The sequence below is a fragment of the Harpia harpyja genome, chromosome 13, assembly GCF_026419915.1.
Source record: "Harpia harpyja isolate bHarHar1 chromosome 13, bHarHar1 primary haplotype, whole genome shotgun sequence".
In the NCBI taxonomy this organism is placed as follows: Eukaryota; Metazoa; Chordata; class Aves; order Accipitriformes; family Accipitridae; genus Harpia; species Harpia harpyja.
The window spans coordinates 11545540-11794604 of NC_068952.1; the positions used below are offsets into that span (position 1 = coordinate 11545540).

Consider the following 249065-nt stretch of genomic DNA (forward strand, 5'->3'; position numbering starts at 1 on the left):
TTTCCTTTTGCTGACGCGTCCCCTGGTTCAGGGAGGTGAGTTACTCTCAGTGACTGGCAAGTCATGAAGCGAGCCAGTAGTAAATCATCCAAACAATCCCTGAGACACCTCCAGTCTGCCTTTTTACTAAAGAATAAAAAGGGAAAACGTCAAAATAAACAGTTTCTGTCTCGTTATATTTCCTCCAGAGCTGCAATCTGTTTCTGCCATTTAAAAGGATTCTTAAAAATATACAATCTTGACGAAGGCATTCAAGATAAATGAACACAAAGGAGAATACTGCATGGAAAAAAAATGACAGCATGAGTTTACTCAAGATCTTATTAAGGGACAAAAAGGGAGTAAGACCCTGCTGTAAATAAACCAGCGATATTTTCTGTATCCTGAAGTCAGGCTGCAAATTCTTCTTATGGCAAAGTGCTCAACATTCAGATCAAATGAGAGGTTTATTTTCTTGCATCACTTGGGCTTGCCAATAGGTTGAAATGGAGGCACAATAGAATTAGGCTAAAACATTTAACATAGCTGTTAAATCTCATTCTCCACAGCTAAAAAAGAACAATGCTGTACCGTCTTTACTGAGAATACACTCTCCTGCCATAGGAGGCTTTTCATGTATCTCTAACAATCCTGTACATACTCCAAAACTCACACTAATTAAAAGCAAATAATCAAATACATTCAATTTGAAAAGTTGGCAAACTCGCTTGTATTATTGTGTTAGCACCTTGGCACCAAAATGATCACATCGTGCTAATCTCATTGTGCAGGAGAGCTCTTGAGCATGTTATTCAGTAGGTCTGCTCACTGCCCCCCACCTCCCAGACCTACCCCTTCCTCCTCCACCGCCAGCACTCTCTTTAACTAGATAAAGAAATGAAAACATAAGCAAAGATAAGCAAACCCAGGACAGTATTTTCATCATACTTCACTCAGAGGCAACCAGAACTTGTGCTACCTTTTACAGAGATTTCCTTTCATCCTGGTTTCAGTTCATCTCCACAGATACAGCTGGTAAACCTGAGAGATGCTTTAAAATAAACTAAGCAGACTGCATTTGTTTCTCACTAGCTCTCATATAACATTATTATATTATTGTACAGAGTACTTGGCTACCACAGCAATGTGAAGAGTATAAATGCAATAAATAAAAGACTACAAGAGTTAGCAGCTTATGACTGATCAGATGAAGAAAGCAAGAAGGAAGCATCTTAAGATTTCTACTCTTTGGAAGTTTTATTTTACAGGTAAAATTTCTTTCCATTTGCTGTTCAATAAAAGCAAAAACTGTCTTTGCTAACAGCAACGTAATACAAATTAAAAAACAATGCTTTTTCATACACTGTGCAGAAGAAGGCTTCATTTTCTTGACAGGCTTAATTTATACAGAGAAAAACCTCTCTGTAGTGACACTTGTAAAAACATGCCTGCCCTCTTTGTAAGAGGCCACCACTTTCTGAAAGACATGATATATTGTAAACTTGGAATGGATGATATTATAGAAAGGCCACTAGTTTTATGGCTGAAAAAAGTTGCATAGGACAGCTTATACATATGGCATTATTGAAGCATTAGGTCTCTCTGGGGACTATGTTTTAAGACTGTGAAGTCTTTCGTATACAGGCCTGTGCATTCACCTGAAGCTAATGACTGACACCATATAGATGCCCATTTGTGCGCTATGAAGAAGTATCAGTTTAATTTTCTGCAACTGTCTGGGAGGAATTTTCCCCAAACAGTCCAACAAATAAAAACTGAACAAACTTTCATGAATAAAGATGTATTCATTGCAGTGTTTCTAGCCACTGTATTTTTTACAACTGCAATATCCACCACAGTAGCTATGGCCAAGGGCTGGGTATGACTGTAAGCTGGGGTAGGTATGAGCATTCAGCACTGGATTTTCTGCCTTGATGGAAAGATAGGCTAGAATCTATATATTTCTCCCAAATGAGGGGAGCATTATCCTTTCCCATAAAGTTTTTGACTGGGGTCCTAGGTCTCTGCTTGGATATGTATTTGGTTATTAAAAATATGATCCTCATGGGTCCCTTCCAACTTGAGATATTCTATGATTCTATGATATGGCCTGCCATCCTCCATCCAGCACTTGCTGTGCAGGTGGTGTATTTTTGCCTGGGTTCCAGAACCTCTTCTGAGAAAGCACCACCTCTAAAGGACAGTACATTAAAGGTCTGTGTCAGGAGAAATACATATCTTTTTAATTTCTTAACATTTATTGGATAAAAACACATTAAAATTAGGCAAGTGTTCATGCTGCACAATTGCAATGCTGAAGACCACAGCATTTAATGGTAAAAAAAAAAAAAAGAGGAAAAGGGGTCACTGAAGGGCCTTCCTGACAGGACTGGAAGGGTGCCACTCAGCTTTTAGCACAAAGACACCCACAGGAGAAGATGGCACACTAATATAGTCTTTAACTGGGGAGGGTGCTATATAAGAGAGTCCAATTAATGACCTTCAAGACAATTAGTTCCTAATTGCCCATTTGCACTTCATGACCAAATAATGAAGGAAGCCCATATGGCTGAGCCTCTTCTAAAAGAAAAACAAAACAAAAACTATTGGAGAGTCAGTCCCACTGAATAGTCCCTGAACTTCATAGAGGTGACTATGCTGTGCACTGCACCACCTTGTATGATAGCAGGGTCTGAGGACTGCCCAATAGCCTGCAGACAGACCTACATCTAGTGGGCCCATGGAGGTAAAGCCAGACTCATTTTAGAGTGAGGCAGCACAGGGTGCCCAAATTGTCCCAGGCAGCATGGTGAAGAAACACAGCTTCCATATACCCTGCTCCTCTAATTAGAGGTTTTAGGTAACTATATGCCTGACTTCTTAAAACACACATTAATTTTTCTGTTGACTTCAGCAGGTTTAAATCAGGCACCGTATATGGACAGGCCAAAAGACGTATATTGATATTATTTACATTGACTACTATTACATATTCATAGTGCAATGTTTTGTTCATAAAGTTTGCAGTTAAGTCTTGCTAAAAGGAAAACTGTGATTCTCAACAAATAAATAGTTATTTGACTAAGAAAGTTTTACTTCGAGTTGTTCCTAGATTTCTGTCTGTCATGAAGAAAAGTTGATCAGCCAACACAAGAAGTATCAACAGCACTGCCCAAACTTGGAAAGCCCTCAGTCTCCACAGGGAGGGATCCCATTGATACTACCAGAAGAAATGCTTGTAGACATCAGGATACCATATGGCCTCTGAAATCAGTATTGGTTTGCAGCTTGACATATGGATGGATAGATACCACAGAGAGATTGAAATAAATATGACAAACTAAGTCATACAAAGAAAAACATGTATACACAATCACACTTGAACAGATGCTTTGGCTGAAATAGGTGATTTAGAGGAACACATTGTAGATCTGAGAAATGGAAAAATTAATCTAAAACTTACAGTAGCATAATGCACTTTTGCAAGCAAAACTGAAGGAGGATTCAGAGAAACTCCTCAGGGACAATGCTAAGAGAAGATACTGGTGAAGAAGTTGTTGATGAACCTGCTGTAGATTTAACAGCAAATCTAACAGAATACTTCACTCCCCCAGCTTCCATATCAATTGGAACAGAGAGATTTCAAAAAAACAGCCCCATAGCATGAAAGAGGAGGAGAAGGTGGATTTCTCCTAGGCATTAAAACAGGCTGATGCAAACACTTCAGTCTTGTTTGTGGTTTAATGCATTACCCCAGAGATCTGAATGTGAAATCTGGACTTAAGGAAGAAAATTCTCATTTAGCAAAGAAAGCACTGCAATAGCTATGTGTGAAAGTTCTTCCAGCACTGTTTTTTGCTTGCCATATGGCCAACTTCACCCACATTAAACAGCAACTACTGAGCAAAGCCTCAGCATTTTGAAAGAGAGACAGAGAGAAATGCAAAAGTCTCATCAGCAAGCATGGCCTAAGGAGCACCCAGTTCCCTATTTACATTGATACTTTATCTTTGTCTGATGCTAATAAAATAAAAACATCATGAAGTACCAATCCCAGAAAATTTAGAATACCTTACATACTTCAGTGGCTTTGTAGCCACGTTCTCAGTTTCAAACCATTTAAACTATTCCAGTGTCTAGTGTTGCAGATCTAGTGATTGTTAGAAGTCCTAAGATCTTTCTAGACTTGTAAGGTTCAGGAGCTAGCAGAAATGCCCTGTTTCTGTTACAGACATACACAGTCACATCCCCATAGGGAAAAGAATTCCCCCCAGCCTCCCACCCCACAAAACCACTCCTCACATGTGCGTAGCCCTGAAATGCAAGGGAAGAGGAGTGTGTTTCTGGTTTGCAGGGGAAATAGATATGTACCATTCACTCTGACTCAGAATGCCCATTAATTTACCCCGATGGGAAAGAATTTTTTACCTCCTTTGTTTCCAGGGATTCAGGGGACTATTTGCTGTCAGCTGAGCCAGAAAACAGGTTATTGCATCCCTCTAAAATCCAGATGTCTATATTTACAACAGGTAACACCTTTTACCTGAAACAGGCTGCCTCACACTTTTCCTCACAGACCTCAGTAGCACAGTACTTGGAGACGAGCCCTGAGCACAGCCCTGCGTAACACAGGGAGGAGTGTGATCAGCACCCGCAGCTGCAAGGGCAAGGAGCTTCCCTGCTACAGATGGAAGTCCCCAAACCTGCTGGCATCATCTGCTCGGCAGCATCTGAGACTAGCCAGGCTCCCATGTCCTGTTTATCTTACACACCATATTTTAGCTGGAAGACTCCTTGTCCAAGGCTTTCAAAGGCTCAACTTTCACATTGCAACAAGTCCTGAAACAGAGAAAGTTCTGAAATAAAAGACCTCACATATGATCTATTGTTTCATATTGCTTTCTCTTTACTGTTTGTTAATTATTGAAGCTGCTAATATCTGAGTATGTGCTTCCTTCCCTTCAGCCTTCCTCTCCCTCATTTAGACCTCACAGTGAAAGACAGTGTCCTGCCCATGCCACAGTATAGCCTGTTGGCAGAGACACCTTGAACAACACAGCCAGAGAGCACTAGAAGTTCATTGACACATCAGTAGGAAGAGGCAGCCTGCATCAGTTAATAAACAGCTTTATACTGTTTATAAATGAATGCTGTACTCATAAGTGGAGTCAGACCAAAGAAAATCAAAATCTGATTTATCCAGAGGGTAGGTACTCCGGGAACAAGGCAATCATGTCTGAAATTGCCCTGCAGAAACACACCTCAGTTTTCAGCTACAGGAACCAAGTTTAATGCCTCCATATCACTGAGATTTTCCTAAAAATTTCCCATTGCTGTTTACTGCTGACAGGAGCTCTAGTGTAGACAAGACATTCATCAGTGCCAACATTTTTATGATTATGTCTTCTAGTCTTTCTGTTTTCCAGGTTGGATGACATTGCTTTGCTTATTCATCACTTTTACTTCTGGGAGCTGTGCTTGGACCTATTTAGTAACAGTAGGAAATTTTAATGTAGAAAAAGGCTGCTCTGCTGCAATATCTGCTTAGCCCTTGGCCTCTCTGGTGAGAGCATCATCAAAGACAGTAGCTAAAGTAATGTGCAGATTAAAAATTGAACAGAGACCACCCATTCATTCACCTGCCTCAATGAATAACCTTCATACGGCGTAACAAATTTCAGGCTCACAAGAAGGCTAAACCAGCTATGGTGCCATAATCCATCCCTAACTATCCAGGTCCTGAGAAAAGTAAACAGAAATTCTTTGCATAGGTGTGAATATTCCCTTTAAGTAAGCAGAAATGGTAAGCTTGTGTGTGAAAATCAACAAAAACTAGCACCGGTGCAATTCAAATCCAGATTGTAGTTATATTTTGTATAGCATTTGGAGAATTTTTCAGTTTTAAGCCTGGCAAATAAAAAAATAAATTACCAAGGTAAAGAACAGCTATGTTCAGTGAGCACTGAAGCCTGGTAAATATTCAGTTTTTAATGGCATCCACTTCTATTTTGCTCACTGAATTATTGGGCTGACCTTAAATTAGAGATCTGGATGGAGCTGAATTGAATATTGTGAAGATGAGTGTAATTACCTTGCTTCCCTTTATTCTAATTCTTTTTTTTTTTTTTTTAATTCTTCATCTGTGTGACAAACTGAATGTCAGAGTGCCTGTGGATTTATACTCACAGTAACAGAGAGCAGAACTGATAGGCCAGATAGTGGCACAAGGAAAGATATATCTGCATTGCGGTCAGGGGTGTGACTGCAGAACCTTCCTGCCTTCCTCTTAGCAAAAGAGCTGTAGTTGTATATATGTCCAAGCTTCAACATATGCCAAGTAAGACTGCCAGGGTTCTGGCACCTGCAAATGAGGCCCTTGTTTTCCCGGCACTTTTGTCTGAACCAGCCACACCTAAGGCTAAGTCAAGTGTATCTGCCCACCTCAGCCCACAGCACAGGCATGGCCTTGGGCTGCTTTTGGTCTGAGGTCCCTTCGCTGGACCTGCAGAGGTAACCCTTGCAAGCAAACAAGTGTTGTCCACTGCTCCATAGAGCCAACCCGGCCTATAACCCAACCAGTTATGAGGATGAAGCCACCTATGCCCAGCATCACAGGAGTCATACCACAGGCCACCTTTATTCTACTACCAGTATGGTAGGCTTGCCTTATGACTGACTAATGGATCTGGAGATCTGGCCAAATAAATCTATCTCAGATATATGTTCTTATCACCCTGTCCTTGAGCCTCAGTTTCACCACTTACAGTCAATATCTGTTTGTACCTTCTAATTTACTTCAAAAACTTTCCAAGGTAGTTTTCAGGTATATATTTAAACCTTCAAATATTTCCTGAGCTCCTCCTACAATTAGTGCTGTCTGGCCTCTACATATTTGGCTGCTGATGACATCTCTCACAATTACTTCTCTTCAGCCCACCTCATTTTGTGGAAATATGACTCAATATTCTTTGGTAAGTCATCAAGTAACAACAGCCTTCTCTAGTTAGTCAGGGAAGCTCAGAGTCACCAGTATGTATACAGATGCCTAGCAGAAGTAGATGTAGAAATAGAGAGACTCCAACTGGTTGATGAAAATGTATACAGCAGGCAGAAAGGAAGAAGGCCAAGAGGAGCTCTTGATAGCCCTAAGAAAATGTGCAATGGCCCTAGCTGTGTTTGATGGTAAATGTCACATCTCATGTCAGAGCCTGCCTAGATAAATTACCCCTGAAGACCATATTGCCTCAGAAGTTAAGTATTAGCAGCTGCATGCATGTCATTAACCCCTCACCTGCCACACAACTTTGTACTTGCCCAGGGCCAAATACTTTAAAGAAGGGTTGACTGACTTCAGAGCATGGGGGTAAGAAAGCTGCAGGACATACAATGTACAGTAAAGAGCGCCCATGTACGTGTGCCCTTTTGTAGGACATCTGTGATGATGGCACTGAGTATTCCAGCAGTTTCAGCTGATTTGAAGGATAATACTCCTATTCAGCTGCTCAGCTGAATAACAGACTATTTTCCATGTTCTCCCAACTATTTTGTAATTATGTTTAAGTATATTGCTTTATCATAATACTAAAGGTATGGGAAGATTTGTCTACATTGTCTTAATTGTTTCTTGGCTATGTATATTTTTTTATTAAGTAAACTTGAGAAGCGTATCTTGACCCATAGTGATTAAGTGTACAGAGACAGTGTCAGTAGGAATGCTCAATTACAATACAAAGGGCAAATCTGCAAAACAGTTGTACTGTACACAAAGAGCCATTTGGAAAACAAAGGACTTCATCATCCTAACCCTCAGCATGATCCTAGATTTAGTCCACAGATAGCAAATTCAGTAGTGAAAGTAGCCTAGAAAAGGGCATTGGGCTCATAATGCCTACTGTAAAAACGTAGAAATATCCATATCAACTCCAACCTGAGAAAATGGTCTCATAATTTAATGCCAGCATAACAGACTGTGTCCATGATTTTCTATTTTAGCCTTCCCATGGTGTCCAAGACTTCACAACCATATTTCTAAAAGCACAATATCCTCTCTTTTGCTTGCTATTTTACAGAAACTTTTTTAAAGTTGGCTAACTAAGGGCCATGGCCATAAACTTTGATCCACAAATGAATTCACTGTTAATGTGAAACAGTATGGGAGGGATTTACACTGTCTAACTTAAAAATCTAACTGCAGGTGCCCACACTAAGACCCTGTATAATCAAGAGAGAGAGGTGAAACAGCCTTTTCCAGAAGACCATTCAAAGGAGTGAATTCCAATGTTCCACAATTACCTCTAATTTTTTTAAAGTTTTGGTTCTTTTTTTTCCTTTTGCCATTTTTAAACTGCATTTAAAAATCAAAAACAAGAGAAATAAAGAAAATGGCAAACTGTGAAAAATGCACCTTTGAAATTGAAATTAAAATTGCAATTACAATGAAGTCAAAGGAAAATAACCATTAATACTGACTAGTAATTAATTAAAGGTATTTTCCTATGAGAAATATTGGTCTTCAGTAAATTATATATATATATATGGTTGGAACTTTGTATTACAACTTCAAGTAACACAGAAGACCTTCAAGGAATCAACTGAAATACAGTTAAGTCCTAACTATCACATGAAACAATCAGAACAACTGATCTCATACCCCAAAATGTAGAAGTGTCAATAAAAAGCAGTGAAATAAGACAGAATTTTCAGCTATGTTAAAAAGAAGAATAATGGAAAATCACAAATCCTGTAGTCATGGAATGTTAACAAAGGCAGAAAGGAAGAGTTCATTGTAACTATGCAACAAAGCAAAAGTCACATCTGACAACAGTAATGACATTGGTACCTGATTTCTGAAGTCATACAAAAGCCACTCCTTCCACAAATTGTACTAAGTTTTCTAGACCTGAATGCAATGGCCCCAATACATGCCCTCCAATATGTAACATCTAATAGCTATCAGCCCATATGGGTAAGATTTGGATTGTTACTTCAGAGTTCATGTTTTCAGAATAGCATTCTTGGGCTCCCTGATTCACACTTGTACTTTCCTCTTATATTATCTCATACAAAGTCCATGTCATCTCTCTCAAGTTAAATGACCTAGCATGGAACTATATAGTGTGATAGCATCACTAGATAAGGATGAGTTCAATGTGTTAATTTGTTTTATCACTTCCTAATACTCTGTTTAAATAAAACCACAGCCTGATCTGAACAAGGGGATATAAGTCACTAGAGACAGAATAAATTCTACTGTCAGAGAAGAAAGGAAAATAAGTGGACCTTCATTGACCTCAGAATACCCCAGACAACAGCAAGCTTCAGGACATTGCCACAGACAGGAGGTGGAAGAACTGTCTGCATAAACTCTAAGCATACTGTTGGGCCCCACTGCTACAGTCAAACACAAATCATAAAAACACTCTGTCGTTGCCCAAGATAGAAATAAACCTGCTAGCATCATGTCTAGAGAACATACTGTGCAAGACAATACAGACAGCACAGACTGAGCTATGGAGGGAAGGGAGAGAGCAGAGAAGAAAGGAAAGAACTGGGAAAGTAGTATTTTATCTAAGCTAAATGTTTTTTGAAAACCCTTTATATGCACAGCCCACAGAAACTTTATTAACAAAACCAGAGCGCTGTATTCGGATACAGTGCAGATATTGCCTTTCCCCAGGGATACAATGTCATATATCTGCTGAAGCATGGGCAGACGTTGGTCCCAGTGAGCCAGATGGGAGGGTTAGTGGTATACACCCACACAAGCTACACAACACTGCTTCTCTCTGCATAAAAACCAGGGCAGTAAGGAAGATGTGATGCCCCAAGGTCTGGCCCCAAGGTGAAGTCAGGATGTAGTCAAAGCTTCACGTCATGAGGGATGTAGCCCCAGGCCCAGTAAGAGAAAGCTTGGCTACCATACTATATCCTACAATACAATATCATAAATTATTCCTCACTAAGCAGCTCCCTCCTCTACTTCATTGTGGTCAGCTTTGGAAGGATACATCAGTGCCAACACACTTGTTGCACTTGTAACTTGTCCAGGTATGACATGCCTAGCAGAGTCTGACTGAAAGATTGTGACCCACATTTTCAATATTCTTCCACTTCTTAGGTTAGCACAGAAAGAGGCACAAAGATGCTGCCTTACTCTATTTCATTTTAAAGAAATAGCTGGGACCTGGAAAGTCTTCTTGGGCTGCCCTAATTAAAGCTCTGCTGCTTGGACCTTGCAGAGGGTTAATGGAGGAGAAGAATCAAAGCAGACCTAACTGATGCAGCAGTAAATGCTCAAAACTGGTGTGAGAATGTCAGAAGCAAATACAACTCAGAGAACATGCACAAAAATTATGCATAAAACCTTGTCATTTTGCACCATTATTTCCCTCAAAACCTACTACAAGCTTTCGAAACATAAGATTACTCCATTTAACATAATAAAACTGCTCCATACTCAAAGCTATTATTATTAATGGATCTGAACATGCTCAGCTATGTCAGATCTCTAAGCCCTCAGTAGAGAAATACCCATTTCCCGCAAGCCCCACAAACAAGAAAATAGTGTCAGATCTAATTCCTCCAACTTAAAGAAGCAATTTCACAGTTTACCATCTTTTCTAATTCCCATTTAGAAATTAATGGAGAGGCTTTTAATAGATTCTTTTTGGCTTTTTCTAGAGCAAAACAGGAAATGAGTAATAAACTGGGATTTATTAATAAAACACACAAGAAAACGTTAGAAAAGCCATATTTCATGTTCTTCATCCTCCTTGAATGGCAGACCTGGCTATGAGCAGCAGAACAACTTCTGCCCAGATGAACAGCATTCACCAAAACAGAAAGAAAATTATTATCTACTGCTTGCCCACAAGATGACCTGCAAGTTTGCAGTCCTGTAGTGTTCAGATACTCAAACTCAAGGATCTACCTCAAGCATCTGAACCAAAATGTATGCTCCATAATGCTAGATCTTATCTGAACACAGGATCTAGGTTTTACAGCAAAAATTCATTGGCTGACATTTGTACAGGGCTGAAGATGCAATCTGGGTTGAAAAGTCTTCCTTCTGAATCCAAGACACAGCAGTTCTCTTCAAGACAGCGTGCTGTTCATCTGAGCCCTTCCTGCCTAGACAGTACATCTGGCCCATCAATAGCTTCAACTAAAGATTCCTGGGAGCAGCTTTCTGTAGATATGGGCTTAAATTGTTGTCATTGTTTAAGCCCAGCCGGCAACGAAGCACCAGGAGGCCACTCGCTCACTCCTCCCCCCCTCCGTGGGATGGGGAGGAGAAAATATAAAGAAAAGCTCGTAGGTCGACACAAGGACAGGGAGGGATCACTCACCAATTATGGTCACGGGCAAAAAACAGACTCAACTTGGGGAAAAAATAAAATCAATGTAATTTACTACCAATCAAATCAAACCAAGGATAATGAGAAGTAAACCCAAATCTTAAAACACCTTTCCCCACCCCTCCTTTCTTCCCAGGCACAACTCCACCCCCAATTTTCTCTACCTCCTCCCCTCCAGCAGCACTGGGGGACAGGGAATGAGGTTGCGGTCAGTTCATCACACGTTGTCTCCGCTGCTTCTTCCTCCTCAGGGGGAGGACTCTTCACTCTTCCCCTGCTCCAGCACAAGGTCCTTCCCACAGGAGACAGTCCTCCACAAACTTCTCCAATGTGAGTCCTTCCCATGGGCTGCAGTTTTTCACAAACTGCTCCAGCGTGGGTCCTTTCCGCGGGCTGCAGTCCTTCAGGCACAGACTGCTCCAGCGCGGGCTTTCCCATGGAGTCACAGCCATCTTCGGGGGCATCCAACTGCTCCAGCATGGGGTCCTCCACGGGCTGCAGGTGGGCATCTGCTCCACCATTCGCCTCCATGGGCTGCAGGGGGACAGCCTGCTGTCTCACCATGGGCTGCAGGGGCATCAACCTCCTCTAGCACACCTCCTCCCCCTCCTCCTTCATTGACCTTGCTGTCTGCATAGGTGTTCCTCTTACATTCCACTCCCCTCTCCGCTGCAGGTTTCTCCTTCTTAAATATGTTATCCCAGAGGTGCTACCACCATCACTGATGGGGTCGGCCTTGGCTGGAGGTGGGTCTGACTTGGAGCCGGGGAAGCTTCTAGCAGCTTCTCACAGGAGCCACCGCTGCAGCCCCTCCCCTGCTACCAAAAGCCCGCCACACAAACCCAAAACAATTGCAAAATCTGGATTCTAAATCAACAGGTCATATTTGTAAGCAAATGTAAGCAGCAAATTGTAATGAAGTCCCTACGTAAGTCCCTATGAAAATGCAGTCACAAATGCTTCAGTGTATCTATTGTTACCCCCACAATCCTTCTCTGTGTTGCTAGTAAACTCAGAAAAAGAGATGATTCTTCAAAGGATTCCTGCCTTATTTCTACAGTGCCAAGGCATCAGTTTGTCTTGCTAGCTTCAGGATTTCCCTCTGAGTATGAATAAGGCTTTATTATCAAAAGCAATCTTTAAAAAAATAGTTATTAATAACTACTTTGCCAACAGATTTTAATTGCAATGGCTAAAAGATGGACGACTGCTAAGCAAATTGGGCAACCTCGAATGTATTTCTAATACTCCAGTACATATACCCATTCAGACCTCCATCATGCAGCTGAAGCCTGGATTGCAACCATCCAAGCTGGCTGTCCTGTGGCCCCTGGAACATCCCAAGAGTACACACAGTTCCTCCACAAGACCAGACTGACATTTTGCAGTATGATATCTGGGCATTTGCAAAGCTAGCTACAACCTTTATTTCCTTCTCTGCTATTCCAAGCCACACTGAACACATAGGAACACAAGTTGAAGATTTGTTAGTGAAACTCAAATTCATCAGTGGGACAGCCTTCTGTCACAGCTACAGATTAAGGGACATTTTTTTGACTTCTTACAATACAGCATGAAAAATTGAAATGCCTATAAAGAACCTGCTATGGTCTAGTAGATTCACACAGTGACCTGAATTATTTTCAGCATTAACCTGTGTTATCACAGTGGAATTATTGGGGTGAGAGTCAGTTCACACTTCTGGTTGCCTTTGTTTCCAATGGTCATTGATATCAAAAGCCATCCGGCATCTGCTGTGAAAATAAATAGTGTCATCATTGTATTAGGCATTTTTAAGGTATCTAAAAAGATATTTTCCCTAATAGATGGAATCAAAGCCTAAATTCTAGACAGTCCATTTCACTGATTTGGTCAAACAGCAAGTTCTGTGTGTCTGAAACCTTACCTATTATCTTCTATTATATTAAGCCATGTAGTAAAGGTAAGGCCTCTCCCTACAAGTCTCTCAGTCCTCTCTAATATTCTTAGACTATCACAGATATAACTCTACACTTCATGTCTTTTCAACTAATATACTCCTCCCATTTCAAATAAAACCTAAATAAATAATAGAAAATAAGCTACTCTTGTGCTAATAGACCACATTCGAGGCATGGTTAATGGTTGGACTTGATGATCTTGAAGGTCTTTTCCAACCTAAATGATTCTATGATTCTATGATTCTATGATTCTGAGCTTGTTAACAATTTGGTATAAACTGAATTGCCGAAAAGTTATGTCAAAGAGGGGAATCTAGTGTTCTCAACCAAGCTTGTGCCAGCAAAGCCAATAAATACTGAAAATCTTATAAACAGCAAGGGTAGGTAAAAGGGTCAGCTTTAACTTTCTGATGTTAATTGGGAGATGTCTTTCATATTTAGTGATGGCAACTCATACCATTAAAGCAACCGGAATAGACACCGTGCATTAGATACCTTGCCAGAGTCCATTGCTTTAGAGGGTAGAAAGCTGAGACTGACAAGCAAAGCGTGTTCTGTAAAAGCCAGGTATTTCCATTAATGGGTTTGCACCACCATAGATTTTTGAGTTTGGGAGTCATTTTTCTTTTAACTATTCATCTGGCTTTAAATGTAGCCAGACATATTCTGCTTCTCTGATTTCCTAATCTGCATCCAGTCATAAGAACTGCAGCAAAACCTGGCCCTAAATAGAGATATTTAAGAAATCATTGAATCTCTACCTCTGCTTAAAAAACTTTACTGTATCTTAAGACGTTTGTTTCTGCAGCAAGGGGACAGGGTTGTACAAGGCTGAACTCCCAGGTTCTCTCAATCACATCTATCTCCTTGTACATCAGATTATTTCTGCCAAGCTGGTTATATTTTTTTCCAAGCAAACCCTAACTATCAGGGAGGTCTAACACACTGTACCTTTACCATCAGCTTTGTTTTCAAACATACAATGGTTTGGCACGACTCCAGTCACCACCAGGTGATTTTTGGCCCTTGCCCTTTTTATTATCTGGTATCTCTTAGGGAACCACTGATGAAACCAATAGAAAAGGAGAGAAAAAGAAAAAGCAGGAAAAAAGAAAGAGCTTCTCCTTTGCTTTCCTGGTAACGTGACATCTTGCCCTCTTGCATTATATATTTTTGTCCAGCTGATGCTTTGTCCTAGTGGAATCATGGTTCTAGTATTAGCTCCAAATGGTAGGCAGGCATTTTCATTAGAAACAATTACTATTTCCAAACAGGAGCTGGTTCCTCAGTTCCAGCCATTCTTGCTGTAAAATGTTCAGCTGAGAGGAGCAGATTGTTCCTGCTGAAAATGAATGGAATCTGGCAGGAAAACCTCATGTTTTTCCAATCCTAGTTTTTTACAAAGAAAACACTGGGATCTTGTTGAAAAATTACAATTGTTTTGGTGGGCACATTATTTTTCTCAGTTGAACTGTTTCCAGCTACAGGAGACAAGTTCTGTGCATACATATGTGTGTGTGTGTGTGAATATATATGTATATATCTACACATACGTGCAAGTTTTTGTATATAATTACTATGTAGAAACTGATTAATAAGTCAAGGAAGAGTAAACACATTTTTGTTATTAAAAAGCATTTATGCAAATTTATTTTTTTAAAGAGCTTCCACATTATGAACCTTCAAAAGAAAGTCAATGAGTAAAATACTATATCATAATAACAGCTGGCCTCACTTTTAATACTAGGAGAAGAAAGAGGCCAAGGTGACTGAACTGTTTATCCCATGGTTATTCTCAGTAACTTAAAAATATTGTCAGACTGAATTATTCTTGTAAAAATATCAAAGGAGAGAAAACAGAAGACACTATTACATTCATGAAAGGAACAAGCCACAGGGGTCCCCATATTGATCACCCATATGGATTCTGCCATTTGGTAATAAGTGATTATGTTTACCTCAGACAGAACTAGATAATAGGTCAGGCTGACCTTGCATCCATATGGGGTTGGAAACAGCTCCTTCTACTAGTTGCTCTTTTCCCTTCCACATGAAGCATTCATCCTAGACAGTGAGTGAGGTGGGATGCTGGTGTGTCTTTTGCCTGCTGCACCTTGAGAGTTTAATGGCATTCCCCTGGCAAAGTTCAGGCCCAATATTAGCAACAATGCATTGCAACCTTCAAGTCCACCTCCTCCGTCAGGTCCTGACCCTCTGCACCAACAAATGGGCAGGAACCAGACAATTTAGCTGTGGCATCTCCATCCACAACCTTCAAGACAATTCAACTGCCTTGACCTGCACCTGACAAGCAAACCCAGAATTGGGCAGGAAAGCAATAAAACTTTCTCTACCAAAAATGTGCAGCAATGTAGTACGATAGCATAGACCAGCCCAAAAGCTGATCACCTCAAGGATGTGCTGCCCAGCCCGCTGATGCACTTTGGTCACAGCTGCACAAATGTAACAAGTAATACAAAACCCCCTTGAATTTCCTGAGGCTGAGAAGTTGAGTCCTCAGTGAAGCCAACTGTAAGCCACTGATTTTCACTAGCCTTTTGGGTTACCTTTTGACCCAAAACCAACAAGTGACAAAGGAAATTATAAGCGAAAGAATGACAGTATTACAGCAACTGCTCATTTTAAGAGTGATCATCTGATAGATAAAGGAAAAATTAGAAGCTTTTCCCTTTTCTGTTATTGCCCAGCTAATAGAATTTCTTGTCTCCCTTTCAGTTGTTCTTGCCCAGAATTTCATCATTATAATAATAAAAAAAGGTAAGTTTACAGCCAAAAAGAACCTCAAGAGATCTGCTGGCCCAGCTCCTTGCAGCCAGGCAGGATCAACTACACCTTGACCTTCTCTGATAGATAGCTGTTCAACCTGGACTCAAAAACCTTCACAAAAGAGTCCAAAGCATCCCTTGTGAGTTTGCTGTTTCAATTGTTTGTCCTGGAAATTAGCCTGCAGATCTACCCACTCAGCACAAAAGCTACAACAAAATGAAACATAGCATCACTTCTGCCCTCTCTGCCGTCTTCTGGCCTCAGCACACTGCTCCGTCTAAGCCCTAAGACCTCCCTGGGTGCACAGGCATCAGCAGCTTCACACTGTAGGGCTGTGGCACACTTACTGCTGTCCCAACTGTAAGATCCCAGATGCCTTGCATTGCACAAGGGCCGCAGTTTCATTGCTCTAATAGGATATGGGACTTCACAGTCAGAATTTGAATGTCACAAAGTATGACGAACAAGTTCACTCTTCTTCTCATTTCTTAACGTAATTTAAAATCAGACAATAAATAAGGTGTCAGCAGGCTTCCCACAAGGATCTAGCTGTTAAGTCTTTATTGTTGTGTTTGCTTTGAAGTCAAGAGGAAGAAAATTCTTGTTTGCCAACTTACAATTCAAAAAATGCCAGAAGAACCTTCTTGCAAACAAACAAGATGCAAAAGAAATGCTGGCACCAAACTGGCACAGTCTGTGAATTATGGAGTTATGCAATCATTTTGAAAGTAAATTGTATGATACATAAATGTTCATAAAATTCTTTCTGTAAATAAGATTAGATTTCTTCCACAGATATGGAGACACGGACCAGAGGTACCAAATGCTGTTTATGGTCAGCCATCAAGGACTGTTCACTTTGTATATAGGTATGCAGCACACAGCAAAGGAGGACATTCTGGTCTGGAAGAACTACATAATAAAAATGAGGGAAAACCTCTTTTTGTAAAACACAGCTGAGCCCAAAGTCCTGCAACTCATACTGCATAACAAAACTCCTGTCACTTGCAAATCAAGAAGCTTGCCTTTGTCAGCCATTTGCACATGTAAGAGATCCAGAGGTTGTATTGCTCAAACAAGTCAATCATTTTCCTGTGAAATAAATTAAAGCTCTGATCCCTGCTGAAGGATTCTTTTGTGTTATTCCAGCAACTTCTTTATATTTTCTATTGTTTTGGTTTCGTCTGATTTATAACATTCTCCAATGATTTAGCCCAGCGGCATCCATTTTAGAGAAAAAGAAAATATGGCAGAAGCACTAAAATGGCAGACACCAGATACAAATCCATCAGTTCAGTTGCGTGCACCAGAGCATTCACCAGCACCTGAACCCATAGCTGAACCCAGATATGCCCACTAGGGCCTTGCACTTACATGTGGAAAACACCTCATTGTAAGCGTTGTTCCTGTTTTCATTGTGTGTATGTAACCACACACACATTTTTCTGTGAGCACCTAGTAGGCTTAAGGGTGGCTTTTAAATGTAAACGCAGAAAGCCATATCAAGGTTGCTATTTGAAATGTCATTTTGGAGCACTACCAAAACCAAGCAGACAACAAAAGCTACATTAAGGTAGAAAGAGCCTGATGTGGCTGTTGCAACACAGCTGTTGTGAGGTACCTCCGACCCTCTGAAGGTGCACTGAGCCTGCAGCACAAGAACATATCACTGGCTGACAACCTGTCCCACCAGCAGACCTCACAGCAACAGCCTGAGAGCCTCAGCCTGTGGCAGCAACTCTGTGGGAACAACAGGACCAGCAGAGAAGGAACACAAGGAAAAGCTTTTCCAACATGAATGTAAGACCCGGAGATCAAAGTTTGTCACTGAGCCTTAAGAAAAAGATTTGGTTCAGGCAAGCTGTCAAACCCCATATAGCCCCCTATCCTTGTAAGGTTCTTCCTGAGAGTAATTAGACCATTGTACCTCCACGTGCACCCAGCTCTGGTAGGTAGTGCGGCCGTATCAAGCACACGAAGGAGCCACGAGGGGGTGGCAGTCTTCTAATGACCTAAACTATGGGCACATGTCCTTTTCCTGACCCAGAGTTTAACACCCACAGCCAACTCTGCACCTCCTGGTTTTCACTTTATCTTGTTCTGTGGGCTACACAGCATGTGTGAGCACTCCTCAATTCACTCCAGGTCAAATATCCCAGCTGAAAACACAATTTCCAGTTATATAAACTAACCTGGCTAATTTTCCCTTAAACAATTTGAAGAGTCAGGAAGCAGTAACCTCTGAGAAGAAGGGCAGTAATTTCTTCTATTGGCACATCTAGATTCAGAGGATGATAAACCCTCTTTGGCCATAAGGGTGAAAGATCTGCAAATCCATGGAGCTTTTCTATCCCCTGAGCGGAAGTCTGAGTTGTTTTCCTGCAAGATATCTCCAATCCTAAGCTTGAATGGAAATCAGACATCACCAGTCCTGACCCCACTGAAGTCAAAGGCAGTTTTGTCATTGACTGTAACAAAACTAGGATTCACCCTAGGGTAAGGGGCATTGTGTTTTTCAGCAGCCACCCATGTGGAAATTTTGCTTAGATGACTGACTGCCTGGAAGGTAGCAGTGCTAGGCCACAGAATACCAGAAATGTTTGTGTTAACCCACATACTCCAGCATTTGAAACTGCAGGTATCAGGGTACACTCCTGTCCTCTAGAAAGAGTATGTTCCTGTACCCTTGGCTTCTTTACTCCACCTGAAGCTGGTTATGCACCTGATCTACCTAACCTGTTGTTCAGCTGTGCTACTGGGTCTAACTGTTTATCAGGAAACATCAGAGAGGTTTTATGTTCTCACATTGTAAATAATGTGACAGACCTTGAAAATATAATATGTCTTTTTATAGCTACTGCATGCATTGTGAATGAAAATGACTCCTGAAAATGGAGTTGAAAGTAGCCTATTACATTCATGTTTCATGTTCATTCAAATTCTGATAAAAATAATCCACTTATAATGTATGTTCAGAGCATAGGGAAATGGATAAAAATATAGGAAGCAGGAATCTAAAAAAGAATCCAAAAGCATGCCTAGGAAATTCCTAAACTAATTTCAGAAATTCATCTGGTATTTAGGCTCCAGGCTGAATACACTTCTGAGCTCAAAAGAACCAACATATGCAAGGGTATTTCAAAAATGCATCTCTGAGCTGTGAGTCTAAACCAAAGTTCTTGTTATTACGGAAATGCAACAAAACTGCTTGGCAAGATTGCTTGCTTGTGCATTTGCTTTTCAGTATAGGGAGTCCCACACTTGGTAACAGAGGCATATAAATTTGTTCATATGCAGATTTGGTTTGGTATTAAAACTGCCATGAAAATCTATGCTATGTAAAGTTTAAAACCACATTGCAGTACAACAAAGCTTGTGCTTAGCTGAGCTGTTTTTACCTGCTCTAATTAGAGAGGGCCTCACAAAAATAAAAAATAAAAATCAGAGATAGAAGGAAAGCATCGGAAAAAGCAAAAGGATTGTAAAAAAGGAGGAAAGACAGAGAGGGATCCAAATTTCAGGCTTTGCATCTTGGGCTGCTTTCTAGTTCAGAAGCATCCACAAAAGCTTCCACAAGGCAGGTTGCTTCTTTCAGTTTCTTCAGTCTAGAAAATAAAGCAGGTATCCACAGGAGAAAGGGTGTCTCAGAATTTCTACAATTTCCTGCTTCTTCCATCTGCAATGGGTTCCTTCAAAGCATTTCTGTGCTTCCACTTTTGGGCCAAGCCACAAGGCAGTTCAGCCATCTAAAGAATTAAATCTATTGTAGCAGCTAGATGTGAGCAGCCCACTCTGCATAAGATGTAGTGGATGCTAAATTTTATGGTTCTGAAGTGAGCTAAAAAGGAGTTTGGGGATAGAAAATGAGCCAACCTCCTTTGCTGCATCTGCCTGCAGGCACTGATCTGAAGGGCAGAATTTATGGCTGTGATTGCCCCTGTGCAGTTTGCACAAAAAGGAGGAGAAACTTTCCGCAGATACACACAGGCCACTCACAGTCTTGCCCAGTGGAGCTATCATTGGCACCAACTATACCAGCACCTTGTGCTCCTCCATCAATCCATCAATGGGTCTCAGAGAGCTTTAGAGTTCCCAGAGAATGCAGGGATGGAGAATGACTCAATGCCTTTTCAAATAGCAAACTGTTATTTTCATTTTACGGATGTGAGGCTGAGGCTAAAGGAACCCAAGTGACTTTGGCCCACACAACAGGGCCGGAAGTAACCTCAAATTTCCTGAACACCATTCCTAAAGCACAGAGAGGGCCACTTGGTTTTCCACTTTCCTTATCCCCACAAAGAATTTTTCCATCACTACGCAAATCAGGGAAGATACTCTCATACATCCCTATCCCCACTCACAAACTGTCTCTCTTTGAGATATGTTTTATTTCCATCCTCCCTCTTTAGCTGCCAAAGAGCTTTCTACCTCAGTACTAGTGCCTTACAGGGCAACCGCAAAATCCTGCAGTACAGCAGAGCAGAGCAGAGGTTATATGGCCAAGACAACTGCTATTTTCATCAATTCTTAAGCAAACCAGCTGATCGTAAAAGCTATTCTTGACTAGCCTGCCTTTGTAACACCAGTCGCCAGGAGAACACAGCACATACTATTGGCTGTGGCCCTCACTAAAAATACACTGCATTCTTGCACAACAACAAAAACTCCCACTAGGGCCAATGGACATCAGACTAAAAACAGTAACCAAAGGCTTTAAATTGCACAGATTACAAAGGTAGAAGAACTGAAAGCAGCATGCCACTAAAAGCCATCTGCCATCTTGGCCCGCCCATGTGTCCCTGCTCCCCAGCAGTGTTTTATATTAGTAATGATGTCTCTGTATTATGTATGACAGAGTCTCTGCTGCTTTGAGCAAGCAATAATATAGATGCTCCTTCAGTCTGGTGCTTTGCATATACACACTAGCTGGGGGAGCAGAAGATCTGCCTTCCAGTCTCTCTCTCTGGATATAGTTCAGTTGGAAGGCAATATTCACATGCATATATTCTCCAAATCACATGTACATGCTGTATTATCAGGACTCCCATGCACATTAATAATACACAAAAATACACAGAAATAAGCACAGATTCAGCCATGATGTGGATTAGATGAGGTAAGAATGGACAACATAGAAATACAGGAAGAAAATCAGCAAATGCTTAGTCTGGGCATAAATGCTTTATGGGCCTGTTTCCAGGATATAAAACATGTTTTGGTTTTTTACAAATTGCTTTTATTAGTAGGTTAATGACTTTAGCTGTCACTGAAGCTGTCACTTCTAAGAGTCTTTGAAGTGAAGGCTCAGAAGAGTTTTGAAGGAAGAGGAAGATGAAGCCAGCCATTGGGGTAGCCTAAAAGAAGCTGCAGAGATGGATGTGGAGACAAGGCTGGGGCACAGCGGTTCTGCACAGAGAAATACCTGAGATAACTCTCAGTGATCAAGCACAGGTACAAGAAACAGTCTTGCGAGGTTAACACACCCTGTGAAGGAAAATTAAAAAAGAGTGAGAGAATTTGTTGGGCCAGGAAAGGCAACATACTGGTCTGTAAAAACTGCTTTCACTACCTGAGCTAACAGGCTAACTCGGGTGTCTTCATGCAGCCCTGCAAATAACACCCAAGCCAACAGCCTGTACTGAGAAAAGATGATGACCAGGAACCAGAGAAAAGACAGAGGTTAAGGTGAGAACAACACCTGTGAATAGGCAGACCATATTATGAATCAGGGAAAAGAGCTTATCAGGAGCTGGTTCAACTGAAATGACTACTTTTGCAGCTAACCTCAGAAATCACTGGAGGGAAATGAAGTAGGTTATTGGAAAGTTGGTGGAAAAGTTTATTTGCTAATTATACAAGCTCATTTATTCAGAGCATTTTGCAAAATACTCTGCATAACCCACTTTCAGCTGATGCACATTGAAAGTATGTGAATACAAACCAGTTTAGCTAGGGTTCAGTGGGTGTTCTCACAATTTACAATGCTTGCAGCACTCCATTACCACGTGACTACAGACATTAAGTTAGTTGACCTGCGACTATCTGCTCATAGAGATCTTCCCCTGCTCCAGTTACTTCCTCAGCTTTCTCAGGGGCACTTGCAGATACCCTGACAGGCATCTGAGTTGTGTAAGGGACATCCCATCACCACAGTTCAGCCCTCCTCAGGAGACAGGATATAAGAGGAGATACCCAGGGTGAAGGCAGGGAGGATTGAAGGGGTGCATAGCACACAGAAGTGAAAAGATATAAAAGCAAAGGAAGGAGGAGACAAGGAAACCGTGCAGAGAGAAAGATGGGGGAAAAGGAACTAGCAGAAAAGAAGGAAAACAGAATACCAAAGCCTGACAGGTAAGTCAGATGTAACTGTGGATAATCAGCAGGTTAGGGAAGAACAAAGTCTGCAAATAACAGGAGGAAGAGATGGCCCCATGGAATAGTTGAGCCCATGACGAACAGGAGAGTAGAGTGAGCTGTCCACGTTCAGAAAGGCAACAGCAAAGGATATGTAGTAAATGTATTTTTCTTTATCCCTGTTAGAGCATTTATCACTGTTAGAGCAGACAGATGATAGCACATGAGAATTGTTCCACAGCTGAGTTGGGGATCCCAAGCCAGCACAATCTGTATTTCAGCAGAGGATGTTATATATTAGCAGACGTTCTGATTTTCCGAGGTCCTGAGCTCCCAATCATAAGTCTCACAGCTATCAAAGGCAGCTGCTTTCCCCTGAAAATCTGTCCTGCAACGCTGCATCTGAAAGTTATTTTACAGGACTTTTACTCATGATTTGGATGCATCAGGCCTTAGCTCTGAACAGCTATTTGGCTAGCACACAGTATGGGAATAAGGAGAGGTGAATCTGTTCTTGGAGGTAACATGTTTCAGGTATTGTCCCAGGCAAGCTGCTCAACTGTGTGCTGCCTCATAGACGTGAGATGAGAACATCTAATTGCATAACTCCCAGGAATATTGGCCTGGATGTATAAAGTGCAATGAGGTCCTTAGAAGAAAGGACTAATTTTAAGTCCAGAGAGTTGACATTTACTTGTTTTTCCCAATCTGCTGTTTCTTAGAACTCCAAATCTAGAGGGATGGGATGGTGCAGGCAACTGGCGATTGTCATAATAGCGACATCATGGCACAGACAGCCCCAGCTCATAAGGCGGTAGGAAGCACACAAGTTGGTATATAAAAAAGGACTGGCAGCACAATGCAGTGTGTGGATGCCAGATTCATTGCTCACTGAAAGCTGCATTTTCAAATCCAGCATTTGCCTCATGTCTGAATTTAAGCTGACTGTTATAGAGAAAAAAAATACTAAAAAAGAATTCTAAGCCGGAGACTTTGCATTGCTCTTGATTCTTGCAGCACAAGGAGGAAAGCAGGGTTTCTGCACTGAAATACCATTGAAGTGTTTGTCCGAACTGAGCTTTCTCTTGGCATTCTGGCTGCTCCTGCCTTTGTAAAAACTATCAGGCAAGGGTTTGTTTCTTTGTGAGAGATTTAACCAAGCTGCAGACATCCATTTTAGCCAAAGTGATTTCATCTGTTTTTCCTCCAAGGCTGCCCAGCTGAAGAGTTATCATCAGAATTTTTCTCATCGCAGTTGCTAATGTCACTGGTTGGTACCAACCTACTATTCACTTCTTCCAGCCCCTCCCCAGACTTGTAATCATCAAAGGGTTCAGATGTTTATCAGAAAAAAATAGTATAACTAAAAACTAATAGAGAAAATAAAAACTCAAGCTACTCTTCAGGGATCTGAACACATTCTGCTTCACACTGAAGGTATTTAAGAGAGAACCTACAGGCTACTTCCCGACTTCTGGGGATGCTGAGATTCAGACTCATGGTTTGGCCTCATTTTTAGCCAGGATAGCACAACTACAGGGCAGAAGAAGAATTGCCTAAGGATCTGATTACAGGACTGAGAGCCAGGAAACCAAGAATATCAACATTATAACCAGAATTTTCCTTTCTAAATCACTTAATTTCAATGCCTCCTCATTCCACTGTCTGTATGAAGACAGGCAGACTTGCATACTCTTAAATAAGTCTCAGAGTTACTGGCAGAGAAATCCTTAGGCCAAAGTGCAAATTTGATTCTTGAACACTTGTCAGGAGTTCAATATGTAAAGTACTGAGATTAGGAGGAGGAGTTTCAGGCAAAAGGGGACCTATTCTCAGGCTCTGAAGATGTTTCATGGAAGCCTGAACAAGTTCAAACTTGATCTTGTAGGCAGGGAAGTCCTTCTCTTACCAGCTTGAGATTTATGTTCTTAAATGTATCACTGGACCAAAGCTGGAAGCATTTCCTTTCTGCCATTTGGGCGTGCAAAAAAAGTTTCATGGAAAATTGTTCACTCAACAGTCAAAATATTTTTTTGGCACTTAGAAACAGAAGAAATTTTTAGTGAAAAAGTCCTAAGAAACAGAAGTATTTCACTTCTTTACATAAGGCTTTATTTCTGACCAGAAAAGCTAAATGAGGCCCAATATTGGACAATACACTCTTATTCTTTAACTCTCATGGGGTATTACAAAGAGTTAATGCATGGGCTGCGATGTTACAAGCTGTGCAAGCTTAATTTGAGATTGAAAATTTGCAGAATAAAACAAAAACAAAGAATAATAATAATAATTAAAAAAAAGAGTAAGCTTGTCAACCACTGACTGTTTTTATCTCATCAAAGACTGGCCCAAGAGATGTGAGCTTTACCTGATGTACTCAGTGCAGAATGCCTGAACTGGTAATCAAAATAAGTAAAAAGTAGGGGGAATCTATAGAAATTCAAAATAATAGTAAATTATTTCACAAGAGTCATCACTTTTTTAAGGATATGTTACAAAGTGACTTTGCTTGATGTAAGGTACAGTTATAAGCAGATATTTGAACAATGTGAAAACATGGCTCATCAATCCACCAGCATCAGAGACATCATGATTTACTTAAACCAGTTGCACTGCCAAAAGATGCGTCTTCAAAATTCAGAATGATTAGGTGCTGTCCATACGCAAGAGGAGCAGCCAGCTGCATTTTCATCAAGATCCCTAAATGAAGCGGGAAGATCAAGATGATGATGCTGGAAATTGTGTACAGCTGATTTAAACCCTAGTTGCATTTGCTTAGGAGTGAAAATAACTGTAGAAGCCAATTTGAAACTAATGGAGAGTTTGTTTCAAAAATTTACTTTTCATCATGTAATGTTAAATTTGCAAAGATACAGTCCAAGTGTGAAATACTAGTGGGGTATAAAAATGCCCCTTGCACATTTGGAGAGGGATCCATCTTACATCAATGCAATATAAGCAAATATAAAACACATAACAGTGCAGACCTCTTGCTTATTTAAATGAGCTGTATTCCAAACCACAGAGAGGTAGTTAATAATTCCAAAAAGACAGCCTAGAGAAACAACAGAATTAAACTCCAAAACAAGATATACTTATCACTTATTGGAGAAATATTTGCTGAAAACAAAAGACTGGTTTCTCCAGTAGTGTTGGAAGAAGACACAGGCATTAAAATAAAAAGCAATATTCAACATGATGAAAAATGTAAGCAAAAAGCAAGAGATTATATTCTAGCCTGAGATGAAGTGTTTAGATAACAGACAAAATAGCACTGTGTGATACACGTAATTGCTCCCGAAAAGCACAAGCAGTATGTGAGGTTATGAAATCCCCCCAGAAATATGGAAAGGCTAACAGGACGTGTTGCTTAGCATAATAAAGTATTTGCAGTAATGACTACTCTTAAAGCATAGATGTCCAGAAAGAGCCCAAAACATTCCCAATTTATTGGGGATAACACCTCTTGTTTTCTAGGCCTTCAGAGGACCCGCAGTAACTGCTACCTCAGCCAGACTCATGTAGAATTAAAGAAAGTGAAAAATTATTAAACTGAAAATGAAATGAGAGTTGAAGAGACTTTAGAATAAATCAATAAATTAATAGTAACCAGTCACTGGGATTAGAAAGTACATATTCAAGAGCTCTAAAACAAAGACATTATTGAGTTACTGATGGAGGTCTGTAACCAAGTCCTCAATTCTGCCTCAGCATCTTGAGAAAGAAAAGGTGAAAAATGTGAAAACATTGGGTTTTTTCCAAAGGGCTCCATAGAAGACTGTGGGAACAATAGATCAGTAAACCTGACCTCTGCAGCAGATAAATTGCTAGAAACCAAAATAAAGAATAAAATTAGGATACACACATAAATATGATATGCTGGGGAAGGATCCAACAGTTTCTGCGAAAAAAAAAGTCATGTCTCACAAATTTATTAAAGTATTCAACAAGCATATGGCCTAGGACACTACCTGGTCAATACAATGCTTGCTTGCAACAATACTCTGCTTGCAATGAAGCTAAGCATTCCCAGAATAAGAAGAAATTAGTAGCAGGAAACAAACTGTACAATTAGTTTTCCCAACGGAAAAAGATTTCAGATATGTTGTTCACTATATTCATAAACAACCTGGGAAAGCAGTTCAAGTGAGGTGACAAAGTTTGCTGATGATACAGCATTGCTCAGAACAGTCAAAGCTGAAGAGAACTGTGAAGAGCTGCAGAAGGATGTCATGAACTAAGATGAAACTTAGTGGTCATGAATGCCAACTAATGCATGTGGGGAAAAATAACACTAGCTGTAGGTACACGATGATCAGCGCTGCTCAGGAGAGAAATCTTTGAGTCACTTTGAATAATTAGAAAAGGTCACTTCAGTGTTCAGCTGCTGTCAGAAATGCCCAGAGGGGCTTTTAGGAACTGCTAGGAAAGAAGATGAGAGAAAAACAGAATGAAAGAAAAAAAAAAAATACCATCTTGCAGGATAAATCCACAATGCATCTGCATCCTGAATACTTCTAGTCTCTCTCTCAGAGCACAGAATGCATGTTATAAAGAGGGGTGGAAAAGCTGACCATAGGACAGAAGAGCTTTTTTGCAGTGAGGAACGAGACTATAGCTCATCAAAATGGAAAAAAGACAGCGAAAGACAGATGAGAGAGAATTTACAAAAGCATGAATGGTATTAAGGAGGTGAACAGTGAATGATTATACTAGTACACAGAGTTGGAGGCACTCAATGAAATTATCAGGTAGAAAAATTAAAATAAACAAAAGGAAATTCTTCTTCATGCAACACAATTAAATTGTGATATTTGCTGTCACAGGATGTTGTGAAATCCAGAAGTATAAATGGGTTCCAAAAGGGATTAGACAAATTAATGGAGAAATAAGTCTATCAGGGACTATTAAATACAATGCAGCCAGCAGTTCAGAAAGTTTCTAAAGTCCTGATTGCTGAAAGCTTGGAGGGTAAATCTTTGGGGTGCCTCTTTGAGATTTCAGAAGGTGATGCTGTTATTGCTTTATATTATGGTTGCTCCTCAAAGGCCACAAGTAGATGCAGGGTATCTCTTATGCTAAGCATGTACGCACATAACAGAGATGTTCTCTGCCCTCAAAAATATATGCTCTGTGTGCTAATTACTGGGACCAAAGCTCTAAAGTCAGGATACTCAGCTCCTTCTTGCTACTGAATCTGAGAAAGCACAACTCTGGATTTACATACACTTTGCACCCTGAATTTCTCCATTTACACTGAGGGAGTTACAATGACTGAACACAAACTCCAAATTAGTTGAAAGGTTAAAATGAGCAGAGACTAAAAAGAGAAGGGGTTTACATTTTGGCAACATTTTTTTAAGGTATGTCTTTAAAATATAAATAAAGCACTACTCATTGGAAACTTCCCATGCCTACTAAGACAGTCTAACATCACCAGCCTTAACTCTAAATGGCAACTTTAGTTATTCTAAACAATCTCCTGTATGGGCCAGAGACAGGTTAAACAGGTTGCGATATTACATAGGCTAATAATTTTCAGTGTGTTTGCTTGTAGTAGGTCATCAGAAATGGTCGGACTGGATAAAGGATAGCAAGATCTCGCAAAGGGGATGACTCCCAAGAGCGTCAAGAAGATGCATTTAGCTTGGACTTATTTTAAGAAATAAGAGAAAAGATCAACCCATAGGAATGCTTCACACCACAATAAAATCTGAAGCAGCAAATCTGTAGTTCAACAGTGTGAATGAAGGAACCGGCTCAGGTCAGGACTAGTTGATGCTGAGTGACCTGTGTTTTAGTACGTAGTACACAAAGTGGACTGAACTGTGGTAATACCACAGCAAGGACACTATGAAGTGCCCTATATGCTACTTCTGTTATGCATAGGGAAACCATGCAAAGCCCAAAGCTCTCAGTTCAGAGAGCAGTATCTGAGCTGAGCAGCTTCCAGCAGGGACATTTCCACCCACCGTCAGCAAACACTGGACAGGCTTCATTGAGCATAGGGATTTTCTCTCAATGACTACACCTTAGTGAAGACAGTGCTGCTAAGGATAGGAGCAGGCACTCTTCCCAGAGACGTATTGGAGCCAAGCTTGAGTGTACCCCCAGGCTGTAGGACCACAGGTGCTTGCTGACACAGGGGTGCAGGCATGATTTGACACAAGGGGAATGGGGGTATTGGGACCTCTCTTATTGGCAGCTTTCCATCAGAGGTAGGGCACCTGCAGAAGTTAAAGTTAACATGAGTGCCTGTTTCACTCATCATTCACAGGCACAGTTGCTGCACATCCAGAAGGATGCTCTGTTCCCTGCTCCCAGGGAGGATTTTCTGGTTTTGTAGCCAGGAGTAAGACTATCAGCATGTTTCAACCAGACCACAGGTGACGCATGGAGAAATAAGCAACTTGGGAACTCATCTGAAAGCAATCTAAACAGTGTAAGCTACCTAGCAACAGATGGAGAAGTAAAAGAAGGAGCCTCCTGCTTTATGTCACATCTTCTGTCACCTTTTGCCCTCCCCTATCAATCATTTCCCATGCACATCATCCTCTTACTTCCTTGCTTAGTATCCGATATCACTTCTTCCTTACTGACAGGTAAACACTCACCACCTTAGATTCCCCAGGGTGGATTCTAACTAATGACCTGGAGAAAAAGGTTTCTAAGCCTGTTAAAAATGCCCTAAGCTACTTTGCCCTTCCTCTATTTAGTTTGTCTGCATTGCAAGGCAATACTTGTTCTATTTCCAAACATGGAAGTCATTAAAGGCAGCAAACAAATAAATCATGATGGAAGACAATGGAGAAATCAGAATCTTTCTTCAGTCTTAGGACTATTTACATTTTCAAGAGACACTTGAGTTCATGTAGATAAAAGCAATGTATTGAGAGAAATTGCACCTGAAACAGATCATGAGCAATAAGCAGGAGAACTTGTATTACCATGCTGCCTTTCATGCCCTGTCAGCACAGACTGTCTCATAAGCAAAAAAAAAAAAAAAAAAAAAAAATCAATTTCCCTTCCACTGATGTTTCTTTGCTTCCAGGGTGGACCACATACAGGTTTCACAGTTGTCTGCAACAGCACTAGAGAATGGTTTTGGTACAAAACTTGAGGAGCATACATTCAGCTCAAATTGGAATTAGCCTTCATTGACTTGGCCCAAAACATACGTGACATCTGTCAAAAATGCCACAGGGTCTGTAGTAACTACCAACAGCACCTTGAGTCTTACTGAAAGAAAAGTCCAAGGTGTGCTGTGAGAAGGGAAATCAAAGAAGATGAGTTTCCTCCATGGGAGGAAGCTGTGTCCTGCAGTGCTGCATTACCTCCCACTCCATGATTCAGCCAGCACTCCTAACAACCTCTGTAGCTGCACCGCAGCTCCTTCTTTCACTCTGCTTCCTCATTTACCTCAAATCTCACATACCAGAGACCCCCTTTCCAACTCTCTCAAATATGGGTGAATGGGAACTACCTGTGCATCTCTCTTGTGCATAAACAGAGCATTTAAAAAATATTCATACAGGACCAATCTAGGAATACTCACAATATAGATATGAAGTATGGGTATAGGTATTATCATGCATTTTTCAATAGCTTCATCTGGACAATCATTGCAAACACCTGAAGGTTTTGGTTGGCAATTTCAGAGTTGTATATTAGCATTTTGGAAGCATACAGCCAAATCACAGACACATCACAGCACAGAACAGGCTACGGAGTCCCAGCTGCAGCAGGAGAGCAACTAGAGATGGATGAGAGAATACTTCTTAGTGCACACAGGGATGGCGTTCCCAAGGGAGCTGCCATAAATATTTCCACCATAAGATTTTGACCCTTGTATTTTTGCACCCTTCAGGGTCAGCATCCCCACAAAATGCATTGAAAAAAAATGGCATTTTGGCAAAGAAAACATAAGGAAGTCAGACTTAGAGTGTTACATTGCAAAACCACATTTCATATCAGGATAGGTCTGTTCTCATTAGGGAAAAGGAACCCATTTTACAGAGAAAAGCTCACAAGCCGTGCCATTGCATGTGGTAGAGAAAAAGAAAGAGGCCTATTTTGAAGTTCAAAACATCATACAAAAGCAAGGTCATGTTTCCAGCAGTTTTGTTGGGGTTGGGTTACATCCAGTTCTAACAATGCTATACAAGGCATATCAGACATTAAAATGATACCTCACTTGATCTTACTCAATAGAAAAGGCAAATCACATAAAACAGGTGCTAGACAGCGATGCAGCCTCCCCATAGTTATCTGGTTTACAAACAGCAAACTCTTTAGCCCTATTATTGTTTCTCTCATTTGCCACATTCTAGCTCCAAAAGGCACTCTAGTTCTCTAAATTGTTAGCAGCTTTTATAGCCAAAGATAAGTATCCATCACTTTTAATTTTCATCGTTGCATCTGTTTTGTCGTTTAGCTGCAGCAGGTTGTATTACAATGATTAATGAGGAAATGGATGCAAACATTTTTATTTCAAATAGCAGCTCTCGGATAAGATCTGGAAAACAGAACCAAGCCATATGATTGTAAAAAAATAAATAAATAAAATAAATAAATACACACACACACAAACCTAAACAAGTGGGCATTGTGCCACTATCTGTGAACACCCTGGAAATACAAATATCTCTAGCAATGAAGAAAAAGGTATATTTTTCACATTTGCCTGTCTAATGGTTTGTTTGCATTTTTTTTGGGGGGGGGGGGGCGTTTTGTTTTACAATTAATTTGGCCCTTTTTATTTCATGTAAATGTCCAGCTCAAGTGTGGCACATCAACAAATATGTTCATTTATCTTTCAGGGAAAAGCCAAACACTGCATTTCTGTTCAGAAAAGGCAGCATATATAAAATGTATTGCTAATAACAAAGGCCTTTAGAATAAAAAATAATAATTTTTATTGCTCTCTCTAGGAAATTTGCTGTAAACATGGTTCATCTGTAATTATATTTGAAAAGAAGTATTATTTAGTATTACAGTTACCTACAAACCTAGAAGCCAAAAAAAAATATTTTACATTTCCTGCTGGATGGGGAAAAGAGTGTTCTTTTTTTGCAGAAAGTGGAAAAGTCTTTCAGATTAAACCCCCTTCAGAACAATCCTTCAATTCAGAAGAATTAATTTAATTTCTTTGATACTAGTATTATATTCACTTAGTTGTAAGATTTTTCTCGGAAAACAAGAAAATTTATAAAAATATAGTCACATGAGACAACTATTCATCTAATGAACAAAATGTGAAAAACACAGATGACTACTACAATATTAGACTGAGATAAATAATCTAGCTGGAGACCTATTGGATTCTACACTTTCATGTCAATGAAGCATTTGGCCTACCGATGTATTTTTGCCTACTCTGCCAGGCAGGGCTCAGGCTCTGCAGGAGAATACAGCCGTGGATCTCTGCAGGAAGAGAAGACCTTTTTTTTCCAAGTAAAATGTTCCCTAACTCTGCAAGGGAGGTTGGCAGTAGATCTCAAACTCTGGCCTGTCTTTTTAATACCCCTACAATAGCTCAGTTGGATTGAGACCAGCTGTTGGTGCATTACCATTTGTAAATGCTTAAAGCAACTACTCCTTGTTTTCTTGGCAACATGTACTGGGGGGGGCGGGGGGGGGGGGAAGCACTTTCATTCAGACATTAAGAATTGCTTCATGCCAGCTTTGGCTTACACAAGCTATTGTTTGCACAGCTCTCTTCAACAAGTTTTCACCAAAAAAAAAAAAAAATCCTGTAGGGATAAATTGGGCCCCTAAAATTCTGATTTGCACCGTCCACTCAGCCTTCATTGGAAACAAGATTCCTTTTTTAATCCAACCATTTCAGGTCACAGGTCTTTCTGGGTTTCAATTTCCGCAACGCCCCCACAAAATCACCCAGATTGTCTTAGGAATGACAATTATAACTTCCTTACTCACTGCTTAAAAATAACAGTGAATTGCCTGCTAATATAAGCATAAGAAAGAGATCTGAACTTTCATTTCCATTTTCTAAAATCAGAGTATCAGCATCAAAAGCTTGGGACAAAAAGAAAACAAAATTACATTAGGATTATACTTCAGCATTTGAGAAATATTAAGAGTCTCAAAATACCGGAAAGATTCTCGATTGGGTTGCCACATTAGAAAGAGACTAGTCATAGTAGAGAACATACCCCAACATTTTTATTATTATTATTATTCAGACGAAAACAGCTCCAGTGACCTTTCATTGCCTCATCCTTTCCAACCACCCCTACTAGAGCTTGGTGTACTGGAACTGTCTAAGCATGAATGCTAGCATCTCAGTGGTTGCAGCTGCTAGTACAATAGGATTAATTTGCCATCTACCAACTCTAATGCCCTTCTGTTTCATCTTCTTTCCCCACCAGGGGCAGTGGTGACAGCATCTGTTCCACTGTTATTTTAGTGGCGCCTTTCGTGCTGTTATAGTTAAGGGTCTGTCAGCATTCCCATTACACACACACACACACACACACACGCATGCACGCATTTCTTGAGGGAAGGGACAGCTCAAATCAACCTCTGGAAAAAAAGAAGAATGAATGCATTGGGGCTGAAAAGAGCATGAGAGTCTTAGAAGAAAACATTTATATATTTGATTTTATGGTATTATTTGAGAGAAAAAAAATTAGATACAAGAAGTTCCAAGTAACCTATTTTGCATTTATTAAGGGAAGATAATGGCGAAAGTTGATTTGGATTGTTCTATGACCTTAGAGAAAGCAACCACGCCAAAAAGAAAACAGAGGGAAAAAACCTAAAACAGGTAATTTTTTTCTACCAAACACCTTCTTTTATTAATTTCTAGGTAACTAATTTAGATGATAGGATATTACTTTAAAAGCATCCCAGACAATATTTGATGAACAGGCCATTGATTATGGGTAACCAACTCTAAATACATAACAGGAACCTCAGATCTCTAAGTTGAGAGTGATAATGAGGAGAGGAACAAGGTTTTCTGCAGGCAGTCAAGCATACCAAGAGGTAAAGAACGTACCAGAAGTGGTTTGGGACCCTTCAGGTGGGTGCTCCCAGCCCTGCTGATATGTATGGGATATAAAGAGTAACTAATGCTCACCGCAGTCTGCAAGACACAGGCTCATCCTACTGCTGCTTTGTGGGAGCTGTTGCCCACAAGCATGTCTGACTCATAAGCATTGCTTTCTATCCACAAAAGTGGATAGAAGAAAAGCAAGTGCTGGGGCAATTAGAGAACAGGTCAGCTTATTTCAGCAACAAAAACTGTCTGGAAGATGACAGGTATCAGGTTAACCAACACAGGGCTGCTTCACAGACCCCACAGGTGGTTTCTCTCCTCAAGCTATGCCAGCCTTTCTACATGAAATTATTGTGCATGTGCAGGTTTCCACCTAGTTCAAGAGAACTTTGAACTAGCATAACTCGTCTGAATTCTCAAAATAAACCCTCTCTTGCTTGGTATGCTTCCTACTGCAGAGAGGTATGACTTCCGCAACAAAAGGAAGGAATTACATTTTTCCAGAAATCTCTTGTTACAGAAAAAAATTCACAGACAATTTAGAGGTCAGCATGGGCCTTTCCTAGTACCGGAGTACTCACCATAGGATTGACATAATCTGTAATGCCAGATGTGAGCCTTCTATGGGTGAATTAAAATTTGCCTCCAGTCCTACAAACACACTACCATTTATAGCACTTTCTGTAAATCTCTTCAACATTCTGAAATAATAGTGATGCATTTGTCTTCTTGAAAAACACACAAACAAAGGAGATTCAGAGGTAACTGGGGATTTTCAAACTCACAGCATACTAGGAAAAAAAAAAACACAGTTAAGCAATAAATTTGGAGGCAAGGCTCTGAAGCCATGCAAATTTCTTTAGTTACATTGATAGTCCAGTCACTGTGATGGGAAATGGATTAATAACATGCTGTTTCTTTTTCAAGTCACACTATCAAATGCCTAGGTGTCCTTTGTCACATCACTTAACTGCTCTGCATTTCAGCATCCTCATCTGTGAAATGGAATAGGTAATTAAACACTCATGAATGCTTTGGGACTCTTTGGTGGAAAGAATTATTATGGTGTCTTATTACTGTGAGACAACATGCAATTGTCTCAGGTCTCTGTAACAGCTGAGCCTAAACAGTAAAGGAAAAAAATAATCTAAAAGCTCAACTGAGATCTTCTGCCCTATCCTCTGCAAGATGCAGCTACTACTTCAGTCCATTTTCCATGTTGGAGAAATTGTTCTGGGGTGGATCATGCTGCAAAAATATTATCATGTTACAGTACTTTCAAGACTAATCTTGGTTAGAAATGAGGAAGAGAAAGGAAGGAAGAAGAAACATATCTCCCAGAAATATTACATTCATGAACTGTGGGAATTATTTAAGAGATGACTGAAAAGAGGAAACTGAAAAGAAGAGCACAAAATATAAAGCCTTCCCCTCACAAAATACCCACCCTAAAACCAGCAGAAACCCACCCCCCACAGTACAGACAATTTCCCAAAAGCCCATGGCAATGAAAAACATTTTATATTGCCCCAAAACTTGCCAGCAGTGAGATCTAGGTGGCTACTGCCCACCTCACAGCACTGAAAAAGCAAGTGCCCAGTGGGTATCATTCTCCTTTATCTCTCAAACCTTTGCCACCAGCATACAGATAGAAGCAACGGAAAAATGAAAAGTGTGTATATTGTAAGCGTTGGTTAAACAACCCCACAGTAATTCTTATTTGCTGGAGGTTTTAGAGAGCAGATGTAGGATTGGCAGCGGCTGGAAGCTGGCTATATTGTTCTAGCACATTTAGAGCCAACACGGAAAGAACACGGAAAGCTGCATTTTTGTGTGTGTGTGCATGTGAATGTGTGTATGTACGTGCATGTGTGTGTGTTTGCCTTTTGCCATCGACTCATCTAAGGTTTCTTGGATTCACACTGACACATAACAAAAAAACCCACTAGGTTGGTTCTCTTCCAAAAGAAATATGACTTATATCAGCTGCTGCATGAGAGTCTCTCAATTGCCACTACTAAGCTGCCTATTTTGCAGTAGCAAGTGGCCATGTGCTGTAACACACTGATTGCCTGCTTTGGTGGTATCGGTTGCTAGAATAAGGGCAAACAAATGGGGAACCAAATATAAAAAGCAGCCAGCAGCAGTGAAGAAGCATTACAGCTGCCAGGCAATAACTTAGATAGTTACAGCTGCCATCACCTAGTTCACGCAAGCTTTTTAATATCTTTTGGCAGCGCTTGGTGTCACAGCACAAAAGGAAAGTTGGCACTTCCTAGCATACTTTGTTTGACATAACTGTAGGCAGAACCCAGCTGATACCTTCATCAATGTGTATGTGTTTGCTCTTAAGGTACATTTTAGCAGATCAAACATTGTTTTTCTCTTTCTGTTGCACACACCACTGTTAAATCATAGGTTGGGAACCACACCAGATAAATGGGAAAGAGCTCAGTAAGCTGGAGCACATGGCCAGTCCCAGCAGCACTTCAGATAAGGAACACAAAAAAAATCCTAAAAAAAGAAAAATATAGTACGGCAAGAGGGGCTGTGGAGGGAGGTTTAAAAAAAAATAAATATACTGCTTTGCCAAAATGTTCTCCCGCCTCGCCAGTAGCAGCAGCAGCCTCAGAGCCAGGCCAGATTCTCTTCTCCATTTACCGTACTTATAAAAAACCCACAAGCACAAACACATAGACCATCACATACACATAATTAAAGCATCGACATCCCTTACTGTGATTTACAATCCACACCACCAGAAGTACACAGGCGCTCCCAGGATTTCATCAATGTCTCATCTGGTGCTCTTGGCAAACCCAACCTCTTCCTTAGACACAGCGCATGCTACACCTCGTTCTCTCAGAAATGGGGATGCAGAGCTCTTCCCCTTATGTGAACTAGGGAAGACAAGCATTAAATGTGTCAGCGCTGGGTGATTTGCTGCTGTGGGACCTCATTTTGCAGGAGATTAATAAAAGACTAGCCTGCAGCATTGACTCTTGAGACTGCTTTCTATCATCATGAGCCTTCTATGTGGCTCACGAATTTGGGTTACAATATTGTACAAGGAATCGGACAGCCTCTGCATAATGATATTATTTTACAGCTCTTAAATGCAAATATACAGAGAGAGAAGGCTCTGCCCCCAGGAGCTTCCATTGGCTATGAACAAAGCAAACCCATAAAGCTCTACCTGAAGTCAGCCCAGGGTTCTAATAATGTATTGAGTTAGTTTATTTGTAATTCATCCCACAAAACAGATGCACTTATCTCTTAGGCCTGTGGCACTTTAACAGGCGTCAAAAAGCTACAGTATTGAGACGAACAGCTTTACAAGGTTTTTCAGGTGTAACACCACCAGGAAGAGTAGTAATTAAACTGACAGGAGGAAAAAAGGAGACAGCAAATATGATTATCTTCATTTTAAAAATATGAAACTCAGGCACATGGAGGTGAGCTGGTTGCTCCAAGCCTGACCCAGACAATGGAGATAGGGCCAGGAACTGAATGTCGATCATCCTGGGTTCACATTCAACACCTCCCCCCACAGGCCAATTGCACCACTGAACCACAGGGTGAAGCGAGCTCCCATCCAGGGAGCAGAAGCAGCTTCCTGACACAACCTGCCTGCGGCTCCATGGGAGCTGAGGGCTCAAGCTCAACATGGTTGGCTGAATCTAACTCCAGAAGCATCGAAGGGACATTAGGGAGGTGCTTGCATATTTTCCTAACACACAGTATCTATAATTCACATTCTTTAAGTAGGTCAGATATTGACAAAGAAATGTAAAGGCATGTCAAGATTCACATGAATCTGAATTATTTATTTGAAGCTGATCCAGGAGCAAACTTTTTAATGGCAGCATACAGTACAAGGGAACTGACTGGCTAGGAATGGAGAATATGCATATGTTGGGCCTAGATAAGTGATGCCCCATGGGAAGGACAAGAAGTTTTTGCTTTGGGACCCCAGGTGACCCTTTTGTCGTGGCAGAAAAGGAAAACTGATCCACAAAACGTGCATGTGTCCCCCAGGATGGTCCAGGCTCTGAATACGTTTTGGAAGTTCCTAATACAATGTATAAAGAAACAATCATTCATGTACACCCACATAAAAGGACAGTCCCAGATTTACAGCCACCCACCACGGTAGTACAGGTGGCTGTAATGTAGTAAAAATGTATTGCAAGGAACTTGTCATGAATTTTAAAAACAAAGATGCCTACAGACATAATAAAATTGATGTGACATTCAGTTAAAGCTAAAGCTTTCACCTATCTTAAAACGACAATGCAGGGGAATTCAAGGAAAGGGACTGTTCCCATCATCACTCACACAACAAAATATTTCACTCAGTTTGTGCAAGTAATATCACTGATCTCAACAATCAATGGCATGGCTTATACCTGCCACACAGGTAGGAAATCAGGACCAAAGACACCCAACAAAATCACCCCCAGACAATTGCTGTAGAGAAGAAATACTTCAAGGTCCTGGCAAAAAAAAGCCAAGTCCTTTCCTTCCTCTACCACAGGATATGATATCTTCTTTTCCTTGATTATTTTTAACATTTCAGGGGAGCATTCCAACTGTTAGCCAAGAATTGCTTCCTCTTTCCTTCATTATGTTTTTAGTGGCAGCACACAAATTTGGAAATACTATAAATCCAAGTCACTTTTCAATAGTATGGGCACAATAAGCTAACAGACTCCTCTGCTAGCCCCAAAAACTAAAGAGGGAAAAGAAAGCAAATCTAGATTTAAACTTTGCAGGCAAGATATATCCATCTCTATTAAGATGCGGATGAACAGGTTAGCCAGCCTGACTTCAGTTTACCATATATTTTAACTGGGGAAAAAAAAAGCTCAGGTGCAGTGGGATAGAGAACAGAAAGAAACTGGGATAAAGAATGAAACAAGGATAAATAGTCAATTATGATAAACTGGTTTCCTTGGTAACTATATTTATAACTGTAATGACGTTGCTATTCTTTTAGTAATGAACAGAAAGGTTTGATACAAAGTTATATAATTCAGGCATACAAACCAGCATCTGTTCCATTGGTAAAGCTGAATCCATGCCTTAATGGAAGATGACAAACCTCAAAAGATTTGTAAATGCTTTTAAACAGCTTCTAATACTTGTAAACGTCCTCCTAAGGACAGGTGAGCTCATAGTGCTGAATTTCTACCCTCCATGTCTGTGCTTGGCTGTATGTAATTACCTCATAATCTTTGTGCCTTGAATAGCGCTCCAGCCTGGAGAGACAGTGGGCATAGGACCAAAGGAGAGAAAGAGAAAAAAATCAAATGAGAAAATCTTGGGGGTGATATTTGAGTTGTTGAGCACATAAATGCATGTGACCTTTACCAAATGCATGTGCACAGTTGCCATAATTGTACATTGCACCCTGACTGCTTCCAAAAATTATTATGTTGGTAAACAGCCCCTTCTTTTTGAAAAATCATTTGAATTTCCACTACCGACGCCTGAAAATGGGGTCTACTGATACCTCTCTCCATCATGTTAACTGTTTTGGAAAGTCCATTGAAATCCAGGTATAAATGATACTCCATCTTATAAAGGGTCCCCCCAGGGAGTCACTTTAAAGAAGCAACTGGGGGCAGCACCTAAATGAAGGGTGTGTACACCCTGTCATCACTAATCTCTGAATTTGAGAGCAGGCCATGTACTGGCTTCCTCCCTCCCCATGTTCCCAGATTTTCCCCCAATGAATGCCAGGATTTGGTGATGAGGTGGGGATGAAGCCCTCCGGTTTTCATCCAGACTTGCCATCAGGATGCAGCTGGGCAACATCCCTGGGTCCCACAGTCTAGACACATCTGCTAGCACCAGGGCTGGGCCACAGCAGTGACAATCCCTGCAGGAGCTCAGGAGGGTGACAGAGCTGCTTTGGCATTGCTTCTCCACACTCCTTCAGTCTGACATCCCCTGCGACCAGGTGCTTATAGCATATTCCTACTCTGCAACACCCTTAATCAGGTTCTTGGGCAGTTGGTGTTACTGTTGCCCTCCATTCACATGAGAAAGGAATGGAAATGGAAACAGCAAAGCAAACCAAATCCTCCAGCAAAACATCGTCGACGTTCAGTTTGCATTTGGAATGAAATAATCCTCCTGATGAACTACACTCAGAGATGTAGAGATGGGGGCTGCCTGTGTGTCTGAGTGTGTGAAATACAAGCCTTCCTTGCCTGACTGAGGCAGGCTTTTCAGTTAGATGCTCAGTATTGATTAATGGAAGTACTACAGCTATAGCACTATAATGCTCACAAATTTTACCCTCTACTGTCTCTTTAGGCCATTGCCCCAAAGGCTTTCATGTTCCTAAAGCTGTCATTTAAAACATTTGTGAATCAGGATGTGTGGACAATGGAAGAAGCTGGTAGAGCCAGAGAGTGCAGATGTGAAATAATTTAATCAACAGCAATTTTTCCATTTACTTCAATGGGCTTTGGATCACCCGCCTCATGAGTGGAACATGTATTGAGGAGGAAGCAACCCGAGCCAGATAAAGAGCCAAGATACCAAAGTAATAAGAGTTCCACCAAACAAGAGGGTTCACAGCAGCTGCAGCCTGAGATGTATGAAGTAAACACAGACCTAGACTCAGCTAGTAGACTGGGAAAAGGATGCAAGGGCAAACTGAAAATAAGCAAGGATTTAGCCATTCAAAATGCCCTGAGGACAGTGCCATGAGTTACTACTAAAAAAATTTTGAGGGGAGGAACCATATTACATAAAGTACTAATAATATTCAAAGAGCTTTGCAGAATTTATCTCACGAGGAAATGAAGGCAGAAAGAAGCAAAGTGAAAACCTCAGAACACAGAATTTTTAGCCAAATCAGGAAGAAAAAAGCCTGAAAGCTTTTTATTCCCTATATGGCATAAGTGTCAGGCTATGATGCTCGCTGTAATAGTTATATCGCACTGTGGTGCTGAGATCATTGTGTGCTAGTTGACAATGCTTGCCCTAATTGGTGCCATTAAGTAATAAAATAATAATTGTACCTCAAATCATTGGCACTTCAGAAATGGCCATTTCCAAGCACAAGCGGTGGTGTGTCCCTGGTGCACAGTTTGGTGCTGAAATGGTTAACACCATATATTATATGTCAGTAATGAAAACTAGCACTCAAGCAAGGAAATTCAAAGCTAAGGCTGACACACCATCGTTAATGCAGCCCTTTGTGCTTAGCTACCACGGGAGTCTTGGAGCAGCACATGGTGTTGTACCCCACACAATATGTGCTACTACAATACCGCATTCACAACACAATGAATTGAGGTCAAGTGAGTGACCTTAAAAAGAGCTTTCTTTTAATTCTTTAAAGAAACACCCCATGATATGTAGGAGCCCATTAAACAAAGCTGCAAGAAGATACAGTAAACTTTAATTAGCAGTGAAGGCAATAACCTCACTTTATACTTCATAATTTCTCCCACCATGTTTTATTACATGGAACAGTCATTTTAGTACCTTTGTACCTAAGGCAGCATCCATGTGGTGTGGAAAGGGATGTGTTGTTGGATATTTATTGTAATGGGGCTTCATGTGGTTGGAGGTCAAAGTGTAGGACTTTCATTTGTACATCACTGCTCTACTATCTGCTCATGTCTCTGGGTAACCTGATGTTCAAACCTTTTGTAAGGCAATTGCTGAGGAGGTTGTTCGTATTGTTACGAGAACTTGGAGAAAGGATGCTGGGCCCTGGCTTCGGCACAAGCCTACTGTGTGACATAGGGTACTCCGCCAAAATTTTTCTCACACTGATCTCAGATGCTTCCATTTTTAGGGGACTCAGGTGCAGCTCCTAGGGTCTGGTCTCAGAAAGCCTGGGAATCAGTAGCTCCTATTGGCTTCTCAGGACCACTCAGAACCAAGTTTGGAAAAATCACAAATTTGTCTCCCCAAAAATTACCTGCAATTTTGAAATGTTGGCCTTTTACCTCTCTGCCCTTCAAAACATCCCACATCAAGTTGGAATGGTATTTGCCTACCAGCTTGCAGACTGAAAGGGACACTGTTAACTTTTCTTTGTCCTTTTTATGCTAGATATTTATCTGATAATGGGGCATAATACCTGAACTCCTTCAGACACTATCTGCATTTTACTGCTGGAAAACTCCAATACACAGAGGTTCTGGACCAGACCCACAGCAGGACTTGAGCAGCTATATCCAGCCTACATGGAAAAGATATAATCCTTAGAACACCCAGGAGTCTTTTGGCACATCAGTCAGTTGCATTACATTTTCCCCAGTTTCTACAGTTTTGTTTCTGTGCATGCCTAGAAAATGCTGTCTTGAAAAGGCTCAGTCACTCGGTGGTGATCAAGTACTTATGCCCCAGCAGGCATCCACACACCTTCATCTATCTCAGAAGAACAGCCTGGTCTTATAGATACCTTTGGAACATGTCTACTGGAAGGGGCTCCATACAAAACCATCATTGCTCTCTATTTCCTATACACCACGGCTACAGGAGGAAAGCATGCCTAGCAGTAATGGCAGCATTTGATTTCTATTACCTGCTTCACAGTCTTTGCCACACAACCTTCCTTTCCCAAATGGGTGTGCTAGCTACTGTGCTACAGAGTCAGGCTATTCTTACAACCTTTTTCTGTCCCCATTAATCCTGAATTTTACAACAAGAATTATTTTAAGCAGCAGCCTGAAGAGTGTCTTCTCTCCTCTCCTGCCTAAGACTAGCTGATAGCTTGATGTGCAGGATCTAATCCTGCCAAAAAAGAGATGCAGGAATTAAGGTAGGAGAAAAAGAAAGTGAACTCAGATATCTTGGATGAATGTGCTAACCAGTAAAGTATCAAATAAAGTACTGCTGTCTCCTTGTTGGCACTGAGCTTCAGGAGAGACTTTGAGGCTGCAAAGCCCTAGTACAGAGAGGCAACAAATAGTGCTGATTAAAGAGTCTATGCCTGGAGTGAAGCACCTTGCAATGGTCTCTCGCTGGCCAACTTCCGAACTCCATATAGATTGTATAACAAAACTATGTACCTACCTCCAGGCTGCTAATTTCACTGTGTTGTGACACCTGGTGTTGTGGCACTCGGTGTTGTATCTGTGCGGGGCGGGGGGGGACGGGACGACACCTTGCCAAAACTAGTACAGAAATGTTCATGAGGAGTGAGGGATCTGAACCCAAACGTCCCAGTGCCATGGCTGAGACTTAAATACTGGATCAATCTCTCCTTCCTGGAGCTTATTCCTTTTTCTTGTACACATGGTTGCAAATAAAATTTTGCTCCTAAGAGCGGGAAGTGACTAACTCATTCTTCTCTAAATATGTGTCTACTTTCTGCATTTGATGGACTAGTTCCTGGTCCACTTAGTGCTTTCTCATTGTATAACTGCTATTTCCAGGTGCTTTTCACACAACAAGGGAAAGAAACTACTTAAAGATAAGAGGAGTTGGCAACCATAATACCCAAAAGTTACTGGGAGGCCTAAGAAGCAGGTCTAGGAACTGAACGTGTTTCAATTCACTTGTTTAAACTGACCAGATTTCAAGCTGATGGTGCCGTTTGGCATTCATTTCTGTTTTTACGAAAATAAAAATTCCACGTAATGGAAATGTCAACATTACTTCTACTTCTTCAAAACATACGTGTTTGATGTATCCTGAAGTAAAAGGGCTCCCCATTCCCTTATGTCTGTCTGAAAATGTCTGAAAACAGCAACATATGCAATATCAATGTCAAATAACATACCATAAAGCCTGATTCCCTTCCTTCACCTTTATCAAAGCTGTTTAGTACCTTATTCCAGGAGGATACCCCACAAAAAGACTCATTTGCTGAGAGGGACTAAGGACCTCAAAGACAGACAGCTACTTACCACCCCTCGTTTGAGTTCGCTGATGTTTTGCCCCCTATGGAAGAGAACTAGTCCTGTCTAGGTTCATCACAATCAGGTACAACACCTCTCCTGGATCCGAGCCTACATTCACAGTCCCTTAGGAGGAGTTTAGAAGAGCACGGCCCTCATGAAATAACATGAGATGGATCTACCTGTGCACTCCATGCTATCCAGGATCATCTTTCCCAATAGCTGTATCTACATCATCTAAAGGCCAGACTTTTCAGAGCTCAAGCATGGACACATGTGGTTCTATACAGGAAAACATCAGGAGCTTCATGCAGCTGGTAGGCACACACACACACAGAGCCTGCAGAATATCCAGAGATAGCATGCAGGTGGCTGGGAGTGGGACACAGAGGTTTCTGGATTTAGAGACCCTCTAAATACTGTTTGCTCTTAGCAGGGCTGACATAATCACTGAATCCACTCACAGGTCCACCCTGGTACAGAAGCTTGAGTAATACTTTGCAATCTCAGGTATCTGCATGAGTTCAAAATAACATGTTTAGGACAATATTATGATGTGTCAGAAAAGCAGAAGGGCACTTTTAATAATGTGCTCTCCATCACTCCAATTGGTGTTACTTAGCACAAATACAGTAACATACCACAAACTGTAATATATTCCCACCAGTCCTGCACTGAAAAGGAGAATGCCTCCCAGAGCACTATGATTGATTAAAAGAAAGGCACAGTCAGCATTTTTAGAGGGGAGCCTTGAGGTTAGAGAAGAAAACAAGAAATGTAACCTGTAGATGCTCACTGTTTACATCTCTTATTTTGCTTTTAAACACTTCATTTTTAGAATTCCTCAAATCTTTCTGCTGCAAGTCATGCAAGGGTTAAAAACAGTAAAGGAGGAGAAAATTGAGAATTGATGCTTCTTTGCCTTTTTTCATTCCTCCTGACAAAACATAGTCGAAACCCCCAGTAATAAGAATGGGTGAAATATTAACAGTCTTTCTTTTCGGTTCAGGCAACGGCAGCGCTGCAGTGTTGTTTGGTTCCACCTGACAGAAACACTGCAAGCAGCACCCAGAATAAAACTGGAAGATTTATCCAATTTCTCTCAACACAGTCCTTCAAGAGGCAAGCCATCCTCACATCCCTTTAACTTAGAAAAGCAGAACTCCTGAGCATCTGGAAGGCTACACACCACAACTAGCACGTCAACAGCATGTAGAAACAGCATTAACAGCAAGTGCAGAACACAGGTGCAACATGCTCTCAGCAGCATGCCCTCAGTGAACGCTGGGCAGGATGCTCTGCTCCAGCACAGGCTTCTGGATTGCCTTTAAAAGTAGCTCTTGTTGGAGCATGTTACAGCAGCCTACCTACACAGTGACCAATACACAGTACACAGTGACAAATACACAGATAATTGTCACAGCTTTACATTAGAGGAAAGGGCAAAATCTAGACAACACAACACAGACAAAACATGCCTGTTGATACGGAAGCAAATGAGAAAATTCAACAGAATCAACTCAAGATGCATTAGTGCTTCTTCCTTTGTAGGTTAGGCAGAAGGAGGAGTAATAATTAATGGTAGTTTTATTTATCTGGTTTATTTTTCCCACTTTATGAAAGGCACCACAGTGACTCACTAGGTGCCAAGTGAGAGTCCTATTGTGAGAGTCTTTTCAAAATCTTTGTTGTGTGCCTAAATCTTTGTTGCAATCCCAGCAGGCCAAGTACCCAGACAGTACTGTTATCTCACTGTACAAAAAATATCTGCAAGAGTTCCAAAAACACCAAACAAATTCCACTATAAAACAATACCATCAATAACACCCTTTCACACAACACCTTTATTCCTAGAAATTATTAAAATATACTCATTTAGATTTATCCTTGATGCAACACTACCAAATTTGGCTGTGGCAAATTTACATCAGGTGTGATTTTGGCCCTAGGACAGCATTCAAGAAAATGTCAATGCATTGAGGCTTAAATACACCAAGAGGAGAAACAACCAATCAGCTTCTGAAATTCCAGGGATGCCTTAATCTCTGTGTTTTCCCTGTGTTTTTATAGTATATTGTTGCGTATGAGTTACAAATGTGTGAAAACATTAAAGTTGAGCCAACTACAAAATAAGCTAATATCTTGTGTTTTCTAAAAAATGCAAGCCTAATTAGAGTTTAGGTAATTAAAGCTTTCACAGTTATAAAAAAATACAATACATTCATTTATGCAAATCTGCCACTGAGTGCGATTTCAGTAAAATACCATGTAATGCGCATAACGTCAGAATTTTGCTTACAATTGAAACGTCTGCAAAGCAAGTTCTCTTCCTAAATTTCAGGCACATGCACTGTAATTCTCTTGCATTATGGATTTAAAACTCAGATTGCTTTGTCTTCATTTGAAAATGATTAGCAGTTTACATCGGATTTATGTGCTGGCATAGCCTTTGTATCATTGAACAACTACAAGCTGATTTACAAAAGCCCAGATACACTATGTGTATATCTATGTAACTACAAAGTAATATGTGATGGCAGGCATAACCGGCACACATAATTTATAATTAAGTGATTAGCAATATAAGCCACTATTATTAATTAATGTTTAATGCTGACATTGTGCTTGGGGCTGTATAAACTACAAGCGTAAGGCAATCTCTGCCTTGGAGTGGCAAGACGCTAAAATGACAGGCACCGTCTCCCAGTCCCACAGCTTCTGGGGAGCCAGGAGGAGGAAGGACTCAGCGGGAGTCCTGAAGCCGACTCTGCACAGCCAGAGCAGCACAGCCAGGCACAGGCCACTGCAGGCTGCCACAGCCACCAAAACCTCTGAAATAACAGCAATGGCGAAAGCTAAGACTCCTTTTCTCTAGTCAGAAAGCAATAGAGCAATACCAAATACATAAAAGTTCTCTAGCCTCTATAACCCTGAGGCAAAGACCCAGCAAATCTTAATACAGAGCAAGGTAGGCCTAGCGCCTTTGCCCCTGCTCCTTGGGGAGCAAGTGGGGACAAGTCTCTTTGGGGGCTGCACAGATGACTTTTGCTCCACTCTGTCACTCTGCAGAGTTAAGATCAGCTCTTGGGACCACACAACCTGACTGTGCTTCCCCAGGCATCAAGAAGTATTCACAGGATACGAGGTCCCCCAACGCCACGTCAGCCATTTTTCGTGAAACAGCACCCAAGGCACATTTGGACAGCAAAACAAGAATGAGGAAGGTGGTTCAGAAACATTGCCCCAAAAGTGACATGCCACAACCACAGTAGTTAAATAATCAGGATATGTAGGATCACAAGAACAGCCACTAAATGTTTGAGGGAGAGGGGACTTTCCAGACAGTGCGCACATTTGAGTTTGATCATTTCTTTCCCATGTAGATAGAGATTTTAACAGAAGCAGCATGTAAAAGAGCTAGTTCTAGTTCACAGCACTCACAGTGTTGCTCTGTCAGTAGTCACATTTCCTTGTATATGCAGGACAAGGGGTATGAAACTTCTAGCCATGAAACCAGTATAGCTCCACCAATGGTTAACACCCAAGAAGGAATAAATGCCCACTTTCATATAAAGAGGAGTGGAGAGAGGTTTTAATACCTGCCCTATGAATTAGCCAGGTGAAGTTTGCAGTAACTAAAATTGGGTTTAAAACTTTTAGTGGGTAATTAGGCTTTGAAAAACAGCTTTAACAGATATTGTCATTAGTTTTGAAAATTCTCTGCTTCTTTTATGCTCAGCAGTCTAAATGGGAAAAAATCCAACCTGGAAGTGTCCTTCAGTATTATTTACATAGAGCCTTACCTGCTGTTTTGTTGATAAATCGAAAAGCTGTATTTGCAGCAAAATAATGATAATATACAGCTGCATGGACAGATTACAAAAAGCAAAGCAACCAGACAATTATTTACTGTGCTACTATAAGACAGGTACTAACTTTCTTTACATCAACAAGTTTTAAAACTGTCACGCAGCTTTTAATTGCCATTAATAAGGTAGAGATAAAGCCCTCTGGGTCTTAATCCCATCATCATGGTGTTGCAAGTTAATGATATGTTAGCCAGTGCTTTATATCACTAGCTTACAGAAGGGTCAGAAGGAACATTTCATCCTAGGCCACCAAGGCTGTATTCCATGTGTAACCTCTAACCTGTTGGGGCTGTCAATCAATGAGCAGTATGCACGAATACCATGCTTCTGGTAAACCTCCTTTCACACCTATGAATTTTGTTAGTCATCATCCATTATTAACAGTTCTTTCAGTTGCTACAAATAGACTGAGTTGTCAGATCTTTTCAGGATAGTGGAGGGCGATTTGCTATTGATCTTATCTTGGAGAATTAGTGATCCACTCATGGCTTTGGCTAGCTGATGGCACCGTGAAAGGTAGAAGATTGTTTGGCTTGCTGTGAAGGACCTCAGAAGATTACAAGAATACAAGAACTGTAAGAAATCTATAAAATATTAAAGGGGCTATCAAGGAAACACAGCTTCAGATGGATTTAGCTAAGAGATGAACTGGGATTATAAAAGTCAGGTCATGGAAAGTAGCTGGGCCCCAGTAATGAGCAGGACCTCTGAGAGGTATTGTCATACAGATAATACAGATCTGCATCCAACCTACCACAAGATTCATTGTCACTTTGATCGGATCTATGTCTCCTGTATAGATAAGGGCAAACAAAGAATCCAAAGGAAAGGCCATTTTCCCTAGCTTGCTATTGAAGTCTTTTTACAGAAAAATACTCTGGAGACCAGGGACTCTATTGAATAGTTTTACATAGGAAATAGGACTAGAAGAGTCCTCCCAGGTCATCCCCTGCTATGTCTGACACATCATACCTCATTGATATCACAATATCACAATCTCATTGATAAATTTCTCAAGTTTTTTCTTGAAACCAGGTAGTTTTCTTGCCCTTGTGACTCCTGTTGGAAAGCTGCTCCAAAACTTCATTTTATTAAAAATCTTCATCCCTTTCCAAAGAACATTTATTCAGTTGGCTCCTATCAATTGTTCCTATGACATTCAGTACACCCCTAATTTAATCAATTCTCTCTCACCACTTGCCCTGACGATATATTCATAGGGGGCAATATAAAACTGAGCCCTACTCAGTTTTAGTTTTGCTAAACTAAAGACACAGTCCTTTATTCCCCATTTCCTATCTCAATTTAATAGCCCTTTTTCTGGACTCTGTCTTTTTCTGGATCTCCCCAGTGCCTTGTACAAAAGTAGTCAGGAATCCCACATGTTTCCTGGATATGCTTCCCCTGATGCAACATCCAGGGGAACATCTCAGGGAATATTTCCCTTCCCTGCTGTTGCGGAGCTCCAGCAGTTGTCAGTCATTGTGAGATTCAGCAAAACACTTCTCTGTTACTTCCAGCTGATGAGCCTCCTGCTCAGAGCAAAAAAACATCTGCATGACCTTGTGGTTTATTAGTACTTAATTTTATCCATTTTCCATTTCTCCTGTTGTCAGGGTTAGTCCTTCTCTGAATTGCCAAGGTCTCTCAGCTTTCTGTCTCTTACAGACTTTGTATTTGCACACATTTTCTGCTGTGGCCACAAATAAAAACGTTCAGATAGGTCACAAGACTGATCATTAATAAACTCTGCTAGTTACTGTTCTTGTCCCTTGACAGTTCTTTCTGCTCAGTTCTCAGCAATCCTCCTATAGACATTTCTTTACATTTCTTGTGCCCTGTTTTCCAACCCAAATTATTTTCTTTCATGTACCACTGCATTAAACTTTTACAGAAATCTTGATGAATTAGAGGTACTATATTTCTCTTGGTCACAAACTCAAGAGAAAGATATCACAGCAATCTGACACAATTTATCTTTGGTAGCCTATCCACTACTACAGTATTTGCTAATTAATCTTTCTTCCAACAGTTCTACGCAAAGTTCAGTGTCCATGTATTACAATGACAACAAAGGTCAGCTCTCCCGAGTCTCACTCTGCTAGAAATGAACAGCTGAAAAAGTTAGTGGAATTACTTCAGTACAAAAAAAAATGTAAGACCTGGTCTGCCTTGGAACATGAGCCACAGCATGAACTTGTAACACTAAGATCATCTATAGAGATGCAAAAGATTAGCCATCTCAAAATTATGACACTATCTATCTAGAATCAAAATAATTTGAAAGGTACCACCAGCCTTTGACAGGTTTTGAAGTTTATGGCAGGAAACCTCATTGGTTGTTGGTGGTGAGCTAAGAAAATATGGTTCAGTTGCATACAGCTACTTGCCCTGGAGTCTGCAATGAGAGTATAGCAAAATTTGCTGTGTTGTCCTAAATCATGCTTAGCTTTGCCTCAGCATTTATACCTTAGCGTAGATATCTTAATAGAAATGGGACTTAGTAAGGAAAGAATTGCCTTCATTGTTTCTTGACCATGGTAGGACATGCAAGCCTGAAGAATTCCCAGGTGCCAGCCCAGCTCTAATTACGACCTTGTTCTGCAGGACAGCGACTTCAGTATTACAAACATGCACGGAGCCCATGCTGCTATGGGCCCTTTCAGACAGCTAGTCATGATGTCTGATGGAAACATAATAACATGGACAACCAGCTGAAAATTACATTCCTTTGTGAACTCCACTGTCTCACTAGGTCAATTTAATTATTCAGAGAAGATTAGCAAAGAGAGAAAAGAGTACCATCACTAGACCCCAAACCATGTGCCACGTCCCTCCTGCAGGACAGTAGATGACTTTGTGACTAAAACAGAGCAGACAGACTTACAGTGGGACTCTGGATGTTCTTTATGACATTGACTTGAGCTCTTTGTGACTCAGTTTTCCCACCTGTTAAGTCTCTATCATGATAGCTCACAAAATCACAGACTCATTTTGAGACCTTACCTATTAGAGCTTTTGAGACACTTTTAGATCCTTAGATGAGAGTTGCTAGAAACTATCATCAGTTCAGTAAGTGTGTTTGGAAGCAACAATTCTCTCAGTAGGGCTGCTCCTCATATAAAGCGCTCAGCTTAGAAGTTCTTCTGGGGCTAGAGAGCCTGATTTTCGGTCTTGTTGAGATAGCATGAGGAAAGGATAGCAATGTGCACAGCACATTAAATGTTGCCACAGTCACTTGTCATTGGAAGCTGGTAGATTTAGGTGAACATGAAGGTGACAGCAGGCAGATACCCCAAACCCTGACAGAAATAAATAGTAAGAAATGTTTTAGCAAGGATCAGGCATTTTCCCATAGGCCCAACACTATGAAATGCAGCGCCCAGTTTCTACGACAGCAATTCATCTAACCCTCAGTATTGATTCACTCAAAGATGCCTAAACAGTCCAAATCATTATCTTAACAGTTATACAATTTCTTTATTAAGCTTGTCAGACCTGGGCTTGTACGAAATCCAAGGGCAGCCACCAAAAACTTTGCATGTAGCTTGCAGACATCTGCAGTATGCTTGACTTCCTGCTAGGTGTGCATAACTCCAGTTGTCCAGTCTTCTCTAGAGAAAGAGAACAAGAGGAAAGTTCATTGTTTCCCTGATAATTTACAAGAATATCTGAATTAAAAAATGGAAGTTTTGTCATTTGCATAGCAAAGAGAGCAGGGAAAGAGAGGAAGTATTGTTAGGTATTGGTAATGTAAAAACATAAGTATGCTGTTATTTATGTAATTAGTTATTGCTTTCATTATGGGTGCAGTCTTAATGGTTATAGTATTTATGTATAATTACCTTAATATTCACTGAAATTTCCAAGTAGCTCCCTAATTAACTGTCTCAAATATATAATTACATTGCATCTTTACGCAAGACTTGCCTAATTAATGTAGTTACACCACTTCTTTGTGAATGTGCATTATTAAATGCTCTTCGCATCATTCTTCTGACTTCTTGTAATTCACGCTTTACAAAAATTAAGATCCTGAATTAGAAACCTTCATGAGCAACCAGCTCCAAAAGCAAGCACCAGATGATCTTTATTTAACAAAAAACAAATCTTACTAAGCCTCATTACCATTCCCTTTAACAAAAGCTTCCCATCTGGATCTGAAAGAAATCCCAGGTACCATTGTCTTTTAAGAGGGCATAGAAAACATGTTATACATTTTAAGAGAAGACGACTTTGCTGCCATCGAGGGTCCAAACTCCTGGACTTCCTAACTCATCTGCCAACAAGCCCATCTGGCAAAGGAATCAGGTGACTGCAGGATAGCACCCCAATCACTTGACAGTGTGGCATTTTCAAAATACAAAAAGTAACAAGGGATTTAGGAAGACTCTCATTGGTGAGACTATCCTCCAAAATCATGTGGCCCATGGTTTTAAATCAAGAGCTTTGAAACCCTTTTTGCCAAGGGTTCCACTTTACACTTGCCACACTACCTGCCACTTTGAAGTGCCTTGCATGTTGTGAGTTACCAGTGTATCACAACTTGGGAGCTCTTGCTCTAGCGTGCAGTTCCTAGCTCCATGGGCAAAGGACTGAATGCCACCATCGGTCAGCAACAAGCGTGAAGGGAAAGTTTCAGCTCTGAAAAATTTAATTGCATTTATAGACTGAATTCCTCTGATTCTCAGCATCCTGGACTGCTCAGGCAGTGACCTGAGAAGAAAGTGAGTAAGAAGAAATTCTGGGATCCTGTCTTGTGGCAAAGTTTTTTTCAAGGGCCATTTATGCCCATCTTCACCTGCCAGTGAGGACATTACAAAGCTACTGAAGTGGCAGAGAAGTTAGGCCAGAGGCAGTTTCTCAAAACAGGAGGAGGTGCACTGAAAAGTAGCAGAGCTAAGGAAAACTTAGCAGGGCTTTTACATAACAGAACTAAATCTGAATTCACTGAAAGCTAAGGACAAGATTTAGCAGACTGCAGCCAGGCCAGATGCCAACGAGGAATTTGATTCTGCTGGTTTCATAGGTCAAACTTCCCCTACATTGGACCAGCTCAGCAAATCCTGTTGGCCATATAGGCATGAGAAGCCCAATAGTGCATTCCAGCAGCACTGAACTCACCATTTACATGTGGTCAGCTTGTTCAAAGGCAGTATGTTTTTCACACCCTAGGTTTTTTGTAACAGTTGGATATGCACCACATTTTCTGAGGATTTATGTAGTGATTAAATGGTTACCCCAACAGTTAGGATTTGGAGAAAATCTTGCCAAGTGTATTTGTAGACTACAACCGTTTCAGCTAGTGACACTAGCTGATTTATAAGGCAAGAGAAGTGAGGGAAGAAACATGCTCCAAGGACATTTACTTAGCAGACTTTCACCTGGAGAACCAAGGTGAAGGCTACTGACAGACCTATGATAAAAATAGTTACTGTCTGTTCCAAATAGCCTGTTTTTTACATTAGTTATCCATTTCCAATGTGAAATTTTGCTTGACACTTATGCATGGCAACTAAATCTCAGAGGTAAATCAACAAAACCTCTAGATCTTAGGACCCAGGTTTATCTGTATTTACCATTGCAAAGTTTTCAGCAACCAGCTGTCAAAGACAGGCAATACAGACATGTAAAACCAAGGAGATCATCCCATTTCAGCTCCCACAGGAATCACCACATACTAATACAAGGGTATATTATATATATGCCATACAAGAAAAGAACCTAACCCTGAAAACTTTACATGGATATAGATGGAATTACTTTGGTAAGCAAAGAGTTGGCATGGCTGAGCTTTACAGTGCAGGCTGACATTTTCAAGTGTAGAAATGTGCAGTTAGGCACCTAAATAAATAGCCTGACTTTCAGAAGTGCCAAATATCAGGAAGTTAGAATAGGAGCTACTTCATGCATCTTCAAATATCCTGCCCTACATCCATATATTTTGGCCATTTAATAAGCACATCATGTTTTTCCACAGAAGTCCATAGTCCTAACCACCTATACCAAACAAATCTGTGCTTAAACAGGTTCAAGCACTGAACAAATATCAAATCCGTCATTGCTAGCAAATCATTGCTATTTTAAAAGAGCCTCTTGCTTTTTGAAATAACAGATACCAACCCATATACTGAATGCATACACTAATTAAGCACTTTGTACTGCAATATTTTAGGTAGATGTTTAATGTATCAGTTGAACATGTTTCGGCCAACGTGTGACATGTGCATGGAAAATACACTATCATTCCAATGTGGGTTTTTTCCACTTGCATTTTTTTTCAATTTTGTAGTACACAAAGAGTTACTGAAATAGCTGGCCATACATCTGGGAGACAAAAAACACACACAGGAAAATACAGCAGAAGGGGAAGATTCATGAAAACAGGAAACATTAAGAGGAGAGTGAAAATATGTCAAAACAAAGGAGGTAATAGACTGTCAGGACAAATGAGTTCACCAATCGGCAGAAGTTCCTCAAGAGCCTTCAGAGACCAGCAAGGTGACGTATGCCACTCCTGACACAAAAGAACAGCAACCTTTTTAACCTCCATTTTACACACACATAAAGTATGGTGGTCTGCCCATAGACATGCTAGTTCCACAGAGAATGACTATCTCCATTTTCCAAGCCTATGCCTTACTCTGATAGGAAACACCAGCATTTAAAGAACACTGCTAATTGCAAATGCAGATACTTATGGCCACAGGTGCCCAGCATAGGTGCTTAGACCTAGTTAAAGCATCATTTGCAAACATGGACATTGTAGAGGACTTTTTGTTCAAACAGTGTTCATAGCCTTTTCACCAATGTTTGTACAAATAGCCTTTTATTTGCCCGAAGCTTTGCCAGTGCTCCTGGATTTCCAGGCAGACAAGAGTATTCATTTGCATCCTTCACCTTCCCTCGTGTTTCCTTTCAGAACAGTTTAGTCATTCACTCAGATGCTATCAATAATATTCTGTGCATTGGGATAGCTAGTTTCACAACAGAATAAAAAATGGTAAATACCCAAAGTGAGCAGCCCTCAGACTCAGCACTGTTCACCCAAGCTGCTCGGACAATGTTTCAATGACAAATACAACTGTAGAAATCAGGACATGGTGCAACATGAGGAGCTGTGAAAGCAAAGGCCATTCTGCAAGAGATTACACAGACTTTAAAGCCTGTCAAAGCAAACCTCCTCCCGCCTTTCTGAGGGGACCCTCAGATAGAGAGAGCCTTTGTAAAACATCATCAGCTCTTGAATCTCTATAACTTTAGACAGAAAAGCAGCCTGGTATCATCTGTACAAAGACAAGTTCCTTGTGTGGATTTTCTCAGTCTTCTTATCACAAAACAATCTAGGAGGATTTTGACTGAGGAGATGAGGTATCACAACGCTTTGTAACAAACCAAACCCCAGTCTGTGAGAAATGAAGGATCTGAGGGCATTTAAAAAAAAAAAAAAAAAGCTAACAAAATAAAACCAGTTCAGTGTAGCCTCACCCATTGGCTTTATCACTTGCAGCAGATATGTGGGCTCTCCTCATTTCATGGTGAATATTTCCCTCAGACACAAAGGCCATTTAGATGTGTAACTCCTGTTGACTTTCAAAAGAGAGGTAAGCACTTAAATGCATTTGTGCCTTCAAAAATCTCCCCCTAGTGACGCAGTAGTAAAATTAAGTCTCCAAGACTTGCAATAAAAAGCATTCACTGGTGCCCTATGAAACACCCCAAATAAAAATCACGCTTGCTCACGGGAATGAAAGCAGCGCATGGAGCAGGGCATTAGGGCATTACTTCTGCTATTCCAGCAGGCCCAGCCCTCCTCTCTCTTTATTGACAGGAAGAGGGAGATGCTCCTGGTACCAGATGTGTCCCCTCAGGTCAAGGGGAGCTGTCACATGGGCCCTGCTGCTCCCCAGGGGCATGATGGACCTTCCCCTCCTGCCTAGGCAGAGGAGCGGGGAAACCTTAGGACCAAAGCCACAGCGGGCCATGGGCACCAGGGAGGGGCAGAGAGGAGGACAAGGAAGACAAGATGGCCACTGGAGGCTGCGCAACAGGGGTTCTGGCCAAAAACTTCCATCAGCTTCCATCCCAAAAGTAAAGTTGCCATCTGAAGGGCACACCATCTTCATGAACCCGTATCAACACATGGCCTCTAAAAAGACTACGGGAGGTATCTCAGGCTCCTTGGGATAGCTGCCCCCAAGGGGCAATGCAAACGCTTGTTAGACACCAGCCTTGGCAATAGGTGGGTCTCCAGCATGTCTCCTTGGAAATTGTGAGCTTGACCTCTCCCTCCAGCATTGCAACTGCACTGCCATACCCATGGGTGTTTCATTTTACTTTGAAAAAATTTTAACACCTTTACAAACTCCAGTTTTGGCTTCAAAGGTACCCAAAAAGCCTTCATTGTGTACTCAAGACCTAAACATGATTGCAGAGTAAAGCAGCATTCCTGGGCATCTGTCAGGCTGCAACAGATGTTGGGCCAAAAGAGAAATGAATACAGACCCTAAAAGTTCATTGTAATCCAGGACCACATCGTATTACATAAAGACCTGCCCCTCTCTGACCACAGATCCCCACAATAATCAGGCAAACAAGGAATATCCCAACTCCCCCAGCTGAAAGACCTATAGCAGCTGCCAAGGCTCTCCTATAAAGACACACACAGCAACACACACTTCAGACCCAGCGATCAGAAAGCACGTGTGACCCCGCTCCAGCCCCCACGAGTGAGCAGTATTGTGGAGCAGCACTGTGCTCAGCGGGACACCCAGAAAGTGAATCCCTAACCACACATCTCATTTTTAAAAAGTTAATGTTAGCCATTACCTGAAAGGCAGCTCTTCCACAAAGTGTTGATCATTCGCAACAACAATGAAATTAGGAAACACAGAGGGGGCTTGGGGGAAAAAAAAAAAAAAAAAAAGCCACTTAATTACATACAGTGCTGCATGACTTCACAGAGCAAAGCTTTTCTTTAAGATCTTAAGACCACCCACAAGCATAACACATGGCCTGGAACCTGAAGAGAATATCTGAACAGGGGTCTCAGCATAAGGAGGGGAGGCGGGCAGTTTTGCTTGGGCATATGCAAATGTTTGTTTCTATGGGATCAAATAAAAATTAACTATTTGTTGTGTCTGGTTATCATTTGTCAGAGCTGGGAGCTGCTTGGTAAAACAGGGAGAAATAAACCTTTAAAACCTGCGACACAGGAGGATTATTTGTGCAAGGCTTTAGTCACGGGTTTTGGTGTTTTATGTATAGATGTTGTGCAGGAATAGGACAACAAGAGCTTTGTTCAACTTGATCATCTCATCAAACAAGGCTAAAAGAATAAAAGTTGGGATGCAAGACTAAATGGATATGATCTGAATGCATATTTGTGTTACATCTAATACAACTAGCATCATAGATGAACAAGATCAAATAAATGGTAAAACCTGACAAAGAGAAGAATAGATGGTGTGTGGAGCCATCTGTTTTGGAGGACACCCAAATCTGTCTGAATCAGGAAGGCCAAACTACCAGCTATTCTAAGATCCTCCATTCCAAGAGTGGCCTAATACGCAACTACACAATCAGCTTCTCTCACCATCACTTTGGCTGCAACTTTTTTGTGCAATTAAGTAATTTATTCCTTTCTTCATCCTCCTGATTCTAATGAATCCAAGCCACAAACAAGCCCCAGTTGCTCCTATTCAAGGAGTCTGATTGCATCTGGCAGTAATTGCTGAAAATCCTGAAGAGGAAACAGGGAAGGAAAGCATATTGTTTGTGGGGGTAATAGGTGAAGACCTGCCTCTCTTGACCTATAATACATTAGTGTCAGTGAACATTTGGCAGCCTTCAGATGATTAGCAATGAAGATGAATCAAGCAAAAAAAGAGGTAGAAATCTGCCTCATCTGAATCGCCAGAACTGCATAAATTTGCATGTTGATTAGCTGTTCTTTTGTCTGTGTTCCTAATTATTATGACACATTATGTCTTCATCATGCAAGATTCTGATCTGTCTTGTTCAAAATGCATGTAGAAAAAAGTGCTGTTTATTGATTCAACATGTAACTTTAATTTTTATGTTTGCTTTAATTAAATACATATTTGATTGCCTTTGGTGTCTCAGAATTTTTTAACTCTTATTTACTTCATCCTGTTGACAAACAAACAGGTAACCTTTTTTTATTCTCAGATCACTTGCTGATTAAAATCCTCCCCACCCCCATCCTCATCTTCGCTCACAACAACCTTTGCTTCCTTGTTAGAGCAAAGATTACCAAAAAAAAAAAAGTCCTTAGGTAACAAATGAGCAGTGAAGCATGATATCGACAGCACTGAGCAGGATTGCAAGGACCTTAACGATGTTAACGATAGCAAAGAAGTGCATGTACTACAGGGTCAAGGTAATTTTCTTATACCATAGATTCATTAGCAATAAGACCAGTAAAGCACCTGGATACACAGACCTTCTGATTCTCAGGGTTAGTTACAATGGGCCAGATCCTGCCCACACATTTTTCCATTGACTTTCACAGTAGCAAGATTAAACTCCAAAGTTCCCAATGCTGGGTGAAGTCAGGTCTCCCCCATCCCATTGACTCTCCTACCTGGTTCCAACAGTCACAATATTTTATCTGTTTCTGCAGACTGGGAAACTTGAAATTGACATTTCTTCCTACAAGATTTGCTTAAGTGACTATAAGCAGCCAAATAAAATCAAAGCCAAATAAAAAAATAACATGTAATCATTTGTTGCTTTGACCTCAAACAAGTTTCCAGAAAGTTTGCTCTGTAAAAAAAGAGAAAGCTTTAGCAGAAAAAAATTTGGCAAACTATGATACCATTTCAGCAAAACATTTTATTCACTCCAAAACAACATAGTTTAATTTATATTTTGCCTCTTTCGTTTTATTTTTTAAATAAAATGGAAGTAATTTTTAAAATTAAACAATATTTTAAGTTGAGAAATCAAAGTATTTTATTGTATAACATGTTGGAATGTTTAGAAATCCTGAAATGAAACAGGTTTTTTCGGCATTTTTTTACCTTTCTCCCCAAATTGAAACAATTCACTAGAAGCAGCAGAAATTCATGACTCATTTTGTTTGACAGAAAACTGCATGTTTTAACCAAGACCTCAGTTTCAGATTAAACATTTGACCCTATCCTCTGCCTGCTAATATTAGTTTACCTTCATTATACGTATGCTTATTATGAACTCTGACCTGTTTGTAGTGGGGCAGACAATACTTCCTTGGAATTTTTTTTTGTTAAATAAAAATAAACACAGTCTTGTAATTTGGAAAACTAAATAGCTCACAGAACTTTGCAAGTAATTCTTCAGATTGTCGGTCAAATATGAGGATCATCAACTGTCCTGGTTTCAGCTGGGATAGAGTTAACTGCCTTCCTAGTAGCTGGTACAGTGCTATGTTTTGAGTTCAGTATGCGAAGAATGTTGATAACACTGATGTTTTCAGTTGTTGCTCAGTAGTGTTTAGACTAAAGTCAAGGATTTTTCAGCTTCTCATGCCCAGCCAGTGAGAAAGCTGGAGGGGCACAAGAAGTTGGCACAGGACACAGCCAGGGCACCTGACCCAAACTGGCCAACGGGGTATTCCATACCATGTGACGTCCCATCTAGTGTAGGAACTGGGAAGTGGGGGGGGGAATCGCCGCTCGGGGGACTGGCTGGGTGTCGATCGGCGGGTGGTGAGCAATTGCACTGCGCATCATTTGTACATTCCAATCCTTTCATTATTACTGTTGTCATTTTATTAGTGTTATCATTATCATTATTAGTTTCTTCTTTTCTGTTCTATTAAACCGTTCTTATCTCAACCCACGGGTTTTGCTTCTTTTCCCGATTTTCTCCCCCATCCCACTGGGTGGGGGGGGAGTGAGTGAGCGGCTGCGTGGTGTTTAGTTGCTGGCTGGGGTTAAACCACGACATCAACTTTGACTGATTTCCTACAAAAATTAGTTAATTTTTTTTTCTAAAATCTACTTCTTTAAGAAAAGTAGTGAACAGGCTATAAAATTTTCTCTAATGGCAATAGGAACGTGCCAGTCAGTGTACAGATCTTAATCAAAACTGTGCTGATAAAGATGCCCGAGTGTGAAAAACCCTGTAGATTCAAGCAATTGATTTAGCTGTTATTTTTTTACCATTGTACCCTTGCCAAACCAAACGAGATTTGAAACAACAATGCCTGCTGTTTTTCACTGTTAATGGCACATGATTGGCTGCAAGTGTAATCAGTTGCTTGGTACCCACTAATCATCTTGAAACACAGGTAAATGTAAATCTGTATTTGTGAGAATATAAACACATAATTAACATGTAGCTACAGAAAAACTGCTGGATCATAAAGACTTAAAGGCTTTGACATAAACCCACAAGGCAGGAAGGAAAAAGTTGCATATTCAGGCTATTCATGTTTATTTTCTTCAGTGCCAAGAGCATTTGGTCCCAACCTAGCAGTAAATAGGAACCACCACCCTGGACCTCCATTACAGTATTGACATCCAGAAGTAATCAAGGAGCCAAAAGAAATCTCACACATGAACCTAAATAATCATAGGGAGCTAAATCGAGGCAGCTAATAGACTTTCTCTTTTCTGTAATTCTCTTCCCAAGGCACTTCAGCACATGCTGATCTGCATGAAGGCACAATGGCTCTGGGCTCACCCAGCCTCCACAGCAGCCGAGCACAGCCGGAGTCAGCTGAGTGTGCGGCAAGTTGGGGCAAAGCACAATGGACAAGTGGGTCCCGCTGGCGTAGGTCATGTGGTGCAAGCCAGCACGCCTCGCCTCTGCCCTGCGGCACTGGCATGAGGACGGGGCACCCATGCAGTTACCAGCACCACCCTGGGGCCAAGACCACCGCTGTGCACTGCCATCACCAGTATCAGTATATACATCTACTGCAAGTACCATAGCAGACACCTGGGTTTTATTCATCGCAGGAGAGATCGTACTGACAAATGGATGCAATGCCGTCCCCTCCCATAGTCCTTTCCTACAATTTAATTAATAGGAGGGACCTGTCACTTCCTCATAAGTGGAACTCAACTCAGCTTTGTTATGGGATCCAAAGACCAAATAGTTGTATCTTCTGTAAATGCTTCCCATTCCCTCCTCCCCATCCTGTGAAAAAGCAAGGGCTTTCCCTTACATCTGGCCAAACTTATCTTTGTTTTTAAAATCCTAGAAAGTGCTCTCACCCAGCTGATCAGAGGAACAGGCATTTACCAATGTGTTGACAGGACAGGGCTTCTGGCTGCAGTGGCTGCACCTCAGAATTCGCTCTGTTTCAGTATCTGTTTGTCCTGGATTTAACCCGGCGACACTGTCTGGCTTCCCCACACTGCCATCTGTCCAGGATTGCTCCAGAGCCCAACCCAGAAGGCTGAAGTCTTGAAAGAGGGGAGCCAGGGGACACCGACTGAGAATTACCAACATGGTGGGAATTGTCTGTCACACAGCCTCGAGGAAATCTACCCTGCAGACATGAGTTCTTCCTAACTAACATCCAAGGGGGTTCCCAATTCCCAAGAAAGTTCCTACAGCTGCTAGCCAAAGGGCAGCTTGGACTAAACCTGCTAGAAGTGAATCTTTTAGATCTGGCATGGTCTGGATTCAAGCCAGGATGTGGAACTGGAGCTATTCGAGTGGCATTGATGGATGACGCCCTCCTGTCAGTGGGGAGAGGGCAGACATCCATCCTCATCCTCCTTGACTTCAGCATTAACCATGAGATATTGCTGTCTTGCCTGATGGGTGGCAGAAGTCCAGGGTAATGTACTAAAATTATTTTGAGTCATTCCTGCTGGGACACACCCTGTGACTTGTGAAAAAAAAGTTATCTCCAGCACTACACTCCTCTCTCCTGTAGACTCCTGATCTGTATTTTTTGCGGTGCTTCCCTGTGTCTACACAGAGCTGCTAGGTGATATGGCATGGACTGAATTGCCAGAAACAGGCAGGTGAAATACAGCTATACCTAAATTTCTGTGTATGTACACACACTGCTACCGCCAACGTGGCAGTGGAAGAAGAGAGCTGGTTAAATCCAAGCAAAACAGAGGTAAGACAGATGGGAGGCAGGAAAGAATGTTTAAGAGCATGTCACTTGAGTGCACTATGCCTGGCATGAGGGTGCATTTCCACAATTGGTGTGTTTGTTTCATAATTTAGGAGTGGTCTTGGATTTGCTACTGATGCTAAGTTTTCCCATAGCGGCCTCTGCAAGTAACACTTCTATTCTCTTCCATTGGCTAGGAGGCTCTCTGCCACCATGGCAGGTGATGACCTTGTCTCCGTTATTCATGGCTGTGTCACTTCTCAGCTGGACTACAGTCATTTGAAATATGCAAGCATGCAGCATTCATGCTTAGAAAACTTCATTTACTGCTGCAATGCAACTCTTCAGTGACAAAGGCATATCAAACCTGGCATTGGGCCTGGCACCAGCTTCCCATGGAATTTCTAATTGAGTTCATGGTCTTCGTTCTTATCATCCTCGTCACATCTAACACTTTGTATAAAGCTGCAGCGAAGGAAACGTTTGACAGATTCGCTCCACTAGCCCTATGAGCTCTCTGCAGAAAGAATCATACACATCTATCCAGAGCCCTCAGCCTGTGGATTGAACATCTTCAGGGAACGCAAACCTGCACCAAACTTCCCCTCCATCCTAAGACATGCTTCTCTGACTTGCATAAATAAAAACATCAGAAACACAAAACCAAGATGCTCCATTACATCCACTTCTCCCTTGGCAGGAAGGTGAGAGACGGAATCGATGCCTAACTGATGCATGGGTACAAGGTTCATCATAGGGTGCGGGAAGCTGGCTATTATAGGGATGAGCCACGTGAGCTCACACCCCACCGGCTTACTACTGACCTCAGCCACCAACGACCCTTTCCTAGGCCTCTCTCTCTGTAAAAATCTCCTTGTTTTGCTGCATGATCCCATCAGAAGGCTCTGACAAACAGTGCAGGGTCCCTTCTTGGAGGACTTTTTCCACAACACCTGTTCCCCATGACAGACCCTCACTCTGCAGGTAGCACCAGTCCCACCAGCAAAGCCAAAGCCTGGTCAGCATGGTACAGTTGGCTTGGCATGGCCCTGGCACCAGCTGCACTGTGCCTCCTGGGGCAAGATGGCTACCCAGGGGGAGCTGACATGCAGGGCACACACTCGGGTCAGCAGTCCATGTTGGACCTGTCATGCCTGGGAGTTAACCTGGATCTGACCAGAAAGAAACCAAATCTGTCTCACTCAGATACTAAAGTGCATTCACCATCTCTATTTTTATTGTATATATTGTCCCTGTTCAAATAAGGAATTGGCATTAATTGTATACCTTGCCAGCTCCTCAGCATGGATATTATTATATTATTGTAATTGGTTAAACTGAGAGTTTACACATTCTTCTCAGCACAGTAAATGTGGTTTTAAAGGATGTTGGCAGGTCATTTGGCCTTTAAAATCACGTGTTCTTCTCTGGAGTATGAACCGTAATCCAAATAAGAGCTTTTAAAATTGATTTTTTCAAGTGCTGCAGTATTTTTAAAGCATTATTGTAAATCCTATCTTCAAATAGTGAGATATCTCCGAGTCCTACAATCTGAAAAGACCACAGCAGACGGTGGTAAGACGGTAGGTCACGCTACCAGGAAGCTCATGGAAATTATTTACTGTATAAAAACTAGGAAATATAATGAAGATCTGCATAAGGGATGAAAGCACTTTGCTTAAGAGCAGTGTTTGCTGAAATTCACACTGATTAAATGATTGTGGCAAGAGTCACTTGTTAGAGGCTTCCTTCCCCACATGCTAACTTACAAGTCACTCATAATGCGGCTATTCCTAAATAGGCCTATATCTGGGGAATTGAGTGTTGTATTGTACCTAATTTTTTGCTGCAAGTACTCTTTACGTTCAAGAAAGATTGATGCTTGTTCCTTACTCAGATTTCTACCCATATAATGGTCAGAGGTATTTATTTTTCCCGTGTATTCAAACTAGTACAACTCCTAATGTACACCAGAATAAAAGTATTTATACAGTACGGCTCTACTTGCCTTGATTCTGTACTTGCACTAAGAAATCACTAACATAAAGCGTCTCTCTATCAGCTGAATTGCACTTAAACAGTGGAGGTTGTGTTAATTTAATCAAGCCTGTGTGGTCTAAGACAGATTAAGCAAAGCTTGCTTAAAGTGACTGCAGCTACCTGCCTGTGACCTTCCTTGGGGAAAGGGATCACCAAAGCCACCACCAGCACCTGTGGCACAGGTCTCTGCTGTGAAAACCGAAGGAGAAGCAGATATTCTTTGAACAAACCCAGCAAAAGAAGTTGGCAGAGAAGCTAAAAGTCACAACAGGTTGTGTTCGACCATGCATGTTTTCCAACCCTAACAGCCTTTCTAAGACTTCAATGAACTGATTTTTTTTTTAAAGTTCAGGTTAGCTGGAGCATTTTCAACTATTTTTGTTATTGTGACTCACTGAAATAGCAAAACCAAACAAGAGGGGAAAAAAAAGGACCTTTCCTCGCAAAGGGGACAAGACTCACATTGAAACTTTTGAAAGCCTGAGCTGGCCATAAAGTTTGCCAGATATGATCTACCCACTCAAAAGAAGAAAGCACAGGGTCTGGGGAAAATGGCATTCCCTGACTTTCCTGTATTCCTGCATAAGGGCCTTACTGAGCTTTATCTCCACTAGGCTGTCGAAATCACACCACCTCCTGCTCCTCTCTTTTCCCAAAGCCTGGAACAGATCAGAGAATATGCGGCTGCTTCATTCTCGCTATAATCGTTATTATTTTGTTCCCACAGCAAGGAGTGACCTCCGAAAACACCTGGCATAGGCCATGCCCTGCCGCCCCCAGCCCGGAGGCGGCAGGAGGAGCCCTCACCTCAGCCAGGGGCTGTGGCTCCCTGCGGGGTGGAGACAAGCCAGTGGGTTCTCTTGCACCCACCCTCCTTTTCTGAAGTTTTGGGAGGAAAGGGAAAAACACAAACCTGAAATTACCTCAGGAGCCGATGAGCATAAATGCCACAGGGAGCTGTGTGGATGTCGGCCATTATGGCTTTAAACATGGACTCTGGCAGGGGGCAGATAAAACGCTCTGAGGGACAGAGTTACGGACAGAAATATACACCAATAAGTGGTTGGCAAATTCCTTGAAAGTGGAGGATTTGGGGCGCGCTTCAGCTTTTCTCCTCTCGTGGGTCCTGGGCGGGCCTGGCTGGAGGGTTACCTCAGCGGGCCACGGCCATGCCCCCTGGGCAGGAGGGAGACGCGCAGCAGTGGCAAGCCTCTTGCCGTCAGCGGTGGGGCTGTCTCTGAGAGAAACACTGCTTTTGGGTACAGATTATTGTTCCTCGTATTCCTTTGTTTGCCATTGTAATCTCCGTAGTCATTCTCCTTGATAAACAAACAAGTGAAAAGATGCAGTGAGGTGTAAGAATAGATTTGCACAGGGCAGACAACTGAACATTTAATTTATTTACCTCTCCTAACAGATACCTGGGGTGACATTTATTAATAAACGGCATTATCAGGTGCCTGATATGTAGCTCACAGAAATTAATTACCCAGCCCATGGTAAAACCATAACAAGCCTGCAGTGCTGTAACATTTGTGCTAATTGAAAATGAGATAAGTGCTGTGGGTGCAATTTGCATTCAATGCAGTGTATTAATTATCTTCAGTTCTCTTCATGATAAATATACCTGACTGAACCACTCTGCTAATTTACTGGGTAATAGAGTCATAAGTGGATTCCCTTAGGTGACCAACTACAGGCATTGGGCTCTTTGCAACATCAAGGCCGTCCTCTTTTCCAAGCACTTAAATGGGTTAGCAAACATGGTATGCTTTTCTTGCAGGCTGCATTGGAAGTACACAGCGGCAAACTCTTTTTGTGACTGCACGGCTGCTCAGTACAAAATTAGGAAAAACACCACCTCACCCCAAGACTTCTGTACTTTGTAAAGTTGAAGAGGAGGGAGTTTGCCTTCGTTGATGGCATGCCATGACATTTGATGGCAGCTCCATGAGGAAAGGCCTTTCCCCCTCCTCCTTCTCATCCCCCCCCCCCCCCCATTTCACAGTCAGGTTATCATGGGATTTAATTACATTTTGTGTGAAATATAAATTAATTGACTCTTGTAATACCCGTAATGATCAAGAAAATTCAGATTTAAAGATACTGTGTAGTTCCAGTAGATTAAGGCACTAATTGTTCCGCTCTCACCAGCTATGATTTATGTGGGGATCAGGTTACAAAACCAATACGTGCTCAAGTTAAAGCTCTGTGGTACCATACAATTAGGACTAAAGCTTTTTGTAAATGGGCCCAATAATGCAAAAAGCTCTTCACTAATCCTGGTCTTTTTAATTCAGAGGTCACGCATTGTCTAAGGCAACCGCTTATACTGTACGCAACCACTGTCCTTTATTCACCCTCCTCCTCTGTAGCTTGGGTATCTGAATTTGCCACTAACCTTGGACGTGCTGTTACTAATTTCAGGGTAGGTGATGGCAATGCAAGAAGATCAGGGCCAGCGCTTTGCTGTGCTGCCCCCGGAGCAGCCCGGGCACGTTGTGACTGAGAGGTGATATCTGCCTCCCCCGGCTCCCCTTCAGTTTGCAGGCTGCAGATGGGGTCAGCTTTTGGGCTCCGCTGTCAAGTAAGCAGACATCCGGGGCAGCAGACGGATGGAGGTGACAGTCGCTCTCGCAGCTGAAGGGGCCAGGAGGTGGTGAGCAAACACCTCAGCCCCAGGAACAGGCAGTCACGGCCCGACTGGCTGCATGGCAGCCCTGCCCGCAGGGAGAAGGGGCAGCAGCAGAGGAGGGGGGACAGGCTCTGCTCCCCTTCATCCCATCTACCCCACAGTCAGAAGCACTTTGTTATCTTCATGCAGCTGGGTGCTTTTCCATCATTTTGTCCTTGTCCATAGGGTGCTAAAATTCAGCTTAGTTTTCCCTGCTGAGCATTACCAGGACAGCTCTCCACCACACTCCATCAAGTATGGGATACCCAGCATTGTGAACGTGTGCTCACAGGGCAGGAGAAGGCATTGGACGGGCATGCAGTCAGTGTGCCAGAGCAACTAAAAGGTGAGAAAGATCAATTCAATGCCAGAAGAATCAGCTTGCTTTTTCAAAAGAGCATCTAAGTACGAAATAGCTGGAGAGAAGGTGCACGTCTGCCAAAGACATGTTCACGTGTTGCCTTTTAAAAAAGAGAAGGCTCTCCAACCTCTTATTCCATCTGTTTCTAAACACATCAACTGCAAATACAAGTCAGTTTCCCAAAACATTTTCTGAGGCTGCCCAAGTACTCTTTGCTTCTTGAGTTTAGTCAATTTAATACGAAAAGAACACTGTAACACTTTAGAGCTATTTTTAACGTGCTGATATGATCTATGCCAGAGACCTTAGCAGTGACATCTACAAAGGCATCAGTTATATCTCCCCAGCCCTTTTCTCATTCTCTGGTAAGGAATTCTTCGGAAAGAAAAAAACAAAGGAATCTTGTTTCTAGAAAACTGGGGGGGGGTAGCTTAGCAGTATCATTTGGTTCAGATGATAGCCAAAAATCAGAATTCTTATTTTTCCCGTTCAGTGGGCAGAGGAAAGGAAAACCTGGTGGAGTGCTGGTTCTCTCAACCCAAAGCTTTTCTGAAATAGTTACATCACTACAAGGACAGCAGGGCCTACATGATGAAGAGGGATCTCGTAATGCTGGTGTACTGGGGTGGCTCCTCAGCCCAGAGTGAGGGCAGGGTTATCCCACCCAAACCAGAACTGTCTGCTATCATTGGCTTCTGGAAACAAGCAGGCATGAGGCAACATGCAGTGCAGCCACCTTTGCTTTACCATCCAAGCCTTATTATCACCCAGGCCCAAGCCAGGCTCCTCTCAGCCATAACTCCCCATATGGGCTATAAATTCTTTTTCTGAAGAGGGAAAAAAGCTCAGTGGGGCAGGGGAGCCACAGCACATCTGCAGTGCCCAAGGACCCCCAGTGCAGATGACAGAGCCGGCATCCCTAGCGAAAGGTGCTGCAGCACCTGCATGATCACCATCATGCAGCCCACCTTTATCTCTTACCACCATGCAGTCCACCAGCAGCTTCAGCAGTGTCACAGCCCATCCTGGTGCAAACAGGACAGCTGCTGCGGTGTGCTGCAAGGGTATCAGCATCCTCATCCCTTGGGCAGACAGGACACAGCAGAGCGCAGACACACAGCTTGCCCAGCGGTGCCCAGCTGGCTGCAGCAGGGCTAAAGCAAAACCCTGCTGTCCTGTGCCCTCATTTTGTGCTCAATGTACTAGGCCCCACTGCCTTTGCGCAAGTGCGATGGCTAAAACACTTTCCTGCTCTTTCAGGAAAGCCAGCGCTGCATAGAATAGGACATGAGGTGCAATAGAAAAAGCGGCGGGGGGTGGGGAACATGAACAAAAAAGTCTTAACTTCTTGTGTGAAGCACACATTTGCTAAATAGAATCCTAATGGCATTATTGTAGCTAAAAACAGAGACTTGAAAATGCTGTATACATTATTATGCTCATTATCTACCAACTGCAAGAATGCTGTGCTAAAACTAACTCAAAACACCTCAGGTAAGGTAATTGCTACTAATGGATTTGAAGTGTGCAAAATTGAGCGTTATTACACAGACATCACATTCTCGACTTGGTGAAGCCGTTGGATATTGTAGTTACCAGCTCACTCATCTCTCGATCAGGGAGAGATTTGAGGAAAAGGGCAAGCTCTCTTTCATTTGGCACTGGAAGGAAAATTCAACAACACAATATTACAGCAGCCTGTTTGTACCTATGTGGTTAAGATGGGGTCAGTGCTTGCTTTCTAAACCACTGCTTCAGAAAAACATCTACAAAAATTTGCTCCAGAAGTAAATCACTTGGGAAAGATCTGGGAGTAAACTTTGCATTTGTAAACTTTTGCAACTGGTATGTCTAAAGGAAAGAATGGGACAGGAGCCTGCAAAATTATTCTAAATTAGGTGACCCATGAGTCCAAGTGACATATTCTGATGCAAATTAAGGCCTGGCTCTTCAAGATATTCTAAGCCACTATAAAGCCCTGCGGCCTAAAGACAGAAGACAGAAAATGATCTTAATAGACCACCTCCTATGTAGGGAGACGTCTGCAGCTCAATGACTGTGAATCTGAACTTTGCCAAAGCCCAGGTGTGTTGGAAACAAGATATGTGATTCACCTACTTGAAAAATCCTATATAACAAAATATATCTAATACATTTAGTTTGTTTGATATCTTGGCTTTCAGGGAGTGCAGGACTCATTTTTTAAATGAGTGACTCTGGATAAAGATCCATGATTCCATACACCATTTTAACTGTACCTACATCATCAGCCTCCAGGTTATCCTTAAAACAAGTGGGTTCCAGGAGATTTGCTCTGAAAACTAAAAATAAACTCTACCAGAGCAAATGCTTTTCTAATCTTTGAGAAGCTAGGATAAGGTCATTTCTTATTTTAGTTGTAACACCAAAGCTACGAATTGTTGTTTGGATAAAATTATGTAAACTATTGTCATTTCAGTTAATATGTAGAAAGAATATGTGGCCAGTACCTAATAAGTTTCAGTTCCTTCCGATTATCTTGGGGGAAAGAAATTAAAAAGGCCATGTATGAACAGGATTAAAGCAGTCTCTATCCAAGTAAAAAAAAGCACAAAGAAACTTGAACTCACAGCTGCAACCAAAGGCAATGGGAGCTGTGCTTTGAACAGATAACAAGCTAAGTCCTCTGAAAAATCAGAGCATGCATCTCAGATTGGGAACTTAAAATTAGTGAATACTTTTGTACTTAATCTCTTTCTGCCTCAGTTCTTCATCATGAAATGGGGATAATACTACCACCCAATGCCTCACTGCAGTGCAGTGAAAATAAGTTCATTAATGTTTATGAAACATTCAGTTACCATAGTGATGAGTTCTATAGAAAAGCCCATGTGGAAATTAATATTTCTGTCTTCAGAGCAGGGTTTGAATAGAACACATTTAGTAAGGCTTGGGGCCACACAATGAGGAGAACAGAAAACAGTAAATAACTTGCTATTGAAAAATAAAAACAATAATCAAAATAAAATGGCCCATTAAACAAAATAATTTTTTATAGAAATTCTTCATTTTGGTAAAAGTTACTTGGTAAAAAATCTAAGGTTTTTTGCTTTTAACTTTCACTCCTCTAGTTTTCCGCTTTTGTCTTCCTAGCATGGGGGAGCGGGGGTTTTTAAGGAGATTATTTGAAGAATCTGGAAACCACTATCTTCCAGTTTTCAAAAGTCAAAATTTTTACCAGTTTGTTTTGGCAAAAGCTGAAAAATTAGTGACATTGGTGACCCCAAGATTTCCAAATCAGGTTACAGAACAATTTTGACCCGTTCAATCCAGCAATTCTTCTCATCGTACATTCAAAAGTCAGTTTGCAGAGGTGATACCATGTGATACCATCATGGCAATCAACATCACTAAGCTCTGAATTAGAGTCATCAATATCTTGCTAACAAGTAAATCACAGATAAGAACAAACTTACTTAGTGTAACCTGTGCAGATAAATATGAAGATGAGAAGACACCCCATTTTAAGAGAGACGACTCTGGCAGGAGAATAGTCTTACCAACAAACTGCCCCCAGGGCCAACGGCAGCTTCCTATGGCCGGTGCTGGGTGACCCACAGCAAGCACAGGTCAGGGACAAGCTTGCCTAGGGCTATGCTTTCCACCATTTCAGGAGCCACTGTTGAAACTAGAGCCCCATTTTTTTTTTCCTTCAAATTGTTTTGCAGTCAAAGACATGGTCTTTCCTTTAGGAGAGAATTTTTGCCAAAAAGCAAGGAAGAAAAATCTAAATTCCCCATCAGAATACACCTACCTTTCATTGAATTCCATTATTCAGGTCTTTCTCCCTCTTCTCTGCTTTAGTCTTTGCTCTCTTACACATTTCTGCCATTGTATCCAATAGAAATATAGTGGGAGAGTCTTCTGTAGCAGCTTTATTTTCATTTGGCAACCATGCTCTTTTCTGAAAAAAATGAAGTTTCAAAACGTTACAGAATGACAAGATTGAGGTGGGGAGAATAAAACGCTGGAATTGTTTATTGTGTTCATTTCTTGAATTTGATACCAAGCTGGGTTGCTTACCTGCGTTTTCTTTCTGATGAGTAACACTGTTGTCCTGCTAATCACCAGTTGTTTTAAAACTATGATTAATAGTTGCAAAATATAGAATAACAGAATTAATAGAATATATTTCTAATGTTCTTATAGTAGCAAGCAGAGGAACCTGTTCACTCAGGCTGAGCTTCCACAAAACAGAAAGCCCAAGGTGTGTGGCTACAATTGCCATGAAACCCTGGTTAGCCTTACTTAGCCTTACTGGGAGGTGCCCCTGCCCCCTTCATTAGCACAGGGTGGCTCTCCTAACGCACACAAACTGCTGTGGAGCTTAGCCTGGGAGCCAGTAATCCAGGCAAAAGATAGTATTTCTAGTTAAGCACAGTGTCAAATGGGCTTGTGCAATCCAGTCACAAAATCCTGTTAAAACCAAAACATTAACAGGATTTTAAAAACAATAAATGAATATTTTAAACCACATAAATTTTAACAACAGTTCAAGCAGATCTAGTTAAAGCTGTTCAACTAAACAAAGCTAAGATGGGTATAATCTTTTACATTTCAAAGTAAAGTCTGAAACTAATTGGACTTTGCAGGAAATTCCACCTACAAGAAAATTATTTCACGGTTCTTTATTATACAGATGCAATTCTTAGGCAGGCCTGGTGCTGAAAAACAGTAAAGAATAGATGCTCAATTCAGTGAATACTGATTTTATTTCAGAACACCTATGTTTCTGTATGGCACCTCAAGCTAAGGAAGCAGCAGCATTGCTAGTGCTGTGTGCTTGCTGGGACACTCTGGGAGAGAAAGAGCAGCTGTGCCTGGAGCGTTCAGCATCCTATTGCAGGGGGTGGTCCTGCCTCACAGGCAAGGACCAAAGCAGACCCACAGCTATAAACTTGCCCCTTTGCAACAGAAAATAATGCTGGCCTTTTTCACAGACTTCAGGAAACTTCACCAGGACTACAGAAGCTTTAAAGTTTTCCTTTAGGAAAAGCTCCTCTAAACCGAGGAAGCCTAATTATGAGAACTGCAGTCTGCTACACAGAGCTCTTGTACCCAGAAATGATGTGAGGGCCAATTGCCAGGACTAAACACTTAACGCATCAACAGGTGTTACATGTTATGCATCAATGAGGTGTACATCACTGAAACATAAAGACCCAGCAAGCCAGCAGCACAGCTATCAACCAGAACAACACAGCCATAAAATCCTAATTAGCCTCATACACTTGTTATGGACATTTTTATTTATTGACATGGTCAAATTAACAGGCAGCAGCATTTTATTTTAATGATAGCCTTGAAATCAGCCCAGGAAGAAAGTTAGCATTAATGTTCAGATACCGCATACCATCCACATTTAGCCACATGAATGTATATTTTAAAATAATAATTAAATATCGCCACTCTAATTAAGTTACCTTGAGCAGGTGAGAGAAAGCAAGTTCTTAATCAATGCATAACTTGTTTGTTCTATTCCCAAGCTGCACAGAAAAACTACACAGCAGCAGAAACTCAGCAAGCTTCATAGTTCTAAGTGTGCACAGCCACAGGCCTGATCCCTGCCTGCTGGAAGGAGCAAATTCAGGCAAGCAGGTGTGAGAGTGCCAGGAATAAATAGCCTTTATCTCAACACCGCTAGCCAGGGGGGTATCTGAAAAGTGCCCAGAAGTTTGTGAACAAGACTGGTTGCCCCCAGAAGAACAGTATACTTATTTATACACTTCCAAAAAGCAAGGGCTTTACTGAATGATAAGCTGCAGCTATAAAGATTTGTGTTCATCACCACAGAGTGGCAGATTCCTGTAAAGCAGACAAGATGCAGTGGCCATTAAATACTGGTGCTAGCTCGGCCATGCAACAGTTTACAAAGCAGGAGGGAATATCTGGGTGTATTTATTACTGCAGTGAGGAATTTAGACGCTCAGCCTAATCACCCCTTGAGACAGGTAAAGAGAAAGGAACTGGGCAGCAATATGGTTATCGACTGGGTTAGGGAAGGCACACAGAGCAAAGGAGAACGAAGAGCATTTTACAAGGTATTTTAATTAAGTTTACATTTCACTGAAGACAGAAGTTTTTGGAAATGAGGCACTTTTGGAAATTAAATTATTGCTTCATGCATTTAAAATGTACTCAGTATAGGTGCCTTCACAAACCAGATTCCCCATTTTAAAACTTCTGATTAATCCACCTTAAACAAGACTATTCAGCAATTGCAAAGGAAAACTGGGAAATGATCTGTGTGTAATAGCTGAACCAAGCAAATTGCATATTTTGCATGAATTACTATAATGTGCTCTGCTTGTTGGTAATTTCTGTTGTATACAAAGGATCATAGTTGCAAAAAAGTACCAACATCCCACATTCAAAAGTGATCCAGGAATCACTAATTTCATAGTCCAAAATGCTGAGACACTTAAAAAATACAGCTTGAAATCATCGTTCACTTCATTGTGCTAGAAAGTTTTACACTAAATCCTGTTCCATGGCATAGATGTGGGCTGAAAATTGGAGAAAGAGAAAAGCACTTTTAGAGGTTCCTTGGTTGTTTTGACTTGGCATTTACACATTTGTGTGCAGATAAACCCACCTGCATCTATTTTTAAAAAAAAAAAACAGCAAAAGAACCAGAAAATCGATTTTCACTTCAATTTTCACTGAAAGATTTTGGGTTTTGCGTGAAGAGCAGGCCTGTAAGCTTACCTGAAAAAAAGTTTTGCACAGCATTTTTAATTAAAAAAAAAAAAGAAAAGGTTGTCAACGACACACAGTCAAGATGGGAGAAGGATCTGATTTCTGCCCATGAGGGAGAAAGGTGAGGGCAGGCTGGGCATCTTGGGCTGCAACCGCAGGTGTGGGACAGGGCATGGGCAGGCAGGGCAGCTGCCCGCAGTTCCCAGCCGCTGTCCCAGCCTCTGGGGGGCCTCTGAGAGGGGCTGAATTACCATCCCCAGGGCACCTCCCTGTCCTGGCCAAGTCAGGATACATTTTTATATTTCTTCAAGTGATAGCAATATCGGGGGGAAGGCAGTTTCCAGTATTTGTCATTATTATAGGTTATATATACAGGAAGAAAGTTAATTAAGCTTTAAAAAATCCATCACACATCAATGGGTGCATTTTAATGAGTACAAAAAGTTGAGGTGTTTACTGCCAATTAAAGTGGTTTTTAAATAAGCATTAATTAACACAGAAATTCAGAAGAAAGTTATACCTTGTCAAAGAAAGGCCAGTGCAGGCTATGCCCACTTCTGCTCCCATTCATACTCAGATAGTAATTACCACCAACCCTATATTTTCCATAATAATGAGAAGAGGCTGTCATGGCTGTCAAACAAAAACAAAACAAAACAAAAAAAAAAAGGTAGTGCACAAAAATATCCTCAAACTGCAGTAAACTTTTTTTTAGAGCCGAAGCCACCGGAGACGGCAGCATGGAGCAAGGCAGCAAGCGGGGCAGTCAGACAGCTGTGCCGTGGGCAGCTGCCCACACATGGCCCTTTCCCCGGAAGCAGAGACTTTGCCGCATGGGGTGAAGCCTCCCCAGACGGCCTCTGTCCGGTTGAAGAAAGACCAAGGAACAAGCAGGTTCACCCCTAGCGCTTCACCTCATGGAGGAGCTGGTTGCCCTGTGAAAGCCAGAGGAGTTGTTTTTTAACACAAGCAAGTGCTGACAGACTCACTCCCTGCTTCCCGAAGTCAGGTCAAAGCAATCACTGAAAATAAGTTCAGTTTGCATAGGTACTTACAGCTGGTGCAACTGGTGACATGGAAAGCGGTATGGGCATCACTTCTCCCTCTTTAAGGTTTTCTTAATAATTAATATTCTTTCTTAATAATTGTCAGGAGTTTCAGCTCTACTTCAACTAGTGTCAGTCCCTGAGTGGAAGCAAATGGTTAGTCAGGCATATGTTTACATATCTTAGGAAAACCTTCCCTCCCCCAAAGTACATCTTAAGCACCAAAGAAGGTTTTAAACCGCCTTACTGAGAATGGTTTCTCTCCTCAGCTCCCCAGCAGTGGAGAGACAAGAACCACACTGCCTTTTCAGCCAACAGCAGAGGAAGATCCCATTCCCAGTACCCTAACAAGTTTTAGACAAATCTTCAGTGTAGTGTTTTTAAAGTTAATTTAAAAAACCACAGAAAAGAAGGATGTAGTTATGCACAGACTCCCGTTCATCGTGTCCCTGTCCCTTGGCAGGTAGCTCGTGTGAGTTGTGTCACTCAGACAGCACACAGCCTCTCTATAGAATATATAGCTTGCGTCTATCAGGGAGTATCTGGGTGCCTTTTTCCTATTCCATGTCCTCAGGCAATATCTGCAGTGAAATAAAAGGAGAACATTAAAGCCCATGGAACTTGTGTTGAACTGAGCTGGACAGAGCTTCAGATCTTGCACTAATCTTTCTAACATATCAGATGGGGCTAAAGAGGAATATTTTATTGCTAGAAATAGTTGAGCGATTACTTCAGAGAAAGGACGGACGTAACACAAAAGAGTTTCCAAGTACCGACAGGAAGGAGTGTTGCTCATGCAAAATTCCACATTAGGCGCTACAATAATAACAAAAAACCCACCGGCCCTTGTGATGTCTGAACTCCCCGACACTGATATATGGAGAGGGGAACAGAGGAGGAAAAAGACAGAGAGAGCAAAGCAAATACACTGGGATGCTTACGAGCAGAATACAGGAGCCAAGTGTCACAAGTTGACCCTTTGTGTTTGCAATGAAATTTGACCGCTCCAGGCAAAATTCCTTTAGTGGTTTATACCTGGTTTGATTTTTGTTGATAATGGCTATTTCTCACAGCATTGTGACATTTAATGCTGTTTAATCAAGACTTCAGAGAAGGAGTTACAATTTTAATTAGTAAAAAATCCATTGTAACACATTTATGTTTTCCTTAGATGGATCTGACCCAGCTCTGATTAAGGGCTGTAATAAATAAGCATTGTGCATACAGACACACAGCAGGAATACAGCTTTCTTCATAATAAATGAGCTGCGCACATCCAAGGAAAATGCTCACTCCTTGATGACTGCAGAAGAGCCCCGTCGCGCCCCATGCTAGAAAACCTCTCAGACTTCCTGAGAGCAGAGGTGCACGTGGCGGCAACCTCAGTGGCCTCCCCAAGGTGCTTGTGGTTACCCGCTGCTTAGGGTAGATCTGCTGTACATCGTCCTCTGAGACTCCCACCGCAGGGACACCTGGACACTAGCACATTCAGGTTTCTCCTCATTCAGGAACAAGGAAAACAAGTGAGAAAATTGTGTGGATGTAAGTCATCTACGCCTTTCTTACTAGGGCGAGCATGGCATTGGGTTGGGAAGCATCTGGTAAATATCAAGCACCTAAAGGAGAGATTGAAATGCTCAATGCCAGCTGATCAATAGTACCAAAAGCTGTGACTTCAGCCCTGTTTTTTCAGGCCCTCTGATGTGAGGCTATTTGAACTGCCAGTTCTCTGAGGCTGGGGATGCTCCTTCCTTCAGGCTTGCGCATGGGTTGGACAAGACCACAACATAAAGACAAAACAGTGGTGTATCTCTGAACTCAGAACAAGATTCTTTCTCTCATCCACCAGCCTTGTGGCTTGGTGTCCTTCTCCAGCAAGTCCATTTCACACGTGGTTGGGATGGGGACTATACCAGCCCCACTACTGGCAGGAATCATTGGTGCTTTGGTTTTTATACCAAAAAAAGTTAGCCTACAGCCAAACATCTATGTTGAAACATTTAAAAAAAACAGTGGTGACAGCAGCCATATTACCAACAGCAGGGTTGAAAGGAGGAAACCTGAAGAAACCTGACTTGCTTTCAGCCATCTTCTGGAAGCTCTACTGACTCTGCTCTGAAGGTGGACTCCAAATTCAACTGACCATGCCAGGTCTCTGCAGTTACCTTTCCTCAATCACCCAAAAAGACTAACTTGTCTGTTGGTCTTTGTGGCTGTCATGCACTTAAGAATTAAGTGGCCAACTGAGCTATTTTATTAATTATATGGAAAGATAGGTTGTTATTCCTCTTATCATCATCATAGAATGATTGGGTTGGAAAGCCAATCCAACCTGGCCTCAAACACTTCCAGGGATGGGGCATCCACAGCCTCTCTGGGCAACTTGTTCCAGTGTCTCACACTAAAGAGGTTCTTCCTTACATCTAATCTAAATCTACCCTCTTTCAGTTTAAAACCATCATCCCTTCTCCTGTCACTACATGGCCTTGTAAAAAGTCCCTCCAGCTTTCTTGTAGGCCCCCTTTAGGTACTGGAAGGCTGCTATAAGGTCTTGCTGGAGCCTTCTCTTCTCCAGGCTGAACAACCCCAACTCTCTCAGCCTGTCCTCACAGGAGAGGTGCTCCAGCCCTCTGATCATCTTTGCTGCCCTCCCCTGGACTTGCTCCAGGAGGCCCATGTCCTTCTTATGTTGGGGGCCCCAGAGTTGAATGCAGTAATGATGAAAGACCAAGGAAAGTTTTTGTTCAAAAAGACCTCTAGCTGAAGGTTGGCTTATGCCCTGAGGCAAAAGAGTTTGTATTACTTCCAAAGCTCCTAATTATGTTCAGGGTGTTGGGGGTTTTTTAATATTTCTCATTCATCTGGAAATATCATTAGCCACATAAACTTGTACAGCTCTTGGGCCTCAACATACAAGCTATGGGGATGTACTAAAAAGAAGGGAACATGCTTTTAAAATGCTTGAATGGAATGAAAGCCAAAATTGCTGCAGCAAATCACCTTTCTGGTGGCTAGGAGGCAAGTCAGAACCAAGTCCCCTTGGAAAAAGACTGAAAAATAACTGAGAATCAAAATTGCTGTCACATGAATGATAAAAACAACATTCAATAAACTACTTGGTTAGTAACGGGAGAACCTCCAAGAAGCATACCTACGGAGAGAGGAGGAGGAGGAGGTAATTCCCATGGAAGTCACGTAGGAGCTGTCCAGGCTCCTAAGGCTTTGAGTGAGGCTGCCTGGCCTGGTCAATAGGCAAAGCTGTGCCATACCCTTAAGATTGTATACTTACACATAAACATACAGCGACCGATCTCTCTAAAAACCAATTTGACAGTTTTAAGTTTTTGTCTGACTAAACAATAGGTTCCCATTTCAGTGAGGCCTTCTCTCTTGGTCACCCCTCAATAATATACCTTTTGATTAGAAAATTACTCACACACCAGAAACATTCCGAAAGGACCACAGAGAAATCACACTGTAAAAAGGGTCCAAAGAAAGTCTCAAAAGATATCTTTTTTTTCCCATTGACTGTGTGGCAGGAGCCCTGACTTACACCACTCTCTCCCTATTTAAGTGACAAAGGTCAACTCAAAATTTCCCAAACGGAAACAAATCTTTAATTTTAGATACTACATTTCCAGAGATGAGGCCAACAATGTGACAAGATAGTATGCTGGTATGAAGGCAGATATTATTGTGAAATGGGAGGGAGGTCAAAAAGCCACCCCCTGAGCTACAGACAGGAGGCTACCGGTAGCACAGGTTCCATAACCCCATGCCAGAAAAGCCAAACCAAAACACACATCCTCACATGCCTCTGCACACGTGCTGCAAACCAAGGCGTGGGACTCCTAAAGGGGCTGTGCCGGTGCTGGTGGCATATCACAGACAGGACCTAAGTTCTGCCAAGAGATCTGCTACCTGTATTGTAAAGCCAGCTTGCCAGATTTTTTATTTGAAAACCAAAAATTACACCTTTTTTAGAGGAAAAAAAAAAAAAACTGAGTTAACCATAATAAAAAAATAGAGTACTGTATTTCTAAGAGGGTCTGAATAAAAAGACACCCTGAAAACCTCACATGAAACAGTTCTGAGCGTTTACAGATTTCTCATGCATCATATTGTAAAACAGCAGCTCGTTCTTTTCAGAGTTGCAGAGGTAAGGGCACACAAATGATTAAACAAGCAGGTTTAACTATCTTGCACTGACGAGGAATTTGTCAACATGGGCTCAGTATTTATGCGGATCTACAGCAAATACTGTACGGCTGCAAGAGTCAAACAGCTGTCTGTCAATAAAGCTATTCTCCTCACTGGAACATAATAGCACAGGCTCAACATGACCCTCAGAGGCCTCTTTAAGCTGCCTGGCTGTCTCCTCCTTCCCCATCCCTCCAGAGTCCTTCACCAGCAAGCTCTGAATTAAAAGGGAGGGGGAAAAAAAAAATAAACCACGTATTAGAATCTTTTCTATCCATCTTAATATTAAAAGTGACTTAACCCTGGGCAAATCTGTCTACACAGGCGAGCCTGAGCTAAAGCAAAGTTAGGGAAAGACAGCTTTGATTCACGGCACGTGAAAGGCTACCGACAATCCCTTTTAATAGAGCTTGCAACATTAATGTAGCCAGAGCCACATGCGACACCCATTAGGGCCAGGGAGAGCTCCCACGCATATATTTCAAGGAAGCAGTAGATTCCTCGGTCCCAGAAGCTGTCTTCATTACAAAAGTCTAATATATCAGAAGAGAGAGAAAAGCTCAGCTTTTAGAATGCATTTTTTATTATTCAGCCTTCAGTGGAAATGTCACCTTTCTAAAGCAAGCTGTTATCATGTGTTTCCCATGCCAAACACATGGCCTCTAAGGAGAGGGTTTTATCTCTACATTTTTAGTGATTTGTATTTCTCTTTCAAGGAGCTCCATGCCTTAAGGCACCCGAAATGCTCACAGCACAAGAAGGTAAGGTTACATGAGATGCTGCCGAAGAGGACAAAAAAAAAACAGGGCCAGGAGTCAGCACAGCTTCCGACAGCAGCCGCCCTACCCAGTAACGCGCCTCCTTTAGTAGATTTAATTATTATCTGTTTCCTTGGTTGGGACCATATTCTCAAAGAAGCAGGGCGCCCATCAAGCGCCACCGCCGCATGACAGGCAGCGGCACAGCCAGCACCACTGCCCCGGCGCCTGCCAACCAGCCAGATGCTGCCACATATTGGCATCTGGGGCCTGGAAAAGCAACTGCAGTCTCCGTTTGGCGGCGGATCCTGACCCCGACAACTGAAGGAGACAAAAGGAGGATAGATGGGAGAGGGGGGTGGAAATCTCTCCTGACAATTTCACTGGTAAAGATTTAGACAAAAACCTATTGTTTAACCGCTCTCCAAATGAATAATTTGACCGGGGGGGGGGGGGGGGGGGGGGGGGGGATGACCACACCCGACACGTTCTAAATGCTGTCAGAGTCCAGGGTGCAAGGACAAGGGATTATTTATGAAAAGAAATAATGAGGAAACCAGATGCCTGCCTTTCTCAGCCCTCTGCACTAACAGTCACCCTAACAGGGCATGTGCAGCACTGCTCATCAAAGACTTCTCAGCCTTAAAACGCAGGGCAGCCGCTAACTAACTCTTCCCATCTCTGCCACTTAGCAAAATGCCCTCCCTGTTTCACAGGAGGCTAATGCAGTCAATCAGCAGCACAGCAAAGGCTGAGGGAGAATAGTTGCAGATCTCGCCCCAGCCAGGGGCAGTAACTGGATAGCCACGTTAACTGCACCCACCAGAACAGCAAATAAATGGGGGGGGGAGCTTATTTCTCTAACACTGAGGCCAAAACTACATGGGTATGCTTAAAGTAGGAAAGCAAATAAGCTCCCTATACCTGTTTTCGTGAAATTGGCTGCTCTCCGTAATTGAAGGGTAAGCTCCTGACCCCAGCAAAGTCAATGGGAAAACTCCCAGTGATGTTAACGGGGCTGGGACTTCACACTGTGCGCTTACTTTACCCTAGAAAGCCAATTAGCTCAGGACTCTCTGCAGCACCACAGAGCACCTGCCAAGGTGCCCACAAGGAGCCGGAGCAGCCAAGGTCCTTCTCACGGGAACTCACCTCTTGCTTCACCTTATTGGGTCTCAGCTTTGCTGGGCCTGGCAGGACACCATGAGAGACCAGGGGCTGGTTGCGGAGGACTTCTCTGAGGTCAAAGCAGGCACGAGGCTGGAAAGGAAGTAGCCCAAGGAGGCAAAGTAGTGGGGAAGGACGTAAAAAAAAAAAATATTAAAAATCTGGCAAAAGGATATATGCCATTTGGCTCATGGTCCACACTGCTGAAGTAGCTCTTCTCCATGCCTGGTTCGTAAAGGAAGATTATGAGCTGGCAAATGTCAGACCACAGTGCACAAGCAAGACCGCAAGTGGAGCGTAGCTAGCCAGCACCGTGCTCTAAATCATGGCGCAGCACTGGGCCCTCTCATGGAGGCTCCTTCCTCGTTATTCCACCACTGCACGAGGTACCATAAAATTCTCGTTACTCGCACGCTGCTGGGGTAAGCAATTTCCTAAAGCTTTTACAACCCCCGCATTTTCATTTTGTGGGAGTAATCCTCTCTCTTTGTTTTCATTGGTACATGGGGATACCAGCTGCATCTAATAATCCACTCCTGGGTCCCAGCCTTTTGGGGTGACATTTCAGAACCAAAGGCACAGAAAGGGCAATAAAATCTGTGACTGGGGCTGAAGGATGTAACGCAGGACATGGACAGAGACAGCTGGGTAAACCAGGAAAATATCCTGGGGATAAACGGCTCAGCTCATGGAATGGGATGGGAGAAACTGGTAGAGGTGAGGTTGTACTGAGGCAAAACAGCTCTGTCTCCAAGGCAAAGCAAAATGAGGTTAGCAAGGCTTTGCCGAGGAGGACCACTGACCCCCGCAACATCTGCTCTTTCCCTGGCTGGCCCATCTTTATCCAGCTCCACCACTTGCCAATTGGCTCGTCTAGCTTATTGCCCCCAGAAGGACTTTTCCCAAACTTGCCAACCTTAGGATCTCAGCAGCGAAGCATCAAGGCAACCACCCACAGCCTTCCCAAGAGGACGCTAATTCCCCGCTGCCCGGCGTCGCACACTTCCCCAGCCCTCCTGCCCGTCACGGTGCCACTGCAGCCCTCCAGCAGCAGCTCTAATCCCTCCTGATGGGTCCCTGGGCCAAGAAGATGGAGACAGAGCTGCCTTTGGAGAATGACAGTCTCTGGTCTGCCAAGAGGCAGTGAGGTCCTGTTGCGGCAGCGCATTAAGCTGTCACCCGCTGCCGGGAGTCTGGAGCCTCCTCTACCCAGCAGCAGGGGCGCAGGAGATTTCACCACACAGCACTAGCAGGAGGTGGGACCGCTTCCACCCCTTTGCCACCCAGAAGTTGGGATTTTCTTGAGGACATCTCACCCTTGGACCAGTGCTCCCCAGCTCTGCTCCTGCAGATGGCTCAGGCAGCAACCAGCCCTCCACCAGCCCCGCGGCGCAGGAGACGGCCGCGTGCTGCCAGTATAAACCACTGCTGCCAGCAGCAGCTGCTCAGCACCTTTTAAGCAAGTCCCGTCCCCCCTCTGGGATTTGGCTCTGCCACCCCTTCCCAAACTGCAGCTGAAGCCGCAGAAGGCACCCTGTCCCAGGGGCTGCCTGAGCCCCTGACGCACGCCGCATGCCTCCACTGCGGCTGCCAGCGTCCCTGCTGCTGTTCAGCCAAGTCCCTCGCTCCCCCATCTCGCCCCCTCGACCCACGCGCATTCACGTAAGCAGGAGCAGCGCCCCAGCCTCGTGCCTCTGCCGAGGCGCTCGTCCTCCCGCAGCACCACGGTGTGACACCCTCACAGGGTCCAGCCCTGGAGGTGAGATCATACAGAAAGCCCTCAGGCTCTCAGGGTGGCCAAAGCCCCAGTCCTGCTCTCGTCCTAGCTATGCCCCAGCCTGCCATTTGTCGGTGGGTACACACTAAACGACGACCGTTAACAAACATGGTGCCACATACCGCTGCAGGGCGAGGGCCCACGGGAGGTCCTGCCCACACCGCGCAGGAGGCTGCTAGGCAGAAGCATGGCAGAAGGAAATGAGGCACTGGTCACGCGAAGGGCCGCTCCAGCGGCGTCTCCGACTGTACCCCAAGGACACCGTGCAGCAAGGACAGGCAGTCCTGAGGTAACGAGCTGCTGAGGCAAGGGAAAGGGCAGCATTTAACAGGCCACTGCTGCAGAGAGACACAGAAATCCTGTCCACGCAACTTCTTAGACCCCACAAAAAGCTGTGGGGCTCCGATTTGAAAGCTACATGCGGCTCAGAAGACACACAGAGCTGAGGGCCAGCTGCAAGAGGTGCTCCTCAGCCGCAGATGCTGCTGACTGTAAGAGGACTTTGGGGTGCTTAGCCATGGACAGACAGGGCCGCAGGCTGGCTCACCAGCATGTGCTGGGACCCGGGTAAAGGCCCCCTCATGCAGAGTGCAGGGCCGTGCAGCAGCCGGGAACCACAGAGTTCAGCTCACAGTAAAGCCCACACAGAAAGCACAAACCTGAAGAAATCAACAAATGTACTTTTTCATTTTATTGCTAAAATCCCTACCATAAATCTCACCAGAGAGGAAGTTTCTGTTTCTCCAGCTTCCTACTCAGTGTCCTTGAGAAAACAAATGACACCACACTCAAAAAAAAAAAAAAAAAAAAAATCCCATGGTGGTTTACTTCGCACTTCCCTGTACCTTGTTATGCTGAGTGCTTCATTTAGAGAAGGCTGACCTCCTCAGCCTTCTTCATCCCAGTGCCCTTCACTGCGGGGACACACCAAGGAACAGGTTTAGCACTGGAGAGAGGAGCCGGGTGGATGTTCTGGCACAGGTAACCCTGCCGACTCAGCATCCCAAAGGTGCGCAGAGAGTCAGCGTGACAGTGACTGCTGTCTGAGAGGTGATTTTCACAGGAGATATAGGAGCTGTGCTACAAGCACAGAAGCTGTGAATACAGCCATTAAAAGCGAACAAAGTTATGCCCCTTGTATTTCATGAGATGCAATTTCTTCCGTAGGTCTGGCAGGGGCCCTGGCTCACCTCACAGCAATTCTACCCAGTGCAAGCCTTCAAACATTTTGTCTCCCAGTTTCTCTTAGTACGACACAAAAAACATTATGAGTGTGGTTCAACAGGGTGCAATGAATTACCCCTCTGAGATGTCTTAAGTGCATTATCTGCCTTACCTGAACACCCACAGGAGAACAGGAAAACCTATAGGTTTATTTTACTGTGTTTTACATAGACTCTCACTAATTCCTGTAAACAAAACGGCACTGATTTGTTTTGCTATCAGCCATTAGGTATAACAGAAGGAAGGTGGAATGGACTACTTAAGTCAGCAAGAGAGAGGTGTGCACCACAGGGCTTCATAAGCAGTGCCAAAAAGAAGATACCTAGAACACTTCAAGTCATAAAAGCCAAGGACAAGAAGCATTGATTAGGTAGGAAGGATTGTCTTCAAGAACTAAATGCAAAGTTCAGAAACCCAAGGTCTGAATTAGGCTTGAAATGTTTTGTTTATTAAAGGAATACATGTAAACACCAATACAACATAATACATGTTAAAGGAAGGGGAAAAAAAAAAAAGATAGAAGCAGGATTTTTTTTGCGGTTAATTCCAGACTGTGCTTCCTTTAGCAAAACCATTATCTGAGTCAGTGGTAAGGTTACAAACACCTATAGAATCTCAAAGTCTCGTTTCTGGCAAGACATCTTGCCAAGTGCCCCATTCCTTCTAGTCTCCATGATCTAGATTTCCTCACTACTAACATACTTGAAAAAGGAATATTTCTGTGTCATTAACTAAACCAAATGTTTGCAGTGAGAGTGACTGGTCATCTGGTTTCTGCCAGAACAGCGTTTTCCTTCTGCTGCTCACAGAAACCAGCTTGTGCTCCTGTGCTATTGTATCCTGCCTCTACTTGCAACCGGCACACGGGCACAACCTGAACAAGAGAGCATTTTAAAGTAACATGGAAAATATTTTTTTTACAGTTATCACCAGGCAAATGCAAGGGGACAGATCAACGTGGGCAACGACATTATCTCGTGGTTGGGCTAGAGAGCCCCAGGGATGGAGTCAGGTGGCCGAGGGAAGGGAGTCTTCCCTTGAGCAACGAGCCCTCTCTCGAAAGTCACAGCCAGGGCAGTGCTGGAAGGAAGCTCTGGATCAGCTTGGTCTCCGCATTAGAGATTTCCGACCCGCTCGGCACAGGAAGTTGTTCCTGTGGCTCACCTGAGGGAGTTCCTGTTATGAAGCCAGAGGGTGGTAGGTTGAAACATGGTTTCTGAGAGTGATGTAATCTTGGACAGCACTCCATAAGCAGTGATACTAGTGACCTGGTTACAACCTGCGGTGTTGTTACAGCCCCTCTGCTGGCCTGGTGATCACAAGAAAGGGAAGAAAGAAAAAAAGAGGGGAGTGGAATAATTTAAAAAGGAAAAAAAGTTTCCAGATTTCCTTTGTTTAAGTGAAGCATTTTCCTTTTCCACTTTATTTGAATACACCAACCTGGTGTCTAACAGATGGAGACTGTGCAGATGCACTTTTGGGAGTGCCCATAAAATACACTGCTAAAATACAAATGGAGGGATACTTTTTTTTTTTGAGTTGTAAATTCAATAATCATTGCTGTCACCTCACTTTCCCAAAGGAATTTGCCCTTTGTTCTCCGGATAAAGCTGGGGAGAGGAAGAAAAAGGAACAACAACAAAAAAAAAAAAGTGAGAACGAAGTGAACATTTAGGAAAAACCCCACAGATCCATAATCTGTAAAAGCATTGCAGCATACAGTGTTTGTACGTCAGGAACCCATACAAGCATGGCTGCTTAGCACCAACAGCAGCGCACAGCAAAATATTCTGCATGTCTTGTATTCTTCTCCCATTCTCCAGACCTTTCTAACAAACAAACAGGTCAGCTAATTGGCTCATGCCCAAGTCTTACCCACTAGGGTTTGCTCAGAGATGTCACTTAGTCATTTGGCATGAGCAAATCCCAGGCTTCTTCCTGTTCAAGCAGCCGAGTGGGTGAAGGCTTTCTTTGATTTATTAAGACTATTAACAAACAGGAGAGTTCAGAAGCTTCCTCAAGCAGAAGAGCACGAGCAGAAAGGTTTTTTCCTGAAGTAGCAGCTAAAAATAGGACACTTGGAGGAAGCAAAGTTCATTAAGTGATAAAGTGGTGGCTGCAGTGATGAGAAGAATTTTTCCTTTTTTAATCTATACATTTATTTAGCATTATGTATTCTTGCTCCTTATTAGAGTGCTAAAGAAGTGTTTATCCAGCTGAGGAAAAGAAGATTTCCCTTTCTGTAGTGACTTTAACATGCAGCTCATCAAATACAACAGAGTCTAGTTTTAAAACAGACATTGCCAGCCAACAAAGTACAACATTTGACAGTATTATTTGCCTTTTATATGCTCTTTCCACAGTGGGAAATGATATGCCATTTTCAAGACACATTCCACAGTATTATGCAACAGCTTTCTTAATTTTTAATGTATATATTATTTTTAACGTGTCAACTTTTGCATAAAGCATTTTAGTATTTTATTCAGCATATACCATTAATAAATTATTTGCTCCTTCCTCCCCCTGCTCCCCCAGAGCTGCACTTAGCATAGGAAAATGGTCTACTGACACTATAAAAGATACTTTCAACTGGCACAGTCTATAGACACTTCCATCATCAGACAAAGCACCAGGAGCACATTCCTGTTTCTACTTAGTCAACAAGCTGGCAGTGCTAAACATGCTGTCCAGGAGTTTCATCACAAACCACCCTTTGGTGAAAAGACTTACACACATGTAGCAGCCAGTTGCAATAAAAATAAGCTAGCACCCTGTACAACCAGTGATTCTTGTTAAAAGTGTTCACTTTTGGCCTGATTGCTCCAGCATCCTTTAGTCATCACATCCAAATGGTTTGGGACATCGAAAGGAAGCAAGTCAGGGTGCTTCTGTGCCAGAGAAACTTGTCCACTTGACCTGAGTTTGTTCAGAGGGCACGCATCTCTCATCTCAGCAGATCTGCCCATTCTATAAGGGCAAAAAATGGATGAGATTTGATGTCTTCAACACCAGCAACGCCAGCACCAAGACGCTCCGCAGGATTAAACTGCAAAAGCTTGATATAAAAGGAAAAATATATATATATATGATTCAGTGAGTAAGAACAAAAACAACTGCTTAAAAGTTCCAGAAAGGTCTAAGGTAAAGGACATCCTACTGCTTTCCTGCTCTATGAATTACTTTCAAGAGTGCAAAAGCATACTTGAAATTCCTAAAATCCAGTAAATGGAAGAAGACTCTCCTTTCCTTGAGTCTCAGTATTACAGTCTTCAGAGACTACTGATCACAGCATGCAATTCCCTGAAGCACTGCACATTGGGACTTCATTTTAAGTGTAACCTCATTTTAAAAAAAAAAAGAGAGCAGCAGCCAGAGCCTGCATCGGTAGAACTCTGGGCACTGCATTTGCTTCATGTTAACCTTTGCTCACACCACTGCGTTACGGCTACTTTGGGGACAGTGGTCTGTAACTTTCCCTTTCATAAATTGTGAGTTGGTCCTAAAATACCAGTACATTACAGCCAGCTTTCTATTTAAAAAAAAAAGTTTTAAAGAGTCCTACAAATGGACTAAAACTGAAAAATCAAAATCCCAGTGAAAGAAACAAAACAGTGCAATGGCTTCATGGAAATTTCCTAAAATTCAGCACTTCATTTGCTTTTTAGTTGTACATCACATGCTGAATTCATGTGAAAAGGAAATCACAATATTTTCATCTGTTTAAAGATACCGATCCATATAAAAGGGAATGCAAAGGTAATACTCCAAAGAGACTAATAAAGACACACAAAAATATTTTGCAGGTTTAGAGAACTGTTTATACTCTATTCAATTACAGCCAGTACAAAGGCATGATTTCTTTCTTGCTTTTTCTGCAACAGCTAATAGGATAACTTCTCCCAGTTGTCACTTGGAACAATGTGCATTCATATCTTAATGCACTCAACATCTAAGTGAGTCTACATCCATAAACATAGGAATTTACACATTTTAAGATGGCTCTGCTATTTGCAGTCATAATGTCACATAGTAAAGGTAGCTCAGTGACAGTGAATAGTGCTGCTCTGGTATCTTCTACAAGCCAGCAGAAACAGATGCAGCCAGGGTGTCTCTGCCTTCTGTTGAAATACAACCAGCACCAGTAGGGGGAAAGTAAGCATGGACACTTATTTTCTGGAGTTTCTCCTTCCAGAAGAACTTTAATCTTAGAAAGCAGATGCAACAAAAACTGCAATAGATACCTATTGAAAAGCCATGTTGCATATTTTCTTGGTAGTAAAGCCTGGAGGTGCCTGAAAAAAAATACTGGGTGCAAAATACCAAACCAACACAAAAACAACAACTTCATCTTTCATGAGAAATAAACAGATCTCTGTTTTCTTAGAAGCTGGCTAAATGAAGGAGGTGTTTACAACAAAATCACCTGCACTGGAAGCCACAGCAAGAGACAACATCTGACACAGTTTTCTGTATAGCTGAACATTGATCACAGTTATTCTGTGATGCTTTGACCTGTTTACCCTTGGCAGTGGGGGGAAGGAAAATCGCAATGACAAATTGCTATCCATGCCAAGAGAGCTTTCTTCCTTTTCCTGACAAGGCTTCCTCAACAATGAATGGCAGCTTCCTTGGATAGTCACACAACAAAAATGTGATTTACTAGCTCATATAGCCGAACCTCCACCAGATAAGTCACCACCCTACACTAGAAGGCTTAATGTAACAGGCACTGGGGTGACTGTTCCCTGAACAGATATGGCCTTGTAATATATCTGCGAGTGGCAGAGATATATTTGCCACTTAAACCGCAAGTGGCAAAAGAGCCACTCTTTGGCATATTTAAAAATAGGCAATACATTAGTCTGCAGTGAAGAACAATCCTACATTGGCAGGGAGAAGTGGACTGGACGACTTCATTTGTCTTCACTTCTAGTCTTAATGGGAGCAATTCCTTTCATCAAGTGTGGTTTTGCTTTCCCTTAGCCATTTGAGTCCTGTAGCACCTGTGGGTGAGGGTAACAATTTGCTAGCATCTAACAATATACATGCAGATTATACAAAAATGGGATTTTTCTTTAGTCACTTCCCTTTCTGCCTTTGCCAGAAACAGACACACATGCTTTCACCTTCAGTGACTTCATGTCACCTAGTCAAAACAGGAGGTCCAAACATCTAGTTCCATTTCCATTAATTATTTCACATTAATGGCACAGAAATCTGTTACTGGGTCTTTTGACTCACTGAATTTTCAAAATCTCTTTCCTTCATTTTCTTCAAGAACTATTTTTTCCACTCTGCTCTGTTCAAATCTGTATCTAAGTGATGTCATTATTTATGCATCCACTAGCAAGATACTCTTCAAACCCAAACAACACAGTTCACATATATCACTTATTCTGCTCAAGTGGAATAGATCACATCCAGGCTCCACTTCCTCAGTTAGGTCAAAATTAACTAGAAGGAAGATAGCATTACCTGAAATTCAAGACTCTGTACTACAAGTTTATTCTCTCAGTCATGACTACCTAAAGCTAAGAGTAAACAAATCCCAGTAGTCAATATTATTCACATTAGTTTGAAAACGGTGTATCAGTCTGGAAGGTTGTCCATATTTTAAGGTTTCCTACTCTGCCTTTTGTCCAACCTATGAGTTATGTTCTTATTACAAAAGTCATTGTATTCACAATTTAAAGTACTTTTCTTAACAAATGGCATCCAGATGATTTCCTGGACGACAACTACAGATTTTCAACCACAGCAAGGTCATAACTTCTGATCAGTGTGTTACAGGTTTTATAGTACTTAGAGCTATCTTGCTGAATTGGCATCAACATTTTTTAGTTTAATTCAATTCATGACAAATGTTTCCATGAACATTTAGGACAGAATTCCTAAAATGTTCATGCATCACCATTAGGTGTTTCCAAAGCAGTCAGCATTGACCAAACTTGTTCTTTGAAGAAATGGCAAAGCACTCCAGTTTTCTACAGAGACACCTGGCAGCACAGGTCAAAGTTTCCAGATGCAACAAGACAGCTGGGCAAAATTTATCAGTGCTGACAAAAGACCCATCCACATTCCTATCAGTAGCTTTCTGTTTTTACATTTCCTGCACCAGAACAATTTAGGTAGATTAAGTATTTGTCCAGTCTACACATGTACCTATAGAAAACAAATACCTGCTGAATCAGTGATCTGGCCTCCTTTGATATGTGGTCTGGTATACTCAAAGAAGTATGAGTGTTTATTCCTGATGGATGGCACTCAACCAGAGTCTGGAGGAAAAAAAAATAATTAAAAAAAATATCAAGGCAAGCAGATACATTTATTAATTAAAAAATTCTAGTGTTGGATTATCTCCTAGTATACATGCAAATTAACACACACAGCTAAAATTTCAGTGCATTCTAGTATGAAGTACTGATTCTGGGAGGAATGTCTACAGGCACTGATGTCCCCCTGGAGATATGGTTTTAGAACATTTATGTCTTAGTGCTGGTACTCTATTGCTCAAACTTGAAGAGTCTGGGAATTTGGTGGACTTTGCTTTCTTCATGCAGAACTGTCAACTAATCACCAGTTTGATTTGGCTGAGCACTCTTTGTCTCAAAATACCAAATCAATGTGTAACAGCAACATATGGCTCCTACACTGTCCTGGGACATAGTACTGAAAGTATTAGGGCAAAAGTTTTGTATATGTACAAAAGGAATGTTAGAGAACTTTGATTTCACTGTGGTTAAGAGGGCAGCATCGTTTTGGGTTATTTTTTCAGTCCTGAGTTTGATACGGCTTTATCAAGTTGTTCTGCTGAAGCTTGAGCACGTTTTGTTTCTCTGGTCCCATGCAGACCAAGCAAACTGAGGGTACTCAGGTCAGCAAAGCACATCTGAGAAAGACAAGCAAGGAAATCACAACTGGGCATACCACTTGTGAGAAACTACTGGCCAAGAGGTCAGTTTTATGAAGTAACTTGCCCCCAGCCCTACCTTTCCAGTGAGGAGTTCAAAAAGAATGGCACCCAGGCTCCACCAGTCACAGGCTTCTGTCTCTTCTAGGATAGCGCCAACCTCTAAACAAGAGACATTTCAATTAATATTAAAAAGGTCAGTTACACCTTCAAAATTAACATATATTTACAAGGTGACTGTTTAATGCTGACAGAACATATACTAAATACCACAGAGCTTTCATTATGCCTGCAATTTAGTTAGCCCTTTAGCCACCTACAGATTGCATTGTTCAAACACAGCAACACTATACGTTTCATGCATAATTTGCCTTTTCCGTGCATACACAGGCATTTTCAAGACTTGTAGGCATTACAGTTCGGATTTTTCTATACTGGACTAAAACCAGACAGTGACATACTGTAAAGCAAAACGTACTTAGAGAATTTACCCTGGTCAGAAGAGCTGGACTGACCAGAGTGGCCTGATACATCCATAAATGCAACAAAAGGGAGCTTATAATAGCCTACTGCATGCCTTAATTTTGTCTTAGAGGGCAGGATTTGTCTCATGCCTAACCTACACCCTTTGCTGGGATCACCATGGGACGCTTTTCACAATTGTCTCTCTTGTCTATTGGGAACCAGATAAAGACGCTAAATCTACTTCACATAGCCTAACCACAGCCAGCAACTGTGTTTTGCTGCAGCTCAGCCCAAATTGTACCTAGGTACGAAAAGTTTTCCCCAGCATCCAGCCAGCACCCAACACTGTCCATGCACAAGAGACAGCAGAGAGGTGAGATGGGAGTTACAGAGTCCCTCGCAATACACATTCACATATTCAATAGCATGATGCATGCAGAAAACTTGGCCTTCACTGACTTGGGCTTTAAACTACAAAAATTATTAAATACAAACGCACCACACTGTCTGCTCTAAAACAGGCAGAAAAACAGATTGCAATGAAGATTTCATCTTCATTTTGACTGTCAAAAAAATGCAGAAGCTGCACTAAAATAGCTTTGGTGGCAAAAGCCACACCAGCTTCCCAGCAGAGGACAACAATTAGCATATAGTCACATAGTCGTTGCTGTGAAAAGCATTGCGGCATGTTTGAAAAATCTTGCTCATCATTTTATGGAGCTTAGCGTGAGCATGGCCAAGGAGAACTACAGATGAGTCACACTCCAGGGTCAGAGAAAGGAAGGCAGTAGCCCCAGACCTCCCCAGCTGCAGAGATGCACACACACGCTGAGCACGGGGACATGCAGAGGGCTGCCCCCTCGGGCAGCTGCCACACAAGCTGGAAGATGCTCAACACCTTATAGGACTAGGCTGAGGTTGCTGTTGCAAGAGCAACAAGGAAGGATGGCTCAGACATTGTTTCTTTAGGTAGGACATCCCTCACATTGAAAAGTTGATTACAGTTAATGGCGTTTGAATGCCCAATATATCACTATAAGGGTGCCACACATTAGAATTTATTCCATTCTTTACAGATTAATACTTCTATCAGCATCGAGAAACTTTTACACAGATATAATGGCAGCCACATAAGGAACTGTATCAGCATAATTACATGCATTTTTAAAATGTTTTAAGATCCCAGGCAAGCATCCAGATAAAGTTGAAATTATGGTAAATTGAGAGAATTTGTGTAAAAATCAAAATCTGTTCTTGCAATTTAATTTTACATCCCTTCAGAAAGGCAGACCTTCTAGGTAACCATCCTTTAATAAAGGAAAACAAAACACCCAAACTTGGGCCTTTCCACATGAACCAGCTGGTGACAGGTTTTCATAGCATCTCTCAGTGAAACCTACTGAATGGAAATGCTTTTCCAGTCTGATTGTGATTTCCTAGTGCTGTATGTTCCAATCATGTACATTCAAAACAAGATGTCATGAATGGAAAGTAAAATCTAAAACCAAATACTTTAGGCTTCTTTAGAGCAGAGTTTTCTTTCCCATGTGGCTTTAATCCTGTGGATATTCTAGACTAAGAGAGCTTTCTTCCAAACAAGTGAAGATTCTTATTTTTAAATTAAATTCCACACTTATTCCAGAATAAGACCAGTAAAGCCAAGAGTTAATAAAGATTGACAACTACATTCTCAGTTCCTACACTACCATTAACTTTCCCATATTGACACATCTTAAATTTTAGAATAATGCCACAAAAGGAGATAACCCATTCTTCCCCAAAGACATTCAGGGGGATGGGCCTCTTGAGTTACAGCCCAATATAAAAAAAATATTCTAAACGTGAAAAAAAAACATCATTCTGAGCACAGGGAAATGAAATATTATGAAAAATTCATTTCTGAGTTTTGGTATTATTTCCTTTTATGTTGACAGTCACAGATGCTGATCCAGTTCTTCGAAGCACCAAGGTTACACTGCCTTCTTTCACAGAATCCCATACTGTTCATTATGGGAAGTTGATGTAACTTCAATTACTTCACTGATGAAGAAAATGGACACAGAGTAAGAGTCAAAAGGTAAACTAAAGTCCACTTCTCCAAAATCCAAGCTTGTATTTTCAACTATAAGAACATTTTCAATATATGCCAAGTCAAAACAAATGTCATTGCAGATCTCTCTTAAGAGAACAGCACTGAACTCTTCCATCCACTTTTGACCGTGACCAAAATGACACAAGTGGGATAAACTGAGAACAGTCAAGTAACATAGATTTCTCCCTGGACTGAAGGGCTCTGGCTGGGTTCTCATGCACACAGCAGAAAGTGCATGACAAGTCATCTGAACCAACGCAGAACAGAAAACAGAAAACTCAGCTGCGGGTAACATCCAAGTATCCTTTTTTACAAAAACTAAATTTTAGCTCAACTTTTCTCCCATTACCCAATGTCTGCTTTCTTGCTGCTTTCCCTAGGTCCCAAAGTTTCCTTACTTCAGATTAAAATAAATATTTTCCTCTAAAAAAAAAAGAAAAAATTCACTGTGAATACTACAAATAAACAGGTGTTGTTTACATTCCCTTACTTCAAACAAGTCACATTACTTCTCATGCACTGATGCAGTATGCTGATCATAATAAGTTCAGGATATCACATCAATATTACTGCATTTTATCTTGACTACACATCATGGGAAAATTTAGAAACTATAGATTATTAAATGCTTTCAAGTGATACAGAGTAGCTAGCTAATGTAATATACCACACAGGGCATATGCTTTTTTTAAAGCTTTAATATTGCAATAAATCTGAACTACAATATCTGCCTTCACTAAGAAAACATTTTCATCTCAATCCATCAGCAAAGTAATTTAGACAATAAACGGTAGCGACCCATAAGCTTAAGTGAATAACATGGGCATATTTGTGCCAATTCTTTACTTCATGAACTTTGAAATCAAGGACTTTGTCCACATTTGTACAAACATAAACATGCACACACATGTGCACGGTGTTGGTGTTTCTAGGACTAGCAGTACCAAATTTGCAGAAAAAAATATTCATATCGTTCTCAAGTACAAAAATCCTTTTAAATCAGAGAAATAAATATGCAGGGTGAAAAAAATCAGTAGCTCTTCCAACTTTACTGCAACTTCATTAAAAGGGAGAGCTTTCTTCCTTCTCCCTTCCTGATGCGTGCCCATACAACATCTCGCACCCAAGTAGCACATGTCAACAGCAATGCTAAGTTCCTGCACAGAAGCAATTTCAACAGAAGCCATTGGGGTAACTGAAGGGAAGGAGATTTGTAAAACGTTATCAGGTTCAGATGGAGACAGATGGTACAGGTAAACACCTTCACTACCCTGCACTGTTCTCCTCCTAGAGCAGCTGGTCTCAACTGAAAGCCCATTTCTTTATGGTTTCCATACTTATCTCAATAGTTGCATTATACACAGTAATACCTTACTTCCTGATAAGGGATACATAGCTGACAATGCTCTGTATTTTTAAACAGAAGTGCCAGTTCTAAAGTAAAAAAGCAGAACTTCACCTCTCTTGAACATACAACCTTGATAAAGTTATTAACCTTAACACCAAGGCTGATTTTCTCATTCTTTCTACAGCACCTTAACCTGAAATACAGCCTTCATGTTAAAGGATTTCAAAGGTTTTTACTACCTACACCTCAAACATTTTCTCCCAAATACAGTTTCCTCCAGGGCTGACAATAAGGCCTCCCAACCAGCACACACAAACACTAGTTAACATAAAAGAAGCCAGACTTAAAGGTGGACGTAGACATTCACTGTACAACTCAGGCCAGATGGCTTGCGAGTCACCAAGAACAAAAACTCGATCAAAAACTTTGTAGGATAAACTGTAACATCCAAAAAAATGCATCTGAAGTCAGCGCACAAGAAAATAGGCTCTAGGTGGAAGTACTGCTTCTCCAAACACCCAAGAGTTAGGAACGGCTTTGCCTTGAGGTGGTTTTCCTAGAATTAAGACAGGGACCATTTGACTGTTGGTGGATTGATAAGAATTTCGAAACCTGAGGAGGCCCCTTTTCTTACCCCGTGTTTCAAGCAGAAACAGCATAACTTCAAGTATCATTTCTGCACTAAGAAAGCAAGGAGACCTATCTGAACCACCATCAGGTATCTGAAACCGTTCAGGAGGAAATGGACTTGTCCAACATCCTGAAAACATCGGACACAATGTTTTTCCCTTCTGTGGCCCTTAAGATAAACAGTATTGCATGAAAAACCATTAGAGTCGCTTCAGAAATTCTATTTACCTTACACTCATTTAATTTTAAAAGCTTACTATTTTATCTTATTTTAATATCTATATATGTAAAGAAGCATTTGCAGAGAACCAAGTAAAATGAGTCCAAGCTAATTTACTCTAGGCAGACTCAGTCAGCCAAGATATCATAAGATACAGTCACTAAATAACACATCACACAAGCAATCTGGCCATAATGCTTTGCCTAAAATGCTTTAGCAATTTATAAAACACAGTATTGAACCATCTACAGTTAAGTAAAAAAAGTTTATCATGGTCTTTAAACAATAAAGTAGTGAGGCAAGTCCAATGAACATCTGCCAAGATCAAATGGAGTATGAAAATAGGAAGTTTCATCTTAAAGGCATTCAAAAACATATGAGCATCTATGTTCCTCTTTGGAAGAAATTTCCTCATGTTACTAAAAGAAAAAAAAATTAGTAGAGGAAACTGTGTTCTTTCTTCCTTTTAGCAGCCCAAGATGGAAATAAAACTTCCTCTAAAATAATCAGGTGACAAAAGAGACAAAGAAACTTTTTACTGCTCTGTTATCAAAACAAAGCAGGCACTAATTAACGTTTCAGCTAGCTCCATTTATTTTCAAAAGGCATTTTCTATCCTATCTTCTTCAAGGTTTAGCCCCATCTGTAATAATTGAAAAAATTAAAAAATAAAATAAATAAAAAACAAAAACAACCACACCACACAGGTAAATTACAGCTTCTTCCAGAGTTATTAACTGGCTTTTATGTCAGCCAGACTAAAATACCAGATTTTTACAAATCAACAGCTTCAGCCCATCTTACTGCTTATTCCAGTTACAGAGTCTATGAAAAACCACAAGTGCACATGCTTCACCTGAAACATGTAGTGTACTTACAACAAGCCTGAATGCCAAACCACATCAAACTATTTTCAGAAAATACGTGATTCTCTCCCCAAACCTATGCTTTCAATTACCTACTCCACATTCATGACATTGCCATTTTGGGAGCAGTCAGTTGCCGTTGTTTTCTGTGGGACATTCAGGTGTCTTTGGAGAGCTGTACCACTCCAAATGGTAGTTGTAAAGTTGTTACTCCCAGCTTCACAATAACCAGTACTTTTTCTGCAGCTCCAGACCTTTCCTCATCATTCACACCAGCCATATATTTTTCATGCAAATCCTTAGTCCTCTTTCCTATTGCCAAGCCTTTTCAAATCAAGCTAGCCCATGCTTCTGTCTTTGCTGCTTAAAGCTCATTCACCTGCCCTGTTTTTTCCTTTCCTTTTGAGACATTAATGTCAAACAAAAAGCTAGGACACGGTCACAGATAAAATCTAGGAAGTCCAGTCTAACACTATAACCACGAGACCAGCCCACCCCTCGACACCTCTCAGGGTCAATGGCACTTTAATCTACCACAGTTATTTTGCTTCTTAAACAATCTACTCAAATTAAATTACTATAATACAGAATAGCAGCTTTAATGAGTGCCTGCAAACTCCTACGAAAAATACATACGCAAATAATATGCAGGTTTTCCAGCATCAAATATCTATTTAGTAAACAGAGGCAAACCATTTTTTCCTTTTGCAGTAAATAAAAATTATAGCATACAGGCTAATAATAGCAACCTAGCAATTTTTATTTTCATGCCATATGTTTTAGGTTATCAGCTGCACTTTGCATCTGTATTTTCAATTGTCTAAGAGTAGAAGTGACATCTTCATTTGGGAGTATAAAAATCAGGTTTACATTGAAACATTTTGGTCTTCTTTGGAACAAAATCCTTTACCCACAAAGCCTTCTTTTTGCTTAGGTTTTGTATTGTGTACAATTAGTAGCAGGTTAAATAAAACCAAATATACCATGTATTTACATGCGGGCTTCTGTGAAGGCTAGTTTGTGTAAATAAGGCTTGATTATAGCACACAGCTTATGAAAGCATCAGAATAATATGATGCATTACTGATGGCCAGTTTCTTCCTTACATTTTCTATGCAGCAAAGCTCCCTTTGGCTTTATGATCTCAGCAAGCAAATCTCCAGTTTTTAGCAAACACAGTCTGGTGAAAACTCATTGTTTGGACAAGAAAGAAAAAAGACTCCAAAGGCAGCCCAGTTCTGAAATCTCGTCCTCTGAAAACACTACAGGGATGTGACAGAACACATCCCCACTGCTGGAACAAGAACTCTGAGTGTGGAAATAAAACATCTCATTCACACATCGTATTTACGCAAGATGTTAGACCAGCAAGCCGCTTCTACAACATGACACTTCACAGGTTAGATCGAAAAAGTACCTAAAAGTTTCTCTTTATGAGTAAATCCTCAACTTAATCTGTTTTAGTTGAAGACAATCTTGACTGGGCTGTGGCTATAGACAATTTTGTCTTTCTCCCAGGTATTAAGGATACTATGAAGGGGCTTTTTTTAAAAAGTTACCAATTTGATTTTAAAAATCATGACTATCAAGAATGGAATATAATTATTACTCCATTTAAAAGGTAACAACTCTTTATACTTAAGATCACAAAGTTGGCAAAACTGATACTTAAATAACAGAAGGTGATCATTTGCATTTCAAAATTCATCTACCTTGCTTTTCCCTCAATTAGACCAAAACATGTTGATTCACAGGTTTGTGTGTGTGTTTGTTTCTTTTTTAAACTTATTTATAGAGCAGAATAATGGCCCCCCTGCTAGGCTGGCATTTGCTCAAGTTTCTGTCTGTGTAAATTGAATCTGTTACTGGAATTTTCCCCCCTTCAGAATACCAAGGCACATTAACCAAGAGATAAAGAGATACATTGCTGATACTATCAGTCACCAGGCAGGTGGATAATGCGAGGGATTTTTTGTTAGTTTTTGTGGGGTTTTTTGGACAAATATGTGATAAGAGTTCTCAGGGGGCATGGAGAGCAAAGGGCTGTTTAAACAGAAGTGAATCACTCTCATCTGATCTGCTAATAACTTTGTATTCAGACATCAGCTGCTTAGCACACTTTAAAACATCCAGAAAACAAAATTACTATAAAGAGGAGGAAAGTTAAAGGAAAAACCCCACATGAACCTCACATTAGTCAGCTTAACTGTATTAACGCAGCAGAAATTCTCAGTTACAAGTGCTTTAATTTCTTCTTTAAAAGCAAATAGGTTATTCTTGGCCAAAACCCTCACAGTTTTACTTGAAGTGGTGTTGAGTTTATAGGGGATGATTTATAATCCATCATTTCCCTTGTGGGTTAGAGAAACAACATTTGACTTATCATAGGTGAACAGCAAAGATTTAGTTTGGCCATTAATCAAAGTATAGCACAGGCGCTACTTTTAAGCATCTGCAGATAGCTTTGTTGTTGCAGTAGTTGGTTCAGCACGAACTTTTTTTTTATTGAGTAGAACTATGCAGGACTAAAGAGAGTTATCCAGCTTTACCAACAGATTCAACAGCACTATAACACACCACGACTCTGAGCTTGCGAGTACAATTCTTGATATGCAAATCATTACAAATAAACGCATCTTCCGTCTCCAGTTCTTATGTGAAGTTAGGCAAATTAGAGCCAGCAAGTGCAACAGCAAAATCCATTAATGGTACAATGCCACCTGCCGTCAATAGTGGAGAAGTGCCACTTCTTGCAACAGATTGAGCCCTGCTTTTAATTTATGCACGATATAAAATGACAATTGCTATTTCATACAAAATTAATTATATTGCTAGCAGGGACTGGTATGCAGCTTTTAAAATTATCTCTTCCCTCATCTTTTTGACACTTCTCCATTTATAATGTTTGCGTTTGTTCTATTATTTTATATATACAGTGCATAATCTCTTCTACACACGCAGTCACATTGCTTCTCTGCTTTTTGTAGGATAACAAGAGCCAAGCAAGTCCTTGCTATTCATCATGGCCAGGATTTGATCACTGTTTCTGTACCAATACTACCTTGCATTGCTTTAATACAAGGTTACAACCTGGGGTACCGAAAGCCTCAAATACAAAATCCTAGATCCTGTAAGCAAGGTCCACATAGTTGGACCTTTATTCTCCCCGGGGTCTGAAAAGCTTCAACATTAATACATTATTATCCCAGCCCCTCCAGGAATTAGATTCTGATATATAGAAATTGTAGAATTTAGACTCCATATTTTCCGTTAACCAATAAAGCAACTTAAAATTTAAATATGTCCTCAGGTGCTTCACTGCTAAGCACTTTATAACTTGTGCTGTAAAAAAGTAGCACCTGAAACCTTACCAGTTAAAAGGATAAAATTGTTTCAAACACATTTTTACATCTTTCACATAACTCTGCAATACAATTTACCACCTATTTTAAATTGAAGATATCCTGCAATCTGTTTAAATTTCATATTCATCCTCTCCTTTTTCTGCCTCCAAAATTTGCTCCTCAAAAATTAATGCAGAAAAAGAGCTGCATCCCAAGACTCATCATCTGATCTCTGTCTCCAATGCCAGACCCTAAAAGACAGTGTTTTGATAAAGACATCTTCCCTTTCTTGCCTACTTTTAACAAGTGCATTTAAATAACAAAATGTTGAATTCACATAACATACAAGTTATCATATCCAAATCCTCTTCTATCCTGAACTCTGACGAAAACACATACCAAGCTGAACACATGGAGACAAAATTTTGCAAGCCAAGTTTCACTGTGTCCTTCAGTTAGGAGAGAAAAGGAGAGGGAAGGCTGAGTACCCAGAAGTAGGGCAACACAGCACACAATACTGGAAACACCAGGAAAATTCAAAACAAGATAAAGACCCACTTTTAGTCACTTTATTTAGTCACTGTGTTGTATTATGATAAGAAATTGTAAGACCCGATGAAATTTTGTGAAGATCACTTGTTCACCTCTACAAAACTGCAGCCCTTCCTTCAGCAGGAAAAAAGCAAGCTATGAGAAACATTTACAATCCATTTTAAAAAGCAACTTAAAAAGAATTAAAAAAAAAAAACAAAACAACACCAAAAAAACCAAACTTGCCAATTTCTCTTAGTGTACTGAACTGAAGCACAAGTATAATTTCAAAATCCTTATTCCAAGAAGCAACTGGAAGAGAAATGCTATCATCATAAAGGGGAGACATGGGTTCCAGAGACATGGTACACTCCTTAAAATGAAAAATAATCATCCAAAGAAGGGGGGGGTGGGGTCGGGGTGTGTTCATGTAACATCAGAGCCTAAAGAAAGCCCACTAACATGATTATTTGTTTAATACTGATCAAAAGTTCTACAGCAAGATTTACTAGCAGCAGTAGCCCTAAGAAAGCTGCTTTGGACTCAGGTACATACCAGTATTGAAGGTACAGGTATTAAATCATTGCTCAGAATAGAATGGCACTTGGCTCCAAAATACATTTTGTACTGCTAAGTTATACCAAGTATTACTCTCCTATGCAAAAATCAGCATGAAATAGCTACACTAAAGTAAGAGTATGTTTTGCAGAGATAACACTAAAATCAAGAAATATGAAAGGTTAAGAATCAGAGCAGTATCAATTCAGCCATCTTGCATATATCTCATATTTGCATTTGCAAATCTTCATCTTGTAGCTCACCAGTTAGACACACAAAGCAAACTGCAGCTTGGGGTAGGGCAGAGAGGGTGGAGAGGGCAACTTAACCAAGCAAAGCCCAGATGGACACCACACCTGTGCTGTGAGGTGGAAATAATGATGGTGCAGAAAACTTTATTCTTGCATTTGGGGACTTCTAAATATTATTTCAACTGCTCCCTAAACACTTAATTACTGTAGGAGTTGGCTGGTTGGGGCTTAGGGGGCAAAAAAAGCCTCTCTTTGGATCCTCATTAAAATACAGAAAAATTAAGCTTTGACTTTCACAGCTCATTAATGATGACAGGGTGGGAAAAGGCTGCACTTCCATCTTTGCTACTACTCAACTAGGGAGCGCTTTGTTCAAGGCTGGGTTAGGGAGGCAGGAAAACGCCTCTTTCTAACAGGATGTCATGCATGTTGGCAACCAGGACACGTTTCTATTTAACAACGATAAGAATTGCTGGGATTCCCCAATTTTCTTGTTCTTGAATTAAAGTGGGGTGAGGGTAGAACAAAGGTGTTGGGTTTGCTTTGATAGGTAAAAAGAATTCCTTTCTGTAATACCTGCCCTTTGACTTGCACCAGGATAGAAAATATTTTATTTACTATTTATCTCAAGAGGCTGGCATTCAAATTTTTGTTAATATCCTACCATCTTTATTCACAGAGAACAGTTCCTTACTGTATTTCGGTTGCGGGAATAAGTCACAGAATAAACACCTGATGGCAAATTAAGTTCAGAACTTTCATTGCTGGTAATTCTTATTCTAAATTTTTCTGAGGACATTTACAGACTCTGAGCTTGAGGACTACCTGCATGCCAAGTTGCACTGCCTAGCCAGACCACACGCTCAGCGGAAAGAGTATGTTGGCATTTCAAATTCAGAATAAAAAAGAGAAACTGAAAATCTGAATAGCCTCCCAATAGTCATTTCAACTCTAGAAGTAGTTTTTTTAAGCTAGCTATGAAATCTTTAAAATATGAAATAAAACACCTGGTTTTTGGCTGTCACTACCATTCGACCACTATATTAGCAGAAAATAAACTGGAAAAAGGAAAAGAGGGAGGGCTCGGTTTCAAGTGCCATCCTTGCTACAGAAACCCAAGAGATATTGATTTTATCACCCTCATGATTGATGAAAGCAGTTCTAAGAAAAGAGCTCTCTAAACTATTTCAAAGCCCACTGTAGCTCATCAAAAATGTCAGAGGCATCTCTGAGCCTATTAGGGTTGTATTTTTCAAACTGCTACAGGTTTTTTTCCGCCCATGTTCTTTGCATGTATTAATTTTTGTATTTTTAAGGCTCTTAGTGTCATCTTTTCAGTCTGCCCTTTCCCTTATTTGCTCTTTTCAGTTATCAAGATGTACTCACACATAGCAAATAACTGCAAGAAAACAAAACATTCCTTAAATTTGCTTAAACAAGACATTCAATACAATTACACTTTATAGAAATGATGTAACAAACACCACCACAGTTCAACAATAAAGCAGTTATGAGCCCTCTAGCTTTTTAAAACATTCAGGAAAAAGCAAAGAAAATTCAGATATTGCATGATCTCAAGCTCTATGCTATAGAGGCTCCGTGAGAAAATGAAAGCTGCTAATCTACTTTCCAAGTGAAACATTGTAGGTGATTGCTCTAACCTGGGGCACAGTACATTCTCTCTATGGCATCGTTGTCACAGGAATCTTCAACCTCCCTCCACCTGCTAAAATACGTTAGCTGAATGTGTCCTAAAAACAAAACGACAGGAGAAATCAAAACATTTTTCCCTTCCATTTTCTGCAGAAGTGAACTGTAATTACTCCTTTTGTAGCTAAAAACAGTATCATTAAGAATAATGGCATCATTAAGTACTAGAAGCTATTACTGGGGGTGAATTTGCTGCACTGATAATGAAGCTCTAGACAGGAAATGAAGATACTAATTACAAGATAAAACGCCTACTCAGTTAATTGGAAGCAACAGCGAATAAAAAGAAATGCATTTGCAAAAGTTCCTGACCTCTATCATTCAATAAGATGTTGTTTGGGTTCAAATCGCGGCACACAATTCCTTCTCTATGTAAAGCATCAAGGGCTACAACCATTTCAGCTGCCCATCTTTGAATGCAATCCTCTGGGATATAAAACCTGGAGGTTATCGCTAATCTTTCGTCGAGGTCCTGAAAAATTTGATGTATTTCCTTCTCCCCTGCTACCACTATTTTGTCTTCCCTCTTTGGTGCTGTCTCTTTACTTTCAGCTGCTGGTAACAAAGCCGGGTCTGTTCTCTCTTTCTGAAAGTCTTCAGTTTGATCGGAAAACAGCAACACTGCTTCATTTCTTAACATGTCTTCATCCAAGCTAACATCTTGGGCACCTGAGAGCAGGTTGGAAACAAATAAACTTTCTTCTTTGCTTGTCACATTTAAGGAGCAGGCTCCAAGCCCTTGAAACAGAGCCCTGTCTTCTGAACTACCTACCTCTTGGTCAGATGTAAAGAGGGTCCCAAGAGCTCCCTGAGTGACACCACTTTGTCCATTTGCTTCCTTGCAGGAAGGGTCACCCACTTCTGGTGCCACATAATTTGGCTCTTGATCGAATGCTTTGCACGGCTCTGCAGAATTATTTAATTGTAAGACATCAGGTGTTTCTAATAACTTTACTTCCAACATGTCCCTATCAGTTTTTGTAAACTTTGTTGGCCTTGACACTGCTGCCTCTTCTGTTTCATCAGACATACCGGGTAAGTTTATGAGGAGATCAGGCCTTCCTTCATCAACGCTATTTACATCATCAAAAGCAGCATCCTTAAAGGAGATAACTGGCACAGAGTCGTTTGAACCCCTGCTTATGGTGTCATGAGCTCTCACACCCATTTTGTTCTCTAGGGCATCCAAGCTTCTGTCATCATCTGGGACAGAAAACAATGGCTTCAAAGGTTCCGATTTCAGGTTATACAATTTTTCTCCAAAATCAAGCCCCAGGAGCTCACTAGTGCTGCCTTTGCTGTCTACCCTGAAGAGTTCCATGGGGCTGTTCTTTGATTTAGTTAATGAGTCCAATATCCTAGTAGGGCTAGCTATTTCCAACTCAGCATCATCAATGAAAAGCTTTCGTTCCTGAGATGCAATCTGAGAGGTGAAGCTATCACTGCCAACGTCACTGCATTTCTGTAAGCAACTTCTCTCTTTGGTATTTAGACCTTCGTTCTCCAGTTTAACCACCGGTTCCTCATTTAGAGAGCCAGAATCAATTTTTTCTTGCCCGTATTCATTGCATAATGTTAAATAACTAGTAGTGCACTCTTCTTCTGAGCTGGATCCTGAGTCCATCCACTTCGAACTCTCTTGGCCATCTTCCTGGTTGCTGCTGTCATCCTGAGAGCTTGGCGTTAGGCTGCTCTTCAGAGGGACCACTTTCAGCATGCTCTCCCCATAGCTTTCTCTGGAATCAGTGCTGCTACCGATTTCTTTAGGACTTGGTGTTGGCTGCTCCAGGTAAATTTTAGTTGAACTAGACATTCTGGTTTCAGGAATTTCAAAGCTCTCTTCAGGACTTCTGTTTAAGAACTTACTCACATAAGACCACAGTTTTCCTCCTGTAAGAAAAGACCGGGGGGGGGGGAATCTCTTAATTTCACTCAAAACAAGATCAGTTTCATTATGAAGCAGGCAAACACCCTCATTGTCACAATACACGACCTCCTTATGCCCACAGAGCAAGTTGGATCTGCTACCTCAGGAGGAAATAATTACAGGGACCACAACTTGCTTTTCAAGCAGATTTGTATTAATACATAAATATTTAAAGAGCTGCATCTGAGATTAAGCTTTTTGTTTTGGTTTGGTTTGGTTTTTGTTTTAACTTCAGTAAAGTCTCATTTCAGAGTCTGTCTCAAGTTGCGTGGTGGTGACTACTCTCCATCTGCTGTCTCAAAAGAAAGCAAAAACTAGGGAATATTAAATGGTTTAGTGCCCAACACCAGTTCTGCCTGTACTGAATACTTCTGTATCACAGCTCCAAGCTCGTAACAAACATTAGGGTAGATGGACTAAAAACTACTAATAAGCACGTTCAGTAAGGGGAAGGGAATTACCTATTAGCAGGATATTTTAAGGATCTGTTTCCCTCTGAAGAAGTGGTTTTTGTTAATTAAATACGGATGTATTTCTCCCTTTAACTTCAGAACTCAAGAAAGTTTTTTTTACACTCTGCTGCATTACACAAGGATTTATCAACACTCTTAAGTTACACTGGCAAACCAGTTCCTTCACATCAAAGACTCTAAGAAAGTTACAGCTCCAAAAGTAATACTTACATTAAAAAATACAAAATGGGACTCTTCATGTTTCCAAATATTGTACATATAAAAAAGCTTACAGATTACAAAACATAATTTGAAGAAAACAAATCAAGAAGTTACTGCATCTCTTGCATATACCAAAGAATTTGGCTTAAAGCTAGAAAGCCACCTTTGATAACTTATGGAAAAATGCAAAGTCAAGACATTTCAATTTAAAAGACTGTACAGAAATTCTGGAAAATGCAGGAGTTCTAAGAAAATCTTTGTAGAAGAAAAAAAAAAAGTATCCAGCCCACTGGGCACCTGCAAGTTTTGATTGTGGGTTTTTTTGTTGGGTTTTTTTTTTTTTTTACTTATTTCAATAAAACAGAGTTTAATATTTTTCAAAAATATGGTCTTTAATAGTTATTTTTAAACACTCTCCATATCAGGCAAAATTCCTTTAAAAAGTACAATAAAAGAAGAAAGTATTTTTCTTTGCCTAGGAACAGGTTTTCTATATTTCCAGATATTTCAAAAATAACTTATGAAAGGCAGAAAAACTTTGATACTTTAAAAATGAATTTGAATAATATAATGTGAACTTTTCTTGCCCTCCATCCCCCTGGCTAAGACAAGACTTGTTTTTGAAAGGGGTGGGGGAGGAATCTTGCTGGTTATGATGAAAATAAGTATATTAAAAATACTAAGGGGGAATTCTAACAGCTTCAGTCCAATGGCAAAAATGACAATTTAGATCTATTAATCCACGTGGTTTCTGCCATAAGCTACAAACAGACTTAGTAGATCAGAATGACCCTTGCCACCTTCTAGAAGATGAGAAAGGATGCCAGGTAAACGAACAGTAGCAATGCTCATAGAGAAGGGAACAAGAACTGCTATACTGACCACTGTATTGCATAAGCACTTTAAATACTTACCCGAAGACGCATTCAAAATACTTCCAAGCGTGCCATGCCACAGTAGCAAGACATGGCTCATCAGCCACTCCCAGCAGAGCAGCAGCCCTCAGCCCAGCGAAGCAGGCTGCCTCCTCTGACTGCCAGCGACTGACTCTGAGCTTGCCTGGACACAAGCAACCTGCCGCCCTGCATCGGTGAGACCAAGGGCCCTGGTCGCGCCAGAAGCGCCTGACAAGCAGGATGTTGCCTCTGTGAGAAGCAGTGAGTCCCTGCAATATGAAGCCACTTGCCTTAAATATGGAGCATTACACAGCTATTCAGCAGGGCAAAGGCAGAGCAAGGGCACTGCCGTGCCTTCTGAGCCCTGCAGTTTGCATAGAACTTCAGAATTACTGGTTTTAAACTGATTTGGTAAAAATAGAAGTTGTTCATGCCATTATCACCAATAATTCTTTTTCTAATATTACATTTTTACATTTATTCATGCTTTTGCTATGGAATGGCAGGGACAGAAAACAACAGAAAAGAGAATGAGAAAGAGAGCAAGAACATACGTATTTTTATATGTGTGCGAAAGACTTTCTCCTCTTTTCCACACTTTCATCCATGACAAAAGAAGCAACACAGAAGTTTCATTTTACCCCAAGACTCTGATGAAACAATATTTTTATAACAATTAATGTAATTGAAATTTTTAAGAAAATTACTTTAAGTAAACTTAAGTGCTTGGAAAATAACTTTGCCCAGTTTATTAACTAGGCATGGAATTATTCAGGGTCATTTCATACCAAACAATAAAATCTCATTTGAAAACCACACCCCTGCTGCATTTAATAAAACACAAAGTCTCCCCATCCCACCTGCATTATATTATTCAGTACAAGCAAATGCTAAATATTTCCACCTTCATATTACTAGTGTTTATTATTTGTGCTTCACAAATTCCTTACGAAAACACAAATCTCAGGTTTCAAAGGGTGTTCACAGAACATGACCCACGAAGACCTACATTACATTTTTGCAGCTTTGGACAGTGCCTGCCACACCACCACCTCAGCCTCCAGGCACAGCTTTAATGCAAATATTAGCACCATCAGTCCTTCCTCAGATGCAAGTAGTATGAAAAGGTTTTTCTAATGGAGGCCTGGGTTGAGCTTTGACCCAGGGATGCAGAAAGCTCAAAACCTTATTTCTGTGATCTATTCTCATGGTTTTTTCCTGTGTCATTACTGGATACCAGGTGTGCTTTTACATGTGACACCTGAACGGCTCTCACTTACCTAAATGTTTCGTACCCCTATATTAAGGTAAGAAGGGGCTGCGCTGCCCGGCAATATGAAAAGTGCAAGAATTATCCTTGCACAACTTAGCTTTTCACCTATAGACAGGTCAAGCTGCTTTCAGGACAACTCCTGTCTTCTGCTCCCTCCACCTCACTTCATGCCACACTTCATGCAGCCTCCACTAGATTTTGGCCTCTACTCAAAATCTTAGGTGGCTTAAGAAAGAAGGAGAACCAAGAAGGATTAAGGAAGGAAAACAGATGTGTTGAGATCAATCCTTCAAAACCCCACAGAAAAATCACTGGAAGAGTCAAGACATTCAGGCTAGGTTTTTAAAAATGTTCAATTTCAAATGCTTTCAGCAAACCTAAAATTTTCAAAAGACAAAAAAAAACCTCTTTATCCTTACAGTATTCAGGAATTCACCACTGTCCACCTGTGAAAACAGACAGAACTGCAACAATGACTCATTTTCTATTTGTAAATGTATTATCTTACCTTTTTAAAAAAAGAAGTTGCTCATTAATAATCACTTGGACTTAGAACTATCGCAGTGGAAATGACTACTTACTGCAACTCCAATTTAGAGTTAAATGCAAGTAAATACAAAAAAAAAAAAAAAAAGAAATTTATTATGTCCAAATATGTTTACATACAAATATTTCAAGACTGGCCTCCTGGTCAAGTGGAAATACGTAAATAAATGCTACTCAATAATTGTGTTCTATAGTGAAAAACAACAATTTTATTCCTTTCTGAAAACGTCCAATCCAGGGTCAAACAAGAGTGATATTTGTATCTGGATATATAATTATGCCTTTATGAATGACATACTAATAATCTTTCCCCCTCTCCCCATGTGTTGTGTAAGATCAAGAAAACCCATTAGCAAGCCATGCTAATATAGTATCAGGAATCTATAAAAACTAAAATTACAGAAATCAATCCAAACAAGTAAGCTTCAGTCATTGTCAAATAGTCTAACATACTAAATAACTATAAAAGCTACCATTTTAAGCTAAAGTTTATCAGTGTTTCATACCAGTTCAGAAGTATAGCATTAACATAACTAATTATTATTTTCTTCTACGATGAACTGACTCTAACCAGTCTAGCTCACCCTTTCTGGTTTCTGGCACATGGAAATCTCGCCAAGCTCTACATTCTTCTGCAGTTATTCAATGTAAAATGACTTATTAGAATGGCCTTACTTAACTACATTTCCAGCCCTCTGGAGGTTATACTTCTGCTTCTAGAGGCAGGAGTTTAAGAGTTAAGGAGTTTAAGAAGTTAGTGTCCAAAATAATCAACAGGAAATTTCAGCATGAAGTGACCAAATGATGAAGGTGACTAGGAAGCTTGTTAGTTCCATAATATTTTTATATTCTTTCAAACATTTCTGCAGTTTTTGTTCTTAATAGCACTTGACACAGGAACATCAAAGAGAAGATACAGAGACTATATATAGTATGTATCACAGGATAAAATGAAACCTAACAGATCAGCAAATTTAGTCTCCTAAACATGTTTTTGTCCTAGCTGACAGGAAAAATTCATGACCTGTTGGATTTTTCCTTACCCAGCTTCACATCCTAAAAGACGGGCTGACTAAGGAGACATACTCCAAAATAAATCAATGACTTTTACTAGCTTGGCCCATGAGTTTACTCTGAAGGACAATATACTCCAATTTCTGCAGAACTGGAATGCAGCTAAGAATGCAGTAATCACTGTATTTAGGAAATCCCAAACAAAGTCAAGGTGAACAGTCCAGGCTTCCAAATAACTGTGATTGGATAGGGAAGAAAAACAGAGTACTGAAAGACATCTGCTTGAATTATTCTCCAAAACCAGGCCCAACTCTACATCACTGCATAAGAATTTGTTTATGGCCAGGAGTACCAATCACAAGTCATGCACCTCTTGCAAATTAACATTCTTCCTTGCTGAAAAAAGAACAACCTTATGGTTTTCTTAGAATCACTGTCCTCCTTCTCAATAAAGACAGGTCTGCTGGTAAACTTCATCATGTTAATACACAATGACTACATAAAATTATGTTTGTACAGTTTCTAGGCCAAAAGGGAACCAGATATGTAGGCACTACCATGATACAACAATAATATTTCACAGCATCCCAATGGCAGCCACAGTGAGGTTGCAGTGCACGCATGAATTGGAAGCTAATCTCCAACCTAATCTCTAACATGACAGTAGTTACAAACACCAGAGTCTTACATACACGGCTGCTTCCACTGCTGCTGGTGAATCTCTGCTACAAAGTTTGCTAGTTTAGGCAAAGCTCCCACTTCCCGATGCACTTTGAGCAAAACCTATTATTTCAAAGCAGCCTCCTGAAAAAGTTACTTGCCAAGGACCATATCACCTTTCCTACATTTTCTGATTGCTGTCAAATATTTACAGCTAGTACTATCTCCTTTCCTAACAACAAATCCCCGGCTTTGCAAGCCAGAACGCTGCCATGTCGTCATCTATCAATTCCTGTGCGCAGCAAGCCTCTTCAGCATGAAGTTTCTTGAGTGCTCTCCAGATTGATAGGAAGTCCAGCTTGTTTATGCTTAAAGAGATTTGACAGCTTCTAACAGCCACTTAAACTTTGATGTCCCATGGAAGCCCCCCAGCCTATTTTTGAAGCATCTGTTTCTAAAATTTCTGGAGTTAGTAGTGCCAAGAAGAAGCAAGGCCTTATTAACATCAGATTGGCTCTCTACCACACTAGAATTTGCCAAGTGCTTTCCAACAAAGCTACAAGATAACTTCATGGACTTTCATGCTTCTGAGATACCCTTGAAGCCTCCGACTGTAGCCATGAGATTTCTACTGTCCTAGAAATTTTTATCCTTTCCCAAAATTAACTACAAGCACCTTCTCTATTTATATTTGGTCTGAGATGGATGAAATTTTAAGATAGCTTTATCTACAGGGATTCTTGATACTATTATCCTTGTAATTTAAAGGATGAGTGCTACTAACACAAGACTGATGTGATCAAGACCATCATCAGTGGGGTGAGCAAGACCAGTACCTGCATATAGTACAGCATAACTTTAGCCCTATTTTTATTCATGCTTTATTCATGTAGACCTAGAAAATGAAGCTTTTTTCCTGAATCACTTTCCAGCATCAGTCTCCTGGGACAGGATGAGGTACACAGGCCATGCAGTTCAGAAGCAACACAAAATTATTGCCCCAGTTAGGGATTTGGGATTAGGCCCTACACCTGCAATATGCGTTTAATATGTATCCTCGGGCAATTTACTCATCACTTTGTACCCCAGCTATCCCCCTTCAGAACAGAATATATCACTCCTTTTCCTCTCCTTTGCCTGTTCTGAGCTCAGACAGTAAGTTCATGAAAGCTGGGGACTATCCTTAAAGCAATTAACCTTGTTAATTGGCTGATAATCAGGGAAAAGTCCTTATAGCACATCATCATTTTGTAATGGTTTGCAAACAAGGATAGAGGTGAACCCATTTCCAAACTACTTGCTGCTTTATCAGAAAATGAGGGAAAACCCTATGCAGTTTGTAACTTACACTGACAAGTGTCCAAGTCAAGTGAACCCATGTATCACGTATTACCAACAACAGCCCTCACCCACATCAAAATCCCTTGCGGTCCCCGCAGCTCTCCCCTTCCTCCCCAGCACAGCCTGCCAGTCCTCCATCCTCTCTGCAATGCTCCCCAGTTCTTCCCATGCTCCCTACCCCTGTTCCCCTTCAGAGCTCTACCTCTAGAAAGCACTCATATGTCATCAGCGCCTCCTCTCCCAACTCCACCTGAAAATAACCCATCTCCCTCCCATGTCTCCTACTTGCATGGCTTTGACCCACAGTTGGGAGAAAGGCAACATGAGCTGTGGCTGCTTCCACATATATGTTTGCTGCCCGGCCAGCCAACATGAGGATGCTTGACAGATATCACCTTCACTGTTGGCAGATCAAACAAATGGCATGAGGTGCTGCACAAGGCTGTGTGTTGCACAAGCCTGATTTAGAAGGCACTTAGTAAATTAAAAATCCTTCTCCCCTAGAACTCAGAACATGTTACAGCTGACGTTGGTAAGAGCAAGTCATTCAGGCCAAGCACATTTCACTGGATTTGTGACCATATCAAACATGACCGGGAGAGAGTCATTCGTTTTTAAGAACAACACTCCATCCATCCCAAAAGTTAAGCTGAGGTTTCCTCTTAAATGAAAGGGCTCTGATCATGCAATGTCTCCTTTTTTCTCACTGTTGTCACAATAAAATTATCACTTTCAGGAGATCACCTTTGTCAACTGGTCACATTAAGCCTTCCTTAAAATTTTTGTTCTCTCCCTCTGACCACTACTCCCCCCCAGACTCCACCACTACTTCACCCAGTTTTCCATGTGTCTTGAGAAGGAATATTCTTCCTGAAGAGAAGAGCAAAACTGTAGGTCTTCAGAAATTGCAGAAATATTAGGAACAGGTTTTTTAAATTATTATTTTAATCCTGTCTCTAATCCTTTGATTATGCTAGCCTTAAGGCCACTTGGTATCTGACAAGGTTTGTGGGTGGGTTTTTTCTTTATTTGAGGGTTTGTTTGGGGTTTGGGTTTTTTTTTTGAAATGTTATTTCTCCAAACAAAATGTACCAGCATATGTGGAGATTACAGTTCAGGTGAGAGTCTCCAAGTTATTCTGCTGAATTACACACCTCAAGAAAAGTAGCATCGTACAGAGCAGCACTGTAAACCCTGAAGATCACCATCAGGCAGTGCTGTAACGTGAGGCTTTTCTTCATGCGTCACTGCTAACGGCAAAGTTAAGTCACACATAGCAAAAACAGTCATTCATGTTGTAAAGTTAAAGTTAACTGGCCTCATGTGACAAGCTGTTCATGGAAAAGCCTAAATCTAAGTTATTAGGAAAAAAAGAAATAATATTCAATGTGATAAAATTATCTTCTCTATCAGTTAGCTTAGTTCCTTCACATCATCCATTCTGACTGAATTATTAACATTTCCTAAAAAGAGAACTATTAGCAATCCCAAAATTTATATTCTGCACTCATTCTAAACAAATACGGGTAATTATATTTAGGGAATATTTAAATCCAGGTGTTAGATGAAAAAATCAAAATGTAATTATTTTGTGCCACCTGTTCCCTGTACATTTAACAGGAATTTTATAAATAGTTTGAAGGCACAACTCTGTGGTTCTACTTTGAACTCCTGTGTGACGCCACTAGCTATTTTCTTAAAAATCCAGATCAGAATAACTATGCAATATTAACCAATAGGCAAATGTTCATGTTTTTTAGCAGAGAGTTTTTAAATTCTTGTGTAAATATTTGTCATTTTAACTGTAAGGTGCTAAAAAGATTTACTAGCCAAAGTTTACAAAAGTAGCCAAAGCCTTTATCTCTGAGAGATGTCTGTAAATACAGATAGTAAATACAGACTGTAAATGCAAATAGTTGCTGCAGTCAAAGCACTCACTCTCCTGTAGAAAATAAACAGTTGGAAGCTTTCAATATTGCTACAATTCAAGTAACCCATCAGGATTTGAAGCCATCTGAAACAGGAATCAGATCCACCACAGAATGAGGGGGGGGGGAAGGGGGAGGGACAGCGGATGGGAGTGAGGTGTCTTACATGACATCTCTTAGGCACACTAAAAATATTTTAATTAGATGTATAAGAGATTAATTTGACAATGAAATGTACCATAGATTAAAACTTAAACCTTTGACTCTTTTCAACAGTATACTTAAACGAGAGACAAACCTTCTGCATGCTGTAACACAAGAAAGACAGACTCCTCGGAGATGATGTACTTGTGCAGACACACCATGTTGGGCACACAGCGGGGAATGATGGTCGTTCTGCTCCTGCTGTACTCACTACTTTTCCTTAGACCCTGACAGAGAACAAAAAGGTCAGTTGTACCCTCAGTTGCCTTTGGAGCCTGCTGTGCTCTGTGTTTATCAACCAAACTAATCTATCCGAGTTACTCTGGGCTTCAGAGAAACCACTCATCTGCTGCTCTATGCCCCTCGGTCCCCCGAGGCTGTGCTGATGGCATCTGGCACATTTCCAGAGAACAGAAGATGGCACAAAGCTGCCATTAAAATCAATTACATGGGTCAATGTTTTTATTAGAATCTCTCTCAAACTAAGTCATCAGGATGACACTCAGTTATTTCCCTGTGACCTTTTTTTAAAATTTTATTTTTGTGTGTGACCAAAAGACACTATTAAAAAAATTCAATTCAAGTTCTAAAGACAAAAGAATGCCTTAGCCTTACAGGTAATCCTCACATTTCCATTGTACTCTACTAAAGACAACAACCACCACAACAAAAAGGAAAGGAAGGGATTAGTCTCCTTGAGAGGTAATGATTTTTGGGAGGTAGCACAGAGATGAAGTTGCTAGAAGTGAAAAAATTGATGTGGGAGGGAGAAAGGGAGGGGAGATAGAAAGAGAAAAAAAAATTATGTCAATAGTGTGACCTATTACAATATTGATAAACATAAGAAGTTAAATGGGAAACTCAATGTTACCCTATCTGCCACTAGATAAAGTGAAGTTCTAATATACAATATTCACAAATAATCCTTCCTGAGAACAAACATGTTTTCTGTATCCTGCACATACTTAAGACAAACAATTTCAAAGGCCAGATGCACAAAGTTAAGGCAGGGTTGTGAGCCAGACCTGAAGCAAAGTTACAAAATGTTAACAACTAATTAGAGCTCCATGTTTGGGGGACAGTTTTTCAACCCTTCCTCCCATGAGCAGTCGAATTCATGTCAAGGGGAGCCTGAAATAATGGCCACAATAACAATACTCATACTAAACTAATTCTCAGCATCACAGATGCTCCGAGTATATTGGGATCTTGATCTGAGCACTTTTGAAACACAAGAGTAACGTAAAAAATTTTATTCTGACCAATTAACTATTCATTAATTCAATCATTTCATAACATCAAATTCAGTTTTCACAGCCTATTGATGTAAAACATAGGAAAGCAATTTTGAGTAAGACCAGTCATCTATTTCATCCAGAATCCACTTTGACCAGTATCATATTCTTCAGCTAAGGGAAGACCAAACACAAAGTGTTGTGCATGTACTTGGCCTAAGGAGAATTTTCACTTTCATCAGCAGCCTGCGCATGTCCTAAGCAACCAGGGCTTTACAGATGTTTTAAGCAGCACATTGAAACTGTGATTCTTTACCAAAGCCTGCTAAGGTGTTGACCTCAATAACCTGTGGCAACTCCAGTGAGTAAACCAGCACACCTGAGCACTACAGATGTTACAGAGAAAGGAAGGGAAAGCAATTGAAAGAATTCCAGTGCACATAATAGAAATACATGTATTAAGATAACAATATATCACAGAGATGACTTTATACATTAGATGCAAATTGATCTTTGTGTGGTGGTGTAATTTAGGAGGCCGAACTCTTTTGAGGAGTAATAAAAGACTTTACTCACCTTCAGTATAAAAGTTTGCTGTGTTCTAGTGTCCATTACAAGCAAAACCTAAGCAAAAAGTATTCAGAGAAATATTTAAGATTCAGATGAGTAAGTTAACAAAACACAGTTTTTAGATCTAATGTTGAATATTCTTACAAAGGAAGTGATATAAGTAATGATTTAAAAAAAAATTAAAGCCCTGCAGCATATATTTGATAAGAAAAGAAATATGATCAACAATATAGATCTCTAGAGAACTACCAGAATGTCACCCAACTCCCAATCAGCTAACTTAACAAATGAATCCTAACCTGCTAACAGAAATAACCAATACTTTATAATTACAGCAATAATCTGGCAGAACCCAATTTACAGAAATGCAATAGTAGCAACACAATGAAGCACAAAAAGTAACCTTCACATAGCATTACCTTCCTATGTCATTTCACTTAAATCCTCACTGTACCTACCTTCCTAGTACAACGCTTTTCCCCATCACGCTTTCGATACATCAAATGTGTTGCCTACAAGGGGGTTACCAGAGGGGGTTTTTGTGGGGTTTTTTTTTTTGCAGTGTGGCTACATACCTGCTTTCCAGGAAGCTAAACTAAAAGCTGGCCACATACATGCCCAGTCCACAAAAAACATTTTATCAACTTTATAGTCACTGCTGCATCATTCCTCCACTGCCATTTTTGTTTTGCAGCACTCATAAGCCACAACAGAAATGGCTGCAAGGAAGTCCCTTTTTGCTACTGTAAAGTAGTATTAAGGTAACAACAAAAACCAGAGAATTTATATAGGGAGAAAACAGCGGATGGGTTCACCACAGAGAGGAGAACACCTACAGCTGCAGGGAGCATCTCTGTTAGGAGTGCATCACCCCTCCTGAAAGCACTTTAAACACAGCACAGCAGTGAGAGAAGTACTAAATAATGACTACCTTCTTAGCAAGCTCCATTTATTTGTGTGTTGAAAACAAAACAGGCAAAAATATAAATGTGTGTATATATTCGGGAAACTGCATCTTTAGGGAGCTGGAACCCTCTGCATTTCCCATCTTCATATCACCCTGCTCAGGAATTAATTGTTTTCAAACTCCAAGAACACACATACTTGAAAAGCACCAGCTGCAAGACAGCCACACGAGCAGTACAAGCACAAGCCCAACCCTCCTCTAGGAACAAGAACAAGAGTGTGCACTCACTGTTTATTTACAATAGACATTGTAAACTTCCAGTACAAATATTCACATACAGTTATACCAAAATATTTAGGCTGTAAAATCAAACACCTAAAGGGCTGCAAATGCCAGCACTGGGGTTACCAAACTTTGAGTTCAATAGACAAGATGCAGCAACTCCAAGTCAATAGCCTAGATGCAGTGAAGACCAAGTCGGCTTGCATCAAAAAAGACTTCTTGCAGAGGAATGACATGTCAGGAGTAACATGATGCTGGATTCATCAGGTGACAGGAGAAGGACAACAGAACACAGTCTCACTCATCTCCCTGCTGTGTGGGGCAGCGATGCAGTCATGCCCTGCTATCTCTGAAAGGGTGGAGTTTACCAGGTTGACACGCTGACTTTCCCCACACCAAAGGAACTGTGGAAACAGCCGTCCCGTGCAGTGCCCGCAGTGAGGCGAGGTGGAAATGCGCAAAAGGCCCAGGCAGCTGGGCCAGGACGGGAGGTCTCAGGGCAGGGTTGTACTGGCTTCCCCCAGGCAGCGGCTGCAGCAAAGCAACCTTTGCTCTTTGGGATGGCTGCATTCAAAAAAACTGCCCTCCATCTCTCACCATTGCACCCCTGCGCGTCTCAAGCAGGAGGAGGAGAACTGAATTCTTTTCTAATAATTTCTCTCTCGCCAAATTTCACCAAAAGAAATAAAGTGACAGACACCTCTCCAACTCAAACACCTCCTCTTTTACTAAGGTTGCACCCAATTTTAAAGCTGTTCTATATATTCTGGCAAAAAAAAAATATCAACAGAAGTTGGTGTTACTGAGATTTTTTGACAAAGGAATGACACACAGGTTCCATGTCAAGGGCACGGTAAGGAAAGGCAAGTGTACCCACGCCACTGAGTTTGCCAAACAACTTTTCAGGCCTTTTACCTGGGGCTTCCAGAAACAGTGGAAACCTGCTGAATAAATAACTGTAAAACTGGTTTTGTTATCCTTGCTGAACCAAAAGGTATAAAATTAAAATTAAAAACAAAGAAACAAACAAACAATAAGGTAAACCAAAAGAACAAGAGAAAAATAAAAGCTACTTTACAAGAGGTGCCAAAAGATGATAAAAAATGGTTTGGAAAAAACTACGTGTTTACAGTCACTTTCCTTCTTCTTCTCCCAATTTTGTTTGTAACTAGACACTGTTCACATTGAGGCAATAAATACAAGAACATATGTGATTTTTTTTTAAAATGTGCCCTTTGACTGTCAATATCTCCCAAACAGGTGTTGGCTAAATGATTATAAATTGGCCTCTGGATACACCTCTTCAACTGAGCCGTACAGGACTGGCGATAATATAATTAGACCTAAAAACATCAGGCTGGTGAATGCTTTCCATCTGTTTGGCAATAATGTTTAGTTAACAATAGTCTTTAAAAGAAGCACCTTCAACTTCAGTTCTTAAAGTTATTTATAGGGCCATTCTTAACACACCAGCACTCTTGCTAACAAGAGCTTTAGCCACTTGGAAATTATTAGCCATACGGCTGTATATGAAAAGGAATGGCAGCATTTAACATCTGTATCTCTCCAGATTTACAAGCATCAACCTCATTTAAAGTCATTTCTTAATGAACAGTTCCGTGGTCTGTATTAATATTATAGTTGCATGCACAAAGATCATAAGGAGCCAAACATTTTTTTAATACCAACAGTAGGCCAATCAGTAATGAAGCTGTCAGCATAAAGGACAGAATAATAGCTTCTTTAACCCTCAAACAGGATTTGTTCATTTGTAGAGTAGAAGACACCAATTTAAAAACTGCTCATGGGTTTGCTCACCTTTATAAAGACAAAAATCTAATTTGGTACTAATTTGATACAATTGTCTTTCCAATAAAAGGCTCCTAAAGCCATCTTTTATTCCATGATAAAACAACTGCTATAACTAAAACTGTCATGAAATAATTACCTTTGATAGCATACCTTATTGCACAAATACAATTAATGTATTCCTCCCTTTCATTTTTCACACTTGCTTATCAGCACTGTATTAGCATATGGTGTAACAGAACAGATTACCGAGCCCTTGCCCTATAAGACGACATATAGAATGACTACCACTAACGCAAATAAAGCAGACAACGGGTCCCTTTAGGGCTAGCTTCATCTGTTGTTATATTACAACATCAAAATGAAAGTAGCAGCTACAGTTTTATAACTGTAATAACAACAAATAATATTTGTGTGCCTTTGAGGCTAACTATCTAGATGGACTAACCAGTCTTACTAACTAGCTTCTTTCTTTTTCCTTCCCATCAGGCATCATACCTTCTCCCAGTGATTATCATCTACAGCTCCACTTAATTTAATGGAATATTATTTCTTTGCTGATTCAATAGTGACCTTTCTGCAAGACTGTTTACCTCAAAAGGAACTCCAAGAAGCCCAGGAAGAGCCATAAAAGTAACTTTAGATATTCACCTAGTCGTGCTCCATTTGGCCCTGATAGACTACAAGCTTTACATGGTCCACCAAACCAAAAACCTGCTTCAAGGGGAGGCAGCGTGCATGCATATTACAAAAAGGTGGTTTAACCAGATTCACTTAAATAATTAAAGGACTACATGAATGAATAAATCACTATCAGAAAACTGACATCTCAGAAAGGGATAAGTTCAGGAAAGAGACGGTCACAAGTATATTTGCTTGTCTTTTTATCACACGCCCAGAGCAGAGAAAGGTGAGCAGCTCTTGGATGCATTACCAGGCTGCTGCAGAAGTGCATAACACTAAGCTTGCCACTGACCCAAATGCCAACTTATTCTCCTCACCTCATGCTTTACAGCCAATTTCTAGATAGTAGTGCTATCCCAACAAGTCTTTCCTGTTTGCATTCCTTCACACTTCTCTCTCATTGCAAAAGGGAGTGTTTCAGTAATTCTTTTTCTAAGATTTCTTTTTAAAATGCAGAGTGACAAGACTCCACCCTAATGGCACGATGGGACAAAACTGGATTCCACATAGCATTCCCTACAGCATAACTCTGTTCTTCTCCAGAGCAGATCACACAGAGATGCTCGCATTAGACTAGGCTGCTCCTAGCTCACATAAGCTGATGGAACCTGTTTCACTGATGATGACTACTGTGTAACTTGTAATATTTAATACCTCCTAACAATGAGCTGTCGGCTGTAACATTCAGCATCCTGTCTCAGAGGGGAGGGAAAAGAATGCACAGCAGAGCATTCCTGGGCACTCAGCAACTAGACTGTGACACAAAAGAAGACAAGGCAAAATCCTATTTGTAATACTAATATATGAACAGAGTCAAGGTCTACATATCATGCTGGCTTTTACGGCACTGTTGCTTACTCGTTCCTTCCCTATTTTTCTGCATTGATGACAACCTCAGCATAGCCAAAACCACTGACAGGCAAACAGCAATTGTCACAAATAAATACACAATGTAAGTAAGTGTCTTCAGCAGCACAGACATCCCTATTTTGTACAAGCACTTGAGCTCTCAGGCATGTCCCAAAAAACAAGTGAACACAGCAGCACTGCATGACAGCATCTCAGTAAAGTGGCAGATAGCAATACCCCTCCATGACGCCACGTAGGATTTTCTACTTGTGATTTTTTTTTTCCTAAGTCAAGGGTTAATTCTGATGCTGACAGCAGCTACTTAAAAAAATTAGCTTCTTAGATTTGATTTACAGTGTATCCAACAGCTTAGTGGAAAATAAATTCAATTCAATTCAATATAGTAGGTACAACTAATTGGAGAAAAATAAAATAAAACCTGCCTGGTAAATAACCATAGTCTAGCTTTAAGAAAACAGTTAATTGTAGGATCCTTTAAATGCACAGAAACTAGCAAATGTTTCAGTATGCTAATTTTTTTTAATTAAAAGATATTTCTGCAGTAAAAGCTCTTTCATATGCACTACTGATTCTTCATCAAACGTTAAGTTTCCAACTTAACACCAGTATAGCCGGTGGCAGCCTGAAGGTTTACCATCTGCTGCCACCCAAAGTCACGGTGGCCACCTTCAGAACATATGCATCAAAGCCCTGAGATAAGAGACTGGAGGAATACTGCAGAAGTCAGCATAAGGGGAATCACAAACCCAGAGGCAGGCAACAGGCAAGTCACCAGGAAAAAAGAACGTGGTGAACCATTAGTCACCCTACTGAGCACCCAACCAAGGTCGCGAGGGACAACACTGGAAGAACTAAGGACTGTTCTAAATGTACTGCTCTGCTGCAGGTGGCTTTAACATAAATGCAGTCCTCCATCACACTGCAGACATTTGCTTCCCCAGCCCCCCTTTCTTTTCTGTTTTTTTTTTTTCCCCTCCCTTCCTCCCTACCCAGCATCTAATACTGATTTTTTCCAGTCTCCACACTTTCAGGACATGGCACAGAACCTACCTGTGCTTTTTATTTACTTGAGCAGGTTTTAACACTGATCAAAATAAACACCTCAAAAGACATTTGCTTACAAAAATGTGGCTCTAAGTTCACTAACACAGGTTGAAAAATAGCTCGTGCCTTATCAGAGGAAATGGAATAGGATCTCTTACTGCAGTACCAAATACCAGAAAAGTTTTGAAGACACACCAGAGCTAAAGGATTACTTTAAAACCAGCTCCATTTTGTTATTAAATTGCCGTTCTACACTGAAAACACATCATGTAATAATATCACCAGTGGGCCACCTATTAATTCTGGTCCTTATCACCTAAACAAACGCACTCTTATCATAGGATAGATTCTCTAGCAAAAGTCCTAAAAACTTGAAGATGTATCAGATGATCACCCAGGATTTTTCTCCTTGCATTTACCTCACCAGTTGGAAAATCCCGTTACGGGTAGTGACAGACAACCAGGAAGGAGACAAGTTGGTCACCTGATCCTAGCATGAGTACTTGGGACTGCAAGACAACCTTAGCAGGGGCTGGCGCATGGCTGTGTGCCGCACTCAGGGCACAGTTTCACTGATGAGGCAGAAGCAGGCGTGCAATTACCCCCGCTCTCCACAGCTGTGCCGGCTGTCAAGGCTAGCAGGATTAAAAGATCTACTTAACACAGATTTATTCTTGTCACTTTTCAGATTACACCACCCGGACTCTCACTCATCTCCCTCTGTCGTTATAAAAAGAGATTACATTTGGCTAATATGTATGAAAAATGCGATTATTGCTTATCCTTGTACCTGTGCAATATGAATTATCTTCAGTTTGCAATTATTCCTCCTTTCAAACCATTATTCTAAGGAACTTACATCTCATATATTCTATGAATTGCAATAATAGTGTACTTAAAAGACAAACGGTGCAGCTTTAAATAATGCAAGTGCTGAAAAAGCAGCATATATTCAAATTTGAGTTTTCAAATACTTTTAGTTGGTTGGTAACAGAGAGGAAAGTCCACTTTCTTAGTGCAAACTAAAACGGGCCAATAAATGACAAATGGTGAAATACTAACCTAGAAAATATATCTGGCAGATTTTACTAGAGAATACAGTTCACAATATGAAATGCCACTTAGCATCACAGAGTAATTGCCTGGCACCAATTATGTACTAAACAACTTCCTAAGAGTTGGGAAGACAAACTTAAGTAATTTTGGTTTAAAATAAAATATCTCTAAATTATTTCTTTGTGGAGGCCAGAACATACATATAGTTCAGCCTGCACTGGAATATTCAGTAATTTAATTTCTGTTTTATAAAGGGAAGGGCAAAATCTGCGTTACTTCACCCAATCTTAGGACTGTTTTACGTCAGATAAAACATTCACTGAAGTCAAAAGAAATTTTAGTGAGACAAGAAAGAAGCTAGAGACTGACTAAGGGTTATAACAACAAAACACTCAGAAATGTTCAGACTGGTATAAATGGAAAGACTTCAGGAAAACAAGTGACAGGTGTTTGAGGGCAGGGAAGAAGGGACAGGACTCTTTCTAGCTGGGAGAGAGATCACATTTTAAAGTTCAGCAGCTTTGTTACTTGGGGCTTGAAGCCTGACTGTAGTTTAGGAATAATCCTGCAGCACTAGGGAAAGGAAGGTAGTGAGCCAAGAAATCAGTTTTGACAATGACTCTGTAGTTGATTTGATTTCGTAGGACTTGGCAAGTCACTTAAACTAAAGGGTTATCAAAACATAAAAGGAGCTCTTAAAAGTTTCTTTATTTGTACTAATAGTTACTATTATTACTCAGTTTCAGATTTTTAACCATTTTTGCCACTGCTGTTTTCCTTTATGCCATGTTTGGATGAGGAAAACTTGATAGTCATTTGAATTCATTATAACATGTTTTCAGCCAGTTTCTAAGCATCGTAATGAAACGAGAATGAATGTCTGTACTTGATCATGCTGTTTATTACAGCTCCCTTTTCCCCACACCTCTTATGTTCACACAGCCACTCATTCAAATCCATAAGATGATCTAAAGACGCTTGGCAGTGTGCACCTGAAAGCCAGGTGAGAGAAAACACCTGCTATGGTCAACTCAATTTCACAACTACAACAGTCTTTAACCTCATCTCAAAATAAAACGCTGAATATTTAAGTTTCTAACAAACACTAACAGGACATAGGTAACTATGGGTATTCATTTCATTAAAACTAATCATAACCTGTTTGAATTCAACTGTGGGCCTGCAGATTATGCATGCAAACTCTACATATATTCTATGTACTTCTGCTTTTTGGCACTTTCACTCGTCAAGTAGACAAGTAGTAATCACACTTTCTAAATAATTAATAATACTGATTTGGTTCTTCTGCATATTTCTAAGATCAATTCATCAAAATGTACTACCATCAGAGTTACGACTTCTCGCAATAGCACGACAGCCACAAAAAATAACCTATATTTAAGATTAACAGAATTGCTTCCAGTTCTTCAGAAAAGAAGTTAGCTACTTCTAGAATCCTCTTCAGAAATTCACAAAATAATTTTAGCACAGCTCTGATAAAAGTATTTTATTTTGTAAGGTTTCAGACTGTATAATAAAGCTTAACAAACAGCATATTGAACAACAAGCTCAAATGTACAGACATCTGCGGAAGAACTGATCACAGTCACACCAGTGCCAATACAGACAATGTGGCTTGATGGAGGACCAGGGGAGGGGATAGAAAAGACATAAAAGACACTCATTGGTTACAGAGGCATAGTTATTACTTAATGCACTCTGCTTTCAAGATGAATCTTTTGAATGAATCTAAATAACAGAAGGTTCTAAAGAATAAGAAATTGGGTTTGAAACAGCATTGTGAAGGTATCCAGCAGCACCATAACAAAGTCATTTCTTTAGGGGCCAGTTGTAGCTTCAAAGGAAAGATTTGCCTAGGGCAGAAACTCAGCACAGAATCTGCAACCTTGATTTTTAATTAGGCAAATTTTGAAAGCAAAAATCTTTGCTATTCCAAAAAGAAGTTTTCCACTTTACAGAACATGAACTGGTAAAATAATTGATCTTTCTTGTTTGGTGACAACAGTAGCTAAAATATTTAGATATTAGCCTGTTTTCAATGCAGTACCTCTGGTAACACTAACAAGAGCTTTGCTGCCCAACCAGCAGCACCTCAGGGTCGAAAACATTTGCAGGACAAAAGCCACCTTTATAATTAGATTAAAGCTTGATTTTCAGAAACCTACTCACAGGTAGACTCTTCCTATAATAAACACATAAAATACCTGCAAACACCACCTAGTTAACCTTTGACACCATGAAATGAGCAAACACAGCAGTAGCAGATTTCAGGAAACCTGGTTTCCTCAAGCAAAGCGTAGGTCATCTTGGGTCTATTAAAATAGTTGGATTTATATCACAGCCTTTGCATGAGAGCAGAAGCAGAAGGATGGGAGGCAAGGCACAGATATGGTCATTCTTCTGTGAATTTCCATGATATTTTAAGGAGTTTAATAATGCTAAGATCTCCAACTCTCTCAGATTCAGCAGAAAAGGGTCAACACAGCAAAATTATTCAGGTGACAAGGCAGGTAGAAAGGCCGAGAGAGGGGGAAAGATGGCACATTGGGAATAAACTAGGCTAAAATTCAATGTCTAATCATTCTGCCTAGCCTAAAATAGTTTGAAAAACCCAGAATTTCAGGTAGCAACAAGCATTTTGTCTGTGAAAATGAAACCAACTCAAAACACTTCAAGAGGCTTCAAAAGTAGAACAAAGACTGACGTTACTCTAAAGGAAGGCACTGAACCTTTCAGCATTTGATGGAGTGCAGGTTAACAGCTGGTTTTCTCGAGGCAGCACTGTAGCAGGCAGACACCACTCTGAGCTTCAAGCAGCAGTGCGAGAACAAGTCCGCAAACCAACCACCACCATTTTTAAGTCAGTGTGTTTAAACCAGTCTTGTGCAGGATTAGGCAAGACAGTAGTAAAAATGCCAGTGGCTCATTACTATCCACACACCCATTTTCTGCTGAAACAGAAGCAGCTACCTCAGGGTTAGAATAGGAGAAGAGTATTCTCAAGCAAAACTCGGTGTGATGCTGAATCAGTTACACACTTGTGCCCAAAAGCATGGCATCTTCAACGCTGGCCCTGAAAATCAGAATCCATTTTCAAGGACAAACACACTATGTCATTTGCTTGGCTCCAGCGAGGATGCTTACACATCTATTTGGACTTCTCCATAATGTGAGCTTCAGAGCATATGCAAGCAGAAAAGGAGGCAAAGAACAGTGATGGCGAGGAAGGAAGTGAGATGGTGCTTTAAACCAAAGGCACAGGCATTGTCTCCAGCACACAGGTGCATGTGCACACGTTTGCTTCATATTCACATGCATTTTGTGTATGCATTATAAAACCAAATAAAACTTGGGCTTAGAGCAGCTTTTCATTTGCCTCACAACTTTATGAACACTTATAAACACACAAAAAAAGACAGCATACTCAGAATAAGATTAAGTTCGTAATAAGGAGAATCTGGAAGTAGGTACGCAGAGTACAAAGACACCTTAAAGAATATTGCTCCCTTTTTCATACCATAATTTAACATTAACTCTGACCCCTATGATATTGTTTACACATGAGCATACCAGCTGTATACATGGGCCTGTTACTCCTCGCGCACATGTCCAACACTAAGATCTTGTATTTCTGTCACCATCAGAACCCGGATTCTCCCTAGCTCTGCCTCAAAGATCCAGACACGTTCGGCTCGCACCTGGGATGCTTACTAGAGCTCTGCTCAGAGAGATCTAGGATATCTGATAATACCAAGGACTCCAAAAGCTTCATTCTGATCAAGCATCTTCTCCAGTCACTGTTCATTATTCTTGTGTAAGAACAAAGATACCAAAAAGGTCTTTCTTGGTTCATTTGCTACACTTCTGCAGTCTCACATTGTCAGACTAATTCAAAGTCCGTGCTTACTACATCCATTTAGTGGCTACTAATTTAGTTAGTGCCTACTAATCCAACAGATAGGTTCTCTTCCCAACCTGTCTCTCTGATACGTATACAGAGTGGAACAGAGGCTAAATTTTGTACTTACAACTGAGGAAAGAAAATACAATGAATATGAAGTCAGAGCGGAGAAAGATTTGTGTGCTATAAAAACAACCATAATACCTAATGTATATAGCCCTCTGAGGAGAAGTTATCAACTTATGCACATAACTACAACAAAACAGGTAAAGAAAACCAAAAAATCGGTCCCCATAGCTAGGTTCAGTCCAACAAGAAAAAGAAATCAAGAAATACAGACCTTAAGAGACCAGCTACAGGTTTTCTGATGCACGTTACAAACGCATACATTGACCATGCATGAGTACATCATGCACAAACCAGGGACTACATAAGGAACTTTCAAAAGGCATGAAGGAATTGGCACAGCAAAAAAGAAATGAGCCTTAACAGTATGCATTAGCCACTGCCACATTGCTGAATAATACATCATCTTAAAAGTATTTGGTAAGGTGATAACTAATCAGCATTATCAAAACAATGCAGCAATTCTTCTGGTCTCTTAATTAGGCTTGCAAAAAATCCATATGGTCCTTTACTGTTTACAGAAGGGTATTACCGTGGGATTTTGGAAGATGTTATTTGCATAAGTCAAAAATAAGCTTGGCTTCATTGCTGAATCTCTGTCTTGGGGGGGGGATTTCAATTCCAAATTCTCAGGGAAGGAGAACAGTCGTGTGTGTCCCCAGCCCCCATCTCAAGTGACAGTTCAAAAGTAGGAATTTCTACCCTTCCATATTTCAAGTATCCACCAGATTATTCAACTGAAAACACATCAACTCATCCTTACCCCAGTATTGTAACCATGAGTTCAATTTTCAAAAAAACAGGCCTCATCCTATTGAATGCCACCAAACATGTACCTTATCCTTTACCTCAAATATATTTTGCATGACCTTACATGAATTGCTTAGATAAAAGCCTTTTTTCTTCTACTTTTGTTATTTTAAAGTGCAGACGCATTTGAGTCATTTTCCCCTTTTGTTTCATATCCTTAAGATCCACAGCTTCAAAGACAAAATGTCAGCATGCAGTCGATTTATGACTGAATTCTTGAAGAGACACTGAAGAATTACCTTGTCAATCACCCCAAGGACTCTGAAGGCCTTCAGTTCCTCGGCAGGGCTCCTTAGGTTCCAAGAGGGCCTTGAACTTAGTGATCCTGGAGGCTAATGGAAGATATCAAAGATTATACATCAATCAGGGTGGTACTTGAAGGAAGACTGCCTGCTGAAACAAATGCCAGGCCGAAGGAAACTAAATTTATCATAAATCAGAGAGAGTGAAGATGAAAGGAGAAGTTTTCTGTTTGTCCTTAGTGGGCAGGAAAAAAAAAAAAAAAGAAAAAAAAACCCAACTTGCAAGTAAATAAAAATCAAGATAACGTTGAAAACAAAAATTTTAAAGAGAAAAAATAATGAATTTTTATACTTTCTATGCTTAATGGAACCTGGCAATCAATTACTCAGTTCTTATCCCATCACAATAATCAATCAAAGCCTTATAGGTATTTTGGATACAAAAATAATTCAGAGATCACTGAGGAGGGGAAAGCAAATTAGAGCCTTTTTAAGTCTGAAGAACATAAAATACAGAATTACAAACAGGGCTCTCTGGTGAGCTTTATGAAATCCTTTTAACAACAAGGTGCAGAACAGAAACAATTCCTAAACCTGCCTTAGAAAAAGGTAGCTAGCCACATATCATTAATCTAGAAATTAACACCATAGGAAGATAATTGGCAGGTGCTAACTATTCAAGTCGTTAATACGCACAGATTTTTTTCTCCATGCTATGTTTTGTAGTTTCCGAGGGCAAACTCAAAGCTTGCATGTCAAAGGAGGGAACAATGTTTCAACTGGAAATCTTCTGGGACAAAGATTGACCTCTTAAGCATCACATACACCTCTGGCATGTTAACAAACATTTTCAGAAGTTTCTAGTTGCCAACTGAGAGAATTCATTAGATCCTCCTCCAAAAGTTCAGCATGCAGCTTCTAGTAGAACCACAGACCTGGATCTCTTCCTCACAAATAAGGTAACTTCATTTGCAGAGTTGTTGAATGCCAAAACCTTTTTAAGCATAACCTGGCCTCCGCAAGTAGACTTCTATTGCACAAAGGTAAAGGAAGAGGAAGGTGAAACTCCTTGATTTTTAGGCTTCTAAGAGGCAAAAGCTGTTTATCTAATTCATCAGCGTCCTGAGGCAATATTTAAAAATACGTCACAAAGGAAAACTGCTGGTAAGCAACTATGCTGTGAATGAAATGTTTTAAGTATCAGGAAAAAATCAAGACATTTTCCCTCATGAGGAGAAACTCCCAGAAAAAGTGAAGATCCAGAACTAGGTCATTCTATCTACATCCTCCCTAGTGTTTCGCCTCCAACAACTTTACTGTGCTCTCCTCAAAGTCCAGAGCACCTTCCTGAAGCCCTCCCCAAAACTGGTTCCCCTTCATGTTGCTGGTCAACCACCTTCTCTCCTTCCAAATTCTTTCCCAAAAATCAACTCTTATTTTAGCATTGACTGCAAAATTAAACAGAGAGGTTCAAAAATACATTTTCAAAAAGCATGGAGAAAAGTGTGCTTTTCTTCTGTGTTCACCTACTGGGCTCTGTATTTAAAAGAGTTTATAATTTATCTTCATTTATCTATCTGGGTCTTATTATTTTGTCATGTAAACACTGCAGAGCAAGAGTGCCAACAGCAGTTAAGAGAAAACAGCCCAGATTCTAAAAATCACTAAAGCTTTTAGTATGAAGATGAAAAAAACCTCTATATTAAGTTTTTTCTCCAAACCTAATTTAGGATCCACATTGTAGTGAGCTGTTGGAAGGTCGAGGGAGTTCTTTTGTTGGGTTGTATTTTAAGAGTGTGCAATTCTTCTGCAATAACGAAATATTTGCTTTGAAACAAAGAGTTGTGCTAACACAGAGTTTATTCATGACAAGATTTCAAAAGCATTTTAAGGAATACATTTAATGAAAGAGAGTATTTCCAAATCCTCTAGACTACTATAAAAGATTTCCACTTCTATCTGCATGCTCTTACCTTTTATAAACCTTCCTCCATAATCAAGCTTTTAAAATTTTCTCTTATGCATAACATTTCAACCACGAATTACGTTCATACATCTCTAAAGAAGTTAATAGCTGTCTAATAATGCTATAGAATCAGACTTCTGCACCCATCATGTCTGAACAGCCCCCAGAAAACAGTATATATTTGGGTCCTTCTCTAAAATATCACCAATAGTGGCACAGTCAGTAATACTGTGTACACACATTGTTTTCCATATACGCATTCTACAGTCACTTCTTACCTTAAAACGATCAACAATCAGATCGACATCACCGCAGCTCCCAGTAGCTTCTCCATTTTTATCAGTTTCAGATTATTTTTTTCTCTTTACAGTACTTTGGTTTCACTATTAAAGTCTAATAGTGGAGCCCAGTGATGAGGAGGCATCACATTCTGTTGTGAAGCAAGCTGGAAGCAGACTCTAAATACCCAATTCCCAGAACTACAGCAATTAAGCACTCTATGAAGCTGCCTGCTCCTCTGAATAGAGTAAAAATTCCAAGCTCAGCATCTAGTCATCAATAAGAAAAATAACTAAAACACAGCTCTCATCAAAAATAGAGGAACAAAAAACAAACCAGGAAGGAGAGTAACAAAAACTCAAAGGCTTCATTTGCCTTTAGAAATAAGGCATTTATATTCTAAAGAAAGTAGCAGGCTATGTCTGCCAGCAGAAGGCCTTCAGCAGCCTGTCCAAATGCTCAGCATGCTGCTCAGGTATCCCAGGACCTTCTCTCCTGTGGCTAGGCCCTATGTGTTTTGAAACTATTTCCAGACTACACTGAGTTGCACAGCTGGAGTTATCTGACTTGGGATCGGTGTCATCACTTCCTTTCCCACCATCACCTTTTGGCTAGCATATCCTAATTTCAAGTGGAAAAGGATGATGCTGATCGTGATGCTGGCCCCTGTAAAGACCCAGCAGCTTGTGGCCACCACTTCCCTTCGGAAGGCTCTGGTTTTGCAAGCTACACAATGAAATATGGCACTAGCTCTCACCTCACCTTCAGCATCACTACCAGCAGCTATAAGAGCAGGGGGAGAAAGAGAAGTACACCACCAGCCAAGCAAGAGGAAGAGCCTCTTATGTTAACCTCATTTAAGGCAAGAGCACTATCCCTAGCCCGGTGACACAAACACCATTTGATGGGAAATGATTCTACTGCTAATGCTGCCACCTTTGACAGCAGTCACCACGGAACCTCAGGATAAAAAAAGAGCACTTTCACAAACACCAGTGCAGAGCTGCACATCAAAATGCAATCTTCCCTCACCATTCAGAGGTCTGTGTCTGATGACTTCGGTAACCATCCACCTGTAGTATAGCCAGACCCTCAACTGCAGCAAGAAGATGCCTTGTTTTGAAGCAGATAGTGCTGGCCTGAGGTGCAAAGCTCCCCACCATGGGTATGAAAGAGCTTCCAGCTCTCCTGACCTGGCAGAAGATCCTGGCCCCTTCCTCACTCTGCACCACAGGAAAACAAAGTTGCATCTCTGCATGCATCTGAAGGCGGACAGAGCTATGGTGTGCTTCAGGTCTCCAGTGATCACAGGTTTGGGACCACATCTTCCCTGAAGCTGGGATACATCTGGGGTCATGCACATCTGGAACCAGCAGCAGACAGCAATGCAGAATGTGATCTTGGAAGCCTTGAGACTAAATTTCTTATTTTATGTTAAATTTACATCTCTCAGAACTACAGCAGTGTATTTTCTTTACGCTTCATGTAATTTTCATGCACATTTAACGAGAATTTTAGGAAGTAAGATATCCTATGAAAACTGCAAAGACTGAAGACTGCTTTTCCTGTTTGGGCACCAGGCTTGCATGTAACTCTTGTTATTAGATTGCTTTGAAAATCAAAAATAATTGACATTTTAAAAGACAACAGCTTTTATTGCAGTGTAAAAAGAGACAATTCTGAATAAAAAATTGGGCATAAGTAGAACCAGAAATAATTTCAGAGAGTGAAAAAAATATGCATTATAAAAATACCAACAAAGTTAAAATGGACCCACAGCATGTACATGTAGCTGTGCTGGGCCTCACAGCTGACCGCTATGTAAGACTGCGGCTTTCTGACAGTCAATCCAGTGTGATTCAAAGGCTGTTGCTGCAGCTCCCACTCAGGCTGGAAGGTGGCTCCCCAGAACTGCTACTTATAAAGGGGCAGAGGAGAAAATACAGCTTGAGAATCTTCAAAATGGCCTGCTGCTGCCGTTACCCAGTGTCCTCAAACATTTGTCATCAAGAAGGCCCTCGAGGCTGCCGTGCTGTGCTAGAGGAGGAAAAGGAGGACAGCGTTTGCTGCAGCTTGTTTTTCTGGAAGGTCTGCATACCTGTTTACAACCTCCAGAAGCTGTCTCCACATCTTCCACTCCTACGGGTCACAGCAAGGCTTTTTGCAATGTTTACAAGACCCTGTTCAAGTAAGTTCCCAGTTCATGGTCAGTCACAGTTGCGTCAAGTTCCCTGTGCTGCTTTTCAGCCTTAAGAATTCTTCTACCTGTCCTTAAGCCCTCTACCATAACCCTTTTTTAACAGTGCCAAGGGTTCCCCAAACACCTCCTCTTGTGCTCCTCCCTTCACCACTCAGACTTGCCAGCAGCAGGGTGGTTGCTAAGGATGCTATCCTTGAGGGCTACACCGTTGGCTTTTTGTTGAGGCAAGAAAAGTAACAAACTACTATTGTTCTTTGTTTGGTTTCCATGGCATCAAAGATAATTTTTGCTTCTCAGACCTGAAATGCCAGGCCTTTGCCTCTAGGGAAGTCTGGTCTTCAAAGAGGCAAGGGCCTGGCATTTTGCACCGCAGAAGAATAGCTCGCTTCCTTCTGCCTCAGGTCCCCAGAGAAAAGCCGCCGTGCTTTACTGTCACGTGGTGCTCAGACAGCAAATGCATGGCTTGGGGTGCATTTAGCAGGGCATAGTCTTTTGAGACTGCTGCACATGGTTCAGCACACAGCTGGCAGCCTGAGCTTTTGGGAGATATGAGAGACTGATGGGTGCAGGACAATAGCTGAACCTGCACTTCTGAGCTTGGCTCTTCCCTTGGTGGACATTTCTCTGGCCTGGTGGATGAGAAAGAAGATGTGATGTCTAAGAAGGCCAGGTGAGCCTAGTTTTGACGCTGATCACTGTGGTGTTCCTTGTAAGGGCACAACAGGAAACACAAAGCTATCTACACCAGACATGGGTGACAAAGTAGTTCTGCCTTGTAACATCAGGTCACGAACAAGAACACTTTTGTCTTAAATGCTGATGCTTGCTTACTAGTCAGACCTCTTCAGAGGTCTCGACTTGGAGAAAATTAATTTATTACCAATCAAATCAGAGTAGGGTAATGAGAAATAAAACGAAGTCTTAAAACACCTTCCCCTTACCCCTCTCTTCTTCCCGGGCACAACTCCACTCCCAATTTTCTCTACCTCCTCCCTCCCAGCGGCACAGGGGGACAGGGAATGGGGGTTGGGGTCAGTTCATCACACATTGTCTCTGCCGCTCCTTCCTCCTCAGGGGCAGGACTCCTCACACTCTTCCCCTGCTCCAGCATGGGGTACCTCCCACAGGAGACAGTCCTCCACAAACTTCTCCAACGTGAGTCCTTCCCACAGGCTGCAGTTCTTCATGACCTGCTGCAGCATGGGTCCCTTCCACAGGGTACAGTCCTTCAGGCACAGACTGCTCCAGCGTGGGTCCCCCCCATAGGGTCGCAAGTCCTGCCAGAAAACCTGCTCCAGCGTGGGCTCCTCTCTCCATGGGTCCACAGGTCCTGCCAGGAGCCTGTTCCAGCACAGGCTTCCCACAGGGTCACAGCCTCCTTTGGGCATCCGCCTGCTCTGATGTGGGGTCCTCCACGGGCTGCAGGTGGATATCTGCTCCACCATGGACCTCCATGGGCTGCAGCGGGTCAGCCTGCCTTACCATGGTCTTCACCACACGCTGCAGGGCAACCTCTGCTCCGGCACCAGGAGCACCTCTTCCACCTCCTCCTTCACTAACCTTGGTGTCTGCAGGGTTGTTTCTCTCACATATTCTCACTCCTCTCTCTGGCTGCAATTTTTGTCACACAACAACTTTTTTCCCCTTTCCTAAATACATTATCCGAGAGGCACTGCCACCATTGCTGATTGGCTCAGCCTTGGCCAGCAGCAGGTCTGTCTTGGAGCCGTCTGGCATTGGCTCTGTTGGACACAGGGGAAGCTTCTAGCAGCTTCTCACAGAAGCCACCCCTGTAGCCCCCCCACTACCAAAACCTTGCCACACAAACCCAATACAGCACCCCCACTGCCCATGAAGTTCCCTGCACTGAACGATGCTTCCCATAACCAAACTGCACTCTGCCCATTGTAATATAGGCACAGGTACTGCTAAGGTACACTATTGTCCATCATTTTCTTGCAAACCAATTTCAATTAAATGGTTCAAACTGTGCTGGGCTAACAGGCATAACAGCACTTGGCCATGCTTCTAGGAAAGGCTTCCTAAGTGTACTAAACACAGTGATTCTTCTCAAAGACTTCAGTGTTCCTCCAGCAGGGAAGAAGTGACAAGAGACCTCTTTACAGATTCATGTGAGCAAAGAAGGCATTGTACAGTGTGATTTAAACATTAGCATTTATATATCCTATCCGAGCACCAGCATTTGACCAAGGGATGGTATCAGTCAGCACGATCTACAGCAGTAGGAGGTGCTAGTGGTAACAGACCAGCCTTGCCCCAGCAATACCAAAGGCATGTAAATAGCAGTTAGAGAAACACAAAGCTGGTGCGAAGTGATGGTGCAAGGAGGCATACACCTTTTACGCTATAGACTTAATTTCTGTAGGAGAAGGACACAAAAAAATATTTGCATGTTTCCACTAGTATCTCCCAAGAATCACACTGTGTATAGATGCAGGTCATTTCAGTGCACTTATCACTGTCTGCATGGGGTGGAATAATTCATGCAAACTCCAATATAAACTATCTTGGGCAGTAAAAAAGATAAGCAGTAACTAAGGTGCAAGAATTCAGGTCTGTTCAGCAACAAACGTTCAGGAAGAGTCACATTCCTCACTTTCCTTAAGACACTAAGCCAAAGCACAGAGCATGCCAATTCTTAGTGGTTCCTACCACTACCCTTACAATAACTTTGGGAGATAAGTCCTTCTCCCAAATAACTTTCAGCTATCAACTCGGAGTCAAGCTGTTCTTTACCACAACCATCACGATCCATCAGTACCATCTGCCCTTGATGCCAGCAAATTCCAAAGCTCTAAGATAAAAGTCAAATTTATGCATTATGAAGAGCAGCCAATAAAGGATATTAAAATACACGTACAGCCAAAGCCAAATCGTGGAAACATGGGGTTTTTTTGTAAAAAGGAGAATAAGCCAGGTGCACCATTTTGCTTGTGCAAAGTCAGATTTGCCCTAACTTGTCAATTTTGAGTTTCAACACAGAAGAACGACTTTCTATTTTCACCACTTTTTTTTTTTTTTTTCTTGTCTTATCCCAATTAATCCTGCTTTTCTTTGGATCTGCAGAGAAGGCACGTGCCTTATTCAGTACAGCATGCAAGAGGGATTTATTTACCTCTCAAGTTCAAATACAAAAATGCAACCTATCTCTTCCTCCTTCCCAACCACAATTAGTTTTTAAACTTATAAAAAGGCAAAAATAGGCTGTTGATGGGGTTTTTATCTTGTTCTGCAGTTTCCAAACACACTGAGGTTTTCATTCAATATAGATTCTTCCCCATTTTCAGGGGTGTTTGACCCAAAGAAAGACTACCTAGCAGGACTTCATATCAGTCCAAAATACTAAATTGTTCAGTACAATTCATGGCAGCAGCAAGACTCCAAATCTCACAAAATATATCCCATTTGGAACATCCTCAAAATTGTACCTATGGGCTCTCAACATAAAAAAAGCTACCCTTCAAAATCAGTGATTTTGCTTTTTTAATTTATTTATTAGGCAGTCAGATTTTATAAGGCTTCCCATTTTTGCAGCAGTAGTCTCAAAGCATTTTTAGATCTGTGCAAAATAAGAAGCAATAATCTTCTGCCCCTTTTGTCCTCACTTGATATAAACGTAGAGAGACAGGAAGTTGGTAACTTCTATATTTACTACAATAGGGTGGTCATTGACAATCACACACAGTTTAGCATGACTGCAGTAAAAGTCTAAAGTAAGTCCTAAAGGAACTGTTTGGGGAAGGGCAAAGTAGAAATTGATTGAAGGTATCTTGGAACAAGCTTTGTTTGTCTTTTGTACAAGTGCAGATAAGGGTGTTTCTGCTTAAGAAGGTGGCAATTACTACAGAAACTCCTCAAAAATCAAGAAGCAGCTGATCACTAAAGCATATCCAAGAGAGACATTTGAAGGGATCAGGAAGAACCTTTGCTCAGTTAAGTACTTATTTAATGGAAGATTCATCTCATTCCCGCCGCCACATGCTTGACTCACTTCTGAGACACCATTATGTGCTAGCCTAAAGAAACCAACAGCCTTCTCTCTCCCTACAGGACCAAGCAATATTCTCATGGGAAAGTCAAAAGAAACATTATGTTCTAGTGTGGCTTTTTGCTTTACCTTTAAATTCTTTAGCATAATTAAAAATGTTTACATCATCAACTATGAGAAGAAGGAAAGCATAAGAAAAAACAGGCTTGGATTAAATCAAGCACTTTTCATAATGCTATGAAATGCAACCAACAAGGATCAGACAAGAATGGCAACTTAACAGAAACATAACATCAAAATACTTCTCAGGTCTCCTGAAAGAGAAGTTCTAGACAGTTTTTGAACCTCAATCTTGAATATGGTTTGCTCAAAGGCAGGACAATTTAATTATACCAAATTCTGGTTCAAAAAAAAGAAATTAAAGCCTACCATAGAAACAGATGCATCTTCAGAGGATTTACGGTAGAAGCTGGAAATTCTTTCAGCACGCATAAGGTATTCTGCGGTCTTCCTTTTCACTGCTTCTCGACGCGTTGGACTTGATTCACCTCAATGGAGAAAAAGAAAGTTATTTTTTCCATAGAGAGAGGAGTACTAAGTAATCAAAGCACATGACTGCTTTGATTCTACCTTTTTGATTTCCTCTGGGTTATTCATAATCAAACCTACAGATATGCATCCTACAAAAAGCAAATACTATGATCTCAGAGTTCTACAAAAATAACAATTTAAGCCTTGCTATAGACTAAAGTAAATAAAAAGTCATACTTCATTTTTCTGTGATCTGGTATACGTTCCTATGGTAACATAAGTAAGAACTGAAACAAACCACTGATCTGAACATTGTACTCCAAAAAAACCTCAATTAGGGAAGACAATAAAACGTTTACAACAAAACAATTAAAAAACTTGGGATTTTCCTCATGTTTCTAACACCGGCTTTCCTAAGTATAAAGGAAAGCCAGAAAGGCTATTAATAGCCAGAAGGCAACATAAGAGACACCAAGAATTCTTGCTCACAGCTTTCTGATGCTAGCTGCTCCTTGCCTGTTGGCTTGGGGTGACAGGAAGAAAGGAGTAAGCACTTGCACCAACTACTTTACTTCCCAGATGGCTGAACCACCACTGTGTTATGTCTAATCTAACCAAACTCTTGCAAGAAGCGAGAATCCCGTGATACCGTGCAATTTCTGTATTCACTCTAAAACTTACAGTTTATGTTTAGGCATTCACATCATGAGCAGTATATTGTTATAATAGACTCAATTTGTGATGACAACACCCAACCAGTCAACTGCTAAGCAAAGATAAAAAGACTGTGAGCCACAATTGTTATAACAGAGAATTGAGATTACTATGCTAAAAAATAGTTAGAGACAACTGTCCCAGAAGAAGTCTGAACAATAGCAGAGACTTCATATGGCCCCGAGAGTCTCTTCCAGCCCTAACTGAGGCCATCCAAGACTTGCAGAAATACAGCCTTGGCTGTGACAGGCTTCTGCGCCGACAGGTGCAAGCCAGCACCTCTCACAAGCCAATGCTCAAACAGGGCAAGGAACTGCAAGGATATCTGCCTAACAGCTACTCAACATGAAAGACAAGGCAAGGAACAAGAGAGGTAATAAATTAAACACACAAATACACAAACCCTAACCAACAGCAGATAACAAGAGACAATAACGAAGACTAGAACTCATAAGACACTGATCAATAGGCCATGAAAGGAACCTCTGAGTGTAACCTTGAAGAAGTTCAACCAGAAACTTGGTAACTGATAAGAAAAAAAACAGGATTATTGAGAGTTATCAAGAATGAGTCTCATAAAAAAGAGCAAACTTATTACAGGATGTCTGAGGGAGAACTTACTGTGTAAATACTTGCATGCAAAACTTATTGTGGGAGGTTTCCAGGGGGGATTGTGGCAATGCGTAAGACATTGCAAGATGTTTAAGAGCAGGATTAAAGGTGAGGAAAGGGAGGGGTCAAGGTGGAGGGGGGACACAAGCATGAGAAAACAGAGGTGGGAATTTCATGGGTCAATTGTGTATACGGCAGCTGCTGGTCAACACACTTGTCTGACTGAGCCCTGTACCTGACCACCACTGTCTGTCTTACCTTCTCATGAAACTCTGTTCCTCACTATTTCCTGCATTACTGTGCTCATTATTCTCTGTACATAAGATATGCCAACAAACTTCAAGCCAGATAAGCAGGCAAGTCAGACAAAAATATCAGAGCTGGACCATGGACCTTGGGGCCAGCTACCAGAGACCTGAACAGTGGGTCTTTCCCTGACCAGCAATACTTCAAAAGAGGTTGGGCTGTTCACACTGCCTGTGGTTATGTTGGTGTCTGTAAAAGCAATATCCTTCTGCCTGTGTCAATGTGTTTGCGGTCAACCATGTTCATACAGAGTATGTGTGCACACATGCAAGCCCCTCTCAGAAATTTGCACTCAGCTTCACTGCTGGTAGGACCCAAAAAAGGGGTAAGCTGCAGCCACGTGTCTCCAGCAGCTCAGGGCAGGAAGAATCGCTCTGATCCTTCAGTCAGCCAGATCTGGCTAGCTTTAACACGAGCTCCTTAATAAAGGAGAAGGAACAGGTTGTCTGACTGTTCAATTTTCCCAGAACACTTTCTAGATGGCAGAGAATAATGAAAAACTAAGTACGAGGTCTCTTCAGAAAGTTCATGGAGAGCTCCTCTGCTGTAGGCTCTCAGAGCTGCTGTCTTCCCCCTGCCCCACACAAGAGAAAATGAATCATTGCTCTCACTTTAAATAATCCTTAGACTCAGAGCGTGAAGAAGGCAGAGGCTCTTTTCCACTTTATATTGCCATGGTCTACTACTAGTCATTTTAACCCTGTTATAAAATAAAGACTCACCCCTCCCTTTCATATCATGACTACAAACTACCTAAACACACAGAAGAGCCATACAGACACCATCAAGAATAAGTAACAGAGACTTACGATCTACTCCAAGCTCTGCTGTAAGTGATCTATTGCAAATCTTATTATCCACCTCATAGCAGGAGGGAAAAGTGATTGTCACCTCCTTGGACAGAGACACAGAGCCCTGCTCTGCAAAAAACTTTGACTACACTCAGTTTGAGATAAAGCTGGACAGTCAGAAATTCAGTGCTCTTTCAGCATACAATATTATGGATATGTACCAATTTCTCAGTAATTTCTCTCATTCTAAAGACAGAGGGGACTTTGTACCAGGTCCAGCACCTCTTATATCAGTCTCTACTTGGTAGGATTCTCCTGGTGAAATTCCCCTGGATGAGAGTGCCAGTCTTACTCCCATCTAGGATAAAAAAAATCGACACTCAATTGTTTGAACTTGGATTTGGCTTTATCAGAAGAGAATAGATACACGGTATTTTGTGTCTGTTGTAATTTCTTAAAACATGACTAACACTCTTGCTTTCATCTCTACCGTTAATCTTACAGCACCATAAAAATTTCTTGTGCCGATCCACTGGTTATCACCCACATTCTTAGACACATGAAGTGGCAGTTGCTCAGCGAAAACAAGTCATCTGCACAGCAACAATAAACTCTTCAGCCAGCATTTTCTTCAAGCAGACTGGTAGAAAACTGCTAGGTTAGTGTCTAAGGCTATCATAAAAGTCAAGCTCACTGCTTAATTGTTAGTTATGTGTATTTAGTTTGGATGCTTATTGCCTTTTTTCAATGCTTCAGTAATTTTATGGTAATTAACACAAACAAGCGAGGATGTCCCCTTAGAGCTGCCTTTGTTCTCCGTACTTTCATAAAACATTAATTTCAGTTTTCCTTCTACTTTCCTTCCTGAATAATTTGTTAAATAACATTTGCAAACTGTTCACTCATTAAAATCTTCAGCCATAGAAGAGGGTGTGGATTCACAAAACAATGTTTACTCAAAAAGTTCTTCCATCTTATTTGTGAATAAGATCATTAACAGTTCAGTCTCTGAATACTTTAACAGGTGGATGTTTGAGAATTGGATTTATGGATGTAGGATTTTGGCTTTATTCTTTACATTAGTTTATCCAAGAAAGTATAAAAAGCTACATTCCAATACAAATTCCCATTTAAACAGCCAATATCTCACAAAAATCTGTAAAGAAATACAGGATATGAATTTAATAGATAAATAAATAAACGTTACTTAAAAAGCCTTAAACACAGGGTGTTGAGTAATAATAAAGAGCCCATTGAACTAAAAATAATCTTTACCATTTATGCCAAATTTCAGGTCACAGAACTCTTCACTTAAAACCAAATAAATCACTAAAACACAGTACTAGAACAAATCCTTATATTTGACAGATGTTAAAGCTGTGATGCAGACTTCATGCATTTTTTTTTTAAATGCAGTATTACAATTTGCTATGGGATAGTGTTTTTAGTTACGCAAAATGTGTACTGTCAAAAGAATTGACTAATTTACTCCTAGTTAAGAACTTTTGATTTAAACATTGTGTGAGCATATTGAGCTCCTATCTCCATTCTGTGGTTAGCCCACAATAATCTAAAAAGGTATCTCTCTTTAATTACAATTTAAACTTGAAAGGCACTTTTCTTTAAATGGCAGCAAACAGGAAGTGTTTAAACTGTGTCAAAGCCTTTGATGAATCTTTACAACTGCTCATAAAAGATCATCCTGCTTAAAATAATATTGATTTTTCATTTATTTTCCTAGATACTAGAAGATTTACGTTTCATCTGATCAGGATCAAAGCTTCTCCCCCCTCCTGATCACTGGGATTCAATCACCAATGTCTTTTTACACGTTTAAAAACTACACTGCTAAAGCAAGATATAAAAGTGTAGCAAGGCTGATCATAGAGACCTTAGAATAAAAACCCCTCAAGATTCCCTGTCTCTCTCCCTCTGCATTTGCTACAGAGCAGCTGTGCCTCACACAGATTCACATGAATGAAAATATTAAGGCGAGAAACCACCCACTTAGTTTATTTTCCATATGACTTTCCTGTAATTATTTTGTAAACTGTTCACACAACAATATATAAAAACATCTGCAAAAACAGGTAATTAATGTGTCAAGCCAAACTAATGCATTTTTTATGGTGTCCATGCTTCGTCAACTGTAATTATAACTCTTTTTAAGCAAATGATGATGTGTTTGTTGCAATGTGCAAGTGGTTATTTTAGATGCTCTGTTTACTATTACTGCAAACAGAATATAAAAACTCTACAGCTACTTTGTTGCACATATAAGCCTTCATCTACACAAGCACAAGCAGGCTGCTCCCTCATTTTCCAAAGGCTTTGCCTATTTCAAAGAAATAAAATATCTTAAAATGGAAATTGGCTTTGGAAAGGCTGACCAGGCCACCCGCTGACCAAAGTAACAGTAGCCAGGACATTAGGACAGCAGCCAATGATTTAAAATTTGTTCTTTAATTTTTATTTCTAAGGACAGCTCAGCTACCATATATTTACAAAAACAGACGTTCCTAACAACATTCAAATGATCTTGAGGGTTTGATAGAGGAAAACCACAAATATCAGAATAATTGTGCCACTGAGTTCATCTGTGACTTGCCTGCTTGTTCTCCCATAGTCACCTGATTTGAATGAAAAATACAGAGAAGCAGCACTTCCACAGAGTATGTACATAGCAGTAGCATCTGGAAAACTAGCAACATGTTTGTTTGTCTTCTACTCAAAAGAGTCTTCTACCCATACCCCATAGCACCCCAGAAGAGTACATACCTTTGAGGGATTAGATAACTCAATGTTGAAGTGTTAAGTGTTCAGCTCAGTCAACTGTTTATTCAGGCATCAGATCTTCTGTAATTCTATCATATAGGAAAATTACTTATGTTCAGATAGTAATAGCAAAAGCTATTGGAAGGGGGCCATATCCAATAAACTGAAACAAACAAACAAAAAACGTCTGGGCAGTAAGGACCATGGAAAAAATCTGTCCTTTTCCCCCAAATAATGTGGGGTACTACTAAGAGAACACATCTCAGATGCACAGAAGTGCTGTCAAACTTGCTCTGGTCCTTAACTATTCTCCTCCACAGATCCAGGATGAAATCATGTGGAAGATGTGTATCTTACTGGATGGTAACAAAGATAGCTCTAGTCACCATTTGCCACTAACACATATAATATCCCACATCCAGTAAATCACAGTATATAGCACCCACACAGGAATTCAAGATATTCCTTCCTTCCTTCCTTTGTGTCTGACCACCTCCAAATCATCCCGTACCAGGCATTACTGCACTCCCTACCTAACTAGCTGCTTGACCAAGACGTGGATATTTCGACAGAAAAGGTAAGGCTAAAAAGTTAGCATTACCTGTCCCAATCCTCTACAACCTCCATATTTCAAATCTTCCAGCTTTTCTCTCAAACTTACTAAAAATATATGTGGGCTGCCTTTATTTAAAGAAGATATCAGAAGAGTTATGCTTCAGGAAGGAATGTCCTCTTGCAGAACAGGCTACAAGAATTTGTGGGAGACTGCCTGTTGTGCTAACCCCAAACTCCATGTTCTTAACAATTTAAACAGTAAAACTTTCTCTAAATACTGAAATCTTCAATGAAACATTTATAATTGCCAAATCTAACAGCTATAATACCATTTTTTATTTTTAAAAGTTTCTTTATCTTCTTCACAGTCTTCCTGCACATATCACCCAGCTGGATTGCTGAATTTTTCAAAGAATTGCTCTCTATAAAAATGCAAGGGAGTAAGCCTTAAAAGATTTATTTCTTCTCGCAATGAAAAGAGGTTTAGCAGCACCTTCCTTATTAGTGGGTAGCCCAGCTGTTATTTTTACCTAATTGGTTCAAGAGGACCTCTGTTCTTCTTAGGGCAAACACTTCTTACATCATGTGAAGCAGACTCCTTTGTCCATATTAGCCAAACAAAAGCTCAGGCACACCGTAAGTGACAATGCGACTCATAATCCAGCACAGGTTTGTGACCACTTTGGACACAGTTTTATAACCCCAAAATTTATTTCAGGAAGGGGAAGAGCTGCTGATTTTGGAACGAGTCTCCACCAACTTTCACAGGAGAGTGGGTAACCTTTAATTTTCAAACAATTACTTAAGTGAAACGTGGCAGGTGCTGGGGTAGATTGACTCTTCAGCATCAGGAAAGATGCTATAGATTTTAGCAGCAGGTGGCAGTTTGGAATTGTGAAATAAGCCCACTAGCTCATCGTCTCTAGTATGCTATGTATTATATTAATGATGAGTTCCTTTGAGGTGGTGGCCAAATTCTGCAGCTGAAAAAAACCTGTAAATATTAAAAAAATAAGACCAAGTTTAAGCCCATTATGGTAAAACAGTTCGAAGTGATTTTTTTTTTTTCCTTTTTTTTTTTTAACATTTTGAGAGAGTCAAAATTTATTAAGATGCACCACATTTATCACAACCCTTCTTTCTTGCTTTTTGAAGATCCAGGACAGTACTGTACTCTAGCAACCAAGAAGAAAAGCCACTTAAAAATTAAACCTCTCGTGCTGAAGCACAAATGTGTGACAGTGAGCGGACACCTAAGAATTCTTGTTCCAACTTCCCAGTGTGTTCATAACTATTATGCCTACATTTTATACCTCATCATCATTGCAGGTTGCTTGAGACACAGATCTACACTTCCTGTGAAATTACCAATTCCGCATCCTGTAGAAAACCTAAGGTTACACACCAGTGGCATAAATACCTAGGTGAACACTTCTCTGGAAAAAAAATGTTGGCATACGTGCCAAAGTTAAGATTACATAGAAGAATGGTGTGGGTGAAATGTGTTTTGAGTGACCAGTAAAGCAGGAGTCAGTAACACTCAAGATGATAAGAAACATAACTTTACAGAAACACCAATCAACAAACATCTGTTTATAGAGAAATCCTCATGTTAAATCCACAAGGTTGTGGTAGCTTTTCATGTGCATGTGTGACTATCTGTAAAAAAGCTAAAATGAATGGTCACACAACACATACCATTTCAGGGAGGAAAAGCTTAGGTTCCCATCCATCTGCTAAAACTTGTAGCCTGCAACTGCAAGTTATTTCACCAAAGTAAGACTTCACAACATGAGAAACATTCTTGACCACTTTCCTGTAAAATTACATAAGAATAAGGGGGGGGGGGGGGGGGGGACCCCGAGAGTGTTGCAAGACAGAAAGACAAGCAGTGGCATCCTAGCACAGACAAGGAAACAAAATGGTGACAGCAGCAGCAGGTCCTCCAACACAAGCACCACAATAACAGGAGGAGAGCACTGACAGAGCAAGGAAAGAAGTTACACAGGCCACCACCACAGAAAAGAGGAAAAGATTTTCCAAGTTCTCTGCACTCTTCCTTCTTAACTAAAAGGACAAGTCCAAATTAGAATCAGCAACCACGAACATTCCTTGTTTCAGAGCACAGGGAACACAGGCACACAGACACCTACCCCGTCAAGTAAGAACACGTTACTGCAGTTTGAAGCATAAAGTATTGCAGAAAGAAAAAAAGACAGATGAAAAAACAATGATGAGATTTATCAATCCTGATGGTCTAATAGTACTCATAAATATAATTCATACGTACTTTTATATAGTACTATGGGAAATGGTATCTTTCCATGAGCAATCACTAAAATCTCTACAACAGAGGAGCCAGTGGCAAGCCCTGTAGAGATCAAACCTATACTAGTCCTTCCACACAGCTGTGAAACTAGAGAGGCTATTTTAGGATACTGGAAGGGAAAAGAAGGAAAGAGGACAGGAAAAGAGAAAAGGAAGATGTGAAAAGAGAGAAGCTGTATATGCAAGAACTGGTTGCGGGGCAGGGATAGGGGATGGGAATCAGAGCACTGATTATCATGCAGCGTCATGCCCTTAAACATGTCAGTTAAACCACGACAACATATCTATGTAATTTTTGTATTCCAGCTAGTAATTGGCCTCAATTTACCTACACTGCCCAAGGTATTTAATTCTGCAGCCAGATACTTCAATTTTCTCACCTAAGGCACTGTAACCTAGATCAGTCTGTTCTGTCTACACTGTATGCTGGAATAAGTGTGGCAACCCTACTAGGTCTTCTGATGGGAGGTCGAAACCCCACTAGCAATGGTCAAAAAAAAAAATTAACACACTGTGCTGCAGCTAAGTACTGGCTAACAACAGCTGAGGTAAAAGGCTGTGCAGGTAGGAGCGACATCTGTCAAAGAGTCTGGGTACAAGCAGCAACCTGGCAAGGAGCTGCTAGAAGGACAGACTCAGAAATCTTGGAAAGGTCAGATCAACACTGAGCCAATGCAACTAACTGTGTCCCCCAGAAGAGGGAATAACGAACAGGTTTTTAAGGCCCACCTCATCACATATTTATTCATTCTTTAACAGCCACGTGCTAAGCAACCACATTCAGAGTCATCTCTGCATCATGCCCTACATGTTGGCTTACAGGTATTGCTACAATTCACCTTTACATGCATTGTAAGGCTCTAAGCTGTGCAGCAGGTACTGAGCACCAGACCTTTATCAGCCTCTTGGTGCAGAGAAGTCTTGCAGTTTAAGAGGAACTTTGCCTTGAGTATTACTTTACAGAGCTGAATCTGGCTGTATTTATACACTAACCAGCTTCACCATACTTTACTGGTAGATACTGTATTTTACTGCTTTGCCATGATGAAGCGTCTAAACCCAGTACTTTCACATACGGAATGACACCACTCAGGGTGATCCATCCAGCACCTACCGCACAGTGATGGATCCCATAGCACTAATCTGCTCTGAAGCTCTCTATGGTCTACAATGGGCTTGGAAGCCAACACATTTCAGTTATGAACAGCTCATAGTCCATATTAGCATGGGTTTCAGCACCACTGGCAGCACAGTGGTATCAGATGACTTTTGGGTTTGGGGTTTTTTTTTGTTTTTTTTTTAAGCAAACCATAGTATTTCCAACATCCTTGTCAACAGACAAATCCTCTCACAAACATCTAAGCTTCTGAAACAGCAGCTGTGATTTCAAGGTTGTATGAAGCACAAGGAAAGAGAGAGCACTTTGTATGGTTGCTTAGAAAGCCCAACCCAAACAGTCCTACAGCATCCTCACAGTCCAATAGCAGGAAACGGAGATGGGTTTCAGCTCCTTTGGAAGGAACCAGGGCAGGAAGTTTTTGTCTTGACCGATTCCAGCCTCAGTGGAAGCATAAAGGTACAACAGCAAATAAGGTGAGTGATGATACACCATAGGAGCACAGAAGTCTGAGATCAGGTGGGGGAGAATTACAGTTCCATCAGTTACCCTGTCATTAATCTTTCCCTGTGGGGCCCAGCACAATTCTAAGGGCTTCCCTGCAGGCATCAACTCACACCCCAATGCATCTTCTCAGAAAACAGGCCTGTTGTTTCCTCAAAGACATTGCTCCAATCAGCCACAGCTGCTGGGTGGCCAAGAAACTGTCTAAGAGATTGTCACTCTCAATGAGAAACACTACTCAGAGGACTTAACAAGTGAAAGGAACTTAAAATAGCTACTGTGTTGTAACAGAAGTTCTCTTCATAAGTGCCATTCAATGAACAAGCAAAGGTGCTTTTCACTCTGGAAGCCAGAAATACACTCGTGGAACAGCCATGGCTGTTCCCCTTTTCATAAAGTACTGTCTTCTTGGCATTCTGTCAAGCATGCTCCTGTTTGCATCCCTGGCTCCATCACAAGTTCAAATCATAGCCCATCATAATCCCAGTAATTAGACACAAGTTGGTTTGTTTTCAGTACGTCCAAAAATATCGTCTAGTTGTCCAAAGTATTCCCAGCATTTCATTGTATATGCATTTCTGGGTTAAAAGTCAAAGTCATTTTAGCAAGGTTCCAGTAATTTGTGTAATTTTTGTTCCAGCTCTGTTTACTGGATAAACATTAAAATAGCACAGAGCAGCGCAAAACTGACATTCGCAGCCTGCTTTCAAAGACACCAGCAGCTTATCTACAAGTTGTAGATACCTAACGCAAAACACAGATACCTGGAACACAGCTTGTGGCTAGTGTGACTTTAGAGGAATCACATACTTCATGCAGCAAGGTCCATGCTGCCTAGCCAAACCAGCCCCCAAAAACAAATAAATATTCATTGTTCCCAGCCACAGCTGCTACACGTGAGAATAAACACCCCAAATCTCTGACAGAGTAAATGGATCATCTCCCTTCAGATGTTAATGTGTAATATGGAGCCCTGCATGTAACAGACCAGCAATGAACATATTTGCTTTCTAAACCACATGGAATAGATCCTGTACTTTTCTACACGAATTAGACTGACAATATTGTGAAGCGTTCTTGCTTCATCATGTGCCTGAAGTTACTGAAACCCAGCAATAAGTAATAGTGTTAACTCTGTGTTTATCACACAGCTCAGACCCCAGATCCATAATGGGTACACCTTGAAAATGGATGGAGTTGGAAAAAGAGGAGCAGTTTATACAAACAGGACTCCCTCCTTTATTACAAAGTACTCTTTCCATAATTTTAGCCTCCTGATCTATTTTTTCCTAACATAAACTATGCCCTACACCAAAGTCAGGGAAAGCACTACTTGGCATAAAACACAGTTAACTTCCAGCCTAGAAGTTGGTGGCTTGCTATCGATTAGTACATTTTTTTCCATCACTAAGCCTGAAGCAATGCATTGACCTCAAAGTGCTCTGACACGCTAACAAAACAAAGGAACAGCTGTAATTGTGAGCGCAAGTTTCTATCAGTTAATATACTTAGTATGCTTAAAAAGGCAGAAGATTTTAATTCCAGAAGGTTTCAGCTCCTGCAGAACTGTTTAACCATCCTACACAACCCTTACAGACCCGCCTTCCAAAGCTCCAAAATCCTGCACACAGCAATGCCTGGAAAACACAAGAGGGGCAGCAGAACCAGTACATATTCAGAGGAAAAATGAGATGATGGCAGCTATTCCCTCTCACGACACGCAAGGGAGCTCTGGTATAAATGAAACAGGGAGGTACAAGAGGTACAGGTAGTTCAGTGGCAGTCCAAGGGCTCTACCGTCAGTCCAAGAACTTGTTCTCCTTCCCACTGACAAACATGTTTAATATTAAATGCATCTACAGAGCAGAAATAGGCCCAAGATGTATAAAAAGTAGATACCCAGAGTCCAAGGTATACACCCACCTCTCAGAGCACAGACAGCGTTCATTCCCCACGTGACATGCGTATTAGGCTTTTTGGCAGGACTATGAACAGGACATTAGAAGATTTAGTACTAAAACTGTGCAAGAGACTAGCAGAGGAAAATAATTATACTGTGCAAGGTGCATATGTAACACAGCTATACTTCTGCGAGCGTGCACACACAGCTGAAAACAAAGTCAAGATGGACATTTCTTTGGTGTAAGCATATGCAAAGCCTGCCTCGTCTAGCATTAGTGCCATGAGTTCAGAGAGCCGGAACATCATCAGGAACGTAACACTCAAGTCTGCTCTGACTGTCTTTATGGAAGCCAGCTACTTCAAACTAAACACCAGTCTATAAACTTGCAGCAATAAACTTACTCATACACGATTTTGATGAGGCAGCCTTTAGTAGTAAGATCTTGTACCAAACCTAAAGGAGCAGCTGGCAACAGAGACACCCTTATCTTTCAGATACATCTAACCAACTTAGAGGCGTTACATTTCTGAGGTAATTCTGAGATAAGCTTCAAACAGAGAGGATGGATGATGTTTCTTTTTCCCCCGGTATACCGGTTACATTTACCGATTCCAATTTTTATGTGTCAATTTCTATTTTCTTGGTGCCACCACGTGGCAAAAATATGTATTACCATTTCACATGCAAAAGCCACTTCCAGTCCATTCTAGAGAGGCCACACATTCTGCAATGGCTGTAGAGAGGCAATGTCACTTTATACGTGTGTAAGTATATGTGAATACTGTGTTTCACTTTCAGATATTACAAAGGCTTATTTAGACAAAATAGGCTGAAAATAATCAATGGCAGAAGACCAGAGGCATTTGTAACAATTGCACCATCCTTATCTTTGAAGGGAGCACATTGTTATCCATGTGAAATACATAATCACGGGTGTTTAAATAGCTGAAGTGATTAGGTTAAGGTGGTTGGTTTTTTTTTATTGCAACATACAGTGAATAGTCACATCTCGATGCTAAACATACCACCCTCACAAAGTAGCTAGATTAGAAAGTATAGTACAGGTAGTTATTCATGATTTTGGGGGTGTTTTTACTGTCCTCACAGATCCTGAGAAGGCATATATTTTTAGGAAAGCATTTGAATCAGCCCTGTCATTATAAAGAGGGCATCAGTGTCTCCCTGCCAGCTTGCAAAAGCTCCAAAAAGAACAGGACAAAATTAGCCGGATCTACCCAAATCTAGTGTAAGTGCCCAGCAGAGAATGAACATTCATTTGCTTCCTTCACAGCCATGCAGGGTAACACAGAGAAAGGAGAAAGAATAGCAGACTGCTAGGAACTAGCCTATGTACACTTACATTCCCAAAGAATAACATGCCAGTTAAAAAGCAACTCATTCCCATTATTCCCTCTCCTGTGCTGTACAGATGCAATGTCAGGGACTGCACAGAAGAAGTTGCAGGTGCTGGCTACACATCTCTTCATCCATCAGGAACACCTCCACCCACCCACCCACCCACACAGGTACCACCACTATAAATTTATTAATAACCCCCACTGTACTATCTGAGTGGCATCAGGGAAACAGGGCAGAATATCACACTTTTCTAAGACTCCTTGAATTTCTTCCTAGCCTGAAAAGCATGGATACCAGTGGGCGAGATGAAAGGATTAGCAGTCATCTGAGGTAGCTGGATGAGTAGCTAGTCAACAGCAAAGAAGCAAAAGTACTTGGAGGAAATGTTAGCAAATGTAAGTAAAAAGCTCAACCCACTCTAGTTTAACAAGTTAGTATGCATCAGTTGAGCAAGTCACGTACAACATATGCAAGAAAAGCTTTTCACAGCTTCAAGGTAAACATATTACTGTAAGGATTACCATGGATTCAAAGCCAACATGTTTAACCACTGCCACAACTCCAGTATGCATGCATAGTTACTGCAGCTCAAATGATGCGTGATAGCCTGACTTGTGTTCATGCCCTAACAGTTTGAAAATGTTTAATCAAGAAAGCTTTTTGAAGCTGAAACTTGAACTGTCAGTTTAAAACTGCATCGTGGCAGCCTTGCATGACAGTGAGAAGACAGAAGTGGTTATGATGAAACAGGATATTCTTCAGAAGACCATAACTAAATGGCACACAGGTGTATGAAGAAGTCTATTAACAGAGAAAGAATAGATGGGCTCTCCAACAGAATGAAAAGCATTTTGACAACATGGGCAAGGAAAGATAGGATGCTATTGAAAAGCCACAACAAGCAGCAAAGCAGCAACCCTACCGACATCACTGGGACTTGGAAAGAAAGAGGTGGGTTTACTTTTGCCAAAAAGACACTTTGAACAAAGGCTATGCACATATCTTGGCCCATACCTCTAGTTTTCATCAGTAACCTATCCATTATTTTTTGCCAGGCTCCATTAAAGCAGCTTAGCAGATAACTTCCATTCCTAGAACTGTTCAGAGGGTCTGGACCACTGCTGAGCATCATACTGAGATGCAGCAAAGGCTTCTGCTTGTGTGTGCTTTGGTAAATTAGCATTTAAGTTCAGATCTGGAGCAGCATAATGCATCTGTGCTGTATACCATCAAACAAAGCCACAATTCTAATCTTACTCATTTGATCTGTGTGGAACTGAAGCACAATACACAGACCCTGAATCCACTACAGGAAAAGAACAAATCTTTTCCTGTGCTTCATAGTTTTAAGCCATTGTTGGACAAAATGCAAATACATGAGGTTATCACTCTAGATTCTCAAGAACTAGAGATGGAAGGGGAAAAAAATTGTTCCCTGACTGACAAGGTGCAAGGAGACTCCGCAGAAATTTGCATGTAGTTGCATCTGGTCAGTTAACAACAACAGCTTTTGCAGACATATATTGACACACCAAAGTCTTCTGGAAAAAAAAAAAAAAAATCCTGTTCTCCTCTAGCAGTGCAGGCATGTAAGTTTGTATGCACCCTTTAGCTAGGAAAGGAGAACAGTTCAGCAGAAGCAGCAAGAGGCTGTGAGCCAAGAATAGTTCTAATCCTGTTGTGACTGGGAAGTTAACCTGAGTCTGCCTCTCCCCATGCATAAAATGGGGATAATTAATCCTCACTTAACCATGTAAATTAAATAATGTTTCAACAGTGCTGCAAGTGCCACATATTAATTAATGCCTAGGTAATAAAAAGGAAAGAGGCAGAAGTGGAGCACTTTGCTACTTACCTGCAAGTCGAAGGTTGTGCTGCAATTTTAAAAGAGGAGATACTGGGCACTTGGAAGATGAGACCCTAAATTATCATTCAGTCTTAGAAAGAAAGATTTCTCTCTCTCTCTCTCTCATATGCACAGCAGCTATCAAGCACATGAAAGGCAAGCACATATCATTCTGCATTTTGTATCACCTCTTTGCAATGCAGTAAGCTGATGTTAACTAAGGAAATGCCACAATACATATAACCAAAGGCAAACATAACGGGAAGATCCATACCTTGAACACCTTCCAGAAGCAGATCAACCCCCTTTCTATAAAAGTTGAAGGCAGTTTCATAATCTTCTTCCTCCTCTTTCTTCAAGGCCAGTTTTATCAACTCGCCTGCTTTCTCTAAGTAATCTTGTTTGCCAGGCTTGGGTTTTAAGCTTCCAGTAAACAAACTATGGCTTTCCCTCTCTCCTTCGGGTTTGCTCCACTCCTGCTGAGGTGCCACTGTGCTTTGTACTGGGGGTTCAGAAGTAAAGCAAAGGCCAAGAGCTCTACTGGGAGAACTTTGGTTGGATGCCATTCCATCATCTAACTCAGCAAGAGAGTCTACATCAACTGTCAGAGAGATCAGGTCGCTGTCACTGGAGAAGCCTGAAAAGCACAGTCAGAAAGACATGCATTACTCTAGATTTCTCATGTACCTCACGAACCACCAAAATTCTTTATCCCATCCAAAGATTTTAGCTTTCTTCTCACTTATGCAGCTTGCTGAGACTTCGTGCACAGAAATTCCCTGCATGTAAAGCTGTCTTAAAAATTATTTTTTAGTACCCATAGAAACATGTTTTTTAAAATTAGCTACAAACTCCACAGAGCAACTGGTCTTCATTTTAATACTGGGAATGAAGAGACCAACACCTAACACCCAACTTAAACTTTCAAAGTCTGCTCACTGTTGGGCTCCAGGAAATTACAAAACTAAGCCCTTCTGTGTGAATGCTATTAGAAAAGTCAATCGGCAGGAGCCAAATTATTGTTTCAAGAAATCCCAACATACTGTTTTAAATCAGTTAGATGAAGCATCCCAAACCCAGTAAATTAGGAGTTTGAATTAACACAGTTACTGTCAGCTTATGCATCACGCAGCACTAACTCACATCTACCATGTATAGCCTTCTTTCATTGCTAACGTGTGGTAAAATTAATTAGCTTACACCTCTTCCACCAAAATTTGAGCTAACACATTTTATTTTACATTTGTCATAAGCTAAAAGTACATATACTTACTGCAAGCTGACCACAGCAACTTAGCAGGGTTACTTGGAAATAAATGGCAACAAAGACATTTCACACACATACCATTTCTGTAAGGATTATCATCCATGAAAAGCATTCACTCATAATTATGACTTTCTAATAATTTAAATTCCACAAATGTAACGGAAACAACGTATAGATCTCACCTCCGCATTCTGATTGGCTCGTAAGTGTCACATCATCAAGCCCACTTAAATCCTTTCGAACTGAAAAGAACAAGAATGACAAAAATGTTTCTGACATCCTTTTGTACCACAGATTAGATGTTCGCTTGCCATCAAAATAAAAGGGCATGACCCTACTACAGGTAAAAGTACATAATATGAAACTGCTCTTTGACCAGCTATCAGGGATATCCATTTGGTAACACACCATTAAGATTGTGACAGTAGTATTAGATTTGCCATTTCTCATTGCCTCCGAGGTTAAAAAACAAAACACAGGTGCTTGCTTGGGGGGGCTAATTCAAACCTCAGCACTCCAACTCACCTAATTTAAATAGCAGCAGCACTTTAATCCCTATCTCTCACTGCTCGGATGATTTACAGCTAAGGAGACTTAAAACAGGAGAGCCTTCAAAGATGGGACCTACACACCAAGAAAAAAAAAAAAAGCCAGCTTTCAGTCTCAAAAATGTCATTCCAGAATAGTACCCTGCATGAGACATATGGAGCGAGCCACAAATTTGGCAGTGCCACCTGGATATCAAGTAGCAGTTTGTTTTATCACCTTGGCACATGTATCCACTGAGGCAATAAAACAGGCAACAAGGTCAAGACATTTAGCTGTTTGTACACACAGAGAAAGTAAATTCTGAGCTAAAACCTGATGTCTGTTTTCTTCTGTATTATCGACAGAGTCAAGAGTTTATCCACATTACCAGGTAAAGTGTTCTGACTTATCTTTAAAAAGTATGCAGCAGCAGCAAGGAGCTGACTCAAAGGCAACTAACTCGAAATTTCTTCTGATTTTGCAACTACAAAGTTAGAGGGAGTTTACAATTTATGGAAAAGGAGTAAGAATGCACTGTAGAAATATTGCTTTTCTAAAAGCTAGCAGTTCCTTTAATGTGAGTGAGAGGAAAAAGACACAAAGGAGAACAGATTACCAGCCACTTGTCTGAAAAGCAAGGGACTGTGATACTTAGTGACACAAGACTACTTGAGAGGAGGGGACAGGGTGAACGGAAGACAATGCTCTTGATCTTTTCAGAGGAGGGACATAAAGCAAAGTATCCACGCAGAGAAGAAAACTGCCTGTGCAGCCCGAAATCCTGCAAGAAAGGCGGCAACCTCACAACAGAGCAGTTGGAAGAAGACAGAAGATTCATTAATTAGCTTATTAATAACGGGCCATTCACATGCCCAATTTAGGGACAGCGATGTCAAATTTGGGTGTGGAAGACTGAGAATTTGTGAAATAACATTTAGAGGAGTCAAGTTATTTTGCTCAGTGACGAGAAATTGCTAGCTAGGGAATGTATAGGTGGAAGCAGAGCTGACTGACAAACAAAGGGTGCAGACAGAGAGAACAAATGGAAAAGCTGGGGGTTTGTGGGAAGGGTGTGCTGACCACCCAGACTAGATGAATTAGGGCACATCCACACAGCAGATTTTAGACAGACCCAAGCTCTCCTCCATACAGTCCAAACAAAACCACATTTGCTCTTCTGTTGCAGCCAACTTGACCAGAAATGAACACAGCTAGCACGGTACAGAGCCTAAGCTAATAAACTTTGCTTAAGGCCAGGGTTAGAGCCCAGGTCTGGCACCACACAACCACGGTCATGGGGCTTCCAGTCAGCCCTAGGGGTAGGAACAGTCTGAACCTCATATGCTTATTTCTGGGAAGATAATGTGAACATGGTAAGGGGGGGGGGAAGGGGGAAAAAAAAAAAAAAAAAACTATGAGCTTCCTGGTGAATTTCTTGAATGAAATTGGTGACTGGTATAGAAAGACTTTTGGAAGGGAAGTTGGACATTTGAACATTATCCCATGTACACAGAGAGGAAGACAGTGACTGTCAGGAATATTAGATGAGTATAATGATGCTGAAATTGAACATAAATTCCTGTACTTGTCTCTGCCTTGTGCAATTTCACTGGGTATATGAGGAGTAAACGCAGTTTCCAAAAACTGGTGGAACACCTGGGTAACGTGGCCTCTTGAAAAGCACATTCCTGTGAAAGCATGAACTGCCAAACTGCATTTACAAGCAAGATACTTATTGCTTATTCTCATACAAAAACAGTTCTACTACCATCAATTTTCATTTTCTGCCATTAATGTGCACACCCTTCTGCAAAATGAACTTTGTCCGAAAAGAACAGATAAAAGCGAGAAAACACATCCCACCCTTATAAGCAAACACCAGCACCTGTTAAGGAATGGGTTTGATACTTCTCAGTACAACAGCTTGAACGAACAGTGCCCACATGGAGGCCCTTGAATGCTCACAGAAACTAACACAGTGAACTAGTCACAGTTAACTGCAATAATCAGACTCGGAAAAATTAGATGCAGGCAGGATGCCCTGAGGAGAGGCAGGGAGAGGACTCAGAGCCGAGTATTGCCACTGCCATCTAGAGGCCTTAAAGACAGATGTTTCCTTCTGTCCCTAGTCTCTCCCCCCGCCCCACAATTTGGTTTCAAACATAAGAAAATATGAGCTGGAAGACACATAGATTTTTAGAAAACATAACTTCACAAAAAGTCACATTTAGCATCTGTAAATCCTGTGCTCATAGTTGATGTAAGTATCCTCTAAAAGCACTCCAGCACAATTCAGAAGGGTATCAAAGATTTTTTCTACTTTACAGCATTTTTTTTCTTTTCAATATTTTATCTTACATAAAAGAAGTGTTGTTCTTCTAAAAATGAGGCCCTCGTGAATAAAGAATAGAAATGTTCGTATTAAGCATTTTTAGAAGCACTTTTTCTTTTATAAGGCAGAGTGTAAAGTGAGTGCATTGTCAGAATCTGGAATGTTAGATTTCACAGAAATAGTGCCCTTTTAAAACTAGTCACTGGTATTTATCATAACTACCCTCTGAAATTAAACAGCTCTATACCTTTCCCTTCACAGAACGAAATATTGTCAGGGCATTAGTTCATTAACATCATAGAAGACATACAAAATAAAATGCAAAACTCACTGCCCATGTAGAATATATTATACAACTAAGCACAAAGTTACTGACATAGAGAGATCCCAATGGCAAGTAATACAACCTCAAGCAAAAAATAAACAAACAAACCAACCACTATTAGAAAACACAAGCAGTTCTTGTTATTCAAGCAGAGTTTTACCAAAGCAAGTTCTATGCCAGAAAGACCAAAGGAAATTAAGCAGTTAAGAAAAAAAACCCTCCCAAATAAGCTTAAGTGGTTTTATAATAATGTGTATTTATGCATGAGTGTAAGACAATTCCAAAGGAAAACTTCTAGGGTTGGAAGAGTATTTCTTATAAGTCACAAGGACCCAAGTATAACTCAGAAATACATAAATATCTAAAAGATTGCATGGTACTTGGCAGATGATTATACACAGAGATGCTTAAGCTAGCTCAGCCTCCAGAGGCAGGCAAGAAGCCCTAGCACAGTATTTGTTTGGGCTGACTCACCCTACCTTACAGCTATATTATTATTTATTGCAAGTGAAGTGCCACTGAAATTACTCTACACATGGTATCTAAGCCAGCATGTGCATCTTTACACTGTGCTAAGGAAATGGAGTCGCAGGAAAAGGGGCACATCCTTTTCCATTGGCATAGCACAACCAGAAAACATAAGCAAGTTAAGGAAGGGATTTCCAGTTTTCAACTGAACATAGCACACACTGGCTCTAACACACAACCTCTCAGACTTTCAAGAATAGGGAGTTCTTTTTAGCAAACAAAAACTGCCAGCATTTTTTCTTGAGACTTAAACAACTTGCTTGTCTCCCCAAGCCCTGCAGAAGGCTTTAACATTCACCCCTCCCATATGCTCAATCCAGAAGACATACTTAAACTTTTAAAATACAATACCAACTCTCTTCTGGATTTTACTAAGCACTGGAAGCATGGTGACACCCAGAGCATGAACAGCTGAATGAGAACCCTCTCAAATGTATGGGGCACTTCAAATCTTAGACCTATTTCTCATGCTCCAGGCAAATTCAGACAGTCATCTTTGTATTTATTTATCAAACTCAAAATGGTTTTAAAGTTCTCTGTGAATTTTTACAGCTTGAGACTTGGGTCATGATTAGTAGCAAACACTACCACACTGTTTGCCCAACGTTTTGGAAGCAGGCAGGATTACGTACATTTAAGCCAGAGGGTTCAGTTCAGTTAGCACCAAAAGCAGTTCTTTTTGAGCAATAGAGCACTAGGACTTCTAGAATAGACCAGACAAACTCCCAGAAAACTTCCTGTTGGAAGCAAACTTCCAGCAGTGCAGATAGAGCTCTGCTGAGCCCAACTTCTCTTTTGTTAATCCCAGCTCCAGCATTTCTGTCATACCAAGCAAACAAACTGGATGCCAATACTCCTACAAATACGGCACTTGTCACTTACATGCTGCTTTAAAACAGATCACACTATAAGGTTACATGAGAAAAGAAAGCAAACCTTCGGAGCTGCAGTCAGACAGGTTGTCAGTCAAAGAATCAGACAGAGGCTCAACAGGACCAATCAGTTCAGACCCATCATGCACCTCTCCACCCTAAAAAGAAAGAGGGAAAGGAATTATTTAGCTGCTGTGCTCTATGGAAAGTCTCATTATATAGAAGTGATAGTCAACATTAAATTTCCTCACCAGTGAATGCTCCATTACTTTAGAGTTAATGCATTTAATTAAACTATATAAGCCTGCAAAATCAAACAAGGTCTTTTAGTTAGGCCATGTTTGGTTGCCACAGACAGTCTAGGTATCTAAACAGTTAGCCTACTGCAGCTTCAGAGTCCTGAACCATACAGGCTGCAGCAGGTCTGCCTGCAAACCCCAGAGTTTAACAGAGAGAGAACAGCAATGCTCTTGCTCTCTTGTGGTACCTACAGTCTGTGCCCTTCAGTGGTGTTCCCAAACTCAGCAAGTCCCTCACGCAGGAGTGTTAGTCCATCAGACTAGTCTCCCACCCATGACCCACTATCTTGAGTTCAGTCGTAGTCGAGCCTGGACAAACAGGGAAGACAAGGCCATCCCAGCATATAAGGAAGACATTATTCCCTCCCAAGCCTGAAAGGAATCAAAGGTAAGTGAAGTAACAATAGGGACACTTACTTGCACTAGAAAGCACCAAAACGTTTTGGTTTTTTTTAATTTCTGCTTCGCATCTCAGGTGCACACTTTCCATGCAACTTTAATAGAAACTGCACCATTTCCAAGGCAGTGTTATAAATGGGCATTGCTAACCTGTCTTGAACTAGCTCGGTGCATTTTCACACCAGCCAGCACATTTTTCTGGAGTCTATAGTACATAGATACACAGAGCACTCCCTTCAGTTGTTTCTAAGATTTCATTGTCCAAGTCTCTCTCTCCATTGCTATTTGCACAAAAAATCTGAAAAGGAACAAAACCACCTGTGAGCAGAGCTAAAGGACATGGTCTGAGCTGGTGACTGATCAAAACCTAAGGCTTTCTTAGAGGAAAACATGACACAACATCAGCTAACAAGTGAGCCCTAATTATTAAACTTGCATAACTCCCCTTGTAGATATACTTGCTCCCACAAAAAATAATGTCTTTCTAGTTTATTTCATTCCCTTGCAAAGGCAGAAAAGGTCCATTGGAAGGCTAAAACTAATACTTTTGTTAAGCAAAGGAGGGGAAGAGAAGTCTGAACGAATACCCAAAACCACAGAAGTATTTCCAAAGAACTGAAAAAGTGCAAATGCAAATAAACTGAAAAGTCAAATATTCTAACTCAGTCTCCCCACTCATTCTTGCCACCAAAGCTTAAAGAAAATTATTTCAAGTATTTTAAAGAACTCTGCAATAACTGCATCACTGCATCATGAACACAAGTGAAGATTCTTAAGCTTCACTGTAATTTTGCTTTTGCAAATGTATCATTTAAACATACTTAACACATTAATACACTTAAGTCCCACCTCAGCCAGATGAGCATCTCCTTAATTCCAGGGAGTTACCATCATGTTTACATGTAGATTTATGCTCCTGTGTTTGCAGAATGTTGGACTAAGCTACTGAAAATAAAGAGGTTTGAAGGAACTATTGAAAACAAACTGCTTCAGATGTAATAAAGACGAAGTCCGAACCAATGTATTGTCCTGAAATATGTTTTGGAGAGTGGTTCTCACCACACTGTACAAGCAGCACATTTGACTAGTTATATGCCAAATTTGTTATCACAGACCTGAAACCATAACAGGCCATAAGAAGAGTCTAGACAGTCTTCCTTCCTTTGGTTTGAAACTATAAACACTACACGAAGTATAGAAACAGTAACAATATTTTTATTACTTCCCCACTGAACCCCTGAATTTAACATCACAGGTTTTGCTCATCATTCAATAAACAAACTCCAAATCCCTTCACCCGAAGTTCCTGTAAAACTTTCCACCTTGTAGAGGTGTGGCACAGGGGTTTTTTTAAAGCCACATTTCTAGAGTGAATGGAAAACTCCCAGTCACTTCACAAAACATGTCAGATCAGCTCACTGTCACTCCACAGTTTATAAAGTAGAACAGAATCAGCACTATACTTTATTCCTATCAGTAAGAAACAAATACTTCTGCAAATACTAACAAACCTTAAAAAACTCTTCAAGCTGTTTGCTGTTATAGAGAGCAGGGATATTGGCAGAAAACTGCAACAAATCTTCAGCACATTGCCTTCTTTCTTCTATCACAGTTTCATCAAATCGCCCTGGAACAGACACATAGATTTACAGTTTTAGAAAAAACTACACATTTATTTTGCAATAATAACTACCACAAAAAAAAAAAAACCAAGACAAAAGCAACCTTCTGGAGACAACGCCCTGAGTCTACGAAAGTCATTCCAATGCTTCAGGAGAACATAGCAAATCTTCAAACTTCCTATTCTCAATTGTCCCTAGAGTCCCATCTTCTGCAATCCACTCGGATGATGAAAGCTGGCAGCTACAACAAGAATCCTCTGCCCTCTCATCGTAAGAATATGTGAGGCAACAGTCTTGATTAGCCAAGAGACACTAACGGATGTCCAGTGTTATCTAACAATAAATGATACTTGCACAATTTGGCAATATGCCACTCAGTGTCAGCCTTGATTACGGCCCAAATCCTGTAAGGAGCTGAGCAATCTTCACGTATTCTCAAGAACAACGCACAGTATGAGCGGATAGTAAACGAAGTATTGCTAAAAGCCCCCAAACAGATCCTCAATTCCAAGGTGCCATTTATGGAGGAGACAAAGTATAGGGGAGATAGTGAAGCCCTGCTACCAGGCACTGAAGCTTTCCTCTGAAGTAGTTCCATACAGACAGGGTCTCATCTCCCTGAGGTAAGCAGAGCTGGGAAGCAGCTCATTTACTAAAATGCATGACCCTTCCCTTTTCCATACCCAGCACCCAAGACATTCCAATTAGAAAAAACATATTTAAAAAACAATCCCACAGTTCACCTGAAGAGATTTGCTTCTCAGGAGAAAACCCTTGGATTGCTACCTTAAATTCACATTCTTCACAATTGCACACAACTTATTTTAGCTTTTCATATCAACATCACTTTGTTGTTGAAACAGTTACAAGTTTACAAAAGGAAAAGGGCAGAGGTTAACAGTAATAATTGGAGGAGAATGAAACAGATACTGGAACAGCTATACAGAGGGAAAAAAAGGACTGGGAAGACAAGTTCAAGAAACAGTATTGCTGTAACAGCATGAACAGAAAAATAAGAACCACCTGTGACAGCTCTGTGGCATTAACCTTTGAAGAGGACAAAAGAAACATTGAATACAGAAGCAAAATTCATTTATACTCAGTGCAAGCAAAAAAATAATCCCAGAAGAAAGTATCAAAGCAGGATTCTTTCCAGAAATTCTTCAAGTAAATAGCTCCTGCCCATGTGGTACCGGAAAAAAGAAAATAAAACTAGAAAGACACACACATACTCACAAGATCACAAACAAAGCTTTTGGAGGTTATTTTTCCATGAAAGGAAAGGAAAGACATCATTGGGCTAATTTTCAGCTAGATCAGTTCTGTGACTTGTTCACCCTGCCCTTTCAGCTGTACAAACTTTAGCAGCCATACAAAAGAGTGAGCAATAAGCAAGCAGAAAGAAGGCAAAGGCAATGCTACCACATTGAGTGGTAACACTGAAATCAGGCTCTGTTAAACTGCACATCAAACTTCCTATGTCTTCAGAGCAACACTGGTGGTGCATTAGGGCTTTTGCTTCATTCCACACAAAATAGGACATCATGAAAAAACAACTTCCCTCAGCAAAGCGCAGCAGCATAGGCCAGTTGAATGAATCTACAAAATAACATGAACACTCTTATAATGAAACAGAAAATCAATTGCAAAGTAGTAAACACTGAACAAGGCCAGAAACAGGTAACTTTTGCAAAGCAAGTAATTCTATAAGATATTTTTCCTGGTTTCCCAGGGATCCTTCTCTCCCCGATCTACTCCGTCATCAAACCCCATAAAAAATAATTTTCTGCATCCACATCTTCTCAATACTTCCACTGGGCACCAGACAGGACGTGTCAGGACCAGCACTGACAGGCTGACCAGCACGCGTTCACTGATTGTCCAGGCAGCTAGCTGCAAATTCACGGGTATGAGCTGAGCCTGCCTGGCCCTTGGAAGCACCACAGCACACGCTCTCTTCTTACTCAGCTGCCATTTCACAGACTTTGCAGAAATGTAATTACATTTGCAACCACCTTCCCTCTCAAATTTAGCTGATATTAGCCATGTGAGTAAGAAGTCTGACTTTCTGACAGCACAATTACATAAGCCTTATTTTCTTAGGAAGCTGAGCTAAAAAAAAAAAAACAAAAAACAAACATGTTTGAACAGAGCCATTGAAACATCAGTCACTGTCACATTTTCCAGCTCATCAGCATCATGATACACTACCAGGACAACTACTTGCAGAACTAGAGGACTTTGGGGGAAGGAAGAACATAATTCAGTACTGGTTTGTTCACAGACTATCTGGCACCTTGCTGGCAGTTTCATTCCCAGCCAACCCTGCCTAACTCCTTCCCCCTCTCCCTTCTTTCATACTTTCAAGCAATATTGTATTGCTCAACACTTTCATTATCACCCTTCTCAATCAGATGTTCAAAGGTGCTTAGATACCCAGCTGACTCTTCAAACATTTCCATCAGTAAGTCTTCCTGCATCTAAATCAATGTTATTTCCACTATTCCTTACATCTCTCAGACACTTGGGAACTTCATTATAGGGATCATGTCTTTCCAGGGTTTTAGGAAGTGTCAGCTAGAATCTCTAGCATATAACAAATGCATTAGCACAGTTCTGCTATTCCTCCAGCAATGATCCGTTCAAAATTTCTTACGTACATGGAAACTAAATGTAAATTCCTGGAAAGAGAATCTACAATTCATTTTGTGGAGCAGATCTGAACAATAAAACACCTAGCAAGGTTTGTGTACATGATTCAGTTTCTCACAAGACTTACAACTGTACATGACATCCAATTCTTAAATATGCTACTTCATTTGGTATTTTCAAATTCAAAAAGTATCCTTATCTGAGTTTTATATTGTGAATCATCTTCCTGACTCACTGCTAGCAAGTTATCAATATCTGGGGGTTTTTGGTTTCTTTTTGTCGGGGGGGTGGGGGGAGTATTTTTTATACTAGAGTACATTTCTGCTGTTGTTAGATACAAGACATGCTGAGTACAGATTTAACAGCATTTTGGTAAAATGCCATGTATAGCCAACATATGGGAATACTTAAAGTGTCCAACAAAAAAAAGTAGTTTGAAAATACTGAAGAAATTATGTTCGTGCATATTGTAGGAGAGTAATCACTTCCCAGAAATAGGTATCATAACTGCTGCATAACAATTCAGAGAAGTTTTCACAGCTGGATCTGTTAGGACATTTTACATTCCCATGCTCAAGTTGGTTACGTTTTCTCTATAAGATGAGTGGAAAAGGTTCAAGTGAAATACAGAAAAAGTGAGATGATTTCTTTTTCCCACCCATAACAAGTTTCATGCTTTGATATGAGCAGCTCCACTGTAGCAGCATAAAAGTACATGCACTTGCACATTATAATTATCAAAACCTGTGATGTAAAATGTGCAATGCCACACAGTTCTGCAGATGTGGCAAGTCTTTGGTTGCATGAAACATGGAAGCACAGCATGACCCATTCGTTTTTAAATACATCTCAGTTCTCCACACCATCTCCTGAAACTCTGAATGCTGAACTTGAGATTCTGCTCAGGTTTAATACTTCTTCTACAAGTAAGTTCAACTGTCAGAACCACCAATGCTCATTTTGTAAAGTGTACTCTCCGCAAAACAATATGTATACATTATTTAACACACACATACCTCCCCCCCAAAATCAACAAGTTGCCAGCAACTACTGGCAATGCTAATTAGTAACTAGTTTAAAAGCTGCAACAAGTGGAACACCACCGCAGGGAAGAAACACTGCAAAAATGCTCCATTAAAAATAGAGATGGACCTTGCAGCTTACCACTAACTGAACGAGACTGTAAACAAGTTTGGCAAAAACTCAAAATCTACTAAGATTACATTTTTCCTCTAGCATAAAAAATACTAGGACTGATCCGAAGATAAATGCTTTCAATTAAAATAAAACACACAGCACTTAATATATCTACAAGTGAGATGGAAGGATACACAGTAAAATTTTAAGCTTTAAATAGAAAAATAATTCTTAAATTGAAGAGTCAGACATTTCTGTTCCTTTCAGCTATATACCAGCCATTTAACATTTGTTTTTACATTACTTCCTCTTTCCTGTATTCTTCCCTGGCTCAGCTTCATTCAAATGTATTGGGGTTTGTTTTGGTTTAGTTTTAATTTCAAAGACCTTTTTTGTAAATAACTACATTGAATGTTTCTGTAGATTTCCTTCTCTTACAATGTGCATTGCAGTCACTTTTGTTCACCATATACAATAGAAGAAGGATGTCTTTCAGAAGGGATTTCACTCAATTCTTCCCTTGATTACAGAGCTAGTGTAAAAACAGCTAATTTGCATTTCTGGCAATTTAAATTTTTTTAAGATATTAGAAGCCCGTATTCTCTTCCACCCTGATTTTCTTTTTTTCTTTAACCCTCTCTTTCCTGCCCTATGAATAGCTACCCTATCTTCTACCTGAAATTAAATTATGCTTTGCAAGTATTAGCTTTGTAAGTAATTTGTCCAGTGAGCAATCTACTCTGTAAATCAGATATCAAATGATCTCAGGTTGAAACTAATACTACATTCTCTATTTAACCATTAGTGCACAAGGTCTGACATAGCACCAAAACTTACCCCACTTCCAACTTCATAAATAAGCAAAAATAAAATTACATAAAAGTTGGATACAATTTAGCTGATGTGAAAGACAATTTAAACTAGGAATTTTACTGAGCTCTGCGCAGAGAACCATGCATCAGAGTCCAGCTTCCTTGCCTCTCACTTAACCCCTTGTTATGTGGACCAGCTAAGTCAAGGACTCCCCCAAAGCTGTAGGGGCAGATTGGACCTGGGTTATAAATTAACTTCAACTTGTTCAAAGTTGTTTATGTTAGTGTATTCTTTAAAGCATCTCAGTGCCATGCCTACATGCAGTAGTCATCAAAAACAAACACTAAGTAGCAAAAATTACAAGTGGCAGTATTTGGTTCTGAAACATTGAAAGGAAAATTTGGGCTTTCCAGGCTGAGGTTTTGTCTCCAGGGGAGTTTCATGCAGTTTCTCTGGCACTCAAGGCAAAGGAGGGCCCGCAAATACCACTACAGAACTATAACCCCGGGCAGTATTATACTGCTGTCACACAAAGTGGTGGAAAAAAGGCTGACTAAGCAACCTCAGTTTTGGCACTTTCCAAACTGACAGGCTTGACTATCCCAAAGTAATAGTAAACACCAAAAAACACATGCCAAAAAGCATAATACACCAAAAAAAGTAGAATATAAAACAAAACAAACAAAAAAAACAAACACTACCACAACAACAAAAAAAAAAAAAACATCACCACACAACAAAAAAAACCTGAAAATGCGGAAAAACCACGAAAAAATGCTAGGGCACACAAAATTGCACAAAAGCTTATGCTAAGAGCATGCAAAAATGCTAAAAATGTTTTTGCACATTTTTCCATGTGAAGCATGTGGTTGATGCATGCCAAAACCCACCAAAAGCATACCACACACTAAAACTCACTAAAAATTGTGGCACAGGAGAATAACATGCAAAAGCATGCAATAGACACACGCCAAAGAATGCAAAACGTAGGCTGGATGCTAAAACATGCTAATGCAAGACACAGAAAAAATGGGGGGAAAATACACTCTAGATGCATGCACAACAGGGCTAAAACTGCTAAAAATGCTACACAAAAAACCTGCAAAAATTGGAGCTAGATGCATGCCAAAACACACCAAACACTGACTGGATGCTAAAACGTGCACAACACATGGAAAAAACATGCAAGAAAATGTATGACAATAAACATGAAAAACAGGCACAGTGCATGGAAAACATGCAAATACACACATAAGCATGCTCTACATACATACCAAAAACCACCAAACATGCTGAACATAAAAAATGCTAAAACAATGTGGAAAAAAACCACAAAAAAGCAGGTAGTAGCAGGATGCAAAAAAAAAAAAAAAAGCGAAACCCATGCTGGATGCTAAAAACACTTAAAAGCATGTCATGGATGCACAGCAAAAAAAATGCTGTGTGTTGTATATTTAAAAATCCACCAAAACATTAGAAACAACATGGCAATGAAAAACAACACCACAGCGATGCCTCAGAAACAAACAAATTCAAAAAAAGGTGCAAAAACCTTGGCAAAAAAAAGAGCGCATGGGAGATGCATGCCAAAAAACGCCAAACATGCTGGATGCTCAAAACACCATGGCAGCAATGCAAAACATGGCGTGGCAACACTTGAACCAAAACCCACACCAAGAAAACATGCAAAATCCACACCAGAATCCTTGCCAAAAAAAGAGCACATGGTAGATGCATTCAAAAAAATGCCAAACAGGCTGGACACTAAACACCACGCAAGGTGCATACAAAAATGATAAACACAGGCTGAATGCTTAACAAAAAAAAAAAAAAAAAAAAAAAAAAACACACCACAACAACAACAACCAGCACACTAAAACAACTTGTAAACACCACAGAAAGGCCTTAATAACCCCAAAACACCTTAGACACTGAAAAGCCTGCCCAAAAACCACACCAAAAAAAAGAACACGTGGTAGACTCATGCCAAAAAAAAAATGCCAAACACTCCAGAAGCTTAAAAACCTGTTAAAATGCTCAATAATTGCATGCAGTAGATGCATGCTAAAAAACCACCAAATATACTGGACACAAAAAAATGCTGAATAACCCTTGAAAACCCACTGAAAATCATGCAGTACGTGTACACAAAAAAATACCACCAAAGAAATCCTGGACAGAAATAACATCGTAGCCATGCCCTAGGAACTAAAACCACACCTAAAAATGCCCCAAATCCACACAAGAAACCTTGCCAAAAAAGAGCACATGGTAGATGAGCACATGCCAGAAAACACCAAATGTGCTAGACACTAAACACCATGCAAAGTCCATATAAAAAAACATAACAGGCTGAATGCTTAAAAAAAAAAAAAAAACAAAAAAACCCAAAACACAAACAAACAAAAGAACAACTTGTAAACTCCATGGAAATGCCTTAGTAACCCCAAAAACACCTCAAACCAAAAAGTCCACCAAAAATGCCTTAGATGCCTGCCAAAAAACACATCAAAAAGAGCAGGTGGTAGACTCATGCCAAAAAAACACCAAACATGTTGGATGCTTAAAAACCTGTTAAAATGCCCAATAATTGCACATGGTAGATGCATGCAAGGAAATGCCAAACACATGTTGGACGCTTAAAAAAAAAAAAACCCACACTAAAAAGCAGCACCAAACCCATTCTGCACAGCTAGCAATGCCTTAGAAATGCCCCAGAAACACTCACAAAGCACATGGTAGATGCATGCCAAACAAACACCAAACATGCTGGACACACTAAAAAAATGCTTAAAATCCCACTGAAAATGATATGGTATACGCATGAAAAAAGCTATACCTAAGAAATGCTGGACAGAAAAAAAAAAAAAAAACCAAACAACAAACCACGCCACAGCAATGCCTTAGGAACCAAAAAGCATGCCAAAAGAAGCACAGAATTCACACGAGCAACCTTGCCAAAGAAGAGAGCACGTAGTAGATGTTTGCCAGAAAACACCAAACATGCTGGATGCTCAAAACCACGCAAGGTACGTACAAAAAAAAAAAACAAACCACAAAACACCAGCCACAGGCTGGATGCTTAAAAAAAGAAAAACCATACTTGTAAACACTATGGAAATGCCTTAGTAACCCCAAAAACGTGTTAGAGACTGAAAAGCCTGCCAAAAACCACACAAAAAAGAGCATATGGTAGATGCACACCAAAAAGCACCAAACACATTTTGGACTGTCAGCAAAACCTTAGAAATGCCTTAGAAACCCTCAAAAACTAAGTAGTAGATGCATGCCAAAAAAAGGCCAAACATGCTGGACACTTATAAACCCGCAGAAAATCGTGTGGTATATGCACACAAAAAAAACACCGAAGAAATCCTGGACACAAAGACTACCACAGCCACGCCTTAAGAACCAAAAAGCACAACAAAAAATGCCCAAAATCCACATCAGAAACCTTGCCCAGGAAAAAAAAAAAAAAAAAAAAAAAAAAGAGCACGTGGGAGATGCATGCCAAAACACACCAAACACCACAGTAGGTGCAGACCAGAAAAAAGCATAAACACGGGCCGGACGCTTTAAAAAGAATAATACAGTACAACAACTTATAAATGCCATGGAAATGCCTTAGTAACCCCAGAAGCACTTCAGAAACCAAAAAGCTCACCCAAAACCAAACCAAGAGCGCATGGTAGATGCATGCAGAGAAATGCCAAACACTTGCTGGACACCTAAAAAAAGTTAAAATGCTTGGAAAAAAGGCTCCAAAGCACATGGTAGATGCACACCATGAAGCACCAAACCCATTCCGGACAGTTAACACCACCTTAGAAACACCTAAGAAACATTCACAAAGCATGTGGTAGATGCATGCAAAAAAGACACCAAACATGCTAGACACATTAAAAAATGCTGAAAAACACTTAAAAACCCACTGGATATTGTGTGATATATATGCATACCAAAAAACCAGCAACAGTTTGTGCTGAACACAAAGAACATGTGCTAAAAAAAAAAAGAGCCCACCATTTATTTTATAAACACAACACACTACTAAAAAAAGTGTGGTAGATAGAGTTCTATATGGAGTCATACCACTTCACTGAAAGTCCACCTATAGCTCCTTCATGATGACATATACATCAGGATTAAGTTAAGACCTTTGGCTTTTAAGAGCTAATGACTTTTTGCCATGTATTTCTCATGTAGAGTCACAATCCTCTTACGGGTTGTTTTGGTGAAATAGTTAGCTGCTATATGTAAAACTGATCTCAAAAGCCTAGCTAGATAAAATTGATCATTACAATCAAATTCCTAAAACAAAAAATTATTTTCTGCACCAACCACTTGATATTTTACTATAACTCGTCACTAAAAATCAGACAGCTCATATATGAAAATCTTTGTTCATTGTTCAATTGCTGTTCACAAAGCTAATACAGACTTTATGCTCCTGAAAACAGGGAATGTATGTTGTAAAGATACAGAACATATACATCAATAAATATTTGAGCTAATATCTCTAACATGGAAGCAAGGACATAACTACCCCTATTCAAAAAATAAATAGAAGTATCAAGCTATGATACCTACAAGTAAGACACAACACACCAAGAAGTTGAGTAGTAAAAAGCACACAGAAGAGTCCCATGCAGCTGCACAATGATATATTTATAGATACTGAGTTATCAAAGAATTTCAGCAAGTGAGGAAGAAATTATGCTTACCAAATACTATCGCTTTGGCAAAAGGTGGAAAGAGTTCTGTATGTCTGCATAGGTTTTTATGAATTTGCCAGAGATCTTTGTGCAGTTTCTTAAAGTCACTGTATCTCTTCCAAACAACTATCTGAAGCAGAGAAAGGGGAGAGAAGTATTAGTGCTTTCATTGTTCACATTGCATCACACCACAAATGCATTTTTTTAAGCAAATCAGACAACTACCTTCAGCAAATACGTTTAACAAAAATATATAATCTGAACCACCAACTGTAACACCCATAAAAAAATGGTCATTATCTGCCCCCAATCCCCATTTTGGCTAACAAGACTACAGTGCATAGAAAAAAATATTAAGTAAAAGCTGAAACAAGAAAACAGAGAGGGCAAAGGCAGAACTGTTCAGTCACACTAGATCCAGAGCTACATGGGGAGCCACTAAGAGAAGAAAAAAATGCCGTAGTCGTGTTGCACTATCCAACGCTCAACAGCATGCTGTGCTTGGCACAGCTGCAGGTATGGGGAAGAGACACAACAGCAAAAGAGAAAATGAGGGAAGAGAAATCAACACAAATAAGGGATTCTTAAGGACAGCACATTAAGCTCCCAGGACTACAAACCAACCCATGATTTATATAAAATGCTGATCAGGTGTAAATGCAAGCTCACATTTTAAATGGTTTATTACTACTAATGCTGATCAAAAATTGAGTATGTTCCTTTTGCAATCTAGACAAAATCTCCAACTTCAGGAATGCAAAGAGAGCACTGGTTCATTACACCAGCTTTTCCTGATCCATTCTTTCTGGAAGGAAGTAGTCATCTCCCAGCCAGGTACCTACCTTATCCTTCTTCCACCTCATTCTTTTTATTCTTTCCATTCAAGAAAGGAGGAGAACCCAATAGGAAAATCAGGCTAGGGAAAGAACTGAGCAACTGCTAACAGGTTTGCTATCAGGATGAAAAAACGAACATAGACATTTTATATCTTGGCCTCATTTTTGGTCAGATTCACTAAGCCATCATAATAAGCCTCAACAGTAACGTAAAATGATTACAGCAGAACAGGATGGGGGAGGGGAGAGAGAAGAGACTGCAATGCATTCAGCAGTTGATTCCAGTGTTCCATCAGTCAACCATCTCAATTAACTTAATTCAACTAACCACAATTTAAAAGATTCCAAATATTTCTGACTGATTTAATAGGGTGCCTTCTCATGAGTGATCATAACTGAAAAATTACTTTTTTCAAGCAAACCAGATTTAGAGCTAAGTAAAAGGTTTAATTGTAGAAGGATTTTATTATTGTTTTGTTGGAGTTTTGGAGGGGTTTTGTTTGTGTTTTTTAAACTTATTTCTTGAGCAGTGTGCATATAGAACATAAAAATTTTTAAGACAGTGAAGCCTTGAAACATTAAGTTACTGTACTGTCAGTACTTAGAGACATTGTGAAAAGCTGCCAGAAAATAAGAGCATGAGACTAAAAAACTACTCCACTAAAAAACTACCATTTTTTACTGCTACAAGTGATCTCCCAATAGCCAAGAGGAAAAAAATAAATATCCCTAAGTAGCCTGCATAGCAAAAGCAGTCAAGGTCATCCTAAAACATTTCTCACAAGCTCATGGAAATCATGCCTTTGCATGCATGTGGCTCAGCAAAGTTAGCAAAGTTCCCACTCTAACACACTCGTTAGAAATAGGATTTAGAGGAAGGACACGTTGTACTTTGAGGCCCAACGAAGCACAGCAAGTATATCATAAAACATATGTTAGACTTGTAATGCAATAAGGTGCTTGTCACAGCTAGAGCCAGTAGATCTCTATTAATTCACGCAACTCATCTGTTCCACAATGAATAACCCTTTCTCCTCCCTGAATAAGAGAAAAAAAACAAGACTACCGTAGATACAATTGCCTCACACTCCATGTTGCCACCATCAATCCCCAGAAGCAAGGAAATTAAAGTTAAGTCTGCCAGCCTTTATGTATCTATTAACTCCTCCACATACAACTTCATGTTAACTTCTTTTATCCTTTTGAGAAGAAAGCCCTTACAAGGTTATCTTCCTTCCTGTCCCAGCAACAACAGTTGAGGTTATCCTGAATTGTAATTGGCTGCAGTGGGAGAGATGTTGTATTAAAGGCTTGTATCCCAAAGGGCAGTTAAAAGAGGTGACAAAACTGGCAAGTAGAGTTGAGGTCACAGTACACAGCCTTATGTACAGTTGTACATATGTAATGTACGTATTAACATCACAGCAGTGACATTAAAAGAGACTTCTCACTGAGTAGGCAGGCACAGCTAAGTGGTCCTACACGGGTGCAGGAAGGGGATTGCATGAGACGGATCGTAAAGCAACAGGGTGGTTGTGTGCACAAAATTTTGTCTATTGAATTTCTAATTGAGCATTCTGAAAAACTGAGGTAAATTTCTTTTCAGTGGGAACAGGTTAAGTACACATTCTTTTTCTTTCAAAGGCTGCCCACAATTCTTTTGCTATCACAGGTAGCCAGCATAACAGAACAGCTCTCAATATACGTGGTTTTCTGACTACAATTCACCCTCATGGCAACTACCATCTAGGATATTCCTTTTAATAACTAGGTACTTTCAGATGCTTGCTTATAAAAGAATCACACCACACCTAACATGCTATCACATGCAAAATAATTAATTTGATAGAATGAAGGGTGGAAAAGGGCAATCATCAACAAGTTCATAGCACATTTATGTCTTCTTGCAGACTAGAGTTTGTGGAATCCTGCATGGCTAACCTACAGCCACAGATCAAAGATACAACCAAAGCATATGACTAAAAGACACAGTTTTGCTATTGTTTCAAAACTACTTAACATATATTCATGCAATACTCTAGCTGAAAGACACTTACAATATATTTTTCTGATGAATGGCTCATCAACAGCTGCTATAAAGTGTTTTTCCCACAAATGAAGATTAAGGTAATGGTAGAATGTGCTCATGAATAGGTTCAATTCAGGAGTCTCCCTGGAAAAGGTGAACATCAAGCTACAAACTACAGTAATGCAGTTCTAAAACTAGATCCATGATCATCTCTGATTCTGATAGGCTATTTTAATCTTATAGAGATTTAAAAAAAATGCAAAAATCATGAATGCTCATGTTTGTCTGAGTCTCAAGATTTCAAAGAAGGATGCAACAAAGGGATGTTAGGTGTATTAGCCAATTCTCACCTCTGCCAAGCCACTAATCAGTAACTCATGTTTGACCACACAGAGATGCAATGAATTCATTTATGGGCTCTTCCTTCATCAACTATCCAGGTTCTCCTCAACTGTAGTAAGAGACTGCACCAGAAATTGAACATATGCATATGTTACATAATGTCTGAAAAGCCATAAGGTTGTGCTTTTGAAGGAAGATTTTGCACGTACATAGTAAAATAGTATCAATGTCAAGTCATCAGTCCAGAAGAAATCAAGAGGGAAAAATAAGTTTTTCAATCTAAAAAAAAAAACAAACAAAAAAACCACCACACCATAACCCATACAGAAGTGATGTATTTTTTTGTCTCAATAGAATGGTTCCTGGCAGTCTTTTGAGGTATTAAAGAGGCACAAGAATACAGCAGAACCTTATTCAAAGCCTTTTTGGAAGAGGCAGAGTAAGCAATTTTAAAGTTTTATCAAAGTGTATCACTGGAAAATACTTAAGGAGCCTCAGAGAGAGAGACATAATATATGACTTACAGCCTAATCTCTCTCAACTGTCCTACGCTCCTTCATTTTCTCTCTTCACTAATAGACAGTAATGATGTAGGCTTTTCAGTGAAGTATTGGTTAAAGAGGAAAAGAGTACCTACAGCTGAGACCTAAGACTTGGATTGTGGACTGATCTCTAATTTTTCCGGTAGGAGTTAAGTAACCATCAATTTGCCAATTCCAGCCCTGAGAAAAGAGCTTGCAAAGTTATCAAAGCAGTTTCGTCATCAAAAGACACTTTACTCCCTAAGACTTTGTTTCAAGTCACAATTCATCACTGAGGGCAGAATTGCAACATGTTACACTAGCTACTGTTTTCAACTATGAAAGCTAAAGACAAATGGAAACATACAAAAAAACCGTTTGCTCAATTGCAATGACAGAACAGACAGAAATTGCTAAATTACATCAAAGATGCTTCAAAAGGCATAGTGTGATACACAAAGACATTTGCACAAGTTTAAACTGTTACCTCCTGGACATCCTCTGGATTTTTTCTTGAAACAATCTGAAAAGCAAAACAAAAAACCATGTAAGTGCTTGGATTTTCAGTTTGGAAGTTAAAGAGTAACATCAATGATTTGTTGCTGAAGAGAAAAATCTGGAAAAAGGCAAATAGTTGCATGTTCCTCTACACACAGAAATGTTTTCATTTAGTTTCAGAGAAGTCTAATATCCAAATACAACATGGTGAGGTATTTTAGCAGCAGAGTCAGTCGCTGTGATTAGAAATAAAGACGTACATTTTAGGCAAATTGGTACAGAAGGCATCTCACAAAACAAAGCTACATAGAGCACTTCCCCCATCATCTTTCCAGTCTCTTCCCATTAATTCATATTAGGGCCACATTACTCCCAATAAGCGGAGCTCATTAAGGCTACTTGGCTTAATATAAGCTGCACACAACCTCACTGTGAATGTGAGACTTTGCACTTACTAAGACAGTATTTCCACTTTACTTACAGCCATCAATGCGCGCACACATCTGACTCTATCCTTGGGTATTTGTTTTCCTTAAACACTCTTTGCCTAATTAATTATAAATGACTTCATCCAGAGGAAAACTGCAGTGAAAACGAGGCTTGGCTACACACCATAAAGCTGCCTGTATTTTGTCAGGGTTTTTTTCTTTAAATAAATATTGATCACAAAAGCCTTCGTAATCCAAGTTCTGTATTGGGGCTTATAAACAGCAGTAAGAGCATATCCACATAAACAAACAAATTAAAGACATCTTTAATTCATAACTGCAATTATCTTGTGCAAGTCAGTATATCCTTCGTTATAACTCAGCCAAAGCTGTTTAACAAAATAATTAGCCTATTGTTAGCTAAAGCAAAGTAGGGCATTCTCAATCCAAACTGAGACTATCCACATACTGACACACCCCAGAATAATTAATGCTGTGAATAGGTGATGCATATAGGCAAGTGCGAGAAGTCCACACTACTTGCACCCCAGAGACTAAAACACCATCCCGCTGTACCACAAGCACCACACAGCTGTTGCTCTAAGATGGAAGTCACTGAATGTTCACTTTCCTCTTGCTAAGTGACAATAACATACCCTTCATGCTCCCCACAAACTAGCTCTCTTCCTCCCTTTCATTTTTGAAGAATCCTTGCCAAAGCCTCCCAGATTTCGTAACATCAGCTTACTACACAGCCCAGCCACTGTAATCTTTCACACATTTTGGAGGAGACAAAACAGAAATGAGAAGTGTCACCTCCTCTAGCAATCTCCCAAAAGACCTAAAACATTTTCCTTCACAAGTCTTTCTCTCACCTTGCACATCAAAGTCCTCTTCTTCCAGCGTAGTCTACATTGATAAAACCTTCCTCAACTTTTCCTCACTCTTGAGTAATCTAACGTTTGGCAACTTTACCAAATTTTAACCTTGGCAGCTGTTGCTCCTTCATTCGCTACCAGGCAGTTCATATGTACAATTGGTGAAATATTTCTAACCTTCTTTTCTAATAGCTGGCGTACTTGATGTAAGGAGCCTGTAGAGCTGGGGGAAGAAGCTATCATAGGCATGGCTACACATCAGAGAAGAACACCAAAGGGCACACACCAACTGCTTTGCTTTGCAGTTCACCTTTAGTTAAAGCCTTGCAACAGTGTTGGCAGCTAGGTAAGTTACCAGATGGGCAGAAGGAGACCCAGAGAGATGAGTAATTACCCAGCCAGTTAGTAAGAATCTGGAATAAAACCCAGAGGCCCTGTTTCACACTTGTTCTAATGTTACATCACCTTCTATATCTACCAGCCATGCCAACTTCAAGTCAGTACGTAGTAATTTATGTGTTGTCCTACTTTGTTCTTCATATCCTTTTCTGAAGGTCAACCTCAGAAGAGGTCTGCCCCTTCAATCCAACCTACAATCAACCTAGAGACTTGGCAAAGATGATCCAATCCCCAAAATTTTCAGTACACTTTTTAATCCACTTACAAGGATCAATGCAGTCAGCTCCTTCTGCAAATCTGTAATGCAAGCAACTTCAATCTATTTTTTTTTAATATCATTAGGATACCCACCAATGAGCTAAGCAATGCATAATTACTGTGTTAGGCTCTGTAAACAGAGATCCTACAAGGATCCTCACCATCAAAGTATTTCAAATTCTCCTGTTCCTTGTCTGACCTGCAGATATCCAACATAACTCATTCGAATTTTAATTATCATTAATAATTGTAATCTTCTAAATTATCCAAACCTTTATTAGTGGCCTATATTTTCAGATATCATTAAAGAACACTCCTCGTATCACAACTTGCTGATATGTCTTTCCATTCTTTAACCTTTGGAAATGGATATAAAAAAAGCCAATATTCATTTAATCTTGTCCGCACTTACAATTATTTCACAGTCTACAAGGAAATAAAATATATATTCTCTGTTATACAAAAAAAAAACCTTTAAGAAAAAGCTGCCATAAGGATAGACTACCTTAGCACTCAGAAGAGACTGCATGGGTAGTTGTGCCTCCGAGTCAGATGTTTAGGACACACTAAACAAGTGCTTTCTCATCCATGATTACTAATCTATGATTATGTTGGAACATAAAGTTCCTTTAACTTCGTTTCACAAAGGATTCACTCATACACCACCGAAAGGAACCAAAAACCTCCACTAGTGCATACTGAGTACCCTAGATCTCAGCCAGAAGGGTATTCAACACAACGGGAAGATCCACCTCACTTTTTTCCTGGCAGTCCCCCAAAATTGCTGAGCATCAGATCAGCAAATACAGCTGTAGTGCTGTGATATCAACCATGGAGCCAGATCACTGCAGGAACAGGAGGGAGAAATAGGAGGAGAGAAAAAGGGAGGGTAACAGATATGTAACATTGAATTATTTTTAAATCATTTTGTTCAGCATCTAATTCTCCAAATCCTCACTTCAAGTACTACGTGACAGATTACCAGATAGAGTCCTACTGAAACAAAATTATTTATACTTCTACATTTGTGAATCCAAAGCATCCTTTGTTGCATAAAAGAGAAATATTTTTTCACTTTGAGGATTTTAGATATCAAAACACACTGAAGAAATAGTGATCTCTGGTTAACTCAGTTTAATTTCGACAGGTCACAGACTTACCAGCTCCTTGCTCTGCACTAAATCACATGCAGTCAGCACGCTGCCTGATTCTGCACTGCCTCACTTGGAAAAGCACCAGAGCATCTACAACTTATGGGACATGGAGAAAGAGTGACATTCCTCACTAGTTAGCCACAACTTGCTTTTGAACAATTCTGCATAAACCAGAGCATCACAGAGCATTTTAACTGGCTTTATCCAATAAGAACAAAGTCACCAGAGTAAAATAAGCAGAAGTCTTGGCTCATTCCTATTACTCCCTATTGCACTGACACAACTTTTTAAAACACACACACAGACTTAGCCCATCATGAGCTACTGCAGAGAGATGTGATGGCACTGTTTTCTTCCTTGCCTCTATCTCAGGAAAGGCCTTTTAGATTAAAACATCATAGGGAAAAACAACTCTTTTTTTTTTTCCTCTTAACAAATACTACATTGTATTGGACTAAAAACAATGTTTTAAACACATCCCATATTTGTGTTCAGTGGACCTGTATACATATATCTGACAAAAAAGAATAATAAAAAAAATTTTTAATTTCACAAGTCACACAAAGTGATCATAGTAAAACAACCTAAACACTACAATATATATACATATACAGAATGTTGTAATCTTTGAATTATGGGAAGAGTGCGTATAAACATATGTTGCTCTCATGGGCAGAATGTCTACAGCTGCAGTAACTACAAGATCAGAGGTCATTTAAATAAACTCTGCCCCTCTATGACACTTTCTGATGCTCTCAATATATCCCACCACACCTGTGACCTGAACTCCCACTCCTCTTGCACCTATCTCCACATATTTACTTACTCCCCTCCCATTTTGGCTTAAGTAGGAAAGCAGAGGAGAAAAGAAAGTAAGACATTTCCCTAGGGGAACAGAAGGAGCTTTCAGCAAAACTAGCACCAAGCCAGCACTCCCAATACCCAGTTATCTGCTTCAGCTTTCCTTCTTCTCCTTCTAGGCCTCTCTTATTCACCCAGACCCTCTTCTGCCTAAATGGGGTTGAACCCTAGGCACATGCAGCCCTTCAGAAAGGGGCTGTCTAAATATTCTTCAACTCAAACAGCTCCGTGCTTCCAGCGTGGGCGTGCTGTACCTACATACTCCGCTCCCTCGTTTTTCCCTCCAGAGCTGACTGCACTGTGGGGCCCGCGGGAAGACAGAGCAATTCGACTGTAACCTATCCGAGAGATTTGTGGTAGAAGAGAAAGAAAAAGAAAGAAAGAAAGAGTTGCTTGGTTTTAAGCTATTCTCGTACGCCCTGCAACGAACAGGGAAGAATTTGGCAGTTAATCGCAAAGCGCATTTGAGGCAATTAACGACGTTCTGTGAAGCTACAAGTTTGCAGGAGGTGACCGAGGCTCAGCTCGGGAGAGGCCGCCGTCTGCGAGCCTTCCCTCCTGCCCACCCGTGTCCCTGAGAGGGGTCTCCACGTCGCGACCGGCCTGATCCGCGCAGGGCAACGCCAGGATCCCCATCGGCAGCCCAGCCACAGGCTCTATTCCGCACACAGCGCCGGCTTTAAAGACCAAATAAGAGGTAGGCCGGGCCCGGGGACCTGAGGAGGCGAGGGGCAGGGCGGCGGCTCGCGGCGCCCCGGGCAGCCAGCACGGAGGAGGCCGAGGCTGGGGCCCGGGCCCGGGCCCGGACCGGCCGGGCACTGACTCACCCGCGCCGTGACCTTGTAGACGGTGTGCCCGCGGGGGTGCCGCCGCGGCTCCGTCACCGTGTAGAAGCGGGCCAGGTCCCCGCCGCGCTCCCGCGGGCTCAGCATGCTGCCCCCCGCCGCAACGCCACCGCGCCGGGATCCGACCGAGGCGGAAGCGGCGCCCAGCAACGCCCCGCCCCGCCCGGGCGGTGCCGGGGGCCTGGGCGGGCCGGGCCCGCCCCGCCGCGGGGAACCCAACCGCCCGCCCGCCCGCCGGGGAGAGTGGCGGCCGTGAGGGGACTGCCCGGGTGCTTGTGTGGGTGGGTGTTCTTTAACTGGGTTTGGCGGCTGGGCCGAGGCTGAGCCAGAGGCGGGCGCCGCAGCCGCCAGGGTGCCGGGAGGTCCGCGGCCTGGCCGGGCCCTCTCCCTCCCGCACCGCTTCCAGCTGCCGGGTTTGAGTATCCCCGGTTCCTAACAGGCAGCTTGGAGGTGGCCGCCGCCTCCTCCGGAGCCTGAAAGTCTGCGTAGCGTGGGTGAAGCCAAGGTGTCGCGGTCAAATCATCCAGGCACGGCCCTGCGGCAGCCCAGTCCCGTTCACGGTGTTCTGCTAGGGCACGGCTGTGAGGGATTTACACTCAGCAGTGACCACCGAGCCCCTTTCAAAGGCAGGCGCTGCATGGCGACTACAAATCTGTGGTAAGGCCTTCCACTGACAGCGGTGGTACACCACCTCCAGCGTTCGCCGTGGGCTATTTTAAGATATGCTGCCCTAAATCTAAAGGCCTGTGACGCAGAAGCGACTCGCGGATTTTAAAGAGGAATGTTAACGGAAAGGCAAGTTTGATGGTTACTGAATCGCCATGGTTTGTGTTTCATGTGTTCTCCAGATTCTTTAAGCTGTACCTGGACACCTCCCTGCAGATGGGTTCTCGTGTGCGCACAGGTCTGCGAAACACTTTGGTGTGAGGAAACTCTCCAGGGTTTGAGGCACATTGCTTCAGTTCAGAGGAGCGCAACTTTGCGCGGCAAGACGTTCTCCTTCTGTAAGATTACAGGTACCTTCAATTACTTGGCTGTAGCAGGATCTGTACCAACATAGATCTATGCAAATAGAGATCACACTTAAGATTATGTAAACTTTTAAGATTATTTTCTGGTTTTATCACTCTGTTTTCATTCATTTAATAGCAGATGTTGGAAAAATCATCTTTTCATTACCAGATTATTAATGTCTCTGATCTCATGCAGATCTTTAACATAGAGAAAAATACTTAATTGCATTTCTTTGTAAAAGATGAGAGGCTCTTGTACTGAAGCTCATAGTAAGCAAGTGTCTCTCCTTTGAGGATGACTGAACTGCATCGTGAATCCTTACAACATTCCCAATTATTGCTATGTAAATGAAAGGCTGTTTTCTATAATCACATTCATTTTCTGAGTTCCAGGTCAGATTCACTTCTACAAGCTGTTGAGTATTTCCATGCAGTTTCAGTGTCACGCTGTTTGGAAGTACTGCCACAGTTTCACCTCATCCTTATTCCTAGTGATTACAAGATTAGTGTTACTTTTAATTTCAACACTGCCCTCATTCAATTCATATCTCATTATAATAGGAATTCCAACCTGCATACCAGAGGCAAGTAGGTCCTGCAAATGTGCAGAGTCAGGGAAACAGGCATGAGTGGACCAGCTGTTCCCTTCCCAGGGCTGGTGTTGATTTGACAGTCCTGGAGAGCCTAGCAAAGTCAGGTCAGAGGAGCTCCACATAGAAGTGTTCTAGTATCCAGATAGAGCTGCTTCTTTGAATAGTGCTATCCCAGAGTTTTCTGTGGGAGAACACAATGACTCTTCCTAACATGTCATAGGACAGAAACAGCCCAAGCATGAGTTTTATAGCATCCTGCCTCTCCATTTTTTTTTGATTACTTTGACATTCCCAGTTATCAAAAAAGATTCTTTATCCTTTTTATCTCTTAAGAATTGCTTGATAGGTCTAGTCTATTTTGCATGGGGAACATTTTCTTAAGGAATGGGGAAGAAAGAGGACATTGATTGTTAGAAGCTCACTTGCCATTCTCACCTTCTGAGAGAGGAAGAGTGTGTCTTTTACATCTTTTGACAAGGTGTTGGTACATCTAACTTCATGGAAGTAACTACCAAAAGGAGCACCTCGGAGATAATTCGGTCGTGATCATCATTCTTCCAAAGCAAGTTTCTAAGTCGCAAAGCTAAAAGATACACATCAAACTCCATTAGATAGTGACTGTTTACCTATACTAATGATGATGCAGTTGAAGTTTCACTGAAAGAGACTTTCCAAGAAGAGATCTTCTGTTTGGAGTAATTTTAATGTACATATTAGGGAATCTAATCTGAGGTTTGTTTAGATCTGAAATGGACAGAATGATCTCAAGGATACTTTTTTATTCTCAACTTCTCTAATTTTAGCTATAGGAAGCTTGCACCTACTCAGATGTGGTGGCATCACATCCAAAAAACAAACAGCTGGTTGAAAATACACTCAAGTAAACAAGGAACGCTTTCTAGCATGGTATACTAATTATTTGATACATCATGCAGCTCGTATAACCCTCTAGTGTAATAATGTGATTAGACAACCAGTTCTGGTATAAATTTGCTTATGAAGCAGCACTTACTTGTAACGTCTCATAAGATGTGGTAGTTTTGAGGTTTTAATGGTATAAACAGAAATCAATGGGACTGAAGCCGTCATTGACTAATTCCTGATGAATTATATAATAGAGCTCATTTAAATTTCAATAGCCAACTGATGCATGTTCTGAGAAAAAAATTCCATCTTCAAATGCTGTCTCACTCAAAAGTTAGCAATTTGGTGGGAGGAGGAAGGGAGAAGAAGCAGTAGGAATAGAGAACAAGACAGAGAAGAGTATATTGCAACAGCGTAACTCCATGGTTGAACCAAGAAGGACAATAACTGATCAGATATATGGAATAGCTTCTTCACGCAGAACAATGGAGTAGTCTGAGATTTTTCAGCATGGAAGAAGAAATAACATGAGGGGACATGATAGTGGTCCATGAAATCATGAGTGGCATGGAGAAGATGGATGGGGATGGACTGTTCAGTCTCTCTTAACACAAGAACCAGAGGCCAGTGAAGCTGGTATGAATGGGGTCATAAAATTAATAATAATAAAATAGTTCCTCACATAATGAGTGCTAGACCAGCAGGACTCTTGTCAAAGGATGTTGCTGATGCAGAAAGTTCACAAATTCAAATACTTGGGGGAGAGAGTCACTGAGAGTCACTAAAGAGACAAACACATCAGGCTTAGGAAATCTACTGAGCTGAAAACGGCTACAGGCAGGGAGAGTGTTCATTTGAAGTTTGCCCAGCTCCTGCACTTCTCTAGGCATCTGCTGCTAACTGCTTTTAGAAAGCAGGAAACTGAGCTCAGTGGACCATTGATTTGAACAACCATGGCTGTTCTTATGTGCAGTATAATCAATCAAAACATCCCTCAGTGAGTCAGTAGCCCGCATTCACTAGGGAGTTTCGAAAGCTCAAATGACTCATAAAATAATTTGGCTTCTAGTTACAATCAGAATTTGGAGATACCTATTTTGAATAATATCTCTTAGCATGGTATAGTCAACCTAGATACACAAAATAATAATTAGAGGAGACTAAACAATCCGCAATTAAGTGTTACTGGCTTATTAAGACTTTCCTAGGTCAAGGCAAGAAATAATAGCAACGTTGAGATGAGAAACAATTTGCATCTTATTAATAGGTTAATCTTTTTATCTTCTGTCTGTTACCCAATTAACTTTTATGCTTAACAGCATATCTTCCTTTTCATTAAGGCTTATCTTAAAAAAAAAAAACCCAAAGCTTCACCCCTTCCCTTTTTCCAGCATCATTACTGAGATTACTATTACGTAAAAACCTTTGAAATGACAGAGTAACTTGGGCATCTTGTGCAGGTCAAAATACAGAAAATAACTGCATTCCATGGGAAGATTCCCTCTGTTCCTAAAAATAACAGCATTTGTTGTTGTTGCTAAAGCTATGGCGTACTGTCTTCTATCTTAGAAATATATCAAATACATAGGAATATGTCAAAAATATAGAAAAGAACAAATTACCAAAATAACATAGGTCTGGAAAATATAGTTGGGAGATCTTTTACTACCCACGTATTATGGAGCTAGTAGCGTTGCTCTCTTATTACATTGTGAAGAAACTAACAGAAAATGGATGGGTATTTTTACCTTTTGCCAGTAAGTAACTTGTATCCAAGAAGTGGAAAACCCAAAGTGCATTTGACATGTTGCCTAACTAGCACACTCTTAACATAATTACATTATTCCAGTTCCAGTCTTCCCTACCACTCCTGGGGAAACTTTAAAATTATTGTTATTTACATTCACTTTTATGACACAAGTAAAAGCAATGCAGAGAACAGTATTTTACTTGATTACAGTTCCTGCACAGCATCTGCACGATTCAGCACTATCATATTTCATTCGCTTTGTACTACGTTTCCCTAAACAGAGCCAGCGTTTACTGTGTCCTCAGAAGACCTCAAGAAAGCGTTTCAAGTGTTTATTCAAGCAACATCAACAGAGATCAAGAGGATTGTTTATGTAGCTGGTAAGTAGCGGTGGGTCCACCTACGGGGCCTGCGGGGGCGGGCAGGTCTCCCACCCGTCCCGGAGGCCAGGTCTCCTCAGCAGGGCGTCTTCAGGTGCGTTTTAACCTGAGAATGCTAAAATACTCTCTCAGGTGAGTGGGTTTTGTTCTTCTGCAAGCAGTAAACATGGTGCTGCTGCCCTGAAATGGCACCTTGAAACCCGCGGCAGCTCTTACTTGAGACCGACCCTTTGACCCTACAGGGACCACACGGTAATCCCAGGGAGAAGACCGCATGTGGAAACTACTGCATTAGCACAGTGTGACATCCATTTAAAAGAATCAGAAGTCTGAAATCAAGCAGCCTACGACCCGCCGTTGCTGCGCTCTGCAGCCGCTGCTGCGCCGGTGCGGCCCCCTCCCGGCGGCCGAGGCAAGCTGCAGCCCGCCTGCAGCCGAGCGGGCTCCCGGGTCGCCACCCCGCCCCGGCCCAAGATGGCGGCCTGGCTTCCGCGCCGGCCTCCCGGATCAAACATGGCTCCGGGGCGCAGCGCCGGCCTTTGGACTACAAGTCCCAGGAGCGAGCGGGCGGGGCGCGGCCGCCGCCCGTGCCGGGTAAGCGGCGGCCCGGGAGCGCGGTGGCGGCGGGCGGAGCTGGGGCTGCCCTGGGATGACCCCCTCTGGGGGCGCCGGGGCTGCGCGGCGCCGATAGCGGGGCCCCCCGGGCCGGGCCCGCGCCCGGGCCCGCCGGGAGGTAAACGGCGGCGCGGGGGTTGGGGCGGAGGCCGAGGCGGCCTGTGCGGGGGGCCCCGTGCGGCTGGCGGGGGCCCGGCGGCGCTGGAGTTGCCCGTTCATGGACAGCCCGAAGTCCCAGCCGGGGCTGGGGGAGGCCGGCGAGCGGCCTGGCCGCGGGAGCTGAGCCCCCGGCCCGGCCGGGCGGGGCAGGTCGGGGGTTGATGGACAGTCACTTGTTCTAAATACCCGCCATTAGCCAGAGCATGGCCGCGGTAAACAAAACACGGCGCGGGCGTGGGCTTTTCCTTTGCCGAGTGTCGGTGGTTGTGGGGAAGTACTCGCCCGGGGCTGGGCTTTTAGGAAGGGAGACTTTCTCAGCGCTTTTCCGTAAAAGAGGTGTTTCGGGGGGCTTTTGCAAAGGCGTGGCGCCTCTTCCTCTCGGCTCCGTCGTAATGCCTTGGTGCCCTGGGGTGTGTTTTGCTAATGTGTCTGTCGAGCTACTTCTGGTGCGCTGTGGTGGAAAGTGCTGTTTCAGGAGAAGCTGGTTTTGCGGGAAGCTGTATTTAGGCTTGTTTGCTAGGCTGAACGGCAGCTGGGAGGTTCTCGCTTTAGTTCAGCTTAAGGCATACTGATCTTCGATATCTTTTGCTTGTAAGCTAAAAATACGCCTTCTTATGTAAACAATGAGGAAGCTGGGACATTTTGATGTCACTCAGCCTTCCTTCCTGCGTTTTTGTTGCCACACAGATTTTTATTTTTTGGTTTTTTGGAAGAAAGGAAAAAAACACCTTATTTTCTATGGCTTTAATCACTAAGCTGTGCTTTTCCCAGCTGGAAAAGAAATAAGAAGACAAATTTAGTCTATAAGCTGGTGCCAGGGATGCTGTGAGAGTTAGTACCTCTGTTTCCCTGTCTTCTTGGCATTGTAGTTTGAGCCAAGTCAATGGCTTTTGAACAAATTTCTGACTGCTTGAAGGAAAGTGGTTTTCTGATGCCTTTCAAATAGCCTTATCGTAAAGTTAATGCAGCATGCAAAAATGACCTTTTGTAAAGGTCATTCCACTGAGCACTTCAAAGATCTGGTAGTTGAATTCAACAAGGCGGAAAATAAATTGTAAATAGTTATTCAAATGGATAGAGTTTGGAAATTAAATGGCATTTGTAAACCTGAAGGGGGAGAAAAATACAAGGTTGTTTTGAAAAGTCCCACGCTGCATATCATTTAGATAAAGGTTTAAATATCTTGTATGTATCTAAAAAGGTTTGAACGTGTTGTATGTGTTAGCTTATACAAGATATTATTTCTCTACAAGTCACGACCAGGATGACTTGCATCTACAGCCTTCTATAGGCTGATGTAGTTGTGGGTAAGTAATGAAACCTGTGCTTTCTTTGGTAGACACTCCATGCTGCCCCGTCACATGCAGAGGCTGGGAAGAGACTGGATCACCCACTGGAACGGTTCTCAGATACTCGCCTTGAACAGCCCGGTTTCCAGCTGTATGAGATGGGCCGGACACTATCCCTGGGCCTCGTTTCCACCCCCTGTTCCAGGTGATTTCTCAGCAAACTGGAGACTCCCTCCATTTTTTGGGCCTTGGACACAATTTCAGAACTCTAATTGGCAGCTTGATAACTTCATGCAAAGTTCTTGCTTTCACCTACCTAACCCCAGTATGAAATCTGAGGGAGAAGAGCCATTGACAAAGAAGAGAAGACTCAGTGGCCAGCATGATACTTCAACTCCTGAAGAAGAAACAAACTCCTCCAGTCAGAAGGAAGCATTGTGTCTTTCTGTAGCACAGAATGAAGAAAAACAGAGCAGCAAGAAAGGTAAAAGATGCTCTTTGCTCATTTTCCTTGTTTATTTGTAATGCTAAACACATCTAACAAGTTATAAGCAGTATTGCCTGCACCTTTTGAGTTACTGTTTTTCTTGGCACCTCTCTCAAGAAAACATCTGTCTTAAAAATGTTACATTTTGTAATGCTGTTTAGTCTGTAAACTTGTATTTTGCGCTGTCGAACAGTCTGCTGGAATTAGGTTCGCTGCTCTTGGCAGTAGAATGCAGTCAGTTATGTGAGGGATTGCCCAGCTGGGGAGTCCTGAGGTTGGTTCAGGCAACTCTTTCAGGTATCTGTTGCCAGATCATGTCTGTTCACTTGGGGAACTCTTTTAAAGCAAAAAGATCTAGCTAACTTGCTTTAGGGCTGGCAGTTGTATAGCTTCATTCCTTGTGCTGTACCTGAGTTCATAAACCCTGCTGGACCTGAATTGGCTTCTTTCTGAGCCAGTCGAGTTATCTGTGACCTAGATAACTGAGAATTAATGGACTGAGATTTAGTGGTATTTGCTTCCAGTGTGATTGTGTGGTTTTGTTTTTATAACTGTATTCTGCCACTGGCATGTTAGCAAGTTTTGTGTCAGACCGTGCCTGGCAGAGCAAATAGCAAGTGTACTTATCCAGATAAATACAATAAGAAGTGCAAAGATGTCTACCAACTCAGTAACAGACTTTCATGAAACTTAAAAGTGTCTGCGTTAGCTTATTACAGATATAATCATCTACATAGCATCCAAATGTTTTACTGAGTATTGTGGATAGTAACAGTTTTGTCTACTGTGAAACAAATAGAGGGGCACAGTAAAAATTAAGGCCCTCTTGCATAAATCACTTCCTTAACAAAATAAACTGGAAGTTGTATTATGGCTGAAAAGGGCGACAGATGCCATCTGCATCCCAAAGGGATTTTTGGACACAAATATCCATAAGGCTCAGAAACATCATATCCATCTTCAGGAGCTGAAGGAAGGGAGTTTGCTTTGTGCCTTTATTGCTCAGTCCTCTCTTAACCCCCCCTCGACATACCTTTATTTGAGAGTGTGGTTATCATTGTGGTCCTACCTGGTTATCTTTTGCTCACATATTGTAAGGTGATGGTAATTAAAGACACCTGTTGAGGAATAATGCAGCCTCTCTCCCACTGTAGAAACAGTACTTAAAGCCTTGCTGTATTCATTGCAAATACTAGATAAAGTCCTGAATAATGTAAGTACAGTGCTGAAATTTAATGCCCAAATAGAGCAGATACTAAGAGCTATAGCTGCAGTCTGCCACTGGTTGATAGCGCAGATATCTGGAGCTCGGTATACTCTCAGATAGGTTCAGACATAAAGGCTGAAAGGCACCTTTGTTCATGAGTTTTGTAAGTGGAAAAATACATATCTGAAAAATAATTGGATGCTTAATGATGGGCAGGCATATTTTTATAAACTTTCATATAATGATATTAAGAATAAGTATGAAACTAGGAATGGTAGAAAGGCAAAGTAAGCCTTTTCAGAAGTTCTTGGTATTTCTGAGGCTTATTAATTTTTTAATTTCTCAACCTCACTGAGGGAGATCAGGTTCTTTATCTGTTTTGGGACCCCTGTAATGGACCCTGTTGCAGCTTATGGCTGAGATTTTCAGACTGTACACAGGCTAGAGCTGAACCCTTTGTTTGATTCCTAACCCTTTGTTAGTCATGGCTAGAGAGATCAACAAGATGCCCATACGCTGCTCTAAAGGGTGTACCCCAGACAGACATACCCCATCTCCACTGAGGAGGTAGTGGCAGAAGGCAGCATAAGACTATGTCAACAGACTGGATTTGGTTTACCAGTTTGACAGCCTTTCTACAGGGAGCAGGGTGGTGTACTCTGACTGCAACCATCTCCTTAGGACATGCCAGTTTCCTAATTTCAAAGCAGTTTGAAATCCAGGGCATATAATGGCTTTGTGCTGTGTTTTGGGATTGGGGGGGGGGGGGGTTGTTTGTTTTTGTTTTTTACTGATGCTTGTATAAAGTTCATCTTAAACAGAGGGTCTAAATCACTGCTAATCAATTGTTAATTGCTTAAGCAATTTGAAAGACAAATAGTTGTCAGTGGAATGATTTCTAAGAGCAGTAAGAAGTCATACAGTCTATTACATAACTTTTTCTGCTTCATATGCTTTTAACAGGAACTGTCAAAAGACATTGGGAATATTTCTGTCAGCACAGTGGAACAATGAAAATCTTTGAAAATAAAGAAACTGACCAAAGCAATACAGAAAGTGAGGCAAAATTTGATTTTACAGTCATGTCCTACAATATCCTCTCACAGAATTTGTTAGAAGATAACTCCCACCTGTACAAACACTGCAGGCAACGGTTGTTAATCTGGACATACAGATTTCCCAACATTCTACAAGAAATCAAACAGCTGGATGCAGATGTGAGTAGAAAATGAGCATGTGGATATTTCTTAAAAACTGATAAACTGGAGTAGCAAATTCTTGCTGTTCCTTATTTTGATAGGTGGGCTGTCTAGTGAATCCAACGGAGCTTTTAGTTATGCCATGCTTAACAGTAGTTTTGATTTATGCTTGTGCAATTACTGTATTCTGTGCGATCTGAACTTACAGAAAAGGCAAACTCTACAGTGCATATCACTCATAGTTGCCTTTTTTGTCGATAACTTTCTAGAATGGTCTTTTTGACATGACTTTGATGTTCTGCTGATACACTGCAATTTTTTTTTTTTGTAATTCCAAAACCTCCTTTCTTCACATAAATCTTTCTCAGTCTGCACCTAGAGCACACTTGAGTGCTGTAAATAAGACATCGAACATAAGAACAGCTTTACTTGCATAGGTCAAAGGTCCACCTAGTCTAGTGTCATGTTTGTAACAGTAGCTAACAATAGATGCTTAGAGTAGGAGAACAGGGCACCTTTCTCCAGGATAGTCTCAGCTTCTGGGACTGTACAGTTCAGGAGGCTCTCTCTTTAATTGTGCCCTAAGTTATTTGGTACAAATGACGTGAAAGACTGAATAGTTTTGGTCGTTATTTGCAAACACTTAATCTTGCATGCCAGGCTTTTGTGGAGGAAAAATAGTATGCATGCACACAGGAGGGTCAAATTAAGACAACCTCCAGGACGGGCATTTTCTAACTTCCAGGTGTGTGACTTTGACTTCATATTTGTTTAGGTAGTAGTTACACCAGGAGTCTGTATACTCAGTGAATCAAAAGTCTCTTTCTAAAATCTGGCTGCTAATCCTTCAGAGCCATTTGTTAGACCAGGTAATGGAGAACTTATGTCTGAATTCTTTATTTGGAAGGCAGACTCAAATGTCTGACTTTTTTTGATTGTATGAGGACTGGAGTGATGAGACTGCTATGTGGATCTCCATTTTCTTGAGATTAATGTTCAAGGCTGAGAGAAAGATGCAGGTTAGTAGCATTCATGTGAGACTGATCCAAAAGTATTCCTCTGAGGTGTTCATTTCTCTCTTCATCTGGTACTCTGCACTGTTTGACTTGTGAACAAGCTTGCTGTTCTCTACTGAGGCATAACTCTGAACTTCTGCTTACATTGGGGTCTCAAAAAATACCTTACCATGTTCTCAACTGGTTGTGGGGTTTTGGGGGGTTTTTTTGAGGACATGTCACTTACTGTTAATCTTATTCAGGAAGTCAAGTCAGTAAACTTTTTGCTTCAGTTGTTCAGGCCATTAAAAGTTTGGTGATAGAATCCAACTTGTTCATGTCAGAAACCAGTACTGAAAAAATCAAAGTAGTTGTATTAAGGAAGCCACAGAAAAAACTACCTTGTACCATTTGAAAAATGCAGTTATGTTAGTACATAGCCAGGAAGCTGGACATTAAAGTCCTTTTCAAGCTCTGCTTTTCTTCCTAATAAATTTATACATATTGTATGTATGTATCTTTACAGTGAGATACATTAGTGGGCTTTCTGGGAGGAGCATTGGACAAAGGGACTCTGGTGACAATCTGCCTGTTGCTATTAGTGGTAACAGACTGTTCTCCAGGGTGGAAGGGTTGGAGCTGAAGCCAACCCCTCTAGCAAAAAGCAGTTCAGTTCAGGGTACTTGCTAAAGTCTGCAGAGCCACACAATGCAGCAGTGGGGTAAAGAGGTGATGCCTTGTATTGCATGCATTGAGTCATGATGAGCAGCTGCTCACATACCCTAGTAGGTGCAGGTGCCCTTTGCCCAGAGGAATTTCTTGCTAAAGGACATAGACTTTTAACTGATCAATTGTTTTGAACTGTAACCTTAAAGTGAAGCAGAGACTTCAGAATATTGCTTGAATATTGGTTCTCCTTTGAGACCTTGAATGAGCTAGCATCAGCTGGGTAAGTACAGTCTGTTGCTGCATTTCAGCAAGCAGTGCTAACTTGTTACCCTTCAGGAACTCAGTCCTTCATCAGAGTCCGAAGGTGGTTGTAAATCTGTGTGTTACTGCAGTGTGCAGGGAGAAGACTCCAAGATGCTCAGAACTCTCTTAATGGAGTATTTTGAGGTTGATCTTTGGTTCAGGTTGTTATAAAATGGAAGCTTGTTGTCCACCCTGTAGGTAATGAAAAGTGTGCCCTTGGCGTTTTCATCACACTGCTCTGGCATTTAGCCCTCCCCCAGACTGCTGAGAATGTATTAGCAGGTCACTGTTTTCATTAAATTTAATTTCACATCTGAAAATGTATGTCTGTCTGAGAAAGGGTGGGAGGAATTGAGGCCCTCTTCACAATTTTAAGGAGCATTTTCTATAGGAGAGTGAATCCTTTTCTGTGATTATGGAGGCAAAAAGCCTCTGAATTTTTTTTTTTTTTTTAGTACCTATGCAGACTGGCCAACAGAGATACGATACAGTAATATTTTGATGTAGTTACTAATATCTTTTAATTGTAAACTTTTGCCTTAGGTACTCTGTTTACAAGAAGTGCAAGAAGACCACTACAGAACAGAGATCAAGTCAAGTTTGGAATCCCTGGGTATGATGAAACTCTTGTGACCAATACATTGTCTTCTCCCCTGCCCCAGTACTATTTTCCTCAGAAAAACTCTCTTAGATTATAGAATCAAGTCTCCTGCCATCAGATGCAACAATGTTGTGTACTCCCCTTTATAAATTCATCAAGTGCTCTCTTGAAACTACCTTAGTGTTTTCTACTAGTATTCCTGTTGGATGGCTTTTCTAAGATATGTTTTTCTGGCTTGAAACCTTCCAAATATCAGCACTAAATTTTATCCATGGTGAGTTTATATTAATTAGTTTTTATACTAGTACTGTCAGTCAGCCTAAATAGCACTGTCTTATCACTGTCCTGTGTGAATTTATGGAAGGAACATGTTGCTAGAGGTGTGATTCCATGGTGGTTTAAACTGATCTAAATCTTTTGTGCCCTGCACCTCCTTCAAGTCCCAGGGCCCTGTTCTCTTCCTGGCACTGGTACTTGCCTGATGCCAGGAGGAGCCCATTCAAGGAACAGCACTGGACTGATACTTTTTTCTTTCTTGGTTAGTTGCAGGTAGTCTAGCTCTCAGAATGGAGTGTTTGTAAAGAAGGTAGAGTAATGGCAGTACTGATTTAAATCCACTTGAAATGTGAAACAACACTGTAAGGCCAGACTCGTCTGGGCAACCGAGCTTCCTGCTGCTATACATGAGGATCTGTTGCTTGCTGTAGCTCTTCCTCTTCCCCTCCCTAGCTCCCAGTCCTGCCCCTTCTTCCGGGCTAGTTCTGGCACTCACTAGACCTTTACCTTGGTGAAATCCACCAGTCCAGCAGAATACTATCCAGACTAATTTTTTATTCCTGGATTAGTTTTCTGTTGGCTTACTGAGTTAACAGTAGGTGCCACAAGAAGTGGCAAGAGCACATGGTCTGGAGCTGGCAGAGAGGAGTAGGAATCCCCTGTGTTCCAGCACTGGCGTGAGCTCAGAGGTCAACTTGTTCCACTTCATGGGGCTGTACTTTATGAATTCATATGGCATGGACTGGGCAGAGAAGCATTTTAAAATGGCAAAAACTAGATATTGTTTCAAGATCATTAGTTTTTTCTTACATCAATAAGGTGTCATTAAAATCTGCATTTCACCTCTACGTAAAATGAAGAACTTGGCAAATTACTATTTTCAGGTGGACTTGTTTGATCTCTGATACTGTCATTTGATGAGTGTCTCAGTTTCCCTGTTGAAAGCTTGCTGCTAACATGATAATTACATAATTGTGTAAATATGTTTGAGACCTTTGTTCTATGAATCATTTTAGACAGTGATTTATGACTTACAGGGATTATTGCTTTTGGTTCGAATGCTTCTCTGGTATTATTCCTAAACCATTGTGGTAACATCCAGAAAAAACTGCAATACGCAAGTTCACTTTCATGTGACTTGCAGGGGGGTTTTTTGTTGTTTTGGTTTGGGATTTTTTCCACACGAGGAGAGAAGAACATGCCTGGTATCTTAAAGTATGTAGGTGGTTACACATCACAAAAGATATCAGACCACGTTTCCTGTAGTATGTAAACTGAAGCTAGACAGGACAGAAAGACTCTTGTGTTCACTTTTCTATGTGAACTTCACATAGTCTTTGGTACTTCAGACTGGGTGTTGACTGCCATGTGATAAAAGTAGTGTGAGGTTTTTCTAACTTTTTTAAAAAATAATCTCTATTTATACAATGGTATTTTATGTTTTGAATTGCCTTTCTTGCAGGATATCACTGTGAGTATAAAATGAGGACAGGGAGAAAACCTGATGGCTGTGCCATTTGCTTCAAAACTTCCAAATTTCGCCTGATTTCATCAAACCCTGTGGAATTTTTTCGCCACGATATTCCACTCTTGGACAGGGATAACGTTGGACTGGTGTTGCTTTTGGAGCCTATACTTCACTGTAAAACTAATGCTGCAATCTGTATAGCCAACACACATCTGCTGTATAACCCAAGGCGAGGGGACATCAAACTGACCCAACTTGCAATGCTCCTGGCAGAGATTGCTAGTGTTGCCCCTCAGAAGGATGGTACCTTCTGTCCAATTATTATCTGTGGTGACTTCAATTCTGTTCCTGGTTCTCCATTGTACAGATTTATAAAGGAAGGAAAGTTAAATTATGAAGGACTTGCTATAGGGAAGGTAGGTTATGCTTTTCACTTCTCACAAAAAAAGATTAATGCTGATTAAAGAGAATATTTAATTGAGTGGTGCTAGCATGCTGTAGCTGTGATTATTTCCATTGCAGTACCAATCTAAGGGCCCTTTATGCGGTCTGCAAAGCGAAAGTTACTGTGGATTTACTAAAATATGCTTGAGTATATTAGCTGTGCCTTACAGAATATTGTATCTGCTTCTAGAATTCTGAAATTAAAAACTTGCAAACAAATTAACTGTTCTTGAAACATAGTTATCCACAGGATGATTGTATCACTGTGTTTAAGTGTCCCAGTCTTTAAGTAGGATAAAATAACTACTTAATCAAATACCTACTGTGTACTCCATGGGAAGATGACTCTTATTTTAGATAAACTTTGAATTACAGTGGCTAGAATAATTGTAAAAGCAAAAATGCAATTAGATGCTGAACCTAACCTCTTGTATGTAGCTGTTGGATGTGTCAAATGCTATTTAATAGAAAGTAACTGGAGTACATAAAATGAGAAGACATGAAAAAATAACCCCACTGGTGTTTGTTGCTAGCGGGTAGTTGTTTCAAGCCCAGCTTTGACTTGACTTGCTCCCGGAAGAGTAAATGTCATGAAGATAAAGTAAGTGTCTGCTAGGGAGCTGTATATACTCAGTCCTGTTATGTTGCTAAAAGTGGTTTTGGTAGTCTTTCAGCTTAGTGTCACAAGAACTATCTTGAAAAACTGGGTACCTGCAAAAAAGTTGGTAAGAGTAAACGAAGGGGGTGTACATAAGGGGTGTTGTTATTTTTACAGAGATTTGACAAGCCATTGTAAAAGATTTATTCTAAAGGGGTGGGGCTTTTCTTTGCTTAAAACTTTAAAATTTACAAAAAATGTCCACTCCAGGTTTTGGTTTGTTGCTTTTGTGTTGTGGGGGGTTTTTTTGGTTTGTGTTTTTTTTTTTTTTTTTTAAATCAGATTTCTGCCTGAGAAAAGCTCATGTTGTCTTCCTTAGGTCTCTGGACAAGAACAGTTTCCAAGGGGACAAAGAATCTTATCTATTCCAATTTGGCCAAAAAAATTAGGTATTTCACAAAACTGTGTATATGAAATAAAACAGCAACAAAAAGAAGGAAATGCAGGTCAGTTTCTGGGTTGATGAGTTTTGTGGTCCTTTGAAAATATCATTCAGGTAGCACTGAAAAACAGATGTTTTGTTCTAGTCAGGGAAAAACAGTGAGTCTTGAGCTTGCAAAACTTCTTTGTTGGGCTCATTAGAGTCTAAAGCTATGTGTTCATGTAAAGAGTTGCAAATTTGAATCTTAAGAAGATAATAGTTAGAAATTGCCATTCACAAGCTGGTGCATAATATTTAAACTATTGCGTTTGCATCATGAGAGCCAGTTGTGCTGTGACTGGGAAAAGAGATGGAGGAATGCAGCACACGTATGCAGCAGGAACATACGTTCTGCTTCAGTGTTTATGTATTATAGTGCAGAGTAATTCCTTGCTGAGTATTACTACATCTTTCATCCACCATTTTTTCTTTGACAGAAAAACCAATTTTAAATGAATGGGACATCATTTGAAAGAGTCTTTGGAGGGGATCTTACTAATTCAACAGAAGAATTTAGTCCAGCTTTATGAATTGTATCTTGCCTGCTGCAAAAAATAAGTGTACTTAAAGATACTTTTTTCTGTAGCTTTTCCTTTCTGTAGTTCTTCAATACTGGTCTCGCCCACATCCTATTTTTAAATGTAAATTGAATGTATTTTTATTTTGCAGGAGAAAAATTGGAAGCAGCAAAACTGGACAACACTCAGGAGATTGTAATAGCATCTGAAAAGTATGTGTTGGGGGAAAAAAATGGAGGCCCTTGATGGTTCCTAGTTTGGGGGGTTGTTTTTTGTTTTTGTTTTGTTTTATTTTAGACTGAACTTGCATCTGATTCCAGATGTGGATAAAAGATGCTGACCCAACCCAGTCTGCCCATCTGGCAAAAAAATCGTCCATTTAAACATGAAGAGACTGATCAGATAGCAAAAGACTAGAACTGGAAATAATGGAGTGTGTGTTCTTGTGGGAACTTGCAGAAATTATTTCAGAATGCAGGGGCGAGGTGTCAGTGCTGTTTAGAGGGTGCTTTCTGTCTGCTTATTAAAAGAATGCTTTTGACATTTTTAGTCATTCCTTGATATAAACAGGACATCTTGCTCTGTAGTGATATCGTAGGAAAGCTGTGAACTTCAGTCCAGTTGCAGAAACCATGTTTTTAAGGTGGGGGGAAATGAACAAAAACCCCAGTGTTGTCCAGCTGCTTAACTGTTCGCACTTCTCTTTTTACTGTTTTTGAGATACTGGTTTATGGATGCTAATAAAATCCTATAATACAATATGAAATTGGGATGAAGGAGGGAAAGGAACTGGAAGATCTTCCTTGTCAGAAGTTCTGTGGGAGAATATAAGTTCTCCGAGTCCCAGAAATTTGGAGTATTATGGATTTGGTAGTACAACTCAGATCAAAACATTTGCTTATTAAACTGAAGGAGGAAGCAACCACCACTAGACTGCTGAGAAGGAAAATATAACTGCTTTTTGAAAGGAAGAATGTATTTGCATTTACCAAACTGGGAAAGACATATAAAGTAAGGCATAGAAGGAAATTGCCCTAGCTGTATATGTGTTATGTCAGGCTCCAAGTCAGCCATTTCTTACCAGAAATGAAATCTTGGTATCACTGCAGATAGCTATATTAAAACCCTTGGTGATTCTTGGTGATGAAAAAGCTAAGTAATGGCATTTCTGAGAAAAGCAGTAGATAACAAGACAGGAAGCCCTATTATATGGTGTAAACCCATAGCATGCCACATGTTGAACACTGCTTGCAGGGTTTTTTGCCTCATCTTAAAAAGGATGTCATCTAACAAGAGCAGGAATTACTACCCTTCTGTGTTGTATTGACTGGCATGTTTGTCTCTCTTCTCTAAATCAGGCAGGTAACATGCCGATTTTTTTCTTTAAATTGCTTGGTTTTTAACCAGAACACATTGCAGCTCAGGTTTAAAATGCAGCCATGCAAGGTGAGGCAGGTAGAGCTGAGGGATGGATGATTTGCAGAGCTGATGGGAGCAAATGGCTGGGAGGGAGAGAGGAGCTCTTTTGCTGAGAGGTGCGGTTTTGCAGTTTATTTTCAAGATTGAAAAAACAGGTGAGACAAGATGGGCTGAACTGAAGAGGAACAGACTGATACATGATGGGGAGAAACAAAATGGGAGCCTGAGTGGAAGAAAGAAGATTAGGCACAGCCTAACCTGAAAGCACTTGATAGCTTTAGTTTAGGGGAGAAAAAAACAACTAAAAATCTTAATTTCTCTATATGCTGAAGTGCCTGGTTAGATGAGTTCATGGTCTGTTGTTCTCATGTAAGCTGCTCTCATAGACACTTCTACCCATGTGTCAGGGACAGATTGCTGAACAAGGACACATGAAATCTTCACACAAAGTGTAGATGGAGGTGAAAGCTATGTATATTTGAAGTGTCAGTTTAGCCAGTTTTGATAGGCTCTTGGGTATCTGCCTTTTACTTGAAAAAGCTGCCTGCATTTTGCCTTCAGAGGTTTAGGCCACTAACACAAAAGGCTATGGGGTTGATCACGAGAGAAATGCCAGTTTGCATATCCAGATAATTCATTTTGTTTGTAACCAGGAACTATTTGGTATTTCTTCATTGCTTATTCTTTCTAGGAAAGACAAGAAAATAAAATCCTTTTCTTTTGACTCCTGTTTAGGTTGTCTTCAAAATTGCAGCATCATTTTAAATTGTCTTCAGTATATTCTCATTACTTTCCTGAAACTGGGATACCAGAAGTAACGACTTGTCACTCCCGAAGTGCTGTCACTGTGGATTATATCTTCTATTCTGCAGCAAATGATGATACTGCTGCCCAGCCAGGTGAAGAAACCAACTTTCAATTATTTTTCATGAATGCTAAATAGGAACATTTGGATGCTGTTCTAAGGGAAATGTAGTGAAAATTTAATCCATATGAAGTACCTTGGAGGTTTGTGGTAGTGCCTTGAATGTCAGCTGTTATCTGAGAAATGTGGCTGGCCTTGTTGACTCCCCACAGTTGGACTTGTAGTGCCACACAGGGCAAACTTTTCCACCTAACTGAACGTTCCTGTAGTTGTCATCTCAGTATTGAGACAAGAGCTGAGGCTACAGAAAAGCAGCTGTGTAAATAGCACCTGAGAAATACTGCTTGTCAGTAACTTATGCAGGACCTTAGTGGCCAGACCTACAAGAAAGTACTATTTCCAATCATTTAATCAACAAAATGGTGAACGGCAACTTATGATGTGCATTAAAACTGATAAATGAACTGTTTCTTAGAAGGTTACTTTTCAGATAGTCTTGATAGTCTTGTCTGTCAAGTAAATGACCTCTGTGGCCCTTGCTCTGAGAGCAGTCACTTGCACATGCCCAGTTGTCACTCTCTTGATTGCAGTTGCAGCTAAAACTCACCAGATGGTGCAAGAAAGACATGGTACCTCCGCGGGTGTGTTTCTTGATGGGTAACACAGTGCTATCCTTTACTGCATTTGTGCTCTTACCGTGGATACTTCTGAGCAGCGTGCTTTCCCATGTCATCATTAGTTCTGTGTTTTATGCCGTCGTCAAAGGTCATTGCACAGTGCAGTGCTAGCAGATAAATGGCTGTGCAGAATTCAGAACAAAGAAACCTGGATTCCACTCCTGCTCCCGCTATAGATTGCAACTGATTTTTATAAATTAACATTGTTTTCAATATATGAGATGAAAATACCACCTTCATCTCTTATACCTTGAGACTAGATTGTTGAAATTCATTGAGTCAATGCACGAATGTCTCATTTGTCATAACACGCACAGTAAATGCTATCTTAATGTAAAATATCAAATACAAAAGCTTCACAACACAAATAAAAGCTTTGACTGAAAAACTAGGATATGAGAAGAATCTAAATAACTTCTGAATGCTGTGTGATTTCAGAGTGCATACCTGTGCAAAATTTAATCCTAATGTGCCTGCTTATGTATTTTCTTGCACCATCATTGTCCCAGCAGAGCTATAGCACTTTTTTCTTTCTGCACTTGTTTTTCAAATAGATTCTTCACCCCACATCAGAGTACAGAATGAGACCAAACTTGAATTCTCCAGGTAGTTTAAACTGCTGTAGCTTTTATTTGGTAGTTCTTAGAAACTAAATAATAGTCTGGATTTTCAGTCTGAACAAGTGAGTATTAAATGTGGTCTAGGCTGATGGATCACTTTTTTTTCCATGTAAAGGGGTTTTTTTGGAAAGTTTTTGTGCTTTAGTCTATGTCATGCTTAGCCAAGTATTTGGTGTGGTATTCAGGATTTGCTGTGAAAGCAGGGTTCAGTATCTGCCCGAGTCCTGCAGGACTCAGTTTTGCTGTTTCCAGAGTAGTCTGAGCTGACATCACTGCATGCAGACCAAGCTCTCTGTAGCAATAAACTGCTCCTTCGTAGACATGCAGGTGCTGTCAAATGATAAATTTGGCTCAAGAGCTGGGCAAATGTGTGCTGTGGAGCTACTGAGACATTTTTGCAGTAAAAAACTTTTCAGAGCAGCAGTAAACAGCTGCTGCATTGTTAGAGAACTGGAAAGCTGGCAGATGGCAATGGAGTGAAGCTGTTGAACTAGCCGAGGAGTTTAACAGTTGCTGGATAATCCTTTAAAATACGCCTAAGTGTAAGCCAGTACCAGCTTCAGCCAGGAAGTTCTGAAATTGCTGATCACTTTCATACAGAAAATATTCTTGTCAAAGTTACAGCTGCCATTTGTGCTGGTCCTGAAAGCACCCAACCTGCTCAGAATAATCTCTGTGCTCTGAAAGCAATAGCTAGGGTTGCTGAATAGTCGTCTCACTCAAGTAGATAGCTCCAGAAGTCTAAAAGTTTGACACATCATGGAATGATCTCATTCTCAATGGAATTTCTTTACTTGAGCTGGAAAAAGCTTGTTACTCTTTGCTGATGATGGTTTTCTGGTTTTTGTTTGTGTTTTGTTTGTTTTTTTTAATGAAGACACAAATATTTTAAGTATAGTGTAATAATAGCAAAGCTGTGAGTCATCTTCCCCTCTTCCATGAGCAATACGGTGTTTCTTGTGTGTGTGTGGGGGGGGATTTTTTTGTAGTGGTGGTTTTGTTTGTTTGGGGGTTTTTTAGGTGATAATAGCAAGAGGTAGCAGGAAATAATGGAGGAAGATCCCTTTCTTGTGAACAGATAGGAAGGGAAATGCCAGAAGGCTTTCTTACTTATGAGCAAGAGTTCCTGTATGAGTTGCCTGCTGGAGAACTGCTTGCTTGAGGATACAGAAATAAAATGTTATGTGAACCAGTAACTCTCAAAAGATGCTTAATTTTGCAAGTGTCAGCTCTGTTCAGCAATGCTGTTGTGCTAGAGTATAGGACTGGATTGTGTAAGGCTTTTTCAGGGGAGTTACAATGAACAAATAAATCCCTTTCCCTTTCTACCTCAATTTATCCCTCCACAAAATGGAGGGGTAGTGTCTTGCAGAGTACTTAGAATCAGCAGAGCTCAAAGTTGTACTGTGAGAGTAATAGCAAACAAGAAGAATTTCTGAACTACCTTATTGGTGATTTTGCATGGAACAATAATGACTTCAGATTATTTCTGCCATACTGTTTTCCTCCTTGTGCGTATGTATGTGTGATTTTTTTTTTTTTTTTTTTAGCCCACAATGATGAATGTTTCTACTTTTTTTTTTTTTCTTTAAACCAGGAGCAGAAGATTCTGTTCATGGAGGTCTGAAACTTCTTGGCAGGCTGGCACTTCTAACAGAGAAAGATCTTTGGACTGTTAATGGTCTTCCCAACGAAAATAACTCTTCCGACCACCTGCCATTGCTAGCAGAGTTCAGGCTTATTGAACGGTAATATCCAAAGGACTTTTCGTGTAGGTAAAGTTACCTTCACCTTCTCTCTTCATGTGATTATTATTATTTTTTTAAAGGTTAATTCAAGCACTGCTGGTCCGGTTTAAATAAGTTTGCATGCATGCTGATTTGTTAGTGTTGTGTAGACTTTTTAAAGAGACTTTTTTTTTAAAAACGTTTAAATTACTTTATGAAGTCTTTAAGGCAGAAAGAAAAGGTTTTACATTAGCTTCCTCTTTGATAATGGAAAACATCTGTGCCAGTCTCAAAATGGCATTATTTTTCATGGAGATGCTGTAAATGGTTTTTATTGTAAATCATAGTAAAAGTGATTATTCTCTGAAAACTGCGTGCTTTTTCAAGTAAAGGGGAGTGAGTTTGTGTGCATGCCACGCTTTTATAATGAGCTGAAAGTACTGTTTTACTACAAAGTTGCTCTGTAGACACCCATCTAAATGCTTCTGCAAAGGAATTTCCTCAGTTACCTAGAGTGTAGTCAGTGCAGAGGCTGCAAGATTAGACTTCCAAAGGAAGAAGATAGCTTTGCAGTAAGGCAAATATTTATGTTCTAAAAAGTAACTTCTTAGAAGTTAGAGCTTAAATATATAGGTAGCATTCACTGGCATCTTTTCAAAAGTATCTGAAATAAAACAAAGTCTAATGAGCATGAAGACTTACATATATAATAACCCATTAATGATTAGCTATAGGGTGGGCTTAAGGGCTTTATGTTCAGTGATTTCTTTGTAGAACAATAATGAGGTAGGTATTTAACAATCTTAAAAAAAATCTGGTTTAGTTCATTCCCATTTGTCCTGTCTTGATTTTAGAAATTACTTAGATCTTTTCTGGAATAGAAACCTTGACTGGACAAAAAAATAACCCAAAGTCATTAAAAAAAAAAAACCTACCATGATATTTTATTGAAGTTTCATGCTGTACCTAAACATACAAGTGATTAAAAATAACAAAAAGTCATGCATATTTTCTACACTATTTGACCACTTTGCAGTAAGTTAGAAGAACAGTCACTAGAACCACACTTAAGACAAATGCCATCATAAGCAATTTTCAAGAGAATATTTCAGCTGAACTTCAAAATGAGAACCAAAAGCAATTTGTCACACCTCTACAGCATTGAAAAGTTTCAGTATAAGTTAGAGGTTAAGAGAAAATAACTCAAATTGTACTGGACAATGGTAAAAACTATCTACCAACCATCACTACTTGAGCTGAAGTAAACCCTGATTTCATAGAAAAAAAAAAACTTGCAACATATCAGATAACCTTGTGCTATAGGATACAGCTGATCAAAGTAAGTTTTTCACATCATTTTACCCATAAGAAATCTAAGATACATGAAAAAAATTGTTTAGGTCACAAGACACTCAGCAGCATGAGTTTTACAACTGAAACTCTGCAGCTGATGTTAAATTACACAAGAATTTCTTCTGAAAGAATATTTCCCTCTCTTCAGTTTCACTCCTCAACCAAAAAAAAAAAATCCTATTATGAACACAGGAGTGGAGCAGTTTGCAGAAAGAGGGATGGGAAAGACCTCCCTGTAATTGATATGGTAATCTTGTTTGAAAAGGTGTAATACATTTGAAAAGTCTTCTTTCTAGACCTTCTGAAGTCTAATTGGTAGAAGGCCTTTCACTGTTTGTAGAAGGTTGCTGGCTCTTGGTGTTGTCTTCCTGTCCTAGGTAGGTAAGCTTCATTGCTCAAAAAAGTCAATGATGAGGTCTGTGTACAAGCAATCATCTCCTTCTGTATCCATTCAGTTGCTGGCTGATAAAAGTGTTGTAGGAGCTTAAATCATTCAATTTGAGTAAGCATTATCATCACTGTGTTACAATGTCCTGTCTTCATTGAGATCCCAAAAAAGTAAGTGCCCAGGAGGGGAGGTACACAAGGCCCATGGCAGTATCATCTACAAGTACAGCACAAAGGGTAGAGGCTGGACTTGTATAATAATCCAGTTTCTATTTAGGCACCTAATGAAATATTTTCAGGAATGCAGCACTCAAATGCTTCCAGGGAACTTCACTAACACCCATGGTAGACCCCAGTGAAAGTCTTACCATGTCACTTGAGAATGCTGCTGTCCATCGCAAGTCCTTAGCTACGTCTTAGAACAAAAGGACTGAGTAGGGAAGAAGCAGACAAGCTTGATTTTCAGCTATTTCAGACATACAATTTAATTTATTGCTGAAGTTATTCCAATACAAGCTTCCTTATTCAGGTCTGACTAAGCTGTTGTTACTACAACACATATAGGAAAAACTCCCTACAGCAGCATGGCAGAAGGTTAACTTCAGCCTGCAATGTCTGATCTTAATATAAGATGTCAAGGCATCACCATCTGAGACTGCTCAGCCTTTCAAAGACAAGGTTCAAAGTTACACATAAATGCTGAAAGAAAAGCATATAGACTCAGGTTAGCAATTCTGACATTTTTTCCATTATTCCAGGAACACATATGAGAAACAAACTGACTAGTAGGTGAACGCTTGTCTCTACAAAACAGCAATCTCTACGTTTTGTGCTTCAGCAGTATAGTCCGGAAAGACTAAGAGCTAGTGACAAGTATAAAAAAATTATGAAAGCTTGAAAATTCATTATTCATCAGTTATCATTTTTAAAAAAACCCAAACCCTTGTATTTTGCCTAATAAGCTGTCAGTGTTTAAGAATACACTTGCATATTACTATTACTTAACATCTTTCAGCAACATGCACAAAATAGTAATATAGGTGGCAGTAAAACATCCAATGCTGTTTTAATACTACCAGAAATGCTGGGCAACAGTACAAATTAGTTACAAAACAATAATACTGACAGTTTTGCATATCTGTTAAGTTTAGTGAGGTAATGTTGATACTTTAAAAACTCATGCCACTTCTGCACTGCTTGTTTTTATTGCTGAATTAAATAAATACTATGATTTTTTAACTGCACTGCACCCCAGCACATCTTAACACTAAGAATATGATTTCTTAGTCATCCCAATGCTACTACCCAGCACAATGCCCAAATTCAATTAATACTTGTCCAGGGAAATTATATTTGAAGAAACTCTCACACCACTGGAGTCACCTGCTACATGATGGAGGGGAAAAAAAAAAATCTCATATCCTGCCAAACATCATTTTAGGTTGTCTTCACTGATGCCTTTTCTGTAATTTGAAATAAAATAAATACTGCCACCAAAAAAGAATTTGCCCTGTTCTATTTTCTAGGTAAAACTTTAATTGTAAGAGTCCACAAGTTAATAAATAGTCCCATTCCTTTTTCCTTCCAACGGAGTGCAGGTAAAGTGCAGCGGGAAGCACCAGGAAGCCCTCTGTCCAGTGTATGGCTTTGTTAGATGCGGAGCTGGTAGCCTACCTCATTGAGCGTAGCCAGGTCTCCTTTCTTGTCCACCACCGCAGGCCTGCGAGCAAAGGAGGGAAGAGGGCACTGCTCACCAGCAATCCCACACTGCCATGCAGAAGTGGAGAGAGCAGTTGTCAAAACAGGAATGGTTTACTTCAAAATAGGACCGACTACATCTAATTTTCTCATCATAAGCACAATCCTGCTGGATTTGTCACATGAACTAGTGTGACCAAGCTACTCATGTGGGTTGCCTCTGAAGCCAAGCACCAGCTAAGAACAAGTCATCCCATCCTGAGGTCCGTGATCTGAGCCTGGGAGCACCCCTCTCCCTCTGACTTGAGAGAGGGCCTAAATGAGTAGCTAAGGCTGGACACATCCCACCTGTGATCTACCCCAGAGCAGGACCCTGGCTTTTAGAATAAAGTGGAAACAGCCAAGAGCAAACAGGCACAGCCTCTAACATGGCCACAGCACATTGTCTCTCAACCTGCCCACTCCTCTTGGCTAGGTCTGTGAATGGCTAGAGCCCACCAAATAAACACAAGATGAACTCCCTTCAGTCTCCAGGCATCTTATATTCTGATACAGTCCAGCCATTCACTTGAGTAATCACACACACACATGCTGTTAGGTCATTTAAGTACATCAACAACCTGAACCAAAAGAAACCTTGAGATTGAGCCATAAGTCTCTCCCTATTTAGCAAGCAATGGAAAAGCTCCTGCAACAAAGTTGTCAAACTGAAACAATCCTGGTGATTTATAGTCTATGGAGGTGTCTCTAATCTGAGAGTTTATTCCAGGCTCTTAGCTATTTTCACACTAAGCCATATATTTGCTTTTCTAAAGAAAGACATTGTTTAAAATACATGTTTCTCCTAGTAGACTCCACAGCACGTCTGCCTCACTGCAAAACCACAGATAAAGCCTAAGTAGTACAGCATGAAGCTGGTAACGGCCCCAGTGCTTTCCTACAGCTCCTCAGACCTAGTTTCCAGCTCTTGCACTTACTTTTCACTCATTATGCAGCAGATATGACCCATGAGTTCACACACGCAAGGCTGATGCTTCCCTCCTCATTGCGTGCTGCCTGCCCATTTCTGCGACAGCGCTCTGCGCAGCCAGCACGGCCACCAGAGAGGCAGCGCGCAGCAGGCGGGCTGTCAGGCCAGGGAAGGCCCTGCCCTGCCTGTGGCACGCTGCTGGCTGCATGCACCAATCTAAGAGCTGTACCACTGCTGCCCTAAGAGGTTGGGATGTATAGCTCACATATATCAGCACATATACATGTGCGGCAGAGCCTCAGAAATATTTTTTGAATTCTTTGATTCAATGAGTGGGGGTTTTTTGTTGTTTTTTGGGGTTGTTTGGGTTTGTTTGTTTTTTTTTAAGATCAGTGCTGCTAACAGCAGATCTCTGCTGAGAATTTGCACAGCATTTGAGAGCTGGGGACATTGCTATGGACAACTGATGCTCTTCTGCCTAGTCACACATTGAATGCAACCTGTTTTTTTGCCACTTATCCAAGCACCTCTATTAACCCCATCATCCTGTTTGCAGTACTGCCCTGCACCCTGCCTCGTGTTTGTCTCATTTTTTAAGTACTTCACAGAAGTGAAGGAGTCTTCACTTGTCTCTGTCACTTGCAGAAAGGGATCACACCTGAAGAAATCATTGTAAGATAGTTTGGATTTTTCCACTTTATTCCTTCAGAGCAGATGGGATTTGACTAGCCAGAAAACAAGCTACAAGCTGCATTCCTCAGAGCTTGTGTAAGAGTCAGAGACCAGCAAGAGATGCGTTCTATGTTCCAGCGTGCCTGCCCTTCTTCTCTCCCTCCCTCAAATTTAGGGATCCTCTTCCCTTCCCACCCTTTTCTCCCTCCCTCCCTCCCTCCAATTGAAGGCAGAATATGGTTTTAGTTAAAGCATACCTGCATGGTTCTACCTTCTCTGATTATCCAAGAGAGATGGGGAGTCACTGCACACCCATGGCAACATGCCCATTTCCACTCCATGACAATTCTCTAGCTTGTAGCTACCCACAGACTGTCCTCCATAAGGCTTCTCTTCAGGGTTTTAGGAAGAGGCAAGGATTTTTTGGAGCAGAGGCACCGCAGCTCCTACTCTCCTTGGTGGGCAAATGACCTGATGTCAAACATCCCCTCTAGAAGCAAGAGACCTCTGCTATACTCACCCATCAGATCACACCTCCTGTCCAAAGTGCCATGGTAATGAGCAGCTGAATAAGCACTGCATAGCTGCTGGGTACACAGTATTCATGAGCTGTCTGCATTGGATCTGCCTGATTTTGTACATCCTAATATAACATAATCCTAATATAATCCTGCCCCCTTGCACATCCTAATGTAATGGACTAACAGAATTTTCCTTTCAACAGCTAAATTAGGCCAGAAGCACACAAGACCAGTGTTGCTATGACACTCACAGAGCATGCATGTGTTAAGCCTCAGTATAAAATTAAAAGGAAATAGATCTGGTGAACTGACATTTAGGGGCAGGCTGCCGCATGATGCTCCCGTCCAAACTCATATCAACACTCCCAAACCCCTCCAGCTCCAGCACTTCTATTGGGGATGAAGCACTGCATTGCCTGTTCCAGCACAGTGGCTTGCAATTTACTGCAAGCTCCTGCTTTGGGACTTCAGAGGATGGACAAGCGGATGCAGTAAAGCTTCAGACTTACTAGACAGATTCACACCACCCTATATCCTCTTTATTCATCCTGTCTGCTGGCCACCCTTAGCAGGATCACATCAGCCGTGGGCTAAGAGCACATGGACTGTTACCATAGGTCAGTTAATGAACTGCGATTTGACTACACACCAGTCTCCTACACAGGCACATACTGCTTATTGCATTGCCACCCATGTCCTGCAACATACTCTATCTGCCTTGTGGCTGTATTTTCAGGCTAAAACACTATCGTGGGCTTGCTAGTGGCCACCACCGGCATTTACCTAACAAACTAGTAAGGAACCAGGATGAGAAGGTAAAGGGTTGGGGCTGCTCTGTCCTTAAGCACTGCTTCAGCCTTTGTACTTCAGAAACAATCCAGCAAAGACATTCCAGTTCACATATTTTTTCATTGGGAGATTTCTCCCAGCAGGCCCGTATAATTTTATTGTTGACAAAAACCAGGCTGTAATAACAGCTTGTCATCAGCAGGTGAAGCCTCTCAAATGAATGTGTTATTCAGCCCCTGCCAGCTCACGCTAGAGCAAAACACTTCTCTCCCCCTCCCCTACAAGCTCTAAAAAGCCGTAATTACAGCATGTGAGTAAGAGATCCACAAAGAAACAAAACACAGTGTTGATAAGCACGGCCATTCTTTAGCTAGGATTTCAGCCTAAAGCCTAGCAAGTCTTTCCTCTTCTGTGCATACCACAAAGGCCTCTCACTGCAACTAGGTTGTCAGAGATACATCAATATGCAGAAGAAATACCCGATTTCCTCTCTTGTATTTCTTGTGCTGCATCAATTGCTGTACACACCGGTATGTGTCATTCAGCTCATCCCTAATGAGGGGATGCTGTTCCCCCTTCAGATCTCTGAGACCTCCTGTTGAAGAAACCAGTAGATACTGATTTTGGAAATGAAAGGGGTTTATCACAAGAAGGGAAGTCCCTACAGCAGCACACTCCTCTGCAGCATCACTCCCACTGGGGCAAAAGGCACAGTCAGCCTTCGAGCCACCAGCACCACTGCACAGAAGAAGCATTTTAACATCAGGAACCCAGTTCTCCCTGGCATCACTCTTCTAACAGAGAGCAGCCTCTCAGATCTGCTCAAGGGCCCTGGACCTGCTGAAGGCTCCTTCACTCCCCTTTTTGCTTCCAAGCGTACTGGCCAGGCTTGTGAGGGGGCTGTGCAGTATCCACAGGGCTGTCATACAACCACAAAGCACGTGCTGCAAGAGCTCCCACGTGCTCAGAGATGCTTCAACGCCTTCTGCTAAAGCAGAGATGAAGGTCTCGTGGAGTCTGCTCTCTATCTCCTGCTCCCTGCATCATGCTATAGCTGGGTCCTGGATCTTGTATCATGGTGACCCAGGGTTTATTTTAGAATAACATAAATTTGCTCTACATACAGAGTGACACAGCAGAACCACCGAGCAGGTAACAGGTGCTGAAGCCACTGCAAGGCTGCCAGTACTTCACTTGTCTTTCTGTCCTGGAAAACCAAAGCTGCCAAAGAGAAATCAGGCGCTGCAGAGCAGCCATGTGCCCAGCGGCTCTCTCAGGAAACCAGCCCAACTGGTGAGTCTCCAAGCCCAGTGAGACTCACTCTTTTCTCCAGACATATGTGATCCACTCCAGCAACTGCAGAAGCACTATGAGAAACCCAAAGATGAAACCATCCTTCAGAGCAAATCTAGGAGGTGAAAAAGGCTGGAGCAGCCGAGCCCATTACAACTATAATTATCTGTTCACTAAGCAAGGAGCTCTCAAGTGATGAAGCCCAAAGTTCAGCATTGTGGACCGAGTGTGAATTCACACATAAAAATAAAAGCCTGCTGTGAAATCATCTGCTGCTAAAGTATCTTGAAGCTATCTTTAGAAGGTTAGTCTAATGTCTTTGTTAGCTGCTTTAAAATAAATAAATAAGTGCTGAGACAGTAGGCTGGGGGCCTATTTAAAAAGCGATCATCATAAATATGTGACTAATCTGGGTTACGTATAGGCTTTCACAGTTGTCAGCTTCCTGGCTTGAGGCAGTACAGCTAAAACTCAACTCTTCCACGTCTAAGGTATGGGAGTCTGAATTGCCAGGGGCTGTAGAAGGCCCGTGATGTAGAAGCTCAGTTTCATCCATTTAGAGGTATTGCATGCAGTTAGTGCACCCTTCCCCACACAGTTAAACTACTAGCTACGACGCACAAGGGTAGTCGTCTGGGATTTTTTAAGCAGATTAAAATCAAAGAATACAATGCAAGTCATGTTTCCGCTTTGGCAAGAAGAGAAAAGGTTTACTTTTTCACGATCTCTGTAAGTTGGACAAACCACTCCACCAGAACAGCTCAGTACAAAGGCTCATCACAGAGAATCCAATTTCTGTCTGAGTGACCATGACAGCAGGGCACCTCACCACCACTAGCAGATACATCCTCCTGTTTTTAATACCTATGTGTGAACACCATTAAAAGTGATCAAACTACTTTCACTCCTGTACAGGTGTCTGTGGTGGTGCAGCTCCCCCAGGGCCACTCTGATATCTCAGGATAAGCCATGCATGCTTTGGGAAAACCTCCCATTATTGTGCTGTTATTTTGATTACAAGTGCAGCCACTTTTGGGCATCAGGTACTCTTTGGCCACACCTGGGCCATCTGCTGCCTGAATTGTGTATCAGAATGACTCAGCACAAATTGTGGCCAGAATGTAAAATAATGACCAAAGCCAATCATCTATTTATAGATGATTATATATCTATAAATAGCGATCCAAGGTAAGACCTTTTGAGCCCTCCGGGACCTCAGTGGGCTGCGTGACCCAGTGTCTCCCCCTGAGCTGGGACACCTCTCAGGATAGATTTCACGAAGATTGAAAGATCATCCATCAATGATTTTGCGAGGACTTAAAGGCCTGATTTCGCAAGGTTCACTGACCAACTGTTGATGAATGCCAGCACATAAAAGTGAGTAATTAATGCAACTCACAAAAGGGAAATTTTAATCATAGGTTAACCTCTCTGTATGTAGGTAAAATTTGGTTCAGAGCTGTTATACCTCTGCACATGCATTTGCAGTTTGGTTCAGAACTATTTTGTCTGTCTGTGTGGTTCAGAACTGTTTTCTCTGTCCATTCATGTGTGTGATTTGATTTAACCTCCATCTGTGTGCAACCCTGCTGTAAGTTTCAGGTGATCCTTGCCATTTTTAAATCTTTAAGTCACAAATTTGCTTGTAACAAATTCCATCAAATCACACTGTTAAATTGGCTGATGATTAAGTACTGTTAAAATTATCCAACCTAATCTTGTTATCTCTCTCAGAAATATTAATAAATCTTAAAATGCTGCTAAACCAAAACTGTGTAACAAAATCTCATTCACAACAGTCCCCTGCACCCCAAGCTAGGTTCTTTGTTTCTCCATAAAGTGGACTGTATAAAGATTTGTCCTGGTTTCAGCTGGGATAGAGTTGATTGTCTTCCTAGTAGCTGGTACAGTGCTATGTTTTGAGTTCAGTAGGAGAAGAATGTTGATAACACTGATGTTTTCAGTTGTTACTCATTAGTGTTTAGTCTAAAGTCAAGGATTTTTCAGCTTCTCAAGCCCAGCCAGCAAGAAAGCTGGAGGGGCACAAGAAGTTGGCACAGGACACAGCCAGGGCAGCTGACCCAAAGTGGCCAACGGGGTATTCCATACCATGTGACGTCCCATCTAGTATGTCAACTGGGGAGAGTGGGGGCGGGGGGATTGCCACTCGGGGACTAATTGGGTGTCGATCAGCAGGTGGTGAGCAATTGCACTGCGCATCATTTGTACACTCCAATCCTTTTACTATTACTGTTGTCATTTTATTAGTGTTACCATTATCATTATTAGTTTCTTCTTTTCTGTTCTATTAAACTGTTCTTATTTCAACCCACGAGTTTTACTTCTCTTCCTGATTTTCTCCCCCATCCCACTGGGGGGGGTGGGGGGGGGAGTGAGCAGCTGCGTGGTGCTTAGCTGCTGGCTGGGGTTAAACCACGACAAGATTGAAAAAATAAAAGGGGAAACCCACACTTCCACTTTCAGAGTCATCCGACACCAAGTTGAACCAAGCAAAAGCCATCGGGCCCTCCAAGGACTCCCCCCCACGGAGGGGCCATCGGGCAGCAGTAAGCACAGCAATGCCAGGACATCAGCAATACCAGCAGCTTCTGGAGCCTCTCAGGCAACCAAGACACCCAGTAGAGTTTTCCTATATATGCCAGTAAGCATCTAAGTTTTGTACAGCAAAATAATATGTCATCACCCTCAACTTCTGACCCACCAGTGATGGCAGCAGGAATACTCACGATTTGTCTCTTCTGCATGCCCGTCTCTGAGGGCTGGCTTGCCTTCGGCGAGGGGACAACGATTTACCCCGTGATCGCTCTTTCATGGGAGAATGGGCACTTGAAGGTTTCAGAATCTGCGAGAGATGGGGGAGGGAAGGAAAAGGCGTTCAATAAAGGCAATGATTCACTGAAAATAAAAAATAAAAATAAAGGGCCTCATAGTGGGCAGTACACAAAGAGCCTTCAGTCCCTTGGAGCTTATTCAAACCCTGCCCAGGTTAAGAGGAACCCGAAGCTGTTATCATGTGATAGCTGTTCAGGGGCCCTCTGCAAAAATTAGTTGGTGTCACCAATTCAATTCCCAGCTAAATACTGAAAAAAGGTCTCATCCGCAGCCTTCTTCAGAGCTGGCAACAGCAAGGGATAAGAAAAATGGCTTTGAGCATCAGCTGAAGGAAACTCGCGCAGCTAAATCACCCTGTCCAGCTTTCCTCTCTGCAGAGGCGATCGCCTCCCGGGCTGGCAGTTGAACTCTGTGTGACAGCGCGACTTTTCAGTAGGTCTCCTGTCCATTCGCACACTTGCCCGCATGCCCCAGGCCCTCCAACCTCAGAAGCCCATCAGCGTGACACCCACACTCCAGGCTATCTTTAAGACCTGATCCTCCAAAGTCAGCCCTCTCACAACAGAAGCCCTCTGAATCAACTGGCTCAAATTCTGAATTAACTCAAGGGAAGAGTCAGATGCAGGGCCTTCGGCCTTCAAGGGTTCAGGGCTGTGGTCCTGGCCTTGAGGCACTTACAAGGACTGGACCCAATGTCACAGCTCAGCACAGACAGAGCTGGTCCCTCTATCAAAAGCAAGTACTAAGTTCAGTAAATCATCCACCCATATAGGCTTCTTCAAGTAGAGCCTGCTGCAGCTGTTTGTTTTCTAGATGGTATTAAAAGTGCATGAATAGAGAAGAAGGGGGAAAAAAAGCTTCATTACAGCTGTAATCAAGCATGTTTGCTCAAGGTGACAGTATGGTACAAGTTGGCCCTCAAAACTCCTTGGCAGGTCAGGAGAGGTGGCAGCAGGACGTAGCGGCTATGATGCTACTGTCAACACTCACCCCAAGGTCAGGGCAAGGGGGCAGGTGCCTCAGCCAAAAAGGCACGCAGCTGCTACGTAGGAGCATTCCTCAGCAGGGCAGGGGACGGGAACCCAGAATAACTTGGACGCGATGCCACATGCCTCTCCACAAGAGCCAGCTCCATACTTAGCAACACACCTGCTCTGCTCCCCCTGCCAGCAGTGGGATGGAAAGGCACCAAATCCCCTACCACCATGACCACAAACAGCTCCTCACCCACGCCAGCCCCAGAGGCACGGTCAGGGACACCCCTCATCCCCAAGTGCAGCTAAACCCTCCAGCCCCCTGGCAGCCTGCCCTGTCTCCCCATCATTTCCCTCTGGGCTCTTCAGTCCAACCAACCAGCAGGGAAGCACCAGCCTGTCAGGGACCCACTTTCCTTGCCCTTCCCATGTAACCTACTTTGCAATTTAGCCAAGGATGGTGGACATCAGGCAGCGCAGGGCAAGCCCACTGGCATGCCCTGCAAGGAGAAGCAACCACTGACACAGCTGTCCCATAGGATGCCTTGCAGCTCAGGTGCAAAGAGCAGACATCCCTACCTGCGACCAGGCCACCCACCCCACCAGCTCGAGCCCCAGCCATGCTGGTTCTTCCTAGCCACCTTCTTCCAGAGTCAGTAAGAAAAGCAAACTGGGCAATAGCTCCTTGATGGCCAGGGATGAGTATGGGTTCAAGTGTTTCCCAGGCTGAAGGGGAGATCCTTGAACTAAAAAAAAATAGCTGTAAGGGCTTGAAAACACACCAAACCCTGTGGGAGAATCACCGAGACAGATGTAAGCACATCCCCAGCCCATCCGATACCACCTTAATCTCAGGCCAGGGTCAGTCTGCTGACATGAAGCAAGACCAACCTCTGCACGATGGGACAAGGCACACCCGCCTCCAAGTCCACCACCCAGGCACACAGACCTACCTTCATTCTCATATCCCTGGCAAACTTCTCCAGCTCCTTCCTGACTTCTGTGCGCATCATTTTGGATACATTGAGGACCAGCTGTTTCCACTCGATGGGCTGAAAGCTGTGTGGCTCGTGTGGGACATATAATCCGATTTTTACTTTTTTGACTGAATGCAAGTACTTTTTATAGGAGTCTTCAAATTCAAAGATGAGGTCACTCAGAGTTCGGTAAGTTAGAGGTTTGTCCATCAGATCTGATCGTCTGCTCATGCCCAGCGAGCCGTACCGGCCGTTGCAGTAAATTCCGAGCACCACATGATGAAAATAGTTCCCTGAGAAGTGGGTTTTAAAGCTGATGGGGAATCGTTCTACAGAGGGCTGCCCATTCGTTAAGTATCTGGTGTGCACGTCAAGGCAACAACAGCGCTGGGAACGGAGCACACACAATTACACCTGTAAGACATCTTTAGCAGGTTGGTTGTTTGGGTTTTTTTTAACTGCCAGGGCAAGCACTTTCTCCCAAACACAAGTTTATTCTCGCTGTGACACAGAAACAGTCAATGCTGCCAAAGCCCATTTCACTGCTTGGAGAATAAGATGCAATGGTTCAGGCAGGGAAGGGCCTGACTCCTAACCATGCTTGGGGGGAAGGAAAAAGCCACAACAGTCTTCAGGTCAGCACACCAGAAGAGAGACCACCCTCCCCAGATCTGTGGGAACTCCCCCATTTGATACCAACATCAAACTCCCATGCTCCCAAAAGGGAACAATGTTTCCCTCCGTTTCATGCTGGAGCTTGGTAGGACTCAGGTTATTGATCCTCATTTTCCCACATCTTCAAAGAGTAGGAAAAAGTCTGAATTTATTCCTCTTCAGGGTGACAGTCTGCCTTTCCATCTGTAAACTGGCCATCGGCATGGCCACTCTTCATACAACAGCGTTTTTGCATGTTACTGTTGTAACACATTGCTGAGTCAAACAAAGTAAAACTCCCAGGCGGATAATTAATTAGATAAGCTCAGAGACACGGTCAGGAACAAACACTTTTAGAAAGCAAAACATGTCCCCTGAATCACTGGCTGGCCATTTCAAATGCACCACATGCAGAGGCCGGGACCAAGCTCTGTAACAGCGTAGTAGGTGATCTCAGAGGGGAACTACGCGTGGGTCCAGGTCATCTCTCCTCAGGAGGCTGCTGGCCTGTGCCAGCGGGAGGAGAGACCGAGATTCCTTCACACAAGGAGGTTTGCGTCAGCACCTACGTTGCATGTGGCTCCCTGCTACTAATCCCCGGACAGCTGAAACCCACCCTGACTCCACTGCTGACACCCAGCCCCTGGGACAGCAAGCGCCCTTCCCCTCTGCAGCCGAGACCCCCACCCACGCCTCAGGAATGGAGGAGGGATGACCAGAAAAGGCTGCAGCAAGATGCTCCAGCCCGGGGTTACTCCAGCCAGAGGCACCTACTGTAACCCCGGAGCCATACCCAGAGGCAGACGCTGTCAAGGCAGTCAGTCAGGGTGGTGCCACTACAAAATATGCCAGTCTGAGGGGCAGCACTGCCAGGATAGTGTCAGGGCAGCCTGAAAAATGGAGGAGTGGGGTTCATTCCCACTGGAGCTGCAGGAACCAGCTCAGACCAGAGTCCTGCTCTGGGCATCTCCAGCATCCCCTCCTCTGCCTACCCTATGCCCAAAAAGGAGGACTTTAACAGCAGTGAAACAAGAGCCACTGCACAGCTGAGATGCCCTGGGATGTTACTGCAGCCAGCCTTCCTCCCCTGTCTGCATAGCATGGCTGCCCGACAGCTGCTGGGAAACTGAGAACACAAAAAGCCTTTGCACCAATACTGTAAAACACAATTCGGGCTTGGTTCTGGTTCTGCCCAGCCTGACACCCGACCTCACCACCAGTGCAACTCCCTGGGATGCTGACCCCCCGTCCGCACCCTGCATTTCACCTCTTCTCTCTACAGGGATGCAGGAATAGCATCCAGCAGCTCTCATCTGTCTCTAAAGCATTTTCTCAAGGGGATATTTCACCCACTTGATGGTTGTTGAATTTCACATATTCAAACTTTTGCCCTCCAGGTGAACATAGAAACCAACTAGTAACAGATTCGTGAACTGCCCAGAATCTGAGGTTGAGAGCAAGGAGTTAAACCTCTGTACAAAAAAAATGCAAGAAAAACACATTGGCAAAAATCTTTCAGAACAGTCACAGGGAAGCTTTTTGGTTCAATATCAAACATATTTAATTGCATTCAGTGCTAGATGTCATCAGCTTTAGTAGTCTGGAGAAAACGTATTAGAGGGTATAGGAACGGACAACACTATGGGCCCAGCTCCTGGTGCACTTCAGTATCTGTACAACAGTAAGTCTGGACGAGCGTGCAAAGCAGAGTCCAGACCTCCCCACTGCACACACAACCCCTCGCCCAGCCAAGGCTACATGTGCCCACCTCTGCCCATCTGCTGCCCCCACCTACATCAAACACAAACACCCTGCAGCAACTGTCAAAGTTCACCCCGATATCAACTACACCAACACAGAACAGAAATAGCTCTGTTGCCTTCAGTGATCTTGCTGGATCACTGTTGCACTAGCACTAGCTTCTCCAAGAAAAGCCTCACACCATTGGTAGAGTTAAAGATTATAAATACACTGCAAGGTCAGAATGGGGCCCAGCACTGTTACATCAACTGGAAAACTCAGCCCACAGTCACCTCATTTAAAAGGTCACCTTGCTCCAGGCCTTGAAAGGAGCATCCTCTGTACATCAAAGTCATGTTACAATAATTTGTATCCTACAGACAGATTCTTGCAGAAGCCCATTGTATTTATCATTCTGTGTAACTGAAAAAGCAGTATCTTTTATTAACACCTATGAAGCTTTCAAACATCGCCACTATTTTTCCCCTTCATTATGAAAGGGTTTTCTCTCTGCTCCCCGAGTGCCTTTCTATTAAGTCCACACAAAGCTTTGGTGGCCACCTGCCACACATACACACTTCTGCCATGAGGTCTCGGAGAAGTTGCAATTTAATCTCATTAAATACTAGGTAGGAGTAAAAGAATCTTTTGAGGATGGAAATTACCCACCATCAAATAACCCAGCAACAACTGCTGCGGAAATTAACCTTTAGGTACAGGTTGCTTCTGCTGAGTGACTAGTTAATGAGAGCCCCCACCCGAGATGAAATACACAGCAAATGGTCTGGAAAGGCACGTCAGATCTTCCCCTCCATCCATGCATCATTATTATTTCTCTTCCTTTCTGCTCTGCCCAAGGAGAGCTGTATTGTGGCAAACAAAAGGCAACGACACAGCAATGCCGCAGCTGTAATCACACTTTTGAGCTGGGACTGTAACTGCAGGATGGAGAGTCAGGGAGTAAATTATGTGCCACAATAGAGAAGCAGTGCAGAGCAGGAGAGGGCAAAAGCAGCTGTAACGAAAGCTCAGTGGCATCCCAATCCCAGGTCTTCATGTAAATCAAAGCAGCAGAAAAATAGCACTGAGGGATGCTGATCTTCTTGGAGATCACACAAGAGGGACACCAATCTTCTGGCTGGCCACAATCTTGCCCCAGTATCCCTCCTCTTCCCCCACATCCAGGAAATGCACGAGGGTGGTACCTGGAGCTCCACCAGGGTCTCAAGGGAATGGCTTGGTACAGCATGTCCCCATCCCTTGGACATTCCCAAACCCTGCCCACCCTGACTCTCAGCTCTTCTGCAGCCTCATGCTAGTCCTTCAACCTCAATTTCTTCCACCCCACAGAGACCCTAATGCCTGCCGGCCAGGGCTGCGTGTATTAGGCAAATTATGAATTCTGCTCTCGTACCCCAGGGGGTTGATTTTGAAAGAGACAGGTTTGGGTCAAAGGAGTGTGAGAAGAATTGGGCCCAAAGCATGCAACATGCTTCAGGCGTGACAGGCCATTGGGGTAAACCAGTATGGCTCTATTAACAAGTAGGCTTTCTTGAGCACACCAATACTGCTAGCAGCCTGCAGAAAGGGCCGGATTTCCCATGCTAGCATGCAGCTCCTATGGACCTGCAAGTCAACACAAGCACACCATCCTCTGAGCCACAGGTTGTGCTTCCCGTAGTCCAACCACCTTCACCACCCAGGCTCACGCACAATCTAGCTTAGATACTTGGGAGACATTCAGATCCCAGACTCAAATACAAGCAAGACTTGGGACACAAAGCCTGCACTCTGGCCACCACCTGGATCCTCCTGGGCACTGAAGCAAAGGAAGAGTAGCATCCTTAGTCAGTTCAAAAGAAAAGGGGAGAATTAGTTAAGGTGTTAGCTGAGTCAACCCCTTAGTTTTAAAACTCTGGAGCAGAAAGGATCTGCATGGATTTTCTTTAAATCCACAGACTCACACAATGACTCAACCAATGTCCTTCTGTGGTTTGGGGTTTGTTTTTTTTTCTTCTCCACCTCCTGGTAGACTCTAGTATCAAAAATGTCCCACAAAGGAGTCCCAGCATCTTCCCCGCCAGTACAGACCCTTTGCTATGCAGATGCCCCCACTGCAGAGCACAGAGCAGTTCCCAGCCAGAAGAGAGATTTTAAGTCCTTCACCTTGTTTATTTGCCAGCAGCAACTTTTAAAAAAATGTTCTCTATGTTCTCTCTTGCCCTCCCCCCCCCCTTATTAATAAATGATCAGAGCAGGACCTTTCCATGTGCCAGCACTGGGGCTCCAGGCTTCAAACATTTCTGGAAATAGGTCTTAGCAGCTGACAGCACCAGCCAGGCAGCAGGTGGTCCCCCCTGGCTAGGTGAGCTCGGGTTACTCGCCACCAGCAGTGTTCCCACTACCACTAGGAACCGCAGCCAACTGTACAGGGTGTAAGGGGACACACTGCAAGGACCTCAGCCCACCTGTGTTTAAACCAGCTTCAACTGGAGTTTAGCTGGGGGAAAAAAAACAGTGCCTTTGCCAAGCCGACAGGCAGCAACTGTGCAAGGGATGCACTAGCAGCAGGTGAGGAGATGAATACCATCCCTGCACTGTGCCACCCCCCTACAGCACCAACAGGGACCCAGACCCACAGAGACCCCGAGGGGCAGGGGACATGGGGAGACCCCCCTCCTCAGAGCCCTGAAGGAGAAAAGCCCAAACGTAAGACAGTGCACCAAGGCCCTGCAGAGCCCACAGCAGCTTGAAACAAACCAAGACATGCTCAGGTTTCAGATAAGTGCCAGACCAGCCTGCCAATGCTAATGCCCAAGCAGGTCTAAGCACCCAGCTGTCCCAGCGCCCAGACTTCCAAGTGCTTCTCCTCCAGCTGCAGGAAGACCCAGTATCACACCTGACACCTTCTGGGGTCTCCGCTACAAGTCCCACTCTGCCTTGCAAACCAAAGACAAAAAAGGGAAAGCCAGATGAACCTGATATTGAGCAAATGAGTGCCTACCGCACTGTTTGTGCCAAACAATTTGTTATTTATTAGTTTGAAATTCTCCCTTATTTAATTCAGACAAGATGACATTGCAGTGCTTCATGTCTTAGAGGCCAGCGAGGGTGGGTTTTTGCTGAAGTCTGGTTGAGACGAGCAAACCACAGGGTGTCTGGTCCCCTCCTCTTCTGCTGCTCACAAGGGCTGGGAAAGTGTGAGCAGGCACCCCGAGCCATCATGGCAGGCTGTACCACAGGGCACAAGCAAGCTGGAGGGGATGAGAGCAAACTGAGAGAAGTGAGGAGGCAGCTTTATTTACGCTAGCAACGCTGAAGCTGCTAGCTCAGAGTGAGGAGGTGGAGCAGGAGGAAAATAAACCTCACGCTTCAAAACCATCAGATAAGACTTCAGTAAAAACAGAAGAGCTATTTTTCCGAGCAACCAAGCAACTGCTCGCAATGTCAGAGGGCCTCCAACCACCAGTATTAAACACTTGGAGAAGTTTCCAACCACAGCCTGGAGTAAGACAGCATTTCCCACAGGCTCCAGGAGTGCCAAGATCCCAGGTGTGGGATTGCTTACTCTGAGGCAGAGGGCTACCAAGCCCACATCTGGATGTCATCTGCACGGAGAGCCCAGGTTCCCCCCGGCAGCTCCAGTGCTCCTGAAGGAATGGCTCAAGCAGCTGGCTCAGCCTCCTAAAGCAGGACTGCCAGACCGGCATCCCTTGTTTTAAGGCGCCTGTTCTCCAGTACCCGGCTGCAGTCTGATGTGATGAGCTTAAGAGTAGACCGTGATAATGAAAGCGATTAAAAGCTCTGTCCCAGCTCTTCCCAGCTACCAGAGGGGCTGCAGATATTCAGCAGGACCCTCCTTGCCCACATTTCAGTTATGAAGTGGGTCAAGCTGTGGACAAGTATGCAGGAGGCAAAGAGGGGCACTGCAGGGACATCAATATCCTGCAATGACTGCAAGAAACTCTCCCCCTTACTTCTCACTCACTCGCAACCCAGGGATGTACCTGCTAGGCAGCAGGAGCAGTATGGGCCCAGGTCTCCAGTGACGATAAACATCATCCACTGATTCAATGCACAGAAGGTATAGTGCAGAAGCTGTTAAATAATTTCTCCCTCCTGAGGCACTTCTGCTCTCCTTTTCCTCATTTAATCATATTATTGGACAGGGCGAGGTCTAATACACTGCATGGGTCTGACTGTTACCTCACATGAACTGGGAGAAGCACACTGAAGGCAACAGGAGTGAGTTATGTTCACCCGACACAGACGCTCTGCAAGACTCCCTGAGGAAGAATGCACTCGTGCCACTTCCTTCTCCCCCTCTGATATTTTGCTCTCCCCATTTTAATAAAGTGAATACAGCACGGATAAAATTCCCTTGCACTTTTTGGTTTACTAGTCCCTTTCCTGAGCACAAGCCGTTTGGATCCTTGCTCAGAAAGGATGAGCTGAACGAACCATTACTCAGCTGATTTACAACTGAACTGAGAAATGCCCTGGGGAAGACAGCAGGAGGAATACCTCTGGTTAGGCACTGACAAGCAGACCATGTAAGCAGAGAGATACGAAGCCAGTTCCAACAGCTACACAGAGAAGAAGAGCCATGCAGATTGCTCCAAAATAGAACTGGAAGATCTGTATGAGCTTTCAGTCATCTCACAGCAGCTGCTCCCTTGGTGCATGCACACAGGGTAGCTCAGTAGTTTAACTCATTGCCCTATAAAAACGCTACAAGATCTAGTGCAAAGGCAATTATGCAAAACTTAATTCTGCACCAAGAGGGATTACAGAAGCATTTTATAAGTCACATAGTAAAAGGCAATTGCACGAGCCAGCAAGCAGTTCAATTAAAATGACATCTTGCTAAGCTGCTCTGCACGAGTCAGCCTTTGAATGAAGGCTCATGCCAAGGGTCTGCTGTAGTGGGCTGTACTCTTTTTGGTATCCAAGCAACACGGCAAAGCCTGCCAGCACACAAATTACAAGCAGTACCTTATTTCCAGAGACAGAGAAGGGAACCAAAAGCTAGCACACACACTCAGGGATGCTCAGCTCAGACATATGTGAAGACATTGGTTTGATGCTCAGGAGATGGTAACCGCATCTCTTTATCTGGTAACTGCCTGACCTTGGAAAGCAAGTCGCAGCTGCTGGCCTCACCACATCTGCATCCAGAGGGCAATGCTGAAGATCAAAATCACACAGCTGAGAAAAAAAAAAAAAAAAAAAATCAGCAAACTTCCCCACGTGCTGTTACAAAGATGCCTCCCAAAAACCCACATGGTGCACATGCAACACGTCACTACAAGGTTCTGCACAGGCACAGGTTTTGTACCGGCCACTTTCAAAGCACACATACTCAGACAGCCCATCCACTCACCACTGCTACACTCTTTGTGTACTCACACCTCAGGCAAAATACTTAGGTTTTATATTGCATGGATCTTTAACACATCTGTTACTGCACCACCACCCCAGCAGATAGTCCCTGTTCTCACACAGGAGACTTCCAAGACAGCAAGTAGAAGTCATAGGAAGACAGGCCTGTCCCATACCCTCCCCAACCTAAGCCTTCTCAATTAAAAAAGAAAAAAAGTTTTCCATAAACTTTTTTTTCTGAAGTAGCATCCAGAGACAGAAAGATTCATCCAAATCTTAAAAGTCCAAAGAAACTTCAGATTACACCAAATAATACAAAGCATAGCTTTCAACTGTTTTGCTTCCCCCACCGCTAAAAAAAAAATTGAACCAAAGTCAGGTTTGAGGCAAGCAGAAAAAGCCCTCTTTCCAAATGAAAATAAAATGGTCAAAACTTTTAGATCAGCAAGAATACTTTTAGATTATCATGGTCATCTGTATGCTGCTCATCACCCTCTGCTCGTGTGGTATGCGGAATAATCAGTTCAGTGCTAGAAATACAGCACTAGAAGCCACACTGACACTTCTCAGTACTGCAGAGCAGCATCAACTTCACCTGGGGATTATCTCCCCCAACCCTTTGGTCCCCAAATAGTTTGGGACACCACCCTGACACAAGGGCAAGCACAACAGATCCACTGACATAATTTCTGTTTCTGGGAGGGCATAGGCTTGAGTCTCTTGCTGACATCAAGCCCCCAGGACCCCCATCCCCCTAGCTGCATGCAGACCCTGCCAGCATTTGCAGGGGGAGCCCCGTCAGCCAGAGCCACCTTTCAGACTGGGACCTGAAGCCTAGCCCTGGCACACGGGGAGCCGAGCACAGCCACGAGCAGCACCCGATGCACACCACAGACCTCCTAGCACCGCGGAGACCGCATCTGGCAATGAATCTCGCACACCACACACTTGGTCTGCCACGTCCCCTTCCCACCCCCGCAGCAGCCACCCCGTCTCATGAGCCAACACCGGGCACTACCTGCCGGGCTCTGCCGGCCCCTTCTCCCACGAGAGGGGGCAGCAGTAGCAAGCAAAACACCACAGAGACATGCCAGAAGCTGGTTTGCATCGGGGTTTATTTTGGCTTGGGTTTTTGTTTTGTTTTAAATCAAACTTGATCAGTTGTGGTAAGACGTATCCGGCATACAATTATTCCCTGTAACCCCGCCTCACCCTCCTCTAGTGTTTTAGGATGATGCAGGTTGATTTATCAGTGACAGCACAAGAGCATCAAGAAGCGAGTCAGTCTCTAAATGAAAATATTCTTGGTTCTTTTTTTTGAGACTGAACAGGAAGCAAGCATTATGTTTAGGTAAAGCTTAAATGTTTAACTATAATACACATATGTTTCTGCACAAAGCACAGCTGTGGGCTGAGAGACAAAAACATGACTTAACTGTGTAAACATCAGACATAGAACAGAACCTGCATTCCTCAGGTGTTACCAAGCTGCGACAATAACCGGCAGAGAAATACTAACGAAGAAAACAGGGATTGTGTAAACAGACACTTATCTGGGCACTTTGGGTCAGATCCTGACCTTATGCAGATTACCAGGGCAGGAGGCAAAGTTGGCATGGCCAGAGCATGACACCTGTGAACTGGGCACACGGCATCCAAACTCCTACTGACAAGCCTAGGCAATTCAGCAATTTGTTGATCAATACCACAGCAGTCCCCCGAGCTGCTGGCACTCACCTTTGGCTGTGACTATCTCAAACACCATCCAGGAAGGGCAATATATTAAACAGTGCTGCAGTAGAAAAAGTCATAGGCATGCGAAAGGATACATCCCCAGGATAACTGCTTCAAGGCATTTGATAGGTAAGGACTCCCTGGTCATTTCTTTTGCTGTCTCCATTAACCTAGGACAGAAACAAAAAAGTTTTCAGTCCTTTCAATTGAAGCAGTTGACAGGAATCAAAGGGTCTTCTCATACACCGAGAGCCAGGAGCCTCTGATTCTTATCTCAGGAAGCATTGGTGAACTCGATTCTCCTCTTCAGCAACTTGCCAGAGCCCTGTTGACTTCTGGAGGATGACGGCGGGGCAGGGGGTGAAGTGTTTGGCATGCCAGTGCCTTCCAGCCTCTGAAGATGGGCTGGAGGAATGCAGTCCTCTCTGCCTCTCCCAGCAACGCCATGAGCATCACTTCAGACTGTAACACAAAGCCCTGCTGAGCTGCAAAAGCTGGCAATCATGCAAGCTCCCACAGCAGGACCAAGTTTAGCTTATTTTCAAAATAACCGTGGCTCTCCTCTGGAAAAAAACAGGGGAGAGAGGATGGTTACATGATGGCCCCCTGAAAGCTACAAATGCCTCTGTGAGCCTATAGCTATAGGTGCAGACAAGAATTTAATGCCTTTCTACTGAAGCCTGCTCTGCAGAAAGCTCCACCAACACAAGACACTTCACACTACTGCAAGCTGAGCTATCATCTTGCTGCTGCTCCCCACTGGTAAAAAACATCAGACTTCCTGCAGGAGTGCAGAAAACTATGCATGCCCAGGATCTTGCATTGCAAGTTCACGAAGTTTAGTTACAATCTGAAATCTATCTTTGGAGTAGAGTTATCTGACATGGACAACACTGCAACAAGAAACAAGTAACCTAATTTCAGCTCAGCTGAGAAAGCTGTTGTGCCAGACTGACATCACACCATCAACCAACTAGGCACTCCATCCCCTTCCACAAGCAGATCCTGAAATCCTGAAGAGTTAAAAAAAAAAAAAAATACTGGAAGGAGATTTTAAAAAGGCCAGAAGAGTCATATTCAATGACACACCAAAAAAAGAAAAAAGAAGCTAAAAACCAAACCAAAGGCTGACTTCTATTTTGAAGTCTTCTCTATCCATATCCTTTCCCTGAGAAGCTTTGTAAACAGATCCCTACTCTAGGAAAACATGACATGAAGTGATAAAAATATTTGTATTAGAGAAGATGATGAAAATATGCATCTGAAAATACTAGTCTGTTTTCCCCACTTTCTAATTTACCCACCTTATGCATTTTAAGCTTCGTATTGAGTGCAAATGGCAATACAGCTTTCACCGCTATTACAGCCTGTCACAGCCATTCCACGTCCCATTTATCCAAGCTAGAAATTATCTTTTCATTTGTAAACAACCGCCCTTTACACTCTGCCTGCAGTACAGAAGACAAATTAGAGTTAGCCTGCCTCCTACACACTCACAATCAGCCACAGAAACCCCACTGCTGGAAGCACAGAGCAGCTCCGGCGAGGGCGCACAATGGGGCCCCTTCATCCCCCACAGTGGCTCCTCAGTGCTGGAGTACTGTGTTCAGCTGTGGGGCCCCCAGCGTAAGAAAGACAGGGACCTGCTCAAGCGGGTCCAGAGGAAGGCCACAAAGATTATCAGGGGGCTAGAGCACCTCCCCTACGAGGATAGGCAGAGAGAGTTGAGGTTGCTTAGCCTGGAGAAGTCAAGGCTCCAGGGAAACCTTATAGCAGCCATCCAGTACTTAAAGGGGGCCTACAGGAAAGATGGGGAGGGACTGTAACACAGAGTGTAGTGATAGGATGAGGGGTAATGGTTTTAAACTGAAAGAAGGTAGATTTAGATTAGATATTAGGAAGAAATTCTTTACTGCAAGAGTGGTGAAACACTGGAACAGGTTGCCCAGAGAAGTGGTGGATGCCCCATCCCCAGAAGTGTTCAAGGCCAGGTTGGATGGGGCTTTGAGCAACCTGGTCTAGTGGAAGGTGTCCCTGCCCATGGCTGGGGGGTTGGAACTAGATGGTCTTTAAGGTCCCTTCCAACCCAAACCATTCCATGATTCTACGAAAGCCCCATCTCCATACGGAGAAGTATTACATGCAGATGATGCATGGGAGGTATCCGTGAACAAGACAATCCATTGAATTTCCTATCTTCTAACTCCAGGGGAGTTGAAAACAAAAAAAAAAGTCACAGCTGATTATGAATGTGCATCACAAGCAGGAAAAAGCTCAAGTTGTAAAGCTATTCAGCTTGAAGGCGTTTAGTGTGGTGTATGCCTGGTTCACATGGTCTAAGGGACAGGGCCGCCATCTCCTCCTCAAGTCTACACCTACACTGACCCTGCTGCCAGCAGGCAAACACAGTAACCACACTGGAGCTGCCTTGTCACCACGTGCAGCATCAGGTCTCTTAACACCTGCTTTTATAAGCTCACTGCTGTCATGCTTTCAAGGTATTGTCAGCACAGAGATAACATTAATGGCTCCACAGCCAGGGAGGGAGTCTTCAAAGTAATTGGCCTAAATGAGCAGTCAAATTACTACCAACTTACCTGTCACAGCAACACTCACACTATTTAAATACTAAGTTGTATTTAACATGCACTCTGTTTGCAAGCCACATACGTGTTGGTTCTGAAGCACACCTCTCCAGGACACTATATGGTTATTAAGACAGATTCAAATCAAACAGGAAAGACATTTTGCTTGCTTAAAAACATGCTGCCCACTACTGCATGGGTACCACAGCTGTCCCTTCTGAGGCTAGCGGCAGACCTCCCTCCTCTTTACATAGTGTCATTGGATAGCTGGGCTCAGAAGGGACCCCAGGAAGCCCTCCTGTCCCACCACTTGCTCAAAGCACCCAGGTCCAGGAGTGGCAGCAGGTGCTCAGCGGTCACCCAGGACCTGGCAGCTCAGAGACAGCCACAGCCTCTGGACCGTGACAGTGATGAGGATCTGTGCGAAGGTAGCATCAGTCAGGAGGCATCACCAGTGATCAGCAAACAGGCATCCATCTGCACCCACAGGGCAGGTTGCACCCTCACACACATCCATCCCAGAGTCCTGGGGAATACTCTGCAAACAGTTTGCTTTTTCTCTGCATTTACAGCACAGACTACAGGTTTTACGCGGATGACCCAGTTCAATAACCACTGAGAGTTTTTCTTCTGCATTTAACAAGCTTGAGACAAAGCATGGCCTTAAACCCCGTGTTTGCGTCGGAAGCAGAGCTTTTGGAGAATCCCCAAGCCACTGTGCTGCTCAAGGTAGCATTAGCCAAATCTAAATCACTCCACACAGACTATTTTCCAACCTACTTTTAACTGGTTTCTCGAAGGCTTGGGAACCCACCAGTTATATATCCTATACTTAACCTTGCATCCAAGAAGGTCGCCTAATGTTTAAACTAAATCTTTCCTTTTTTGCAATTTAAAGCAGAAGCTATTTCTGCTATCCACAGTGAGCATTGTATTGGGTCTGGCTGAGATGGAGTTAATACTCCCCATAGCAGCCCTCATAGCACTGTGCTCTGCATCAGTAGCTAGAAAGGTGTTGATAACACACCAGTGTTTTGGCTACTGCTGAGCAGTGCTGGCACAGCATCAAGGCTGTCTCTCCAACATTTTTGCCCCCCCCTCAATGGCAGGCTGGGGCAGGGCGAGATCTTGGGAGGGGACATAACCAGGACAGCTGACCTAAACTAACCAAACAGATATTCCATACCATATGACGTCAGCTCAGATATAAAAGCTAAGTAAAGGGAGACGGAAGGGGGGCATTTTTTGTCTTCAGGAGCAACCACTACGCGTACTGAAGCCCTGCTTCCCAGGAAGTGGCTAGACATCGCCTGCTGATGGGAAGTAGAGAATAATATCATTTGTTTTTCTTTGCTTTCGCGCGCGACCTTGGCTTTCAGTTTATTAAACTGTCCTTATCTTGACCCACGAGCCTTTGGTTATATTTTCTTCCCCCTGTCCAGTTAAGAAGGGGGAGTGATAGAGCGGCTTTGGTGGGCACCTGGCATCCAGCCAGGGTCAACCCACTACAAGCATGAAGACCATTTATTATCTCTCCTCTTGAAACGGACATTTGTATATGCAACAGGCTGTAACCTACCCTCTCCTCTGTAAACATGAGAAAGCAGACACAGTTTTTTGGTTTTTTGGGTTTTTTTAATCCCTCCCTCTCTCACCCCAAAGCTTCCCCCTTAGGTCATATTTTCTAGACCTTGGGCAATGTTTGTTGCTTTCCTTTTGGACTCTCTTCAACTGACTCGCATCTCATGGTCCTTCAGCTAAGCCCACCACACCACAATACAAACAAACCAATTTCCTTCTGAATCCAACTTTCAGTGTATTTTTGTGACCACCCCAGTGTGCTGTTGGCTTTTTCCCTGTTGACCCACAACAAATGGGTTTTTTCTTTGGTTGGGGTTTTTGTTTTGTTTGTTTTTGAAGATCAGCTCCTTCTTTGCAAAACTAGCCTTTCTTTCTCCACAGTGTATTCCCACAGCTGGCTATTCCCAAAACCCTCCTCTGAATTTGCCCTTACAAGATTACCTCCTGTTTGTTCCAGCCCAGCTCTCTCCTACCCTTCGAGATCACTCTGAATCCCAATTCCACCTTGTGAAGCCTTGTCACCTTGTCCACCCTGGACTGCAAAGCACATCTATTAACAAACAATTAGTCTTATCCACACCATTAATGAAAAAACATTGACCTGGGACAGAGATTGCACACCTCAACTGACAAACTCTGCTAGGCAAGAGCAAGCTATTGGATAAGTACCACTTTCTAAGCGCTGCTTTCCACCAGGTTGGCTCCTTATATTAAATAGTTTTATTTAGACTCAAGGTCCCTGCCTAATCTGGAGGCTGCCAAAGCCATAGTAAAGCAAAGATTATCACGTCCACAACTCCTCCTGATTGACAAAAGCTCTTACACTCTCATAGAAGGAAATTATCAGAAACAAACTGTGCCAAACTATTACCCTGAAACCGCACATAAACTCAAAAAGTTCCTAGACTTATCTTTTCCCTTATTTTTTTTAAAGGCTGGTATCTTTGCCTTCCCCAGTTTCCAGCAAGAGCTCCTATCCTCTCCACACTCTCTAACAGAAGTATTAATGATTTGCAGGTTGCTTGTCAGTTCTCCAAGTGATCTAGGACAAATGGTGGAGCATCCAGCTTATTTGAAAATAACTCATTACAAGCACTCTTTGACTTGACCTTTCTCTATTTTCTTTCACTCCTAAATTCTTACCATGCTGTCTCAGTTGTTAATTATGACCAGAAAGTCTGCACAGTTAAACTTGTGAATGAAGATTTAAGGCAGAAAACAATTAAAAAACAGCATCAAGCATTTCGACTCTCTGCCTGAGCAGGGTTTGTTTCTGGGATTTTCTTTAAATCTTTCCAGTTATCTGAAAAGAGTCCACATATATGGCTAATACAGTACTCATATCACAGATAGCTGGGAACTAGCCCAAAGCCACCCTCTCCACAGACCCCAGTGAGCATGGGGGGCAGCCCATCTCTTCCAGTAACTCGAGGGAGACTGCTACAGTCAAAAATAAGCATCATGCAGCTCCCCTCTTTGCGGCATTTACACCACTATCTAAAGCCTGCCAGGCAGATCTCTATTCCAAACCACGGTGAACACTTCTGCCTCTAACAAACGTAGCCAAAGGGACCTGGCTGCATGCTCCTCCCTTGAGATCTAGTCCTTGGCAAATGGTGATACTTCCTTATTAATTGACTCAAAATTTCTTTCAACATTTTCAGGAGCCCACCTGGATTATCTCCCTTGCTTTCTGCAGTAAGAGAGGGCCCATAGAGGAGTTGGTTTTGCCTTTTTAGGATGTTTACTGTTTAAAATAGCAGTGTCTGCAAACATCTCATGAGAACCATGAATTCCTTTCACTCCCAGATTTTTCACTAGGGCACCCAATTTCATATACAGGTTAGAAAAAGCTTCAAACATTTTAGCATACCCAAAACTGGAGAATCTCACCAGCTGGCACCCATCACACTGGAGTCACTACAGAGATGGCCATGTTTAGGAGGAGAGGTTGCTCATTACCTTCACCAGAAACACTCCTACAGACTTCAATAAAATTTGTATTAGTGAGATCCTCCAGTACATTTTCCACAAACTTCTCCTTCCCCAGGCCCCTGTACTTGCATGAGGTCCATAAAATCTCCCTCTCCCAAGTTTTTCTAAGGCTCCTGGAAGTCTTATTCTTCCCAATGAATCCAAGAGATAAGTGAAAGGCATCAATAGGATTAAAAGGAGAGAAAACAACAGAGCTGCTACTGCTCCCATGAATCTTCTCAAAACCAGTTTGTTTCAATAGCAAAAGCACTTCTACCACATGCTGAACGTAGCACCATATCTGTAACATTCTCCCTTTGTGCGAGAGAGAAGCAGATGTTCAAATGCCTTCTGCAGTCTATTGTCTGCAAATGGTATGAGCCCATTTGCCTTTATAGCCCCATCATGGTTCCTTAATAACATGGTGTGTTGAAACAGTATTATTCTCCGTCCCCCCCCTTCGCTATTATTTGGTTGCATCGTTCCCACATGACTGCTTCTATCACACTCTTTTATTGCGATTGATTACCCATTATATCTGCAGTCACTGAATGTCTCTCCATCTTCACAGAGCAGCTTCTGAGCTGTAATTTCTCAGAGCCCCCAGAACCTACCCAAACATCAGTTTTTGCTTCAGTTGTAGGTCCACTGATCGGCTGGCACTTAACTGGAGGGAACAGCACAATACCACACCTATCTACACCCTCCCCAGATACTCTGTGGAGGACAAAGATATTTATTCCTCATTGTGGCTCATGCCTGCATCCTAGAACAGAAGCTTGCAAAGGGCTTATTGCTCCTTGTAAAGCCAGTAATAAAAGCTTGTTGGCATTGAATTCACAGTTCCAGATATTACTAGATATCCAGAAATACAGATTTTTTCTAAAGCTCTTACATAATCTAAGCTTGGAAGTTCTAAAGAATGGCTGCTTCAGTAAAAGGTACCATTTTTCATCAGACCAGCTGTACCAACAAAAGCTGTAATAGAGGTTTTGCCAGCATAAACCTGTACAGGAAAAGGAAAACCGGTCCTATTGGTGTCTTAAACACTTGTATTGCATGCACACACAGGTACCATGGATCAGTAGAGCTGAACTCCACAGGGTGCCCTTTACCTACCTAGTACAAAAGGGTACATCACAAAGCCTATGTGAATGACACCATCCCAGGTCAGGATACCTGTATACTCTATTAGCAAAGCGCTCCTACAGTGGATGTAGCTACACCTGTAAACCTGGATTTTGTGCGAATACAGCCAACTCATGCAAGGTTAGACACAGACACATTTTCAGACACAGTTTGCCAGTAAAACAGGAACACCACACACAGTTTACAGAATCACATCTCTACCACCCCGACTCACACAGCTACGCCAACAGAAATCTAACATTTTCAAAAGTGTTATCTGGAGTCTAGACAAATCCACAGGGCGTCTGGCAGTCTAGAAGTAAGTTGATAGCTAAAAGAAAGATTGTAAATACTGAATTATAGCAAGCCCATGTCCTTTAATATTATGAGTTCCTATAGATAATTTATGTTCTTCTTCCTAAGCACAGCCATGCATTTTTATTTTCTCATGCATCACACCCATGCTGACAGTAAATCTCTATAATATCTAGTCTTCCCTCCATAATAGAAAAACTCATTAATATGCCCCAGCTGCTTTAGTACACTTTCACATGAATTTATGAATATTCAATTTCCATCTAGTGCTCAGCTTCTTTGTGTCCAGCTACTGCTCTCTTAAAAAGAGGCTGCCAAAGATCTCGTAATACTTTCATTAGCTTTGAGCCCTCATATTATGAAATAAGCAATATGTTTAATATCAATAAATCACGGCTCTGGGAACAGCCTCAACTTTCAAGAGCCAGTGGCAATTGGAGGCACTCAGCATCTTGCCCAATCAACTTGCAAACACACACTTTGTCTTGCAGTAAGCAAGGCCTTTCACACCACAGAAACTTGCTCAGAGCAGCGCTTGTCACCTCAGAACAAGAGGCCTGTTGTTGCCACACTGGAAACAGATTTCTTGCAAAGTGGAACACACCTCCCAGGAAAAAACTTGCAGGCGTAGGCAATTTTTCAGCTCCGATGAAAACTGGCCTGGGAGCAGGAAAACAAATGACCAAGGACAACTGCAAGAGAAGATATCCTCAGCTGTTATGAACAGCCACACACCCCAGGTGAAGGAAAGCCTTCAGGGACACCTCAACATTATCAATGCATTATTCCCCTTCTCAAAGTTGGAGAAACCAAGACAGGGCAAGCGCTCGAGTCACGCTGCAGTACAACAGGATCTGGGCAGCTCTGTAAGTGTGCTCCTAACAGCTCCGCTACTCCTAGCATTCCCATCCATCAGGTCAAGGAGCAAAGCAGCACAGGTCTTAACACTGTGCAAGTCCAGCATAGACCAGGTGCAGGCAACTGTGCCTGGCAAGCTGGAAGCAGCTGCCCCAAGGGGTTGGATCATTTCCAGGTGTACTTTCCTTAACTCTGCAAAAGCCCTGCCAGCACACGCCAAGCCACCCACAGGAGTCCTAAGAGCAACAGGACAAGGAGAGAAGTCAGACATGAGTCCCCAAGCAAACACTAAGGCAGATAAATAGAGGAAATGGCATCACTTAGGATCCAAAGCCATGGGTACATCTCCAGCTGCGAGCACTATATTGGCTCCCTTCCAGGAAAGAGTACCATCCTCATAAGCCAGGCTTTCATCCAGCCCAGGAGGACGCTGACCTTTCAAGTGGTGAGTGCTGAGCATAATTCTTTTTCATCCTCCACTTCCTTGGAAAAAAGTAATGGGACAAATTTAAAAATGAGTGACCAGCCTGAAAATTGGTTTAAGCTTCTGTAAACCCATCTATCATTCAAGGCACAAGATTTCTTCTAAACTAGTTCCACTGGTGCAATGAACATTACATAGAGAAAGGAACTGGGAAAGATTGCTGTCAGCAAGATGAAAACCGGAAGCACAGAGCTGGGATGGTAACTGGAATTTACAGTGATGGACCATTAGATTAATGACAGACAGCTGGGGAGAACTAGAGACAGGCCAGTCTACAGGAGTAATTATATTCTGCTTATCTAAATTTCACCCTAATATAAAAGCATTATGTTGTCAACATCACTTCCCACCCTAACCTGCTAATTTACTGGGTCCTATTGAAGTGCTGTCCTAAGTATGATGCAGTTCTTACATGCAAGGGATCCCAGCCCTCTGTTGCCAGGCTCCCTGTGCACATGTTCGTACTTGTATTGCACAGCTCATCCCAACCAGTGCTACAGTTCACCACGTGGAAGGAACAGCAAGATAAGTGGCAATGGGAGAAGCACAGCCATGACTTTAAAGGTCCATTGTGATCCCCCAGGGGAAAGGACTGCGTCCGAGACATCAAAATTCCTGCAGCGTTTTGCACAGCTGATCTCTTCCAACCATCAGCAAAGGGCATTACTGCATCAATCAGAGTATCAGGACTTACATAGTTTCCATAAAAGCAGCCCAGCCCTCCCAACCCAACACCAACAAGCAAGAACTGAGAGTTTTCCCAGCCCTGTGCATTCAGCTTTGGACTGTAGCTATGCAGCTCCCATGCAGCTGCTGAGCAAGACCAGCCCTTCCCCCCGTTGGCTCTCAATGGGTCCATTTGCCACCTCGCAGCAAGCTGGGACCCTCCTTGCAAAGGCAGCAACATACACAGTTTTGGCCCTGCCAAAGGAGCCATAGCATGGAGGAGACAGCCCTCCCATGCTGTGGTGCTACAGTGCTTAAATGCCCAAGGTGATCATCTGCCATGATGTAGGACAAGAGCGCTAGACCACTTCCTGAGACACTTACCCACTTAGAGGTCTGGTTTTTCTAATCTCGAAGAACTGTGTTCCCGTGTGATTGTATCTGAATTTTGTGTGTTAAAGGAAAGCGACTTGAACAGTCAAACAATAAAATAACAATGCTCAAAAGGTAAATTTCAGTTCTGATTTCCTGTTGAAACATAAAACAAGTAGTAAAAACTACTGACTCTCAACAGAGATGAAACCCTGGCATGTGAAATAAAGCAATTTTTTCACTTTCTTTTTATATGACATATTAACCAGCATTAGGTGGAGTCAAGCAAAAAGGTTGTTTGTCTAAAACAACACTTAAATTTGGCATTTGAGGGTTATGAATTCTCTTTTCCTCTAGGTCCCACTCACTATTAGGTTACAAGTTTGAAAAGAAGTCTCTCATTTGGGCAAGAGAAAGCTTTTATAGTCTACCCAAACCAATCAACATCGTTCATGGTTTGAAAGAACTTACTTCCGTTATAAGTTTTTGACTCAGTCAGCCACATAGCTCACGTATGACCTGTAAACCAAAAGCACTACAGGTGCATCCATTTACACCTAGGAAATATAAATCATTCCCTAAAAACCACAATGCACTTGAAATGGAAATAACCAGCTAGATGCAACTCAAGAACATTAGTTAACACTATGAGCATAGGAGAGAAGTTAATCACAAAGGATGCCAGCAGACAGTCACCCATCAACCAAACCTCAGCACCACTTGCCTAGGAGTGCAAACTACCATGCAGCAGCAGCAGCAGCAGCATCACCAAAAGCAGCCTCTTCCCTGCTCCTTGAGCTTAGCTGTTCAAGCAGTAATGCAGTAAATCGGATCAGGAAACCAATCTGTCCAGTAAAAACAACACAAACCGTCCGCCTCAACAACAACAACAACAAAAATCACACCATCCACTTAATTTTGCTAGGTTATTTTTCCAGTTGAATCTGTTCCCCAGCCTAGTTCCCAACATGGCCACAAGAACATTCATGCCAGCAAAACTGTGGCGGTGATACCAGGCAGAAACAGGTGACCCCATGGAGGCAAAGGGTACCTTGCGAGGCATAAATAGCACAGCTGCTGGCTGTATAACCATGGTCTAAATAAAAACTCCAGCTCTCACCAGGATGCTCTGAACTGACTTCAATTAGAGTTCAGAGTTCTCCAGAAACGAGGCTTTGCTTCCCTCCTACCTTCAAAACCTAATTCATGAGGCTATTTCAGAGTGCTCTGAACAAAGCATAGACTCTTTTAGCCCTCAGAGGAAGCCCAGACCCTGTTCCCCAGCCCACTTTGAATCTTTTCTGAACACAGATCCAAACCCCATGCCTAAGGCCTGCTCCTGCTACATAGCAGAGTGCAGGATTTCAAAACCACAGTGGGGAGCAGGGGGATACAATTTTTGGAGCTCTGTGTGACATGGTCTCCTCTCCAGTACAACCCCACTGAGCCTCTCGTCCTGCCCAAGCAGCCAACAGGCAGAAGAGAAATATGCCATCCCCCTGCAGAGCAGGCTGGCCCCAGCCTCCCTTCCCAGAGCAGCTGCTGCGGCTCCAACCCCTGCTGCTGCCTTGATCCCAACCACTACTCCCCAGCAGGCTAACCAGGCCAGCTATTTTTGGATGCTCTTCCAGCTGCCACCCATATCCTTTCTTAATCCTTACCAGGACTTTACATTCATTCCTCATCCCCACTGCTTCCCCCTACACACACATGCACACACACACAAAGGGAGAGTTTACAAAAAAGGAAAACCGAAAGAAGAGCAGCATCTGGACCAGCAACCATCTCCCCCAACATGGTCTGTCAGCAATGGAAATGGTCAGGTATTGGGCATGGGGCAGCGATAGGGAGGCTGGATAGATGTGTACATCTCTGATGAAGCCCTAAAGCAAGGTGGGACATCCAGAAGGGGACAATTCCTTTGGTCAGCTCCTGTGCCACAGGCAAGCCTGCCCACCTCAGGGTCAGGACAGCTGCTTGTGCCCCCATCCCAATGACAAACACTCCCTGCAAGCTAAGCACGTACGCAGTACTCAGGGAGCCCGCAGGGACTGCCAGGGCAGAGGGAGAAAGGGTTTGCCACAACACCGGCTCTCCCTTAGTTGCTTTACGACAAGATGCCATATTATTTCTCTAGGCATCACCATCTGATCATAATATCCTCATAAACCAACTTCAAAATAAGCATTTCTACTCCCACCAACATCACTTCAGTTAAATTCTTCAGTATCATTTAAAGTTAATTACATCTCCCAGAGGACTGCTGTGACAAGCTCAGTGCTGCAGGTGCTATCACAAATCCTTAGAGGCGTCCTTTCACCCCCGAATGATCCCAAGCCCTTGAAACCAGCTAGTGCTTTGGTAAAGCCCCTGTTAATTCATGCCAGGCACAAGCCAGACTTCTCTTCAGAGACTGCGTGCTGGAGAAGGATACTGCAGCATCTTCATGTAGGTCTGTATTGCCTGGAGCCATTCTGGGATCGACATGGAGAGCTTGTAGTTTGGCACTGGTGGCACTGAGGGCTGGACACAAAAAAAAAAGATAAATAGGTTAGACAGTTACCGCTCCCTGCAGAGCGGATAAGTGATTTACTTGGGCAGCGGCATGTGCTTAGTGCAACACAACGCGGCAGCACAGATGGCTTAAACCCCCCGTGAACTCAAGCATCAGCAAAGTCAGCCCGCTGACAATGAGGGCTGCCACGCACCAGAGCCAGCCTCATCCCTGCTGGCATGGAGAGGCCAGGGCAGGCCCCCATCACAGCAGGCTGCTTGCCACGGCCACTGCTGTCCCTCAAACACCACCCTACAAGGGCAAGCAGTCCAGTGCAGAAGGCCAATGCTTCCCTTTTCTCCCCTCTAGCACAGGGCAGTTTGGATGAGCAGAGTCCCAGAGCTGGTTCTGCTGTCCTCCCTCCCCCAGAAAGCCATTTCAAGTCTAATTTTTGGTTTCCTCTACCACAAGAGAAAGATAAAAGGAGACAAGGATCCTGGGCTGCATAATTTCCCATCTGCCACTTGTCAGCAGCACACTTGCTGGGCAGGAGGCACACGGTACCTAGAAGACCACCTGAGACCCAGATATTTAATGATATTAAGACACTTAAAGATATAGACTGGCAACATAATGGGATTTTTCCAAAATCCCATAAGACATCTGCTTGTGCCTAAGCACTTTGAAGAAACCAGGCCCTCAATCCATATTTAATCCCCTCAGCTACATGGCTCCTGAGCCTGTAACCATGCAGGAAAGGGGCATGGCCTTGTCCCAAGTCCCCTTATTTTAGGGGCAAGACTGCAAAATATAGGGTCAGCAGGTGTTAAAGTGGGCAGCGTGGCTAAAAATAAGCTAGTACAATTCTCACCAATGTAGTGGAGGAAACAGTTTATTTAAATACTAATGCAGACCCAAATTCAGGAACCAGCAACTTGGGCAGCTGTGACGCAAAGCACAAAGGAAAGTGTGTGGCATCTGCGGGCCCATGACGTCATTACAATAGTTTGAAGATCACTTTTCAAGTCAGCAATTACAGATAAAAAAAAGCAAGTTCAGGCCATATGGGGCCATCTCCACCACAGGCTTTCTTCTCTGCTTCTCACCTCCAGTAAGATGGAGGGATTGTGTGCTTGCTTTCAGAGAGCAAGAGCCAATAATCCCAAGATGACCAAAACCCAGCATTTACTACATGTACCTAATTACTACAGTCAAATTGTAAGTACACCTCAGAGAAGGGAAAAAAACCAAAATACAGACTCATACATTACTGGCGCACAGAAATGTGTTTTAAGTGGCGTGGCAAGCAGACATATGTCCAGGCCTCCAGCTCGCTGCTGCCATCCCCAGCGCCACATGGGAGACAACCAGCACATGTACACGGGTTTTCTCTCTTCACAAGTGGGAGTTACAAGACAGACTCATTAGTGCTTCTTAATCACAATTTCCACACCTAAGCTCTTCATTAGAGGCAATTTTTCTGTTTCACAAGTTCCTTCCACCCCTGGCCCCTTTGGCCTGGACGAATTATTCACCTGTCCCTCCTGGCACTAAGGCAGGCCTGGACTCAACGCACCAGACAGGGCTTGAGTTTCAGGAGCAGCAAGTGGCTGAAAGAGGGAATCAAGGCAGGCCTGTCAAATCCTTCCAGGGCTGGTCATTTCTGCTCCGATATAAACACTCCCTTTCTTCATAGATAAAGAAACTGTAGGTGCACGCATTGCACTTACACGACACAACATGCCAAGGCAATGAGAGTCCCAGCCAGTGAGAGGCCTGGCTGCTGCAGAGCGGCTGGGGAGGATAGCACCCCTTTCCCAGCCCTCCATAAAATGGAGGCCCCTGCCCAGCTGCAGGACAGGACAGCATCCCATAGGGACCTCATCAGTGCGGAGGGATGCAGCCCTTGCTGTGCGGAGGGATGCGGCCACCCTCACCCGTGCTTCCCCATCTCCAAGGTGGAGGATGATCGTGTCAGCCACCGGGGTCACTTGGGTAAAGAGAACCAGGGTTTTGCCAACAGCTGTCACATATCCCATCACCTGTCAAAGTTACCTCGGCAGACCTGCCAAGCCAGGAGGCCCAAGGCCCTTCAGATCTCGGGCAACGTGGAGAAGAAGCGGCCATCGGTCTTCCCCCACGGAGGACAGCACACTGCTCTCCTCTTTCCAGTGCCGGGTGGGCAGTACATGGCACCATGCCACCAGCCAGGCCAGGCAGCGGACAGCCACCCGCCACTCCCACTGCCTCCAAACAAACCCCATTTTTTCATCCCCCAGATTTCTGCCCTGGCTGCAGGAGCACCGATCCTGGGCGCCCAGCCAGCACAGAGCAGAAGCCAGGGCTGCATGATACCACAGCAAAGAAAAGCGCGACATTGTTGCGGTTGAGGCTGCAGCCCTCCAGCTACCCGTGCACATCCCAGCTCAGCAGCGAGGAGCCGACGAGGGTTTGTAGCGGGAGGCCAGAGCCGCCAAGAGAAAATGCAGACACAGCACTACACACCATGAATTTGTAAAGCCAGTTAAATTCAGAGACCAGGCAGTTGAAAGGCCTTGACCCTGTATTAGTATTTCCAAGCAATGGCAGCTCCAGAGACAGCAGAGCCGCTGCAGCACAAGACCTTGTGGCAGAGCTGGAGACCGTCATCCTCTGGCTGGAAACACTGTAGTCTCAGTTCACCACAGACATCCTGTGTGAAACTCATCTTGCCCGACTACACTGTGTCTCATTTAATGACCAGAAAGTAATTTTCTGCTAGCTTGCCCTGCAAGTATGCTGTTACCTAGCACGGATGAAGCTGGCAGTCTAGAACCCTCAAAGCTAGTGAGAGGTTCAATTCATTAAGATCTACAAGTATCTCCAAGATCACAGACCACATAAAGGACTGCACAGCCCTTCCAAACCTGGAGCCCGCACCCTTCCCAGAGCTCAAGCTAAAAGTCAGGCACGTGGGGTGCAACCAAGGGACCCCTCAGGTTCCAAAATTGCCCCCCTTGCAGACAAGCTGGTTTTTTTGTGAGGAGTCTTCCTCCCGGGAGAGACGCAGTCCTGCGGTTTCCATTTGTTCCAGTAAGGACAACCTTGCCAATACAGTAAGAAGCTACTTACTACCCTGCATGTATGATCGCTGACACTAATACCAAGATGATTAGAGCCATCAAGTGGAGCTTCTTGCGGAGGGGATGAAAACTCTCTCCCATCACCAGGGATTAAGAACAGATCAGATGCAAAAATGGAGCAGCTGCACACACCAGTTGCTCAGCCTCCATCAACTACCAATGCAAGCAGATTACAAGCCATCTTCTCACAGGCATGAGTTTCTCTCATCACTCCTCATCAGCACTACCTGGTCTTTTGCAGGGTGCCACATACCCAGCAGCACAAGCCAATTAAAAAAGCTGTACCATCATTTAAGGAACAACTTTCCCTCACATTCCTACTCAAACCCAGAAATTACCATCACAACCTTAGCAACCCACTACCACTTTGCAGCAAACCAACCTGCTCCTAACCTTCACTTGCTCACCTGAGATGTGTTGGCCTTAATAAGGACCAGGTGGTCCTCAAACTACCCTCTGACCCCAGAGGTCCCAGGCTTAGCCAGCAAGAATTAGTCACAGGGAACACCAGGCCCTTCTACCCTTGAAGAAGTTAACCACTACAACAGGGAGTTTGCTGCCAGACAGTGCAGGAGGAACGCAGGACAACTCTTACAGCACCCTCCACTGATCAGCCACTAGTAGCTAACATCAGATGACTTAGCCAAGCAGATTTCAAAATATTTTTCCTCATACCCAGCTTCAGCACATGCCACACCGAGTCAACCTCATGCTTCAGCACTGAGGAAGAAGCCACGTGCAATGCTCTCTGGGGCACTCCGGCAGGCAGCGTGTCGGCACATTGGAGCCACTGGCATGTCTCTCACCTGATGCTTTGTCAGTCACTACGGGTATCACCAGTAAAAGTTATGTGCTTTGGAGCTGGGAAGTAAGGGAAGGAAATCAAGTCCAGCGTGTGTTTTGCCATCTCTTAACACCAAACAGATCTGCAGGCCATTTAGACTAGTGTAAGCTGGTCATGCTGCTGAAACAAGAAGTTCTGCCTTGCCCCTGCCCCTTCACTTCTACCTCAAGCGCTTCTGCAACTATGAGATGAACCACATCAAGGAACTACAAGCAAACCCAGCATAACCAGATTATTCTTTAGCTGAATCTGCTCCCCCATCCAAACAAAGGCTGGTGCCGGCACGAGGGAAGCAAGGGAATGGAGAGAAAGAGATTGCCCCTTTTGCACTTACGCTGAACTAAACATTACAGAAGAGAGATGAAAGGCCTTTTCAGCCTGCATCTCATTTGACAAGCACCTTTGCAAGACGCCCTACTCACTATGCTTTCAACCGCTCCATGCACAGAATTTTTCCTTTCTACCCCACGTAAAGAACAAGCATACATATCACTGACAACCAGGACGGTGACAACACCAGTCCAACCATCTCTCACCCCAGCATGCACAGGGGTGTGAATCAACACTGGCTTCAGCGGTCAGCTCAGATTAATGCTGCTTGGTGGGAGGAGTGAATCAAGCTCAAAGTCTGCCAAAGCTGACAGCATTCAAGACTGCGATCAGTAATGCAGCGCAGTGGTGAGAAGCCTTGGAACATCAGCAGACAACAACATTTTATTTGCTGGCTGGAGGAAAAAGACTTGGGTCAGGCAGAGCTGTTTGGAGCTTGTACCAAGGAACATACAAGACAAAAGCATCTAGAATCTTTCCATGTACTGGAAATGAAACGTCTGAGTTTTAAATCCCTTATTACATTTCAGGAGCAAGGCTGTGTTTTAAGAAATGCCTGTGTTCCAGAGAGCTGGGCAAAATGTGCTTTAAATTGCACAAAGCGCTTCATTCAATCTCTGAAGATTTCTTTTTTTCTTGTTTCCCGCTTCCTCCTCTCCAAGATAAGAAAATAATTTTCTTTCTCCTTGTTTCCCAAGGCACCAACTCCAACTCCTAAGCATCCCGCGGCACCATACCCGTTTTGTCTATTTTCGAACAGCAGACGCTCCCGCCTTCCCCTTGCTGCCCCTTGCAGAGGGCAGGGGCCGAGAGCATCCTCGGGGCCGAGCCGCGACGCCCTCCTGCCCGGCCCTTGCGCGTCCCCTCCACGCCCACAAAACCGGGCAGCCGCGGGACGTCTGCCCTGGGGCTTTGCGGCAGCCCCTCTTTTTTTAAGGGGGGGGGCGGCTTCGCCTTACCCGAGCCAGGCGGGCGGCGCTCCGGATGGCCGCCGCCACGGCGCCGCCATCGGGGTGCACCCGCTCCACGTGCCCCCACATCCGCTCCCAGGTCTGCCCGTCCAGGGGGAAGCCGCTCTTGTTCACCAGGAAGAGCGACCCGCCGTCCCGCTGCTCCTCCTCCTCCGAGCCGCCGCCGCTCCCGCCGCCGCCCGCCGCCCGCGGCTGGGCGCTCCGCGACCGGCCCCCCGCCTTGCCGACCGCCGCGCGGCGGGTGCTCCCGGAGCCGCCGCCGCCCGCCGCCGCGCCCGTCATGGCCCCGCGGCCATGCCCGAGCCCGGGCGCGCCGCGGGGACCGCTGTCGGGAGGTGCCCCGAGGCCTCGCCGCCGCCCGGGCCCTCTCTCTCTGTATACGTAGTGTATATATGTATGTGTGTGTATTACGTGCCTGCGGAGGAGGCTGGGCGCGGGGACGGCCCCCTCCCTAGCGGCGGGCGCCCGCTCGCCCCGGCCCGGCCCCAGCCGCGCTGGGGACGCGCCCCGCGCCGCGCTCCATGCCGCCGCGTTACCACGCTACCGGCCGCCCCCCCGCCCTCGGCGCGCTCCTATTGGCGGCCGCAACAAAGAGGGGCGGGGCTCGGGGGGGCGGGACGAGCCGTGACCGGCGGAGACGCTGACGGGAGGCGCCCCCTGCCGGGCGGCCCGGATCACCAGAGCCAGGCGGCGCAGGCTGAGCTCCTTCGCCCGCAGCCGCCCGGCGTGGGGCTGCGGGTCCCGGCCCGCCGTGCCGTACCGTGCCCTGCCAGCCCCCGCTGCGTGACGGGCGCCTGAATATCAAACTCTTCGTCGAAAAGAGCTGGGCTGTTCCGTTCTTCCTAACGGAGCTGGAAAATTCATCGTTAACCATTGAGTGTTAGGGTGATGGCAGCGAGATCCCAGCTCGAAGGCGAGGGCTGCTGAGAAAGGCTACACGGCTCTTCTGTCCGGTGGGCGAAGGAGCGCCCCAGACCTGGGGGAGTCCCACCCCAGGGATGAGTGGCTGCCGTTGCATCGCAGCCCGCAGCCTCCCTTTTCCACGGACAGCCGACGGGGTGGTGCTTGTCCTCCGGGGGAATAGTTCCTGCTCTGGTAGTAGGAGCACTGGGTGCCCGACCCCTAAGTAGGAGGTAGGGCAGTCACAGTGCAGCCTTTCTCTGAGTGTTTTGCTGCCACACAGATTGCCAGAGGGCTGAGTGAGTGGTCCGTGACTCGGAGCACAGCCCCATTACTCAGGGGTACGCACAACAGCGATGTCCTGCCTTGGTCCCCTGCAGCCGTCAGAGGTACCTGCCTCACATGTCTGCACGCACTGCTAACACCACAGAAACAACGGCATCTGTCCGCCTCTGCCTGTGCCCGGTGTAAAGGAGCTGCGGATGAGAGCAATGGGGAACTCATCTCTTTCCCAGGGCTTTGCCCAGCCGCATCGGTGGCCTTGCAGCACCTCCCAGGCAGACGACTCCCTGGCTGCTGCTGCCATCTCCACTCGGCTTAGTTCCCTGATGCTTATTTCCATGCTTGGAGGGGTTTTTTCAGCTCTTTATATCAATCACAACAGTGTCAACCTAATACAACTCCTAGAGCCAGAGGTGACTCCCCATCAGAAATTAATAGTCTGAAAAATGTTGTTCCCATCCCCTCCCCATGCACTCAGATACCGCCGCCATGCTGATCTCCCCTGCTCCCAGCCAGGCTGGGTGCGTACCTGTGCATCTCATCAGCAGCTGCAAGTACTGGTTTTCATCTCTCGCCATAAATAAATCTCTCCAGTGCCCTAATCAGCTTCCCGAAGGCTCTTGGGAGCCATGGGTGTATGTTGAGTTGCTAATCGCTCTCTGCAGGAGTTGACATATCTGTGAGTCCTGCCAGTAATCTTCCCTGCTGCATCCTGGCTGTGTGGTATGCCTGAATCTCATCAGGAGGTTTAATGTAGGGGAGGCCAGAGAAAGGCTGTTCCATCAGCTAAAGCAAACCAAGGGCTTCAGCTTACACAGCTTGCCCAGTGTCAGCTTTCAGTCCAGGAGACTTTGGTCTAGGGGCCCCCCCGAGCTGAACATGGAGGCTCAGTGTGTAAATGGCAATGCAATCTGGGGGAGAGGAGGAAAGGTCAGAATGGGTTTAGAGCTGCTGTGAAATTTTCACCCTCTCCGCTATGTCCTGCACTTCCCTAATGATGAGGTGAACACCACCTGGAGGGCAAATGTGCCCCCACGCGGGCCAGAGGCAATCCACACACACACCCACACACACACCCCCCCGCTGGGTTTTGGAGCAGGATCCCCAGGGGGAAGTGCAGACCCTCTCTCCTTCTGGAGTGCAGACAAGGCTGCACATCAGCAAGACGTGAAAGCACCAAGATGAGCTCCAGATGGGAGTTGATGAAGCACAGAGACCCAGAGAGTCTACAGATGGCTGCAGCCACGGAGGGGAGGGCTCTCAAGGAGCAGAGGGAGGCTCAGGCAAGGCAGCACGAGGAAAGGGAGGCTGAGAAAGTCTGAAAGTTCGCTGGAGCGGAGCCAGGGGAAATCTTGAAAACCATTCAGACCTGGATCTTAGGACTAATGGGACTATGCAGGTGGTGGCAGCCATCTGTGAGCAGCCCAGGGGCACGCTGTGTGTGACAAAGCCTGAAGCACTGGGATTGCGCAGCAGAAAGTCATCATCAAGGATGCTGTTACACAAACTGGCAGTCATGTATGCCCCAGAGCCTTGTTCTCTGTTGGAACAGGCAACCATGGTCAGGCTGACACAGCCTTGCTCAGTGCAGCTCCACTGCCCAGAGCAGCCAGGAACACTCAGATCATGCTTTCCTACACCCACCTACTTCTTAGGCACCCTGAAAGGGTGAAGAACAGAATGATGCTACATACTTTGCAGTTCAAAGCCTTCTGCATCCACCATGCCAGAGCGTGCTCTGTGCCAGAGGAAAGGGCTCTCCCTGGCCAGACAGGTAAGGGGCTCGGCAAGGCTGGGACACCACAGCCCTGTCCGTAGCAGCCTTTGCAGCACCCAGACCCCTCCCAAGCAAGACCAAAAGAAAAAAAATCTTACCAGCTCCTCCTTGATGCTCAGGCTGAAGAGGGACAAGTTGAACTCCCAGAGGCCAGCCACTGCGTCCAAGGCCAGCTGTGGGCTGGACAGACAGGGCAGAAGTTAGCTGACATCCTGAAGCTAACAGCAACTTTGAAAACAGCCTAAGGAGATAAAAGCAGAGTCCCCGAGTCCCTACAGCTAAGGGAAAGCCTTAATTACCCTCTTCCCAGCTACAAAATTAAGAGTAAAAATAGAAGAATGCTGCCTTGGTTTGGCCCGGGCCCTCCCCAGTATTAGTTATGAACAGACATTCAAGACGAGTAAGAGCAGTGTGGGATATGCAGCATGCCTCCTTGCATCCCCCTAGCATCCGATGGCTTTCACCTTGTGGGACTACCTAACTTTGATATCGTAACTCTCAGCAAAGCCACCTTGTTCCCCGCTCTGTTCACAGCCCTTCCCCTCGCACCCAGGCTGCTGCCCAACCTCTGCTCCAGAGTGCCAGAGCCTTTTGATTTTGAAATCCAGTCACTTTGCATGGAGGTACCTTCCTAAAGCTAGCTCTAAAAAACACCTCGAACCTACAGTCTTGCTCCTAATGTGGTGCTTGTTGCTACCACAGCTGCTTTCTGTGTCAAAGAAACTAATTTGATCACAAAATCACGTAAAAGGGTTTTAACCTTCATTATTTTCAATTGCAGGCTAATTTAAATGCAGCATTCAAAAGGCCCTGCAGCGCAATTACACAACCAACTGCGGGAAAATTAATAGCTCTTAATTGTACCATGGCAGCAAGGTGTTATCAGTATCAACACTTTTTCCAAGAACATTTCTTCTCCAAAAGTGTCACATCTGCACCACCCCCCCCCCAAGGAGTCCTACTAGCCCCTTCTCCAGCAAGCATCTTCTTGCACACAGCGATGAATTCAGCCCTGCCGGGTAGCAAACCCTCACTGCCAGAACCCTCCACATGCACAGAAGCAGTTAATTTATGTATTTAGTTGGGAAAACACTTCCTCTATTACACATTGTTTCCAAGCAGCCCTTCTTGCTGGCTCAGTGCAGGCACTAGGAACGAGCAGGAGAAGGCTTCCCTGGCCAGCAGCTCCAGCCCAACCCAGCCTCAGGGCAGGGAACTGCAGCCAGGCTGGGGAAGGACCTGCTGGCTTTGCTGGGGAATGGACCACTGGCGTGATGAGTGCCTGTGAGGTCTCATGCACAGCCCACACTCCCGCTCTGCTGCTTTGAAATTCAGTGGTTTTCTGCTCTGCAGGTCCTCTGCCAGCATGACTCCAGCCTTTTGTAAGATCTTAGTAAGGCCTCGCCCCAACTCAGCTATCAACAGATCCATGTTAAAATACGTCTCACCACGAATGGGAATGCCGCTCTGTGCTGCCAGGGCACACAAGTGAAGCACCAAACCCAGAGGTGGAGCAAGATGGCAGCAGCACTACAGCAAAAGATGGGCTGGTTGGCAGATTGCCCCTGCCCTGCCCAGGCATCCCTGCCTCTGCAGCCTGGCCACCCAACCCCTCCAGCACAGGCCGTGTGGTGGTTCCCCTGGCCCCAGCCCACACCACTGCTCTTCTCAGTGCCACAGCTGTGCCAGAAAGCTGCTCCTGGTGCATTTGCTTTGGTGCAGCTACAGGCAGGCTGTTCCAGCTCCCCTAGGAACAGCTGAGGTTTGCTTTCATGCAAGAAAGGGTGCTCAAATCTGTTGCCGTCCAAGGGGGGCTGGGAAGCAACAGCCAAGGAACAGCACCTGAGCAAAAGCCTGACAGTTTATCTTTTCCTCTTTCCTTCCATCAGATAGATACAAATCAGTGGCAGCATGATAGATCTGGACCTGTGCTGTTATCCAGGTTAGCAAAAGTGGATGCTAAGTGATCCACACTCGCTGAAGATCCCAGTACCAGCACTGAGCATGAGATGCAAGTTGGTTACTGGTGGAGCACAAAATATGCCCAGTACCTCCGGCTGGCAGCGGTCAGTGCAAAAGCCTGAAGCCTGGGTACCTACAAGCATGCCTAGCTTTGGCACACTATTCTGCTAAAGCTGGGCCAAGTGATCTTAATGGCTTTTTCTGAATTTAGGAAGCAATGTATGTCCAGAAAAGCAGCAGCAGTCTGAAATGGTTAATTCTACAAAGGTGCTTCGGCTTTGCAGAAGGGAAGCAGGAAAACACAGGTCGAGAAAGTTTGCCTGCTGTTAAGTGAATTGCATTATTGCTATGCAAACATTAGCCTGTTTCCTGAAAAGACCATAGTGACCTCATTTGATCTTTGAAAAGGAAAATAAAATTTGCTTGTTTGGGGCTTTTTCCTAAACTGGAAGTTATGGTGGAATGGAATTTGTTTAGTAATGAAATGCGAGGTTAAACTGTGATAAGGATGTAATCATGGTGACATGGGAATGGCTCTTGATGCAAGTTTGCAGAAGTGATTTGCGTAACCACTAAGAACAACAACTTTATGTATTCATCAATGTGATCATTGGGAAAATAAATATGTAAAGCAGACTTTAAAAAAAAAAAAATGCAAGCTATAAAAGGAATGCTTGAGGGTGTGCTTCCTTGGAGCTTTCCCCAAGGTAGCCCTTTCTGGAAACTCTTAACACACTATTTATTTTGCAAAGGTCTAGCAAAAAAACCCAGCCATCAGCTGCTTTGGCTTTAGCAATGAAGAACATTAGCAGTATCTTTTGATTTCTGCCTGAGCAAGTCCAGGACCTCCTGCAGTAATTGTACTGCAGCAAATCATTACAGTGTTTGTTTTAGATGGGTTTAACTGGGCTCCAGTTGATCTCAGCCTAATCCAAAAGGCAATATTTCCAGCATTTAAAAAAAAAAAAAAAAAAAAATCAAAGTGGCAGGAAAAGCCTATAAATCAGGCCTCCCCAAAACTGGTTTGGAAGTTTTCTCTTTCGACCCCCATTGCAGGTCAGCATGTCCTACTTGGCCTGAGCCTTTGCTGACAGTGAAATACCCCTTCCTCTTCCGTACTTATTATAGTCACCTCACTGCGATCTACAACTCATATCATCAGATACAGATGAAACTGCTATTTCTCAGTAGTACAATATCAGCATCCCTATTAGCCTGCCTTACCCTTTCTGTCTTGTTCCAAAGTTTCAGTCTCAAATATTGCTGTAGCTTGGGAAAATAATTACGTCAATACAGTTTGCTGCGAAGGTCTTACTTGCCAGCATATCACATGATTTGGTCTCCACAGCAAGCTCTGCTCATAAAAACAAGGAAACACTAATGTAACCTTCCATAAATCTCAGCAATCCATCTTTTGGGGACTAATTACTACTTCTTTAACCTTTAACCTGACCTAACTAGTCAGAGGGTAAACTACCCAGCATAATCACTTTTTTGCAGGGGAACTGCCTAGTAAGAGTACAGGTAGTAAAGAAAGGCAGTGGCTAAAAAAATATCTGCTACTAGAAACAAGATCTCTTTCAGCAGTCGTCAGCACCTGCAGCCCTTGTCACAGGGGAGCCACCAGTGGTGGTACCAAAGGTGAGAGTCAGGACTTACCTCCACTGCCAAGTGAGAGCCTGAGTCATCCCCGCCTGCACAGAGGGAGGAGTGTACTGCCATAAAACCCCTGCCTGCTTAAGATTAGAAGCATGATTGTTGGTGCCATTTAGAAATTGATTAAGCTACATGGTTCTGTTATGGGATACCCTGTGCCCTCTAGGGATAGTATGATGCTGATCAGGAAATGCTCTGAAGAGATGTCATCCTTAAGTATTAAAGTACCTCAAATGCATTGTCTTTCCGGGCTGTACTTGAAATGGGACTGAAAAAGTGATTAAGTTTAGCAATAGAACATGTCACAAGCCCAGAAGCCACAAGCCCTTGAATTTAGGTGCTGTGCAAAATCTGCAAAGAGAGAAATGCGTGATACACTGTTCTCAATGCCATGATACAACAAGATATCATCACAACACTGACAATTTCATCAAACAGTTTTTGATCCGAGGCATCACTTCAAGCATCCCTAGAAGGCAGTGCTCTGCACATTAACATTCCCCCTCTCTAGAGAACTGTCGTGGTTTAACCCCAGCCAGCAACTAAGCACCACGCAGCTGCTCACTCACTCACTCCCCGCCACCCAGTGGGATGGGGGAGAGAATCAGGGAAAAAAGTAAAACTTGTGGGATGAGATAAGAACAGTTTAATAGAAAAGGAAGGAATAAACTAATAATGATAACAATAATAAAATGACAATAATAATAAAAGGATAGGAATATACAAAACAAGTGATGCACAATGCAATTGCTCACCACTCGCCAACGCATGCCCAGTTAGTTCCCAAGCAGTGATCCCTCGCAGGCCAACTCCCCCCAGTTTATATACTGGGTATGACGTCACATGGTATGGAAAAACTCTTTGTCCAGTTTGGGTCAGCTGTCCTGGCTGTGTCCCCTCCCAACTTCTTGTGCCCCTCCAGCCTTCTTGCTGGCTGGGCATGAGAGGCTGAAAAATCCTTGACTTAGTCTAAACACTACTTAGCAACAACTGAAAACATCAGTGTGTTATCAACATTCTTCTCCTACTGAACCCAAAACATAGCACCGTACCAGCTACTAGGAAGAAAATTAACTCTATCCCAGCCAAAACCACGACAAGAACAATGTCTGAACAGTAATCAAAACACTGCAGAAGCACCTGAAGGTGACAATAAAGTTCAAATATTGTGGCAATTTAAAAAACTTAAAGCTCTTAAAAGAACTACAATTATCTGGAGCAAAATTATTTTTTCAGTCATCTTCATTATTTGCCATTACATGAACAATACTGATTTTCAGAGGTAACTAGCAAACTCAAGAAGTCTATGGAGCATTTTCTGACTTTGGAATCAAAACCAAGAATGTTGTAAGTGTGATCACACAAGCTGCAGACTTCAAGGAGGCTCTATAAAAGTCTATGTCCTCTTCATGCACACGGACATTTCAACCCTCATGAGATTCTCACAGCTCAAGCCCGAGCAGATGGAGTAGGTCAGAGGAAAATCACACCGAGCACAGGGGTCTTTGCTCCCCAAAAGCCAATAGACCTCTGTATCTCCCCTAGCAAGACTCTGGTTTGGGTAACTTCATCAAGCTTCTGAGTTTCCAAGGGCTCTGCTACCCTTTTGAAGCTTCTGTGGAGCAGTGACAAGATGAGAAAGCATGGGATTTTTAGGCTTTAGGCATTAGCTTGTAAGTGAGTTTTAGGCTTTTAGCATTAGGTCCCTAAGTGAATTTTACCTGTTCTCTGGGAGCACAAAATACACAAATTCAAGTCCCATGGAGCCAGTTAATCATTCAAGGGTGAGTCATTCTCACCCTAGCGGGACCATGCCTCTTCATTCAGCACAGGATGTAGGTTTTGGCTAACGCCTGTAGGGATGCTCAGAATTAGCTGATGAATTATTCTGAAGAAATCAAGTTACCTTCCAGGAACTAATGGAGAAAACAGTATGTACAGGCTTAGAAGCTGCACTGTTACATTTTAATTCCTTTTTCCCTTGGTGTGACGGTCTGACAAATTATAGCCAATATCTCAAACATTCATTAAAGAACTTTGGTGGAGAAGACTGCCTCTGTAAAAATGCTGGAGTTTTATGAACAGGACAATGTGGCTGGAGGAGAGGGCCCCATGAAGGGTGGGACCGCACTTCTCCAAAGCCGCAATTCCGTACCTTAAGTGACCAGAAGGAGCACAGCGTATGCACCTGGAGGAGGGGGCCCCACGGAGGATGGGACTGTGCTTCTATCTTAAGCAGTCATGCCAGCAGGGAAAGAGAGGCAGCTCCCCAATGGACCCCCCCACCAAACTCACCAACTGATTCCAGAGAACCCCAGGAACGTGAACTGCACATGTCGAGACCACCGACTAACACACTATAAAAGAAGGGAGAATGAGTTCTCAGTGCGCACCCTCTGGAACTGGATCTCTACACTGGCTGGACCAATGCTGGACCCAGGACTGGTGAAACCCTTTCCTTCTCTTTCTTTCTTTCTCTCTCTCTCCCTCTTTTTCTTCTCTCTTTTGCACAGTCCCTACACCTCATCCTTTTAAACATAAACCATTGACCAAGTCTGAGACTGGGAGTGGATCTAGCTGTCCCTGGGCTCCTCTTTGAGAAGGAGTCCAGAAAGCAAGGGGGTCTGCTCTGAACCTCGGGACTCAAAGGGAGGGCTCTCCTTCTGACAAAGTTTCATGTTCCTTTTTCTGCTTCTTTTTCTACACCTCCCTTCTCTTTTCAAACAGCAGCTTAATGACATGCTGCAAGGTTCATATTGATAAGTTCACTTGTACTTGGGCAAGGTTAGCTAGGTTGAATAAATGTTGATTGTTGTTTGAACTCCCCTGGTGTCATTTCACCTTAATTCTGACAAAGGAAATCCACGAACCTGAGTCCCTCCAATTTTGGGACGCGACACTTGGCAGCAGCTGGACAAATTAATTTCCAAAAGAATAAGTAACTTTGCACTCACTTGCAGTCCCTCTTCTACCTTATCCAAACTAGTGATCAGCATCCAAGAAACCTTAGGACATTCTGAAAAAAGAAGTTGGGAAGTTTCTGGTTCAGCCCAGCACAGGCTGGGAAAACTTCTGAAGCCTTGAATACTTCACTGGGATTTTTCCCAGCAATTTTCACACAGTGCTTTAAGAACCAGGGCTAGCCCCTGACGTCCCTAAGTCATGCTGCTCACCAGGAAGCTGGGTTTAGTACACGCTACATAACTTTTGAAAGCAGAGCAGACGCATGATTATGAAACTAAAGTTCAATTTTACTCCTGCAAGTCAGTTGAAGAAAAAAACTTTCAAGAGAATTTCCTAGGGTAAAAGTCAATTTCTCCATTAAGGAACACCTAGATAGAAAACTAAACTATCATCCAGAGATCCCATTCTCTCTCAGCAGGTTTGCTGTTCTTACTTAGGCAAAGCATTTCTTTCCAGCTGCTACGTCCAACAATGCCAATGCTATTTTACTCAACTGACCAAGTCTCATCTGAGACTTTTTCACATGGCTGTTAAAAGATAGTTTTTCAGGATGCACACACAAGTACAGATAGAATACAAAGTGAGTCACAAAGTAAGAAATTGCTATTACAGTGATAAAACAGACATCAAAACCCAAAGTCACCTGGGCATGGAAAAAGGCGGCTTCTAATTACACCTTCCCATTTTCCAAAATCAGCTTACTAGGATGCACATTCACTGCCTCTTCTACAAAGCTGAAGAACTCCAACCTGTGGAGCTACAGCCACAGCGACAGCACTTCTGGGCTCACGTGAGGCATCTTTAACTAGATGTTTTCCATCTGCAAGGGTTTTATAGCTTTCATAGGTTCTTGTCTGTTTCTAGAACTTGTAACGTAAGGCCACAATTCTGACAATGCCCCCTAGTTGTTATTTACAACGTTTTTTAATGACCTAAGCGTTGTTACTGGTAGAAGCAGTTTAATGAGAAAAGACTGGAAACCAGCATCCTAGAGGCTGAATTGTGATCACACATGATAATAAGCAGGTATTAGCCAATCTCACAAATTCGTAACCATGCCTAACCACTGCCAGTACTTAGCCTTTTTTTTTTTTTACTGCGAACATACCTGCTGAAGTCCTTTCTACAAAGTTTAGGTTACTATTGTCTTCTGAAAGATGTTGTTTAATTTAAGATCTAAGTATTTAGAACATGGTCAGATAAGGTTAGCTCACTGTGGAGCAGAGCGAGAAGGAAATCCAGCAGGCTTGTAAGAAACCTTTCCAGCCTTGGAAGCAGCTGGACTGTTAGGCACATATATATTCTAGCCATGCACAAACCACATCACTTTCTGGAAGGGGTAACACTTGTTAGCTTTGGATTATAAGGCCTCCTCCCAACTACAGAAACAAACAAAAAACTAAAAAAAAGGAAAAAAAAAAAAGAAAAAAAAAAGGATTTTCCTTCAAGAATGGCTTTAACTAATCATAGTCAGGACAGCTTCACATTTCCCACTTACCTGATGAGGTTTCTGGTGTTTTCTTTCAAGAATGAGTGAGTATCTGCCAAAAAACAAACTTTAAGGCAATAATAATTTGCTGTGATTGTTCCCTCCCAGCTGTGGGAATGTTTAAATTGCAATGCTAAATGGGGATATAGCCTGCAGCTTTCGTAGAGATACTGTAAGAGGAATATGACCCTACAGTCCTGGTTGCAAAACGAAGAGCCCATCTGAAGATTCATCCCACTATTGAACTGGATGCTAGCGTTGTTTTACAACAAAAGGCTTGTGTTTCCTGTGCTCTGCAGCACCTGCAGACTCCTGTGAAGAATCTCGTATACAAAAATTGCTAAGAGGTAATCCCAGTTTTGTGGAAAAGAGAGGTAAAAAAACCCCAAAATTTTTCTTAAAGTGACTCTACTTTCTTTGAAGCAGGTTCCTTCAACTTACCTGGCTCACAGCTGATGTGCTGGGGACCAATACTAAACACCTGAAGTGACAAAACCCTTGCAGAGTGTTCACAACAGTCCTACTGTGCTCCCACTGAAGACACCTCTGGTTTTAGAAACA

At 42.2% G+C, this 249065-nt stretch overlaps 3 protein-coding genes across 22 annotated transcripts; 1 reads left to right on the top strand and 2 right to left on the bottom strand.

Moving 5' to 3' along the window:
• Window positions 1–83681: 83681 nt before the first annotated feature.
• Window positions 83682–176674, bottom strand: RPS6KC1 (ribosomal protein S6 kinase C1). Of its 12 annotated transcripts, none has more exons than XM_052806030.1 (17): window positions 176519–176630; window positions 171703–171738; window positions 170703–170816; window positions 167497–167617; window positions 158060–158175; window positions 155915–156008; window positions 151448–151507; window positions 150273–150635; window positions 135087–135205; window positions 126201–126293; window positions 114458–114505; window positions 112741–112873; window positions 102496–104073; window positions 102135–102224; window positions 90248–90330; window positions 89438–89533; window positions 83682–86313 (listed from the first exon to the last, which is right to left on the bottom strand). In XM_052806030.1, the coding sequence occupies exons 3-17, from the start codon at window positions 170760–170762 to the stop codon at window positions 86203–86205; spliced, it is 3165 nt and encodes a 1054-aa protein (XP_052661990.1). In that variant the 5' UTR covers window positions 170763–170816; window positions 171703–171738; window positions 176519–176630; the 3' UTR covers window positions 83682–86202. The 12 variants fall into 12 exon arrangements, with proteins under 12 accessions (XP_052661990.1, XP_052661996.1, XP_052661994.1 ...); XM_052806036.1 differs by lacking the exon at window positions 170703–170816 and adding an exon at window positions 170381–170496 and having other exon boundaries at window positions 176519–176618; XM_052806034.1 differs by lacking the exon at window positions 176519–176630 and adding an exon at window positions 170381–170496 and having other exon boundaries at window positions 171703–171728.
• A 48-nt stretch (window positions 176675–176722) lies between these two features.
• Window positions 176723–198123, top strand: ANGEL2 (angel homolog 2). Of its 8 annotated transcripts, none has more exons than XM_052806047.1 (11): window positions 176723–176813; window positions 177385–177552; window positions 181038–181136; window positions 183250–183683; window positions 185857–186110; window positions 188603–188672; window positions 190399–190820; window positions 191826–191952; window positions 192597–192657; window positions 194600–194763; window positions 197624–198123. In XM_052806047.1, the coding sequence occupies exons 4-11, from the start codon at window positions 183257–183259 to the stop codon at window positions 197776–197778; spliced, it is 1680 nt and encodes a 559-aa protein (XP_052662007.1). In that variant the 5' UTR covers window positions 176723–176813; window positions 177385–177552; window positions 181038–181136; window positions 183250–183256; the 3' UTR covers window positions 197779–198123. The 8 variants fall into 8 exon arrangements, with proteins under 8 accessions (XP_052662007.1, XP_052662010.1, XP_052662008.1 ...); XM_052806050.1 differs by lacking the exons at window positions 176723–176813; window positions 197624–198123 and adding exons at window positions 176832–177193; window positions 195320–195991; XM_052806045.1 differs by lacking the exon at window positions 176723–176813 and adding an exon at window positions 176834–177193 and having other exon boundaries at window positions 180967–181136.
• Window positions 198124–199522: 1399 nt separating this feature from the next.
• Window positions 199523–238009, bottom strand: VASH2 (vasohibin 2). Of its 2 annotated transcripts, XM_052806052.1 has the most exons (7): window positions 237463–238009; window positions 232148–232236; window positions 229726–229782; window positions 219846–219920; window positions 210217–210598; window positions 208184–208299; window positions 199523–201213 (listed from the first exon to the last, which is right to left on the bottom strand). In XM_052806052.1, the coding sequence occupies exons 1-7, from the start codon at window positions 237754–237756 to the stop codon at window positions 201144–201146; spliced, it is 1083 nt and encodes a 360-aa protein (XP_052662012.1). In that variant the 5' UTR covers window positions 237757–238009; the 3' UTR covers window positions 199523–201143. The 2 variants fall into 2 exon arrangements, with proteins under 2 accessions (XP_052662012.1, XP_052662013.1); XM_052806053.1 differs by lacking the exons at window positions 219846–219920; window positions 229726–229782.
• Window positions 238010–249065: the final 11056 nt, after the last annotated feature.

Coding starts and splice junctions, on each gene's coding strand:
- ANGEL2 (XM_052806047.1), top strand. CDS start 183,257: ATGCTGCCCCGTCACATGCAGAGGCTGGGAAGAGACTGGATCACCCAC. Junction 190,821..191,825: donor AAGGACTTGCTATAGGGAAG/GTAGGTTATGCT, acceptor TGTCTTCCTTAG/GTCTCTGGACAAGAACAGTT. Junction 194,764..197,623: donor TGATACTGCTGCCCAGCCAG/GTGAAGAAACCA, acceptor TCTTTAAACCAG/GAGCAGAAGATTCTGTTCAT.
- RPS6KC1 (XM_052806029.1), bottom strand. CDS start 176,623: ATGCTGAGCCCGCGGGAGCGCGGCGGGGACCTGGCCCGCTTCTACACG. Junction 114,506..126,200: donor TCCTTGGGGTGATTGACAAG/GTAATTCTTCAG, acceptor CTTTTTGCTTAG/GTTTTGCTTGTAATGGACAC. Junction 86,314..89,437: donor CCAGATCACTGATTCAGCAG/GTATTTGTTTTC, acceptor TTTTATATCAAG/CTTTTGCAGTTTAATCCTGC.
- VASH2 (XM_052806052.1), bottom strand. CDS start 237,756: ATGACGGGCGCGGCGGCGGGCGGCGGCGGCTCCGGGAGCACCCGCCGC. Junction 232,237..237,462: donor GCGCCGCCCGCCTGGCTCGG/GTAAGGCGAAGC, acceptor TTTTGTGTCCAG/CCCTCAGTGCCACCAGTGCC. Junction 208,300..210,216: donor CCAGGGATATGAGAATGAAG/GTAGGTCTGTGT, acceptor CATCTCTCGCAG/ATTCTGAAACCTTCAAGTGC.